Here is a 249253-nt window from a genome sequence, read left to right as displayed (position 1 = left end):
TTTTGGTCCCCCAATAGAAGGTTGGGAAGTACTGCTACAGAGGACTACTTTACCCATTAGTTTTGACTAAAACGCTTAACATGTTAGCTATAGAGGGACTTCCTTGGGGCTACTCTGTTGAGATAAATGAATCCCCCCCCTCCCCCTCTCTGACCATAGGGAGGTAAGGCCACCTGCACCATCACATTACAGACCTGCCGAGCCGTTTGAAAGCATCCTGTTTCCTATGAGTGCAATGCCCTTGGTTTCCGCTGACTCAATTTGACTTTGTCATGATTTACTTAGATATTCATCAGAGTCATTGTGAGGCACTACAATGAAAGTTATGCAGACATCATGATGTTTGTTTAGTATGATATTTACGTCTAATTAAAGCCTGATGATCTGAAATAATATCTTACAGTACGTATTGTTACCATTGTCATCAAGAACCCCAATCATTTAATGTGCTGATGCACCTGGTGGACACATCAGTGAAGTAAGAAGAAAGTCAAGATCAATATTCACAAATCACTCTATTATCTATTAGGCTAAAGCATAGCACATAGACCTAATAGTTATATTGTTTCCCAAGTAAGTGATTAAAGTTGTTACATTTGTGACATTTTGGACTCTCCCAGGCCTTCTTTTAAAGGGACAATCTGCAGTTACTACATCCATTTTAGACTTGTGATATGTACCCATTGATTCTTGCAGAATATAACTTATAAATGCCTCATGAGCTTAGTTCAACTGTCGCACCCCACCAGAACCCAAAATATAAGATTGTTTTACGCCAATGTTTATAAACAGTTCATGTAATCATACACTATATAGGCTCAAAACATGGTTTAAACTATCATTTTGATAGCTTTGTCTGTGAATTTGAGAGTGGTTGCATTTATCCAGCCCTGTCTCTCAGCTTTTTACCTAAACAGAGGCAGGGACTCACTTTGTTATTGTTTCAACTGCTGATTGCCCCTTTAATACACGACAACGATGTCTTTAGAAACTGCACATTTTGGTGTCATCTAAAACCTTGCAGTGTGTTCTGAAAAATTAGTATAGTATTTATATTAAGAATAATATTGATATACATAAAAAATATAAATGTAAATATCTTAAAAAGTAGCCTTTTTGACTTTTTATCTAAAGATATGACCCATTTTATACATAGCTTATCACTGCCCAATGGGGTTTACAACTAAAATCAAGAGAGTGGGGTAAGCACCAATTTTTCCCCATTCAAGCAGTTCAATTTGGCCTAATTTCAAGCAATAACAACACACATTATGTTAACCAGACTATATCTCCCATCCAAATGTTGTGAATTAATATGTATTCATGACATAGTCACCAGTCAACTCCATTACACCCAAGTCAAAAAAATACTTAACCAGTGAATGCTAGCGATTGCTAACTACGCTACCAGTCTGTCTTAATGAGTGTTTGCATGCTAATAGCACACCTGTAAACTAAAATGTCTATTTTTAAGAGATATGCAGTAGGCTGATTACGATATTAACCAAATTCCCAGCAAATTAGAAAACAGTCATGGTATTTAGTTTAAGACAATTCATGTGAATTAACATGGCAACCTTGGGGATAATTTGAATGGGCGCCAACGGTAGACTTGTACATCCGTACCCCGGTACGACAGACATGACAGCAGTGTTCCATCACGCCGTGATAAGGTATAGTCCTATGTTCAACTTTTTTGTGTCCTCCCCGTATTGTCCTCCATGTTTGATGTGAGGTGACTGGGTTCCTCACGAAAGGCAAGTGGTCATGCCTCTGTATGTATCCCTCTAATAGCACAAGGCCAAATTTCCTGCGAAATCGTACACGGCCAATGGGAATTTCAGCTGTGGCCACAAAGGTCAGACCAATGACGTATATAAACCCTGTATGCATCCTACCTATACACGCCAAACTTGATGCAAAACCCAGCAACATTCAAAGCTACATTGATTTGTCTGCGTTTCTTCCAAGACCTTCCAAGTCGAAACCACGCCCCAAAGCAGCGTGAAAGCGTTGATTGGATAGTCAAAGAGCCTCATCCAGGCGCAAAGACAGGCTACAATGTGATGTCTGAAGTTATTGACATTTTTTAAAATATGTTTTAGCTTTAAATTTGGCCCATTATTACTGGATTAAGTACAAGTACAATTCACAAGTGGTAACTGTTGATTACTGGTTTACATAACTTGATTTTAGAAATACTGGCTTGCAAAGCTTGCTTGAAAAACTTGATTTTAGCAAGCATTGATGCTAACGATACAGCGATAGATGCTTCAAACCCGGTGCTTTGAGGTAAAACAATGTTTCCAAATCTCTATAATAGTTAGCTAGTTAAGCTTGATAATATGCTTTCAAAATGCTTTGGGGCATGGTTTTGACTTGGAATCGCTTGGAAGAAACTAATTGAATTCTACAGTATTTCAATCAGTGCTTTCAAGGACAAAATTACATGTATTTAAGTATTTCTTTGTTGTAGTGGTGACATTAACATTAGTACTCTCCCCAAACAATCTTTAATGAAAACATTTTTTTCTATTTTATTAAACTTTATATTTCTATGTTCAGTTCACATAGTATAATTTCAAAGTTTGCATTAAGGTGTCTGTAATAGAATATACTTGGCAAAAACAAATGTAGACATTAATAAATGCATTGGCTTCCAAAATATGTTTTACAATAGGGGAGAAGTACAGAAATGGCTGTCAGGTGGCTTCAAAACTCCTGTCAGTAATTTAGGGTATATGCACATCCTTGGGCCAGACTGTGGTTGGACGTTACCATCTCGTCTTCATAACATTTTATTCTCTGATCCTCGCCACTTTATTAAAACCATTTAGAGCTACTTGAATGACCTGACCTATTATACCTTTAAAACAATATGTTTAAAAATGAACTAAATCAAAGGCTACTTTTGAGATATTTAGATCATATTTGTAATCAAGAATCAACAAATTAATGTAAATAAAATGCATTCTTAACCTAAACACTACTCGTGTTTCAGAATACACTGTAAGGGTTCAGATGACACAACACTGTTTTTGTAGCATCTACAGAATCATCGTTGCAGTGTCTAAAAGAAGGAAAACATTTCCCACATTTCACAACTTTTTATAAAAATAAAAATAATTGGATACAGATTTCAAAGGTCCTTCCCCCAAAGGACCTTTTTAGGGATTTCATTTCAGGAAGATCAAAAACATGATAAATACCTTTGGGCCATTCCTTCATGGAATTGCCCCACTATGGAAACATTAACTAGATTGCCCTTATTTGCACAGTGTTTGCTCCATGCTCTCTCTGTTACCTATAGAATGGGTAGTCTCAGTGAGTCCATTTCTCAAGCAGCTCTTCCTGGTTCAAAGAAGTGAATAAAAGGCCATCTGCATCTCTTTGCCACTTTCTCACCAGTTCATAGGTAACTACAGACTTGTAGAGTTGGTCTAATACATGTACCATTTGTCCATGAGTTTGACCTTGACTCCAGGGTTGGCGGCCAGTGATGGGGAGAGAATGTTGTTGTTGATACTCTGTATTTTCAAGTATTGTGATTAGAGGTCGACTGATTATGATTTTTCAATGCCGATACCCGATTATTGGAGGACTAAAAAACCCGATACCAATTAATAGGTTGATTTTTTAAAACATTTATTTGTAATAATGACAATTACAACAATACTGAATTAATACTTATTTTAACTTAATATAATACATCAATAAAATCAATTTAGCCTCAAATAAATAATGAAATATGTTCAATTTGGTTTAAATAATGCAAAAACAAAGCGTTGGAGAAGAAAGTAAAAGTGCAATATGTGCCATGTAAGAAAGCTAACATTTAAGTTCCTTGCTCAGAACATGAGAACATATGAAAGCTGGTTCCTTTTAACATGAGTCTTCAATATTCCCAGGTAAGAAGTTTTAGGTTGTAGTTATTATAGGAATTATAGGACTATTACTCTCTATACCATTTGTATTTCATTAACCTTTGACTATTGGATGTTCTTATAGGCGCTTTAGTATTTCCAGTGTAACAGTATAGCTTCTGTCCCTCTCCTTACCCCTACCTGGGCTCGAACCAGGAACACATCAACAACAGCCACCCTCGAAGCAGCGTTACCCATGCAGAGCAAGGGGAACAACCACTCCAAGTCTCAGAGCGAGTGACGTTTGAAACGCTATTTATTGCGCACCACGCTAACTAGCTAGACATTTCACATCTTCAAACCCGGTGATCTTTTTCTCCCTCCCTCCTTCCATCTCTCTGTCTGTCTGTCTGTCTGGCTGGCTGGCTGTCTGGCTCTGTTTGTATCTCTGTCTGTATCTCTGTCTGTATCTGTCTCTCTGTCTGTACCTCTGTCTGTCTGTATCTCTGTCTCTGTCTGTATCTCTGTTTGTATCTCTGTCCATCTGTATCTTTCTCTATGTCTGCATCTCTGTCTGTATCTCTGTCTGTACGTCTGTTTGTATCTCTGTCTGTCTGTCTGTCTGTCTGTCTGTCTCTCTCACTCTCTCTCTCTCTCTCTCTCTCCTTCCCTCCCTCTGTGTGTGCAGGGTGAGTTCTACAACATTGGGAAGCACCAGGAGCCTCCATTCTCCTCCATGCCCTTCTCCCTGCCTCCTCAGGACAAGTTTGGCTTCAAGAAGCCAGACCACAGTAATTCTTATGTTCTTGATAAGAGCTTATGACCGAATTATACACTCTACAAGACATTACTTTATTACTGCAATTATTGGTTGGATTTGTATCAAAGCTTGTGACCTAGTTCTCAATGGCACTCATAAACATGCCATTGTTTACTTTCACTTTCTGTATGTCCTGAACAAATCCTTCTCTGAATGATATGAATGGGAGTCTGAAAATATGAATCTATTAGATTTGCAGACATAACTAAGGGAATAGCTTAGATTGTTCTTCTTTGCACAATGTTTGCTCCATGCTCTCTGCATTATTTATAGAATGGGTAGCCAAGTATCAGTCAGCCCATTTCTCAAGCAGCTCTTCCTGGTTCAGAGAAGTGAATCAAAGGCCATGTGAATCTCTTCTCCTTTCACTCTGCCCTGCCGCCAGCTAGGGAGCGACAACAACAGAAGAGATCCACATTCTTACCAGTGCATGAGGTAGGTAACTACAGAGTCGTGCATACAAAATAGACTGGCCTGTTTCTCTCTGTCAATTTAAAAGTTCTCTCTTTTACAGAAGTGTGTCAGGTTGAGGTGAGAACCCCATTTTATCATTTGTGCTAATATGTACATACTGTAGCTGGAAGTGTTTTGCAGGTATTTGGGGAAAATGTATTGTAGGGTAATTTTATGAAAGCTGTCACTCCTCAATCTCCACTAAGTAAGCAGGCTAGATGGTGGGTTGACATGGACATACAGTGTGGAAATTATACAGTATTTCAAAAATGCTATCTTTGTCCCTGGGTAGTTGAGAAACTGTCTATATGATTATTAGCGGTTTTAAACATTCTCCATTAGCGGTTTTAAACATTCTTCATTTGCTCAAGCGAGGTAAAAAAAAAAACACAGAAAACTGATTCCAATGGGGAAGAAATCAACAAACAGCTAACTTTCTATAGATACAGACAGTATAAATAGTTTTTTTGGGGTATCTGTACTTTAGTATATCTATTTTTGACTACTTTTCATTTTACTTCACTACATTCCAAAAACAAATAATGTACTACATACATTTTCCCTGACACCCAAAGGTACTCTTTACATTTTCAATGCTTAGCAGGACAGGGAAATGGTCCAATTCATACACTTATCAAGACAACATCCCTGGTCATCTCTACTGCCTCTGACCTGGCAGACTTACTAAACACAAATTCTTTGTTTGTAAATTATGTCTAAGTGTTGCAGTGTGCCTACCCCTGGCTATCTGTACATTTTAAAACAAGAAAATGGTGTTGTCTGCCTTGCTTAATACAAGGAATTGGAAAGTATTTATACTTTTACTTTTGATACTTAAGTATATTTAAAACCAAATACTTTTAGATTTTTACTCAAGTAGTATTTTACTGGGTGACTTCACTTTTACTTGAGTCATTTTCTATTAAGGTATCTATACTTTACTCAAGTATGACAATGGGGTACTTTGTCTATCACTGGATAAAGAGTTCCTTGAGAAACACACCAGTCACATGTCTGTGAACCCAAGAAGGTGCCAATGCTCCGTAAAAAGGATTTCAAATATGGGACTTTTTGCCACAAAGTGTTGATGGTATAAGGGAAGCTGCATGCAACAACACAGGAAGTATTTGTCCATTCTAGAAATTCCCCTGCTCAGTTATAAGATTGTGGCAAAATATGGTTTCATTATTGGTCAAAAGAAACCAAGTCAGACGTAGGTCAATATTAGTGTTGAAACTACAGTGCACGTGTCTAGAGCGAAAATCAGTGCAGTGGAAAATAAGGCTTTACACAAGAAACTGTTCAACCTTAATGTTCCTCCCATGAAAATGGAAGCCTAAAAGTCATAAGATATGATTGTTCCCAATTCTATTCATTAGACAATAAACAATACACCTGTATTGTAATGTAGATATATTATTGTTTGTTCATCTTCCCTACAGGTGACTGCAGTCAAAATGTCTCCATGCTGTTTGTTGGCTCTGTTGGCTGTAATCACCTTAACTCTGGCTGCCAGCCCTGGAGTCAAGGTCAAACTCACAGACAAGGGCATTGAATATGGTATGTTTGAGGCAAGGGCAATAACATTACATGGTTTTAGATCAAGATGAGGCTGTGTATTATGATCATGTGGCAAATAAATATACTATACTCCTCACAGCCCATTCTGCCTCAATGCCTTGCTCTGTGCTGTCCACAGGTAAACAGATTGGGATGGCATCTCTGCAACAGAAACTTAAGACCATTAAGGTCCCAGATCTCTCTGGAACAGAGAAAGTGCCTCCCATTGGGAAGGTCAAGTACAGTTTGTCAGGGTAAGGGAGAACAATGTCTTTTCCCCAAAAAAATACATTGCAGTCAAACACATTGTTAATTGTCTGCTTATCTCATGTCATCACTTGTTGATTATCAACTGTGTTTACCAATGCTGTTGTGTTCACAACATGCCCCTATCCTACCAACTATGTACTGTGTTCTAACCTCCAGAATGACGATAGTGAATCTGGGACTTCCCACGTCTGCTTTGGTACTGATGCCAGGTACTGGAGTCAGGCTGGCTATTACTAATGCCTTCATCAACCTGCACGGGAACTGGAGGGTCCGATACTTCAGGTTCATGTGAGTTCATGAGGGAGGGTCTGAACAACCAGTGCATCCCCAGGACCAGGATTGAACAAGACTAAAACACTGCATAATTTTTTCTTGGGTCTGCCTATCCATACCCCAAAGGTCTCAAACAACATTATTTTCTTGTTAACAATCTAGACAAGACCGTGGCTCCTTCGACCTGGCGGTAAATGGACTCACCATCACTGCCAATATTGCAATCAAGAGTGATGAAACTGGCAGGCCAACTGTCAGCACTGTCAACTGTGTGGCCAACGTGGGCAGCGCCAGCATCAAGTTCCATGGCGGGGCCAGGTACATGGAGTATATAGAGGCACTTAACACTATGCTGTACTTAAAACGTTGTGAGAACACATGTTATAGATTTAGGAGTCATCAAACCACAATGTTAAAAAATGATTGCAATGTGGATTTACTTGTTTCCTCAAATGCTTTGGTTCCTGTTTTCCAGCTGGCTTTACAATCTTTTCAAGTCCTACATTGACAAGGCCCTGCGCAGTGCTCTGCAGAAACAGGTGAGGGACAGTGTAATGCCAGACTTCAAACTCAAATTAATCATTTTCGGTTCTCTTGACAATAACAATGCCTCTGTTCAATATTACAGATCTGCCCCCTAGTTGCTGATGTTATTACTGACATGAACCCACACCTCAAAACGTTCAATGGTAAAACAAGATTTAAAGGCCAAATGCAGCCAGTTTTATATCAAATCATTTCTGGGTAACAATTAAGTACATTATTGTAATATATTTATGTTAGAATGAACAAAAATAGCTTTTAAGCAAAACAATTATTTCTCAAGCAAGAATTTTGCTTGGACTGTCTGGGAGTGGTCTGAGGTGGGAGGGGGAAACTGAAAACAAGCTGTTATTTGGCAGAGAGGTTTGGAACTCTCTTTGTTATTGGTCTATTAACCAATTTACAGCATGACAATGTCACAATGGAAAGCTGAAACTCCCGCCCTTGCAAACCTGATGATTAGAAGTTCCTGTGTGGATTGTATTTTCAACCAGAAACTATCAGGAAATAACACTGATACATGTTTTAATACTTTTACAGTGTTATTTCATCAACTGTTGTACAATATGATACAAAAACACAGGAAAAACATAATTATGACTGCACTGGGCCTTTAAGCACTTATCCTCATGAACATATTTGTATAAATCAAATCAAATTTTATTAGTCACATGCGCCGACTACAATAGGTGTAGACCATACAGTGAAATGCTTACTTACGTGCCCCTAACCAATAATGCAGTTTTTTTAAAAGAATAAGAAATAAAAGTAACAAGTAATTCAAGAGCAGCAGAAAATAACAATAGCAAGACTATATACAGGAGAGTACCAGTACAGAGTCAATGTTGAGGTAGAGTCATTTCGGGGGCGGCAGGTAGCCTAGTGGTTAGAGCGTTGGACTAGTAACCGAAGGGTTGCAAGGCTAAATCCCCAAGGTAAAAAAAAACTGCCGTTCTGCCCCTGAACAAGGCAGTTAACTCACTGTTCCTAGGCTGTCATTGAAAATAAGAATTTGTTCTTAACTGACTTGCCTGGTAAAATAAATATATTTTTTTATGTTATTAAAGTGACAAATTATGGTGTTATTCATAGGTTACTAAATGGATCCTAAATATTTATTTTCTTCCATCTTGAAGTTCTAGCCAAAGTGGACCAGTATGCTGAAATTGAATATTCCATGGTGACATCACCCACCATTTCAAAGTCCTCCATTGAATTCAGCTTGAAGGTAAAAACTTCAAACTCCCAATCTACCTTTCAACGCTACAAACACGTGGGCTCAGTAAGGCAAGATGTCAATTCTCCCTCTCTCTCTGTCTTCCTCTCTCTCTCTCTGTATCCCTCTCTCTCTCTGACTCTCCCTCTAACTCACTCTCTCTCTCTCTCTCTCTCTCTCTCTCTCTCCTCCCTCCCTCTGTGTGTGCAGGGTGAGTTCTACAACATTGGGAAGCACCAGGAGCCTCCGTTCTCTCCCATGCCCTTCTCCCTGCCTCCTCAGGACAACAACATGCTCTACATTGGGGTCTCTTCCTTCACCCCCAACTCTGCAGGCTTTGTGTACAACAATGCTGAAGCACTCAGCCTATATGTCACAGATGATATGGTGAGTCTGAATCTGATTCCCATCTACAGGGAGTGAGGTTTAACATAGTTCCATCTGCCTCAGGGGTGAGTTTAAACATAACTGTTTTCCCCTGACAGATCCCTCCTAGCTCTCCCATCCGTCTGAACACTGGAACGTTTGGAGTCTTCATTCCAGAGGTGATACACCAGACCCCACGTTCACTATTCTACCTCCATATCATATGACTTCATTTGTTTAGAAAAAACAATCTATGAAATTAGTTTGGTTTTAGTGTCCATCCCGAGATGGAAATTAGCCTTTTGTTCAAACACATTTACTCTGTGTTTGTATCTAAGAGAAGATAAAGTTAACATTCTTCTCAGGATTAAAGAAAGATGATGTGTGTTGTTTCAGATAGCGAAGCGTTTCCCTGGAATGATGATGAAACTGCTGGTGAAGACGGTGAAGGAGCCCACCATCTCTCTTGAGCCCAACAACGTGACAGTCCAGGCCAGCGGCACAGTGACGGCCTACGCCATCCAGCCCAACACCACGCTCTCTCCCCTCTTTGTCCTCAACATGGTCAGTCAGTCTGTCAGTCACTCAGGAAGTAGAATACTGTAGCTTAGACTGTGAGAATGATAATTAACTCTACAAGCTTTCTCTATCTCTGCAGGAGGGTAGTGTTAGCTCTCAAATGAACGTGACTGGGGTGAAGCTGGCTGGGGCTATCACTCTGAACAAGTGAGTATGATTGGTGCAAAAGGGGGGGGGGGAGCCCTTCAAACACTGACCAAAGTAAATTAATACTGTCTGCTTTTCACAGAATTCAGATGACATTGGGAACTAGTTATGTGGGACAGTTTCAGGTAAGAATGATATTTTCAGAGCTTATGACATGCATATAACTTGCTAACACTGAACCACTGAACCTAAACAATGAAATTATATCAAACAGGTTCAATCCCTTGACAACATCTTCCTGATGGTTCTGAAAGTGGTTGTGATACCTAAGGTCAATGGTGAGTGCTTTATTTCCATGTTTATGAATATTCATTGTTTCTGCACTGATTGGCCACTGGAAAACCATGTGTTTGTATCTTATAGCTCGCCTAGAGAAGGGTTTTCCCCTGCCCACTATTGGAAAGATGAACCTTATCAACACTCAACTGCAAGTCCTGAAGGTACAATCAGATATCGAAGAGCTCATTGCTTCCTACATCTCTTCTCATGTCCAATAGCTCTTATACTGTAGCCAGTGTGTGTCCTATATTTGACAAACTACTGTTGCTCTTCTGTCTCCAGGACTACATGCTGATTGGGACAGATGTTCAGTTCACAGGATAAGTGCCATGTAAATCCCAGTGCAAGTCATCATTAATCGATGATTGATCATGCATCAAATCATAAATCAAATCAAACCAATGAGACATGTAATTAATGTTTGCAAATCAAATCTATTATACTGTACATATATACTCTCAAACAATGCACCACATTCTGAAATGAAATACTGTATCTTCCATTCTTTTCAGTATTCCACTACTATTCAGTGTTGTAATTTATATTGAATACATTTGTATAAATAAACAAATATCAGTAAAGCTTTATTTTATTCGACAACAATCTTTTTCAGTCTTCAGTCTGTTGTCTCTGGTTTGAGGTAACATCTTTGTCCATCAACTGCTGGCTTTATAACGAGCTATGCCCACAAAAAGCCAACAAAGCACTGCTCAGCACTGTGGTGCCACAAAGGATGTCCACTCCACACTCACCTTCAGGATACAGAGGACAGAGGACCAGACACTGTGTCGATGGGTCAGACTGAAGCCAGTTGTCCGTCATGGTGATGGTCAGATAGATGTGTGGCTGTGTCACTCAGAGAAGTGTGGCTGAGGGCGTGGCCTCTCAGGCTCTCGGAGTTGGCTGATGTTATCTGTATTCGAGACAAGCCAGTCAGTCACAGTGCAGGAACAGAGCAGGTCTGATGGTGTCTCATAATCCCTATAAAAGCACTCATAAGCCATTATAAGCACCTGAAATGGACATGAAATGAAACATTTGAATCAAATCAAAGTTTGTCATATGCGCCGAATACAACAGGTGTATTAGACCTTACAGTGAAATGCTTACTTAGAGGCTCTAACCAATAGTGCAAAAAAGGTATTAGGTGAACAATAGGTAGGTAAAGACATAAAAACAACAGTGAAAAACAGTAGTGAGGCTATATACAGTAGAGAGGCTATAAAAGTAGCGAGGCTATATACAGACATCGGTTAGTCTGGCTGATTGAGGTAGTATGTACATGTAGATATGGTTACTTTCATAGAGTATAATTGAGAGTGCGCAAAAGAGAAGTATTTTTTATTATTATTTATTGAATATTCGAAACATACAATATACGTGCAGTGAAGCCGCTCAATAACTACATCATACCAGTCATCCAACAGATTCCCATTCAATGCCAACTGTATATGTTTGTGTGCATGTCTGGCACTATTACATGTATGTGAGTGTATTTGTATGTGTTTATTTGAATGAGAGTGTGTGTATATGCATGTGTACAAACACCTGCACGGCATCAGCCTCAAGCAAAACCAGCATTAGTTGTAAAAACACTGCCACTTAGTGTCATTCAAATGTACTTCTATGTTTTATTTTTACTTTTTTATTTTTTTACTTTTATCTTTGACCATCATTCTATCTCTCACACAGCAACTCCACTCCCACTTGTCTCCAATTCCACATCCCAACCCTCAGCTTCCCTCCGCCCATCCCATCTCTCTCTGCTGGCCACCCACTTGTTTCGTGTTTTAGCTCTTATCCAGCGAACAAATTAGGTCCCCTGTATATCTTTCAACTATGCTGTGATGTTTAACGTACAATTTCAATCTATCTAATCGAATAGAATCTACAGATTGCGTGTTGAAGATAAATACTTTTACTAAGAGTATTAGTATATTAGTAATTGACTGACCCGGTTTCTCCAGATCTCCTAACAGTACTATTTCTAGGGTCAATTTAAGATCGATGCTATGCATTTTCAGCCATTCCTGAACCTGAGACCAGAAACAGGCTACCTGAGGGCAATACCAACATAAATGGTCTATTGATTCTGTATCCTCACAACAGAATCTGCAGAGCTTCGATGATTTTATGCCCCAAATATTCAACATTTTGTTGGTACCGCTACCCCAGTAATCATCCTTTCAATGGCACCCTTTTCTTGAGAGCAAAACAAGTCACAGCTCTTGTCCCCATTCATGTGGCACGGCACGCCTGCTCCCTCTGACCAGCAGAAACCCAAACAATTATCAAAAGACCACGTTGATTTTCTTCTCGTATCAGGTCGGTGAGCTATAATAAGAACTGATTGTGTGTAAATAACTATTCGTCTTTCAAATACGTCCTCAAGGACGTCCAACATTGTGGTTTGTCTTGAACCTCTTCCTTCACAAAAGGTTCCACTGTACTATACATTGTACTATACATTGGCCCACAGTGAACGTGCCATCGTCGTGGAATGAAACTATAGAAACATTTTACCATAAAGATCAATATCTACAGTCTATACATATTTAAGAGAGAGAGAGCAAGAGAGAGAGAGAGGGAAAAAATAAAGAGAAAGAGAGAGAGAGGGGGAGATGGAGGGAAGGAGAGAGAGAAAGAAAAAATAAATATTTTAACAATCAAAGGCGGATGTCACTGGAACAAAGATTTTCCAGCATCTTTCCTCAGTTCAGTGGCTTCACCCCTCACACAGGGAAGGACTGAGATGATGACCTGAACTAACATCAATGACTGCAGGGGAACCCAATAGAATCAACACACAAAGGATTAATCCAGAAGGTTTGTTTAAGATTGTAATGTTTTTGTGTGTGTCAATAACACCATTTGGTTATGATGATGTCATTAATTGATAGCGTAACCCTGTCAAAGTGTGTTTACGAACATATTCAATCAATCCTTATCCCAGTCTGCTGTTCCCACATGCTTCAAGAGGGCCACCATTGTTCCTGTTCCCAAGAAAGCTAAGGTAACTGAGCTAAACGACTACCACCCCGTTGCACTCACTTCCGTCATCATGAAGTACTTTGAGAGACTAGTCAAGGACCATATCACCTCCACCCTACCTGACACCCTAGACCCACTCCAATTTGCTTACCACCCCCTACAGTGGTAGGCTTGATTACCAACAACGACGAGACGGCCTACAGGGAGGAGGTGAGGGCCCTCGGACTGTGATGTCAGGAAAATAACCTCAACAAAACAAAGGAGATGATTGTGGACTTCAGGAAACAGCAGAGGGAGCTGCTATCTGCATCGACGGGACAGTAGTGGAGAGGGTAGTAAGTTTTAAGTTCCTCGGCGTACACATCACAGACAAATTGAATTGGTCCACCCACACAGACAGAGTGGTGAAGAAGGTGCAGCAGCGCCTCTTCAACCTCAGGAAGCTGAAGAAATTCGGCTTGTCACCAAAAGCACTCACAAACGTTTACAGATGCACAATTGAGAACATCCTGGCGGCCTGTATTACCGCCTGGTACGGCAACTGCTCCGGCCAGAACCGTAAGGCTCTCCAGAGGGTAGTGAGGTCTGCACAACGGGTAGTGAGGTCTGCAGGCAAACTACCTGCCCTCCAGGACACCTACACCACCCGATGTCACAGGAAGGCCATAAAGATCATCAAGGACAACTACCACCTGAGCCACTGCCTGTTCACCCCGCTATCATCCAGAAGGCGAGGTCAGTACAGGTGCATCAAAGCTGGGTCCGAGAGACTGAAAAAAAGCTTCTATCTCAAGGCCATCAGACTGTTAAACAGCCATCACTAACATTGAGTGGCTGCTGCCAACATACTGACTCAACTCCAGCCACTTCAATAATGTAAAATTGATGAAAAATTGATCACTAAGCCACTTTAAACAATGTCACTTCATATAATGTTTACATACCCTACATTACTCATCTCATATGTGTATACTGTACCCGAGACTGCATCTTGCCTATGCCGTTCTGTACCATCACTCATTCATATATTTGTATGTACATATTCTTCATTCCTTTACACTTGTGTGTATAAGGTAGTTGTTGTGAAATTGTTAGGTTAGATTACTTGTTGGTTATTTCTGCATTGTCGGAACTAGAAGCACTAGCATTTCGCTACACTCGCATTAACATCTGCTAACCATGTGTATGTGACAAATAACATTTGATTTGATTTGATTACAGTTTATCAGAATTGCAACAACAACAAAAACTATACATGAAGATAATATTTAGATTGTTATCTGTATCAACTATACATGGTTATTTATTCTTCAAATACAATTACTAAACTAACTGCTGTGCTTTATTTTGGATATGTAGTGGTTGAAGAATCAAACAAAGCCAGACTTTGATTTAGCATTTTTTATGTATTTTACATAATAACTAAAGATTTGGTTTTGCTGCACTAAATCGTCTTCCTCTTAGTCAAAGTAATCATGAAAACAATGTCTACCTCTCCTTGGTCTTGGCAATAGTGGAGTTTGGAGTGTGACTGTTTGAGGTTGTGGACAGGTGTCTTTTATACTGATAACAATTTCAAACAGGTGCCATTAATACAGGTAACGAGTGGAGGACAGAGGAGCCTCTTAAAGAAGAAGTTACAGGTCTGTGAGAGCCAGAAATATTGCTTGTTTGTAGGTGACCAAATACTTATTTTCCACCATAATTTGCAAATAAATACAAATCCTACAATGTGATTTTATGGATTTTTTTTTCTCATTTTGTCTGTCATAGTTGAAGTGCACCTATGATGAAAATTACAAGCCTCTCTCATCTTTTTAAGTTGGAGAACTTGCACAATTGGTGGCTGACTAAATACTTTTTTGCCCCACTGTACATAGTTTGTGACTTCTGTAATTGGTTGGTAAAAATGCATAGTCACTGTCCCACACCAGCTCAGATCTGTGTCACTTGGAAAAGATTAACCCATGTACCCTGTGGTTGCCTTGACTAGATTCTATATGGTTCCAAACAGTCTGGTCTTTGTTGGCTCGACTTAGCTTATTCACATATACACCACTTAGTTATGTTTCTTTATGTCTAATGTTTACCTCTATGTTGGACCACTCCTGCACTGTCTTATACTGCTTCTTCTTCCTACTTCCAAAGTAAATACTTTGGGAACTGGAAAATTACTAGGCGACCGGAGACTCTTCAACATGGGTACTGGAAAATTACCAAAGAGCTGGATTTTTATCCCACACAGTGGGGAGGGTGAAGGTTATTGCAGTGTCTTGTGTTAGATAGATGGATTTCAGAATTAAGCTGGAAGAATATATTGGTTTAGGTCAACTGTCTGGGAGGTATGAGTATTTGTAGATGAAAGTTGATAATTGGCATACGTTAATATTTTAAATAGACAAGATATTGAGTTTTTTAAAGAAAGGTGCCGATGGAGCCAGGTAATTAGAGGAGGTGGCTAGTGGCTAAACTAAAGGAAACACTTGTGTAAAAGAGGGATACAAAGTATTTTGAAAGCAGGCGATTCCACACAAGTATGGTTCCTGAGTTAATTAAGAAATTAACATGCCATAAAATGCCCAGTTGCCCATTATTTTGACTACCATGGCTAGAAGAGATCTCAGTGACCTTGAAAGAGGGGTCACGAAGGAGCATGTGTGTGTGTGTGTGTGTGCCTGGGTGGGTGGGTGTGCGTGTTTGCATGCGGGAAATGCTGCTCAGGTTTGAGCACTGACGTAATATCATGTGGGTAGTCACTTGCAGTGTTGGTTTTATTACATAAATACTGGATAGCAGTGGAGCTGCTGAGGGAAGTATGGCTCATAATATTGGCCCAAACGGGGCAAATGGAATGGCATTTAACACATGGAAAGTTGGGTTTGTGTGTTTGTGGGAGTGTATGCTTCAAGCTGGACTAAATTTCACTAACCTCTGACAAAGTTTAACACACACAGAGACACTCACAAACACAATAACGTGGGATTCAGGGTTCAACTCCTTACTTTGGTAGCCTAACATAGTATATTGGGCTACTTTAATTAGATGACAACCATTTAAACTGGCACATGGCCATCTGGATCAGCACCGTGCGCCAGAAAGATGTTTAGGATATGAGGGGACATGACCGTCTGGGACATAGTCCCAAATGTCACCCTATTCCCTACACTCTTAGAAAAAAGGGTTCCAAAAGGGTTCTTCGGCTGTCCGCATAACCAATTTTGGTTCAAGGTAGAACCTTTTTGTGTTCCATGTAGAACCTTCTGTGGCAGAAGTTCTATGGAACCCAAAAAAAGTATCTTCAACGGGTTCTCCTATGGGGACAGCCGAAGAACCCTTTTAGGTTCGAGATAGCACCTTTTCTTCTAAGAGACCTGGGTGCTTTATGGGACATTGTCTTAAACTATGCAGCAACTAGGCATTCTAGTGGTTAGCTACTACAGTTATTTTTATCACTTTGGTGCAATTTTCACAAGTATGTGAATTCGGTACATGTGACAAATAACATTTGATTTGATTTGATTTATACAACTCCTAGTACAAAACTCAAAACAGATCATTGAAAAGGCAGTTGTTTCAAAACTCTAAGCACATTTTCAATTGACTAACACACAAAATCATACAGTCACTTTTTTTCCAAACTTAATCAGTGTTTCATCTAGAAATATGTTTTATATTGCAACACATGTTCATTTATACTGCGTGTACAAAACATTAAGAACAGCTGCTCTTCCCATGACATTGATAGACCAACCAGGTGAATCCAGGTGAAAGCTATGATCCCTTATTGATGTCACTTGTTAAATCCACTTCAATCAGTGTAGATGAAGTGGAGGAGACAAGTTAAAGAAGGATTTTTAAGCCATAGAGTGTGTATGTGTGCCAAGATTGAAGTGCCTTTGAACTTGTGTCAAGAACTGCAAAACTGCTGGGTTTTTCCCGCTCAACAGTTTCATGTGTGTATCAAGAATGGTCCACCACCCAAAGGACATTCCGACATCTTGACACAACTGTGGGAAGCATTGGCGTCAACATGGTTCAGCATCCATGTGGAACACATTCGACACCTTGTAGAGTCCATGCCCTCAGGGAATTGAGATTGGGCAAAAGGGGGTGCAACTCAATTTATATACGCTGTTTTGTACATTCAGTGCATCTTTTGGATCAATAGTTGTGTGATGAAAGATGTCTACAAACAAAAAAATGAATGCACAGTGAAAGGTTTTGAATGTAAGATTGGCTGCGTTACAAATGTTACCAGTTGGGGGTTTTGTACTAAGAGTTTTCAAATTACCCATATACTTTTGAAAATACTACTTAAAAAACTTTATAAACTGTAATATGCTACAGACACTGGGTCTGTTGTTTGCTTTTAGCTAGACTAAGTTTCACAACACACACAATCAATAACTTGGAATTCAGGGTTTGGGTTATCAGTGTCACATGTTTTGAAATTGATTTCTAAGAGTTTGGGTGAGTGTATATATACTGTACAGTTTGAGAGGCACACTAGGTAGCCATTTGATAAGGCGGATCAACAATGGTAAGTAGACAAATCATTTTTCTGCATTACCTAATACCTCATAATTAGTGGTGAAAACCTGAATGAGTCATTTACGTTCAAATCAAATCAAATGTTATTTGTCACATGCGCCGAATACAATCGGTGTAGAACTTACTGTAAAATGCTTACCTACAAGCCCTTAACCAACAATGTAAAAAAAAAAACAGTTAACAATGTTTTTTAACCAACAGTTTAAATAAATACCTAAAACAAATAACAATAAGAAATAAAAGAAACAAATAATTAAAGAGCAGCAGTAAAATAACAATAGCGAGGCTATATACAGGGAGTACCAGTACAGAGTCAATGTGCGGGGACAGTGGTTAGTCAAGGTAATTGAGGTAATATGTACATGTAGGTAGAGTTATTAAAGTGACTATGCATAGATAATTACAGAGAGTAGCAGCAGCGTCATCGATGCACTTATTGCTGAAGCCAGTGACTGATGTGGTGTACTCCTCAACGCCATCGGAGTAATCCCAGAACATATTCCAGTCTGTGCTAGCAAAACCGTCCTGTAGTTTAGCATCTGCTTCATCTGACCATGTGGGTATTGTAATAATAGGACATTCTAGTGACAAAAAGACATCTAAAAACATCTAAAACTGTCTCTGCTGTAATGAATTTATATTATATTTATGTATGTATGTATGTATGTATATTTATAATGTATTTAATGTATTTATCTTCATAGGCTATGTCGGATAAAATGGGGCTGCTGGCAACTCTTCTCATCTTTGGTGTCTCTCTCTCCTTAGCTTCTGCAGGTAGTCTGAACTTCACTTCTGTGGTAGAATTTGTAGATTGTCAATCACTTGTGTTATTTATTAATTTCTGTGTCACTATTGTAAAGTGACTTTGGTGTTTTGAAAAGCACTTCAAATCAAATCTATTATGATAATTATTTAGAGAATTTAGGTGTGAGCTTTACCAAATGTGGTGCTATAAAGCTTCCCAGAACAGGGAACAGTCTAGGACGGCTACTAATACAGTTCCTAAAACACAAATCTGGTCCATTTATATTAATATTCACACAATATTCACACAATGGGGGACATTTTACTCTTCTAGCATTGTGTGTGCACATTTAGATAAGGAAACTGTCGTCCAATGTTCCTGAATTGAAAATGGGTTGTTTTAATTTGCTTTGAGCAATTAATGTCACTACACTTCCTGAATCGACTGAATGACATATGGAATTGACCCCTCAAGCCTGTGTCACTGCCACATGACTCCACACCTAGTTTCAAATACTATTTGAAATAATTTCAAATACTTTAGCTGTGTTGGATTGACCTTGCCTGTCGCAATGGAACCAATAGAAAACTCTTGAAAGTGCAAACCCCGGCCATCTGCCACAAAGATTTCATTTGAACCCAGGTCTGCATGATTCTTCTCTCTGTCTCTCTATAGAGAGGCCCATGAGAAGATCCTTGGTGTTCCCAATGGAAACTGACAACAGCTACGTGGAGCTGGTCCCTCAGAAGGATCTTGACATGGGAGCCTTCACCCTGTGCATGCGGGTGGCCACAGAACTGGCAAAGGGCAACCGTGAGATCATCTTGTTCGCCTATCGTACACTGTACCACGACGAGCTCAACGTGTGGAGAGAAGCTGATGGCAGGTACGGTCTGTTTATGAGTGGGGACGGGGTCTTATTCCGCCTACCTGAGCTCAACACCTTCCAGACCCACCTCTGTCTCACCTGGGACTCGAAGTCAGGTATGGCTGCGTTCCACGTAGATGGGAAGAGGAGCATTAGGAAGGTGTATAAACCAGGACACAAAGTGCAGAATGGAGGTAAGGTCATCCTGGGACAGGATCCAGACACTTTCCTGAAGGACTTTGAGAGCAAGCAGAGTTTCATCGGAGAGATCACAGACGTCAACATGTGGGACTACGTGCTCTCCGATGCCATGATAGAGGCTTTGCATGTTGGGAAACGTATGCCCAGAGGGAATGTTTTTGACTGGGAAACCATAGAGCTCATAGTCAATGGGAACGTCAAGGTGATCACTGAAGAGTTGTAAGGTGTCCCAAGGCACCAACAACATGCTCTCCATCCAGGGGTGCTGCACTGCGGCCTGACTCTGTGCTCCTCTCAACTGTGTGTCAGTGTGATGTATGTTATCTGAGGGAGTTAAGAAATTACAGAAAATTCATATGGAGAATAAAGTTGTATTAGTTTGAGTCCCTGTCTTATCTCAATAAATATAAAATTCCCAACGGGCACATAGCATATGTTTTTTTATTTGTGTGTGTGGGGGTGCTGACATTTGAACACTGACGTAATCACATAGATAAACTACAGGGGGCAATCCATTATAAATTTTGACTGATGACAACGGGCACGTTCGACATTAAAGCAGAATTTAAAGGCAAGTCGAGACTAACTGATTCACAAATCACCTTGCATCATAAATAACTACTCAATATTATTTGCAGATCAGTCAGTCAGACACTATCTACCTATGAATAGGGTGGCAGGTAACCTACCAGTTAGAGCGGCGAGGTTGCCAGTTCGAATCCTTGGTCAATAAGAAAACTCTGGCACGAAGTGAGCTGGCAACCAGAGGGTTGCTGGTATCAGATACTATATGCCATTGCCTGCCCTTGAGCAAGGCACATAACCCCCCACAACAACAGCTCTGCAGGTGCCCAGTGTGGCAGCTCCCTGTACCTCTCCAAAACATGTATGTGTCTATCAGAGGGGTTGGGTTAAAAGCTGAAGTAACATTTTGGTTGGACCTTGTGTGTAATTGACCAATAAAGTGATCCTAATCTTAAATCACATGTTTTATGTTCTTGAACACGGCCAGTGAGGTACAGTACTGGCAAACACACAGATGAGCTCAAGGTCGAGTTCCTCCCCGACTACAGCGCCTCGATAGGTATTTAACATATCAACTAACCACATGATATAGCAATCTGATGCACAGACGATGGCGTGACCTATGTCAAGCAAGTAAAGTCGTGCGAGTCGTAAATGCGAAAATAGCTATAAGCGTTGCACACACAACGTACAATGAGCATTGTGAGAGATGCTGCACACTTCTCTTTTTTAGAACTATTCTTGCAACATTTCCAAAGACCGTTTTCTGTCCCGTATTCTGTCATTGTTGTACTACGGTTGTAAGGGAAGGTTCTTTCCGTAGTGTCCCAATAGCTTTTACATTTGTTTCCTTTACTTGTCTCATTCCATTCAAGGCCCCTTCATTACATCTGAATAAACTGATCACTTTTTTTATGGTAGCGAGGAGACAAGGGAGGGAAGCCATTGCAGACAAGAATTATAACATGGCCAGCGTATGGTAGTGGTTATGATACTGTATTTATTTGTACAACTCCACCAGAATAAAAATGCTTCAAAAGTATAGAAGCACTGCAAATGTTTATACAGAACATAGTACATTCTTCCTCTCTTTGTTTTCAGTCTTTTAAACCCAGAGAAGAAGCTGGGAGCCATAAAGTGAAGTGCCAGTCAGACATTTGAAAGGGCACCTACAAACCGGATCTTACATCCATTCAGACAAAACAGAGTTACAGGGGACAGCAAAACAATGTCAAGAAGCCAATGTTCCATTCCCACTCAGAACGCAGTTTGAAAATCTCATGATTTACAGCAGTCGAGTTAAAACAAGCTATTTGTAAGCATTCAAGGCATACACGTACTTACACTCCCCTACGTACTTATTTGGACAGTGAAGCTAAAACTTTTAATTTGGCTCTATACTCCAGCATTTTGGATTTGAGAGCAAACGTTTCTTTTTATATGAAGCTATAGTAAAGTGTCACCTTATTTTTGAGGGTATTTTCATGCATATCTGTTTTACCGTTTAGAAATGAATCTTTTAGAAATGAATCTCGTAAGGTGTCGTACATATTTGGATACATTCACTTATAGTACAGTCAATTTAGTCAAAAGTTTAGTATTTGGCAACATTACCAATAACAGGGGAGGTATGATATTTATGCCTCTAATTTTTCACTCATTATTCACAATTTGTTCATGATTATGCACACTCATGGTAGCATCCAAATGAATGTGGAAGTGTTCAGAAGTGTTCATTCTTATTTACAATAAAAGTGACTACAAAATGACAAAATACATTATTTAACATTAATTTCTATTAGGCCCAAAATATTCTGAAACCCAACCAAAACAAACTGCAAATGCATCCAACAAGTGTGTAGAGTCACAAGCTTGATGTAGTCATTGCGTGCTAGGAATATTGGACCAATACTAAACCTTTGACAAATTGACTTGATACATCAAGTGCTTTAATTTCTAAACGGTAAACCAGATTAAAAATACCCTCAAATAAAAGGTGACATTATGTACTGTCGCCTCACAAATCATTCTCAATCCAAAATGCTGGAGTATAGAGCCAAATTAAAAGGTTTAGCTTCACTGTCCAAATAAATACATAGGGGAGTGTACATTACCAATTTGTCATCTGTGAAGTGTTGTCACATGGAAATGCATTTTAGGATTTGACTGACATTCCTACTTAAGGTTCTCGTCCAGACTTCTACGTAAGCGAATGTAAGTGAGGACAAAGTATAATCTGGTTCTCTGACCCTAAACATCACTCTTCAAATGACCTGAAATTATGTCACCACAATACTTTTTTTTATTTTGGAGGAGAAAAAAAAGCTGTTTTCCCATCAATGCTTAGAGTTCAAATTAACACATTGCTCAGTTCATACACTACTCTGCCAAACACAATTGTACTGAAGAACGTAACCGCACAGTTTTCACAAAGCAGAGTTTGTTTCCTTCGTCCCAATACATTTATTGCATAAGCACTATTATGCACTCAGGCTCTGTGTGTAGTTAATCCGACCCTCTCTGCCTAGTCAACACCATTTTACCTGCTGTTGTTGTGCTAGCTGATTAGCTGTTGTTGTCTCACCTACTGTTTTAGCTAGCTCTCCCAATCAACACCTGTGATTACTGTATGTCTCTCTCAAATGTCAATATGCCTTGTATACTGTTGTTCAGGTTAGTTATCATTGTTTTAGTTTACAATGGAGCCCCTAGTTCCACTCTTCATACCCCTGATACCTCCTTTGTCCCACCTCCCACACATGCGGTGACCTCACCCATTACAACCAGCATGTCCAGAGATATAACCTCTCTTATCATCACCCAGTGCCTGGGCTTACCTCCGCTGTACCCGCACCCCACCATACCCGTCTGCACATTATGCCCTGAATATATTCTACCATGCCCAGAAATCTGCTGCTTTTATTCTTTATCCCCAACGCTCTAGGCGACCAGTTTTGATAGCCTTTAGCCGCACCCTCATACTACTCCTCCTCTGTTCCGCAGGTGATGTGGAGGTAATCCCAGGCTCTGCATGTCCCCAGGCACCCTCATTTGTTGACTTCTGTGATCGAAAAAGCCTTGGTTTCATGTCAACATCAGAAGCCTCCTCCCTAAGTTTGTTTTACTCACTGCTTTAGCACACTCTGCTAACCCTGATGTCCTTGCCATGTCTGAATCCTGGCTCAGGAAGGCCACCAAAAATTCTGAGATTTCCATACCCAACTATAACATTTTCCGTCAAGATAGAACTGCCAAAGGGGGAGGAGTTGCAGTCTACTGCAGAGATAGCCTGCAAAGTAATGTCATACTTTCCAGGTCCATACCCAAACAGTTCAAACTACTAATTAAAAAAATTACTCTCTCCAGAAATAAGTCTCTCACTGTTGCCGCCTGCTACCGACCCCCCTCAGCTCCAAGCTGTGCCCTGGACACCATTTGTGAATTGATCGCCCCCCATCTAGGTTCAGAGTTTGTTCTGTTAGGTGACCTAAACTGGGATATGCTTAACACCCTGGCAGTCCTACGATCTAAGCTAGATGCCCTCAATCTCACACAAATCATCAAGGAACACATCAGATACAACCCTAAATCTGTAAACAAGGGCACCCTCATAGATGTCATCCTGACCAACTGGCCCTCCAAATACACCTCCGCTGTCTTCAACCAGGATCTCAGCGATCAATGCCTCATTGCCTGTATCCACTACGGATCCGCAGTCAAACGACCACCCTTCATCACTGTCAAACGCTCCCTAAAACACTTCTGTGAGCAGGCCTTTCTAATCGACCTGGCCCGGGTATCCTGGAAGGATATTGACCTCATCCCGTCAGTTGAGGATGACTGGTCATTCTTTAAAAGTAACTTCCTCACCATTTTAGATAAGCATGCTCCGTTCAAAAAATGCAGAACTAAGAACAGATATAGCCCTTGGTTCACTCCAGACCTGACTGCCCTCGACCAGCACAAAAACATCCTGTGGCAGACTGCAATAGCATCGAATAGTCCCCGCGATATGCAACTGTTCAGGGAAGTCAGGAACCAATACACGCAGTCAGTCAGGAAAGCAAAGGCCAGCTTCTTCAGGCAGAAATTTGCATCCTGTAGCTCTAACTCCAAAAAGTTCTGGGACACTGTGAAGTCAATGGAGAACAAGAGCACCTCTAGCTGCCCACTGCACTGAGGCTAGGTGACACGGTCACCACCGATAAATCCATGATTATCGAAAACTTCAACAAGCATTTCTCAACTACTCCGGGCTACTCCAACCTAGGCCAACAGCTCCACCCCCCCCCCCCACCCCCCCGCCCCGCAGCTACTCGCCCAAGCCTCTCCAGGTTCTCCTTTACCCAAATCCGGATAGCAGATGTTCTGAAAGAGCTGCAAAACCTGGACTCGTACAAATCAGCCGGGCTTGACAATCTGGACCCTCTATTTCTGAAACTATCCGCCGCCATTGTCGCAACCCCTATTACCAGCCTGTTCAACCTCTCTTTCATATCGTCTGAGATCCCCAAGGATTGGAAAGCTGCCGCAGTCATCCCCCTCTTCAAAGGGGGAGACACCCTGGACCCAAACTTTTACAGACCTATATCCATCCTGCCCTGCCTATCTAAGGTCTTCGAAAGCCAAGTCAACAAACAGGTCACTGACCATCTCGAATCCCACCGTACCTTCTCCGCAGTGCAATCTGGTTTCCGAGCCGGTCACGGGTGCACCTCAGCCACGCTCAAGGTACTAAACGATATCATAACCGCCATCGATAAAAGACAGTACTGTGCAGCCGTCTTCATCGACCTTGCCAAGGCTTTCGACTCTGTCAATCACCATATTCTTATCGGCAGACTCAGTAGCCTCGGTTTTTCTGATGACTGCCTTGCCTGGTTCACCAACTACTTTGCAGACAGATTTCAGTGTGTCAAATCGGAGGGCATGCTGTCCGGTCCTCTGGCAGTCTCTATGGGGGTGCCACAGGGTTCAATTCTCAGGGCCGACTATTTTCTCTGTATATATCAATGATGTTGCTCCACCTCTACGCAGACGACACCATTCTGTATACTTCCAGCCCGTCCTTGGACACTGTGCTATCTAACCTCCAAACGAGCTTCAATGGCATACAACACTCCTTCCGTGGCCTCCAACTGCTCTTACACGCTAGTAAAATCAAATGCATGCTTTTCAACCGTTCGCTGCCTGCACCCGCACGCCCGACGAGCATCACCACCCTGGATGGTTCCGACCTAGAATATGTGGACATCTATAAGTACCTAGGTGTCTGGCTAGACTGTAAACTCTCCTTCCAGACTCATATCAAACATCTCCAATCTAAAATCAAATCTAGAGTCGGCTTTCTATTCCGCAACAAAGCCTCCTTCACTCACGCCGCCAAACTTACCCTAGTAAAACTGAATATCCTACCGATCCTCGACTTCGGCGATGTCATCTACAAAATAGCTTCCAACACTCAGCAAACTGGATGCAGTTTATCACAGTGTCATCCGTTTTGTTAAAAAAGCACCTTATACCACCCACCACTGCGACCTGTATGCTCTAGTCGGCTGGCCCTCGCTACATATTCGTCGCCAGACCCACTGGCTCCAGGTCATCTACAAGTCCATGCTAGGTAAAGCTCCAGCTTATCTCAGTTCACGATGGCAACACCCACCCGTAGCACCCGCTCCAGCAGGTGTATCTCACTGATCATCCCTAAAGCCAACACCTCATTTGGCCGCCTCTCGTTCCAGTTCTCTGCTGCCTGTGACTGGAACGAATTGCAAAAAAAAAAAAAAAAATCACAAAAAAAAACAAATTGCTGAAGTTGGAGACTTATCTCCCTCACCAATTTCAAACATCTGCTATCTGAGCAGCTAACCGATCGCTGCAGCTGTACATAGTCTATCAGTAAATAGCCCACCCAGTATTACCTGCCTCATCCCCATACTGTTATTTACTTTTCTGCTCTTTTGCACACCAATATCTCTACCTGTACATGACCATCTGATCATTTATCACTCCAGTGTTAATCTGCAAAATTGTAATTATACGCCTACCTCCTCATTCCTTTTGCACACAATGTATATAGACTCTTTTTTTCTACTATGTTATTGACTTGTTAATTGTTTACTCCATGTGTAACTCTGTTGTTGTTTGTGTCGTACTGTTTTGCTTTATCTTGGCCAGGTCGCAGTTGCAAATGAGAACTTGTTCTCAACTAGCCTACCTGGTTAAATAAAGGTGAAATAAATAACAAATTACTTTAAAAATATATATTACAACACTACAAAGGGTGTATTGCAACCAGAAGAAAAAGCAGTACACTTATTAATCCCCATTTCTTTATTTCATTACAAAAACATGTGATTTTATTGAATTGCCCATCAAAATGTTGTTCTAGAGGGGGTTAGGTCTTTATTGTAAGGGGAAAATAGCTCACACCCTCCACATGTAATTCCTTGAGAAGACAAGCATACATTAGACTTATGATGAACACACCATCAATAAACTTCATCAAAAGGACTTGTAAAAAAAAAAAATCAAAAAAAAATCAATGGCTTACTTCTTGAAGCACCTTTTGATACATAGCCATAGTAAGATGGGCACAGAGAACGTGGAACGTAGAAAAAAAAATATCCATCCCAATTACATTATGAAACCACAAATGATATCCAACCAAGCCAGTTGTGGAAAAAAATAAAAATATGAAAAAAAGGCCAAACAAAGTCACAGAAAAATGAAGTGCAAGGATGGTTCTTTCCAGCCCTCAGTAAGAGTATTGTGTCAGAGTCTGTCCGGACCCTCTACCAACATCTTTGATTATAACATTTATTATTTTCAAGTTGAAAAAGAAAAGTGAAACTGCATTTCAAATTGTCCATTGGATTCATGGTATAACCTCTGACAGTCTGATGGTTGACGATGTGTCAAACGAATCCTTGAAAACCAAAAACTAAGCATCTTTAAATCTTCTTCAATCTTGTCATTTACTTGCAAGTCTGAAAGAGAAGAAAATACATACATTAGAATGTTTGTTGTAAGCTTTAAAACAATCATCTAATTTAAAGCCTTTTAACTGAATGACAAGTCCTGGATACATGTTGAACACATCTGATGTGTTAAACTTCCTCATGCATTTCTTTACAGCATAAAGATGAAGTGTACAGGACTTTCTCAGCAACAGAACATGAACTGCATAACAATCTGGATGACATAGGTTCATTCTGAGCTCAGCCAATAATGACACCACATATGTTGCATCTGAGAATAACTATGTACAATGGCAGGCAATATGAAGATGAATAAAATGGTGACAGACAGGATGTTAAAGGTCAAAAATCCATATTGCAATAAAGATAAATAGAGCGCTAGGTTAATAACAATGTGCACCATAGCTTATTTTATTTTATTTTAAACTACTACTAGTTTGATGGTTGTAGCCATCAAGTGTCCCATTAACAAATAACCCATATTAGCAAACTCATTTCAAATCTCTAGTATAGGCTACTTATCGTAATGAAAGATAACAGCAAAATGCCTGCGATGAATGATCGGTATGGTTGATGTCGATTATTTTTGGTTTATAGCCCCAGCTGTAAAAGGTGAGCAGATGATTTTGTGGTGGAATGAGCAAGATGCTGGCCAGAACACTAGATAGAGAGTGAGTCCTGACTGCACCACACAGCCATGCATTATACAGGGCAATGGGGATGCACTGGGATGCAGTCCATAGAGATGCCCTTACTTCAGCCTGGAAGACTGGCCCTTTGTTATTAGAAAACAGGCCTTTACCGCAGGCTCCTATACTTTGCCAACCTACTACTTTGCTCTGCAGCAATCCTGAAAAAGAGAAATGTAGCAAGGAGTACACAGGAGAGTTAAGGAGACAGGCAGTCACTATAAGAGACAGTGGCTAAAGAAAGAAAAGCAAGTCAGGCAAGCAGAAACAGGTCAAAATTAAATCCACTGACACCACATCAAACAGAAGGATCATTAGACTAGCAAATGGTTGAAAGGACTTGGATAGAAAATGGCATGAACAAGGTGCAGTAATTCCACAGTAAAATTGGCCAATTAGACTAACATCTTCAGCCAGTGACACATATTACCTCTGTCTCTATGGTCTTTGGAGAGAAGGTATGAGGGGAATCACCCACACGGTGATACGCTCTACAGTGGAGGCTCCACTATTCTGCTAGCCTGGCACGGCCAGGGGGGGGGGGGGCACAGGTGACACACACCAAGGGGGCAGTGCGCCACCGTAGGCTCTTACACACCCTCTCAAGGGCCCTGAGTGACTAGTAGTCAGCCACATCTCTGACAACCAACAAAGAGGTCCAAAAGCCCCCCCCCAGAGTCCTTGTCATATTAAAAGCCCCCAGAGTCCTTGTCATATTAAAAGCCCCCAGAGTCCTTGTCATATTAAAAGCCCCCAGAGCCCTTGTCATATTAAAAGCCCCCAGAGTCCTTGTCATATTAAAAAGACATCAAACTTTCTCCATGTGGTCGAGGGCTCTCTAGAGAGAAACTGACCGTCTGTGTTGTGATCGCTAACAGGAGCCATACCTAACCTCGGGCTCTACAGAGCGGGCTCTACAGAGCGACCATTTTACTTGCATATGCGCCTAAATAGTTGGCTGCGCAGCCTGGCATTTTTTATTTATGAGCACCAGTGTGCCTAGAGAAATGAAGGATTCTAGCTTAAGTACCTGAAACATGTTTAATTGTGCTCATAAATTTCTTACTGTGCGCCAACATTTTTCTAATTTTCACACGTGCTCCTTGTAAAAAAGGTCAGCGTAGAGCTCTGGCCATACCTCTTCACTGCTTTCTGGGCCAACATGCGGTTTCCAGCCAGGAAGGTAAGACTGCCAATGATAGCCAGGTACTTGAGGGTCTGGAACATGTTGAGGTGAGTCCAGTAGACGTACATCAGACCTAGCATGCCTGAAACAACAAGAACAGAGTAAAGGTGATCAACTAGGGAAAAGATATACACAGCCTTCAAAAAGTTCCCACCCCTTGACTGTTTCCACATTGTTGCGTTACAGCTTGAATAATCTAAATTGTTTTAATTAAGATTGAACATTTCCACTTTCACATTATGGGGGGGGGGATTGTGACATTGAACATTTTCAAAATGAATAAACAATTAAAAGCTGAAATGTCTTGAGTCATTAATTATTATTATTATATAGAGGAAGGAAACTGCTCAGGGATTTCACCATGTGGCCAATGGTGATTTTAAAACAGAGTTTAAATGGTTGTGATATAAGAAAACTGAGGGTGGAACAACACTGCAGTTACTCCACAATACTAACCTAAATGACAAAGTGAAGAGAAGGAAGCCTGTACAGAATAGAACATATTCCAAAACATGCATCCTGTTCGCAACAAGGCACTTAAGTAATACTGCAAAGACAATTGGGCAAAGAAATAAACTTTTTGTCCTGAATACAATGAGTTATGTTTTGGGAAAATCCAACACAAAACATCCCTGAGTACCACTCTTCAAATTTTAAAGCATGGTGGTAACTGCATCATGTTATGGGTATACTTGTCATTGGCAAGGACTAAGGATTTTTTTTTTGGGGGGGGGACTAAACAGGATACAGCTAAGCACAGCCAAAATCCTAGAGGAAAATGTTATTTCCAACAGACACTGGGAGACGTATTCACCTCTCAGCAGGAAAATAACCTAAAACACAAGGCAAAATCTACACTGGAGTTGCTTACCAAGACAACATTGAACTTTCCGAGTGAATAGTTAGTTTTGACTACAGCAAGACATGAAAATGGCTTCCTAGCAATGATCAAAAACCAACTTGACAGAGCTTGAAGAAGTTTTTTTAATAATAAAAAAGTGCAAATATTGTACAATCCAGGTGTGTAAATTGCTTAAGAGACTTACAAAGACTCTTAGCTGTCATCACTGCCAAATGTTTTTCTAACCATGTATTGTCTCTGGGATTGATTACTTATCTAATCAAGATATATTAGTGTTCTATTATTCATTTTAAAAAGTATATAATTTTTCCTTTCACATTGCTGATTCTTTTTTGTAGTTCGTTGACCAAAAATTTCAATTAAATCAATTTGAATCCCACCTTGTAACAACAAAATGTGGAAAAAGTTAAGGTGTAAATACTTTCTGAAGGCTCTATCTGTGGAGTGACAATGCCAGTAGTTTCCATTGTAACCCTAGACTCAGAACGACATCATTGCTCAGTACTCACATGCGTGGCCCACATGGAAGAGCACAGAGCTGGGGGAGAGGCTGAAGTTTGAGATGTTGGCCCCGAGTTTGAACCACTGAATAGAGAGGGAGAGAGAAGAATAAATTATACCACAACAGTACAAAAACCACAACAGTACAAAGGGTCTGAAAATAGATTGTCCAGGTAGCACACAATGCAGTGATCCAAGCCTTACACAGCAAGGACAATGTCATCACTCAAAACTGTAAATGTCATACAGCATTGCTATTGAAATTTCAAATTTAAATCAGTGTTCAGTTAAATCAAAAACCTAGGATCATTCAGGATGTACCAAGGCTTTATTCTAAGCCTGGGTAAATACAAAACATTCAGACTGAATAGAGGCAGATTTGAATCCTTTCTAAAAGGTTCCCATTGAACAATTCCAAACATAGAGAAGTAATGCGAGCCTCACCAGAATAAGCAGCAGAAGGAACGGAGAGAGGACGAGGGCTGTGAAGGTGTTAGACACCACCGTGGGTGGCTTCTTCTCAGGCTCCCGGAACAAGTGCTACAGAGGAGGAGAACATCATTCAAGTCCAGTTATTTATCCATTTAATATACAACGGGTGAGTCTAATCCTGAATGCTGATTGGTTAAAACTATATAGCAGCCAGTGTCTATTCCACAAGTTACCACCAGCTAAATCTATGCTGTTAAAATGCCTATTTAATCTGTTCCATTTGACTACGCAATTGCCCAGCCAAGCAATTTATAAACTTGATCTCCACTATAAAAAGCATCTAAACATTATCTCACATTTCTTTTAGACTAACATTTAGCTTTCAACAACCAAGCTTTGTATAAACCTTGCTGTCTGTCTCTCCGACATTTCCAACATTGTTTCAATATTCAAAATCGATCTCCAGCTGTCCCATAGTAATGTGTCGGGATGAGACAGACAGGAAGGCAGCTTTTCTCAGCCAATCAATCATGAATCAGCATCATTTTTATGGATATATACACAAAGAAATGTCAATTGAAAAAAGATCAAACTAAACAATGTGCAGCTAGTTTGCAGTCATTCCAGTTTCAGTTCGAAGTTATGGTGTTAGCTGTGTCGTTGGCTAGCTCCTCTAAACAAGTGTCCTGATGAGTGAGCACATTTTCTATGCGCGCCTCATAAGCTCATTGTTATGGATGTGTCCAGATACATGTTACTAGAAACAGCTTAAACAAATGCGGCTACTCTGTTATTGTTTTTTTGACGTGACTAAGTTAGCCCTGGTTTGCTAGCTAGCAAGTAATGGATAATTACATTGCCAGCCAGTGTGGAAATAGAACATTTAGAACAACTGGGTTGCGTCCATAGATACAGAACAAAAAGACTGAACGACTGGGTCGCGTCTCTAGCAACCGAACCGATAGAACAAATGACCAGCCAGCTTGGGTAGCAAACCCTAGATTTGTGTTGGGACTAAATATTATGAATAAATTCATCAAAATAATGTTAATGAAAATATGTCAATCAGTATTTGAATATGTTGTATCAAAGTGATAATGCCCTCAAAGCTGGTGTTTGGAGTAACATATATATATATTATTGGCACAGTTTGCCAATATATCAAAACACCAGCTTCTCGGGCATTATCACTTAACTAGTTTATCGATCAGCGACTATGCACCCGAGTTAGATTTATCTTATCTTCATTAGTAATTTCCAGCTATGACTAGTAGCCTCAAGAGTAGCGAAACAAAATGTTACATAACTCATCACAATGTTCAATTATATGCAAGTGTTGGGCTTGTTGTTAACCTGAATATCTGGTTTGGGCATGTAAAGGGTCTTGGACTGGATGGCTGCTGGGGCCTCCTCATCAAGGAACTTCAGGACAACATCAGCCACGTTCCACAGAATGGGGTTCTCCAAGGTGGCATCTCCCACGATGAGGTGGAGGACATAGGTCCCAGACATCGAGTCAAACTCAGACTTCCTCTCTGCTGTGTCCAGCTCAAACTTATAAAGGTTCTTACTGTCCGGCTCAGCAACAAACACAACCTCCTGGCCAGTTTTCTGATTGTGAAACCTCACAAAGGTCTGTAAAGAAAAACAAAATACCCTCAAGAGGTGTAGCACAATGCAATGTTGACAGAATGAGAGCAGGAACATAAAAATGTTAACACAGAAAAAGCTAAATACCTGGTGGGGAGTGAGCTCTACTCCAGTGTTGGCATCCACTAACTGGAAAGTCATGGCAAAGTTCTGATGGCTGTCTGCAGTAAAGGAGCCCTTGGCCTTGAAGGGATAGTCCACCCTGAAAATGACATACTTTAGAGTTATTTTCTGTGGCTATGGGTAAGGACAACCTCTGTGCTATGGTCTCACAAGGGCAGTATTAAAATGCCTTCATATACGTGGTTGGGCTCTCTGACCTGGATGTCTTGGTGCCGATGCTCTGGTCCTTATCCACTACAGACAGGTCCATATTAGTGATGGCTACCTCAGTGGACACCTTCACTTTCAGCTGAAGGCAGGTGGAGAGAGAGAAATGAAGGAATAAAATGGAACTCATGAAGAAATTCAAATGAAGCAGAGTGATTGTCACATGTATGGTGAGTCAGAGAAAGCTAAAGTAAATGCTAGAGGTTATTAGTTTTCATACCTGGTCAAGTAACATAAAAAGTTATGTACGCTAATGGAAAAGGCTACTTTCTAGGAATAACCTTCCTTGGCAAGCACAATGAACTGCTAACCTTCTGCCCCCATTTAAGAAAATACTAAATCTACCAAATACTATATAGAAGATTATGTTTATGTTACATCTATGTGGGTACCAAATGATTCCCAATAAATTTATCTTGAATAAAAGACGAGCTCACCTCAACCTGATTGGCAACCAATCGGCTGTCCCCGGTGACAGCCACAGTAAACTGGTAATATCCACTGGCTGGCTGGCTAGCCATGAAGTTAAGTTCAAAAATGCCACTGTAAAACAATTGGAAATAATTATTAAACACTACAACGCTGACATACAAATAACATGCATGAACAGCAGAGATATTTAATTGACTGGAAAAAAAATCCATTAAAGCTTGGATTCTATAACACTCAATATTAATCTACACAAAATTATTGCCCAGACAAATTCAAAATCAGTCTGTCTACCATACTTACTTTCTGAGGGAGAAAGGTGCCTGGCTGAGTACAACACTCTTAGAGGCAACAGCTTGAGCAGATTCCACCAGCAGATTGGCTGAGGCAAGAGGATTGGACAGGATGTCTGTCACCAGAAGCTGTGGGTAAAGACAAGGAGGCAGATAAAGGGTCAGTGAAAAGAAAAAAATGGGGCGGAGACCATTACCCAGTGGTGGACTAGCAAGGGCACTGAACAAGGTCCACTAGGGTTCATGTCAACAAGGTTAGGGCTCAAGTAAGAAACACTACTCATGCGACATCCTTCAAATGTGTTTCCAATTGATGACATCTCAATCATAAACTGTATTTTTTTTTATATATAAAAAAAGTGTCACTGGATGATAAACACTGGAGTAGTAGAGGAGAGCATACATGCAGGATTGGCTGGCTGTGGGAGACTGTTAGAGGCCCCTGGGGACTGACGATGACTGGCACGTGGAAGCGGTTGCTGGAGAGAGCTGCAGCAGCACAGGCTACACTGAACGCCTCAGACCGGGAATCCCAGGACTTCTTACTGAACACAGAGTTCACCAGCTGGATCACCTGGTCCTGTGGGGATAAAAGCTCACATTTATAGTAATCTGATAAGATAGCTGGGGTTTCAAGTTATTGTCATGTGCACAAGTACACTGAAAATCCTTTCTTGCTTGCGCTTTCCCAACAATGCAGTAATCGATATCAGTAGTACTATTTGTTATGTAAAAGTCAAGTAGAACAAAAAAGACACGAGAAATATAAAATAAACACGAGAAAGTAAGCAAGCTAATCTGGAGTTCCATTCCAGAGATCTAATACAGAACACATGATCGGGAAAAAGTCACACCGCCTCATGCAACCTGCGTCCCTTCTTCCACCCACATAAATGGAGACAGCAGGTTACCTCTTTCAGAGGAGGCTCCGTGTCCGCATGGTCTGACAGTGTGTAGGCTGCTGTCACAAAGAGGGCGGTCGCCTCAAGTCCCTCCTCAAACTGGAGGTACACTCCACCCAAGTCATCCAATCGTGCTGCCAGATCCTTACGAGGGAGAGAAAGGTGCAAATACAACATCTCTGCTTGAGAAACCAGTTCGCATGTGGGAAATTTGCAACTTTGCAAAGTAATTCATCTGACAAAACCTGTAGCACAGCACCACCTAGTGGACTTGTGAAACTCACCTCAATCTCCTCCAGGATTCCTCCAAGCTCAGCCTGTTGGGAGAGACGGGTGGCAGTCTGGAGTGCAGTAGTGATCCTGTACAGCGAGACAAGAAAAAAAAAACAGTCACTTTACTATGACAACACGCTGTCAAGTCTTTAGATCAATGGCCATAGGAATGCGTTCTGTTCAAAAGCGAAGTTTGTTAGAAAGGACAAAGTAACAATGAAGTTCAAAAACCCAAATGATCAAAGAAACGATTCAGCAGCAAGTCTGTTCCATCTGCCAGGCCTGCGGGTATTACTCACGCCAAGACGTTGTCCTCCTTGGCAATACGGGCGACGAGGGCAGCGACGACTTCCTGTGAAGCCAGAGGAAGCCCCAGGGAACTGAGGGCGCTGACAGCTCTGAAGATCTGTGTTACTGTAGAGTCCTCGCTGACTGCTGCCAGAAGGATGTCACGGGTCTCGTTGGATACTGGCATCTAAATAAGTCATTCATAAAGAGGGAGAACACAGAGCTAAGCAGGACTTCACTGGCAGAGCATCCAAAACCACCATCATAAATGTTGTCTTAATTCCATGCAAGCCACCATTTATGTTACTGGAAGAGCAAATTGCATGTTTTTTTGTCATACATAAGTAAGCTCCCTATAAGACTACTTACCTCACAGTCTGCGATGGCCTGACTGGCCTCAGCAGCGAAGAAGAGGGAGTCGACACTCATGGGGTCCAATTGGGCCTTCAGAAACTGACAGGCATCCTGCAAAATAAAAAACAAGGATTTAATAAGGCAACAAGCTGTACAGTAAAACACATAGGTAAACATTGTGGTGATTATAGAAGTGAATAGCCTAAGGTAACTAAACATGCCATAGGCTACACGTTTTGGATACAACAGTCAAGCCTCTTTCCTTCAATAATTAGAAGCTAATTGTCTTACATTTTCATCAGCAACTGAGGCTCCAAGCTTGCTCAAACCAAGGATGGAGTAGTATGCTGATGCCAGGTCTGTGAAGGGTTGGCTCAGGAGGCCTTTAAGTCTCTCCACGTCTGACAGGGAGAGGTGATGGGATGGGGTCAGAGCCTGGGCCCCGAGAGCCACGGTGAGGAGGACCAAGCAGAACACACCTGTGGGGACACATGCATGATGGTTACAGCCAGGTCAGTAGGAGAGGGAAGATTTCAACTATTTGAGTTCCCATTTTAGAAGTGTAGACTTGTTTGTAGTCTCGATCATGCAACCATTGCACAGTAACCGATGCAGAACACTCCCAATTCTTAACTAGAGGAACCAGCTAGAAAGCTAGCTAACCAGCTAACGTGAGCGATCGATTTTACACAACGTTGTGGAAAACTAACTTTGGGAATCATAATACAGACAACGTACACTTGTATACAATCCAATTCATGATGATGATGTACATGCAAGGTACATGTATAGCAATATCTAGTTACCTCCGAGTCTACGACATCCTAGCTACCTGCTAACGTTAGCTTCCACATTGGTCCTGTCACTCCAGCCTGGAGTCCAGGCGTTACATACTTGCACGCACCATTTGTAGACTTCGGCAATATCAAAATCAGCGCTAGACTATATTACTACATATGGGTAGCAACTCGTAATAAGAAGTTTACTTCGATCGTATTTAGAAGAAAAAAAACGCTTTATACTTACGAGGCTGGGCCATGTCCACTCCAATGATGTATAGATAGATCATTGGCTCACTCTTGTCGTCTAATGTATCGTCACCTAAGAGCCGCAATTGCTTCCGGGTTCCAAGTCGTGGAGACTACAATTTCAAAGACATGGGGTGGTAATTGCATTTTCAGACTTCGTATGTGTTATTATTAAACAACCACCTATCACGCAACGTATTATTTCCCAAATATATTACAATAAAATAACATTTTAAAATCATATATCCTCAGATGCTATTTTATGAAATGCCAAATCTGACAGCGAGTGTCGTTACCCCTATTCGCATAATTGGTTACACCTAACTGCTGCAAATGAATGAACGCGTTCTGATATCAGAACCAGAGGGTTGTTGTACATGTCGGAAATATGGGCCAGAATAACAAAACAAAAAATGTAGATCAAATAATCAGGTAAAATCTGTGCAAATATTATACATTTACATTATATTTCAGTGCCTTTCAAACGTTACCGGGCTCATGTGACTGCACCTCAACACAAAAAGGGGCAGGTTCACATAAGCATTGTGTCCGTTTTTCATTGGTCCTCATCAACAAACCACACTCAAAATTCCTAATCTGGCCCATCTTTGATTTATCACAAAATCAATAGCTCACCAACCGATTAAGTCAATAAAAAGACAACATACATTTAATATTTTTCAATCACACATTGCAAATGCACAGGCAATTTTACAAACTGTTCATATAATTTAATATTTTTAGTTTGTTTACATTAGTAAAAAAAATGAGATTCTCATACATTTTGTCATCTGCACAGAACATTATCAGGTTTCAGTAGAAAAATCCTGAACCTCTTAACATTTTGGACATGAGAATAGGACAACCAGAGTGTATGATTCTTCTATGGTGATGCATATTCACGTCACATGCTTCTACTCTTAAAATAGTAGCCTATAATACAACTACAGGAGTTGACAGTAGACTACATATTACAAGAAATAGATCATAGGAAACGAACATTTCTGCAACCTCACCAACCATCTGTTCGCTTGTTTAGATTCATTATTGATTGATCAGGTAATCAAACGCAACCATGACAGACACAGTTACAAACAACTCCAATACTGATAGATGTAAGTGCAAAATGACATGTGAACTTTAGATATCAAAAGGAAAACATTTAGACATTTCTTACATTTGAGTATGACAAACTTGATATAAATGTGGATTAAATTGTTTTTGTACAGTGTTAAGACCTTTACGAGAGAACGATGTGTGTAGATTCAAACTGCATTACATTTGAAACACTTATATACCCATAAAGTTGCCCTACAATACAATTCTTTCCATATTTACAAGTATCCAGGACTGAGAAAACATTACTTCAGTTGAGCACGATCAACACAGCACGAGATCAATTTTTTACAAAATGTTGTTTTAGAAACCTAAAACCATGCTATCATCGATACCAACACAATCAAGGCTGGGTTTACTCAGGCAGCCCAAATATCAGAATTGGGCTACCTGTGTAAATGCTGCCTAAATTTGGGAAGTGACGCATTGAAACATGTTTACCATGTTTAATCCATAAGAGTCTAAACTGGGGTGTATTTATTAACACTTTATTTTAAAAAGGCACTAAACTATCTCCATGTATACAGTGCATTCGGAAAGTATTCAGACCCCTTCCCTTTTCCCACATTTTGTTACGTTATAGTCTTATTCTAAAATAGATTAAATAAAAATCTAAATCTACACACAATACCCCATAACAACAAGAGAAGTGAGAAGAGATTTTAAGAATTTTTTGTATTAAAAATAAAAACAGATACCTTATTTACATAAGTATTCAGACCAGCTCAGAGACAGGATTGTGTTAAGGCACAGATCTGGGGAAGGGTACCAAAAACTTTGCCCATCATTGAAGGTCCCCACCAAGAACCACCAAGACTCTTCCTACAGTAGGCTCCCCGGCCAAACTGAGCAATCAGGGGAGAAGGGCCTTGGTCAGGGAGGTGACCAAGAACCTGATGGTCACTCTGAAAGAGCTCCAGAGTTCCTCTGTAGAGATGGGGGAATCTTCCAGGACTAACATCTCTGCAGCACTCCACCAATCAGGCCTTTATGGCAGAGTGGCCAGACAGAAGCCACTCCTCAGTAAAAGGCACATGACAGCCTGCTTGGAGTTTGCCAAAAGGCACCTAAAGGACTATCAGACCATCAGAAACACAATTCTCTTGTCTGATGAAACCAGATTGAACACTTTGGCCTAAATGGCAAGCATCACATCTGGAGGAAACCTGGTATCATCCCTACAGTGAAGTATGGTGGTAGCAGCATCATGCTGTAGGGGTGTTTTTCAGCAGCAGGGACTGGGAGACGAGTCAGGATCAAGGGAAAGATGAACGGAACAAAGTACAGAGAGATCCTTGATGAAAACCTGCTCCAGAGCACTCAGGACCTCAGACTGGGGCGAAGGTTCACTTTCCAAAAGGACAACGACCCCTGACAATGACCATGTTTCAATGCATCTCTTCCCAACCTTCGCACACAGCCAAGACAAAATGTTGAGCCAACACAGGAGTGGCTTTGGGACAAGCCTCTAAATGTTCTTCAGTGGCGCAGCCAGAGCCCAGACTCGAACCCGATTGAACATCTCTGGAGAGACGTGAAAATAGCTGTGCAGCGACACACCCCATCCAACCTGACAGAGCTTGAGAGGATCTGTAGAGAAGAATGTGAGAAACTCTCCAAACAAAGGCGTGCCAAGCTTGTAGCGCCATACCCAAGAAGACTCGCTGTAATCGCTACCAAAGGTGCTTCAACAAAGTACTGAGTAACGGTTCTGAATACTTATGTAAATGTGGTATGTATTTTTTTGTCATTATGGGGTATTGTGTGTAGATTGAGGGGGCAAACAATTTAGTCCATTTTAGAATAAGGCTGTAACGTAACAAAATGTGGAAAATGTCAAGGGCTCTGAATACATCGACACGGGGGAGTTTTTTTAACTAGGGTTGCAACATTTCGGGAACTTTCAATAAATTCCCTGGTTTTCTAGAAATCTTGGTTTGAGGAAACGAGATTTTGGGAAAACCAGGCAATTAATTGAAAGTTAACAGCATTTTTGCAACCCTATATTTAACACAATGGAAATGTCTGCAGAGGACAACGAGGTTAGTGAGTGCTCAGGACAGGATGAGGGCCCGGTTAGGAGCGTGGGATTTCAGTAAACGGAGGTAACGTCTTGCTTTCTCTGTCATTATGAGCTGGTCCTTAGTACGTCCACATACCACTGCTTCCCATGCCTTGGACATCTGAGAACACAGCAAAGCATATCAATAACTTCAGATGCAAAACAGACAAATAGAGGGAAATGAAAACCACTACAAAAGATGATAAAATACAACAAAAAATATGTATGCATTACAGGCTATTAGAAAACTCCTGATTATGATATAGTATACTAATAAACATGGGAAAAGACAGCTATTTAATAATAATTTCACTTAGATAGCAGCCAATGGTAGCGCTTCATTAGAGTACTCACTGGGGTTGGGGGCACTGGGTTTGAATATGCACCACTCTCACTGGGTCCTAAACAGAAGCCCTGATCCAGAACATTCTCCTCTTTATCTTCAGTCTTCATACAAAAGGACGAGGAGTTGAGAGACATCTCAGCCTGCCACAAGGATAAAAATATACAAATCAATGGAGGAAATCACCATCAACAATAACAGCAGAATTTAATCAATTTCTAATGAATGTACCTTAGAAAAGGTTTTGGGCTCGGACTTCATGAACTGATGCCTCGCAGTGACTATCTCTTTGCAGTCCATGACATCCAGAGCCAGAGATTTACGCACTTTCTTCATTGGAGGTCGATGCTGGAAGCAAAGGAATGGACCACATAGACCATTTTATAAGACTGAGAAGCATCATCTGTGAAAGTAAATTATCGTAAAATTTCATCGTACTCACCACCTGCTTGCGTCTTTGCTCAGGTGGACTCTCATCCGTCACGATCAGCTCAATCCCAGCCTCTTTCAAGAGGACCTCTTTCAAGTCCTCTTCATTTGGAGTCTGAGGCTAAGACATACAGAAATCAACTATTTTCAGCAGGATATTGAAGAAATTATCCATACAAATCGTCTGACAATCCAGGTGCTTTCATTGACAACAGTAGCAAGTGAGGGACTCACCATTGGTCGCAGAGAACCATACTTCTCCATGGCATTTTTGAATGGAGTTGGAGTTCGTGGGGTGGTGTCAAGATTTGACTTGTGGTTGGGTGTGATGAACCTTGATAAAAAGACAAACTAAATATAATTCTCTACTGCTACGAGAGATTAATCGTATCGCATGCCAATAATAACTTAGCACATACAAGACAATTGTGTGCTAATAATGCCTTATTACATACACTGAGTTTGGGTACAGCTTGGATGCGCAAACAGAGTTTTCCTTCTGTGTGAGTGGAGTCTTGTCACGGTGTAGTGGTGTGGTAACCCCAGACTTCTGATTGCACACTGGCGTAGAGGTGAGAGATGGATTCTCCAGCTCAAAGTTGTCCTGTTTGGTCCACATGTTGAGGAACTGGAAACACACACTGCATTTAGAAACCATTTCACTAAAATGACACCTAACGTCCATTTGCAATAGTATCCCCCACAGCAACTCACCCAAGCCTCCCCCATTTCTCCTTCACCCAAATCCAGAAAGCTGATGTTCTGAAAGAGCTGCAACATCTGGACCCCTACAAATCAGCCGGGCTAGACAATCTGGACCCTCTCTTTCTAAAAATCATCTGCCTAAAATGTTGCAACCCCTATTACTAGCCTGTTCAACCTCTCTTTCGTATCGTCTAGAGATTCCCAAAGATTGGAAAGCTGCCGCGGCCATCCCACTCTTCAAAGGGGGGGGGGGGCGCACTCTAGACCCAAACTTCCTCTGGCAGTCTATGGGGGTGCCACAGGGTTCAATTCTCGGGCCGACTCTCTTCTCTGTATACATCAATAATGTCGCTCTTGCTGCTGGTGATTCTCTGATCCACCTCTATGCAGACGACAACATTCTGTATACCTCTGGCATTTCTTTGGACATTGTTAACTAACCTCCAGACGAGCTTCAATGCCATATAACTCTCCTTCCATGGCCTCCAACTGCTCTTAAAAGCAAGTAAAACTAAATGCATGCTCTTCAACCAATCGCTGCCCGCACCTGCCCAGCATCACTACTCTGGACAATTCTGACTTAGGTATTTTTAGTTGTCCACATATTCTAGGTGTCTGGTTAGACTGTAAACTCTCCTTCCAGACTCACATCAAACATCTCCAATCCAAAATTAAATCTCTGATCGGCTTCCTATTTCGTAAACAAAGCATCCTTCACTCATGCTGCCAAACATACCTTTGTAAAACTGACCATCCTACCAATCCTTGACTTCGGCGATGTCATTTACAAAATTGGATGCAGTCTATCAGTGTCATCCGTTTTGTCACCAAAGCCCCATTTACTACCCACCACTGCGACATGTAGGCTCTCATTGGCTGGCGTTAGCTTCATATTCGTCGCCAAACCCACTGGCTCCAGGTCATCTACAAGTCTTTGCTAGGTAAAGCCCCGCCTTATCTCAGCTCACTGGTCACCATAGCAACACCCACCCGTAGCACGCGCTCCCGCTCGTAGCACCGGTCACCCCCAAAGCCAATTCTTCCTTTGGCCGCCTTTCCTTCCAGTTCTCTGCTGCCAATGACTGGAACGAATTGCAAAAATCACTGAAGCCTCATATCTCCCTCACTAGCTTTAAGCCCCAGCTGTCAGAGCAGCTCACAGATCACTGCACCTGTACATAGCCTACCTCATCCCCATAATGCATTTTATTTATTTATCTTGCTCCTTTGCACCCCAGTAGCTCTACTGCCACATTCATCTTCTGCACATCTACCATTCCAGTGTTTAATTGCTATATTGTAATTACTTCGCTACCATGGCCTATTTATTGCCTTATCTCCCTTATCCTACCTCATTTTCACACACTGTATATATACTTTTTCTACTGTATTATTGACTGAATGTTTGTTTATTCCATGTGTAACTCTGTGTTGTTGTTAAATGTGTCGAACTGCTTTGCTTTATCTTGGCCAGGTCGCAGTTGTAAATAAGAACTTGTTCTCAACTAGCCTACCTGGTTAAATTAAGGTGAAATATACATGTATATATATTTTTAAATAAAAATAAAAATATGGCATTTCATTTTAGGGAAATTAAACATGGTAAAATGTGTTTTTGGCCACATGATTCTGTACAAAACAATGGCAACGACGAGTCATTTTACTGTGTTAGGTTATGGTGGTTGAGCCATTACCTGTGAGGGTGAGAAGGGCAGGATCTTGACCGGGGTGCTCTTGGGGGTCCTGGAGTTGTTGGAGTCAGGGGACAGAGCTATGCGACGGCGGCTGCGGCGGTTGAGTATGGAAGGTGGGGTGATTCCTCCAGGGGAGATGGGGATCAGCTCCCCCCGGTTACCCTTACTGAGTTCCTGTAGGGCACTGCCCTCCAGACGGAACTGGGTCCGCTCTGGGCTCTGGCTTTCCTCGGGCAGATCAAAGACAGCCATGTTACACCAGCCATCCAAGTCCTGGTAGAGGAAAAGAAACAGAAACAAAGTAAAGAAGTTTATGAAAATAAATATAATTTGACAAACTAATTCATACCAAAATAGTCAGACATCTTGTCTGCCATATCTGATCATCAAATGAGATCTCTTTGGTGTTCCATTCGAAGCAGAAGATGAACATGGTGAAATTCAGAAAACATAGGTATTATGACCCCATCCAGCCCTCTTACCCCATCCACCATCTCCATCACCTCTTTTAAGGCTGGGCCGTTGGGAGAGAGGAAGCCTGAGCTGTCCACCACCCAGCTACTGGTATTCAGTTCACCTCCTGGGGTGTTTGGCTCACTTTTGGGGGTCTTTGACTGTTGAGGAGAGACAGCCTTGTGGAAGCCTGCTTCTTTCGGTCCGCCTCTTACAGTGGATGTATTGGCATTCTCCTGTAGGGAGCAACATAAGCTTGAAAACCAGAATGGAGATCCAGAAGAATACATTAAATTAATATGTTCACACACACAATGGTGTACTACCCTGAAGACTAGTATAAACTAGTAATATTATAACATGTACATGCTCTGCATGTACTGCACTTTATACAGTGCATTCAGAAAACATTGATGGGGGGGGCAATCTACACACAATACTCCATAATGACAAAGCTAAAACAGGATTTTAGAAATCTTTTCAAATGTATAAAAATGAAAAATAAATATCACATTTACATAAGTAATCAGACCCTTTACTCAGTACTTTGTTGAAGCACCTTTGGCAGCGATTAGAGCCTCAAGTTTTCTTGGGTACGACGCTACAAACCTGGCACACCATTATTTGGAGAGTTTCTCTGGCTGGGCCACTGAAGGACATTCAGAGACTTGTCCCAAAGCCACTTCTGCGTTGTCTTGGCTGTGTGCTTAGGGTCGTTGTCCTGTTGGAAAGTGAACCGTCGCCCCAGTCTGGGGTCCTGAGTGCTCTGGAGCAGGTTTTCATCAAGGATCTCTCAGTACATTGCTGTTCATCTTTCCTTCGATCCTGACAAGTCTCCCAGTCCCTGCAGTCCCATCCTCATAGCATGATGCTGCCACCACACGCTGGGCCAATGTCACGGCCAGATCGAACCCCAGGCTGCTGCAACACTGCGATGCTGTGCCTTAGAACGCTGCTCCACTCGGGAGGCTGGCCATCGGGTTCTTGGTCACCTCCCCGACCAAAGCCCTTCTCCCCGATTGCTCAGTTTGGCCGGGCGGCCAGCTCTAGGAAGAGTCTTGGTGGTTCCAAACTCCTTCCATTTAAGAATGATGGAGGTCACTGTGTCCCTTGGGACCTTCAATGCTGCTGCAGAAATGTTTTGATACCCTTTCCCAGATCTGTGCCTGGCTCGGAGCTCTACGGACATTTCCTTCTTTATTTTTCCTTTATTTTACTAGGCAAGTCAGTTAAGAACAAATTCTTATTTTCAATGACGGCCTAGGAACAGAACGACAGATTTTTTTACCTTGTCAGCTCGGGGATTTGAACTTGCAACCTTTTGGTTACTAGTCCAATGCTCTAACCACTAGGCCACACTGCCGCCCCATCAACTGTGAGACATTATATAGACAGGTGTGTGCCTTTCCAAATCATGTCTAACCAATTGAATTTACCAGAGGTGGACTTTTGTAGAAACATCTCAGGGATGATCAATGGAAACAGGATGCACCTGAACTCAATTTTGAATCTCATAGCAAAGGGTCTGAATACTTATGTAAGAGATTTGTTTTTGATTTTTAATACATTTGCAAAAATGTCTAAACCTGTTACTGCTTTGTCATTATGGGGTATTGTGTGTAGACTTATTAAATAAATAAAAATGATCATCAATTTTAGAATAAGGCTGTAATGTAACAGAAGGTAGAAAAGGGGAAGGGGTCTGAATACTTTCCGAAGGCACTCCATTTATAATATAAAACACAGTTTATCTGCTTTACCCCTATAGTAGTTAGCAGTGTTTGCATTTTACCGGCAGTGTGGGATCTTGGTCTGGTTCCCTCTCCATAGAACCACCATAGTCCATCTGTAGAGACATAACAAATCATGTTTCACAGAAAAACATAACAAGGATTAGTTTGAGCATAGCCCAGATGTTGTCAAACTGATTTCAGAAGGAACCAACCTGCTGATCTCTGCTGTGGTGGGCCATGCTCTCCTCTGGTTCCATCTGCTGACATTTCAGAGAAGGATCCACCCTGCTGTAGAAGCCCATCTCAACCTTACGCTTGATGGTTGAGTTCCAGTGGTTCTTCACAGCATTATCTGTCCTGGAACGTGAAATTTTAACATAATGTTGTAGTAATCAAGATATAGCTAGTGTATGAAGTCGAGCACTAATCCAACTCCAATCCATTCAATTGCATTTATCACAAAATATGTGGAGACCCATAAACTGTTCTGCGTGATCCTGACATTTCAGCTCAGACATGTCAGAGTGACTCTCTTAGCTGGAGTACCACAGTTACCTTCCGGGGAGCAGCTTGGCGATCTCAGCCCAGCGGTTTCCCAGCATGCAGTGGGCCTTGTAGATGATGAGGTCCTCCTCTGCTGTCCAGGAGGATTTCTTCACGTCCGGGTTGAGGTGGTTGTGCCAGCGTTCCCTGCACTGCTTCCCCAGCCGGCCCTTCAGGTGCTTGGCCACGATAGCCCACTGCTTGTTGCCATACCTGTTCACCAGGTCTATCACCTGTGGAGAGGAATGCAGGGTTGGTGGCAGTCTGAAAATGTGTCCTCTGAGTGGCAGTACAAGCCACCCGGAGGCTGTCCTTGGATAGGAGTCAAAGCAGCCAGTGGAAAGTAGAGCTGACTGAACAACTATTAGTAAAACTCAACAACTAAAGTTTCTCTCACAAAGAAGTCTAGTAGAACTGATTGTAGAATAGTCACCATCACAACTAACCTTCTCGTCCTCCTCTTTTGTCCAGGGCCCTTTGACCAGATCTGGATCCAGAACCTTCAACCAGCGGTGCTGGCACTGGTGTTCTGAGCGATTCTGTGCCATACAGGGTTACCATACAGTTAATGATTTCATGCAAAATAAACCGCACACGCCTTCAGAATGTATTTCATATTTGAACCCTTCAGTTGTATTATTTGTATTGTCAACTGGATATAACAGAATATATACTGTACTCCGTCAAACTCGCTCACCGGTAAAATGCTGGCAATGTATTTCCAGTCATTTGGTCCCCGGTTTTGGACCAACGCTTTGAGATTGTCATCCTGAGAATAAAAGTACAGGCATTTTATGAAGAGATAAGTAACTAGCTCATTCCAAATAACCAACCATTTATAGATCAGCATTGGTGGGGGATGTATAAGGGGACATGAACTCACCTCATCTTGTGTCCATTTCACTTTGACCTTTCCACAGTCTCTCTGTTCAGCCACGTCAGAGTCAGTGTCCTGATACATTGCCTCCTCCCCATCCTCTCTAAAAAGACAAGCAACAAGGTGTGGTGGTCGAGATCAAACTCATGCAAAGGGCGCACATGCATTGTACTGAAAAGTAGCTGGCTTGGGTGTTAGTCACAGAATTCTCAAACAAAGCATTTTTATACCTAGCTAGGTACTGACTACAAGCAAAAAATGATGTAAACGTTTGTGTTCTCTGATTACTACGGTATGCATTAGAACATTCGCTAATTTATTGTTTCATGCCATGATTTGACTACCGTAACGTTAGTTAGCAACATCTGACGTCGACCTCAACTGGTGGGGTGACAAAAGGGCGGTCAAATCACGTAAATGCGCAAAAATAATCGATGACATTCAGTAATCTCATATTATAAAATGGTACATAGATCCCTGTCCTCTTAAAAATAACATTAGGATATGGGCATTGTTATTTATCCAACAGTTGTTGTAGCGAACAATAACAATGGTTAGAATCCGATTAGCTAACTACTTACCCGCGCGACCACCAGGACATTTCCCTTTGCTTTACCTCCATCACCCTTAACTAAAATATATTGTATATTTTTTTTTGCCCACGTCGTGCATATATTTACAAACTATATTTTAGGAGCAAGTCTGTTTGTCGTATATAATCCACGTTGGTAAAAACAAAAAATCTAATTGTCGCTGGGCTAGGTACACTGGATTGCTGACAACACACTAGTCCGCGCTGAAGTTCCTATCTCGCGCGCTTCTTTTCTCGCAGGCTCACGGCTTTCCCGGGAGTGACGTGACCAGAGGTGTGCGCGCGCAGAATTGAAACGTTCTATTTGTTCATATAAAGTCATTGATTCGTTCCTATGATTTGTCAAGTGACACAAATATATATTTTTAAATTGGCCCGGATTGTCTGACTAGTGACTTTTCACAATGCTGATTCTCTGTCTACCGAATAAACGATTCATATATATTCATGCATATAAAGACTACAGATAAATGCTCACTTTTAACAAACTATAAACTGGGTTGTTTGAGCCCTGAATGCTGATTGGCTGACAGCCATGGTATATCAGACCATATGACAAAACATTTATTTTTACTGCTCTAATTACATTGGTAACCAGTTTATAATAGCAATAATGCACTGCAGGGTTTGTAATATATGGCCAATATCCCTGGACACAGCCCTTAGCTATGATATATAGACCACATACCACACCCCCTCAGGTATTTTTGCTTAATTATACACCCCCCTCCACCTTGTCGTTGCGGCCCTTCATTACCAAACAGGTGAGACAATCAAGCAGCAGATTAAAAACAAGCTGCATTGTTATTAGGCAACCATTCAATGATTATCTAAAAACATGGATGAGGAGCTTGCCAGTGCTGGTAAGAAAACAGATTTATTTTGCAAAGCAATTTGACTCTGCATAGGGTACATTTATGCTAATTAATATGAAGAATAATCAAAACAGTTGCATGTTAAATCATGTGGTGGTGAGACATTTTAACTGTGTTGAATTATTTGCTTCACAGATGCGTCCATGAGTTTTCAGTGCCCATCTCCCTCAGAGCTCGACAAAGGCTTCTTGGACCAGAGTTTATCTGCGTCTGCTCTGTCACTGACGGGACAGTCCACATCGGTGCTGCCTCCAAATAGAATTGTTGTTGAGTACTATGGTTCCAAACAATCCCTCCTGGCCTCCCTGTGTCAGTCTCCCAACCCTGTGTCCCCCTCTCAAGCCATGAACCTGAACTCTGAGACTACACAAACACCAGGGCTCACTATACCTGTAGAGAGCAAGTCCTCTACTCCTGCTGAGCAGGTCCTCCTCCAGAAACCCAAACTAGCCTGCCCATTGGATCTGTCCTACATTGATCTGACAGCCTCGCAGGTTGCCTGGGAGGTCTCCCTAATCAAACCTGAGACTAACAGTCCAAAACCGATCCTTGAGTCAAGCACGTTGGAGACTACCTGGAGTCCCAAGTTCCAGTCTGCACCACCATCCCTGGCTGAGATCTCCCTGATCTGGTCAGGCTCACCCCCACATGGAAATGACACAGAGGACAACCAAAGGTCCTGGAAGGAGGTCACTATGGGTTCGAGTCTCAGTTCCAGCCTGAGCCAGACCTCAGGTTTAGCATCAGCAGCTGAGGATGAATGGCATAGGCGCACAGCCATCCCTACAGGTTTTGACAAGCCAAAGTGGGGATGTGACAGTGCTGTACTGAAAAGTTGAGGTAAGGTTCTCCGGTTCAGTGACTTATTTGTTTTAGTTGCTGCCGTGTCCTGGCAAGAAAATATTTTTGATGTAAGCGGGATTTCCTTGTTAAACTAAGACTTCAGAGTTCGTTATAATGGTTTGTATATTGACATGTTCTCTTATTTCACCTTTACAGACCTTAAGGAGGATATTCAAGATGCCTGTGAATTTTATTTTACATGAACCTATTATAGTAAATAAAGTTTTGTATTGCTTAAATCGACAGTGCCTCTTGAGTATTTAGGGAATGACGCAAATGCCAACATTTTATGATGCTATAGCACAAACAAGTATATTGTATGAGGTTTCCCACAGAACACTAAACAAATCAACTATCTCTTCAGTTTGACGGAGGATATGGAGTTACACTTTTTTTATATTTAATGGAAAAACTATATAGAACGACCTAGACTGTGGATTTGGCTATTTTAACCACACCCGTTACGGACATGGGTCAAATTGAGTGCACAGCCATGCCATCTCCCAGGTGCAACAATGGCTCGGCCGGGAGGTGGTAAGCCACAGGAGCTCACAGAACGGGAATGCTGAAGAACGTAAAAAACCTGTCCTAGTGCCAACAAGTTTGGAGGAATAATGGTCTGGGGCTGTTTTTCATGGTTCGGGCTAGGCCCTTTTTAGTTCCAGTGAAGGGAAATCTTAACACTACAGCATACAATGACATTCTAGACAATTCTGTGCATCCACCTTCGTGGCAACAGTTTGGGGAAGTAAATTCCCTGTTTCAGCATGACTATCCTGTGCGAGGTCAGAACAAAAACACCTTTTGGGATGAATTGTAACCCAGGCCGACTCGCCTGACCTCACTAATGCTCCTGGCTGAACGGAAGTAAGTCCCGACATCTAGGAAGGCTTTCCACTAGGAGAGTGGAAGGCTGTATTAGCAACAAAGGGGAGACCAACTCCATATTAATGCCCATGATGTTTGACAAGCAGTTGTCCACATTTTTGGTCGTGTAGTCACTGGTTGATAGGTCAGAATTGGGAAAACCTGGTCTGTGTGTCATGTTCCTGTATAGGAGAGATGGGATGAATCATTTATAGTACATTAATGTCAACCAAGGCCAAGATCAACAAATAGTGTGCATTTTTATCAAAGACTCAATTGGTCATATCGCTCACCTGGTTGAGCTTCTTGAACTCTACAACCTGGAAGATGATGTGCTCCAGGATGTGTTTGGCATCCCTTTGGTCTTTATCCAGCTTCTCCTCACCCCCAATATGTATCCACACTTCCTCACGTAGAACTCTAGATTGTCGTCGGTGCCTGCAGGAAGAATACAGAACACTTCCTGTTAATGCTCGATTCAAATATAACCTGTGGTTAACACTTACATTTGTTGGAGAGCTGTGCCAAATGCAATCTGAGAAGGTTTCATCCAGGTCAAGCATGGGGGGAGGCAGGTCCCTGAAGACAGGCGGAAAGAGCAACCCATAGGAGAGCACACACACATTTTAGAGGGATGGAAAATTTATAATTTTCTACAATGATCAAGTGTGTATTGTCACATTTTAATAAATCCCAGTCAATTAGCAAAAAGTGTTGTTGAATACAGTCTAGTACACATGCCATTGTCAATCGAGTGTACAGAATCCACATTCAATCTGTGAGATGGCTGAGCTAGACAGGAGCTGGGTGAAATTGTGTAGAGCTGGAGAGGGGAAACCTACAGCAGGCTCCAGCTGGGGAAGGGGAGTCTCAAACTGAGGTGTGATCAGCTGGAGGGGCTCATGTTTGACATCTGCTTGTAGGAACTGCAGTGGGACAAGTCAAACACACTGGTGTCAACAAACACACTGTAAACATGTAGGCAAAGCAGACAAAACATCATGTAGCCATCAACTATGGCCTACGGTAATGAACTGATGTCTGTCCAGTTTCTAAAGCAGTATGTATTTCCACCTGATGACTTGGGGAAAAGTGTTTGATAGCTTGAGTAGACATGTCAAACAGGGAGGTAAAGTCTCGTGGGTTTTTCTTTCCCTCTTGCAAGCATACTCGTAGTCGCACAGACAGGCAGCCTACGTCTGGTAACATGGTGTAATCTGGGATCTGGGCAAAACAGAATGAGAAGTGTCACTTCTAGAACTAAAGGGTAAAACTGCAGATCATAAAACATTCCTTGGCTTCTCACCTCGGGTTCCTCTGCATCTATCTGGTTCAGATTCATTTGATCACCCATTAGCCACTGGAAAACGACATCCTGCATAACAAAAATAGACAGGCAACATTACAACCTAATGGAGTCAGTAGGGGATCAAATAGTGGTTCACCAACCATTACATCATCACCATTACAGTGGTTGTGATCGCACTCTCACAACTATTCTGGTGTTGCTGTGTAGAAGTTAACGAGCCTGCCATGAGGATGTCGTCAAATACCAAACTGTACTGTTCTGGTCCGGTTAAGTCTCTATCATAATTGCAAGAACCATACTGGAAAGGACAAAATTATCCGAACCAGCACAGTACAGTTTGGGTCAATATGATCATGTGAAAATGGTAAAAGAGCGAGCACAATTGGCTCTGATTAATGAATCATTTACTTTACCTCACGTTAGTCTCATTCCAAATGTCGTAAATTGTTAGTTATCTGCACGAACCCAGTCTTCACTATGAGTCATCCATACATCAACTGTGTTAAATCATTTGTTTATTAACTAACTAAACAATCACAGAAGTGCACACACAAACAAACAAAGTAAATATGGTTACAAGAAATGATAGGAGAATGTGCCCTAGTGGGCTAAACCGGCATGGCCAGCTTTTTAGACAAAAGGGGAAGTGGGGGTCGACTAAGAAGTCACTACAGAGTGATAATTATAATAATTAAAATGCTAATCCTTTGCACATGAACGCTCACTCATTCGGGAACAATTGCAATCAATATATATTTTTACGCTCAGTGTGTTGTCTTGATCGCTGTTGAAAAGTTTGTTCCTTTTGTAGAATTGTCCGTCCGTCCGTCTGAATAAAACCCCAACTTTGAAACCCCAACTTTCCGTCCGTCCGACATTAATTCATGTTGTTGTAGAATGAATGTTTCGGTGGTTGTCGTTCTTCACGTTCAATGATACCGAATTCCTAGCTGCAGACTAGTAATTAGTATCAAATACTTGTTCTTATTCTGTCGGTATCAATAGACTAAGAGTTTAACCACGTGGTATGGTTAAAAGATTCAGCAAGGGTCTGCAACCTATGTCCCCTCGTAATGGAGAAAAATATGGTCTACTGAGAATTTCTCAAAGTTGGGGTTTTATTCAGAATTGCAGAAAAGGGCCTGTCTGGCCCTAGCTGGGCTCATGGGCAGTCCTCTGATTTAGTTAAACTCAAAAGGGAATTGGAGTTTCCTTCATTAAACAGTCTAAAATCCCATGACCAAATTTTACAAAAAGTATCATCCTCGCTCATTAATCTTATACAACAATTAGATGTAAACCTCATATCTGTACTCGCATCCTTCCATACCCTTGTCTGTACATTATACCCTGAATCTATTCTACTACGCCCAGAAATCTGATCCTTTTATTCTCTGTTTCCAATGCACTAGACAACCAGTTCTTATAGCCTTTAGCCGTACCCTTATTCTACTCCTCCTCTGTTCCTCTGGTGATGTAGAGGTTAACCCAGGCGCTGTAGCCCCCAGCACCAAACCTATTCCCCATGCACTCTCATTTGTTGACTTCTGTAACCGTAAAAGCCTTGGTTTCATGCATGTTAACATCAGAAGCCTCCTCCCTATGTTTGTTTTATTCACTGCTTGAGCACACTCCACCAACCCTGATATCCTAGCTGTTTCCGAATCCTGGCTTAGGAAGGCCACCAAAAATTCTGCATTTTCCATCTCCAACTACAACATTTTACAACAAGATAGAACTGCCAAAAATGTGGTGGTGTTGCAATCTACTGCAGAGATAGCCTGCAGAGTATTGCCATACTGTCCAGGTCTGTACCACAAAAATTTGAGCTTCTACTTTTAAAAATGTACCTTTCCAGAAGTAAGTCTCTCACCATCGCCACTTGTTATAGACCCCCCTCAGCCCCCAGCTGTGCCCTGGACACCATATGTGAATTGATTGCCCCCATCTATCTTCAGAGTTCATACTGTTAGGTGACCTAAACTGAGATATGCTTAACACCCTGGCCGTCCTACAATTTAAGCTAGATGCCCTCAATATCACAAATTATCAAGGAACCTACCAGGTACAACCCTAAATCTGTAACCATGGGCACCCTCATAGATATCATCTTGACCAACTTGCCCTCTAAATACACCTCTGCTGTCTTCAACCAGTATCTCAGTGATCACTGCCTCATTGCCTGCGTCCGTAATGGGTCCACGTCAAATGACCACCCCTCATCACTGCCTAAAACACTTCAGTGAGTAGACCTTTCTAATCGACCTGGCCCGGGAATCCTGGAAAGATATTGACCTCTTCCCGTCAGTAGAGGATTCATGGTTGCTCTTTAAAACTGCTTTCCTCACTATCTTAAATAAGCATGCCCATTCAAAAAACGTAGAACTAAGAACAGATATAGCCCTTGGTTCACCCCAGACTTGACTGCCTTTGACCAATACAAAAACATCCTGTGGCCTACTGCATTAGCATCGAATATCCTCCGCGATATGCAACTTTTCAGGGAAGTCAGGGAGTAAAGGAGGGGACTGATCACGCACCCCTGAGGGGCCCTCATGTTGAGGGTCACTGTGGCGGTGGTGTTGTTACCTACCCTTACCACCTGGAGGTGGCACGTCAAGAAGTCCAGGATCCAGTGTTCCTTTTATCCAGGTGTGAAAGGGCGGTGTAGAGTGCAATAGAAATTGCATCATCTGTAGATCTGTTGGGGTGGTATGCAAATTGGAGTGGGGTCTAGGGTTTCTGGGATAATGGTGTTGATGTAAGACATGACCAGCCTTTCAAGGCACTTCATGGTTACAGACGTAAGTGCTATGGGTCAGTAGTCATTTAGACAGGTTACCTTAGTGTTCTTGGCACATGGACTATGGTGGTTTGCTTGAAACATGTTGGTATTACAGATTCAGACTGGGAGAGGTTTAAAATGTCAGTGAAGACACTTGCCAGTTGGTCAGCACATGCAGAGTACACATCCTGGTAATCCGTTTGGCCCTGCGGTCTTGTGAATGTTGACCTGTTTAAAAGGTTTCAATTGATCGATTTTAGATAATAAGCTTCTTGTGTAAATGTGCAGAAAACTCAGGATTTTACAAGAGCAGAAATCAGTGAAACCGATATCGGAGCACAAGTCAGAATTGGGGTTAGCAACAGTAGATGGGCCATGGTGTACATGCATCTTTCCAGATATCATCAGCAGTAATACAATCAGGGCACAGCAAAGGACAGTGAGAACTCTGCAGTGTTGATTTATGACATTTGAATGTGCATCAGATGGCCACAAGATCATATTGTACAGCAATTTCATCAGGTAATGTGAATACAAATTCGGCAAGACGTGGTTGGAATAGGAGGAGGCCAAAAGACTGTGTAACCAATAGAGAGTCAGAGTCCCAAGTGTGGGAACAAACAGTCTGCCCCAGGGTTGGGTAAACAAATAAAAAAAACAAAAGAAATTGTCCATGATAATCTCATAATGTAGGCTATATACGTGCACTTTAGCCAATGTGCCATACTGGAGTGTGCGCACCTGCCAATACCGGAGTGAACACACTATATAATTAATATTTTTTTGTGAGAAAAACAATCAAGTTGAAAATGCGATGGAAACCCATTTCACTTGTATTTCGTTATTCGGTCCATGGGAATTTAAACGCAAAAGGTACTTATGTGCATCACGCATAGCCTTCTATCTGCAACAAGTCAATTTGATGGAAACACATCTCTGATGGGAAAATGCGCATATTGTTTTTATGCTGATTTTAGAATAATTGCATATAAATCTGTGATCAATTGGATGGAACCCTAGCTATTGTCCTTGTTTCCTCAGTGGATCGATGTAAACTTTTTATTCCCAAAAGCATGTCAATTGCCTTGTATTTGGTGCGCTACAGTTAGGCCCTAAAAAAAATAGGCTTAGGATACGCAATAACGTCAAACAAATCATGAAAAATAAATGTATCCTATAGATATGAATTGCACAATTATAGATTTATGGATTTTTAATGCATTGTTTTCTCTCTATTCCACCTCTCACCTACCCGCTGTTCACCCACACAATATTTCATGACCTTAAGCCTGCACGCCCTGTGGATATAACCACAGGGGGGGCGGGTTATAAGTCAACCCGCGTATCACTACAACAGTTGACTAATGAAACAAACACCAAAAGATAGTTTCCTTTAAGGCGTTGGTTTAAAAAATAACTATTCCTCATATAATTGATTGCAGTATGTTCAGTCAGGAAAAGAGTGACACAGCTATATGTAAATTGTGTTCATGATTGGACTGACTATGTCCTAGAGGAGATCCTTTGTCTTACAGCTTACAGCAAACTCTTCAGGCCCCTTCAGGCCCCAGCAAACAATGTACAAATCATTTGACACAATGGTTGTGATACAACATTGTATCACAAAACCAAAAGTTGTATCTCCACAAAGCTTGTGAAATCATTTCTGTTTGTAAAAACGTTCCGTTGTACTACTTGAGTGTGTACGAGCCAAATCAGTAGTTCATTCAACACTGAACAAAAAGTATAAACAAAACATGTAAAAGTGTTGGTCCCATGTTTCATGAGCTGAAATAAAAGATCCCAAAAATTGTCCATACGCACAAAAATATTATTTCCCTCAAATTTTGTGCACAAATTTGTTTGTCGTTAGTGAGCATTTCTCCTTTACAAGATAATCCATCCACCTGACAGGTGTGCCATGTCAAGAAGCTGATTAAACAGCATGATCATTTCACAGGTGCACCTTGTGCTGGGGACAATAAAAGGCCATTCTAAAATTTGCAATTTTGTCACAACACAATGCCACAGATGTCTCAAGTTGAGGGGAGAGTGCAATTGGCATGCGGAGTGCAGGAATGTCCACCAGAGCTGTTGCCAGATAATTGAATGTTCATTTATCTACCCTCAGCCACCTCCAACATTGTTTTAGAGAATTTGGCAGTACGTCCAACCGGCCTCACAACTGCAGACCACGTGTATGGCGTCGTGTGGGCGAGCGGTTTGCTGTTGTCAATGTTGTGAACAAAGTACCCCATGGTGACGATGGGGTTAAGGTATGAGCAGGCATAAGCTACAGACAAACAAAATTGCATTTTATCGATGGTAATTTGAATGCAGAGATACCATGACGAGATCCTGAGGCCCATTGTCGTGCCATTCATCCACCGCCATCACCTCATGTTCCAGCATGACAATGCACGGCCCCATGTCGCAAGGATCTGTACACAATTCCTGGAAGCTGAAAAATTTCCAGTTTTTTTCATGGCCTGCATCCTCACCAGACATGTCCCCCATTGAACATGATTGGGATGCTCTGGATCGACATGTACGCCAGTGTTCCAGATCCTTCCAATATCCAGCAACTTCGCACAGCCATTTAAGAGGAGTGTGACAACTATCCACAGCCCAAACTCAACTAAAAAAAAGGTAGGGGCATTGTTTAGAAAACCAGTCAGTATCTGGTGTGACCATTATTTGCCTCTATGCGCTGCATGAGGGAAATAGTGATCACACCAGATACTGACCGGATTTATAAACCACGCCCCTACCTTCTTTTTTTTAAGGTATCTGTGAGCAACAGATGCATACAGTATCTGTATTCCCAGTCATGTGGAATCCATAAATTAGGGCCTAATGAATTGATTTAAATTGACCGATTTCCTTATATGAACTATAATAATTGCAGTTTTATATTGGCGTTTTATAGTTTTGTTCAGTATAAGATGCCAACAAATAATTTGGCTTTGACACTGATTTCAGGTGTTCTCTCAAAACATTCTCTTTCACACACAAAAAAAACATTTACACTGGGAGCCCCACAAAAATGTTTTACCAAGTTTTTATTTGTTTTGATATTAGTTGTTTGGGGGGGGGGATTACAGGTACAATATTCATATCAATTCCTATGTTCAGTTCATACTTTCCCTTCAATATTCTCCATATTCCTATTGTACCCATGGGCTGCCACTCAAAAGTAAGAAATACATGCAGAGGAATGATCCCATTAGAGGAGTTCGTAGTAATAAAAACAACAGGTGGGGGTTTCCTTACCCCCACCATCTGTCCCCCAAGTCCCCCTTTCCAACCCCCTAAACCACCAAGGTTGCCATTACAACTCCCCGCCACCCACCCGACCCCTTCCCCGTGGGCCTGAAAGCAAAGAAAGTAACAAAGATTAAAAAAGGTATATAGTTTGTTTGTGTGTATTGGGCTTCAGCTCATATTGTTCTTTTCAGAGTCCAGCATTTACACAGGCAACCCAATTCTGATATTTTTTTCCATGAATTGGTCTTTTGACCATTTTTAGATCAGCTCTGAAAAATATCTGGATGTGATTGGTCAAAAGACCAATTTGTAAAAAAAAAAAAAAAAAAAAAGAGGGTTGCTAAGACGTTGATGACGCATGACATATCTTACATGACATATCTTACAACGCCTGGATAGATATTTTATGCATCAGCTAACCACATCATATGTTATAGCAATCTTGTACCCGACGGCACAGTCGACAACGTGGAACGCAACCATTGGTTGATGCATGCAACCTGAGCAGGGGGTACACGACCAAGGTCACTGATTAGGAACTCCCCTCACCTGGTCTTGGTCTTACACAAGTTGAAAGAAAATAACAAAAAACAGCAGACACTCGGCCCTGCATGGAATGAGTTCGACACCCCCGGGATAGAGTTTCTGTGGCAATTAGTCGCTTTATGCGGTAAGGAGATCGAGGAAAAGCATCATTGGCATCCATTCAAAAAAGCTTATCTAACAAAGTGTAAACTCATCAAATCTGTCATGATTCATATGTTCTAACAGGCCAACAATGTGCTTACTAAAACATGCATATATATTTTTATATCCGACTGTTTTTGGGGGGTGGCATATGAGGCCATTTAACTGTAATGCAGTTGATTGGTGATGATGACATGAACATATGTTGGGGCTAACACCAACACAATCATTATACTCAGATTTTTACCTCAACATAGTTATTAAATACACATATAAACAATAGCTGAAATGTAGGCACATTTTGATGGCTGGCAATGAGGGGATTCTGGATCTATCCCCACAAGGGGGGACACGTGCGTCGCATTCTATTGACGTCTTTACCACATGTATAGTGACGAGGGCGGGCTTTGAAAATATGCCTTTGCAACTCAACAACATACAGTCCAACATACAGTCCTCACCACATATTTGGGCAGTGAAGCTACATTTTTTATTTTATTTGGGCTCTGTACTCAGCGTTTTAGATTTGAGATTAAAAAAATTCTATGAGGATATTTTCATACATATCTGTTTTACCATTGAGACATAAAAGCATTTTATGTATCTAGTCCCCCGCACTCAATGACTACATCAAGCTTGTGACTGCAAACTTGTTGGATGCATTTGCGGGTTGTTTTGGGTCATGTCTTGCCCAATAGTAACTGAATGGTGTCGGGTGTCATTTTGGATTCACCTTTTTGGAAGTGAAAATATAAGACTTTGTTTTAAAATCTTACATTAATTTGGATGTTTTCAGGATCATAAACAAATCATGAACGAATCATGAATAATGACAAAGTTAGAGGCACAAAGACGATATTCCTCTAAGGAGCCCCCACTAGCGTAAGGGGAAGACCACCTCCTCAGTGAATATCAGAAAAATGTAAATATTGAAACATTTAAAAAGTTATACTTTTTAGATAAAACTATTCTAAATAATTGTTTAAAACATACTGTTTTGCAATGAAGATCTACAGTTGCCTCAGCAGCACTCCGTAGGGTAGCACAATGGTGTTGCCGGAGGATAGCTAGTTTCCATCCTCCTCTGGGTACATTAACCTAAATACAAAACCTAGGAGGCTCGTGGTTCTCACCCCCTTCCATAGACTTACAAAGAAATTATGACAACTAGCGGAGGACATCCTCCAACCTATCAGAGCTCTTGCAGCAGAAACTGACATGTTGCCCATCCAATCAAAGGATCAGAGAATGAATCTAGTACTGAAAGCACAAGCTACAGCGGTGCATAAAATGTGCAGTAGTTGACTCAAAAGAGAGAAAGACAATAGTTGAACAGTTTTAAACAAATGAATTTCTTCAAAAATGAAGGAGAAGCGAGAGAGAAATCTATCTTTAGTTTTTGTTTCACTTACCTAGCGAATGCAGCTAGCTAGTTTAGCCTACTCAAAGACAGAGAGGGTTAGCTAGCTGGCTATCCCAAACTGGAACTCTTCCAAGTCATGGTAAGCTTTTGGTTTTATGAATTTATTGCCAATGGGGCCCACCAGTGTAAATGCTAAAATTCTTGCTGACTACACTGTACTGCATAATTGTAGTGTGTAATACACAGTGATAATTAATTTTCAGAAATCATGGCAGCATCAGCATGGATTTGGAAGTTTTCAGAAACATCTTCTCAGCTCATTTAGAAATAAAATGATGGCACCATTCAGTTAATATTGGGCAAGACATGTCCCATAATAAACCAAAAACAAATTGCAAATGCAGCGAATGAGTTTGTAAAGTTACAAGCTTGGTGAAGTCATTGAATCCAAGTGATAAGGGGCCAAATACTAACATTTAGACTACACTATAAGTGAATTTGCCCAAATACTTCTTCAAATGGGAGTACTTAATATATAAATGCTGTTATGTCTAAATGGTAAAACAGATAAGCATGAAAACACCCTCAAATAAACTAACATTCTGTAATATTGATAATTTGATCTCAAATCCAAAATGCTGGAGTAGAGCCAAAATTAACATTTTAATTTCACTGTCCAAATAGAGTGCACTCAGAAAGTATTCAGACCCCTTCCTTTTTTCCAGTTTGTTACTTTACACAACCTTATTCTAAAATATATATTATATATAATATATATATATAAATATATAATATATATATATATATATATAAAATATATATATATATATATTCCCCTCAATCTACACACAATATCCCATAATGAGGGCAAAAACAAGTTTTTAGAAATGTTTGCACATTTATTAAAAAACTGAAATACCTTATTTACATAAGTATTCAGACCCTTTGCTATGAGACTCGAAATTGAGTTCAGGGGCATCCTATTTCCATTGATCATGCTTGAGATGGTTCTACAGCTGTGGTAAATTCAATTGACTGGACATGATTTGGAAAGGCACACACCTGTCTATATATGGACCCACAGTTGACAGTGCATGTGAGAGCAAAAACCAAGCCATGAGGTCGAAGGAATTGTCCGTAGAGCTCAGAGACAGGATTGTGTCGAGGAACAGACCTGGGAAAGGTTCCCAAAAAAAGTTATGCAGCAATGAAGGTCCAAGAACACAGTGGCCTCCATCATTGTTAAATGTAAGGAGTTTGGAACCACCAACACTCTTCCTAGAGCTGGCCGCCCAGCCAAACTAAGCAATCAGGGGACAAGGGCCTTGGTCAGGGAGGTGACCAAGAACCTGATGGTCACTGACTGAGCTGCAGTGTTCCTCTGTGGAGATGGGAGAACCTTCCAGAAAGACAACCATCTCTGCAGCACTCCACTAATCAGGCCTTTATGGTAGAGTGACCAGACGGAATCCACTCCTCAGTAAAAAGCACATGACAGCCCGTTTGGAGTTTGCCAAAAGGCACCTAAAGGACTCTCAGACCATGAGAAACAGGATTCTCTAGGCTGATGAAACCAAGATTGCACTCTTTGGCCTGAAAGCCAAGATTCTGGAGGAATCCTGGCACCATCCCTACGGTGAAGCATGGTGGTGGCAGCATCATGCTGTGGGGATGTTTTTCCAGCGGCAGGCACTTGGAGGCTAGTCAGGATCGAGGGAAAGATGAACTGAGGAAAGTACAGAGAGATCCTTGATGAAAGGTCCTGAGTGCTCTGGAGCAGGTTCAGACTGTGGCTTTGTGACAAGTCTCTGTATGTCCTTAAGTGGCCCAGCCAGAGCCTGGACTTGAACCCCATCGAACATCTATGGAAAGACCTGAAAATAGCAGTGCAGCGACGCTCCCCATCCAACCTGACAAAGCCTGAGAAACCCTGCAGAGAATAATGGGAGAAACTCTCCAAATACACGTGTGCCAAGCTTGTAGCATCATACCCAAGAAGACTCTTGGCTGTAATTGCTGCTAAAGGTGCTTCAACAAAGTACTGCGTAAAGGGTCTGAATACTTATGTAAAATGTAATATTTCAGCTTTTTATATTTTGTACATTTGCAAACATTTCTAAAAACCTGTTTTTGCTTTGTCATTATGGGGTATTGTATGTAGATGAATGAGGAGGAAAAAACTGTTTCATTAATTTTAGAATAAGGCTGTAACGTAACAAAATGTGGAAAAAGTCCAGGGCTCTGAATACTTTCTGAACGCACTGTATATATGGTGAGGACCAAACACTATAATAGTAGCTGAGAGGCTTAGGGGTATTGGAGCCACCCACGATGGAGAGGAATGAGTATTGCACGTGGGACACTGTTGCAAGCAAGACAAAGAGGTAGGTATGTTTATGGAGCCACTATTCCTATTGGTCGTTCTACCTTGTTCACTCTTTCAAGTTTCATTGTCACATGCACAGGATACAACAGTATAATGAAATGCTTCACTCTCTCTTTCGATCTCTGCCTACAATCTCTTTCTCATATCTGGTAGGTACTACTGTGGTCACAGCAGTCCCAATCCATCAGTTCCTTTTGATGAAACCACAGCTGGATCTCCCTCTGAGCCCCCTCTACTGAATCACTGGCATGGACCACATTTCTATAAAAAACACAAACCTACATTCATTAGTTATTTGTTAATGGCTTGAAGTCCAGTTTAGTATTTTGCCATTGAAATGATGCTCCAATTTTTAAAACACTCAATGATAAAGTTCAATGTTTAATTTTTTCATATTATTGTCGTCCAATTCAATTATCATTAAAATATTTGTTGAAAAGCGTATTGTGCCAATTATTGTAACGTGAAACATATTTTAATCTTTGTTGAAAAAGGTTCACCTGCTGATGTGAATGCTGAAGTCCCCTCGAACGGTGCCTGCTTGGGCCTCGACTGGGTTGGTGTCTCCTATCATGATCCGGGATGTCCGGATCACATTGTAACCCTCCCACACCTAGACAACAAGAATGAATGAAGTTCGCCATCAGGATTAGGCAAATCCTATTTCAAATCAGTCAATTCAGAAAGTTAATTGAAAGTCAATCAATTTAGCACTAAATCAATATCTGAACACACTGCCATCATCTAATCCATACACAAGTGGTTTTGAATTTAACATAAGTAAAGGCAGTATAATCTGGGAATCTAAAATCTAAAATGAATTGCTTTATTTAATTATTGTTTCACACTCTATCCCCATTTATCCTGGGTGATTACATGCGTCTGGATAGGTGCAGTGAAATGTGTTGTTTTATGGGGTCAGCCATAGTAGTGCAGTGCACCTGGGGCAGATTAGAGTTAAGTGCCTTGCTCAAGTTCACATCTTCAGATTTTTCACTTTGTCGGTTCAGGTATTCAAAACCAGCAACCTTTTGGTTACTGGCTCAACGCTCTAACTGCTAGGCTACACTTGTAAGATACCCAGACACACGAATACAGCCCTGACTGCCTCTGGAGGTGGTGGTCAGGAAGATCTGATCACAATGCTTCTTTTAAATCACCTACACCCGTCTATAAATGTGGGCAGAATCAGAATGTCAGAAGATCAGGACAAAGGACGTATATTAGCACCAGGTATAAACGGGGCTTCTCATTTAACTGGCAATCTTTTCACTAAAACCGATTTGGAGGGTCATTACTCAAACCTAATTGAATAATGGTACTGTAGGTAGCATAGGTGGTGGTGGTTAGAGTCTAGGGCTGGGTGATGAAACAGTTAACTGAACTGGCAAAAGGAGGGCTGCTGGTCTCAGATCATGGCAACCATCTACTACCGTTGTGCCATTGAGCAAGGTACTATTTAGCAAGTACCTTGAGCAAGGTACTATTATTTTATAGAAATAACTGTCCAGGCGTCCATCTATTAGAGGACACCCAGACTGATCGGTGAAGTGAGAAAACAGTGTGGACTGATTCAATTCGTTTCGCTGAAGTTCAGTGCTATAGCATGCTTGAAATGTAAAATATAATTTCCAATTGAGCCGTCATTTCCAGCCTTTAACATTCAATCGCGCTTTACTTCGGAGCTACGGACTGAATTGAGCCCTGAAACGGAGCAATTGAAGTTTGGATTATGAGGCAAGACAGGGGCAGGAACCCTCACCATAACAACTATGGGACCAGAGGTCATGTAGTGCAGGAGACTGGGGTAAAATGGCTTCCTCCTTAACTCATGGTAATGCTGAGAGAGCTGCTCCTCTGGTGCCTGAAAGAAAGACAACATTGGGTTAACCTTTATTTTAAAGTCTGGTATTTACATAGACATTTATGAATAAACCACATCCACGGCAAGTTACAAATATTGTATCAGAGGACAAGTTGAGGCTACTATCATATTGCTTATTATCATACTACTTATACCTATCCAATCCTTTGAGATGCCTAGGAGGGAGGAGCTTTGGGATTCATTTGGAATTGGCCATTCTCACCTGTAGCATCTTCAGGCCCACCAGTTTGAAGCCTTTCTGTTCAAAGCGTTGTGTGATCTGCCCCACAAGGCGACGCTGGACCCCATCTGGTTTCACTGCAACTAGAGTACGTTCTCTCACACCAGGGATCCCTACACACAGAGAAGAATTACTCTCACACACGTGCTCTATTAAACCTTTAGCAATGCGCATGCCCCGCCCACCTGTACATTTCTCCATTTCAGCCAGAAATGTCCTGTGTGGTGGTGCAAAATCCACTTGTTACTTAAATCTCACTGGATTGATTGCTTTCATTTTACTCTTGCGACTCTTTCCAACTCTTGCTTGTGCCCTTTCTTTTTCTGCGTTATTGTTAGGACCGCAGAAACGTTTGCGGTGACCTATCAAACACTCCGATAATGGCTGAAATGGGCTCCATGGACTATAATGGTTGTCCTCTGCATCTGTAGTACATGTTTTCTAGAGCCCACTATAATGACTCCCAAGATTGAAGTATCTGCACATTCAATGGAGACCAAATTGACCGTGTCCCTTCTCATACAGTGCATTCGGAAAGTATTCAGACCCCTTGACTTTTCCCACATTTTGTTAGGTTACAGCCTCATTCTAAAATTGATAAAACTGTACCCCCCCTAATCTACATACAACACAAATCAGAAATATAACATTTACATAACTTTTCAGACCCTTTACTCAGTACTTTGTTGAAGCACTTTTGGCAGCCTCAAGTCTTCTTGGGTATGACGCTACAAGCTTGGCACACCTGTATTTGGGGAGTTTCTCCCATTCTTCTCTGCAGATCCTCTCACGCTCAGTCAGGTTGGATGGGGAGCGTCGCTGCTCGGCCATTTTCAGGTCTCTCCAGAGATGTTCGTTCGGGTTCAAGTCCGGGCTCTGGCCGGGCCACTTTAGGACAGTCAGAGACACTCCTGCATTCTCTTAGCTTTGTGCTTAGGGTCATTGTCCTGTTGGAAGGTGAATCTTCGCCCCCAGCCTGCCCCTGAGCAGGTTTTCATCAAAGACCTCTACTTTGCTCTGTTCATCTTTCCTTCTATCCTGACTAGTCTCCCAGTTCCTGCCGCTGAAAAACATCCCCACAGCATGGCGCTGCCACCACACCATGCTTCAACCTAGGGATGGTGCCAGGTTTCCTCCAGAATCTTGGCTTTCAGTCCAAAGAGTGGTTTCATCAGACCAGAGAATCTTGTTTCTCATGGTCAGAGTCTTTAGGTGCCTTTTTGAAAACTCCAAGTGGGCTGTCATGTGCCTTTTACTGAGAAGTGGCTTCTGTCTGGCCACTCTACGATAATGGCCTGATTGGTGGAGTGCTGCAGAGATGGTTGTCCTTCTGGAAGTTTCTCCCATTTCTAAAGAGGAACTCTAGAGCTCTGTCAGAGTAACCATCAGGGTCTTGGTCACCTCCCTAACCAAGGCCCTTCTCCCCTGATTGCTCAGTTTGGCCGGGCGGCCAGCTCTAGTAAGAGTCTTGGTGGTTCCAAACTTCTTCCATTTAAGAATGATGGAGGCCACTGTTCTTGGGGACCTTCAATGCTGCAGAAATGTTTTGGTACCCTTCCCCAGATCTGTTCCTCGACACTGAGCTCTACAGATGATTCCTTCAACCTCATAGCTTGAATTTTGCTATGAGATGCACGGTCAACTGTGGGACCTTATATAGACATGTCCAATCAATTTGAATTTACCACAGGTGGACTCCAATCAAGTTGTAGAAACATCAAGGATGATCAATGGAAACAGGATGCACCTGAGCTCAATTTCAAATATCATAGCAAAGGGTCTGAATACTTATGTAAATTAGGTTTCAGTTTAATAAAATTGCTAAAAAAATAATTTAAAAAACATTTTCGCTTTGTCCTTATAAGGGATTGTGTGTAGATTGATGAGGGAAGAAATTGTTTAATCAATTTTGGAAGGCGGCTATAACGTAACAAAATGTGGAAAGATTCATGGACTCTGAATACTTAACGAATGCACTGTAGATACCTGGGCATTTGGATCGTTGATAAGTTGTCTTTTAAAACAAACATAGGTGAGTTAACTAAGAAATAGATTGTGCCCCTCGCTTAATATTAGAAAGCAGATCATTCAGTCAACATTCCTACCGGTCCTAGACTATGACACCATTATTTACATGAATGCCGTTCCCACTTCATTAAAGCCCGTTGGAAGCTATTTAACATTGCGCCCTCCGTGATCCATTTTGCACTCATCATTGCATTCGCTCTCAGAAAGCAGCTGGCCCTTATTGGTGTTTTATAGGTTGGAACATTGCATTCTGTTCATTTACCAAGCTCTTACGCAAAAACTACCACCAACAGTTGGACAGATTGGTGCCTTCAGGCATTTCAGATTGTTGGTGGAGGAACTGTTCACAGACAAATGTGCTTGTTTTTTATATAATTGTGTCTTTGCTTATGCTGCGCCTTAATTTAAGTATTTGCAAAAGAAACCTTGGTCTCAATGGGACTCCCTGCTAAAATAAATAAAAAACGCCAACTTGTGGTTGGGTATTGATCGCACTGTCTTGGGACTTACGTCACAAAACAGAGAAGAAGCACTTTGATTTGGTCAGGGGTTCATTTTTTGTTGAAATGTTTACAAATCAGACGCTCCGAAATGAAAACAGCTTCCGAAAATATATAACTGCATTATAAGAAAAGGACACATTTTAGGGACGGTTATAAACAGGGCTTTAAAATCAGTGTCACCATTGACCCAAAAGGGAATTTCCACATTGTGGCATTACAGTATTTTGTAGTTCCTCTTGCAGGTGGGTTAAGGTTCTCTGTGTTCTGGGTTGCCTTTGAGTGGTGGTGGTGGTGGCAGCGCTGGTGGTGAGGGCTATGTAGCTGGGGCAGCTCTTTGAGGCTGAAGAGTGCCCGTCCCCACATTGTGCACACGTGTGCATATTTTGTTGTTGTTTAGGCAGGCTTTGTGGTGGTGGTTTTCTCCACACCTCAGACATTTGACTGGGTTATTGTACTGGGTATAAATATTGTTGAATTCTTGGCATTCGAAACCATGTTTAACTATGGTGGGTGGATTTGCCTTTTCAACTCTGTAGTGAAAGTAATGGACGAAGAAGCCTCCCTGTAGTAGTCGTATGGAGTCTTCTGGTTTGGAGAGGTGAATTCTAATAAATGTGGCGGGGAGGTGAGTTTGTCTGGTGATGATTCTGTTTCTCCAGCTCGGCACAGACTTCTTTAACTGGAATGGCAGTGTGGAGCCCTGAGATGATGACCTGTTTGGAGGGTCTGTCCTGGGGTAACCAGTCCTCCTTTGTTGTGTTAAGAGGCATGACAGCTGTGCCCCCGCGAAGGCATCCTCGGGCCAAGGAGTGAGACGGCTGTTCAGGGGCGGAATGTCTCTGGTGAACACCAGCATCCCTCCTCTCTTTATGTGGGCCAATTTGGTTTATAATATGGTTGGTTTACACTACATCATTTCCCGTTGTTAGTTGCAGAGACGGAGTTTGCTTTTATTCCAGGTTGTCCATGGCCTTTATCAGGATGTTTTGTCTTTGTTCAGAGGCTGTTTGGAGCATGGGATGTGACATACACGTATATATTTTTTTATATAATAGTAAAACATGGATGTTTAAGAGACAATGCAATAAAATGTACCTGGCTTCTTGAATTATAAAATGAGTCACAACTTTTTATATTTAAAATAGAGGAGAGATTGTTTGAGGACCGAGCCACCTCCACTGTAGCTAAAATGCTACTGGTGGGTCAGGGATTACGATAAGTATGAGATATAGCAGATAGGCCTACCTGATTAATAGAGCGATTATTGACATTATAAAACGTAGTAAACAATCTGCTTGGTGACAGTGAAGGTGATCAGGAATCGAATGTGACATTGAAGAGAAAAGTGACAGGAAACAACAACAAAAAAAGTGCTTGAATATTTGTGTGGATCTCTCGGTGCAGCGGCCAAATTAGTCCTTCAATTTCTAATTTGAAACCTGTTGTCCATGAAATGCGCTACTCACAAAGTGACTATTGTTTGGTTGCCGTTGAAGTTTCCATAGGCCTCGTGAAAAAACGTGACCCCCCCCCTATGGAAATCAAATGCACGTCCAACTAATTAGTTCTGCCGCTGGCCCTGTGCTGCTGTCCTGTCTCCATGAACTCAGTGAACTCTGAGAACACAGAGCAGGTAGGTTTCACTGCGGTGTTGTGACCCAGATACGGACGCCTCTCATATCTTTCTGAGGTAGGCTAATATAAATGAGGAATTATATCCCTATTACTATAGACAGCAGGATAGCCTTAACTCGGACTGCCATGGAATTCTGTTGTCGTGAATAAAATAAACATTTATAGACCTACTTAGCATTAACCCAAGGTGGGTATACCCAGCCCTTGAGTTTTCAACTGAACGTTTGGACCATAGCTGGGTCAAGTTTCAAGTTTAATTGTCACGTGCACTACTACAGTGAAATGCCTTTCGTGCTTGCTCTATCCCAACAATGCAGTAGTACTATAAAACGTTTATTTTAAAAAGTAGAGTAGAAAAAAAACACAAGAAATAAGAAGAGCACGAGAAAGTTAAGTACGCTATATACAGGATTAGTTCCAGGGTCAGTGTCAATACCATATTTACAATGTGCATGGATAATGGAGTGGTAGGGTTAGATATGCATCGGTACGGTGACTAGGCATGAGGATATACACATGACCAAAAGTATGTGGACACCTGCTTGTCGAAAATCTCATTCCAAAATCACGGGGATAAATATAGAGTTGGTCCCCCCCTTTGCTGCTATAACAACCTTCTGGGAAGGCTTTCCACTCAGAGCATTGCTTCCATTCAGCCACAAGAGCAGTAGTGAGGTCGGGCACTGATGTTGGCCGATTAGGTCTGGCTCGCAGTCGGAGTTCCAATTCATCCCAAAGGTGTTTGATGGAGTTGAGGTCAGGGCTCTGTGCAGGCCAGTCAAGTTCTTCCACACCAATCTCCATAAACTATTTCTGTATGAACCTCGCTTTGTGCACGGGGGCATTGTGATGCTGAAACAGCAAAGGGACTTCCCCAAACTGTGAATACGTTTCCACTGCTCCAGAGTCCAATGGCGGTGAGCTTTACACCACTCCAGCCGACACTTGGCATTGTGCATGGTGATCTTAGCCTTGTGTGCAGCTGCTCGGCCATGGAAACCCATTTCATGAAGCTCCCGATGAACAGTTCTTGTGCTGACGTTGATTTGGCACACATTTTTTCTCAAGGCAAGCTGAAGTCGGTAATTGGTCAACAGTAGGGATTCTTCAATAAAGTATTTGTTGTCATTCAACGACAGACTCGTTTTCATGCAGAAGGAAATCTTGAGAAATACTGCACCACACGTCTTAGTTAATATAAAATTGATTGACTAAGAAAAAAACAGCAAAATTAATGTTAGATTTCTTGAGTTGAGTTATCGTGGATGAATTATGACTATTTTGAGGAAGTGTATACTGGCAACGGCTTCTCAAAATGGACAAACAGTTCTATTGCTGCTTTTTTCTCATTTTTCAAGAGAATGTTTTTTAAGGGAGCATGCGAGCACACTCGTTCGGTTCTCAGCTAAGTGCCAGCCAAACTGAAGCATGCTAACGCCTTAAGGAAGGGTAGAGAAAGGGATTGTAGACAGAGGTGGGGAGGTAGAGAGAGAAAGAGTAAGTGTAGGTTGAGAGACGGTATAGAGCATGGGTCAGAAACAGGCGTCCGCCAGTGAATATTTTTAGGCCTCCCAAGATCTGTTCCCAACTATTCCCACAAATTTAAAAAAAAAGATGTGATTGTGTCTTGTGTAATCAAGGTATGAAATTATTGTATTTGAAAATCAATTTTTGGGGTTTAGCTGTGGTCAATTTGCAGTGGAAATTATTTATTCTTATTTTTCAGCCCCCCGGCCATTCACTCCGACAAAAATCGGCTTGCGGCTCAATCTAGTTGCCTATCCCCGGTATAGAAAGGGTGCTGTGCAGCATTGAATTGTGTGATGCGCTAGTGATTTATTGATGGTGCCACAGTGCTGAAGGGCGAGAGGAAAACACATAATTTTCCCACAGAGACGGTCACCTCTCCATCTCTCTCACACACACACAATTGTTGTTCTAAAAGGTCAACACTCACGTTTGTTGTTATGGCCTGTCTTTAAGAATTATGTTTATCAGAGACTACAAAAGAGCGGCTCTCCCCCATCTTACCTTTCTCTAATCCAGAAGAAGCCTGTTTGATCTGCCAAAGTCCTGCTGCTAAAGCTGCTATGCCTCTCACTCTCACAGAAAGAGAGAAATACACCCCCCTCTCACAGAAAGAGAGAAATACACCCCCCTCTAACAGAAAGAGAGAAATACACCCCCCTCTTACAGAAAGAGAGAAATACACCCCCCTCTCACAGAAAGAGAGAAATACACCCCCCTCTCACAGAAAGAGAGAAATACACCCCCCTCTCACAGAAAGAGAGAAATACACTCCCCTCTCACAGAAAGAGAGAAATACACCCCCCTCTCACAGAAAGAGAGAAATACACCCCCCTCTCACAGAAAGAGAGAAATACACCTCCCTCTCACAGAAAGAGAGAAATACACCTCCCTCTCACAGAAAGAGAGAAATACACCCCCCTCTCACAGAAAGAGAGAAATACACCCCCCTCTCACAGAAAGAGAGAAATACACCCCCCTCTCACAGAAAGAGAGAAATACACCCCCCTCTCACAGAAAGAGAGAAATACACCCCCCTCTCACAGAAAGAGAGAAATACACCCCCTCTCTTTCTACCTGCAACTCGCCCTTGGTCACAAAGAAACGATTTGGTTCTCTACCATCTCCATAAAAAAGGCAAAAACAAGAAGGATCTTTAAAGAGAGTTCGACCTGTCTATTAGGGGTAATGATGGTGTTGTGCTCTGTGTTGAGACTGCTGATGTCAGAGCCCAGTGGGATCTATAAGCCCTCTCATAATGCAGAGAATGAGAATGCAGTCATCTGCAGGGCTGGACACAACACAATGAGGAAGTTACTGCAGGGGGTCTGACTCTCAGCGCAGGACACATTAACCCTTCACCATCCAAGAACTACTTAATTTCCACAGAATCTTTTTACAAAAACACATTTACTTGAAGAACAATGCAGATGCAGTTTGGTAACAGAATGACAGCACAAATAAACTGGCATTCTGTTACCAAACTTTGTCTCAACTGTAAATGTGTTTTTGTAAAAATGTTCTGTAGAAATTGTTCAAAGTGGCCTAGTCCTTGTGCATAGAGATGTATGTTGTTGTTGTTTTAAAACTTTGTAGTCATTGTTTTTTGTTAGACAATTTAAAGTGAAAACTTTGAGTCTTGATCCGGCAATGTGGTCCGGAGGCTCCGTACGGAATGTGTGACGCAATTGCGGAGCCTTCGTAGGCTTGCATAGGCCATATCGAGCTCCGTATGGCAATGCCGTGCGCCTCCACAATGACATGATTGGTTGACTGTAGGTGGCGCGGTGTATCCTATATAAACACAAACTCACTTCCTTGACAATAAACATCTATCAGAACAGGTTCACAAATAAGATACATCTTTATGATACCTCATGTATGGGTTTCAAAGACACTAAAATGAGTTTGAACTCCTGGAAAGAGATCAGGGAGGTAATGGGGATAGATGTGGCAAAGAGGTCAATAGAATGCAGACCATTGGAAACAGACGAACAATGGAGTGGTGCAGATTCAACAAATCTGATCTAACAAAGTGGATATTTGTCAAATCCATCATGGTTGATGTATTGTATCAGGTCCAAAAATATTTGGGATGGAGATGCAGGTGGAAAAACGGTGCAGCACCGGGAAACGGACTCCAACATCTCAGAAGAGGTAAGGTCTTTCCGTTTATCCAGTTGCTTGCAGTTAGCTGGATGGCTCTAGAGATTAACCCTGAGTCACTACGTGTGGTGTGGTGCACAACAATTTATTGGATGTGTATTACCGCTCCCCGAAGTGCAAGAAGTCTGAAGGCTCTGACTTCTCCGTAGGCTGCATCATTTTAAATACTGTACGGCCACTGCAAATGTCGGACCATCATTTTACGGTTGAATTGCCCCATTCCACATTTCCAGCTGGATCGCATTGTGCACAGCAGTCTCAGGGGTTAACGGAAAGAAATTAATCCCATGACTGAAACTTAAGTCGATCTCAGATCGATTGTCTGCAGCCAACCTCTCCTTTCATGTCAGAAAGTCATGACCATCATGCTTTTAGGGAAAGAAGATAATTTTGTGCATGTATTAAACGGCTAGTTTGACCAATTCCAGTCCCCTTGCTTAGAGGATCCAATGTCCTTCCCAAAATATTATTTATGTAGAAAGACTGAGAAGCTTAGTTCTGGTGAATTCTACTACAAAATGACAAAATGTATGAAAATAAATTATGCTGACACCATCTAAAATATAATTTCCATTTCCAGAAATGGGCAGAAAAACATATTGGTAAAAATGATGTTTCAATTACTTTAACATATTGGACCATGCATCTAGCCTATGCATGGTCTATTTATTAGATGTGCTATTAGCAATAAGCATTATCACCTGTAGCCTAGCTGATGCAGCATAGTGGCAATAAAATGTACATAGGATGAAGCTTGGGGTTTGTCCATCTGCATTTTCCCCATTGGACACAACATCCTGATTGTAATTATTTTATCATAAATATATAAATAATTATTCACTCAAAAAAAGTATTTGTAGGTTTATATTACAAAGTTGCAGGTTTATGATGGCATTGCTCCTAAAGCATACTTGAAACTCTGGTTGTAAAACTGCATTTGTAAAATGATGCCGCACGGGGGTAGAGGTCGGAATAGTTTTTCGGTTCAATGGCTGCTGGTGTGGCCATGAGGTGAGGGTAAGATGGGTGGAAAGGGAAAAAAGGAGGAAAGTGGAACTTAAGCATGTATGGAATGGGGGAATGAATGCACAAGCCTTCTGGAAGATCTGATCAAGGAGATGATGGCAGACAGGAAGAAAAATTGAAACGTGGAACATGTTTTGAGTGAATATGCAGAGGTGGATCACACAGAACTTTTGGAAGAGCTAAGGACATTGAACATGACGAGAGTGAGGATGAATTAACTACGGTGGCAGGTGTGGTGAAGATCGCAGAGTTTGAGCCTCATCCCGATGATGACAAAGATGATTCTGGCCCAGTGGGAGTGAGGTTTTTTGACAGAATGGATCTTTACCTTCTGGCAAAACCATATGCGGTGTTGGGTGGAAAAGAGGTTGGAGAATGTTGGGTTGGTGAAAGTGACTCGAAGTGGAATATTGTTGATTGTTTGTGGAAGTGGAATGGTGTAGATATTTTGTGGAAGTGGAATCTTGTAGATTTTTGTCATTTCTGCCTTCCAGAGGGAGCGTGCGCTCCACACCACGAAGCTGGGGACAAGAAATGGGACTTACTTTCCTCTCCGGAGCAGGGCGCTGTTAAAAGGAGTGTTAACTTCTTTGGGGTAGGGGGCAAATGGGCAGTAGAGGAAGATGGGCCCCGTGGTGGCAGTGTTGTTATAGTATGGGCAGGCATAAGCTACAGACAATGAACACAATTGCATTTTATCGATGGCAATTTGAATGCACAGAAATACTGTGACGAGATCCTGAGACCCATTGTCGTGCCATTCATCCACTGCCATCACCTCATGCTTCAGCATGATAATGCACGGCCCATGTCACAAGGATCTGTACACAATTCCTTCCTGGAAGCTGAAAATGTCCCAGTTCTATTGAGCATGTTTGGGAGCCTCTGGATCAACGTGTACGACAGCATGTTCTAGTTCCCGCCAATATCCAGCAACTTTACACTGCCATTGAAGAGGAGTGGGACAACATTCCACAATCAACAGTCTGATCAACTACATGCGAATGAGATGTGTCACGCTGCGTGAGGCAAATGGTGGTCACACCAGATACCGACTGGTTTTCTGATCCAAGCCCCTACCTTTATTTTAAAAGGTATCTGTGACCAACAGATGCATATCTGTATTCCATTTTACATTTATATTTTAGGAATTTAGCAGATGCTCTTATCCAGAGTGACTTACAGTAAGTAGTGAGTGCCTACATTTTTGTACAGTCATGTGAAATCGCCCAAATCTATGGATTTCACATGACTGGGAATACAGATCTGCATCTGTTAGTGACAGATACCTTTAAAGAAAAAGGTCTTTCAATTTCAATTTACTGACTTCCTTATATCAACTGTAACTCAGTAAAATCTTGGGAAATGTTGGATCTTTGTTGCATTTATATTTTTGTTCATTTCAAAACTTACGATCCCCTCTTTTTTTAAACAAAGGCCAACACTGCTTTCAAAGTGTGCATCAAGAATTGTTGTGCATTGACTGCTTGCCAGAATACATCTTTACCGCCTATGGCTCTCCCAATTTTGATTGCACCTCGAGAGGAATATTATTCTCGCATAGATAGAAGCCGACAAAGTAAATAGGTAAACGATTCAACTATGGGGTTGTCTGATGTCGTTTTAATAACAACATTATATGTCAAAAATAGATGCACTGGAAAGTTACTTCCTGAGTGATGAAGTATAGGATTTGAGTTGCCTACACACGGCCGTTTGAGTTGAGCGAGTTGAAGACTATTTAATTCCAGCTTCGTCTGGAATGCCATTGAAGAATCCGCTACAATCATGCATGTCAGTTTAGTGCACACAGCGTAACAAATAAAATCAAATTTGAGAAAAAAATGTATTTGGGAATATATTTAGTTGAACAGACCGTGTGGTAGGCTTTCATCTCCAAACACCCCCAGATCTACATCTCAAAAACGACCTCTCCAGAATCCATATGACGGAAATCCGTCGCAGTGACAGAGAACTTTAATCCTTACAGATAAGTGTATCTTTTTTATTTTAACAATTACTCATCGCTACCATTACATTTCAATTCGAAATGTTTCCAAAATGGTATCGTGTGCGAGGTGTATTTGCGTTTGGACAGAACATTTGGGCAGCATTGCGCCATTTCTCTCACAAGACTAAATGGGACGTCCAATAACTCAATTTAGCCAGCCAGTTTAATGCAATGTAATTTGAGACATGAATACTGCAAAAAGCCTATATCAAAGATGAGCTATATTGACAAGATAGTCAAGTGACCGCTCTAACAATGGAAATGCATTTGCTAAAAAATAAAAGGGAGGCAATGACCTCCATACAAAACTTCCTCACTTCGTTGTCTTATTTTCGTGGGCGGAGTACGCCCTCTCACATTTCCTCTTCCTCTCTGCCCACATGTCGTTTTTTAATTGCAACTAACTCCAAACGTTGCGCCAGTGGAATGTGTGTCCAGTTACAACTTTTGCAGACAAAAATCACTTCATTGTACGAGTTCAACAAAATCATGAATAGCCTACTTGTACACTACTATAGTATGTTAGACTAGAGTAGGTTACTAACCTGATGTGGTACTGTATGCAGCGCATCGTTGTCCAAACAGGAGGCAAAATGAGAATTCAGGGATATAACTTTTTCTCGATGGTAGAACTCCCCGACAGTACGGACTCTGCAGGATAAGGTTTTTCAGCCAATACCTTTGAAATTGAACCATTATTTAAACAAGCCAAAGTTATTGCCGACCTGTGAGATTTTTTAACATATATCTATCTACCTTTAAGATCGTAACGTTAGTAGGACAGTCAGCCTTCCTCAACAACGACCACTAGTCCCACCCCCGACAAAGCGGCCGCGTGGAGATGGTCCCTCAACCCGTCTCCACTAGATAACACAGCCACAAAGTCGTGGGGTCTTCATTTGAGGTTAACCGTGTGTTTAAGGTTAGTGTATAATTCGATTTTAATAAAATAAATTGTAGAAATGTGTGCGGTTTAAGACTTTGCGGCTGTGCTAACTACTGACGACCCCCTCAACCTCGGTCGTCACTAGCTCCTATAGAGTGGTGAGGAGGAGCATCAGTGGGAGCTCCGCGGACCCTTCGGGTCCGGATGTAATTTAGCCATTCATTGTGCTTATTGGTGCTCTGTAGAGCAATTTTTTTTCGCGCTTTCTCGTGTCAAATAACTCGTGACATTCCTGGGTTATTCAATAGTAGTGCGTGCCAAGCAAGAGTCCCCACTGTAAATCGTCGACATACTTCTTATTAGTGTGGCTTGACTTCCATCCACTTTCATGGGATTTGTGACGTCACTCCCAACCTTTTATTATATTCACTGTAAACAATTTAACTTTTGACACAAATCAGCTACTGTGGCCACTTTCCCAACTTCAAATCCTTCAAAACTTTTAGCAACAATAACTATACTAAACAAAAATATAAACGCAACATAAAACAATTTTAAATATTTTACTGAGTTACAGTTCATGAAGAAAATCAGTCAATTGAAATAAATTCATTAGGCCCTAATCTATTCAAATCAAATCAAAAAAAAATTAATTTTTTTTTATTTTTTATATTTATATAGCCCTTCATACATCAGCTGATATCTCAAAGTGCTCTATTGATTTCACATGACTGGGAATACAGATATGCATCTGTTTGTCACAGATGCCTTTAAAAAGAATTGGCGTCAGGTATTTTTGTGCATTCAAATTGCCAACAATAAAAGGCCAGTGCTTTTGAGGCATCACTACAGACCAGGGTTCGATTCCAGGCTGTCACAGCTGGCCGTGACCGGGAAAACCATGAGGCGCGCGCACAATTGGCCCAGCGCCAGCCGGGATTTCCTTGTCCCATCGCCCTCTAGGGACTCCTTGTGGCATGCCGGGCGCATGCAAGCTGACCTCGGTCACCAGCTGGACAGTGTTTCCTCTGACACATTGGTGCGGCTTGCTCCCGGGTTAAGCGAGCAGTTTGTCAAGATGTAGTGTGGCTTAGAAGGGTCGTGTTTTGGAGGACACGTGGCTCTCGACCTTCGTCTCTCCTGAGTCCGTAGGCGAGTTGCAGCGATGGGACAAGACTGTAACTACCAATTTGGGAGAAAAAGGGGTAAAAGTTTTTTTTTTTATGTCGTTTTGGCCCATCGATAAAATGCAATTGTGTTCGGTGTCAGTAGTTTATGCCTGCATAAACCATAACCCTACCACCACCATGTGGCACTCTGTTCACAACACTGATATCAGCAAACCGCTTGCCAACACAACGCCATACACATGGTCTACAGTTGTGAGGACGGTTGGACATACTGCCAAATTCTCTAAAACGACGTCGGCTTATGGTAAACTCTGCAAAAAAAGAAATGTCCTCTTACTTTCAATTGCATTTATTTCCAGGAAACATTACATGTGTAAATATTTGTGTGAACATAAGATTCCACAACTGGGACATAAATTGAACAAGTTCCACAGATATGTGAATAACAGAAAATGAAGAATGTGTCCCCGAATAAAGGGTTGGTCAAAATCAAAAGTAACAGTCAGTATCTGGTATGGCCACCAGCTGCATTAAGTACTGCAGTGCATCTCCTCCTCATGGACTGCACCAGGTTTGTCAGTTCTTGCTTTTAGTGTCTTAACGACCGTTCCACAGGTGCGAATTAATCCAAATTATTTATGGTTCATTGAACAAGCATGGGAAACAGTGTTTAAACCCTTTACAATGAAGATCTGGGAAGTTATTTGGATTTTTACAAAAAATCTTTGAAAGACAGGTTCCTGAAAAAGGGACGTTTCTTTTTTTTTGCTCGTTTTGTCACAAACTGAAAGCAAAGCAGTTTGACACATACAACAACACAGAGTTACACATGGAGTAAAACAAGCATACAGTCAATAATACAGTAGAAACAAGTCTATATACGATGTGAGCAAATGAGGTGAGATAAGGGAGGTAAAGGCAAATGCCATGGTGGCAAAGTAAATACAATATAGCAAGTAAAACACTGGAATGGTAGATTTGCAGTGGAAGAATGTACAAAGTAGAAATAAAAATAATGGGGTGCAAAGGAGCTAAATAAATAAAATAAATACAGTAGGGGAAAAGGTAGTTGATTGGGCTAAATTATAGGCGGGCTATGTACAGGTGCAGTAATCTGTGAGCTGCTCTGACAGTTGGTGCTTAAAGCTTGTGAGGGAGATAAGTGTTTCCAGTTTCAGAGATTTTTGTAGTTCGTTCCAGTCATTGGCAGCAGAGAACTGGAAGGAGAGGCGGCCAAAGAAAGAATTGGTTTTGGGGGTGACCAGTGATATACCTGCTGGAGCGCATGCTACAGGTGGGTGATGCTATGGTGATCAGCAAGCTGAGATAAGGGGGGACTTTACCTAACAGGGTCTTGTAGATGACATGGAGCCAGTGGGTTTGGCGACGAGTATGAAGTGAGGGCCAGCCAACGAGAGCGTACAGGTCGCAATGGTGGGTAGTATATGGGGCTTTGGTGACAAAACGGATGACACTGTGATAGACTGCATCCAATTTGTTGAGAAGGGTAATGGAGGCTATTTTGTAAATGACATCGCCAAAGTCGAGGATTGGTAGGATGGTCAGTTTTACAAAGGTATGTTTGGCAGCATGAGTGAAGGATGCTTTGTTTGCGAAATAGGAAGCCAATTCTAGATTTAACTTTGGATTGGAGATGTTTGATGTGGGTCTGGAAGGAGAGTTTCAAAGCAATGCAGAAGATGGCGAGGAAGAGATAACAAATAAGAATCAATAATTTCCTTTTGAAACAAACATCAACCAGTAACTATAACATGAAGCATAAGCAATCTCATACAGATAAGTAAATTGAGAACAATTCCTCTACAATGCCTTCCACAGCAATCTACAATCTTTCATCCTGGTTCTCATGCAAAGTTAAAAACAATATTAAAAAGCACTACATTCCCAACTTCAATAAAACCAAATGCTCATAGTGGGGCAAATTGAAACACTGCATTCGATTTGTAAATTATTTTAAAACCATCTTCCACACTTCCTACTAAAACAAGTGCAATTACATTTTTGGAGGTCAACCTGGATCGGGAGCGGGAGAAGGATTTAGAGCATGAGGGGGAGCGGGAGAAGGATTTAGAGCATGAGGGGGAGCGGGGGAAGGATTTAGATCATGAGGGGGAGTGGGAGAAGGATTTAGATCATGAGGGGGAGCGGGAGAAGGATTTAGATCATGAGGGGGAGCGGGAGAAGGATTTAGAGCATGAGGTGGAGCGGGAGAAGGATTTAGAGCATGAGGGGGAGCGGGAGAAGGATTTAGAGCATGAGGGGGAGCGGGAGAAGGATTTAGAGCATGAGGGGGAGCGGGAGAAGGATTTAGAGCATGAGGGGAGCGGGAGAAGGATTTAGAGCATGAGGGGGAGCGGGAGAAGGATTTAGAGCATGAGGGGAGCGGCAGAAGGATTTAGAGCATGAGGGGGAGCGGGAGAAGGATTTAGAGCATGAGGGGGAGCGGGAGAAGGATTTAGAGCATGAGGGGGAGCAAGAGACTGAGTGCATGGCGGGGTACTTCGATTTGTGATGGTCTTCTTGTGGGGAGGGAGACTTGGAGGCGGACTGGGCACGCTCTGTTTCCATTCTCTGTGGGAGTCGGGAAGCGACTCTAGGACTTCTTGTGGGGAGGGAGACTTGGAGGCGGACTGGGCACGCTCTGTTTCCATTCTCTGTGGGAGTCGGGGAGCGACTCTAGGACTTCTTGTGGGGAGGGAGACTTGGAGGCGGACTGGGCACGCTCTGTTTCCATTCTCTGTGGGAGTCGGGGAGCGACTCTAGGACTTCTTGCTGACAGACTTCTCTTTGGAGTGGCTTCTGGATTCCTGCTCAGACTAGACTTTAGACTAGCTCTTGGAGCGAGACATACGGGCGTTGGAGTGAGATTTGAGGCTCACTGAGCAGCTACGAGACTTGTGGGAGTGAGAACATGACTTCCTGGTGCGAGAACGTGAGCGGGACTTGGAACAGGATTTGAGTGACTTGGAGAGGTGGGAATTCCCGGATCTAGAACGTGATTTCTGGTTGGACCTGGATCGAGTGCGGTGTGTACTACGAGTGTGACCTGTGGAGAAGAAACACAAAAATTAAAACTAGTTGTGTTACAATGACATTTCCTCTCTGGGATAAACTAAGTATTCATCTATGTAACTCCTCCAGTAATGTGAAATGGAGTTCTCTTACCGTAAGCAAGACCTGGAATGGCTGCCAAAACTTCTGCTCCTGCTGCGAAAGTGACGTCTGCTATGAGACCTGGGCGATCAAACAGATTGTAAGCCTGGATAACTAATCAGCTTTGGTACTAGAAAAACAGCAAATTAGGCTTGTCCTCCACCAGGCAGATCTTCCTCACGTTGATTTTGGAGCCATCCAGCATGTCCAGGGCCCTCATGTCCGAGCAGGAGCAAAACTCAATCACCCCCTCGTTGGGCCACTCCTTATGAGTGTCGGCATATGTCACCTCAACCAGCTTGGCGCATGAAGTCCTGTCAATCAAAAATATATTGTATAAATTAATAACAGGCACATTTTTTTTGTGCTTGAAACAAATAACTTGTTCTGACCCGTTTTCAGAGAAAGATGGAGACTTGACACAGAGTGCTCACCTTTAGGTCCTGCCAGCTGCAGCGACTGGAGAGGCTGTCCACAATAAGGCGGTACTCTGTGCGTACAGGTGGCCAATACGTATCCCAGCCAGTGGGGCTTCGGCTGCTGTAAACACTACCGTCTTTAAAAGAACACGGACAAGACCGTCAGTCAGTATGGCACAGTGGGGGTGAAAACTCATGGGGTCTACTAGAACTGGTCCTTGGACTTTTATTCCTATGTGGACCGATTTCTTTTATTTCACCTTTATTTAACCAGGTAGGTCAGTTGAGAACAAGTTCTTATTTACAACTGCGACCTGGCCAAGATAAAGCAAACCAGTGCGACAAACAACAACACAGAGTTACACATGGACTAAAGAAGCATACAGTCAATAACACAATAGAGAAAAAAAGGAAGTCTATATACAGTGTGTGCAAATGGCGTGACGAGGTAAGGCAATACATAGGCCATAGTAGCGAAGTAATTACAATTTAGCAAATTACTTCTGGAGTGATAGATGAACAGATGATGGTGTGCAAGTAGAAATACTGGTGTGCTGAAAAGTAAATAACAATATGGGGATGAGGTAGATAGATATGGGCTATTTACAGATGGGCTATATACAGCTGCAGTGATCAGTTAGCTGCTCAGATAGCTGATGTTTAAAGTTAGTGAGAAATATAAGTCTCCAGCTTCAGCGATTTTTGCAATTAGTTTCAGTCATTGGCAGCAGAGAACTGGAAGGAAAGGTGGCCAAAGTAGGTGTTGGCTTTGGGGATGACCAGTGAGATATACCTGCTGGAGCGTGTGCTACGGGTGGGTGTTATTATGGTGACCAGTGAGCTGAGATAAGGCGGAGCTTTACATAGCATAGACCAAAAGATGACCTAGAGCCAGTGGGTCTGGCGACGAATATGTAGCGAGGGCCAGCCGACGAGAGTGTACAGGTCGCAGTGGTGGGTGGTATATGGGGCTTTGGTGACAAAACAGATGGCACTGTGATAGCAAACTGGATGCAGCATGAGTAGAGTGTTGGAGGCTCAGTTGTAAATGACATCGCTGAAGTCGAGGATCAGTAGGATAGTCAGTTTTACGAGGGTATGTTTGGCAGCGTGAGTGAAGGAGGCTTTGTTGCGAAATAGGAAGCCAAATCTAGATTTAATTTTGGATTGGAGATGCTTAATGTGAGTCTGGAAGTAGAGTCTACAGTCTAGCATGACACCTAGGTATTTGTAGTTGTCCACATATTCTAAGTCAGAACCGTCCAGAGTAGTGATGCTAGTCGGGCGGGCGGGTGTGGGCAGCGAACAGTTGAAAAGCATGCATTTAGTTTTACTAGCATTTAAGAGCAGTTGGAGGCCACGGAAGGAGTGTTGTATGGCATTGAAGTTTGTTTGGAGGTTAGTTAACACAGTGTCCAAGGAAGGGCCAGAAGTATACAGAATGGTGTCGTCTGCGTAGAGGTGGATCAGGGAATCACCCGCAGCAAGAGGGATATCGTTGATATATACAGAGAAAAAGAGTCGGCCCGAGAATTGAACCCTGTGGTACCCCCATAGAGACTGCCAGCGGTCCAGGCAACAGGCCACTAGCTCCCTAACACGATTGTACTAATGAGTGATGTGATCTAACATTGCCTTGGTAGAGGTAGTAACACATTTAGCCAATGTCCATCTGAGCATCAAAGCAGTCACAGGGAATGGACAGCATTCCTGCTCAATGCATACAAGCTCAAGAAGAGAAATGCCTATTTCCTTAATTCAACCTCAATTTAACATTTATTTTACTGTATAAAATACAAAAAAAAGTAAACATCACATCAACCAAACAACAATACTAAAAAAGGGGGGTATCTACGACTACCAACTGATACCATAAAAGCTGACAGAAGTTTACCACTGTACAGATATCCTATGACTTACAATGGATGCAAACGGCTCTCTTGTTTAAGTCAGCTAACATACGCCAACATGTTTTTTTGGCTATAACCTTTTGCGATATTTATTTTTTTAAACAGAAAAACCAATGGGATTCCTCACCATCACCTTTGTCTATTGGCAAAAGGCTGCCGTCATCATGGCTTCCGGTAAGGTCAACCAAGAGGTCATACGTCAAAGGTCACACACACATTAAGGTGAAAGCCAAGGCAAAACGGGACAGGCAGTCATCTTAACCAGTCATCTTAGCCTCAAGGGATACAAACTCATGCCCGCAGTGGCCTCTTTCAATTTGAGACACGAAGGACTTTGTTAATGTTGAAGTCAAATGATATACTGAACATATTGCATGGTCATATCCTTTAGTATACAGCATAGCTGGGCTGTTTACACACACAAATAAAAAAAGACTATTGAGTGTGTTCAACAACAGCATCAAATTGTGTTTTTCACAGGATAAAAGATCAGCAATGGCTTGAGAGGAAATTTCAGCAAACAAGACACTGCATACATACAAAACACTTTCTAATATTTAATGAAGCTGCAAGTAAGCATTTTGTTGGATGGATGGATAACATGCGTACCCGTACATACGACTAATACAACTTGAAACAATGTTGTGCTTGATTCAAATTTAATTTATACGGCTACAGAGGTATTATTTCAGTGGGCCTCCAAATTGCAAACCAGAGAATAATCTAGTATCATTGGAAGAGCTATCGAAGTGTTGTGTTCATGACTTTACTGCCCCCTGCTGGAACTCCCCGTCATCATACCTGAGAAAAAAGTATAGTGTGATGCATTTATACAAATGTATAGAGTACACTTACTACGTCCAGCTCCGCCCTTACAACCCCCACGGCCCCTGCGTGGACCACGAGCGTGCTCTATGATGACTCGTTCTCCGTGTCATCGAACTCCACAAAGCCGTACCTGCGACACGATATCGTGCATGAGCGAGAAGACGGAGCAGTGCTGACGACGGGTCAGTAAGGTCTACTGTGTTGGCTAAATGTCAACAACAGCTGACAATCTAGCTACTAGTCAGCAGTCGCCATTTCGCCCATGTTAGCTAGATAACACATTAACTTACTCATTCTTCAGATCAACCTCCAGTAACCACTAAAAAACATATGGATGTCTTCCTCACGAACATGACAACTCAATCTGCCGACGTACTTACGCGGCAATATTTGTAATAATATCCCCGAGTTTTTCAAACTAATCGTAAAGTGTGCTTTAAATTCTTCTTCTTCTATGGTATTAGGGGGTCTGGAAATAAGTGTTAGAGGTGCATCACCCCGGACGGCCTTCAACTTGAGTTATGTATGCCATGTTCAAAACGACTGGAAACTGAAATCGGAAACTTCCGACATCAGTGTGTTCAAGGCAACTGGGAACTTGGAAAAAACTAGCTCTGAGTGGGGGAAAAAAACTCTGAATTCCAAGGAAACTCTGGCATCTTTCTCGATCTCAGACTTTCCGGCCTTTGAGTTCCCAGTTGCTTTGAAAGCAACATTACTCAATGAGAGGAGGCAGCACAGAGCTAGCCTGGAACATCACTTCCTGGAGTAGCTCAAACTGCGCATGTTATTTCTCCATGAGACGCCATCTTAACTCACTTAATTTGGCTTCAATGTGCTATTAAATTTTCACAATAGGAATGAATGGTGTCACGTGATTGATGTCTTTGTCTATTCATAAATACCATCATTAAATATATCAGGATCCTCAAATTGCTGAGGAAAAAAAACAATCATTTGTGCAGTCTCAATTACCATTGCGCCTTCAACGCCACTCGCTTCTTCCATCTTCTCACCAGCTCCAAACAACCTCTGTCTCCTTCACACTAACAAGGCAATCCAGGGACTCAGGCTCATGCTCACCACCACAGTTGCAGCATATAACCTCAACTGGCATACGATATTCTCATGCACAAAAGCTCTTACAGGTTATCTCACAACGCCTGACTCATCAAAAAACAATACTATGGACGAAGTGGGTTTCCTTACTCCATCCACTATACAGGTCAGTCAACGTTCACCAATCACTTCACCTCCTTCTTCAGGTATATCATCTGCATCCACTTCATGGCAACCCAAGAGATAACCCCTTTAAGAGGCGCCCTGCTATAAAAATCCATACACAAAACATTCCATAAAAAAAAATATTTGAGGCGCAAAGCGCACTTCTTCTGTTACCGCGAACACACAAAAAAGATATACTTATCTATAGTATAAATAATACAGTTGACCTTCTCTCCAACTCTGCTTTTGAATGAGCACACCTCTGGAGCACACAGGAAACCATTTGGGACTCTTCATTCATGGAGGAAACTAAAAGAGGCCTTTTGGAAGGAGCTGGTTGAACTCTGGGGAGTTGCAGAAGCACCACGACAGAGAGGAAGCTGGTCTGGAGACTACATAAACAGGGACATAAGGCAGCAGCACAGAGTGAACAGCACACATGAGATATGATATGAGTGTTCCCAGGGGACTTTCCGGAACAGAAAACACTGAGAATTAACTCATAAAGGAGACGAGGGAGACTCATTAATTAAAGGATGACATTTATTTAATTCTTCATTTTCTTTACAGATATCTATATACACATCTGATTCTTCAGATAAACCAAACTAAGAGATTATTGGAAAGCATTGATTGCCCACATCCTCTGACACTTAACACCAAGCCGAAGGGGGCGAACCATAAAATAAATAACACACACGCAGATGTAAGCACACAAAGACACACACACACACACACACAATCTTATGGTTTCCATCGTTGACATGTAGTCTGGTCTCAGATCTGTTTGTGTGGCTTCTATAAGCCCTGTGAGGGCAAAAATAAAACAGGCTTGATGAAGGGACTCAGCATCAGGAAGGCATGTGCTTTTGGACGATGAGAGAGACTGACTGGAATACATAGATATGAACTATCATATAACATTTATACCTTTATCTTCAGCCCAGACGCACACCCCAATTCAACTAACAATATTTATAATCAATAATAATAATTTGTCCTCCAATGTTTACATATATACATATGCATCACACTCAGATAAACATTAATTGTATGATCAATTTCCCTTAAAAAATGAATGAAAAAATCACTAATTTCATGCTCCTTCTCTAGGATACTATACAGACTGGCAGACCAATTTGTGGCCAGAATTAGTGTGCAAAAAAAGTATTTTCCTACAATACGTCATCTTTTCAGTCAGGCATATCCCACGGCCCCTGTCCCTCTTAACTTTGGTGTGATCACCAGAATGGGGTTTCTCAGCTCAATGAACTATAGGAACAGGAGTTTTTCCTAACTACACGAACTGACAAGGAACAACTACTGGCAGATTACATTTTGACCCTCAATCAGTGTTTGAGCATCAGTTCCTCATTCACTCGGTCCTGTAACGGTCGGCTCAGTAGCAGGGCTTCAGGGGCCCGTCACAGCAGCACAGAGTGGCTGGCTCTAACAGGCCTCTAACAGTAGCTACAGCTGCATACCTTCTCCACAGACACTGGGAACAGCAGCAAAGCAGTCTCCCATCAGGAGAAATGTACATTTCCAGGTTAGGGTTCAGGAGATAAAGGTCAGAGGTTATTGATAAGGAAAGGGTGAAGAGTATATGAAGAGTCAAAACATCAACTGTTTGTAAATGCTTTAAACTCCAGCAGACGATTCATGCAATGAAGGAATCTACTGATTGTTTACATACGGTATGCTTCTGTAGGATGGGTGAATGAATAACAGGTACAGAAGACATATGTCTCTGTTTATGTGAATGTAGTCAGGGTACTCAATGGCTATCTGAAGAGACTAGTGTCTATGGGAATAGCATCTATTTATGATATACACATCTATCTGCACAACACCTCCCACACTAGCATGGTTACCCAGGTAGATGGAGATGCAGGATTAAGTGAAAGTTAGCCGCCTGAGATAGAGGGGTTATTTCAGCGCTGGATAAATAAATTAGGATAGAGAGCTCAGGTCTTCTTCTGTTGCCTCCTTAGCTCAGCAGAGCAGTTCTATGAGAAACACTGGTGTACATCCCTGGGACTGATATGAGAGGAGTCTGAAGATGAAGACGAACATAGCTTTACCCCAGCATCTCAACCCTACTTCCCAACCCAAGCATACCCACCCGTCTCCTACCCTTCTAACCCACCCTCGACCCTGGACAGAAGGCATGCAGGGACAACCTGAGAGTTGATATCGTAAACATCAAGTAATGGAACATTCCAAATGATCCATCCACCATGGAGCGTTGTTTTGAATGGTAATGTCTGTTCTAGTCCATCTGAATCTTTATGCAGGGGCGCTGGGGCAGATAGAGCAGGGTGAGACTCATACCTTAGTAAATACATAAGTAAGTAAATAAGTAACACTTGCAGTAGCAGCAGCAGCAGTATAATCTTAAAAACATAATCGGACCAAACTGAGATTCAATGTAACATTAGGAGGCCCATCAGGTCACATTGTCAGACCAAATGAGATATCTGAGCCCAGAGGGTCTGTCAGTTCATCGTGTCTTTCACCTCCCAGGGAAACACTGATTATGTTCCAGAATCCTGCCCACTCACCCTTTAATCAGTCCCCTTTTCCCTTTCCATGCTTTCTCAAGCCCTCCTCTCTTCTCAAGGGGGGTGGGGAGGAGGGATGGAGGGGGGCTGACCGTGTAATGAGGGGAGAATAGTAGTCTGTGAGCTTCAGTGGTCTCCTGTCTCTCCCTGGGTCAACAGAAGGGTGAGGGTTGAAGGGTCAGGGTGAGAGATTAGGGATGAGGGATCAGGGTTGATGCTCGCATAGTGCCTTCTGCAATCTCTGTCGGTAAGCTGTGAATCTCTGCTCCACCAATCGCACACGCTCAGTCTCCTCCTTCTCCAGAATCACCAGGAAATTCTGCAGCTCAGGAACTGAAAACGCATGCCACTGAGAGGAAGAGAGAGAGAGAGAGAGATGTATTAGTGATATTAAAGAGAATGGTTTTAGGACACACAGTATGTGTGCATATGTGTATGTGTGTGTGTGTGTTTGTCTTACCTCCACCTCTCCGGTCTCATTCTCCTTGAGGACAAAGCTGAGCAGCTCAGGGTCTGGCCCTGCCACCAGTCTCAGACAGAGAGGACACTCCACCAGAGGAAGTTTCTGGAACAGATCTACTTAGACACACAGCAAAGGAAAGACACATCAGGTTCCACGTCCAGGCTATTAGCATATTATCAGATATCTTCAGACCTACACTCAGTAGGACCAGAAAGTATATGTGTATATAACTCACCCTGTCCATCGCGGTGTGTCTGTCTGTAAAGGGCAAACTTGCGTGGGTTATCCAGCACCATAAACTTCTTCAGCAGGCCCTGTATGACCTCCCTTACTGTGGTAGTACTACTGATGTGGAGTTGCTTCACACAGTCACTGGGAAGGTAGAACGACGTCCGCTTGTCACTCAACCCCGCTCCCTCTCCCTCCTGGCCCTCTGACACCGTCATTAGTCGACCGCGTCTGTCTGGCTTGCCTGACAGTTCCTCTAATCCCGCACCCTCCACAGCAAGCACTGTGACTGGCCGACTCAGCCTGAGGTGGACCTTAATGAAGCCAGTGTACAAACCATCAGCAGCCTGAGTGCAAGAGAGAGTAAGATGCCTGTGTGTCAATTTTGGTAAAATCAGATTGAATACTTCACACTAGTACCCATGTGTATACGTAACATGTTGTAGCACTCACCAGTTTCATGCCATTCTCTGAGACGTTAGAGTTGTAGTCCTCTATCCTGGCACACACCTCTTTCTCTGACAGAGCCTTGGGTCCTCCCTCCTGTTCCTCTTTGACTTCATTCTGCTGAAACACAGAGAGAGAGACAGACAACAGACTGTGTGAGAAACAGGAACTGCAGTACAGGAGGAAGTTGAGAAAGAGAGCAGTCATTTTGACTTAGACCCGAGGACACCTTGACTTCCTCTCGGATGGTTTCATGACGTTTCCCCTCATTCGGCTGCTATCACTCTAAACAGCAGAGGGTGCTAACTTTCAGAAACACACTGACACAGGAGTACACACACACACACACACACACACACACACACACACACACACACACACACACACACACACACACACACACACACACACACACACACACACACACACACACACACACACAGGCTTCTGGACATTGCCTATTGGGCTATAACATTTATAGAATGTTGCGTGACTTCATTTTTGTCTCCCTCTCCCCTCCTCCCTCCCATTCTCTTCCTTGCGCTACTCCTCTTTCCTCACATCCTCCTGCCCTCCTCCCCCAAGCCATCCTCATCCTCCCTCCCTCCCCACAACCTGTCCTCCATCCCTCCTCCTCCTCTCCCTCCACTTATCCTCTCCATTCTTCTCCACCCATCCATTCATCCTCCCTCCCCCTTCCCTCCACCTGTCCTCCCTCCCCTCCATTTGTTCTCCCTTCCCCCATCCTCCTCCTCCCTTCCATCCACCCACCCATCCTCTCCTCTTTTCCTTCCTCCACCCATCCTCTCCTCTTCTCCTTCCTCCACCCATCCAATCTCCAATCTCTCCCACTGCTAGAGCCACAGAAAAGCACAAACCTCCACCTCCCCCATGCAGTGTGACTGTAGGACTCATCTTGAGACTCGCTCATCATGAGGTTGGGGGAGAGAAGGGAGAATGGGGGAGAGAAGGAGAGATGAGGAGGGAAGAGTGGAGGCATGGTTGCTGAGCAACACAGAGTTTGACTGGGTTATTTCTAGATGCATCCTCTGATGCTGTTTGGCTTCTTCTCCTCCTTTTCACTCTATTCTTCTGGGACTTCGGTTGTGTGTGTGTGAGTGAGTGAGTGAGTGAGTGAGTGAGGGAGTGAGTGACTGAGTGAGTGAGTGACTGAGTGAGAGAGAGAGAAAAGGGGGGAAGACCGAGAGAAAAAGAGATGGATCGAGAATAATACATTTATGTATGGGAGTCCTCAGGGCGTGAGGGGAGTGTGTCTGCTTCATTCAGTACAGTCGTCTTGTCCATTGTGTGTGTGCAGCATATCTTTGCTTGCATAAGCAGAGACAGGGTCAGTCTGACCAGGATGTTGTCTCTCATTTCTTCACTCTGCTCCTCTCCTCCTCCATGAATATGAATAAGGACATCTTCTTGGGTGGAGAGTTATGTTTGTTGTGTGTTCAGTGTGTGTGCGGCACCTTTCCATGGCAGGGTTTAATGTGTGTGTGTTCATCTTGACATAAGAGTTAGAGTTAATGAAGGGAGAATGTAGTGGGAGTTTGGGCAAACTGGTCTAAATGTCAGAAACTGATTATTTCTAAAAGGACCACGAGACTAAACACCACTTTAACACAAAGACAGTTTACAGTTGAGTCATTTAGCAGACGCTGTTATCCAGAGTGACTTACAGGAGCCTTGCTCAATGACACGTCAACAGATCTTTAACCTATTCAGGTCGGGGACTCAAACCAGCAACCCTTCAATTACTAGTCCAATGTTCTTAAACCGCTAGACCACCTGGTGCCCCCAAATACCTTGAAACAGCATGAAAATCCCTGTGACACAGAAGCTAGAGGATTGGCACAGAATTCTTACTGTATTATGTGCAACACAATGTCTGCAGATAGTGTGCATATTCCTATAGCTTGCTATTTGGCATAGAGAAGCACGTTGAAGACGCACACCTCCCTCACACATAGGCCTATATCTGTCTGAATACAGATGTGCTTGGAGGAATGTGCGTGGTGGATTCAAGGGTCACCGTTGAAAAATCCTCCTTCACTACTTCTTAGTTCTGGAAAACAATCAAATCTCTCAGGAATTCCTGTGTTTGTGTCTTAATGTTTGCTAGCTGCTAAATATAGTCCCCTCCCTTCCCTTTGTGTATTCCTATAGAAGAGAGAGTGACAATGGAGAAGTAGAATAATACTGACACTTCACCCTTGCCGGTCCAAGGCCCACCACACCCACACAGAGCTCAGGGACAGAGAAAGTGAACCAGGAGAGAAGACTCACAACCAGACCCACAGGGCTCCCAGGAACATCCACAGTCAGGGAAAGTGCACGTGACATGGCTCACACATGAGATGTTGCTGTTGTTCTCACGTTGACAGGATCAGACAGGGAAGGTCATGTGATCACTCAGGGGGATGTCACAGCGGGCGGAGGAGCAGACGCTCTCAGCCTTTGACACACACGCAAGTGGACGTTTCTCAACAAAGTTGAGAAAGAGAGCAGTCATTTTGACTTAGACCCGAGGACACCTTGACTTCCTCTCGGATGGTTTCATGACGTTTCCCCTCATTCGGCTGCTATCACTCTAAACAGCAGAGGGTGCTAACTTTCAGAAACTCTACACACACACACACACACACACACACACACACACACACACACACACACACACACACACACACACACACATGGCCTGTCCTGTTTTGAAACAGCAGAGGGTGCTAACTTTCAGAAACACACTGACACAGGAGTACACACACACAGACACAGACACAGACACAGACACACACACACACACACACACACACACACACACACACACACACACACACACACACACACACACACACACACACACACACACACACACGGGCTTCTGGACATTGCCTATTGGGCTATAACATTTATAGAATGTTGCGTGACTCTTCATTTTTGTCTCCCTCCATTTTAGAACCCCTCCATGTGAAAACACAGTGTCATCCGAGGCTGCAGTGTCACCCCAGAAACACTACGAACAGATTCAGGCCTTTTACTGTAGCCTCTGCACCACACACATTCAACCTTTACTCAACTTTCCCCACAACCGTAATAATGTAAGTGAAGTGATACAGAAAGTTCCAGCACTTCAGTGTCATCGAAGGGCACCAGAGAAGAGAACATTCTGAAATAGACAGACCTTTAAGTGTCTGTGAGCACATGCGTCCTGATACTTGACTACCTAACTCTACCCGAGCTGTACTCTCTTCTCAGACTGTGTCTCAGAAACGTCAGTTCCACATCTTTACCGTAGCAACACCAAATTCCTCTTGCGGTATGATGGCGGTTCACCAAACCATTGATCCCTGAGCAGACTGCTGCAGTAGAGGAAGCACACAGGAGAGGAGACACACTTAGCTCCCCATCTCTTTGATAGCCAAATTAACTACTGTAGATGAGCTGTCACAGCTGAGATAACAATGAGCAGTGAAGATTACATTAGAGAGGGAGGGAGGGATGATTAGAGAGGGATGGAGAAAGATTGGGAGATGAGAGTGGTGTGAAGAGACAGGCACAACTCTGTGTGGAAGCTATAACCCATGCCTCATTTCCTCTTTTCCAGAAGGCAGATACCATAGAACGTGGTTTTTGTGTGTGTGTGTTTGTGTTTCGTGGTGCATGCTTCTGGTTTCATACTTTCATCCAGTGTTATATCTGCACCCTCATCCCACTCTCTTCTCCTGTGATCAGAAAGCGCCAGGCACAAATATACACACACACAGTCTCTCTCTCTGTGTCTCTCCTTGCTTTACACCCAAACAGACGCCCCACAAGTCCTCGACTGGCAGCTTAATTAAATAGTACCCGCAAAACACCAGTCTCAACGTCAACAGTGAAGAGGCGACTCCGGGATGCTGGCCTTCTAGCCAGAGTTGTAAAGAAAAAGACATATCTAAGACTGGCCAATAAAAATCCAGGAGTCGCCTCTTCACTGTTGATGTTGAGACTGGTGTTTTTCTGGCCATTTTGAGCCTGTAATCAAACCTACAAATGCTGATGCTCCAGATACTCAACTAGTCTAAAGAAGGCCAGTTTTATTGGTTCTTTAATCAGAACAACAGTTTTCAGCTGTGCTAATATAATTGCTAAAGGGTTTTCTAATGATCAATTAGCCTTTTAAAATGATAAACTTGGATTATCTAACACAACGTGTCATTGGAACACAGGAGTGATGGTTGCTGATAATGGGCCTCCGTAAGCCTATGTAGATAATCCATAATAAATCAGCTGTTTCCAGCTACAATAGTCATTTACAACATTAACAATGTCTACACTGTATTTCTGATCAATTTGATGTTATTTATTGGACAAAAAAATGGATTTTCTTTAAAAAAACAAGGACATTTGAACGGTAGTGTATATGTTTTTAAAAATAATATAATGTCTGAGGAATAATAGTAGGACTGGGAGTAGGAGGAAAACAGCCCTAGATCCTGACGTAGGTTTCCACATTATGGTCAGGGTTTGGATAGCTGATTCCAGGTATGTGGCTGGCGCCATTGTAGACAACAGAAAGAGTAAAGTGACACACACAGGGGAGGACTGCCCATCTGGCATTTCGGGCAAATGTCAGATGGGAAGGTCAATTTTTAGCCCAGTGGGCCTGTCTAACTTAGGCTTTTAGCGCAAAATTATCCTTAGCTGGCTAATAACGGGGGCCTGGTGTGTTAAAAATGCCAGGGATGATTTTCAGTCCCAGTCCGCCCCTGCAACACAAACATTAGTGGATTATGTCAGAGAGTACAGGAAGACTGTTTTTCATTTTCAAACGCTAGTGGGTGACAGGGTGGTTTTCCTGTACAGGGCGACTGCTTCTACAGAAGTACTAGAGCACGGCAATCATTCTTGCAGTATATAGGGAATTGATACCTTTCAGTCATGGTTTAAGACTGGGTCCTTTGTTTTTGCGTCACAAGAGTCTCCACCCTGGCAACCCAAACTACACAAACAGACAAACACGGGCCGGGTCTGAATTATTTTGTGACTGTGATCTTTCCAAACCAGAGAGCAGAGGCACCGCATGTATTAAGATAACACTGACAAAGGCCTCTGTGTAAGTGTCTGTGTAAGTGTCTGTGTAAATGTCTGTGTAAGTGTCTGTGTAAGTGTCTGTGTAACTGTATGATTGATTCTAAAACAACAGAATCTCTATGCCTTCTGTTCTAATCAGCAACACTTCCCTCCATACGCTGCAATATGTGTGTGTGTAGGTGTATGTGTGGGTGTGTGTGCATGTACGAGTGTGTACAGTATGAGAGAGAAGGAAATGCAGTCCATTAAAAGCCTTGAGAACAGTCTCCCAGTGGGTGTGTGAGAGTAGAGTGTGGAGGCGTTTTCTGCACTAACATGTTGAACCCAGTGCCATTTATTTAAATCCATGGCTCTGGTAGTACCTATTATTCTGTAAATCTGCAGCTACACAGTTACAGTCCTATGTTATACAACTGATTACTATTCATATGAACAAACAAACAAGCCTCAAACATTCCCCTCTCTGGCGGAAGACGGCACCACCGCTGTGTAAAAATGAAAGTGTGTATATGTGTGTCCCGTGGAGTTCGAACTCAAAGCAGAATCAGTAAGATCCGCTGTTGCTACGGTTACCTTGTCCAGCTGAACTATTCTAAGGGAAAAGAAAGGGAAAGAGAGAGGGAGAGAGAGAGCGAGAGAGAGGGAGAGAGAGAGCGAGAGAGAGGGAGAGAGAGAGCGAGAGAGAGGGAGAGAGAGAGCGAGAGAGAGGGAGAGAGAGAGAGAGAGAGAGAGGGAGAGAGAGAGAGAGAGAGGGAGAGAGAGAGCGAGAGAGGGGAGAGAGAGAGCGAGAGAGAGGGAGAGAGAGAGCGAGAGAGAGGGAGAGAGAGAGCGAGCCCTTAAGAAAATCTCACAATCAAGGACAGGTGTGTGACTATGGAACTAACTATCCTGTTACTAAGGAAACAACGACAACAGCTGATGGAACCATTAACATATAGCTCCTATACAGCCCTTTCAGATCTAAGTCATGAAAAACTGTCCTAGAAGGTCTCGCTCCTACAAGGCTGCATGGATAGCTGATTGATTATATGGCAGAGGGATCTCTGTCACACATGTAACCGGTGTGAAATGGCTAAATAGTTAGTGGGGTGCGCGCTCATAGCGTTTCAAATCGGTGACGTCACTCGCTCTGAGACCGTGAAGTAGTTGTTGCTCTTGTTCTGCAAGGGCCGTGGCTTTTGTGGAGCGATAGGTAACGATGCTTCGTGGGGGATAGTTGTTGATGTGTGCAGAAGGTCCCTGGTTCAAGCCCAGGTAGGGGCGAGGAGATGGATGGCAGCAATACTGTTACACACATGCAAGAATGCATGTACACACACACAGTAAAACAGGCGTGAGGTGTGTCTTCAAGGGTCCACCCGAATATCGAGACACGATCCGGGACCCGAGTGGGTCTGGATGCAGAATTCTAAATAATGTCTGGGTTGGATCTGATATGATTGTCTCGGGTATGTTCAACTGACTTATCTGGAAGGGACCGTACAGATCCGAACATGACTGCTGCAGTAGACAGTTTATCATTTATACTACTGCTCTTGCTTTTCACGAGAGTGGAGCTTGTTGTTGTTGTTGGCCAATCATCAAAGCGGCAATTGGACTACAGCCATATTGCCTTGTTCCTTGTGTGGCAAAAGATAGGACATATCTAATCAATGAAAGATGCAATTAAAAAAGACGGAATTAAAGTTAAAGGAGAAGGATAGACTACAACAACCAAGAGCCAACAGGTAGGCTGCTACATATTCTGAATGGAGTTTTTGTGGTTTGTAACTGTAGGATTGAAAGCACATGCACTGCAACTTCAGTTAGCCTAGCTAGCTAACATTTGATGTAGTCAAGACAGGTACTACGTAATCATATTTGATGATAAATAACCTTGCTAGTTGTCCTCATGTCCGTTCAGAACGGGTGTCTATATTTCCCAAAAATATTTATGCAAAGCCCCAGGCTCATTTTGGAACTTTTTGGACCTGTGAAGAACTCTAGTGCCTACTTCCTCTTAGCTCAACGCTTCTCCTTTTTCAGCTGAATATTGTTGACATCAAAACTGACACAACCCCTCCCTCCATCTCTTTGTCTGTGTCGTACCTTAACCAGCTTTGGGGGCTGGCGGAAGAAGGTGGTTTTTGCGGTGAAGAAGGTGAAGTCTTCTCCCTCCTCGTCCAGACTGCAGTAGCCGCTGCTCATGCTGTTGCTGCCAGTCATTTAGGAGTTAAATACGAGCCCTCGGCTGCCTATAGACACCCAGCAGAGCCGCAGGAGGAATTCTGATTGTTCCCAAGGAGGGGATTCTCTGTTTGTAGAGGCATTCAGTAACACACACTGTTCACAATGCTCAGTCCTAGAGCTCTTCACTTCCACTCTGAATCCACAGCCAGTCCCTTGGTAGATCAGTATACGGACACACACCACTAAAGCTCACAGTCCAAGTATTGCTCAGTTCTCTCAATACAAGCATCCACTGCCGGTCGTTCACAGTCCTGTGTCTGTAGCTATCCAGATAGGCTTGGACTACAGGATCAGGGGTGAAGAGAGAGGGGAGGGGAGGAGAGGGGAGGTCGGCTTAGATTTGGGTCCGTACAGCGTTCCACCAGAGAGGCTTCAGGAAATCGGAGAGCGCGAGTAGAGCTGTGTCACTTCCTCCTGTCATGTGTGCTCTGACACCGGTATCACACACACATGCCGGTGTCACAGAGTCAGAGTATCAAAGCTTAGCCTCCAATTACAGCACTGCTCACCTGAGAATGCCTCACAGACACACATGCATACACATGCAGACACACACACACACTTCTTCCTCAACCCCCTCCTACCCTACCGCCGTGTGTACTGAACAGCTGATAAGAGCCGTGAAAGGGTGCACACACACACAAATTACTCTAGCAGGCTACTGCTGCTTAGCCATACAGGCACACGCTCACACATCAATTACTCTGACAGGCTCTCTCACACACACAAACACACTCCGGTAGCTGTAGTTCAGGTCAGTGGCTCCAGGGCAGGCTGCAGTGTCCCTGTGCTGCAGTGTCCCTGTGCTGCAGTGTCCCTGATTCTTGGGAAGAAACCTTGGCTGCTGCAGGCATCTGACGTTTGCAAGTTCATCTGCAGCCACACACAGATAAGCTTGTGAATGAGAAGACCTTACTCTTCTCCTCTCTTGTTTCACAGAGACAGGCAGAAAAGCTGTAGATCTCTCTCTCTCTCTGCCGAGCTACACAAACACCCTCTCCTCTCATCCCCTCCTCTATTCTTTCTCATTCTGCAAGCAACGGCACCCTGCTCAGCCCAGCCACTTCCTCTAATAGAGAGAGAGAGAGACACCATTGTAAATTCCATCTATATTTATGTTTATTTATTTTCCCTTTTGTACTTTAACTATTTGCACATAATTACAACCCTGCATATAGACATAATGACATTTCCTTATTCTTCTGGAACTTTTGTAAGTGTGTAATGTTCACTGATATTTTTGTATTGTTTATTTCACTTTTGTTTCAAATCTATTTCACTTGCTTTGGCAATGTAAACATATGTTTCCTATGCCAATAAAGCCCCATAAATTGAAATTGAATTGAAATCCATAGAGACAGCGACAGAGACAGGGAGAGAGAGAGAGAGAGAGAGAGAGAGAGAGAGAGAGAGAGAGAGAGAGAGACAGGGAGAGAGAGTGAAAGGGAGAGAGACTGGGAGAGAGACAGGGAGAGAGAGAGAGAGAGTGAGAGACACAGAGAGAGAGAGAGAGGGTGAGAGAGCCAGGGAGAGAGAGAGTGAGAGATACAGGGAGAGAGTGAGAGAGACGGAGAGCGAGAGTGAGAGAGACAGGGAGAGAGAGAGTGAGAGAGATGGGGAGAGAGAGAGTGAGAGAGACAGGAAGAGAGTGAGAGAGACAGGGAGAGAGTGAGAGAGACAGGGAGAGAGAGAGTGAGACAGGGAGAGAGAGAGTGAGAGAGAGAGCGAGAGTGAGAGAGAGTGTGAGAGAGACAGCGAGAGAGAGTGTGAGAGAGACAGGGAGAGAGAATGAGAGAGAGAGGGAGAAAGACAGGGAGAGAGAATGAGAGACAGGGAGAGAGAGACAGGGAGAGAGAGAGTGAGAGAGACAGGGAGAGAGAGAGTGAGAGAGACGGGGAGAGAGAGAGTGAGAGAGAGGGAGAAAGACAGGGAGAGAGAATGAGAGAGAGAGGGAGAAAGACAGGGAGAGAGAATGAGAGACAGGGAGAGAGAGACAGGGAGAGAGAGTGAGAGAGACAGGGAGAGAGAGGGAGACGGAGAGAGTGAGAGAGACAGGGAGAGAGAGTGAGAGAGTGAGAGAGACCGGAAGAGAGTGAGAGAGACAGGGAGAGAGTGAGAGAGACAGGGAGAGAGAGAGTGAGACAGGGAGAGAGAGAGTGAGAGAGAGAGCGAGAGTGAGAGAGAGTGTGAGAGAGACAGCGAGAGAGAGTGTGAGAGAGACAGGGAGAGAGAATGAGAGAGAGAGGGAGAAAGACAGGGAGAGAGAATGAGAGACAGGGAGAGAGAGACAGGGAGAGAGAGAGTGAGAGAGACAGGGAGAGAGAGAGTGAGAGAGACGGGGAGAGAGAGAGTGAGAGAGACGGGGAGAGAGAGAGTGAGAGAGACAGGGAGAGAGAGAGTGAGAGAGACATAGAGAGAGTGAGAGAGACAGAGAGAGAGCGAGAGAGACAGGGAGAGAGCGAGAGTGAGAGAGAGAGTGAGAGAGAGAGAGAGCGAGAGAGAGAGAGTGAGAGCGAGAGAGAGTGAGAGAGACAGGGAGAGAGAGAGAGAGAGAGAGACAGGGAGAGGGAGAGAGAGATGGGGAGAGAGAGTGAGAGAGACAGGGAGAGAGTGAGAGAGACAGGGAGAGAGTGAGAGAGACAGGGAGAGAGAGAGTGAGAGAGACAGGGAGAGAGTGAGTGAGAGAGACAGGGAGAGAGTGAGTGAGAGTGACAGGGAGAGAATGAGAGTGACAGGGCGAGAGTGAGAGTGACAGGGCGAGAGTGAGAGAGTGAGTGAGAGAGACAGGGAGAGAGAGAGACAGGGAGAGAGAGAGAGAGAGACAGGGAGAGAGTGAGAGAGAGAGACAGGGAGAGAGTGAGAGAGACAGGGAGAGAGTGAGAGAGACAGGGAGAGAGTGAGAGAAACAGGGAGAGAGTGAGAGTGACAGGAAGAGAGAGAGAGAGACAGGGAGGGAGTGAGAGAGAGAGACAGGGAGAGAGTGAGAGAGACAGGGAGAGAGTGAGAGAGACAGGAAGAGAGAGAGAGAGAGACAGGAAGAGAGAGAGAGAGACAGGGAGGGAGTGAGAGAGAGAGATGTGGTCTCATAGCTCATAACACTTGACATGCATGAGCAGGAAGCCACAGTAATATGCCTGCTGTGCTCTGCCTTAGTGCTGCAGCTGTATGAGATAAACCTCCACATGTATAATAACCCTTCTGTTTACTACTGCATTACAAAGGCATTATACACTCTTATAAGCATGCTAAAAAACACACAGATAGCTGCATGCATTGCATGCACGCACACACACACAGTAATGATGAAGAAATGAATCTCAGAAATTAATTTTTGGTCTAATTCCATAAAGAGGAATTGTAAGCATTTATTATTTCATTTAGGGTTAGGGTTAGAATTAGGGTTAGGGGTTAATGGTTAAGGTTAGGGTTAGGTAAAATAGGGTTTTGAATGGAAATTAATTTTAGGTCCCCATGAGTATAGAAGAACTAAACATCTGTGTGTGCGCGCGTGCGTGTCAGAGAGTGATATCTATCTACAGCCTTTAAAAAAATGTTATCATTAAGAAATTAGATTGACAGACGGTTGCTCAGGTGGACTTTCAGTCTTTCAGAGAGAAGGAAGCTGTTCTGTCAGAGGAGAAAGATCCTCCATTAAAGAGATGGAGCCTGTCCATCTCCCCTGTCAGAGGTTGATTTGATTCTGATAGATTGTTGAGAGCTGTCTGTCTCTCTCCAGTGGTAACCACAGACAGACAGAGAACTGCCTGTCTGCCTGTCAGGTCAGTATCAGCTGATGTCAGATTCAACACCATTACTTTGGAGGGAGACCGAGCAGACAGTGGGTGGTAGGGGGAAATAAGAGGAGCTCATTGACAGACCAGGCCCTCACCATTCTATTTCAGCCCCCCTGCCAGGCCAGAGTCCACAAAGCCCAGTGAATTAGGCTCCAGTCTCACTCAATGAGACGCATTGACTCTGTGGAGGTATTGACGAAAAGGGGATTGATCTCTGCTTGTGGAAGCACCAAAGAAAGAGAGAAAGAAAGACAAAGAGGGAGAGAAAAAGAGAGAGGCAGAGGAGAAGAGAGAGACAGAGAAGAGAGAGAGAGAGAGAGAGAGAAGAGAGAGAGAGAGGAGAAGAGAGAGAGAGAGAGAGAGAGAGAAGAGAGAGAGAGACAGATGAGAAGAGAGAGAGAGACAGATGAGAATAGAGAGACAGAGGAGGAGAGAGAGAGTAGAAGAGGAAGAAGCTGTCATCTCTAATCATCTCTATGGTACAATAATAGTGTACTCCTCCAGCTCAAATGCCCAATCCAGCCACTGGCCTGGATGGTCAAAACACTGGGCAGCCTGCACACACCAGAGTTTAACATGGCTCCAGGCTACAGAGATAATCAACTGTCCCTCCACTGCAGGCCTAAACTGTGTGGTATTTGGCATGGCTCCAGATTCCAGCTCCTTACTGGAGGCGTGCTGGGTTATCTCACTCGCTAAAAACAATGAGGGAGATGTGTTGTGTGTTTGTGTTGTGTGCGTGTGTTTGTGTTGTGTGCGTGTGTTTGTGTTGTGTGCGTGTGTTTGTGTTGTGTATTGTGTGTTTGTGTTGTGTGCGTGTGTTTGTGTTGTGTGTGTCTGTTTGTGTTGTGTGTGTGTGTGTGTTTGTGTTGTGTGTTTGTGTTGTGTGTGTGTGTGTGCTATCCAGCCCACTCTATGCAGTGTCAGAGTGTGTTTTGAGAACATAGTGAATCACAACAGAAACACAGACACTGATTTACACATGAAGACTTTATTTCAAAAACACTACATCCACCAATATTTCACGTGTGTAAAATATTACTGTTCTCAGATTTTTTATTCACAGATTTTAAAGATGTGTAAAATATAGTTATTTGCAAAACACTATATATACACACATTGTTAAGCTGGAATTGAATGTTTGTGTCCTGTAAATTTGACTGTGATATGTGGTTGTCTCACCTCGCTATCTTAAGATAAATGCACTGATTGTAAGTCGCTCTGGATAAGAGCATCTGCTAAATGACTAACATGTCAAATGTAAATTAAACTCTTCACATGCTCACACAAACACACTCAACTCAGAGAAGGCTAGATATTCATTTGAGAGGGAGACACAGTTCAACTTCATACAGAATATGTGCATGAGTGTGACTGTTCGTGTGTGTACGTGCGTTTGCGTGTGTGCGTGCGAACACCTGCAAATATTTATGACCTCGAAACCTAATCAACAACATTTGAGTGTGCTAACACGAAAGCAGGAAGTGAGAAAGCCAATTTCTGGATTCTGTGTTCGGGTGCGTATGTGTAGTAGACTATGCTACAGGTAGAGGAAGTCCGTGAACGCAGAGAGGCAGCTAATATATCTGTGCTCACAGAAACCAACTACTTTACCAAGAGTATGGCCCTCATCATTTGACCAACAAGGCTTCCTGTACTCACAACCCTGTAGGGCCACTATAACACACACATAGTTAGCTAAAGCAACTTGCTTGCTTGCTAAAGCACAGTGTTTGTCCTCAAAAGAGAGGTTATATAAACACAAAGAGCATACACACCCTGAGAGACTGACAGAGGGCACAGCAACATGCACACACACAGCAGATAAATTCTGTAACAAGTCAGACAGTAGGCCGGGGACTGTTTGAAGTAGCTCTGGGGGGGGTGAGGAAGAGTTTAGCTCTCTGCAGGGCTGTCTCCCCCACCTTCCCCATGCCCTGCTCTTCTCCCAGACTCACAGAGACAACGCACCCAGATAGGCCGGGGTAAGGCTACGGCTAGGCTAATGACTGAGCATATGCCCCCCTAGGCAGAGGGACGGGTCTGAGGAGATGAGGACTGACTGGAGTCGACAGCAGAGGTGGAGAGAACAGGAAAGGATGGGCACTATGAGTTACAGATGTGAGGGGCATGAAATATGTGCTCAGAGAACATTGAATCCAAATGTGTGAGGGAGAGAGAGAGAGAGACAGGAGAGAGAGAGAGAGAGAGACAGGAGAGAGAGAGAGAGAGACAGGAGAGAGAGAAAGGAGAGAGAGAGACAGGAGAGAGAGAGACAGGAGAGAGAGAGACAGGAGAGAGAGAGACAGGAGAGAGAGAGAGAGAGACAGGAGAGAGAGAGAGAGAGAGAGAGACAGGAGAGAGAGAGACAGGAGAGAGAGAGACAGGAGAGGGGTTCTGAAAGTGTGAAAAGGAAAACATTGCTTCAGGAGGATCATCTATTAGTTAAATAACAACCTCGGACTCAACTAAATGAATCCACTGAAAATCACATCCCAAATACCAACACACACACCATCACTGAGAGAGGAACAGCCAGAACGACAGCCAGATATACAGTAGGGATGATAATGGCTAAAGGAACAGAGGGCCATCTCCTGACCTTGCAGAGCATTGCTTTACGCTCACAAGAATAGTGGATCAATAGTGGAAAATCGATAGTGATTGAGTGGATGTTATGTCTATGTCTCCTGAGTGTGTGTGTGTGTGTCCTACTCTGCTGCATTGACTTTCTGTGTGCCTGCACATCAAGTGCTTCACAGCCAACATGACCAGCAGCATCCTGTCAAACAGCTTGTGACCGACAACAACCCTCACTCCACAGTACACCTGATGACAAGTATACACCTGATTCACTTAGCTCTAGATCTGTCTCACCTTGTACTGAGGAGGTGTGGAGCAGTGTCTTCTGGGAGATGGAGTTTCCTGTGGGTTGCTGTCTCTCTGGTTGCAGTCCAGCTGGACCCGCCCCTCACACTCCAGGTGACAGGTGTAGCTGCAGTCTGACAGACACACAAACAGACCAATCAATGACTGGATCCACACACAGGGCACCAATTAGAGAACAGCAATGATAAAGCATTTTCCTTGGAACTCAGTGTTTGGCCGTTAGAGGTTTGATGTGTCTGTTAGATATGGGCTTTTTCAGGTAATGGGTAATGTGAGTCTATTGAGGTCTCACATACTAATCATGTAGCCAGCAGGCAGAAACTTCTGTCTTTCTGTCAGAGCAGTAGAGTGAGTCAGGGTCAAGAAGATCCTCAACAACACACACGTTTTCCAATAACACACAATATCAATCTAACAATGACAAAGACTCACACCAATCCAAACTAAGATGAAATAATTCAGGTACATCCCAACAGTTTCAATATGCATTTTCACAATATTCCCGGCTTATAGAATCTAACCTGTGGTTGTGGACTTCACATGTCATTGAGAGATCTGCCTGAGAGCTCTGTGTTCATGTGGCTCCACCTAGAGGCTGCTCTCTGTACATAACTGTACTGGTTGATTTACAGGTTTCTCCTCACTGAAGTGAATGCTCTATCTGTTGTATTAATTCACAGATGTCACTAGAGGGTGGTAAAGAGCTAACATCGCACAGGTAGCGAGGTCAGAGTACAGCAACACAGCCTACACAGAGAAAAGACTACCACTCCAGAGCAACACAGTCTACACATAGAAAAGACTACCACTCCAGAGCAACACAGCCTACACATAGAAAAGACTACCACTCCAGAGCAACACAGCCCACACATAGAAAAGACTACCACTCCAGAGCAACACAGTCTACACATAGAAAAGACTACCACTCCAGAGCAACACAGCCCACACATAGAAAAGACTACCACTCCAGAGCAACACAGCCTACACATAGAAAAGACTACCACTCCAGAGCAACACAGTCTACACATAGAAAAGACTACCACTCCAGAGCAACACAGCCTACACATAGAAAAGACTACCACTAGACACAGCCCACACATAGAAAAGACTACCACTCCAGAGCAACACACAGAAAAGACTACCACTCCAGACACATAGAAAAGACTACCACTCCAGAGCAACACAGCCCACACATAGAAAAGAACCACTCCAGAGCAACAGACTACCATAGAAAAGACTCCAGAGCAACACAGTCTACACATAGAAAAGACTACCACTCCAGAGCAACACAGTCTACACATGGAAAAGACTACCACTCCAGAGCAACACAGCCCACACATAGAAAAGACTACCACTCCAGAGCAACACAGCCTACACATAGAAAACACATGGAAAAGACTACCACTCCAGAGCAACACAGCCCACACATAGAAAAGACTACCACTCCAGAGCAACACAGCCTACTACACATCCAGAAAAGACTAAAAGACCCACTCCAGAGCAACACAGTCTACACATAGAAAAGACTACCACTCCAGAGCAACACAGTCTACACATAGAAAAGACTACCACTCCAGAGCAACACAGTCTGAAAAGACTACCACTCCAGAAAATAGACTACCACTCCAGAGCAACACAGTCTACACATGGAAAAGACTACCACTCCAGAGCAACACAGTCTACACATGGAAAAGACTACCACTCCAGAGCAACACAGTCTACACATAGAAAAGAATACCACTCCAGAGTGTTTTCAGATCTGAGGTCATAAAGGAAGGAGAAGAGGCAATGTAACACTATCGGGACACTGTTCTCCCACCAGCTCATGCAATCAGAGGCTACACACAATGCGACTGCTACAGGGCAGCACGGTAACTAAGGTAACGAATCCTCTCTGTAATAGCCTGCCCGATGAGTGAGTGTGAGGGACGGATGCCTTGCTGATAGGAGGGAGGTGTCTGAGAAAGAGAGGGACACTCCGTGTTGATGGAAATGAGGAGAGAGGAGAGAGAGGAGAGAGAGAGGCCAATCCAAACACAGAGAAGGGAAATGCGTATTGGGAGGAGAGACTCCCATCCTGTCCTCCTTTTCACATCTCACCCCTCATGTTTAGTAACACCCTATATCAGCCTGTTCCGTTCCATTCCAATCAGGCAGACAAGACCTCAGTCCACCATTCACCAGGGTAGGTCCGAGCTAGGTGCTGCACTGATTGGTTCGTCTTCCTATAATAAGGATCAGTTCAAGCCTGTTTGTTAAAGTAACAGGCGTAGAAAGATGTCACTATTTCTATTTTTATATAAAAATGTATCTTTATCTTTAACTCTGCATGGTTGGGAAGGGCCCGTAACTAAGCATTTGACCATTAGTCTACACCTGTTGTTTATGAAGCATATGACTGACACATTTGTTTTGATTAGATTTTCTGATTCACTGCTGTCAACAGGGGAGTACAGACAGACACCAGGCCTGAGGTTCAACCTTGGGGTTCACCTTATTCCCAGACTCATAACGTTCACACACACTGTACACACATAAACACACACTCACACACGCAAACTGTTGCATCCTGAAGTGACCCGCTGGGTGTGCAGAGAAAGCCACAGTAAGAAGAGAATAAAGACATACGCCTAACTTCAGCTAAGCAGCCTGAACACAGCCTGAACCCGGCTGAACCCAGATGCACACAGCCTGAACCCGGGCGTCGAAGGACGCCGAAGACGTGGATGTCGATTATGGCAGCCCCCCGCACCTCTCATTTCAGTTGAATGCATTCAGTTGGACGACTGATGAGGTATCTCCCTTTCCCTTCCTTACACAGAGTTGAACAGTAAACATAGTGTATGTCTGTCACGACTTCCGCCGAGGTCGATCTCTCTCCTTGTTTGGGCGGCGTTCGGCAGTCGACGTCACCGGTCTTCTAGCCATCGCCGATCCACCTTTCATTTTCCATTTGTTTTGTCTTGTTTTCACGCACACCTGGTTTGCATTTCCTCATTACTCATCTTGCATATAACCCTCTGTTTCCCCCCATGTCTGTGTGTGGAATTGTTATATTTCAATGTATGTGTACTCCAGGCTGGTTTGCACCGGTTATTTTAAACCCGTGTGTGTTTAGTTTTCTGAGTGCCGTGTTTTGTTCGCCTCAATAAAGGACTCCGGTTGTTACTCATTTCTGCTCTCCTGAGCCTGACTTCTCTGCAGACAGTTACACACTCCTCTACAATGTCCCCCCCTCCATCGCCCAGCATCTGTCTGTCAGTCCGTCAGTCCATCTGTCTGTCTGCCTTCCTGCACAGAATGCAGAATCACAGAGAGAACACCACCCGAAGCAGCAACGTGGACTGTGAAGAGAGAGAGACACTCCACACACATTCTAAACACACTCTACACACACACCCACAAATTATTCTTAGTATTTTAAATGTGTTTGTTTTTCTTTGTTTTCTTCTTCTTGTTATTTTTTGAAGTAGCAGTGTTGTTATTTGGTTTTGGTGTTCTTAGTTTAAATGTGCGTTGCTGTTGTTGTCCATTAGTGTTCTGCATTTGGTCATGTTCTGTGTCATGTTCTGTGTTTTGTTCTGTGTTTTGTGTGGATCCCAGGAAGAACAGCTGCTGTCTCTTCAGCAGCCAATGGGGTCCGAAAAAACTCAGAAAACATACTGTACCCTCCTTTGGTCATCACAAACACGCCCATGCCTTCCTCCCCCCCATCCCCTCCGTATCGCCTGGTCCAAAACTGGTCACACACACACAGGGCGTCTCGGGTGACAGACGCAGAGATGAGCTGAGTTTGTCTGGCTCCTTGAGCATTGTCTCACTTGACTGGACATAGGGACAAACGAATGGCAGAGGAGAGAGAGGAAGGGAGGGAGAGAGACGTGGGGGAGATGAGGACGAGGGAGAGAGACGTGGGGGAGATGAGGACGAGGGAGAGAGACGTGGGGGAGATGAGGACGAGGGAGAGAGACGTGGGGGAGATGAGGACGAGGGAGAGAGACGTGGGGGAGATGAGGACGAGGGAGAGTGACGTGGGGGAGATGAGGACGAGGGAGAGAGACGTGGGGGAGATGAGGACGAGGGAGAGAGACAGCTGTGGGTGCAGAGAGCTGATGATGTCGTCAATATCCTCTAACTGCAGTGAGGATGGAGCCTGAGTGGTAACACAGGACCATGTTTCTCACAGGATTTACCTGAAAAAGCCCATATCTAACAGACACTGGACACAGAGCTGGAATTTCCAAACCCTCTCTTTAGTAGGGACAGGGACAGTTGGAAATCCCCTCACGAAAAAGAAATAAGGGAAACTGGAATGACAGAGGATGAAAAGAAAGAGACAGGGACAGGGAGAGAGAGAGAGAAAGAGACAAGGACAGGGAGAGAGAGAGATAAAGAGACAGGGACAGGGAGAGAGAGAGAGAGAGAGAGAAAGAGACAGGGACAGGGAGAGAGAGAGAGAAAGAGGGAAATAGAAAGAGACAGGGACAGGGAGAGAGAGAGAAAAAAAGACAGGGATAGGGAGAGAGAGAGAGAAAGAGGGAAATAGAAAGAGAGAGAGAGAGAGAGAGTGTCAGCACCCCTTTTCCTTTTCTATGGCCAAAGAGGCACGGACACAGTGCAGTAGAAAGCCAGAGCGAATTTACGAATGCACCCAAATTAACAATGTCCATTGAGAATGCATAACGACTATACCACTTAGCTAAGCTAAGAATGACATGAATAATCAAGTCAATAAACGTTGGGTAGTTAGTTAGTTGCATGTAGTTAATATACTGGCAAGTTCGATGTATTAGTAGCCAACTAACATTAGGTAGCCAGTATTACTGTTGTAATGATATGCTATGTGGTTCATAAGGACAGCATAGCTAACACATCTTCTGTTAACATTACTGTTGTAATGATATGCTATGTGGTTCATAAGGACAGCATAGCTAACACATCTTCTGTTAACATTACTGTTGTAATGATATGCTATGTGGTTTATAAGGACAGCATAGCTAACACATCTTCTGTTAACATTACTGTTGTAATGATATGCTATGTGGTTCATAAGGACAGCATAGCTAACACATCTTCTGTTAACATTACTGTTGTAATGATATGCTATGTGGTTCATAAGGACAGCATAGCTAACACATCTTCTGTTAACATTACTGTTGTAATGATATGCTATGTGCTTCATAAGGACAGCATAGCTAACACATCTTCTGTTAACATTACTGTTGTAATGATATGCTATGTGGTTCATAAGGACAGCATAGCTAACACATCTTCTGTTAACATTACTGTTGTAATGATATGCTATGTGGTTCATAAGGACAGCATAGCTAACACATCTTCTGTTAACATTACTGTTGTAATGATATGCTATGTGGTTCATAAGGACAGCATAGCTAACACACCTTTTCTGCCAACATAACGTGTAACGTAACTTATTGAAAAGTCTTAATTTTATTACATTGCTCATAATTAGTTAAAGCAATACATTTGTATCCGCTCTCGTCGGACTTCAGCTGTATATTTCCCGCCATTTTCTTCAAATATTTCCGGTTCCGGTTGGAGCGAGCGGCCGCATCTACACTTCGGTCCGCAGGTAGTATAACTTTTTATAACTTTTCATTACATTTCGTTATAGTACAACGGTTTGATTTGTCTAATCTTAGCAACTTCTTCTTAGCCAGCTACATAGCCGTCTTTGTATCAGGACAATTGCATAATTATCGTATTTCGTCGTCTAACGTATCTGCCCAGCAGCTAGCTAAGCAGCTAGCTAACATCCACTGTCCACTAGCACTGTAGAAACTATTACACTCAACTGAACGACTCAATTAGCGTAGTGTCAGCTAGCTACATAGTTGTCTTCGTATCCAAGATAATTGTGCAGTTTAGAGTGTGTAGACTTAGAGTGATTATCTTAATTTACCGAGGTTAGCTAGCCAGCTATTTGTCGTCCTTAACGTAGGAAATGCTGCTAGCTAGCTAGCCAACAGCTAGCCAACCTCTACCGAATTGAACTCCAACTACCCGGTCAACATTCCGGGTTCCACAGGTAGTATCACATTTTCATTTCACTTCATTACAGTACAACGGTTTGATTTGTTTGATCGTAGCTAGCCAGCTACATAGCCGTCTTTGTATCTAAGACAATTGTGTAGTCTAGAGGATTTTCTAGGTTAGCTGGCCAGCTATTGTCGTTCTTCTAACGTAGCTAGCCAGCTAGCCCCGAATAGCAGCACTGTAGTAACTATTACAGTACAACGGTTTGTTTTGTTTGATCGTAGCTAGCTAGCTACATAGCCGTCTTTGTATCTAAGACAATTGTGTAGCCTAGAGCGATTTTCTTTAGCTGGCCAGCTATTGTCGTTCTTCTAACGTAGCTAGCCAGCTAGCCCCCGAATAGCAGCACTGTAGTAACTATTACAGTACAACGGTTTGTTTTGTTTGATCGTAGCTAGCTAGCTACATAGCCGTCTTTGTATCTAAGACAATTGTGTAGCCTAGAGCGATTTTCTAGGTTAGCCAGCCAGCTATTGTCGTTCTTTTAAAGTAACAAATCAACCTTGCTAGCTAGCCAGCTAGCCCCCGAATAGCAGCACTGTAGAAACTATTACACTCGACGGAACGACTTGATTAGTGTAGTGTCAACATCGCAGCCACTACCAGCTAGCCTACTCCAGCAGTACTGTTTCATTTCAATCATTTTAGTCAATAAGATTCTTGCTACGTAAGCTTAACTTTCTGAACATTCGAGACGTGTAGTCCACTTGTCATTCCAATCTCCTTTGCATTAGCGTAGCCTCTTCTGTACCCTGTTAACTATGTGTCTATCTATCCCTGTTCTCTCCTCTCTGCACAGACCATACAAACGCTCCACACCGCGTGGCCGCGGCCACCCTAATCTGGTGGTCCCAGCGCGCACGACCCACGTGGAGTTCCTGGTCTCCGGTATCTGGAACTGCCGATCTGCGGCCAACAAGGCAGAGTTCATCTCAGCCTATGCCTCCCTCCAGTCCCTCGACTTCCTGGCACTGACGGAAACATGGATCACCACAGATAACACTGCTACTCCTACTGCTCTCTTTCGTCCGCCCACGTGTTCTCGCACACCCGAGAGCTTCTGGTCAGCGGGGTGGTGGCACCGGGATCCTCATCTCTCCCAAGTGGTCATTCTCTCTCTCTCCCCTTACCCATCTATCTATCGCCTCCTTTGAATTCCATGCTGTCACAGTTACCAGCCCTTTCAAGCTTAACATTCTTATCATTTATCGCCCTCCAGGTTCCCTCGGAGAGTTCATCAATGAGCTTGATGCCTTGATAAGCTCCTTTCCTGAGGACGGCTCACCTCTCACAGTCCTGGGCGACTTTAACCTCCCCACGTCTACCTTTGACTCATTCCTCTCTGCCTCCTTCTTTCCACTCCTCTCCTCTTTTGACCTCACCCTCTCACCTTCCCCCTACTCACAAGGCAGGCAATACGCTCGACCTCATCTTTACTAGATGCTGTTCTTCCACTAACCTCACTGCAACTCCCCTCCAAGTCTCCGACCACTACCTTGTATCCTTTTCCCTCTCGCTCTCATCCAACACTTCCCACACTGCCCCTACTCGGATGGTATCATCCCAACCTTCGATCCTTTCATCTCTTCCCTCTGCTCATACCTTCTCCAACCTTTCTCCTGACTCTGCCTCCTCAACCCTCCTCTCTTCCCTTTCTGCATCCTTTGACTCTCTATGTCCCCTATCCTCCAGGCCGGCTCGGTCCTCCCCTCCCGCTCCGTGGCTCGATGACTCATTGCGAGCTCACAGAACAGAGCTCCGGGCAGCCGAGCGGAAATGGAGGAAAACTCGCCTCCCTGCGGACCTGGCATCCTTTCACTCCCTCCTCTCTACATTTTCCTCCTCTGTCTCTGCTGCTAAAGCCACTTTCTACCACTCTAAATTCCAAGCATCTGCCTCTAACCCTAGGAAGCTCTTTGCCACCTTCTCCTCCCTCCTGAATCCTCCTCCTCCCCCCTCCTCCCTCTCTGCAGATGACTTCGTCAACCATTTTGAAAGAAGGTCGACGACATCCGATCCTCGTTTGCTAAGTCAAACGACACCGCTGGTTCTGCTCACACTGCCCTACCCTGTGCTCTGACCTCTTTCTCCCCTCTCTCTCCAGATGAAATCTCGCTTCTTGTGACGGCCGGCCGCCCAACAACCTGCCCGCTCGACCCTATCCCTCCTCTCTCCTCCAGACCATTTCCGGGGACCCTTACCCCTTACCTCACCTCGCTCATCAACTCATCCCTGACCGCTGGCTTCCCTTCCGTCTTCAAGAGAGCGAGAGTTGCACCCCTTCTGAAGAAACCTACACTCGATCCCTCCGATGTCAACAACTACAGACCAGTATCCCTTCTTTCTTTTCTCTCCAAAACTCTTGAACGTGCCGTCCTTGGCCAGCTCTCCCGCCTTCTCTCTCAGAATGACCTTCTTGATCCAAATCAGTCAGGTTTCAAGACTAGCCATTCAACTGAGACTGCTCTTCTCTGCATCACGGAGGCGCTCCGCACTGCTAAAGCTAACTCTCTCTCCTCTGCTCTCATCCTTCTAGACCTATCGGCTGCCTTCGATACTGTGAACCATCAGATCCTGCTCTCCACCCTCTCCGAGTTGGGCATCTCCGGCGCGGCCCACGCTTGGATTGCGTCCTACCTGACAGGTCGCTCCTACCAGGTGGCGTGGCGAGAATCTGTCTCCTCGCCACGCGCTCTCACCACTGGTGTCCCCCAGGGCTCTGTTCTAGGCCCTCTCCTATTCTCGCTATACACCAAGTCACTTGGCTCTGTCATAACCTCACATGGTCTCTCCTATCATTGCTATGCAGACGACACACAATTAATCTTCTCCTTTCCCCCTTCTGATGACCAGGTGGCGAATCGCATCTCTGCATGTCTGGCAGACATATCAGTGTGGATGACGGATCACCACCTCAAGCTGAACCTCGGCAAGACGGAGCTGCTCTTCCTCCCGGGGAAGGACTGCCCGTTCCATGATCTCGCCATCACGGTTGACAACTCCATTGTGTCCTCCTCCCAGAGCGCTAAGAACCTTGGCGTGATCCTGGACAACACCCTGTCGTTCTCAACCAACATCATGGCGGTGGCCCGTTCCTGTAGGTTCATGCTCTACAACATCCGCAGAGTACGACCCTGCCTCACACAGGAAGCGGCGCAGGTCCTAATCCAGGCACTTGTCATCTCCCGTCTGGATTACTGCAACTCGCTGCTGGCTGGGCTCCCTGCCTGCGCTTAAACCCCTACAACTCATCCAGAACGCCGCAGCCCGTCTGGTGTTCAACCTTCCCAAGTTCTCTCACGTCACCCCGCTCCTCCGCTCTCTCCACTGGCTTCCAGTTGAAGCTCGCATCCGCTACAAGACCATGGTGCTTGCCTACGGAGCTGTGAGGGGAACGGCACCGCAGTACCTCCAGGCTCTGATCAGGCCCTACACCCAAGCAAGGGCACTGCGTTCATCCACCTCTGGCCTGCTCGCCTCCCTACCATTGAGGAAGTACAGTTCCCGCTCAGCCCAGTCAAAACTGTTCGCTGCTCTGGCCCCCCAATGGTGGAACAAACTCCCTCACGACGCCAGGACAGCGGAGTCAATCACCACCTTCCGGAGACACCTGAAACCCCACCTCTTCAAGGAATACCTAGGATAGGATAAGTAATCCTTCTCACCACCCCCCCTTAATGATTTAGATGCACTATTGTAAAGTGGCTGTTCCACTGGATGTCAGAAGGTGAATTCACCAATTTGTAAGTCGCTCTGGATAAGAGCGTCTGCTAAATGACTTAAATGTAATGTAATGTAAATATTAAAAACATTGTGAAGCCACGGCTATTTTCTCGAGAATTGCATTATGGGGCCTAAAAGCACTGAAATAGTGTCCACTACTTTTGGCGAATTTAGTACGACATCAGTAAACTTTTGGCATACTAACTACATCCATACTATGACCAATAAGTAAACTATATACTCAATTTATGTCACAAATAGTATGGTTAGTGCGGTTAGTATAGGTATTCGAATACAGCTCATGTTTCTTGTGTTCATATTGCCACAGATCACTCTATGTCTGTCTGTCTGTCTGTCTGTCTGTCTGTCTGTCTGTCTGTCTGTCTGTCTGTCTGTCTGTCTGTCTGTCTGTCTGTCTGTCTGTCTGTCTGTCTTCCTAAAGAGCATTGCACATGCAGTGAGCATTCCTGATAGCTCACACACTCCACACAGTCAGTCCCCCCTGAGGCTCTGAGCTTTTAAAACTCCCCCAGTCAACAGAGGGAATCTCCTCCTTGTTAAACAAGCAGTCACTTCCCTTACAGCCTAACCACTGTAACATTACCGTACTGAACCTCACTTCTCCTACAGTCACACGATTGGAACACTGGACTTCTCACAGCACAACTCATATAACCTCTCTCTCCTTTCTCTTGGGTTCTGAATAATCCCTTCCCCTACAAAGACACAACACTATGGTGCAGTGTGTTACTTCCTTGAGCCGTGCTGTGGTCAGAGCTGTAGAATCCCCTGCAGTACCGGGAACTCAGGGGGGATTTTAGAAACGAGGGGAAACACTGATGGCTCTGTCAAATATACTCTCCTCCTCTCCTCTCCTTTCCTCCTCTCCTCTCCTCTCCTTTCCTCCTCTCCTCTTCTCTCCTCTCCTCTCCTCTGACAATCACCAGGACATTTTATGCTGACACCCCTTTCTTTCTCCCCTCCCTCCTTTCTATCAGAATCAGCTGCGTCGGCAGCCTTTTCTGCTGCTTTCTAGAGCAGCTGGTGCCGGAGGCTGTAACCTTCATAACCTTGAGACCGGCCATGTCCCTCTGCGAAGCACTGCTGCAGTCACACATGCGAACAAACAAACAGTTTCAGCCTCTAACCCAGCTCACACTGTACGTACACCTCTTCCACCACACCTCTCCTGCATCACAGACTCTTCCCCGTTCCTCCCTCACATACATCCTGTGGCCATCGGCCGCTCACCCAGCCTAGATACAGCCTGAATAAACAGCTTGTGCTCTGACCCCGCCTATACCAGCCAAAGCCAACAAACTCTAACCCATAAGCAGAACCAAAACTGGCTGCTATCCCCATGTGTGTCCATTCCCTATCCCATCCTATCCCTCCCCCCTCCTTCCATCCTTCCTTCCTTTTACATTTCTTATAGGCTACAGCTCACACAAGACAGACAAGGCTGAACCAAAACACAGAACTGTAACTGTCTCTCAGGCAACAGAAGAGACAAGGCTGAACCAAAACACAGAACTGTACCTGCCTCTCAAGCAACAGAAGAGCCAAGGCTGAACCAAAACACAGAACTGTACCTGTCTCTCAGGCAACAGAAGTGACAATGCTGAACCAAAACTGAGAACTTTCCCTGTCTCCTAGGCAACAGAAGACACAAGGCTGAACCAAAACATAGAACTGTCCCTGTCTCTCAGGCAACAGAAGAGCCAAGGCTGAACCAAAACACAGAACTGTACCTGTCTCCTAGGCAACAGAAGACACAAGGCTGAACCAAAACATAGAACTGTCCCTGTCGCTCAGGCAACAGAAGAGACATGGCCAAACAAAAATACAGAACTGTCCATGTTTCCCAGGAAACAGAATGGACTAGGCCAAAACAAAACAGAGAACTTACCCTGTCTCCTAGGCAACAGAAGAGGATAAGGCAAAATCAAAACACAGAACTGTCCCTGTCTCCCAGGAAACAGAGGAGAGAAGGCCTGGACATTATCTAACAGAACACACACACATATCACATAGTCACACACATCTGTGTGTATATCTACAGCTGACACCACACACAGCAGAGTGACACCCTGAACACTAAGCTAGTCAATCACACAGAGTGGGGAGATTCTGAGTGAACTAGAGCTAGCCAATGAAAGAGAGATGCTGTGAGAGGTCTGAAAGAATGGATGAGAGGTGATTTTGCTAGGGCGCATTTCTGAAGGTGATAATCACACGCCTCTCTACAACCTATTTCAGACGGAATTCATGGTATGACACGGCGCGCGCACACAGTCGCTCTGTCAGGCCTGTGCCACCCACACACACCAAATATAACCAGCGTGTCCGGGTAGAGGAAGTAGCAGTCCAAGGAGAGAAACACGCGAAAACACTCAAAGATAGGAGGTCATAAGGTTTTCCTGAAATAATAAAACTCCTTGTCCTCGACAGGAGGACACTAGAGACAACAGAAACAGAAAATGAACATATTTCTATTGGTAAGGAAGAGTGGTGGACAGCGGGGGAGGTATTGGGAACTTTGGGGCTGGAAGAGGATGGAATTCCATCTGCCATCTTGGTCAGTTAGTTCATCACAGAAGCCGTAGTATACAAAATCATGACAATTACGGCTAGAGGAGAAGTCAGCCAGTAGGAAAGAGTCATTTTAGATTTTAGGCTAATTAAATGTTTTGATACAATGATCTAACATGATGAAGAAAAGGAACCGGTTTAATCTAAATAAGCTCTTTATGCTCTAGGCCTAAAGTGAGGTTATATCAATCAAATGTATTTATAAAGCTCGTTTTACATCAGCTGATGTCACAAAGTGTTGTACAGAAACCTAGCCTAAAACCCCAAACAGCAAGCAATGCAGATGTAGAAACACGGTGGCTCGGAACAACTCCCTAGAAAGGCAGGAACCTAGAGAGGAACCAGGCTATGAGGGGTGGCCAGTCCTCTTCTGGCTGTGCCGGGTGGAGATTATAACAGAACATGGCCATATATTAAATATTCAACTGCTCCACTAGCCCTGATAGATATGACTCTCTAGAAGAGGGATGGACCACTGACCCAGCCTACACCAGCCAAAGCCAACAAACCCTAACCCATAAACTGAAACAAAACTGTGCCAAGAGTGTGCAGAGCTGTCATCAAGGCAAAGGGTGGCTACTTTAAAGAATCTCAAATAGAAAATATATTTTGATTTGTTTAACACTTTTCTGGTTACTACATGATTCCATATGTGTTAGTTCATAGTTTTGATGTCTTCACTACTATTTGTAGAAAAGAGTCAAAATAAAGAAAAACCCTTCATTGAGTAGGTGTGTCCAAACTTTTGACTGGTACTGTATACAGTGCCTTGCGAAAGTATTCGGCCCCCTTGAACTTTGCGACCTTTTGCCACATTTCAGGCTTCAAACATAAAGATATAAAACTGTATTTTTTGTGAAGAATCAACAACAAGTGGGACACAATCATGAAGTGGAACGACATTTATTGGATATTTCAAACTTTTTTAACAAATCAAAAACTGAAAAATTGGGCGTGCAAAATTATTCAGCCCCCTTATGTTAATACTTTTTAGCGCCACCTTTTGCTGTGATTACAGCTGTAAGTCGCTTGGGGTATGTCTCTATCAGTTTTGCACATCGAGAGACCTTCCTCCTTGCAAAACAGATCGAGCTCAGTGAGGTTGGATGGAGAGCATTTGTGAACAGCAGTTTTCAGTTCTTTCCACAGATTCTCGATTGGATTCAGGTCTGGACTTTGACTTGGCCATTCTAACACCTGGATATGTTTATTTTTTAACCATTCCATTTTAGAATTTGCTTTATGTTTTGGATCATTGTCTTGTTGGAAGACAAATCTCCGTCCCGGTCTCAGGTCTTTTGCAGACTCCATCAGGTTTTCTTCCAGAATGGTCCTGTATTTGGCTCCATCCATCTTCCCATCAATTTTAACCATCTTCCCTGTCCCTGCTGAAGAAAAGCAGGCCCAAACCATGATGCTGCCACCACCATGTTTGACAGTGGGTATGGTGTGTTCAGGGTGATGAGCTGTGTTGCTTTTACGCCAAACATAACGTTTTGCATTATTGCCAAAAAGTTCAATTTTGGTTTCATCTGACCAGAGCACCTTCTTCCACATGTTTGGTGTGTCTCCCAGGTGGCTTGTGGCAAACTTTAAACAACACTTTTTATGGATATCTTTAAGAAATGGCTTGCTTCTTGCCACTCTTCCATAAAGGCCAGATTTGTGCAATATACGACTGATTGTTGTCCTATGGACAGAGTCTCCCACCTCAGCTGTAGATCTCTGCAGTTCATCCAGAGTGATCATGGGCCACTTGGCTGCATCTCTGATCAGTCTTCTCCTTGTATGAGCTGAAAGTTTAGAGGGACGGCCAGGTCTCGGTAGATTTGCAGTGGTCTGATACTCCTTCCATTTCAATATTATCGCTTGCACAGTGCTCCTTGGGATGTTTAAAGCTTGGGAAATCTTTTTGTATCCAAATCCGGCTTTAAACTTCTTCACAACAGTATCTCGGACCTACCTGGTGTGTTCCTTGTTCTTCATGATGCTCTCGGCGCTTTTAACGGACCTCTGAGACTATCACAGTGCAGGTACATTTATACAGAGACTTGATTACACACAGGTGGATTGTATTTATCATCATTATTCATTTAGGTCAACATTGGATCATTCAGAGATCCTCACTGAACTTCTGGAGAGAGTTTGCTGCACTGAAAGTAAAGGGGCTGAATAATTTTGCACGCCCAATTTTTCAGTATTTGTTAAAAAAGTTTGAAATATCCAATAAATGTCGTTCCACTTCATGATTGTGTCCCACTTGTTGTTGATTCTTCACAAAAAAAATAGTTTTATATCTTTATGTTTGAAGCCTGAAATGTGGCAAAAGGTCGCAAAGTTCAAGGGGACCGAATACTTTCGCAAGGCACTGTACATATTTATATTTACTGTGTTTTATTGTAGTTAAGAGTGTTAAGTAGTTTAACAGCACAAACAGATTAACTGCACAGTTGACTGCATGTGTGGGTGTGGATGTGTGTACACAGACCCGCGAGCCACTGCAGCCCCTCCACGATGTGTTCAGATATTTTACACCCCCATCAAAGTTGCCCATCCCTGCTCTAGAGGGATTAGCTGGTCCACTGCTGATTGGTGGAGGGAGGGCTGTGACATCATACAGGTGTAGTGACATGTTCTGGTTCCTTTGATAAGCTGATTGATGTTTGGTGAGGACCTTATCAGCCCTTCACAGACAGCTCTCGAATAAGACACACACACAATGCACACACCATTGACTTAAATGGTATACACACTCACAGATGCATGTACGCACACAGGCAAACACTTCAGTCCAATTTCTTATTTCACTATGTTAATCTATAAATCTGTCTCTGGAGCCTTGTCTTTTTTCTACCAAGGTGCAGACAGCATGTTCTCCTTGTATTACGCTCTATACCCACTCAGTATTTATCCCTGGACACAACTGCGTCAGTCCACTCCGCGAACAGAAACGCTAGGATCGATGCTAAACTCCATTCCAGGCCCCTAAACAGTCAGCTCTAATATCATATTCCCAGTACAGACCACAGGCAGACATCTAGAATCTGGTTTTATAGGATCGTCCCCTCAGATTACAAATAAGGTTTATAAGAGCACATTTATCATCGGATGATTTTGATGTTCAGAGTCATCTATGGGGAGAAATATGGGGGATATGGGGAAAAGACAGAGAGATAGAGAGATTCTGAGTTACAGTATACAGTAGTTAAAAGGGTCCTTGTAGAGATGTCCTTTTCTTGACATAATGTAACAATACTCCTACCCAGCACCTCTATCTTTATCTTCCTCTCATTCCTCCCTTTCTTTTTATCTTCTGCTATTTGTTCTCTATCTACCATATCTTGCTATCTTACTCTCTGACACTCCTCTCAACCCTCCACCTTCTCTTTCTTTCTTCCTCTCTCTCTCCTTTCCTCCCATCTCCCTCCTCCTCTAGACCTGAGAAATGGATGCGTTCATTGCGAGAGCCATTGAAGGAGCTCCATCTCTCCATCCCTCTCTCTCCCCCTCTCCATACCTGAGGAAGAGGTGATGAGTGATCCGTGGGAACTGGTTCTGCGGAGCATCCGTAGTCCGTCACTCCAGGAACGAGACTTAGGCAGGCGCCGTAACAGCCTTCCCAAACGCCTGGACACCTGACCAAAACACGCACTGCCCATATCGCCATCCTCACCCCCAAGTCACCCTCTCCCTCACCCCCCAAGTCACCCTTTCCCTCACCCCCCACCTCAGCCGTCTGATGCAGAGACAAGGATTGAGAAACTCTTAACTGGTTTACACCCTCACCTCTCTCCCCCTCCTCTACCCCCCACCCCACCATCAACGGTGCTACCGGTGTCCGACTGGGAGCGTGGCACCACCTCGCTGGCACCGTCCTGTACCCCAGGCCGCCAGCTCCCTCCGGCGAATGCCCTCTGCCCCTCTCCTGCCTGCGGCTGAGGGACTCCCTGTCGGTCCGAGGGCTGCCTGCTCGCCAGCCTCCCCAGTGCCCGCCATCCCAGCGCCACCACTCACCCAGCTGTGCCACGCCCCGAACCAGCACCCCGTCCACCTCTCGCTTTGCCACCCCGTACACACACAGACCTCACACACACCTCGCTCTTACCTCACGCACGCACTCAGACACACCGCCTCCTCTTCTTCCCTTACCCTTCCGATAGTCAGCACACACACACACCTCTAGCCCTGACAGTCCTCACACCTCAGCTTGCCTCTCTCCCCTCCCTCCTTCTCTCCCTCATCCTCTGTGAAGTTTCCTCACACATACCACTACCCTCAACCTATCCTCACCCCACTGCTGGCATCGCTCTCTCTCATTCACTTGTTTTGTAGATGATGGACTCCGTGTTCTCTTGTTCTTTCTCTCTATCTCTCAGCTCTCTGTGCCTCTGCTGCATCACCCACACACTCTGCAGCACCAGACAGCTTAAAGAGACAGAGCCCCAACACTCAAACTCATCATTGCTGGCTCTCTCTCTCTATCACTGGCTTCCCCTCTCTAGTCCTCCTTGTCTATCAAAATATTTGTCCATCTCCAGGGTCACTGGACATCTTCGTTGTCACATGCCAATAACACAGTAAACATGCTAGAGCAGAGCACTGCAGTGTTGGATACTGTCTCCCAAATGTTGTCTCAACTTCCACTGCCTCCTTTCCTTCTGTCTCTCCCTCGCTCTCCTCCAATTGCGCCATCTCTCCCTCTCCCTCGCTCGCTCTCCTCCAATTGCGCCATCTCTCCCTCTCCCTCACTCGCTCTCCTCCAATTGCTCCATCTCTCTCTCTCTCTCTTCCTTGCCCTCTTCCAATCGCGCCCTCTCTCCCTCGCTCTCCTCCAATCGCGCCCTCTCTCCTCCAATTGCGCCATTCTCTCTCTCTCTCTCCTGTGTGTATATCACAGCCTGGCAAGTGAAATGATTCACCACAAAACATCACAGAAACGGTGGTAAATCTTTTTACTGTGTGACATGCATCGCACCAGCTCTCTGTATGTGTGTGTGTGTGTCTGTATGTGTGAGTGTGTGTCTGTATGTGTGAGTGTGCGTCTGTATGTGTGTGTCTGTATGTGTGTATGTGCATATCTTGGTATATATGATACACACTCCATCGGCTATTAATATGCCCTGGAGAAGACATCGAGAGGGTTGCTGGGACTTTTCCTGCCCTACTTCTGAGCCTGATGAGTTTGGAGGCACAGGATGTACCAGCCTTCATCAAATCACACACACACACACACACACACACACACACACACACACACACACACACACACACACACACACACACACACACACATACATTACCTACTCATCTGCAACAGCATGAGTAATATACACACCAGTTATATCAATAGCACCATCATGTACACAGCAGCCACTTAATACACACACACACACACACACACACCTATATATACATACATTACCTACTCATCTGCAACAGCATGAGTAATATAGATTATATGATTATGACACCAGTTATATCATCAATAGCACCATCTCTCCATGTACTGCTGAACATCCCAGCAGCCATAACAGTTCAACTATTCTGTTTTAAACTATTTCCTTATTCTTTGTGTGTGTGTGTAAACAACCCTGTCCATGTGTGCCCACTCCTCCTTTCTCTAACACCCATTAAGATGAGGCAGTTGCACACACACTGCCGTCTCCACAAGCCACCTTAGAGCAGTCCCAGGGCCTGCCAAGTGCACCCTAAATATAACCTGAGTAAAACTCCCCACAGATCTGTCACACATAACCCTAGCTCCAGGAGAACTCCATCACACCCTGGCTCTACCCTAACCCTAGCTCCATGTGCACACCCTGGCTCACACAAACACACTCCATGTGCACACACTGGCTCTACCTAACCCTAGCTCCATGTGCACACACACCCTATATAGGAGTCTCTTATCCATGTGACACCCTGACAACCCACTCCATGTGCACACCCTGGTAACCCTCATCCCATGGCAGCCATAACAGTTCAACTAATATTTGAAATCTTAAACCATATTTATTTAAACCTAACCCTAGCTCCATGTGCACACCCTGGCTCTACCCTAACCCTAGCTCCATGTGCACACCCTGGCTCTACCCTAACCCTAGCTCCATGTGCACACCCTGGCTCTACCCTAACCCTAGCTCCATGTGCACACCCTGGCTCTACCCTAACCCTAGCTCCATGTGCACACCCTGGCTCTACCCTAACCCTAGCTCCATGTGCACACCCTGGCTCTACCCTAACCCTAGCTCCATGTGCACACCCTGGCTCTACCCTAACCCTAGCTCCATGTGCACACCCTGGCTCTACCCTAACCCTAGCTCCATGTGCACACCCTGGCTCTACCCTAACCCTAGCTCCATGTGCACACCCTGGCTCTACCCTAACCCTAGCTCCATGTGCACACCCTGGCTCTACCCTAACCCTAGCTCCATGTGCACACCCTGCTCCATGTGCACACCCTCTCTACCCTAACCCTAGCTCCATGTGCACACCCTGGCTCTACCCCCTAACCCTAGCTCCATGTGCACACCCTGGCTCTACCCTAACCCTAGCTCCATGTGCACACCCTGGCTCTACCCTAACCCTAGCTCCATGTGCACACCCTGGCTCTACCCTAACCCTAGCTCCATGTGCACACCCTGGCTCTACCCTAACCCTAGCCATAACCCTAACCATGCCATAAAGTCCTCATGAAGGGGTGAATAGAAAGCGCGGTGGCAGCATCAAGAAAATTAAGTTGTAAAGTTTCTAATGTCTCTCTATGACTGACATCCCTGCACAAACGTTGAACATGTCTGCCTGCCTGGCCCAATGTTGAACTCTGTGCTCAGACGAGACTAGCATGGTCAGAAGGGGGCATGTTAGACATTTGTAGATATGCTAGGCTGGTGGTTTATTAAACATGTGTAGCAGTGGTATGTGTGTACAGGAAGATAAGAGCCATTAACACCCTCTGCTTCCTCTGCCGGAGTCAAAAGGAGCTCTGAGAGTAACACACAGTCAGACTGCTATGGCTGCTGCTGAAGACAAGGCCAGCACTGTGTAGGGGATGGGGGAGGGCATAGGGTTTAGGATACAGGGAGGGTACAGGGTATATGTGGGCTAAGGGAGGGGACAGGTTATACTTTAGGGAGGGCATAGGGTTTAGGATACAGGGAGGGGGTACTAGGGTTATATTTAGGGAGGGCATAGGGTTTAGGATACAGGGAGGGGGTATATGTGGGCACAGGGTAAGGGGGTATATGTGGGCTAAGGGAGGGGACAGGTTATACTTTAGGGAGGGCATAGGGTTTAGGATACAGGGAGGGCACAGGGTATATGTGGGCTAAGGGAGGGGACAGGTTATACTTTAGGGAGGGCATAGGGTTTAGGATACAGGGAGGGCATAGGGTATATGTGGGCTAAGTGAGGGGACAGGTTATACTTTAGGGAGGGCATAGGGTTTAGGATACAGGGAGGGCATAGGGTATATGTGGGCTAAGTGAGGGGACAGGTTATACTTTAGGGAGGGCATAGGGAGAGTATCTCCATAAACTACCAGTATACTAGCTACCAATGAAGAGAGCTTCGTTAGACCTAAGGCAACAGTGACATCACAACCAGACAAAATAAACAGGCTCACTGCAAGAGGAGGAGGGTTGATCTCCTATTTTCTCTGCTATGGATGCCTAGTGGTTTTTATTGATTTATTTCACCTTTATGTAACCAGGTAGGCTAGTTGAGAACACCTTTATGTAACCAGGTAGGCTAGTTGAGAACAAGTTCTCATTTACAACTGCGACCTGGCCAAGATAAAGCATAGCAGTGTGAACAGACAACAACACAGAGTTACACATGGAGTAAACAATAAACAAGTCAATAACACAGTAGAAAAAGAGAGTCTATATACATTGTGTGCAAAAGGCATGAGGAGGTAGTCGGATAATTACAATTTTGCAGATTAACACTGGAGTGATAAATGATCAGATGGTCATGTGCAGGTAGAGATACTGGTGTGTAAAAGAGCAGAAAAGTAAATAAATAAAAACAGTATGGGGATGAGGTAGGTATATTGGTTGGGCTATTTACCGATGGACTATATACAGCTGCAGCTGCTCAGATAGCAGATGTTTAAAGTTGGTGAGGGAGATAAAAGTCAGAGGCAGGTAGCCTAGTGGTTAGAGGCAGGTAGCCTAGTGGTTAGAGCATTGGGCCAGTAACCAAAAGGTTGCTGGATTGAATCCCAGAGCTGAAAAGGTAAAAATCTGTCGTTCTGCCCCTGAACAAGGCAGTTAACCCACTGTTCCCCGGGCGCCAAAGACGTGGATGTCGATTAAGGCAGCCCCACGCACCTCTCTGATTCAGAGGTTGTGTTAAATGCAGAAGACACATTTCAGTTGAATGGATTCGGTTGGACAACTGACTAGGTCTCCCCCTTTATCCTTTCCTTTCAGTTTCTGCTAAAATTTCCCCAGTCTGTCTGCCTGCCTAGTGTGTAATCAGTGGCAGTGTCACTCCCCATGTTTTCCTGTGGAAGCAGTGACCAAAGTGATTCAACGCCTGGAGAGAGAGACAGAGACTTTTGTTTATTATCTATTTCACTTGCTTTGGCTATGTAAAAATCTGTTTCCCATGCCAATAAAGCCTGTTGAATTGGAGAGAGAGAGAACAGGAGAGCGAGAGAGAACAGGAGAGAAAGAGAGAGAGAACAGGAGAGAAGAGAGAGAGAGGAGAGAGAGAGAGAACAGGAGAGAGAGAGAGAGAACAGGAGAGAGAGAGAGAACAGGAGAGAGAGAGAGAGAGAGGAGAGAGAACAGGAGAGAGAGGAGAGAGAGAGAGAGAGAGAGAGAGAGAACAGGAGAGAGAGAGAGAGAAGAGAGAGAGAGAGAGAACAGGAGAGAGAGAACAGGAGAGAGAGAGAGGGAGAAAGGGAGAGAGAACAGGAGAGAGAGAGAGAGAACAGGAGAGAGAGAGAGGGAGAGAGAACAGGAGAGAAGAGAGAGAGAACAGGAGAGAGAACAGGAGAGAGAGAAGAGGAACAGGAGAGAGAGAGATGGAGGAGAGAACAGGAGAGAGAGAGAGAGAGAACAGGAGAGAGAGAGAGGGAGAGAGAACAGGAGAAAGAGAGAGAACAGGAGAGAGAGAGAGAGAGGAGAGAGAGAGAGGAGAGAGGAGAGAACAGGAGAGAGGGAGAGAGAACAGGAGAGAGAGAGGAGAGAGGGAGAGAGAGGGAGAGAACAGGAGAGAGAGGAGAGAGAACAGGAGAGAGAGGAGAGAGAGAGAACAGGAGAGAGAGAGAGAGAGGAGAGGAGAAAGAGAGAGAACAGGAGAGAGAGAGAGAGAGGAGAACAGGAGAGAGAGAGAGAGAGAGAACAGGAGAGAGCAGAGAGAGAGAGAGACAGGAGAGAGAGAGAGAACAGGAGAGAGGAGAGGAGAGAACAGGAGAGAGAGAGAGAGAGACAGGAGAGAGAGAGAACAAGAACAGGAGAGAGGGAGAGAGAGGAGAGAGAGAGAGAACAGGAGAGAGAGAGAGAGAACAGGAGAGAGAGAGGAGAGAGAGAGGAGAGAGACAGGAGAGAGAGAGAGAGAGAACAGGGAGAGAGCGAGAGAGAGAACAGGAGAGAGAGACGAGGAGAGAACAGGAGAGAGCGAGAGAGAGAGAACAGAGAGAGAACAGGAGAGAGAGAGGGAGAGAGAGAACAGGAGAGAGAGAGGGAGAACAGGAGAGAGGAGAGAGAGGAGAGAGCAGGAGAGAGAGAACAGGAGAGAGAGAGAACAGGAGAGAGAGAGAGAAGAGAACAGGAGAGAGAGAGAGGAGAGAGAGAGAGAGAACAGGAGAGAGAGAGAAGAGAACAGAGAGAGGGAGAGAGAACAGGAGAGAGAGAGAGAGAGAGAACAGGAGAGAGAAAGAGAACAGGAGAGAGAGAGAGAGAGAGAGGGAGAGAGAGAACAGGAGAGAGAGAGAACAGGAGAGAGAGAACAGGAGAGAGCGAGAGAGAGAGAACAGGAGAGAGCGAGAGAGAGAGAACAGGAGAGAGCGAGAGAGAGAGAACAGGAGAGAGCGGAGAGAGAGAACAGGAGAGAGCGAGAGAGAGAACAGGAGAGAGAGAGAGAGAGGAGAGAGGGAGAGAGAACAGGAGAGAGCGAGAGAGAGAACAGGAGAGAGAGAGAGAGAGAACAGGAGAGAGAGAGAGAACAGGAGAGAGAGAGAGAGAGAGAACAGGAGAGAGAGAACAGGAGAGAGAGAGAGAGAGAGAACAGGAGAGAGAGAGAACAGGAGAGAGAGAGAGAGAGAGAACAGGAGAGAGGGAGAGAGAACAGGAGAGAGAGAGAGAACAGGAGAGAGAGAGAGAGAGGGAGAGAGAACAGGAGAGAGTGAGAGAGAACAGGAGAGAGCGAGAGAGAGAACAGGAGAGAGCGAGAGAGAGAACAGGAGAGAGCGAGAGAGAGAACAGGAGAGAGAGAGAGAGAGAGAGAACAGGAGAGAGGGAGAGAGAACAGGAGAGAGAGACAGGAGAGAGAGATAGAAGAGGAGAGAGAGAACAGGAGAGAGGGAAGAGAGAACAGGAGAGAGAGAGAGAGAGAGAGAACAGGAGAGAGAGAGAGAACAGGAGAGAGAGAGAGAACAGGAGAGAGAGAGAACAGGAGAGAGCGAGAGAGAGAACAGGAGAGAGCGAGAGAGGGAAGAGAGAGGAGAGAGAGAGAACAGGAGAGAGAGAACAGGAGAAAGAGAGAGAGAACAGGAGAGAGCGAGAGAGAGAGAGAGAGAGAACAGGAGAGAGAGAGAGAGAGAACAGGAGAGAGAGAGAGAACAGGAGAGAGCGAGAGAACGAATGAGAGAACAGGAGAGAGCGAGAGAGAGAACAGGAGAGAGAGATAGAGAGAGAGAACAGGAGAGAGGGAGAGAGAACAGGAGAGAGAGAGAGGGAGAGAGAACAGGAGAAAGAGAGAGAACAGGAGCGAGAGAGAGAGAGGGAGAGAGAGAACAGGAGAGAGAATGAGAGAACAGGAGAGAGTGAGAGAGAACAGGAGAGAGAGAGAGAAAGAGAACAGGAGAGAGAGAGAGAACAGGAGAGAGAACAGGAGAGAGAGAACAGGAGAGAGAGAGAGAGAACAGGAGAGAGAGAGAGTGTGTGTAGGTATGTATCTATGTGTGAGTTTCTACAACAGCAACTTTAGAGACCTTTAATTAAAAGATAACACTATCATTTTGTGAGGTTGCAGTTTTAGACCAAGGAGGGTTAAAGTAAGAAACTGTACAGTATTGGGCTTCCCTCAGACACAAAATGGCTGTAATGCAACACTCACGGTCAGGTTCATTAGGAAGTGGTGGTGGTGGATGGAGTGAGTGGAAGCTCTATGTGGAACACACACGCGCGCGCACACACACACGTTAAATACATATAGAGGGATTAGTGCTTCTAGTCCAAACTGCTCTATGAGATAACCTGCATTTTATTAAGATTATATGTACTATATGGATCTAGAATGGATCCTATATATGTACACTACCGTTCAAAAGTTTGTGGTCACTTAGAAATGCACATTTTCTAATGATCAATTAGCCTTTTAAAATGATAAACTTGGATTAGCTAACACAACGTGCCATTGGAACACAGGATTGATGGTTGCTAATAATGGGCCTCTGTACGCCTATGTAGCATTTCCATTAAAAATCAGCCATTTCCAGCTACAATAGTTAATTACAACATGAACAATGTCAACACTGTTTTTCTGATCAAATCTATGTTATTTTAATGGACAAAAACAAGGACATTTCTAAGTGACCCCAAATTTTTGGACGATAGTGTTATACAGTGCCTTGCGAAAGTATTCGGCCCCCTTGAACTTTGCGACCTTTTGCCACATTTCAGGCTTCAAACATAAAGATATAAAACTGTATTTTTTTGTGAAGAATCAACAACAAGTGGGACACAATCATGAAGTGGAACGACATTTATTGGATATTTCAAACTTTTTTAACAAATCAAAAACTGAAAATTGGGCGAGTTTTTTCCCTCTGGTTGCACATGTGCATAGTGGTAAAAATGAGGTAAAACGGATTTAAGTTTGCCTGCAGTAAAGTCCCTTGCTACTAGGAGTGTCGCTTCTGGATGAGCATTTTCTTGTTTGCTTATGGCCTTATAGAGTTGGTTGAGAGCGGTCTTAGTGCCAGCATCGGTTTGTGGTGGTAAATAGATGGCTATGAATAATATAGATGAGAACTTTCCTGGTAAATAGTGTGGTCTACAGCTTATCATAAGGTACTCTACCTCAGGCGAGCAATACCTTGAGACTTCTTTAATATTTGACATTGTGCACCAGGTGTCATTGACAAATAGACACACACCCCCGCCCCTGTAGCTTCTCTATCCTGCCGGTGCATGGAAAATCCCACCAGCTCTATATTATCCGTGTTGTCGTTCAGCCACGACTTGGCAAAACATAAGATATTAAAATTTTTCATGTCCCGTTGGTAGTATAATCTTGATCGTAGGTCATCTATTTTATTTTCCAATGATTGCACGTTGGCCAATAGAAGAGATGGGAGTGAGAGTTTACTCAATCGCCTACGAATTCTCGTAAGGCAGCCTGACCTCCGACCCCTTTTTTCCCGTCTTTTCTTCACGCAAATGACGGGGATCTGGGCCTGTTCCTGAGAAGCAGTATATCCTTCACATCGGACTCGTTAAAGAAAAAATATTATTCCAGTTTGAGGTGAGTAATCGCTGTTCTGATGTCCAGAAGTAATTTTCGGTCATAAGAGACGGTAGCAGCAACATTATGTACTAAATAAGTTTAAAAAATAAGTTACAAACAACTCGAAAAACCTAACAAAATAGCACAGTTGGTTGGGAGCACGTAAAACATCAGCCATCCCCTCTGGCTCCATTATAAGGTGCAGGGTGGAGTAGCGGGTGGTAGCCAGATAGTAAGCGTGAGTAAGTTCAGGGCAGGGTACTAAGCGGAGGCTGGCTAGTGGTGACCATAACAGTCTGATGGCCTGGAAATAGAAGCTGTTTTTCACTCTCTCGGTCCCAGCTTTGATGCACCTGTACTGTCTTCGCCTTCTAGATGGTAGCGGGGTGAACAGGCCATGGCTCGGGTGGCTGAGGTCATCTCATCTACTATCCCTCTCTTTCTATTAGTCTCTCATCCCTTTCTCTCTCCATACTCTTCTATCTTGACTGTCTTCTGTCCTTCCCTTTTTGTCCTTGACTATCTTTACCTATCATCTCTCTGCCCTCTCCCTTTGGCCTCTCTCTCTGCCCTCTCCCTTTGGCTTCTCTCTCTGCCCTCTCCCTTTGGCTTCCCTCTCTGCCCTCTCCCTTTGGCCTCTCTCTCTGCCCTCTCCCTTTGGCCTCTCTCTCTGCCCTCTCCCTTTGGCCTCTCTCTCTGCCCTCTCCCTTTGGCCTCTCTCTCTGCCCTCTCCCTTTGGCCTCTCTCTCTGCCCTCTCCCTTTGGCCTCTCTCTCCACCCTCTCACTCTACCCTCTCCCTGCGCCCTCTCGCTCTACCCTCTCCCTGCGCCCTCTCGCTCTACCCTCTCCCTGCGCCCTCTCCCTGCGCCCTCTCGCTCTACCCTCTCCCTGCGCCCTCTCGCTCTACCCTCTCCCTGCGCCCTCTCCCCCCTCTCCCTGCGCCCTCCCTCTACCCTCTCCCTGTGCCCTCTCCCCTGCGCCCTCTCCCTCCCCTGCGCCCTCTCCCTCCCTCTCCCTGTGCCCTCTCACCCCTCTCCCTGTGCCCTCTCCTCTACCCTCTCCCTGTGCCCTCTCCCTCTACCCTCTCCCTGCGCCCTCTCCCTGCGCCCTCTCGCTCTACCCTCTCCCTGCGCCCTCTCCCTCTACCCTCTCCCTGCGCCCTCTCCCTCTACCCTCTCCCTGCGCCCTCTCCCTCTACCCTCTCCCTGTGCCCTCTCCCTCTCCCTGCGCCCTCTCCCTGCGCCCTCTCCCTCTACCCTCTCCCTGTGCCCTCTCACTCTACCCTCTCCCTGTGCCCTCTCACTCTACCCTCTCCCTGTGCCCTCTCCCTCTACCCTCTCCCTGTGCCCTCTCCCTGTGCCCTCTCCCTGTGCTCTCACTCTACCCTCTCCCTGTGCCCTCTCCCTGTGCCCTCTCACTCTACCCTCTCCCTGTGCACTCTCCCTCTGCCCTCTCCCTGTGCTCTCTCACTCTACCTTCTCCCTGTACCCTCTCCCTCTACCCTCTCAATGTGCCCTCTCCCTGTGCCAGCTCCCTCTCCATGTGCCAGCTCCCTCTCCCTGTGCCCTCTCCCTGTGCCCTCTCCATGTGCTCTCTCCCTGTGCCCTGTCCCTGTGCCCTTTACTCTCTCCCTGTGCCCTCTCCCCGTGCCCTCTCCCTCTACCCTCTCCCTGTGCCCTCTCCCTCTACCCTCTCCCTGTGCCCTCTCCATGTGCTCTCTCTCCCCCTTAGTTTCCTTTCTCCTCATCGCCAACTCTTCTTCTCGTTTATACCGCTCTTTCCACTCTCTCTTACACTACTATTCTCTTCCATTTTCTTGCTCTCTCTTCTTCCCCTCCCCACTTTAGTTCTCTCTTAGCACCATGACATGGAGCCTACATAGGACAGAAAGAGTGGAGGAGTCCATGAAAGCCTGCTTCACTGTTGTTGCATTGTTAACACTGGAAGTAGAGCAGAAAGATGCTATGTGTATTGAAGAAAGTAGAGTGATGTTGTGTGTGAGAGAGCACAGTGGTGAAAGAGAACCGTGGTGACAGAGAACTGTGGTGATAGAGAACCAGTAGGATTGAATGTGGGCTAGATGACACCTGAGCCATGTTTAAACACATACAGACACAAACATGCCACTCCCTTACCCTCCAGAGCAGTCACACATGGGAAGATAACTGGGACCAAAATACCCCATACAGATATGACAATGGCAGATGACCTACAGTAGTACTGACACATGCACAAGCTTAATATTCCATGAACACAAGCATAACTCTAGACTTCCTAAACTAACTTTGTCCTTCTCTCTCTCTCTTTCTCTCTCACTCCCTCATTCCTGTCTCTCTGCATAGGCTAATGCCTGAAGCTGTGCTTGCAAATCACGCTGTGACACTGAGAGGGTGGGGAGGCTGGAGGAGGATAGGGGGACAGGGAGACGAGTCTGGGAGGACAAGATAATGAGGTTTCCATAGGAGGTTGCTGGCTGCAGCTCTGAATGCTTGGCAAAGTCACGCTCTCTCACTCTCTCTGAAGAGTATATTGCTAGTCTAGTCCTGGCCTGATAGTGTGCTTCATATTTAAGCCAGACGCAACAACAGCCAGCAGTATCCACCTTGGTATGAGGTCAATATCCAAGCCTCATCTTCAAACTATGATGTCACAGCACATCCCTCAAAGCAATTCTGCACTATCATCCCATATCACACCAAGTGAAAGAAAAGCAATCAAGCACAAACCATCTGTATTATATTGTAGTAAAGCAACAGTTACGCCTTCCTCCTGAAGAACTGGAAATGAATATTTCCTCTACTGTCATGGTTTAGCCTACTACTTACTTTTACACTTGAGCGCCTGCTGGGCGTTGATTGGCTGGTTACAAACGTCGCACCAGTCCTGAGTAACTGTTCTGGTCCAGAACAGGTGGCCCTCCCCTGTCTCCGCACGCACGCGCGGGTCCTCCTGCTCCTGGGAGGCAAATATTGACCAGGCCTCCTTCCGGTGTGGTTCTGTGCGCGCGAATTTAACGACCCCTGTCCTTCCCTGTGTCAACCGCTCCATCGGTGGCCCCCCGGTGTCCCCTTTGGTACCCGGCCCGGTGGTCTCACCAGGGAGGCTGTGGGATGCGCGCATCCTGACTGGCCGGTCCCGATGTGAGTGTGCGCCAGTGTGTCCGTTTGTGGGCGCGCTTGATCTGTCACACTTGGCATCTGCTATCTGTTCGTTGGCGGATGTGCTTGACCGAACATTTGTGACGGTCTTCAGTGAACTCCCACCGTCATCGGCATAGTCATTGCCGCTTGCCCTCCGTCCGCTTTGACCAGTGTCCTCCCTCGCCGCCGTCGTGTCTCTCTCCGTGTGCCCACAATCAGGCCTGCTGCTGTCGCGTTCTCTGTCGAAGCTACGTGGCACCAGCTCCGGCTGAGCCCCACTTCTCACCCCGGGATTCCCCCCTCCTACCTCGGCTGCTGCTCTTTGGTGTGCCGGGGTCAGGGACGGGTTTAGCGGGGTTGCTGTGACTGCTGATAAGACCGACACCGAACCGCACTCCCGCTTCACCGATATCTTCCTGGTCACCATATTCTCCAGGGAATATTTCCTCGGTAACGTTATTTTCTTCTTCCCGGTGGCCGTTATTTCCTTAAAGAAAAACTCCTGGTCTGGGCTAGGACGATGCTGTCTTGGTCCTACCACACTCGCTGAAGCCATTGCCCTGCTCCTAATACAATGCCCTAATAACGTGTGTGTATCGGTGCGTGTGCGGTGAATGTAAACTAAATTGAAGCGCGAGCCAGGCATGAATTGTGACACATCTGCAACGACGATTCTGAAAGCGTTTAAATGCCACAGGGGGACGAGCACTCTTAAAGCGGCAGTGTGCTTAATCCAGGGATTTTTCAGTGATTTTACATTACAGTGTAGACTAACCAGGGATTAAACGACTACTAGGTTACTTATACTAATACTACAGTACTATTATTATTTGTACTACTATTACAGTAGCCTACTACTACACTATTTATGGGGCGGCATCGTAGCCTAGTGGTTAGAGCATTGGACTAGTAACCGAAAGGTTGCAAGTTCAAAACCCCGAGCTGACAAGGTACAAAATCTGTCATTCTGCCCCTGAACAGGCAGTTAACCCACTGTTCCTAGGCCGTCATTGAAAATAAGAATTTGTTCTTAACTGACTTGCCCAGTAAAATAAAGGTAAAAAAAATAGCCATGACAAGCTTTGAAAGGCTGGTCATGGCTCACATCAACATCATCATGCTGGAAACCCTAGACCCACTCTGCCCCAGCAGATCCACAGATGACACAATCTCAACTGCGCTCCACACTGCCCTTTCCCACCTGGACAAAAGGAACACCTATGTGAGAATGCTTTGACTACAGCTCAGTGTTCAACACACATCAATAAACTAAACACATCAATAAACTAAGGACCCTGGGATTAAACATCTCCCTCTGCAACTGGATCTTGGACTTCCTGACGGGCCACCCCCTGGTGGTAAGGGTAGGCAACACATCTGCCACATTGATCTTCAACACTGGGGCCCCTCAGGGGTGCGTGCTTAGTCCCCCCGTACTCTCTTTTCACCCACGACTGCGTGGCCAACTACGACTCCAACAACATCATTAAGTTTGCTGATCATTGACAACAATGAGAGCCTATAGGGAGGTCAGAGACCTGGTAGTGTGGTGCCAGGACAACAACCTCTTCCTCGATGTGAGCAAGACAAAGGAGATGATCGTGGACTACAGGGGCTGTAGTGGAGCGGGTCGAGAGTTTCAAGTTCCTTGGTGTCCACATCACCAATAAACTATCAAGGTCCAAACACACCAAGACAGTTGTGAAGAGGGCACGACAACACCTTTTCCCCTTCAGGAGACTGAAAAAGATTTGGCATGGGTCACCAGATCCAGCACCAAGTCTAGGACCAAAAGGTTGCTTAACAGCTTCTACCCCAAAGACTGTTGAACAATTAATCACATGGCCACCGGACTATTACATTGACCCCCCCCCCCCTTTGTTTTTTTACTCTGCTGCTACTCGCTGTTTATTATCTATGCATAGTCACTTTACAAAACACCTTGACTAACACCTGTACCCCCTGCAAATTTGGTAGGTTACTCCCTGGATATAGCCTTGTCATATTCCTGTGTTGCTTTTTACTTTAGTTTATATAGTAAATATTTTCTTAACTCTATTTCTTGAACTGTATTGTTGGTTAAGGGCTTGTAAGTAAGCAGTTAACAGTAAGGATTACACTAAATACAATTCGATATGGGCCTACTGTAGGCTATTACTACTGCACTATATTACTACTGTACTATATTACTACTGTACTATATTACTACTGTACTATATTACTACTGTACTATATTACTACTGCTACAGATGGTGATAGTATAGACATATGTTGTTTTTCACCATTCTTTCCAATCATTATTATGGAATCATTTTTTGGTGACTGAGCCCAAAGACAAAAATCCATGAACTTCTGAACTTGTTCTGTTGCTATTAGCATACAGTACATAGAACCTATAAAGATGGGGATAGACATCAGTGAACCCATCCACGTACATAGCTTATGAAGAAGTACAAATGCTAACCATTTAGCCTGCTGTGTTACGATTAGGAAAATTATAAACATTTCCATGTCACAATACATCATCTGTTTTATAAGAAACCACATGACGCAGTGAGCTTGTTCCCCACGAGACAGAAATTCCCCCAATGGTTTGCAGAACACCCCTGTCACAAACACCCAACCACGCACACATAAGGCTCAAACACAAGTACCTTTCACTTTCACATTATTAAAGTGTATTTAGTTTACATTGTGATGAGTTTAGTTGTTTCTTGTTTACTCAGGAAAACCTCCTGTTTGTCAGTCTACTCTTCATCAGTCATTCTCAAACCAGTTGGCACTGAGTCAAATTGAGAGGTTGTAGATATTCAGTAATTCCACAGTGAAGTCCGGAGGCTGAAAAGATTTGTCATGGGCCTTCAAATCCTCAAAACGTTATCGAGAGCATCTTGACTGGCTGCATCACCGCTTGGTAGGGTATATGTACATATAGCCAATACATCACTGGGGCCGAGCTCCCTGCCACCCAGCTCCTCTATACCAGGCCGTGTCAGAGGAAGGCCCCAAAAATGGTCAAAGACTCCAGCCTCTCTCTACCGCATGGCAAGCGGCAACTTCTACCCCCAAGCCATAAGACTTCTAAACAAGACTGCTAAATAGCTAATCAATTGGCAGGTTACTGTCTGTATGTGTGTGTGTGTGTGCTCAGCCAGTGTTTTCTCTGCATGTCATTTCCTCATGTTTCATGTCTGAAGGCAGCTGATGTCACCCACTGTATGTTCTCCCTTGTGACTTTGTAGCCGGGAAATCATTTCAAAATAAACAAATGTTTAAATCGCATTATGATTTCACACGTCCAGTGGTCATTTATGGGTTTAATCATGGTACACACATACTAATGAGACCATATTGGCTTGGTCCTGAGCTTCCGTTTGACCAATTTCAGCAGGAGCACTGGGTAGATGAGGGAATCTATCTACTGCTCTCTCTTCTGTCTGTCTGTCTGTCTGTCCTGTCTGTCTGTCTGTCTTTCTGAGTGTGTGTGTGGTTGTCTGGTCACAGTCCGATGGGTCTGGGTAGATCAGGCTCCAGCATAGCTGCAGAGGTTACAGCTCCCAGACTGCAGAAGAGAAAGATTCAGGTCTTAATAAAGTGTCTCCCATAAGGGCACCCTATTCCCTTTATAGTTCACAAGGTTGGGCCCTGGTCAAAAGTAGTGCACTATATAGGGAATAGGTTGCCATTTGAGACATATTTTGGGACATAATCAATGCTACAGTTTGTCCTTCAGAAGAAACACTTGAGGGGCCAACTGTGTGAGATTTGGCACAGATAGGAGGTTAGCGTTATAGTTAGAATTAAGGGTTAGAGTTTAAGGTTAGGTGATTAGAGGTTAGGAGGTTAGGGCTAGAAGGTCAGAGGTTAAGGTTAGGTTAGGAGGTTGGAGATTAGGAAAGTAAGGTTAGAGGTTAGGGTTAGGAGACTAGAGGTTAGGAGGTTAAGGGCTAAGGTTAGGGGTTAGAGGTTAACGTTAGGAGGTTAGAGGTTAGGATTAGGGGCTAAGGTTAGGAGGTTAGGGGCTAAGATTAGGAGGTTAGGGACTAAGGTTAGGAGGTTAGGGGCTAAGGTTAGGGTTATGGGATAAGGTTAGGAGGTTAATGCCACTGACCTCTCAATGATGTTGTTGTTGGATTTCAACTCTCTCACCACTATCTCCATCTCCTCCTTTAGCTGTTGCATCCTGGACACACACCGATTAAACACAGGGGTTTACACACACACACACACACACACACACACACACACACACACACACACACACACACACACACACACACACACACACACACACACACACACACACACACACACACACACACACACACACACACACACACACACACACACCTGAGGACCATGTGGTCCTTGTCCCTGGGTGTGGCCTCCTGACCCCCTGGGCCTGTCTGTCCTGGCTGGACTCTGAGCAGAACTCTGTCCAGGAACTGAGGAGAGCACAGCAGGACAATGGTCAGTGTTATCTTTAAAGCTGCTTATTGGTGTAGGGTTGATGCTAGAGATTAGAGGTCAAAGGTTAACAATTTTTTCCCTCTCAATCAATATCTTGTTTTAATAAAATAAAAAAATATTGTTTAACAATTATTATAGTCAGTTATTAATTATTATATAGTTATTATATTTCTCTATATCAATATATTGTTTTAATATTTGTATTTATTTATTATTAAACAATTGTTATAGTTCAGGGAAAACCTTGTTCTGGCGCTCCTCACACATCTCCAGGTCCCCCATCAGCCCTCGGGAGAAATTGCCAAAGTCTGACAGCCTGCACTGCATCTCACGGAGAACACTAACAACACACAAATAAAGAACACTGACAACACACAAATAAAGAACACTGACAACACACAAATAAAGAACACTGACAACACACAAATAAAGAACACTGACAACACAAAATAAAGAACACTGACAACACACAAACAAAGAACACTGACAACACACAATGAAGAACATTAACAACACACACATGAAGAACACTGACAACACACAAATAAAGAACACTGACAACACACAAATAAAGAACACTGACAACACACAAATAAAGAACAACAACACAAAATAAAGAACACTGACAACACACAAATAAAGAACACTGAAACACACAAATAAAGAACACTGACAACACAAAATAAAGAACAGACAACACACAAACAAAGAACACTGACACACAAATAAAACACACAAATGAACACTGACAACACACAAATAAAGAACACTGACAACAACACACAAACACACAAATAAAGAACACTAACAACACACAAATAAAGAACAGTGACAACACACAAATAAAACACACAAATAAAGAACACTGACAACACACAAATAAAGAACACTGACAACACACAAATAAAGAACAACACACAAATAAAGAACACTGACAACAACACACAAATAAAGAACACTGAACACTGACAACACACAAATAAAGAACACTAACACACACACATAAAGAACACTGACAACACACAAATAAAGAACACTAACAACACACAAATAAAGAACACTGACAACACACAAATAAAGAACACTGACAACACACAAATAAAGAACACTGACAACACACAAATAAAGAACACTGACAACACACAAATAAAGAACACTGACAACACACAAATAAAGAACAGTGACAACACACACATAAAGAACACTAACAACACACAAATAAAGAACAACAACACAAAATAAAGAACACTGACAACACACAAATAAAGAACACTGACAACACAAAATGAAAGAACACTAACAACACACAAATAAAGAACACTGACAACACACACATGAAGAACACTGACAACACACAAATAAAGAACACTGACAACACACAAATAAAGAACACTGACAACACACAAATAAAGAACACTGACAACACACAAATAAAGAACACTGACAACACACAAATAAAGAACACTAACACACAAATGAAGAACACTGACACACACACAAACAAAATAAAGAACACTGACAACACACAAATAAAGAACACTGACAACACACAAATAAAGAACACTGACAACACACAAATAAAGAACACTGACAACACACAAATAAAGAACACTGACAACACAAAATAAAGAACACTGACAACACACAAATAAACAACACACAAATAAAGAACACTGACAACACACAAATAAAGAACACTGACAACACACAATTAAAGAACAGACACACACAAATAAAGAACACTGACAACACACAAATAAAGAACACTGACAACACACAAACAAAGAACACTGACAACACACAAATAAAGAACACTGACAACACACAAATAAAGAACACTGACAACACACAAATAAAGAACACTGACAACACACAAATAAAGAACACTGACAACACACAAATAAAGAACAGTGACAACACACAAATAAAGAACACTGACAACACACAAATAAAGAACACTGACAACACACAAATAAAGAACACTGACAACACACAAATAAAGAACAAAACAAAGAACACTAACAACACACAAATAAAGAACACTGACAACACACAAATAAAGAACACTGACAACACACAAATAAAGAACACTGACAACACACAAATAAAGAACACTAACAACACACAAATAAAGAACACTGACAACACAAAATAAAGAACACTGACAACACACAAATAAAGAACACTGACAACACACAAATAAAGAACACTGACAACACACAAATAAAGAACACTGACAACACACAAATAAAGAACACTGACAACACACAAATAAAGAACACTGACAACACACAAATAAAGAACACTGACAACACACACATAAAGAACACTGACAACACACAAATAACGAACACTGACAACACAACAGCGTGAGGAGCGAGATATCACTAAAAGGTGTGTGTATGTGTTTGTGTCTAACCTGCTCCAGGTCGATGCGGAGTCCAGCAGGTCTCGATATTTCTGTAGGCATTCCTCTCTAAACAGAACCTTCACGCGCTTTATATGGGACGACAGGTGGATCCTGGCAGAGACAGAGAGGGATATGATACACACACACACACCACATTTATCTCAGAAACAATGCTGACATACTCACTTCTCAAACTTGTGTATCTGCTCATCATTGTAGGCAAGCTCTAGAACAATCACAAGGGAGACATTTATTAAACACTCAAAACACAGGAGACACACGTTACACACACACACACACACACACACTTCCAGTCAGTCGGTCCTTGCGGTACTGTTGGTGGATGGCCATGATCTTCTCCAGGAGGAACTCCATCTTCTGGATGCTGTAGAGGTGAGGGGTCAGAGTTCACACTCAATGCCATTTTAACCCCAACTCTGCACACTGCAACCCCTTGGCCCCGAGCCCTTGTAGAGATGTGAATAAAGATGGAACAGGCATAAACATCATGAAGAAAGTCTCACCTGTTGTCCTCAGCCAGATTCTCAGAGTGTTTGGCCAGTTCTACATGCATGTGTTCTAGACGGGTCTGGAATTCCCGGATCGCTCCGGCGTACACTGGCAGGTTGTCCCTGATCTACATGGAGTGAACAAGGACAAACAACACCAGCCCAAACCTCAAGAGAGACAGCCACAGCCAGTGTCAAGGATCCTCCCTCCCACCCAACACCCTTCCCCAGTCAGTTTCAACAGCATGTCTCTCACCAGTCGCAGCTTCTTGCTGTCGTCAGTAGAGTCTGGGGCTTGCAGGGGGAACTGTCTTCTGCAAGATGAGAGGATGAGAGGAGGACAGGAGGGAGGGTGAGAGGTGAGGATGAGGAGGACAGGGGGGATGGTGAGAGGTGAGGATGAGGAGGACAGTGGGAGGGAGGGTGAGAGGAGGACGAGGGAGGAAGGGTGAGAGGTGAGGAGGGAGGACAGTGGGAGGGAGGGTGAGAGGAGGACGAGGGACGAAGGGTGAGAGGAGGACGAGGGAGGGAGGGAGGGTGAGAGGAGGACATATGGGAGGGAGGGTGTGAGGAGAGGATGAGAGGAGGACATGAGGATGAGGATGACAGGAGGGAGGGAGGGTGAGAGGTGAAGATGACAGGAGGGAGGGAGGGTGAGAGGTGAAGATGAGGATGACAGGAGGAAGAGAGGGTGAGAGGAGGACATGAGGGAGGGTGGGTGAGAGGAGGACATGAGGGAGGAAGGGTGAGAGGAGGACATGAGGGAGGGAGGGTGTGAGGAGAGGATGAGACCAGGACATGAGGGAGGGAGGGTAGGAGGAGGACATGGTGGAGGAAGGGTGAGAGGAGGACGAGGGAGGGAGGGTGAGAGGAGGACATGAGGGAGGGAGGGTGAGAGGAGGACATGAGGGAGGGAGGGTGAGAGGAGGACATGAGGGAGGGAGGGTGAGAGGAGGACATGAGGGAGGGAGGGTGAGAGGAGGACATGAGGGAGGAAGGGTGAGAGGAGGACATGAGGGAGGGAGGGTGAGAGGAGGACATGAGGGAGGAAGGGTGAGAGGAGGACAAGGGAGGGAGGGTGAGAGGAGGACATGAGGGAGGGAGGGTGAGAGGAGGACATGAGGGAGGGAGGGTGAGAGGAGGACATGAGGGAGGAAGGGTGAGAGGAGGACATGAGGGAGGAAGGGTGCGAGGAGGACATGAGGGAGGCAGGGTGAGAGGAGGACATGAGGGAGGAAGGGTGAGAGGAGGACATGAGGGAGGAAGGGTGAGAGGAGGACATGAGGGAGGGAGAAGGACATGAGGGAGGGAGGGTGAGAGGATGAGAGGAGGACAGGAGGGAGGGAGGGTGAGAGGTGGACAGGAGGGAGGGAGGGTGAGAGGTGGACAGGAGGGAGGGAGGGTGAGAGGTGAACAGGAGGGAGGGTGAGAGGAGGACAGGAGGGAGGGAGGGTGAGAGGAGGACAGGAGGGAGGGAGGGTGAGAGGTGGACATGAAGGAGGATGAGAGGTGGACAGGAGGGAGGGTGAGAGGAGGACAGGAGGGAGGGTGAGAGGAGGACAGGACGGAGGGTGAGAGGAGGACAGGAGGGAGGGAGGGTGAGAGGTAGACAGGAGGGAGGGTGGGTGAGAGGAGGACATGAGGGAGGAAGGGTGAGAAGAGGACATGAGGGAGGAAGGGTGAGAGGAGGACATGAGGGAGGGTGAGAGGTGGACAGGAGGGAGAGTGAGAGGTGGACAGGAGGGAGGGAGGGTGAGAGGAGGACATGAGGGAGGGAGGGTGAGAGGTGAGGAAGACAGGAGGGAGGGTGAGAGGTGAATTAAAGTAAAGATACAACTGGTTTAGGTATTCACTGCTCACAATGTGACAATGACTGAGATTGTAAGAGTTTTGTATGTGAGCGTGTGTATGTGGTCTTGTCGGTCACTCACAGGGTGTGTAGTCTGTGCTCAGAACTGAGGCAGGAGTGCAGTCTCATGTTGACCATGCTGATAGTCAGCAGCGAGTCACCACACTCCCTACCCACCTTCTCCCTGGGTAGACAGAGAAGGGAGAGCATGGGTCATGGCAGATCGAAGGGATGTTGCTGGTTTGTTCTCACGGTGTGTGTGTGGGTCTCACATGTAGCTGTAGTATCCATGTAGGAACAGTTCTCTGTGTGTGTGTAAGGAACGCACTATCCTCAGGTACTGATAGACCACTCCTACTATCAACTAGACAGAGGAGAATGGGAGAGAGGGAAGAAAAGAGGGTGGTGAGTAAAGAGACTGATTCACTACATAGAAAAACACAACCATCGACAGACCATTCAGCTGAGAGTTTTAAGTGTCTCTTCCAGTGGGTTACACAGTGCTGGATCCCATGTCATGACTAACTTACCTTGGAGAAAGAATAGTCTGCCATAATGTCAAACCGGGATGGGATGTTGGGCATCTCAGCTACAGAGGACAAAACACACATAATTTATAGTTTATTAAATCAATAACAATACCCATTGACACCGAGTGTACATAACATTAAGGACAGCTTCAGAACAGCCTCAATTCGTTGGGGAATAGTCTACAAGGTGCCAATAGCGTTCCACAGGGATGCTACCAAACCCCATGTAATTGTAATAACAGGAACTCAAGTTCTTTTGTTCATCCGAACTAGAATACCTCACAATCAAATGCCGACCGTATTATCTCCCAAGATAATTATCTTTGGTTATTGTCATAGCCATGTATATCCCCCTCAAGCCAATACCACGACGGCCCTCAAGGAACTTCACTGGACTTTATGAAAACTGGAAACCACATATCCTGAGGCCACATTTATTGTAGCTGGGAATTTCAACAAAACAAATTTGAGGAAAAGGCTTCCTAAATCCTATCAGCATAGCGACTGTAGCGCTCGCGCCAGAAAAACACTTGACCATTACTACTGCAACTTCCGGGATGCATACAAGGCCCTCCCCCGCCCTCCTTTCGGCAAATTTGACCATGACTCCAACTCAAACAGGAAGTACCCGTGCTTAGGACTATTCAAGGAATCCATGCTTCAAGATTGTTTTGATCACGCGGACTGGGATATGTTCCGGGTAGCTTCGGAGAATAATATTGACGTGTACAACGAGACGGTGACTGAGTTTATCAGGAAGTGTATAGGAGACGTTGTACCCACTGTGTCTATTAAAACCTAACCTAACCAGAAACCGTGGCTAGACAGCAGCATTCGTGCTAAACTGAAAGTGTGAACCACCGCATTTAACCATGGCAAGGTGACTGGGAATATGGCAGAATACAAACAGAGCGGTCATTCCCTCCGTAAGGCAATCTAACAGGCAAAACGTCAGTATAGAGAGAAAGTGGAGTCGCAATTCAATGGCTCAGACACATGTGACAGGGTCTACAGACAATCATGGACTACAAAAGGAAAACCAGCAACGTCGCGGACACCGACATCTTGCTCCCAGACAAGCTTAACATGTTCTTTGTCCGCTTTGAGGATAACACAGTGCCACCGACGTGACCCGCGACCAAGGACTGAGGGCTCTCCTTCTCCGTGGCCGATGTGAGTAAGACATTTAAACGTGTTAACCCTCGCAAGGTGTGTTTACGGACATATTCCATCTCTCCCTATCCCAGTCTGCTGTCCCCACATGCTTAAAGATGGCCACCATTGTTCCTGTTCTCAAGAAAGTTAAGGTAACTGAACTAAATGACTATCACCCCGTAGCCACCACTTCTGTCATCATGAAGTGCTTTAAGAGACTAGTCAAGGATCATATCACCTCCACCCTACCTCATACCCTAGACCCACTTCAGTTTGCTTACCGCCCCAATAGGTCCACAGACGATGCAACCACCATCACACTGCCCTATCCCATCTGGACAAGAGGAATACCTATGTACGAATGCTGTTCATTGACTAAAACTCAGCATTCAACACCATAGCTCATCATTAGCTTGAGACCCTGGGTCTGAACCCTGCCCTGTGCAATTGAGTCCTGGACTTCCTGACGGGCCGTCCCCCAGGTCGTGAAGGTAGGAAACAACACCTCCACTTCGCTGATCCTCAACACTGGGGCCCCACAAGGGTGCGTGCTCAGCCCCCTCCTGTAGATAAAAAGATAATCAAGGACAACAACTACCCGAGCCACTGCCTGTTCACCCCGCTATCATCCAGAAGGCGAGGTCAGTACAGGTTCTTAAATGGAGCTCTTAAATGGAGCTTCTCCAACATAATTCAGGTAGAATCAGGAATTCCCCAGGGCAGCTGTCTAGGGCCCTTACTTTTTTCAAAGCTGGAACCGAGAGACTGAAAAACAGCTTCTATCTCAAGGCCATCAGACTGTTAAACAGCCATCACTAACTCAGAGGCTGCTGTCTACATACAGACTTGAAATCATTGGCCACTTTAATAAATGGATCACTTGTCACTTTAATAATGCCACTTTAATCATGTTTACATATCTTGCATTACTCATCTTATATGTATATACTGTATTCTATACTATTCTACTGTTTCTCAGTCTATGCCACTCTGACATTGCTCGTCCATATATTTATAGATTCCATTCCTTTACTTAGATTTGTGTGTATTAGGTATTTGTGGTGTATTGTTAGATATTACTTGTTAGATCTTGCTGCACTGTCGGAACTAGAAGCACAAGCATTTCACTACACCCGCAATAACATCTGCTAAACACGTGTATGTGACAAATAAAATTTGATTTGATTACAAAGGTACTTAAATATTTTGTCTTGACCATTCACTCTCTGAATGGCACACACACACAATCCATATCTCAATTGTCTCAAGGCTTAAAAATCCTTCTTTAACCTGTCTGCTCCCCTTCATCTACACTGATTGAAGTGGATTTAACAAGTGACATCAATAAGGGATCATAGATTTCACCTGGATTCACCTGGTCAGTTTATGTCATGGAAAGAGCAGGTATTCTTAATGTTTATGTGTGTGTGTCTTACGTTCTCTGAAGGGGAGGCCAGCATGTGTCTCTGGAGTGCGACTAAGCAGAAGTAGCGGCTGGGAGGGCGAGGTGGAGGGGAAGTTGACCACCTTCATAGAGCCCTTCAGGGAAAGGTCATGTCCCAGGAACAGGAAGTGCTGTTGCTCCAGCCCCACCCCTGTCTGAGACGCCACTTCCTCACAGAAGATGGCCGCCCTGGTGAGCGAGACGGGAGAGGTGGTGGGAATGGGGCAGGGTGGGTGTAGGTCAAAACAGGTGTGTGTGTGAGTATAGACTCGCAAGTTTGTGTGTGTATGTGTTTGACTCACGTGTTGTAGTGGTGAATGTATAAGCGGTGAGCTGTGGCCTGTTGCAGGGAGAACAGATAGACCGAGACTCTCTGTAGTATCTCTGTGGTGGCAGAAAAGAACTGGGCGAATGTCCAACACTTCTCCTGGTCTGCCTCCAGTATCCCAGCTAACACTGGGACTAGCTGACACCTCAGGCCCCTATACAAAAGAGAGTGAAAGAGAGAGAGCTAAACTGCAACTTCAGATACACTCATTAAATGCGCTATGACAAGTCTCTCTTGGCTGAGAGTTGAGGAAAGACTGACACCTTGTTTTAATAAGAAACAATGTGTTGGAAATTCCAAATTGTTTGCATAGTCAACTTACACACAGTACTGACACACACACTTACCCCACCAGACATGCCACCAGGAGCCTTTTCACAGTCCGCAGATCCAGAACAAATTCAAGGTAACACTATAAAACTGTGATACAGAGCCATGAGTACATGGAACTCCCTTCCATTTTATATAGCGCAAGTGAACAGCAAACCTGGTTTCAAAAAACAAATAAAGCAACACCTCACGGCACCATGCCTCTTCCCCATGTGACCTACTTGTTGTGTGGAGGTACTGACATGTATGTGTAACTGATAGATGCACATGCTATTTTACAGTAAACAAACTGACAACAGACTTTCAGCACGCTTAAAGGGAAGGACACTTATCAAGCACAGCACTTACACAAATGATTGAGGATTGGTTGAGAGAAATTGATGGGGGCTGTTTTGTTAGACTTTAGTGCGACTTTGGACATTATCAATTATAGTCTACTGCTGGAAAAACATATGTCTTATGGCTTTACACTCCCTGCTATATTGTGGATAGAGTTTACTGTCTAACAGAACACAAAGGGTGTTCTTAAATGGAGCTTCTCCAACATAATTCAAGTAGAATCAGGAATTCCCCAGGGCAGCTGTCCTTACTTTTTTCAATCTTTACTAATGACATGCCACTGGCTTTGAGAAAAGTCTGTGTGTCTATGTACAGTTGAAGTCGGAAGTTTACATACATCTTAGCCAAATACATTGCAACTCAAGTTTTTCACAATTCCTGACATTTAATCTTAGTAGAAAATCCCTGTCTTAGGTCAGTTAGGATCACCACTTTATTTTAGGAATGTGAAATGTCAGAATAATAGTAGAGAGAATGATTTATTTCAGCTTTTATTTATTTATTGTTAACATTAGAAGCCTACTCCCTAAGTTTATTTTACTCACTGCTTTAGCACACTCTGCCAACCCGGATGTCTTAGTCGTGTCTGAATCCTGGCTTAGGAAAACCACCAAAAACCCTGAAATCTCCATTGCTAACTATAACTTTTTCTGCCAAGATAGAACTGCCAAAGGGGGCGGTGTTGCAATCAACTGCAAAGATAGATAGTAATACAGAACTCTGCAAGCTAAGTCTGTACCCAAACAATTTGAGCTTCTACTTCTAAAAATTCACCTTTCCAGAAACAAGTCTTTCACTGTTGCCGCTTGCTATAGACCTCCCTCTGCCCCCAGCTGTGCCCTCGATACCATATGTGAATTGATTACACCCCATCTATCTTCTGAGCTCGTGCTACTAGGTGACCTAAACTGGGACATGCTTAACACCTCGGCCATCCTACAAACTAAGCTTGATGCCCTCAATCTAACACAAATTATCAATGAACCTACCAGGTACAACCCCAAATCAGTAAACACGAGCACCCTCATAGTCATAGTCATCCTAACTAATTCGCCCTCCAAATACACCTCTGCTGTTTTCGATCAAGATCTCAGCGATCCCTGCCTCATTGCCTGCATCCGTAATGGGTCTGCGACCAAACGACCACCCCCCATCACTGTCAAACGCTCCCTGAAACACTTCTGCGAGCAGGCCTTTCTATTCAACCTGGCCGGGGTATCCTGGAATGACATTGACCTCATCCCGTCAGAAGATGATGCCTGGCTATTCTTTAAAAGTGCCTTCCTCACCATCTTAAATAAGCATGCCCCTCTCAAAAAATGTTGAACTAGGAATAGATATAGTCCTTGGTTCACTCCAGACCTGTCTGCCCTTGACCAGCACAAAAACATCCTGTGGCGTTCTGCATTAGCATCGAATAGCCCCCGTGATATGCAACTTTTCAGGGAAGTTAGGAACAAATATACACAGGCAGTTAGAAAAGCTAAGGCTAGCTTTTTCAAACAGAAATTTGCATCCTATAGTACTAACTCAAAAAGGTTCTGGGACACTGTAAAGTCCATGGAGAATAAGAGCACCTCCTCCCAGCTGCCCACTGCTCTGAGGCTGTCACCACCGATAAATCCACTATAATTGAGAATTTCAATAAGCATTTCTCTACAGCTGGTCATGCTTTCCACATGGCTACCCCTACCCCGGTCAACTGCCCGGCACTCTCCACAGCAACCCGCCAAAGCCCCCACCATTTCTCCTTTACCCAAATCCAGATAGCTGACCCCTACAAATCAGCCGGGCTAGACAATCTGGACCCTCTCTTTCTAAAATTATCTGCAGAAATTGTTGCAACCGCTATTACTAGCCTGTTCAACCTCTCTTTCGTATCGTCTGAGATTCCCAAAGATTGGAAAGCTGCCACGGTCATCCCACTCTTCAAAGGGGGTGACACTCTAGACCCAAACTGCTACAGGCCTATATCTATCCTACCCTGTCTTTCTAAGGTCTTCGAAAGCCAAGTTAACAAACAGATTACTGACCATTTCGAATCCAACCATACCTTCTCCACTATGCAATCTGGTTTCAGAGCTGGTCATGGGTGCACCTCAGTCACGCTCAAGGTTCTAAACGACATCATAACCGCCATCGATAAGAGACATTACTGTGCAGCCGTATTCATCAACCTGGCCAAGGCTTTCGACTCTGTCAATCACAACATTCTTATTGGCAGACTCGACAGCCTTGGTTTCTCAAATGATTGCCTCGCCTGGTTTACCAACTACTTCTCTGATAGAGTTCAGTGTGTCAAATCGGAGGGCCCGTTGTCCGGACCTCTGACAGTCTCTATGGGTGTGCCACAGGGTTCAATTCTCAGATCGACTCTCTTTTCTGTATACATCAATGATGTTGCTCTTGCTGCTGGTGATTCTCTGATCCACCTCTACGCAGACGACACCATTCTGTATACTTCTGGCCCCTCCTTGGACACTGTGTTAACTAACCTCCAGACGAGCTTCAATGCCATACAACTCTCCTTCCGTGGCCTCCAACTGCTCTTAAACGCAAGTAAAACTAAATGCATGCTATTCAATCGATCACTGCCCACACCTGCTCGCCCGTCCAGCATCACTACTCTGGACGGCTCTGACTTAGAATACGTGGACAACTACAAATACCTGGGTGTCTGGTTAGACTGTAAACTCTCCTTCCAGACTCACATTAAGCATCTCCAATCCAAAATTAAATCTAGAATCAGTTTCCTATATCGCAACAAAGCATCCTTCACTCATGCTGCCAAACATACCCTCGTAAAACTGACCGTCCTACCGATCCTCGACTTCGGTGATGTCATCTATAAAATAGCCTCCAACACTCTACTCAACAAACTGGATGCAGTCTATCACAGTGCCATCCGTTTTGTCACCAAAGCCCCATACACTACCCACCACTGCGACCTGTACGCTCTCGTTGGTTGGCACTCGCTTCATACTCGTCGCCAAACCCACTGGCTACAGGTTATCTACAAGTCTCTGCTAGGTAAAGCCCCGCCTTATCTCAGCTCACTGGTCACCATAGCAGCACCCACTCGTAGCACGCGCTCCAGCGGGTATATCTCACTGGTCACCCCCAAAGCCAATTCCTCCTTTGGTCATCTTTCCTTCCAGTTCTCTGCTGCCCATGACTGGAACAAATTGCAAAAATATCTGAAGCTGGAGACTCACATCTCCCTCACTAGCTTTAAGCACCAGCTGTCAGAGCAGCTTACAGATCACTGCACATGTACATAGCCCATCTGTAAACAGCCCATATATCTATCTACCTCATCCCCATACTGGTATTTATTTATTTTTCTCCGTTGCACCCCAGTATCTCTACCTGCACATTCATCTTCTGCCGATCTACCATTCCAGTGTTTAATTGCTATATTGTAATTACTTCGCCACCAGGGCCTATTTATTTCCTTAATTTACCTCATTTGCACTCACTGTATATAGAGTTGTTGTTTTATTTTGTTCTACTGTATTATTGACTGTATTATTGACTGTATGTTTTGTTTATTCCATGTGTTGTTGTATGTGTCGAATTGCTACGCTTTATCTTGGCCAGGTTGCAGTTGCAAATGAGAATTTAGCCTACCTGGCTAAATAAAGGTGAAAAAAAATTCAGCATATTCCCGGTGGGTCAGAAGTTTACATACACTCAATTAGTATTTGGTAGTATTGCCTTTAAATTGTTTAATTTGGGTCAAATGTTTCGGGGAGCCTTCCACAAGGCTACCCAAAATTTTGGCCCATTCCTCCTGACAGAGCTGGTGTAACTGCGTCAGGTTTGTAGGCGTCCTTGCTCGCACATGCTTTTTCAGTTCTGCCCACAAATTTTCTATAGGATTGAGGTCAAGACTTGGGATGGCCCCTCCAATACCTTGACTTTGCTGTCCTTAAGCCATTTGGCCACAACTTGGAAGTATGCTTGGGGTTATTGTCCATTTGGAAGACCCATTTGCGACCAAGCTTTAACTTCTTGACTGATGTCTTGAGATGTTGCTTCAATATATCCACATAATTTTCCTACCTCATGACGCCATCTATTTTGTGAAGAGCACCAGTCCCTCCTGCAGCAAAGCACCCCCACAACATGATGCTGCCACCCCCGTGCTTCACAGTTGGGATGGTGTTCTTCGGATTGCAAGCCTCCCCCTTTTCCTCCAAACATGACAATGGTCATTATGGCCAAAAAGTTATATTTGTGTTTCATCAGACCAGAGGATATTTCTCAAAAAAGTACGATCTTTGTCCCCATGTGCAAAACATAGTCTGGCTTTTTTATGGCGGTTTTGGAGAAGTGGCTTCTTCCTTGCTGAGCGGCCTTTCAGGTTATGTCGATATAGGACTCGTTTTACTGTGGATAAAGATACTTTTGTACCTGTTTCCTCCATCATCTTCACAAGGTCCTTTGCTGCTGTTCTGGGATTGATTTGAACTTTTCGCACCAAAGTACGTTAATCTCTAGGAGACACAACGCGTCTCCTTCCTGAGCAGTATGACGGCTGCGTGGTCCCATGGTGTTTATACTTGCGTACTATTATTTGTACAGATGAACGCGGTACCTTCAGGCGTTTGGAAATTGCTCCCAAGGATGAACCAGACTTGTGAAGGTCTACAATGTTTTTTCTGAGGTCTTGGCTGATTTCTTTTGATTTTCCCATGATGTCAAGCAAAGAGGCACTGAGTTTGAAGGTAGGCCTTGAAATACATCCACAGGTAAACCTCCAATTGACTCAAATGATGTCAGAAGCTTCCAAAGCCATGACATAATTTTCTGGAATTTTCCAAGCTGTTTAATAGCACAGTCAACTTAGTGTATGTAAACTTCTGACGACTGGAATTGTGATACAGTGAATTATAAGTGAAATAATCTGTCTGGAAACAATTGTTGGAAAAATTACTTGTGTCATGCACAAAGTAGATGTCCTAACTGACTTGCCAAAACTATAGTGTGTTAACAAGAAAATTGTGGAGTGGTTGAAAAACGAGTTTTAATGACTCCAACCTAAGTGTATGTAAACTTCCAACTTCAAATGTATGCAAATGACTCAACACTATACATGTCAGCTACTGCAGCGACTGAAATGACTGCAACACTTAACAAAGAGCTACAATTAGTTTCAGAATGGGTGGCAAGGAATAAGTTAGTCCTAAATATTTAAAAAACTAAAAGCATTGTATTTGGGACAAATCATTCACTAAACCCTAAACCTCTACTAAATCTTGTAATGAATCATGTGGAAATGGAGCAAGTTTACACCCCCTGCTATACACCCCCTGCTTTACACACGTACATATGGATTTTGTGTTGTAGATATGTGGTAGTAGAGTAGGGGTCTGAGGGCACACAATGTGTTGTGAAAATATGTTGTGAATGTATTGTAATGTTTTAAAAATGGTATAAACTGCCTTCATTTTGCCTTGGCAGCAGCTAATGGGGATCCATAATACATACAAATAAAGGGGTCAGTTGTCTAACTGAATCCATTCAACTGAAATGTGTCTTCCAAATTTAACACAACCTCTGAATCAGAGAGGTGCGTGGGGCTGCCTTAATCAACATCCATGTCTTCAGCATCCGGGGAACAGTGGGTTAACTGCCTTGTTCAGGAGCAGAACGACAGATTTTTATCTTGTCAGCTTGGGGATTTGATCCAGCAACCTTTCAGTTACTGGCCCAACGCTCTAACCACTAGACTACCTGCCACCCCTCAAATACACACACACACATGTTAATGTTTTTAAATCGTAAAGTCTTTTGTCTGTAATATGTCGGACCCCAGTAAGACTTGCTGTCTCCATTGGCGTTGGCTAATGGGGATCCTAACACAAAGGTACTGACTTTGAGAGCAGGCAGCTGTTTGGTAGCTCGTAGCTCCACTCTATAAGTCCGTCGTTGACCTTCTGAACTCCAGCAATGGCCCCTACTGGCTTCTCTTTGGTGATCTTAAACCTGCACGTCACAGACAGGGGAAGAGGGGGAGCAGAGAGAGGAGAAGACGCTAGCTCTTTATTTTACACTCCTATTTCAGCTGTTGCTGTGTTTGTTTAGACTAATCCAAAGAGATAAAAGAGCAATTATTAGACAATTTTAACATAGTAATTACATGCACACTTACTGTTGTATGTATGAAACACACCACACAGACTTACATGGTGGGTTTGTTCCTGCGGGGTCCTCCGTAGGGTGTGAAGGGTAAAGAACCGGCGGCAGCGTGGTAAAACGTCACTCCAATACTCCACAGGTCAACACTCACACCATAGGCCTTGTGCTGGGGCCTACGCAGTACTGCACGCTCATACATGTCTGGGTGCTACACACACACACACACACACACACACACACACACACACACACACACACACACACACACACACACACACACACACACACACACACACACACACACACACACACACACACACACACACACACACACACAGAGAGAGAGAGAGAGAAGCTCAATAACACACACCATAGCCTGCCCTAACTTATGTTATCTGCTGAGGCACATGAAACACTGCAGGCTCATACATCCCAAAAAACATTCAATCTCCCCTCCCTCTCCATACCCTCCTTGTCTTCTCTCCTCCACTACCTCTCCTCTCTACTCCTCTCCTATCCGTCTCTCTCACCAGGTATTCCTCTGTTCCGTAGATGGAGACAAACTTCTCTTCATTGTCTAGTTCTCTGGCCGCTCCGAAGTCTGTTAGCTTATAGACGGACTTCCCGTCCTCTCCCACCTGACGCATGATGTTCCCAGGCTTAATGTCCCGGTGCACCACCCCCTTCTCACGCAGATGGTTCATCCCTTGCACTAGAAGAAATAGGAGGAATGGTTCATTCCATTAATTGGGGGGGACGATGACTAACTTCTCCCCTCATCCCCAGGCCCCTAACCTCTCTACCCCTCCTCACACACCCACACACTGTAGTACTATGAGGAACTCTGTCTCAGGCAGACCGAAGGTGTTCTCTGGCTCTTCCAGCAGACTGAGCAGACTGCCTCCTGAACAATACTCCATCACCAACACCTTTTGTTTATTGCTCAGCTAAAGAGAAAGAGAGACAGAGAGAGTTAATACATAAATACAAGGGAGAGTTGAAACGGCAGACTATATACAGACTAATATAAGTCTTCTCCTCACTCATTATCTCCTCCCCCTTCCCGTCCCAACTCTCCCCTCTCCTGTCCTTAACTCGTCTCGTCCTCACCTCCTCCACAGAGAAGAGCTTGACGATGTTGTTGTGGTTGAGTCTCCTGAGCATTTCAAACTCTCTCATCTGAACCTCGTACGGACGGCTGTAGCTCAAATGGTTAAACACCTTCACCGCAACCTGCTCCCCTGTCCTCTACACACGGACACACACACACACACACACACACACACACACACACACACACACACACACACACACACACACACACACACACACACACACACACACACACACACACACACACACACACACACACACACACACACACGGACACACACACAGTTATAAAAAGTTATAGTTATCATCTTTTTTTTGTCATATGACATTGTTATGTAGTTGTCATAAGTTTACAGTGTTACCATTGGGCTCCATGATAGACATGCTAGGTTATCACAGTGAAGATATGTTCCGTGTAAGAAGTAGCCTACACCTCAAAGTTTAGATGCGGATGACATCTCATTCACTCTGAAGTTTTTGATAGAGTTAGATTTTTCTTTGATGTACTGAATTGGTGTGTGTGGGCGTATGCTGATGTGCGTAACCATGTAGTCTGTGGGGAGGTGCTGACGCGTATAATGGTATATAGCGTTGTTGGGTTCAGCTTGGGGTCATGATAGGGGCTGTACCAAATGTTTGATGTATTATAATAATTGATTATGCTTATGTTGTATTAATAGAAGGGGAGGGGTTATAAGACCCCTCCCCCTTACATTTATAGGGTTCTAGACTACAGGTTAATAATATATACATACACATTATACAGTTTAATATTTTTCCACAGTACTTTTCTAGTCTCAGCTTCTTATAAAAACAGTCTGAGAGATGTGTCAAAGGTAAAAGAGATGCAGAGACACAGAACTCTGCAGGGGAGTGAAAGAGATAAGAGACTCTTGTTTGTATAGCTGTGTAGGCATGGGCTTGAGTGAGTAGAAGGTAATGACAGTGGCAGTGACATCACTATGGATTGACTGCAAGCATAATAAAACAACTGGGACCCTTTCATATTTTGCAGAACTTACTCAGAAACATGCGTGCTATGTTCCTGTTGTCAACTTCTGTATGCAATTGCATTAATAAATGAATGATTGATTTACTTAACCTTTTGTGACTAGGGGGCAGTATTTTCATTTTTGGAGAAAAAAAACGTTCCCGTAGTAAACGGGATAATTGTCAGCTTAGGATAGAAAACACTCTAAAGTTTCCAAAACTGTAAAACATATTGTCTGTGAGTATAACAGAACTGATGTTGCAGGCGAAAGCCTGAGAAAAATCCAATCCGGAAGTGCCTCATGTTTTGAAAGCGCTGCGTTCCAATGAGTCCCTATTGAGCAGTGAATGGGCTACCAACCAGATTACTCTTTCTCCGTATTCCTGAAGGTGTCTACAGCATTGTGATGTAGTTTTACGCATTTATGTTGAAGAATACAAGTAGTTGGCTACATTGCGCAAGTGGTCACCTGATGCTCCCAGTGAGATTCTCGCGTAAAATACAGAGGTAGCCATTACTCCAATCGGTCCTACAGAAAAACTAATTGTCCCGATGGATATATTATCGAATATATATTTGAAAAACACCTTGAGGATTGATTATAAACAACGTTTGCCATGTTTCTGTCGATATTATGGAGCTAATTTGGAATATTTTTAGCCGTTTTCGTGACTGCAATTTCCGGACGATTTCTCAGCCAAACGTGAAGAACAAACGGAGCTATTTCGCCTACAAAAATAATATTTTGGGAAAAAAGGAACATGAAAACATCCGAAGCTCATCAAAGGTAAACGATTTAATTTGATTGCTTTTCTGATTTCCGTGACCAAGTTACCTGCTGCTAGCTGGACAAAATGCTATGCTATCGATAAACTTACACAAATGCTTGTCTAGCTTTGGCTGTAAAGCATATTTTGAAAATCTGAGATGACAGGGTGATTAACAAAAGGCTAAGCTGTGTCTCAATATATTTCACTTGTGATTTTCATGAATAGGAATATTTTTTAGTAATATTTATGTCCGTTGCGTTATGCTAATTAGTGTCAGATGATGACAACGGTCCCGTTCACGGGATGGGGTGTCACTAGAGGTTAAAGATATTGTCTGAATGCTAATTTCACCAATGAGCCAATGATTGACAAGGAACAAGGGATGAACCCCAACTGTGTATATCAGGTTCAGTGATTCTCAACGTTGACCCTGGGAACCAACTGTCTGTGCCGATGTGGCTCTGAGCATCACTTTGGCATTTAGCCAGTGGCGATTTTAGCATGTAAGTCTTGGTGGGGGAAAAAAAGGTTTTATATGCATGCCAGCAAAAACACTACACAACACTAAACAATAGATTACTTGCACTATGAAGGCACAAACGGTGCCCACAAATTGTGATGTCCTACATAAAGTTGGCCTGACAGCTGAGCTTTCCTTTCAGCAACATGGAGTGAATCTTTACCATTGCTACACCTGGCTATCAGCAGAGCCTTGTCTGGCAGAGAAACAGTTCATTCAGGCTCATTTACTGCCTTTAAAAAACATAGCTGATATGACTGCCTTGCTTAAACAAATGTGGTTTTTACTGACAATTGAGATGTACAAACTATGGCATAAGGGGACGACGAGTGGATAAGAGGCAATCCATAATTTAGATTAAGTCATGAATGAGTGAGTTAGGACAGACTTAGCCAATATAACTATTTGTTCGTCGCCAGACCCACTGGCTCCAGGTCATCTATAAGTCTATGCTAGGTAAAGCTCTGCCTTATCTCAGTTCACTCTCACTGATCATCCCCAAAGCCAACACCTCATTTGACCACCTTACCTTCCAGTTCTCTGCTGCCAGTGACTGGAACAAATTGTAAAGATAGCTGAAGTTGGAGACTTTTATTTCCCTCACCAACTTTAAACATCAACTATCTGAGCAGCTCACCGATCGCTGCAGCTGTACATAGTCTATCTGTAAATAGCCCACCCTATCTACCTACCTCATCCCCATACTGTTTTTATTTTATTCACTTTTCTGCTCTTTTGCACACCAGTATCTCTACCTGCATATAATCATCTGCTCATTTATCACTCCATTGTTAATCTGCTAAATTGGAACTACTTGCTCCTATGGCCTATTTATTGCCTACCTCCTCATGCCTTTTGCACACACTGTATATAGACTTTCTTTTTTTCTACTGGGTCATTGACTTGTTTATTGTGTTATTGGCTTGTTTATTGCTTACTCCATGTGTAACTCTGTGTTGTTGTCTGTGTCGCACTGCTCTGCTTTATCTTGGCCAGGTCACAGTTGTAAATGAGAACTTGTTCTCAACTAGCCTACCTGGTTAAATAAAGGTTAAATAAAAAAATAAAAAAACACTTGTGTATAAGGTAGTTGTTGTGGAATTGTTAGATTACTTGTTAGATATTACTGCCTGGTCGGAACTAGAAGCACAGGCATTTCACTACACTCGCATTAACATCTGCTAACCATGTGTATGTGACCAATAAAATTTGATTTGATTTGACACTGTGATGCAGTGCCTTAGACTACTGAGCCACTCGGGAGGCCCTGGATGGGCACTTTTAATGTAAGTCTATGGCAGCACCCAAGGGGCTTGAATTTTCAAGCTCTATCCATATAATTTCCAGTGACCTAGTGTTCCCATGAGTGACAGAATACTGAGCCAATCATGGCACAACTAGAGAACATTACCAAACCCTACGCGTTGTATTTACCGCTGGCTGCCCCACCACCACAGGAAGCACTGAGCTATGGTGAAACACCTGCATTTTGGAGTTGCCTCACTCAAGAAAGCAAAAAATTGATTGTATGTGGCTTTATTAACCCAATTATGATTATTTAAATTTTTTTGCTAAACAGCTCAGCCCCAACTGCCCTGAATGAAGCGTTGCCACTGCACCTAGCTCACAACAATCTTTTTTTGTAAGGGTGAGTTTAGAGTCCTACCTTGTTGCGGGCCTTGTAGACACTGGCTGTGGCACCCTGACCAAGAACATCTCCCAAAGACCACAGGTAGTTGGCTGTGCTCGCAGTCATCCTCTCTGTCATCTACAGCCAGGAGAAGTCTGATTGGTTGCAGTAGGGAATATACAGAAGTCCATGAGTCAAGAACTGAAACATACCTTCTATTCAGAATAAAAACTATTCACAGGATGTTGGTGTGGAATGGAGAGTCAAGGGGTGGGGTTCATATAAAGTCAGAGGTAATGTGGACTTCTCTCTGGTCAGAAAGGTAAATAACAAGGGGGAAGAAGTTCAAGTTATAGCTCAAATATAGATTCAGAACTTTTGTAGCACAGATACAAATATATGGCAAATAGAAATCAAACTGGATGGACATCAGAAATAGAGGAAGGCCAGCACTAAAAACAAACAAAATATAACTATTGTAAAATAGATTGTGTCTGTAAAATGTATACAGTATGTATCCTCTCCTGTACTCCCTGTTCACCCACGACTGCGTGGCCACGCACGCCTCCAACTCAATCATCAAGTTTGCGGACGACACAACAGTGGTAGGCTTGATTACCAACAACGACGAGACGGCCTACAGGGAGGAGGTGAGGGCCCTCGGAGTGTGGTGTCAGGAAAATAACCTCACACTCAAAGTCAACAAAACTAAGGAGATGATTGTGGACTTCAGGAAACAGCAGAGGGAACACCCCCCTATCCACATCGATGGAACAGTAGTGGAGAGGGTAGTAAGTTTTAAGTTCCTCGGCATACACATCACAGACAAACTGAATTGGTCCACTCACACAGACAGCATCGTGAAGAAGGCGCAGCAGCGCCTCTTCAACCTCAGGAGGCTGAAAAAATTTGGCTTGTCACCAAAAGCACTCACAAACTTCTACAGATGCACAATCGAGAGCATCCTGGCGGACTGTATCACCGCCTGGTACGGCAACTGCTCCACCCACAACCGTAAGGCTCTCCAGAGGGTAGTGAGGTCTGCACAACGCATCACCAGGGGCAAACTACCTGCCCTCCAGGACACCTACACCACCCGATGTTACAGGAAGGCCATAAAGATCATCAAGGACAACAACCACCCGAGCCACTGCCTGTTCACCCCACTATCATCCAGAAGGCGAGGTCAGTACAGGTGCATCAAAGCTGGGACCGAGAGACTGAAAAACAGCTTCTATCTCAAGGCCATCAGACTGTTAAACAGCAACCACTAACATTGAGTGGCTGCTGCCAACACACTGACTCAACTCCAGCCACTTTAATAATGGGAATTGATGGGAAATGATGTAAAATATATCACTAGCCACAATGCTACCTAATATAATGTTTACATACCCTACATTATTCATCTCATATGTATACGTATATACTGTACTCTATATCATCTACTGCATCCTTGTGTAATACATGTATCACTAGCCACTTTAACTATGCCACTTTGTTTACATATTCATATGGGGTGGCAGGGTAGCCTAGTGGTTCGAGAGTTGTACTAGTAACCGGAAGGTGGCAAGTTCAAACCCCCGAGCTGACAAGGTACAAACAAATCTGTCGTTCTTCCCCTGAACAGGTAGTTAACCCACTGTTCCTAGGCCATCATTGTAAATAAGAATTTGTTCTTAACTGACTTGCCTGGTAAAATAAATAAATGTGTATATACTGTACTTGATACCATCTACTGTATCTTGCCTATGCTGCTCTGTACCATCACTCATTCATAAGAATATGTTCTTTATCCCCTTACACTGTGACAGTAGTTTTGTACTTGTTGGTTATTACTGCATTGTCGGAACTAGAAGCACAAGCATTTCGCTACACTCGCATTAACATCTGCTAACAATGTGTATGTGACAAATAAAATTTGATTTGATGATTTGATTTATAAGCTGGAAGCAGAAGCCTAAGTGTTATTGTTTATGAGTTGACTCCAATTGGGTAAGGGGTGGTAGGGTTTGGGGAACAATAAAGGAAGGTATATTTAAAAAGTGTGTATGTGTATACAGTTGAAGTCGGAAGTTTACATACACTTATGTTGGAGTCATTAAAACTCATTGTTCAACAACTCCACAAATTTATTGTTAATTAGAAAACTATAGTTTTGGCAAGTCGGTTAGGACATCTACTTTGTGCATGACACGAGTCATTTTTCCAACAATTGTTTACAGACAGATTATTTCACTTATAATTCACTGTATCACAATTCCAGTGGGTCAGAAGTTTACATACACTAAGTTGACTGTGCCTTTAAACAGCTTGGAAAATTCCAGAAAATTATGTCATGGCTTTGGAAGCTTCTGATAGGCTAATTGACATCATTTGAGTCAATTGCAGGTTTACCTGTGGATGTATTTCAAGGCCTACCTTCAAGGCGGTGGCAGGGTAGCCTAGTGGTTAGAGCATTGGACTAGTAACCGCGAGGTTGTAAGTTCAAACCCTCAAGCTGACAAGGTACAATTATTTTGTTCAGTCCCTGAACAGGTAGTTAACCCACTGTTCCTAGGCCGTCATTGAAAATAAGAATTTGTTCTTGACTGCCTTGCCTAGTTAAATAAAGCTAAAATAAAAAAAAGTCAGTGCCTCTTTCCTTGACATCGTGGGAAAATCAAAAGAAATCAGCCAAGATCTCAGAAAAAAAATTGTAGACCTCCACAAGTCGGGTTCATCCTTGGGAGCAATTTCCAAATGCCTGAAAGTACCACGTTCATCTGTACAAACAATAGTACGCAAGTATAAACACCATGGGACCACGCAGCCGTCATACCGCTCAGGAAGAGCGGAAATGAATGTATGAATGTACCTTGGTGCAAAAAGTGCAAATCAATCCCAGAACAACAGCAAAGGACCTTGTGAAGAGGCTGGAGGAAACAGGTACAAATGTATCTATATCCATATCGACATAACCTGAAAGGCCGCTCAGCAAGGAAGAAGCCACTGCTCCAAAATCGTCATAAAAAAGCCAGACTACGGTTTGCAACTGCTAATGGGGACAAAGATCGTACTTTTTTGAGAAATGTCCTCTGGTCTGATGACACAAAAATAGAACTGTTTGGCCATAATGACCATCGTCATGTTTGGAGGAAAAAGGGGGAGGCTTGCAAGCCGAAGAATACCATCCCAACTGTGAAGCACGGGGGTGGCAGCATCATGTTGTGGGGGTTTTGCTGCAGGAGGGACTGATGCACTTCACAAAATAGATGGCATCATGAGGGAGGAAAATTATGTTGATATACTGAATAGAAAATAGAAAATTTGTGGGCAGAACTGAAAAAGCGTGTGCGGGCAAGGAGGCCTACAAACCTGACTCAGTTTCACCAGCTCTGTCAGGAGGAATGGGCCAAAATTCAACCAACTTATTGTGGGAAGCTTGTGGAAGGCTACCTGAAATGTTTGACCCAAGTTCAACAATTTAAAGGCAATGCTACCAAATACTAATTGAGTGTATGTAAACTTCTCACCCACTGGGAATGTGATTTAAAAAAAATTAAGCTGAAATAAATAATTCTCTCTACTATGATTCTGACATTTCACATTCTTAAAATAAAGTGCTGATCCTAACTGACCTAAAACAGGGAATTATTACTCGGATTAAATGTCAGGAATGGTGAAAAACTGAGTTTAAATGTATTTGGCTAAGGGGTATGTAAACTTCCAACTTCAACTGTATATGTATGTATGTACACTACCGTTCAAAAGTTTGGATGGTAGTGTACTAATGGTTGACTAATGGTCAATTAGCCTTTGAAAATGATAAACTTGGATTAGCTAACACAATGTGCCATTTTAACACAGGACTGATGGTTGCTTATAAAACACCTCTGTATGCCTATGTAGATGTGTGTGTGTGTGTGTGTGTGTGTGTGTGTGTGTGTGTGTGTGGTAGCATTGCCTTTAAATTGTTGAACTTGGGTCAAACATGTCGGGTAGCCTTCCACAAGCGTCCCACAATAAGTTGGGTGAATTTTGGCCCATTCCTCATACCGATATATGGATATATATATATATATATATATATATATATATATATATATATATATATATATATATATATATATATATATATATATATATATATATATATATATGTTTATGTATGTATATAGATAGATATATTTAACCCCAAAATATATGGGGGATTGGAAATACAGACAATTACATTGAAGGTAACAATAATCTATTTGCAATACTAAAGGTGATCCACCCACTAAAAAAGAGAGAGAAAAAAGAAGTTCAAGTTCCCAAAATGTGAAGTGAATAGAGAACAGCTACCTGTCGATACATTCCACTGTCCCTAAGCATACGGTCTATGGTAGGGCCTATCGATGTTGATACACATCTGTTGAAAACGAAGATAAACACTGTAATGTCCTGGACAGCTGAGACCAGTTAGGTGTTGTGAGGTACACTCCCTGGGCGTTGTGACAGGGTTTAGTCATAAAAAAACCCAGATTTACTACACATTACTAAAGACAATGTGTATGTTTAAAAACGGATAGGGGAACAAACTTGCCAAAACTGAAGTTCAAGGTTCTATGTCTTGAATAAAAGGTAGCCTACCTGTCTCGTTTTTCGTCACAGGGACAAATTTGAACTCTTTGCATCCACAATCTGCTACATTTCGCTGATGTTTCCCGAAAAAACAGTTGGCAACCTCACCTATTCTCCGTCACTGAACCGGGTAATCTTCGAAGATTTCAGCGGAAATGCAACTACAGTCTGTGCATTCTATGCAAGTTTCGATTCAATGCAGTAACTTCCGAGTTGTGCACCAGTTTACTTTACAGTTAAGCTCTGGCGATATCTAGAGGCTTATATTGTGTACTACACCCATAGCGCTCAATGTAATTTCATTTATTGGATACTTCCAGTTTTATCATCTTGGTTGGAGAAGCACAGATAATATTCACATCGTTGATGAATTCCAGGCCTGGACTATTAAAAATAACTGTAAGGGGTGTTCCTCAAGGTTTCCTTTTCAATTATAGGCAAATAGAACAAACCTTGTCTCTCCTAGTAGGATGTCTCAAACCACATCCTGATTGTTGTTGTAGAAGAATCGAGGAGACAAGAAAGAACCCTGTGTGTGTGTGTGTGTGTGTGAGTGAGTGAGTCAGAGAACCAGATGCGTGCAATCCATCATCATCATCATCATCATCATCATCATCATCACCATTATCACTGTCATCATAATCTCCACAACAACGCAGACAACTTTATAGCAAGCAATGTTTATTTAAAAAAAGTCTACTACAAGAACTACACATAGAATTATATAAGGACTATTTGATTAAACTACTATTGCTATTACTGTACAATATTGTACCAGAAAAAGAGTGTACCTCTGTAATGTACAACATTGTATATACAAAGTACATCTCAACACAGGTTTCTCCATAATACAGAGGCAACTATACATATATTTGACAATACAGTCGTTTTTTAGATCTTGTGTTTTAAAATAGATAAGAAATGCATATTTAACAATAGTTAATCATAATAAAATCATCCTCACTCAATCAGTCCTGGAGCACACCATGTCATTTTAAGTGCATGATGATTGATTTGAGCTCAACTGATAATATGGTGTGGAGACTGAGGCTCCTAGCTCCTATACAACAAAGCCAGGATAACACAGACACCAACCACAAAGCATCACCCATGAGTGTATGTTCATATGTCATGTGTGTTAATGCCTATTCACCCCACCCCACACACACACACAATCCCTCCAGTTGCCAAGATGAGGTGGGGAGCAACACAAAGTAAAATACATCTTAACACACACACACAGATAAAACATTACACTTAGAATGAAATCCCCTGTTACAGATCATTTGGGAATGTAATAATACAAGTATATACCTGCATGGCGGGGAGGAAGGAATAAGGAAGGAACCACACAGAGGGATATTAGTGTGTCTGTGGGAAGAGAGGCAGAATGCTAGGAAGAGAAATGTACAGAGAGAGCAGGGTGATAGGGAGAGGTGTCCGCTGCTTTTCTAGCCTCAGGGATCTCGAAGCACTGACATTAAATATCCTGGTCTCAGACAGTGTTAAAGCTGTCAATAACTAAAGCATCCTGCCGCCTCCCACTAACCTTGACCAATCAAAACATTCTGTCTCCTCCCCTTGACGAATCACAGTTCAGACTTCAGAAAATGCTACCACAGTGACAGACAGGACAGGACCGGTTGGAGATTGACCACATGATGCAACAGACAGTTAGGGAGTCACAGCAGAAGTTCTCTTAAAGACGAGCACAACAGAACAGACCTCAGGGCTGTTCCTGTATATCATTTCATTGGATTATATCAATCCAATCAGTTATTGGATGCTGGTCTGCCATGATACACATCAATGCTATTGGAAGAGGAGCGACAGAGGAGACAGTGTGACACTTTTCCTGTTGTCCTCTGACTTTAGCGGCTGGGACTGAGAACTAGTCAGTCACACAAACATTAAGCCTAGTGATCAGTGATACTGGTATCAGAGTGGCTCTGGCGACACAGGTTCTGCTGTCTTTGTGTCCCATCCTGTTGGTCCCCATGTCTCCAAAGAGCAGGCATTAGTTGGTTCCCTTAATGATGAGTGGTTAACGCTGACTTCTGAGAGCTGTGAAGGGTCACTGACGCACACACACACACACACACCACACACACACACGTAGACGGCTACACAGTTTAGTATTACATATTCTGAGGATAAACTAACAAGTGGAAGAAAATAAGCATAAAGTAATGTTTATGAATGCGCTTGACGAGGTTTGTTTGTGCTTGTATCTAAACAAACTCTTCCACCTCACTGAGATTCCTCATCTGCACATGTCCAGTTATCACCATGGTTAATAAACTATACATGTAAAAATACCCTTTTTGCTGATTTTGTCTGGAGTAATAATGTGTGAAGCTGGTGTAAGAGGCGCGTTTGGTAGTCTTGAAAATAGATGCAGTCAGTCAGCACTGCGACTGCTGTGGCCCCAGCATGCGAGGAGAACCTGAAAGGCATTTAGCTGCCACAGAACACACACACACACACGTCACACACGTCACACACATGTGTATGTGTGTGTCTATTCCACTTCTGTAACAGAGCGTATATTAATGCTGGGAATCTAAGGGAGAGAGAAGCAGCAGGCCTGGCATGCTGCTAAGCTGATGAGTCTGTCAGACTCTTATTGCTAAAGAAAGGTTGATTATTGAGAACAGCCATGTCGTGCACATAAACACCAGCAGGAGGTGCTGTTGGAAAGCTAGACAAGCGTTGCATTATGTGGGTAAATACAGAATGTAGAAAAGGACTTTTAACTATTGTCCTGCAGGGCCCCATCAATACACACCTGGGACATTGGTGATTGGGCTCTCTGGCCAATCAATTACATTACAACTTCCACTTAGAAAAGTAAAGCAGCATTCCTTTGGCCCCTGAGGGGTGCTAATTGAATAACCCTGATGAATAGTATAGTAGAGTCTAGTGGAATACAGTAGAAAAGAGCGTGGTGTATAGCAGCTATACAGGTGAGCGTTGTTGTTAGAACGAGTCACCACAACACTCAGCTTGCCTACACACAGGAGGATCAGAGACATAGCCTGGTCCTCTTCTCTTCACGTAGAAAGAGGCATTCCACTGCTCTCTTCATCCATCCATCTGTCTGTCCATCTCTGTCTCTTTCTGTCCAGGATGGCTCACACGCACTTCACACAGGCACACTCACACACACACACTCACCTCACACAGGCACACTCACACACACACACTCACCTCACACAGGCACGCTCACACACACCTCACACAGGCACGCTCACACACACCTCACACAGGCACGCTGACACACACACGCCTCACACAGGCACACTCACACTCACACACCTCACACAGGCACGCTCACACACACCTCACACAGGCACGCTCACAAACACACGACTCACACGGGCACGCTCACACACACACAGGCACACTCACACAGTCACGCTCACACACACACCTCACACAGGCACACACACACGCTCTCACACACACACCTCACACCAGTATATACAGCACAGGTTCCATGTCTCTTTATTGTCATGCTGTATGTTCGTTTTGATCCCTTGTTTGAGTCATGGAGGCTTTATACAGTCTAACTCCCATAATGCTTAGTTTGGGAGGGTAAGCTGATCCTTGGTGAGAGCTATCCCACTTGTCATTGGGTGAGGGGAGATGGGGCAGTGGTTTGTGTATGGAAGGGGAGCATGTGTGATGTCACTACTCAGGCGGGGCAGGACTTGTCGTTGGGCTGGGGTGGGGGTGGGGGAGGAGGGGGGACAGTGGAGGTTGGGGACCCCATAGCCGGACTGCTGCTTCCTCCTCCCTTGGGGAAGACCACCGGCTTGGGCCGCGTGGCTGGAGGACGAGGCTCTCGGAAGGAGGGAGTGGAGAAAGAGAGGGCTGAGGAGGCGAGAGAGGAGGGCAGGGGGCTCCTGGGATAGGAAGGGCGGAAGGAGGAGGGGACGTCGCTAGCGGACGAGGCGCTGCGTTGGAGAGGGTGTGAGTGTGGAGATCCTGCGCCGTCGCTGTCCCTCAGCAGACGGGAGTGGAGGGGACTGGAGGGCTCTGATGCGCCCCCTCCTCCCCCACCACACACACCCTTCAGCTGCTCCAGAGTGTCCAGCACCACATCGGGGGTGTGTGTGTGCTGGATGCTGCTTTGCCTCTCCAGCTCTCTCAGAGCAGAGCTCATAGCCGCTTCGATATCCTGAAACAGATAAGGAGATATCAGACAGAGATACAAATCAGAACACACACACATTTGGTAGGGCTGAGATGTGAGGGGTCAAATGTGAGAGGTGAGGTGTCAGGGGTCAGAGGTAGGCGAACCTGTGAGGTGGGCTCCAGCTGAGTGATGACCTCAGGGTCCAGAGGTCTGTGGTTGCTGAAGCTCTTAGAGCGTCCGGCTGTGGTCGCTTTGCGGAACTGAGGGCTTTCCACCTGCACAACAAATAACACTCCTTACAATCAGCAAAACAATAATGATAGATAATATTACTCAGCAGTCATAAAAAGTTACCTTGGTCTTGAGAGAGGAGTGGCGTGTAATGGAGGAGTTGAGGACACTATGGGCGCTGACTGGTCGTTTGTCCCCGCCCTCTTTCACTAGAGCCCCTCCCACAGGCAGACTGGCCGTCCTCACACCCCCACCAGTCGCCCCCGTTGGGGGTACGTCACCCCCCTGTCCTCCCTCAGACACCCGGAAGGTTCTACGGATACTCCCCAACTCCGGCTTCTTCCTCATCCTGACAGAGAGCGGAAGAGAGAGAGAAGGGGGGATTGGATTGGTTAGAGAGAGCGAGAAGGGGGTGGATTGGATTGGTTAGAGAGAGCGAAAAGGGGGGGGATTGGATTGGTTAGAGACAGAGAGAAGGGGGGGATTGGATTGGTTAGAGAGAGAGAAGGGGGGATTGGTTAGTGAGAAGATGAAGAATCAAAGAACATTTTATTTGTCAAATTTTTCATAAACAACAAGTGTAGACTAACAGTGAAATAATACAAAGATAATAACTCGAGGGTACCAGTACCGTCGACGAGGTAATTGAGGAAGATATGTACATATGGGTAGGCATGAAGTGACGAGACAACAGGACAGATAATAAACAGTAGCAGCAGCGTACGTGATGAGTCTAAAGAGTTGGTGCAAAGGGGGGACAATACCTATGTTGTTAACTATTTAACTCACTATGTAGCATCTTATGACTTGGGGGTCGAAGCTGTTCAGGGTCCTGTTGGTTCCAGACTTGGTGCATCGGTTCCACTTGCAATGTGGTAGCTGAGAGAATAGTCTATGGTAGCTGAGAGAATAGTCTATGACCTGGGTGGCCCAAGTCTTTACAATTTTTAGGGCCTTCCTCTGACACCACCTGGTATAGAGGTCCTGGATGGCAGGAAGCTTGGCCCCAGTGATATACTGGGCCATACGCACTACCCTCTGTAGTGCCTTGCAGTCAGATGCCAAGCAGACAAATCTTTTCATCCTCCTGAGGGGGAAGAATCGTTGTCGTGCCTTCTTCATGACTGTGTTGGTGTGTGTGGACCATGTTAATTCCTTAGTGATGTGGACACCGAGGAACTCTCGACCCGCTCCACTACAGCCCCGTTGATCTGGATGGGTGTGTGCTCCGCCCTCCGTTTCCCGTTATCCACAATCAGATAATTGTTCTTACTGACATTGAGGGAAAGGTTGTGTTCCTGGCACCACACGGCCAGGTCACTGACCTCCTCCCTGTAGGCTGTCTGATCACCAGGGATCAGGCCTACCACTGTCGTGTCGTCAGCAAACTTCATTATGGTATTGGAATCGTGAGCGGCCACAAAGTCTTGGGTGGACAGGTAGAACAGCAGGGGACTAAGCACACACCCCCGAGGGGTCAGTGTGGCGGATGTGCTGTTGCCTACCCTCACCACCTGGGGGTGGTCCGTCAGGAAGTCCAGGATCCAGTTGCAGAGGGAGGTGTTTAGTCCCAGGGTCCTGAGCGTAGTGATGAGCTTGGAGGGTACTACATTGTTGAACGCTGAGCTATAGTCAATGAACAGCATTCTCTCATATGTGTTCCGCTTATTCAAGTGGTAGAGGGCAGTGTGGAGTGTAATAGAGTCATCTCTGTCAAAACTCAATGCCCCTTTACAAAAAAATATTTTCAGAATACTCAGAAACTTTCAAAATGAAGGTGGAAAAGTATTAATAAGAACTCATGATCTACAGCCTTTAAGTAGAACACAGAAATATTACATACCTGGGATGCTTAATAAGTGACAACGAACAACAAATATATAAAGATAACTTTATTCCATTACTCAACGATATAAAAGCAGATTTCATTCATTGAAATGATAATTCTGATAAATGTTCCAGGTAGAATAAACCTCATGTAGTCTAAATTGATTTTATGATCGTATGCTATACATTAGTTTTTTGTATGTTCTTTGTATGTCATTTTAATATTTGAGAATTAACCAATGATATTAGGCCATACTTTGCCATGGTTACAGACACCTGTGTGTCTTTTCACACTATATAAACGAGTCAACCTGCTGTGTTTGTGATTATACCCTGATGAAGACAGCTTGCCTGTCGAAACGTTAGACATTACATTTTTGCATCTGAGCTCTTAGATTGTGCGGCTCTCCTTTATTTTCAAGAATCAACCTCTTCAGAATGGTATGTCTGCCAAAGTTTTATATCTATTTTTGGTTATACCAATTACCCCACCAAAGACATTCTTTAAAGAAGTATACTGGGTCATTACAAACTTTATATGGATAAATAAAACTCATAAAATAAATAGGACAGTTTTACATCTTCCTAAGTCTGGAGTGGTTTTAACCTTCCAGACATGGAATTGTATCAACTCGTTACCCAAGGCTCAGCATATGTGGGAACTCCTTCAAGACTGTTGGAAAAGCCTTCCAGGTGAAGCTGGTTGAGAAAGTGTGCAAAGCTGTCATCAAGGCAAAGGGTGGCTACTTTGAAGAGTCTCAAATATAAAATATATTTGGATTTGTTTAACATTTTTTTGGTTACTACATGATTCCATATGTGTTATTTCGTAGTTTGGAAATCTTCACTATTATTCTACAATGTAGAAAATAGTAAAAACCCTGGAATGAGTAGGTTTGTCCAAACTTTTGACTGGTACTGTCGTTAAATGCACTAAAGAGGAACAATGGGTACATATTGCTTTGCTTTATCTTGGCCAGGTCGCAATTGTAAATGAAAACTTGTTCTCAACTTGCCTTCCTGGTTAAATAAAGGTGAAGATGTTCATGCTCATCCCTAGAATCTTTTTATGCCGATTTTCAAAGGATAAAGCTAAAAACATTAGCAACTTCATAGTTTAGAACACTAGAACTAAGGCACTGCATCGCGTCACTACAGACCCGTGTATGATCTCGGGCTGTGTTGCAGCCGGCCGGGAACCAGGAGACCCATGCGGCGGTGCACAATTGGCTCAGCGTCGCCCGGGTTAGGGGAGGGTTTGGCCGGTTGGGATATCCTTGTCCCATCGCGCACTAGCGACTCCTGTTGCGGGCTGGGCACAGTGCACGCTGACACGGTCGCCAGTTGTACGGTGTTTCCTTCGACACATTGGTGTGGCTGGCTTCCGGTTAAAGCGAGCAGTGTGTCAAGAAGCAGTGCGGCTTGGTTGGGTTGTGTTTCGGAGGACGCATGGCTCTCGACATTCACCTCTCCCGAGTCCGTACAAGACTGTAACTACTAATTGGATAACACGAAATTGGGGAGGAAAAGGGGTAAATAAATAAATATAAATATATTGAAGAAAATGAAACGTATTTTACAAGAACCAATATCACTCCCTAGAAACACAACCTCATGGAATAATCCTTGAGTCACGCCCTGACCTGAGAGAGCATTTTTATGTCTTTATTTTGGTTTGGTCAGGGTGTGATTTGGGTTGGCATTCTATGTTTTGTTTTTTATGTTTCTTTATTTCTATGTTTTGGCAGGTATGGTTCTCAATCAGGGACAGCTGTCTATCGTTGTCTCTGATTGGGAATCATACTTTTCCCCCCTTTCTGTGTGGGTAGTTAACTTTGTTAGTGGCACTATAGCCCTGTTAAGCTTCACGGTCGTTCCTTTGTTTTGTTGGCGACATTTTATGTCAATAAAAGAAAATGTACGCTCACGACGCTGCACCTTGGTCCGCTTCTTAGGATAGCTTTTCAGAATTAATCGATAAATTGGCCCACATGGAGAACTAAAGGCACACAAACCGTAAATGACTTGGTAACAGGAAATATATTTATTTCCATGACAGAATTAAAAAGTAATTTTGGACTGACCAATGTAGATAGTTTCAAATACTATCTACATTGCAACTTATAACGAAATTTCGAGGTAAATCTTGAGGTAAATCTTGTTTTTTATTTGTATTTTTTCAACCCTTTTTCTCCCCAATTTCGTGGTATCCAATTGTTTTAGTAGCTACTATCTTGTCTCATCGCTACAACTCCCGTACGAGCTCAGGAGAGACGAAGGTTGAAAGTCATGCGTCCTCCGATACACAACCCAACCAAGCTGCACTGCTTCTTAACACAGCGCGCATCCAACCTGGAACAGAATTAACAAATGACACAGCATGACAGCAGTCATGTCAAGTGTACAACTAATAATGATTCAATAATCGATGCCTTTTGGGAATGCTAGAAAGTTCCGAAGTTGTGGGCGGAGCTAGAAAGTTCCGAAGTTGTGGGCGGAGCTAGAAAGTTGTCAGAAGTATTACAATATAAACGTAATTTATTTCCATCGGTCTGCATATTTCAAGACAACATATTCAAGACAACATATAGTAGTGAGTAGTGAGTGAGATCCCCAATGAGTGAGATACCCAATGGGCTGGACGGATCTCTTCTCATCACTCATTTAGATAAAATTCAATCCTCCATCATTGATACAATGGACAAATCAAATTATTTATTCTTGAAATATTGAAATAACATGGGCGACTGAGAACAACAAATTGGTACAATTTAAGACCAAGTGGCAAACAATAATGCAGGCACTAGGGATGGAGGTGTGACCAGGTACGAGGGATAGGGTGTGAGCAGGCACTAGGGATGGAGGTGTGACCAGGCACTAGGGATGGAGGTGTGACCAGGCACTAGGGATGGAGGTGTGACCAGGCACTAGGGATGGAGGTGTGACCAGGCACGAGGGATAGGGTGTGAGCAGGCGGGTCTGGGCAGAGGAGATGTAGTTGTTGTTTGTATGTGTCTGTAAGTTGTCATTTGGATGTATACATTTGTTTTTGTTTTTGGAATGTAAAAAAAAATCTGTTGATGCAGTATACGAATTATAGTGGGTGTTTGGGATGATGGTGTTGATGTGAGCCATGACCAGCCTTTCAAAGCATTTCATGGCTACAGACATGAGTGCTACGGGGCGATAGTCATTCAGACTGAGATCTAATTGGGTCAGTGAAGGTGTAAATGAGAAGATGATGCGTTGTGATTGGTTCTTGTGTGTGTCTCTTACTTGTTGAGGTTGGCCAGGTAGACGTCAGCCACATGAGCTCCAGTGGGAGAGGCAGCGATGCCCCTAGTGGACACTCTCTCCTCCTGCAACTCCGCCTCAGTCTTAGGACTACCTCTGCCCCCGTCCTGCCTGTAACAAACACACACATAATCACACTACAGCGCCGTCCATACTGGAACACACACACACACACGCACACGCACACGCACACACACACACACACACACACACACACACACACACACACACACACACACTACAGCCCCGTCCATCCTGGAACACACACACATAATTACACTACAGCCAAGCCAACTAGAACACCATTCTCTCATCTTGTCTATGGTGGTCTGCACGGCACTGGTCTGACGAGCTTTGTACTTATCTAAACACTGGTCTTCTGGTTTCTTACATGTCCTGAACCACTATGTACTGGTGAGGCACGAGTCCGTCCACTCCGTTGTGTTGGCCCTCCCACCAGTCATCACTGACTCGCTGGAAAAGGAGGAGAGACGCGCCCTTATTGAACGACAGCTCCCGGTTGGTCCGTCCAGAGTAGTCGAAGCGAGCAATGGCCACTATTGGGTCAGATTCTGAAACGACCAACAAGCCTGAGAGTCAGAGAGGGAGAGAGAGAGAAAGGGGGGAGAAAGAGATAGAGAGAAGGAGAGAAACAGAGCAAGAGGGAAGAGAGGAGGGGAGCAACAGGGGAGAGAGAAGGGAGAAGGGAAGGGGGGGTAGGGGTAGAGAATGGGAGGCGGGTTAGTGCCAAGCAGGTTAGTGACACAGAAGTTGGTTACAGACAAAGGGGTTGTGGCGCAGGCAGTCATATTGTAGTGATCATACAGCTGTTATAAAGTGTGGGTTGTAAGAGGTCAGACGGTGGCTGTATAGAGCCTGTCTGCTAGCAGGGGCGGGTGCTGTGAGAAGCAGAATGTTGATGTGGGAAGCAGAATGTTGATGTGAGAAGCAGAATGTTGATATCAGAAGCAGAATGTTAATGTGAGAAGCAGAATGTTGATGTGAGAAGTAGAATGTTGAAATCAGAAGCAGAATGTTGCTGTGAGAAGCAGAATGTTGCTGTGAGAGGCAGAATTTTGATGTGAAAAGCAGAATGTTGCTGTGAGGAGCAGAATGTTGATATCAGAAGCAGAATTTTGCTGTGAGAAGCAGAATGTTGATATCAGAAGCAGAATGTTGATGTGAGAAGCAGAATGTTGATGTGAGAAGCAGAATGTTGATGTGAAAAGCAGAATGTTGATGTGAGAAGCAGAATGTTGATGTGAGAAGCAGAATGTTGATGTGAGAAGCAGAATGTTGATGTGAGAAGCAGAATGTTGATGTGAGAAGCAGAAGGTTGATGTGAGAAGCAGAAGGTTGATGTGAGAAGCAGAATGTTGATATCAGAAGCAGAATGTTAATGTGAGAAGCAGAATGTTGATGTGAGAAGTAGAATGTTGCTGTGAGAGGCAGAATTTTGATATCAGAAGCAGAATTTTGCTGTGAGAAGCAGAATGTTGCTGTGAGGAGCAGAATGTTGATATCAGAAGCATAATTTTGCTGTGAGAAGCAGAATTTTGCTGTGAGAAGCAGAATGTTGATATCAGAAGCAGAATGTTGATGTGAGAAGCAGAATGTTGATGTGAGAAGCAGAATGTTGCTGTGAGAAGCCGAATGTTGACGTGAGAAGCCGAATGTTGATATCAGAAGCCGAATTTTGCTGTGAGAAGCAGCATGTTGCTGTGAGAAGCAGAATGTTGATATCAGAAGCAGAATTTAGATGTGAGAAGCAGAATGTTGATGTGAGAAGCAGAATGTTGATGTGAAAAGCAGAAGGTTGATGTGAAAAGCAGAATGTTGATGTGAGAAGCAAAATGTTGATATCAGAAGCAGTATGTTGATGTGACAAGCAGAATGTTGATGTGACAAGCAGAATGTTGATGTGACAAGCAGAATGTTGTGAGAAGCAGAAGGTTGATGTGAGAAGCCGAATGTTGATGTGACAAGCAGAATGTTGATGTGAGAAGCAGAATGTTGATGTGAGAAGCAGAATGTTGTGAGAAGCAGAAGGTTGATGTGAGAAGCCGAATGTTGATATCAGAAGCAGAATTTTGCTGTGAGAAGCAGCATGTTGCTGTGAGAAGCAGAATGTTTATGTGAGAAGCAGAATGTTCATGTGAGAAGCAGAATGTTGAAATCAGAAGTAGAATGTTGATGTGAGAAGCAGAATGTTGCTGTGAGAAGCAGAATGTTGATGTGAGAAGCAGAATGTTGATATCAGAAGCAGAATGTTGCTGTGAGAAGCAGAATGTTGATGTGAGAAGCATAATCTTGATGTGAGAAGCAGAATGTTCATGTGAGAAGCAGAATGTTGAAATCAGAAGTAGAATGTTGATGTGAGAAGCAGAATGTTGTTATGAGAAGCAGAATGTTGCTGTGAGAAGCAGAATGTTGATGTGAGAAGCAGAATGTTGAAATCAGAAGTAGAATGTTGCTGTGAGAAGCAGAATGATGATGTGAGAAGCAGAATGTTGATGTGAGAAGCAGAATGTTGATGTGAGAAGCAGAATGTTGATCAGACTGCGTGTCAGTGGGCAGAGATCAGTGGGATTCAGCTAATTACAGTTCAAAGAAAAATAATGGGAACATAACTTTAACTGGGTGTGCCTGTGTGTACATATTGCTGTGTACTCACCATCATCGCTGTTGTGGATGACAGAGATGGTGTCAGGAGCAGGTTCTTCCACTAGGGGGGGCTCACTGAGAGAGAGAGAGAGAGAGAGAGAGAGAGAGAGAGAGTTTTAAATACTCTTTATTGGGTCTGGGGGCCCACCACACAATAAATACTCATACAAAACCACAGTTACACATCAATTAAAAACACAACTTCAATTCCTCTTCCACAGTAACTACACACAACAGCCCCTGAATACCCCGTATACTCAAAAACAGATCGATATTGTTGACAAGTTTATAATAGGCAAACTCAACCCTTCGTCTTGCTGCCAACATTCCCTCCAGCATTCCCACCACATCCACAGACCCCAGTCCCCGAATACTGTTCTTTCGGGTCTTCCATATCGCTAATTTTGCTGCCCCTAACACAAAATTAAGCAACACAACTACACCCTTTTGACTGAACCTGTACTTTGGCCCCAATATAAACAGTTGGGAAGAGAAAACCTCTCCCAACGTTGAGAACCAATCAGTGATCAGTTCAATCATCCCAACCAACCTGGGACACAGTAAAAACAGATAAACCAGAGATTCAGACTCAGATTCAGACACCCCTCTCCAACAGTAGGATCCAGGTGTACCAGATGCATGTTGGTGGCTATAGCTCCATGTATTATCCTCCATTGGAGGTCAGCTGTCCTCTTATCATTAGGCAGTTTATATAATGATCGCCAACAGCCTTTTGGAGAGGCACCTGGACCAAGCACATCCGCCCACCTCGGCGATTTTACCCCTTTCAGGGAAGAGGCATGGGACACCTTTACACATATTCTGTACATGGCCTTCTTTCCCACCTCCTTGAACTCCCCCAGCTCCGGGGTATCGAAGGAAAGCAGCATCCCCACGTCCTCTTCAAATGCCCCCATCGCAGCACTAACAATCAGTGCAGGGAACATAATCCAGACCCTCCTTCCACCGATCAGAATTGGAAGTGTCAGTCACATACTGCAGATGAAGCTCTGGCAAGGATTCACAGACCTCAGCGACAACCTTCCTCAGTAGGCGAGATGATCGGATCCCCGCTCTTTCTCCCAGCTCCTCCAACGATCTGCTCCTGCTCCGCATCAGATGGCCCAGCTTGGTACACCCCACTCCTAACAGGCATGAACGTAGGCTAGCTGAACCCAGAACACGGGACTGGATGGCAGTGTTATGAAAATGAGGCTCTTCAAAAAGCCACATCCCTGGTGGCGTGCCGACCTTATGGGACTTGACAAAGACTCTCCAAGCCTGCATAACAGACACATAAAATGAGTCAGGCCAGTCAAATCACCCCCCTCCAGTTTTAAGAGGAAAAGATGCCTGTCTAAGCCCAAACAACCCGCTCTCCTCATCAATATGTAGGCTGTTTCAACCCAGCTAGAACAGTCTCTGTACAACAATCTCTGGGCTGCTTGGAGCCGGAAAGTCGTGATCCTAGAGGAAATGTCCCCCAGGCCTTGCCGACCTCGTGCAGTGGCAGGTACAGGGCTGCAGCTTTGATCCAGTGTTGTCCAGACCAGAAGAAATTGACAAGGGTCCTCTGAAGCTCTTGTATCAGACCCTTTGGTGGCTGTAAAATCATTAGTCTGTGCCACAGGGTAGAAGCAGCAAGATTATTAGCTACCAGGACCCGTCCCCTATAAGACAGCTGGGGCAGCACGCATTTCCACCTTGACAGTCTAGCACACACTTTCTCCGCTACACCCTCCCAGTTCTTTTTCTGAAAGACATCGGAGCCTAGAAAAACCCCCAAAGTCTTCATCCCATCTCTGCCCCACTGAAGCCCCCCTGGTAACCTTGGAGTGGACCCCATCTGAAGCTGACCTGCCCACAGCGTTTCACTCTTTCCCCAATTGACTCTAGCTGAAGAGGCCCACTCATACATCTTTAAAGTGTTTGAGAGAACCTTAACATCCTCACCCCCTGTAATAAAAACTATCACGTCATCTGCATACGCAGACAGTGCTATCATGGGACCCTTCATTACACCTGGCACAGAGAAACCAGTAAGCTTCGCTCTTAAAAAACAAAGCATTGGTTCAATCGCCAGACTATATAACTGCCCTGAAATTGGGCATCCCTGCCTGATGCCCCTTTGGACAGGGATGGGGCAACTTAAACCACCACCCACCTTCACCATACACGAGGCTCCAGGATACAGTAAATTCACCCAAGACAGACAAACATCCCCAAACCCAAAGGCTTTCATTGTTTTAAACAAGTACTGGTGGTCCACACGATCAAAAGCCTTCTCCTGATCCAACGAAAGTAAACCCACATTTACCTCAGACAGTTTACAAATGTCTAAAACATCTCTTATCATAAACAAGTTGTCAACAATAGAGCAATCAGGTACACAGTAGGACTGGTCCTTGTGGATCAACACTCCCAGATACTCTTTCAACCTATTTGAGAGACATTTAGAAACAATTTTGTATTCTGCGCAAAGCAAAGCAACAGGTCTCCAATTTTTTATGAGAGCCAAATCCCCCTTTTTCGGCAACAGTGAAAGCATCGCACGTTGACAGGATACAGGAAGAGAACCCTCATGAAAAGATTCACACAGCACTTCATAAAAATCCTCCCCAATAGACCCCCAAAGTGATTAGAAAACTCAGATTGTAAACCATCGATGCCAGGGGCTCGGCCTATTGAGAGCTGCATAACTGCTGTGGACAGCTCATGCAGTGTAATGTCAGCGTCCAATGCGACTCTCTGCTCAGGTCCCAATTGAGGAAGACCATGTAACAACTGTTCAGTACACAGAGAGTCACAATCCTCCGCCTTATAAAGAGACGAGTAGAAATCCACGGCATGTTGACGCATTTCAATATCATTCGTGGTCACCTTCCCATCAGGGAGACGAAGGCAGACCATCTGTTTTCTTTGAAACGTCGACTGTCCCAGGTTAAAAAAAAGCACTAGGAGCATCCATATCCTTAAGGGAAGCGAAACGAGACCTAATCAAGGCACCCTTCACTCTTTCATGCAGAAACGACCTCAGTTCATGTCTCTTGTCCTGTAAATTAATGACTAGTCCAGGGTCGTTCTGAGTGAGCAGCTTCAATTCAATATACTTGATGTCCTGTTCAAGGGCCTTGATAGTCTCTTTAACTTTATTTTGAGACAGAGCAGTATACTGTTGACAAAATACTCGTATTTGGGCCTTCCCAACCTCCCACCATTGTCTCAAGGACTCAAAATTCCCCTTTATAACCCTCCATTTTTACCAAAACAACAAAAACCTGTCACAAAACATGACATCATGTAACAATTTAACATTAAAATACCAGTAAGGGGATGACCTTCGTGGACAGGACAAGTGAATATCAACAGTAACAATATGATGATCAGAGAAACCCACAGGAGTAATGTCACACTTTCCAACCCTACTACAGTATTGCTCAGATACATACAACCTGTCTAACCTTGCTGCACTGACACGACCTTCATTCATTTTTAGCCATGTGTACTGCCTAACTTTTGCATTTCTTACTCTCCAAACATCAGAAAGCTCAAACTCAGTTAATAGGCCAGACAGGCAAGTGGCTGACCGCAGGTGAGGTTCTTCAGCGGTGCGATCAACAGTAAAATCCACTGTACAATTCCAGTCACCCCCTAAAACCATACACCCCTCTTGGTCACACTGTCTTAAGGTTTCCTTTATTTGATCAAAAACCGCAATACGCTCTGTACCCTCATTAGGAGCATAAACATAAAAAATTAAAATAAATCCCATAACACCACCTTGACCAATAAAACCCGACCCTTGACAATCTCTGTTGTAGATACCACAGTCACCCCTAAGCCTGAGGAAAATAAGATTGCCACCCCAGCACTGAAATTAGTACCGTGACTGAGTACATGCTGTCCCTCCCACCACATACCCCAGTCAACCTCATTTTCCTCATCACTGTGTCTCCTGTAGGAAAACTACATGAAGCCTTTTCTGTTTTATTACATCTAATACCCAAGCCCTCTTATTCCTGTCCCTTCCCCCATTAATATTAAGAGAACCTACCCTTAGTACTTCCATATAGAAAAGAGAAAAGAAAAGCAATAGAAACCACAGAGAAACCAACGAGAAAAAAGACACCCTATGAAGCATCATGATCATCATCATTATTTTTTTTCTTCTCTTAACCTGACTACGTTTCCCACCACCTTTTGCTGCTGCAACAGCAGTAATACATTTCCTCAAGCGAAACCGCTTCTTCTCACTCAATTGGTCTAACCCCACCATCTTCTGTAACATCACAGCTGACCTCACAAACCTATCAACATCAAAATAATCTGCCAATTTGACAGATTTCCCAAAAGTCTGATCCAGAAACTCATTTATCTCCTCTAGATCATAAACTGAGTCCTCACCAGCAGCTGTCAATATCTAAAGAGATCTCCATATCATTCTCCTGATCCTCAGCTGAGACCACATCCCTTTCAACACTCCCCACTTGCACCTCATCACTCGTACCACGCATCTCCTCCACTACCTGGGAGACTAGCCCCACCTGAACATCACTACTCATAGTGGGCATCTCCTCCACTAACTGGGAGCCAAGCTCCACATGAACCCCAGCACTCGTAGTGGGCATCTCCTCCTCTACCTGGGAGCCTAGCTCCACATGAACCCCAGCACTCATAGTGGGCATCTCCTCCACTACCTGGGAGCCTAGCTCCACATGAACCCCAGCACTCATAGTGGGCATCTCCTCCACTACCTGGGAGCCTAGCTCCACATGAACCCCAGCACTCGTAGTGGGCATCTCCTCCACTACCTGGGAGCCTAGCTCCACATGAACCCCCTGCACTCGTAGTGGGCATCTCCTCCACTACCTGGGAGCCTAGCTCCACATGAACCCCAGCACTCGTAGTGGGCATCTCCTCCTCTACCTGGGAGCTTAGCTCCACATGAACCCCAGCACTCGTGGTGGGCATCTCCTCCACTACCTGGGAGCCTAGCTCTACATAAACCCCAGCACTCGTAGTGGTCATCTCCTCCACTACCTGGGAGCCTAGCTCTACATGAAAACCCGCCTGTACCTAATTACTCGTAGTGGTCATCTCCTCCACTACCTGGGAGCCTAGCTCCACATGAAAACTCTCCTGTACCTCATTACTCGTAGTGGGCATCTCCTCCACTACCTGGGAGCCTAGCTCTACATGAACCCCAGCACTCATAGTGGGCATCTCCTCCACAACCTGAGGGCCTAGTTCTACATGAACCCCAGCACTCATAGTGGGCATCTCCTCCATTCCTTGGGAGCCTAGCTCCACATGAACCACCTCCTTTACCCCAGCACTCATACTGGGCATCTCCTCCACACCAGTCTGAGGAACTAGTTCTTCATGAACCCCACCTTCTACAACAATACTTTTCCACTAACATGGGAGCCTAGCTCCATAACATCCTTCTACATGAACCACCCCTTTACCCCAGCACTCATACTTGTTCCTCTCACCAGTCTGAGGCTGGCTCTTCAGATACATCCTTACCTTCTACATCAATACCCAGGCTGTAACATAACCATTTCCCTACATCAGTGGGCCCAGGCCCTCAACATGGATAACTTGTTCCTCAGCAACAGGTGCGTGGCTGCTCTGGCGTTACGATGACCACCTCTCCCTACATCAGTGGGCCCAGGCGTTACGATGACCACCTGCGCCCCTCCCTCTGCCTTCTCCCTTTTCGGGCAAGCATGTCGCTTATGACCAACATCCCCAAACTCAAAACACCGTTGACTACCCATACTAGCATAAGCCATATACATTCTATTGTCATACTTGATTTTAAACGATAACTCTAAAGTCTGCTCCGGTGAGTCCAAAAACATAAACACCTGTCGCCGAAATGACATTACCTGTTTCAACGCCGGGTGTTTGCAACCCAACGGGACAACCTTAATTGAACTGGCGAACTTCCCAAAGCGCAATAACTCGCGCTCCAATAGCTCATTTGGAATAAACGGTGGTACATTTGAAATCGTCACCCTTGTTGACGGAGAAAAAAGCGGCGTAACTTGAATTTGAAGTTTCTGTATACCGTATGCTCAACCATGGTCATAGTGTCTTTGAGTTGCTGCTCAACCAAGATCAACCAGACCTGTCTGGTCTGTCTGCCGCTCTGCCATTACTACAGTTACACTCTTCTTTAATGGACTGTCCACACACAGTGTCTGGTCTGGTTCAACCTGTCACACCCTGATCTGTTTCACCTGTATTGTTATAAACATCTGACATTCTAACTGTCTGCCTCCTGTCTTGTTATAAACATCTGACATTCTAACTGTCTGCCTCCTGTCTTGTTATAAACATCTGACATTCTAACTGTCTGCCTCCTGTCTTGTTATAAACATCTGACATTCTAACTGTCTGCCTCCTGTCTTGTTATAAACATCTGACATTCTAACTGTCTGCCTCCTGTCTTGTTATAAACATCTGACATTCTAACTGTCTGCCTCCTGTCTTGTTATAAACATCTGACATTCTAACTGTCTGCCTCCTGTCTTGTTATAAACATCTGACATTCTAACTGTCTGCCTCCTGTCTTGTTATAAACATCTGACATTCTAACTGTCTGCCTCCTGTCTTGTTATAAACATCTGACGTTCTAACTGTCTGCCTCCTGTCTTGTTATAAACATCTGACGTTCTAACTGTCTGCCTCCTGTCTTGTTATAAACATCTGACATTCTAACTGTCTGCCTCCTGTCTTGTTATAAACATCTGACGTTCTAACTGTCTGCCTCCTGTCTTGTTATAAACATCTGACATTCTAACTGTCTGCCTCCTGTCTTGTTATAAACATCTGACATTCTAACTGTCTGCCTCCTGTCTTGTTATAAACATCTGAGAGTTCTAACTGTCTGCCTCCTGTCTTGTTATAAACATCTGACCTACAACTGAAAAACACACACACACACATTTCAGTTCTAACTGTCTGCCTCCTATTTATCTAGTTTCAAGCAGACACTTCAGGTCTGGCTGTCTTGTTATAAACATCTGACGTTCTAACTGTCTGCCTCCTGTCTTGTTATAAACATCTGACGTGCCTAACTGTCTGCCTCCTGTCTTGTTATAAACATCTGGACGTTCTAACTGTCTGCCTCCTGTCTTGTTATAAACATCTGACGTTCTAACTGTCTGCCTCCTGTCTTGTTATAAACATCTGACGTTCTAACTGTCTGCCTCCTGTCTTGTTATAAACATCTGACATTGTAACTGTCTGCCTCCTGTGTCTGCATCTGGGTCTTATTCTGTCGTGTTAGTCTGCGTGTGTGTGTTTGTTGGTGTGTGTGTGTTTGTGTGTGTGCTTGTTGGTGTGTGTGTTTGCTGGTGTGTGTGTGTGTGTTTGTGTGTGCTTGCTGGTGTGTATGTGCGCGTGTGTGCTTGTTGGTGTATGTGTGTGTTTGTGGGTTGCTTGTTGGTGTGTGTGTGTGTGTTTGTGTGTGTGATTGCTGGTGTGTGTGTGCGCGTGTGTGCTTGTTGGTGTGTGTGTGTGTGTGTGTGTGTGTGTGTGTGTGTGTGTGTGTGTTTGTTGGTGTGTGTGTACGTGTGTGTTTGTTGGTGTGTGTGTGTGCAAGTCTTGGGCCTTAGACCAGTGCTCTGTGGGTAAGCTGATCCTCCTGGCTCCTTTGACCTGGACCAGAACAGATCCATAAATCCCCCCCCCCCCAGGGTCTCTGGTGTTTACCCCACTGATAATATATATCTATAGGGACACCTCTCTGCCTCACACACACAGTGGCCCCTCCTGCCTCACCACTCACCAGTACTCGTCGGTGGCCCCTGGGCAGGTGTAGACGGGCCCCTGCAGGTCCCCTGGTCCAGGGAAAACCCCATCATGGAGGATGATGATGGTCTTGATGAGCTCGTTAACGTGGGCCTGGCAGGACACCTGGTCACAGCTCTCTGGGACTGACATCAGAGTGGGACCAAAACAGATGGCCAGGTTATAGGGATCCATCATGTTGTCCTCACTGTACTGGGACAGGCTGGGGAGAGAGGACAGCAGGTTATAGGGATCCATCATGTTGTCCTCACTATTCTGGGACAGGCTAGGGAGAGAGGACAGCAGGTTATAGGGATCCATCATGTTGTCCTCACTATTCTGGGACAGGCTGGGGAGAGAGGACAGCAGGTTATAGGGATCCATCATGTTGTCCTCACTATTCTGGGACAGGCTGGGGAGAGAGGACAGCAGGTTATAGGGATCCATCATGTTGTCCTCACTATTCTGGGACAGGCTAGGGAGAGAGGACAGTAGGTTATAGGGATCCATCATGTTGTCCTCACTATTCTGGGACAGGCTGGGGAGAGAGGACAGCAGGTTATAGGGATCCATCATGTTGTCCTCACTATTCTGGGACAGGCTAGGGAGAGAGGACAGCAGGTTATAGGGATCCATCATGTTGTCCTCACTATTCTGGGACAGGCTGGGGAGAGAGGACAGCAGGTTATAGGGATCCATCATGTTGTCCTCACTATTCTGGGACAGGCTGGGGAGAGAGGACAGCAGGTTATAGGGATCCATCATGTTGTCCTCACTATTCTGGGACAGGCTGGGGAGAGAGGACAGCAGGTTATAGGGATCCATCATGTTGTCCTCACTATTCTGGGACAGGCTGGGGAGAGAGGACAGCAGGTTATAGGGATCCATCATGTTGTCCTCACTATTCTGGGACAGGCTGGGGAGAGAGGACAGCAGGTTATAGGGATCCATCATGTTGTCCTCACTATTCTGGGACAGGCTAGGGAGAGAGGACAGTAGGTTATAGGGATCCATCATGTTGTCCTCACTATTCTGGGACAGGCTAGGGAGAGAGGACAGCAGGTTATACTTCTCTCTCTCTTTTCCCCTCTCCCTCACTCTCTCTCCCTCTCTCTCTCCCTCTCTCTCTCTCTCCCTCTCTCTCTCCCTCTCTCTCTCTCTCCCTCTCTCTCTCTCCCTCTCTCTAAACCTTCGCCCTCACAGAGTGGGGGGTTTAGTCGTCAAACCTAAGACTCAATTAGATATGGCCTATTTTAAGTGTTTGTGTGTGGTAGTAGGAGCATTAGAAGTGAAGTCTGTAGCTTGGTCTGTGTGTGTGTGTGCGTGTGTTGTAGTAGTAGCATTAGTAAAGGGTGATTCTGCCACGTCTGGTGTCCTTTATGACCCAGGGGAGAGTTGTAAGGACAGACAGCCACAGAGCAGCCATTCATACCAGCCTGGGAAAAACACACACCACAGACTCACACACAGCGAGCACTGGTTTGTGTAACCAGTGACTAAGTCAGTGGCTGGAACTGCAGTCAGAGGTGGGATCACCACTAGTGTTACTCAATGGTTCAGATGGAGCTGTAGTAATGTTCAAGTAGCGTTGTACTAGTGTTAGTACAGTGTTACTCACTGGTTGAGGAAGGCGAACAGGTATCTCATGATGATGAGAGTGTTGCTGGGCAGAGTCAGCAGAACCTTCCTGATGTGGACAGCCCTCTCCTGCAAGTTCTCCATTGCTGAAACAGTACACACACACAAAGGGTTAACACACACACACACGCACACACGCACACACACACACACACACACACACACACACACACACACACACACACACACACACACACACACACACACACACACACACACACACACACACACACACACACACACACACACAATACACACACACAGAATATGAAGGAGGGAGAACGAGAGAGAGAGAAAGAGAGAGAGAGAGAGAGACAGAGACAGAGAGAGAGAACAGGGAGAATATGAGGGAGGGAGAAAGAGAGAGAGAATGAGAGAGCGAGAGAGAGATACAGAGATACAGAGAGAGAGAGAGAACAGGGAGAATATGAGGGAGGGAGGGAGAAAGAGAGAGAGAATGAGAGAGCGAGAGAGAGATACAGAGATACAGAGTGAGAGAGAGAGAGAGAGAGCAAGAGAGACATACAGAGATACAGAGTGAGAGAGAGCAAGAGCGAGATACAGAGATACAGAGAGAGAGAGAGAGAGAGCGAGAGAGAGATACAGAGATACAGAGAGAGAGAGAGAGAGAACAGGGAGAATATGAGGGAGGGAGAAAGAGAGAGAGAATGAGAGAGCGAGAGAGAGATACAGAGATACAGAGTGAGAGAGAGAGATACAGAGAGAGAGAGAGAGAGAGACTGTTAGTTAGTTATAGCAGAACAGGAGACAGAAGGAAAGGGCCACAGCTGGACAAGAACTGTGACAGACTTCCCCTGAAATACACATACACACGCTAACACACACGCACCCACACAAACACAAAATCACACACACGCACTATCACACACACACACACACACACACACACACACACACACACACACACACACACACACACACACACACACACACACACACACACACACACACACACACACTCTGGACAGTGTATAGTAAGATAATGTAAAAGGCTTGGCTCTGGCGGAGACTCACAGACACAGGATATGATGTCATGGAAGACTTCCTTGGGGAAGAGGGCGTGGTCCAGTCCTCTGAAGTAGAGCTTTAGAACACCAGCGATGGAGTCCATGTCATGATCATTCTGATCTCCTGCCAATGGGTCCTCACCTACAGACAGGGTGGGAGAATAAAGACAGAGAGAAGGTGAAAGAAAGATCGGGTGGGAGAATAAAGACAGAGAGAAGGTGAAAGAAGAAAGATCGGGTGGGAGAATAAAGACAGAGAGAAGGTGAAAGAGAGAAAGATCGGGTGGGAGAATAAAGTCAGAGAGAAGGTAAAAGAGAGAAAGATCGAAAAGAAGGGAATGATATAAAGGGGCGGGGGTAAAGGAATATTGTGTGAGATAAGCAGGTCCTTCTGTTTATGCTATGGCTGGTGCTGGGCTTTCTGGGTAGTGTAGTCTTACCTCTCTCAAAGGCGTTCCTGATGTCATTGACCTCCACCTGAGAGCCAGACACTCTGAAGATGCCCTCATGGTGCAGACCTGCAGACAGCGGGGAAGAGAGAGAGAGAGAGAGAGAGAGAGAAAGGGGGGGGGATAGAGGAGAGAGAGAGAGAGAGAGAGAGAGAGAGAGAGAGAGAGAGAGAGAGACAGAGAGAGAGAGAAAGAAAGGGGGGATAGAGGGTAGAGAGAGAGAGAGCGAGAGAGAGAGAGGGGGCCGATAGAGAGGGGTGGACGATAGAGAGAGGGGAAAAGAGAGAGGGGGTGGGGAGAGAGAAGGGGGAGAGAGAGATTGATAGATAGATAGATAGATAGAGAGAGAGTGAGAGAGAGAGAGAGAGAGAGAGAGAGAGAGAGAGAGAGAGAGAGAGGAGAGAGAGAGGGGTGTTACTGATCTTCTAGACAACAGACAGACACAGGCCCTTCATTCTTCTGTAGTGTTTAATCATTTATATTGCAAATTCACAATACTTAACATTATTCTATTTAAAAAAATATTTTGCCTCTGCAAAGCCAACAACAAAAAATCCAACCACACAGCCAATCCTTGGCCCAGGAAACAGCCAATCTGAGTTCAGAGCAGGGCGTCCTCACCATGGCGACTGATGAAGTGGATACAGCTCTCCACCATCAGAGGGATGACATGGCCAGCCTGCTGAGAGAGGAGGAGAGAAGAGGAGGATTAGAGGAGCATAGAATACACGGCCCAGGTAACCAGTAGGGGGAGGGGAGGAATCCCTGACCATTTCCCTCTGTAGGACAGCAGGGAGGAGGAGGGGAGCGAGGGGTGGAGAGAATTCCCTGACCATTTCCCTCTGTAGGACAGCGGGGAGGAGGAGGGGAGAGAGGGATGGAGAGAATTCCCTGACCATTTCCCTCTGTAGGACAGCGGGGAGGAGGAGGGGAGAGAGGGATGGAGAGAATTCCCTGACCATTTCCCTCTGTAGGACAGCGGGGAGGAGGAGGGGAGAGAGGGATGGAGAGAATTCCCTGACCATTTCCCTCTGTAGGACAGCAGGGAGGAGGAGGGGAGAGGGGATGGAGAGAATTCCCTGACCATTTCCCTCTGTAGGACAGCAGGGAGGAGGAGGGGAGGAGGAGGGGAGAGAGGGATGGAGAGAATTCCCTGACCATTTCCCTCTGTAGGACAGCGGGGAGGAGGAGGGGAGAGAGGGATGGAGAGCAGTAGGTACAGTAGCTAGTGTTGAGACAGAGTTCAGACAGGGAGAACATTATTTACACACGGACACAAGAGTCACATATCCAATTCGGCACACATCACATACAAAAGGAGTCAGACCTGCTTGAACCACACACACATCAAGGAAGAAGAGACGTCGGAGGGGGAAGCGTGGGAATACAGAAGCAAGCTGTTGCTAGGAGACAACTTCTTCCCTCTTCCCTTTGTTTAGGTTTTCCACAGATTACTATCTGACGAGGGCAGGGAATCTGGGAAACCTTCTCTGTGTGTGTGTGTGTTGTTTTTGTTGTTGTGCATGTGTGTGTGTGTCTGTGTGTGTGACATGTCTGTGTGTATCAGTGCGGTTGTACGCTGTTCAGAAGCTGCCTGCTGTTAGATCTTTGGACGGGGGTGTGACAACAGAGGATCATAACAGAAGGCTCCCACTGGGGGCGCTAGCTACACTCACCACATGGTATAATAGACCAGAAGTCTTATTTGCACAACTGTTTCAGATAGTGTAGTCTGTAGACCTAGCATAAGAAAGACATGGAGCTTCTCCAGGTAAAAGGTAAAACCACACACACACACAGAGAGAAACGTACACATAGAAAACCACACTCTGAATGGAGAGAGAAATTACCTGATTCCGTAGTGCAGAGTTCCTCCTGTCACTGGAGAGGAGGAAGAGAGGGAAAGAGAGAGAGAAGGGGAGGGAGAGAGAGACAGCAGAGAGAAACAAAGAAAGAGATATCGAAAGAAAGAAAGAACAAAACATTGCACTGTCATTACACCTCCAGAGAGAGATACTATTTATACACAACTCTGGAAATAATCTATGTGAACTCACACACACACACACACACACACACACACACACACACACACACACACACACACACACACACACACACACACACACACACACACACACACACACACACACACACACACACACACACACACACACACACACACACACACACACACAATGCAATATTAGAATGAGTATGTACCCATAAACACACCCTTGCAGCAGTCAAATCGAGCCAACTATTGAATCTCCCAATGGTATGTGTGTGTGTTTCTTTACCACACCTACCTGGCAAGGCAACAGTCAGTCTTCTGACCTAAAGCAGGGAAGACACAGGAAGAGGGGGTGGGGAGAGAGAGAGAGCAGAGAGAATAGGAGAAAGAGAGAGAGAGAGCAGAGAGAATAGGAGGGAGGGAGAAAGAGAGAGAGAAAAGCGCAGAGAGAATAGGAGAAAGAGAGAGAGAGAGAGAGCAGAGAGAATAGGAGGGAGGGAGAAAGAGAGAGAGAGAAAGCGCAGAGAGAATAGGAGAAAGAGAGAGAGAGAGCAGAGAGAATAGGAGGGAGGGAGAAAGAGAGAGAGAGAAAGCGCAGAGAGAATAGGAGAAAGAGAGAGAGAGAGAGCAGAGAGAATAGGAGGGAGGGAGAAAGAGAGAGAGAGAAAGCACAGAGAGAATAGGAGAAAGAGAGAGAGAGAGACTGTTAGTTAGTTATAGCAGAACAGGCGACAGAAGGAAAGGGCCACAGCTGGACAAGAACTGTGACAGACTTCCCCTGAAATACACACACACACATTAACACACACGCACTATCACACACACACATGCTAACACACACACACGCTAACACAAACGCTTACGTGCTTACATGCACACACTTCTGAGTGATTGTCCTGCGTAGCTCTAGCTACACACATCCCAGAGGATCTCCCTCCCCAACCTACAGTTACATCCACAGATGGGCCTGCAGTGCAACACACGCATCCTATCCCCCACTGCCCCATCCTGCTCCCCAGTGTGGCCCTTCCTGTGTCTCTGGGGCCTGCTCCGGCCTACACCTCCCAGTGACATCCTCAGTTACAAACATCCAGTGGACTGTGTATGTGACTGTGTGTGAGTTAGAGTGTGTGACTCACTCTCTCCCAGGGTCTTCTGGATCAAGTCATGTTTGGCCTCCAGTTTGGTGATCAAGTTCCGGCCCTCCAGAAACTCCTTCAGTTTCTACAACATACATAGAGAGAGAAAGAGAGAGAGAGAGAGAGAGCGAGAGAGTGCGAAAGAGCGAGCGAGACAGAGAGCGACAGAGAGAGCGAGCAAGACAGAGAGAGACAGAGAAAGAGAGAGAGAAAGAGAGAGAGAGAGACAGAGAGAGAGCGAGAGAGTGCGAAAGAGCGAGCGAGACAGAGAGCGACAGAGAGAGCGAGCAAGACAGAGAGAGATAGAGAAAGAGAGAGAGAAAGAGAGAGAGAGAGAAAGAGAGAAGTTAGCTACTGTGCACAATGATTGAGTGTGTATCATCATGACATCACTGACACCGCCTTATGGAGCAGATGTGTGTGTCACCACAACAAGACCTCACTGACTCCTCCTCTTCCAGAATAACACAACACATCTCTGCTCTGTGATTGGTCCTCACAGTGAAGTAGAACTGCTCCGTTTCCTGTTGATTGGCCCGTCTCTTGGCCAGGCTGGGTTTGCTGAGGAATGATTGGCTCATGGTGGACTTGACCGACTCCATGGAGTTGCTGTGGTGGAAACACTCGCTGACCTCATAGTCCTCCACGGTGACCATGTCCTGGATGGTCGACAGAGTGGCCTCCATAGTCTTCTTCACCTAGAGAGAGAGAGAGAGAGAGAGAGAGAGAGAGAGAGAGAGAGAGAGAGAGAGAGAGAGAGGGTAGAAAAAGAGAGAGGGGGGAGAGAAAGAAGGAGGGAAAGAGAAAGGGAGGGTGGAGAGGGGGAGAGAGGGGGGAGAGGAGGAGAGAGGGGGTTGAGGGGGAGAGAGAGAGAGAGAGAGAGAGAGAAGGAATGATGGTGTCACACTCTCAACAGCAGTGGGTGGAATATGTGTGAGTGGGCAGACATAGATGACAACTGTCAGAGTTAACAGAAGAGGCTATGGTAAGATGAGGTGAGAGATGGGGGGTGAGGGGGTTAAATGTTGGAGTGATGAGGTAAGAGATGGGGGTGAGGGGGTTAAATGTTGGGAGTGATGAGGTGAGAGATGGGGGTGAGGGGGTTAAATGCTGGAGTGATGAGGTGAGAGATGGGGGGTGAGGGGGTTAAATGTTGGAGTGATGAGGTGAAAGATGGGGGGTGAGGGGGTTAAATGTTGGAGTGATGAGGTAAGAGATGGGGGTGAGGGGGTTAATTGTTGGAGTGATGAGGTGAGAGATGGGGGGTGAGGGGGTTAAATGTTGGAGTGATGAGGTGAACGATGGGGTGAGGGGGTTAAATGTTGGAGTGATGAGGTGAGAGATGGGGGATGAGGGGGTTAGATGTTGGAGTGATGAGGTGAAAGATGGGGGATGAGGGGGTTAGATGTTGGAGTGATGAGGTGAAAGATGGGGGATGAGGGGGTTAGATGTTGGAGTGATGAGGTGAAAGATGGGGGATGAGTGGGTTAGATGTTGGAGTGATGAGGTGAAAGATGGGGGATGAGGGGGTTAGATGTTGGAGTGATGAGGTGAAAGATGGGGGATGAGGGGGTTAGATGTTGGAGTGATAAGGTGAGAGATGTGGGGTGAGGGGGTTAAATGTTGGAGTGGTGAGGTGAGAGATGGGGGGTGAGGGGGTTAAATTATGGATTTAGGAGGTGAGAGGAGTGCAGGTCTCACCTCCTCATTCTCAATCTTGAGGGTGGAGAGACGGGACTGCAGCTGCTGACACCTCTGGAGTAACTCCCCTTCTAACGGCTGCTGGGCACAAACTAACCCCATCTAGAGAGAGAGAGAGAGATGGATGGAGAGAGGTCAAACACCATTGTAAATACAACCCATATTTAACCATTTGCACATGGTTACAACACTGCATATATACATAATATGACATTTGAAATGTCTTTATTCTTTTGGAACTGTCACGTATACTCCCTCTCTGTCCTCTAGGTCATCAGGCTGCTGATTATCCCACACACCTGTCACCTGGACTCCATCACCTCCTTGATGATATTCCTTATATCTTTCACTCCCCTTGGTTCTTTCCTGAGATGTTATTGACTCTGTTTCATGTCAGTGCATTGTCTGTGTTTCGTGGTTATTGTTTTGTTTGTTTATTAAAACACTCACTCCCTGTACTTGCTTCCTGACTCTCAGCACACTCGTTAAAGGAACTTCTGTGATTGTAATGTTTACTGGTCATTTTCTTCTGTTTATTATCTACTTCACTTACTTTGGAAATGTTAACATATGTTTCCCATGCCAATAAAGCCTTTTGAATTGAAATTGAAATTTCAACATACCAATTAAGATCTGGCTAACAATACTTGAATCAGTTATAGAACCCATTGCCCTTTATGGTTGTGAGGTCTGGGGTCCGCTTACCAACCAAGAATTTACAAAATGGGACAAACACCAAATTCAGACTCTGCATGCCGAATTCTGCAAAAATATCCTCTGTGTACAACGTAGAACACCAAATAATGCATGCAGAGCAGAATTAGGCCGAGACCAGCTAATTATCAAAATCCAAAAAAGAGACGTTAAATTCTACAACCACCTAAAAGGAAGCGATTCCCAAACCTTCCATAACAAAGCCATCACCTACAGAGAGATGAACCTGGAGAAGAGTCTCCTAAGCAAGCTGGTCCTGGGGCTTTGTTCAAACACAAACACATCCCACAGAGCCCCAGGTGGAAACTGAGCTGCACTTCCTAACCTCCTGCCCAATGTATGACCATATTAGAGACACATATTTCCCTCAGATTACACAGATCCATAAAGAATTTGAAAACAAATCCAATTTTGATAAACTCCCATATCTACTGGGTGAAATTCCACAGTGTGCCATCACAGCAGCAATATTTGTGACCTGTTGCCACGAGAAAAGGGCAACCAGTGAAGAACAAACACCATTGTAAATACAACCCATATTCATGCTTATTTATGTTATCTTGTGTCCTTTAACCATTTGTACATTGTTAAAACACTGTATATATATAATATGACATTTGTAATGTCTTTATTGCTTTGAAACCTCTGTATGTGTAATGTTATTTTGTATATTATCTACCTCACTTGCTTTGGCAATGTTAACACATTTCCCATGCCAATAAAGCCCCTTGAATTGAATTGAGAGAGAGATAAACAGAGAGAGAGAGAGAGCGTGAGAGAGGGAGATAGATAGATAGATAGATAGATAGATAGATAGACGGACAGAGAGAGAGATAGAGAGAGAGAGAGAGAGAGAGAGAGAGAGAGATAGAGATGGACAGAGAGAGAGAGAGCGCGAGAGAGGGAGATAGATAGATAGATAGACAGAGAGAGAGAGAGAGAGGGATAGAGATGGACAGAGAGAGAGCGCGTGAGAGAGGGAGACAGACAGACAGACAGACAGACAGACAGATAGATAGATAGAGGGATAGATAGAGGGATAGATAGAGGGATAGATAGAGGGATCGATAGATAGATGTCACGCCCTGACCTTAGATAGCCTTTTTATGTCTCTATTTTGTTTGGTCTGGGTGTGATTTGGTGGGCATTCCATGTTTTTGTTTTCCATGATTTTGTATTTCTATGTTTTGGCCGGGTATGGTTCTCAATCAGGGATAGCTGTCTATCATTGCCTCTGATTGGGAACCATACTTAGGTAGCCCTTTGCCTCTTTTTCAGTGTGGGAAGTTAACTTTGTTTGTGGCACTTAGCCCTTAAGCGTCACGGTTGTTTTTGTATTGTTTATTGTTTTTGTCGGCATCATCCTAATAAAAAGGAATATGTGCGCTCGCCACGCTGCGCTTTGGTCTACTTCATTCGACGGCCGTGACAAGATAGATGGATAGATAGATAGAGGGATAGATAGGGAGAGGGGAGGGAGAGAGAGCAAGATAGATAGATAGAGGGAGAGAGATATAGAGATGGACAGAGAGAGAGAGAGAGAGGGAGAGAGATGGACAGAGAGAGAGGGAGAGAGATGGACAGAGAGAGAGAGAGAGAGAGAGAGAGATAGATGGACAGAGAGAGAGGGAGAGAGATGGAGAGAGAGAGGGATAGATGAAGAGATGGACAGAGAGAGAGGGAGAGAGATGGAGAGAGAGAGGGATAGATTAAGCGATGGACAGAGAGAGAGGGAGAGAGATGGAGAGAGAGAGAGAGAGATGGACAGAGAGAGAGAGTTAGGGATAGAGAGAGGGAGAGAGTAAGAGATAGATCGACACACAATTGGTTTGAGCTCACAGACACACTTACTACCACCCCCTCCCCCCCCCCCTACCGTGTCTCCCATGTGTGACTGGAAGTCGAAGCGCATGGGGGGACAGAAGACGTTGTTGTAGGTTTCCATCAGTCTCTGCTTGTCCCCGTTGGGCTCCAGGCTCTCTGCTGCCCCCTCCAGGCCCTCCAGACCGCTGTGTTTAGACGCCTCCACGTTCATCTCGGCTGACAGGTAGGTCCGCAACGCACGGTGGAGACTGGCATGGTAGCCCAGGTCACAGCACTGACAGAGGAAGGGAGGGGAGAGAGAGAGAGAGAGAGAGAGAGAGAGAGAGAGAGTTGATTAATTCAAAGAGATGCTTACAAAGGCATGGTTCAAATCAACGCAATACGTCTTAGGCAATGAGATATTCCCATGGACGTCCATTCAAACGTACTACAGTAATTGCTACAGTACATACTAGAGGTCGACCGATTAATCGGAATGGCAGATGAATTAGGGCCGATTTCAAGTTTTCATAACAATTGGAAATCTGTATTTTTGGACACCGAGATAGATTTTCACATTGTCAGCTCGGGGGATCCAATCTTACATCAGTAATCATGGTCACCAGCATCAATGTAACAGTATACTGTAACTTTAGTCAGTCCCCTCGCCCCTACCCGGGCTCGAACCAGGGACCCTCTGCACACAGACAACAGTCACCCACGAAGCATCGTTACCCATCGCTCCACAAAACCCACGGCCCTTGCAGAGCAAGGGGAACCACTACTTCAAGGTCTCAGAGCAAGTGAAGTCACAGATCAAAACGCTATTAGCGCGCACCACCGCTAACTAGCTAGCCATTTCACATCGGTTACACTCACCCCCCTTTTCCGCAGCAACCAGTGATCCGGGTCACGGCACCAATGTAACAGTATACCGTAATTTCTGGACTATTATGCGCACCTGAATATAAACCGCACCCAGTGAATTATTAAAAAATATGTATTTTGTACATAAATAAGCCGCACATGTCTATAAGCCACAGGTGCCTACCGGACATTGAAACAAATTAACTTTACACAGCCTTTAAACGAAACACGGCTTGTAACAAAAATAAACAGGCTTTAACGAAACACGGCTTGTAACAAAAATAAATAGGCTTTAACGAAACACGGCTTGTAACAAAAATATAAAAAATAGCAGCCGACCAAGAAAGTCATTGGTCACTATCTTCCTCCTCCTGTGCACTGAAACCACTGAAGTCATCTCCTTCGGTGTCGGAGTTGAATAGCCTCAGAATTGCTTCTGTTCTTGTTGGATCGTTTTCATTGTCGCTCTCGTCACTTTCATCTGGAGGAAAGTTCCCCGCTGAGCTCATGCTGCCCCTTCAACACGCAGCAGTCCAGCCTTTCGAAACCCGTTGATGATAGTGGATTTTTTGACAATGCTCCACGTTGTCAGGACCCACTGGCAGACTTGACCATAAGTTGCTCTTTGCATGCGTCCCGTTTTAGTGAAGGATTTCTCCCCACTTGTCATCCAAGCCTCCCACTGAACACGGAGCGCCACCTTAAATGCACGAATTACACTGGTGTCGAGTGGCTGCAAATACTGTGGGCCATCTGCATTTCTTCCCTCTGAAAGCTTTTGTTGTCTTTTTTGCACGGACTCAGTGAATCTTGTGAAAGCGGGAAAAATCCATAAATTAGCCGCGTCATTGTATAAACCGCGAGGTTCAAAGCGTGGGAATAAAGTAGCGGCTTATAGTCCAGAAATTTCGGTACCTTTAGACCGTCCCCTCGCCCATACCCGGGTGCGAACCAGGGACCCTCTGCACACATTAACAACTGACACCCACGAAGCATCGTTACCCATCGCTCCACAAAAGCTGCGGCCCTTGCAGAGCAAGGGGAACCACTACTTCAAGGTCTCAAAGCGAGTGACGTCACCGATTGAAACGCTATTTGCGCGCACCACCGCTAACTAGCTAGCCATTTCACATCAGTTACACTACCATTAAACTTATCTTATAAAAAACAATCAATCATAATCACTAGTTAACTACACATGGTTGATGATATTGCTAGATATTATCTAGCGTGTCCTGCGTTGCATATAATCTGACTGAGCATACAAGCATACAAGTATCTAAGTATCTGACGGAGCGGTGGTAGGCAGAAGCAGGCGCGTAAACATTCATTCAAACAGCACTTTCTTTGCGTTTTGCCAGCAGCTCTTCGTTGTGCTTCAAGCATTACGCTGTTTATGACTTCAAACCTATCAACTCCCGAGATGAGGCTGGTGTAACCGAAGTGAAATGGCTAGCTAGTTAGTGCACGCTAATAGCATTTCAAACGTCACTCGCTCTGAGCCTTGGAGTGGTTGTTCCCCTTGCTCTGCATGGGTAACGCTGCTTCGAGGGTGGCTGTTGTCGTTGTGTTCCTGGTTCGAGTGGAGTGGGACGGAAACCATACTGTTACACTGGCAATACTAAAGTGCCTATAAGAACATCCAATAGTCAAAGGTTAATGAAATACAACTGGTATAGAGAGAAATAGTCCTATAATTCCTATAATAACTACAACCTAAAACTTCTTACCTGAGAATATTGAAGACTCATGTTATAAGGAACCACCAGCTTTCATATGTTCTCATGTTCTGAGCTAGGAACTTAAACGTTAGCTTTCTTACATAGCACATATTGCACTTTTAGTTTCTTTTCCAACACTTTGTTTTTGCATTATTTAAACCAAATTGAACATGTTTCATTATTTACTTGAGGCTAAATTGATTTTATTGATGTATTATATTAAGTTAAAATAAGTGTTCATTCAGTATTGTTGTAATTGTCATTATTACAAATAAATAAATAAAAATTGTCCGATTAATCGGTATCGGCTTTTTTGGTTCTCCAATAATCGGTATCGGCATTGAAAAATCATAATCGGTCAACCTCTAGTACATACTACAGTACATACTACAGTACATGATACAGTACATACTACAGTACATACTACAGTACATGCTACAGTGCATGCTACACCATCATTCATGAGAGTGAAGGTATGCTACATGCTATCCCTTCAGACAGAATTTAGTGAAGGTATGCTACATGCTAACCCTTCAGACAGAATGAGAGAAGGTATGCTACATGCTAACCCTTCAGACAGAATTTGTGAAGATATGCTTCATGCTAACCCTTCAGACAGAATGAGAGGTATGCTACACGCTAACCCTTCAGACAGAATGTGTGAAGGTATGCTACATGCTAACCCTTCAGACAGAATGAGAGAAGGTATGCTACATGCTAACCCTTCAGACAGAATGAGAGAAGGTATGCTACATGCTAACCCTTCAGACAGAATGAGTGAAGGAGCATTAGAAGTACTTCATCAATCATCATCATTCCTGTTCATATAGCCAAAGGCTAACCCACAGTCTCTCAGTCTATAGTAAAGGGCAGACTACAGTAATGAGACCAGAGGGGAGAGGAGGAGGAAACAGAAGACGAGGGAGAGTCCTGTCAGTGGTCCTTGTTAAGGGTCAGGAGAGAGAGGGAGGAAGAGAAGGATGAGGTAGGAGGGTGTAGAGAGGGAGAGTCCTGTCAGTGGTCCTTGTTAAGGGTCAGGAGAGAGAGGGAGGAAGAGAACGATGAGGGAGGAGGGTATAGAGAGGGAGAGTCCTGTCAGTGGTCCTTGTTAAGGGTCAGGAGAGAGAGGGAGGAAGAGAACGATGAGGGAGGAGGGTATAGAGAGGGAAAGTCCTGTCAGTGGTCCCTGTTAAGGGTCAGGAGAGAGAGGGAGAAAGAGGATGAGGCAGGAGGGTGTTGAGAGGGAGAGTCCTGTCAGTGTGAAAGAAGGGATGAGGGGGAGTAGGGATGATGGGGATGAGGGGAGAGCCCTGCTCTGCTTGCAGTAGGTCTTGTTAAGTTGAGTTAAGGCTGACTGACGGGTCTACGTGCTGCAGGGAGAGGTGGTGGGCTGAGATGGATGCTGGACTACATAATCAGTTGTTCTCTGGCTCCCAGAAAGACTGCTGGAGTATGTATCTATTATTACCATACCAACAGGTTGTGTGTATATGTGTACTCACGTCGATGATATCAGACAAGTCGTGGATGTAGTATTTGAAGACACAGCTGTTCGTAGCCTCCAGAGCCAGCAGGTATTCATTCCTTGCCTTGATTGCTTTCAGCTTGTTCTCTGTGTACTTAGCCTGCCTCTGAGAGGGACACAGAGAGAGAGGGGGGGGGGTGAAAGAGAGCAAGATAGAGAGGGGGAGAACGAGAGAGACAGAGAGAGAGAACAAGAGAGGTAAAAAGAGAGGATATAGAGAGGAGATAGAGAGAGGGAGTGAGAGGAGAGAGGGAGAAAGATAGGAGATAGGAGAGGGAGTGAGAGGAGAGGGAGAAAGAGAGAGAGGAAGAGAGAGAGGGGGAGTGAGAGTGAGAGGAGAGAGAGGGAGAAAAAGACGAGATAGAGGGAGAAAGAGAGAGAGGAAGAGAGAGGGAGTGAGAGTGAGAAAGAGAGATAACAGGATTGAGAGAGAGAACAAAATCTATACTGGTAGATAATAGTAAGGCCAGTGGTAGGGTCTTGTCTCTCTGACAGAGCCCCCACTGTAGTAGAACATGGCTAGAGGTTTAAGCCAGTTACAAACTCATACATCATTCATGAACAACACACATGCAGGTACAGTTGAAGTCAGAAGTTAACATACTCTTATGTTAGAGTCATGAAAACTCGTTTTTCAAACACTCCACAAATTCCTTGTTAACAAACTATAGTTTTGGTAAGTCGGTTAGGACATCTACTTTGTGCATGACACAAGTAATTTTTCCAACAATTGTTTATAGAAAGATTATTTCACTGTATCCCAATTCCAGTGGGTCAGAAGTTTACATACACTAAGTTGACTGTGTCTTTAAACAGCTTGGAAAATTCCAGAACAAGATGTCATGGCTTTAGAAGCTTCTGATAGGCTAATTGACATACTTTGAGTCAATTGGAGGTGTACCTGTGGATGTATTTCAAGGTCCACCTTCAAACTCAGTGCCACTTTGCTTGATAGCATGGGAAAATCAAAAGAAATCAGCCAAGACCTCAGAAAAGAATTTGTAAACCTCCACAGGTCGGGTTCATCCTTGAGAGCAATTTTCAAACGCCTGAAGGTACCACGTTCATCTGTACAAACAATAGTACGCAAGTATAAACACCATGGGACCACGCAGCCGTCATACTGCTCAGGAAGGAAGAGATGAGATGAACGTACTTTGGTGCGAAAAGTGCAAATCAATCCTAGAACAACAGCAAAGGACTTTGTGGAGATGCTGGAGGAAACAGGTATAAAAGTATCTATATCCACAGTAAAAAGAGTCCTATATCGACATAACCTGAAAGGCTGCTCAGCAAGGAAGAAGCCACTGCTCCAAAACCACCATAGAAAAGCCAGACTACGGATTGCAACTGCAAAAGGGGACAAAGATTGTACTTTTTGGAGAAATGTCCGCTGGTCTGATGAAACTGTTTGGCCATAATGACCATCGTCATGTTTGGAGGAAAAAGGGGGATGCTTGCAAGCTGAAGAACACCATCCCAACCGTGGAGCACGGGGTGGCAGCATCATGTTGTGTGGGTGCTTTGCTGCAGGAGGGACTGGTGCACTTCATGAAATAGATGGCACCATGAGGTAGGAAAATTATGAGGATATATTGAAGCAACATCTCAAGACATCAGTCAGGAAGTTAAAGCTTGGTCGCAAATGGGTCTTCCAAATGGACAACGACGCCAAGCATACTTCCAAAGTTGTGGAAAAATGGCTTAAGGACAACAAAGTCAAGGTATTGGAGTGGCCATCACAAAGCCCTGACCTCAATCCTATAGAATTTTTTTTGCAGAACTGAAAAAGCATGTGCGAGCAAGGAGGCCTACAAACCTGACTCAGTTACACCAGCTCTGTCAGGAGGAATGGGACAAAATTCACCCAACTTATTGTGGGAAGCTTGTGGAAGGCTACCTGAAACGTTTGACCCTATTTGAAGACAATGCTACCAAATACTAATTGAGTGTATGTAAACTTCTGACCCACTGGGAATGTGATGAAAGAAATAAAAGCTGAAATAAATCAATCTCTCTACAATTATTCTAACATTTCACATTCTTAAAATAAAGTGGTGATCCTAACTGACTTAAAACAGGGAATTTTTCTCGGATTAAATGTCAGGAATTGTGAATAACTGAGTTTATATGTAGTTGGCTAAGGTGTATGTAAACATCTGACTTCAACTGTATATGCACACACACTATAATGGACTGTGCTGTGTGACCTGCATCATCAGCCAACCTGTCAGTAGAGGTCTCAGGGTCTCATTCCTCAAGACAGGGCTGCTCTCATATTCTTGTCCCTGTACACACACACACACACACACACACACACACACACACACACACACACACACACACACACACACACACACACACACACACACACACACACACACACACACACACACACACACACACACACACACACACACACACACACACGCTCTACCTTCTCCTTCATCTTCTCTATCTTCTTGACTGAGGAGCGTCGGACATTTTTCTCCTCCGTCTTGATGCTGGCCAGTGTGTCAGGTGACCTGGGAGTCTGTCTGTCGTCCTGGCGACCAGAGCGCCCCATCTGCTTCTCCTCCTGTTTCTCTGCATCCTTCAGTTTGTTCTCAGAGTTGATACTGTCTGTGTTGTACATGTGGTATGTCTTCATCACCTACACAGGGGGACAGGAGGAGCAGTGAGAGAGAGAGAGAGAGAGCAAGAGAGAGAGGGTTGTGTGTCATACACTGTCCAGCTGTGCTTCTCAAGGGTGTGTGTCATACAATGTCACACCGCTGGACAGTGGATTGTTAGGAATGAGAGGCCTGGTGCGCTGGCATACCACTGGCTGACAGGGAATTCCACACACACATGCATGCGCATCAGAGTTTCTGTTAGCCGGTAATAGCCGTCTTTTGGCCGATCATTTTAAAAAGACGATTAATAAAATTGCCGCTGGCCTGGAGAAGAAGAAAAAATCACATATCGAAATAATGCTTATTCGTCTATTCATTGATGGAAATACCAATCGATGGAAATATCGATGTCCGGCGCCACATTTTCCTAAGGGAAACCCTGAAGTGCATACATAAACACACACACTTTTCTTCACTTTGTCTCTGTGTCTCTCTCACACACACAACTCTGCCAGGGAATGCCACACACGTGTGTCAGCACTAACACTGACCACTTAAAGGGGAAACATGGGCAGACGACCCCATGCGTTTCCCTCTTTAACTATCAGACTGCTGCTTCACAAGGGTGTGTGTGTGTGTGTGTGTGTGTGTGTGTGTGTGTGTGTGGCCAGAGCTAAGCAAGGCTCAGATTCAGATTCACTAATCTCTTGAAAAAGGATCACTTAAAGGGGCAATCTGCAGTTGCTCCATTAATTTTTGGACTTGTAAATTAATGATATGTACCCATTGATTCTTGAAGAATATAGCTTAGAAATTAATGACATGTACCCATTGATTCTTGAAGAATGTAACTTATAAATTAATGATATGTACCCATTGATTCTTGAAGAATATAACTTATAAATTAATGACATGTACCCATTGATTCTTGAAGAATATAACTTATAAATGAATGACATGTACCCATTGATTCTTGAAGAATATAACTTATAAATTAATGACATGTACCCATTGATTCTTGAAGAATGTAACTTATAAATTAATGATATGTACCCATTGATTCATGAAGAATGTAACTTATAAATTAATGACATGTACCCATTGATTCTTGAAGAATATAACTTATAAATTAATGACATGTACCCATTGATTCTTGAAGAATGTAACTTATAAAAGCCTCATGAGCTTAGTCGCACCCCACCAGAACCCAAAATATAAGATTGTTTTACTACAATGTTGGTCAATAAAGTAAATGTAAACAAACACCATATGGTCTTGAAACATGGTTAAAGCTATAGGTTGATATCATTGATAGTCAGTTGTTGCATCCATAGCTCTATCCATTAATCTGAGAGTTGTTACATTTCTCCGGTCCTTCAGCTTTTAACTGAACCAGAGGCGGGAGCCGCTTGGTTTTTCTTATTGTTTCAATTGCCACTTTAAAGCTGAGGTGTTCAGGAGTTGAGGTGATGTATAGATATGATTAATTGCACAGCACCGAACACATTCTGTCTGTCAGACTCTGTGGAGTACTGATGCAGGCATTGAGCCCAGTCCTCTCTCCATACTGTGTGTGGTTCGGTCTATTTCTGTCTAGTGGAGTGTCTCACTGTGTAATTACACTATTAGTCTGCTGCTACTGGTCTTGACATAGTTATGTGGTTCCTCTGCTGCCCCTAAACAGAGAACAACCTCCCTCCCAGCAGGGAATCTCCCTGGGAATATGTCCTCCTCCACAAACACAGTTAAAACACATGGTGACGGAGCACGTGATGCCGCGGAGCTGAGCAGACGTTGACAAACCGAGCTCTTCAAAGTTATTCTATTTTTACCTAAATAACAACGTTGAAACAATATTCTAACATCGGCTGATAAATTGTCAAGTACTTACCTTCCCAAAGAGCCATGGACCTCCGACCGAGAGGCAAGAAGGATGACCAAAACGTTGTTGATTCCCAAGTTAACGATAACGCTACAGCTAGCAAGATTAGCATTAGCCCTCATAACTCAAGACGACAGTTCCAGACTGTTGCTCTCAGCAGCCTCTTGCGAGCCTGCCGACATGCTGGCTACTCTCCTCCGGGAAATTCAGGATGGTAACAGAGGTCTTTCTCTGAAAATCGATAAGAAATCGGCTGAACTCCATTCCTCCATTGACGACCTGAAATCCTCCATGAATGATCTCCTTTTGAGAACGACTGAGGCAGAGTTGCGCATTAGCACAGTTGAAGATACCATCGCTAGACATGACCAGGTCTTGACACAACTGCAAAAGGACAATGCCTACCTTAAAAACAAAGTAGATCAGATGGAAAACCAGAGTAGACGTAGTAATATCCGTGTGGTGGGATTGAAAGAGGACAGCGAGGGCCGTGACCCGGTCCGTTTCTTCACTCAATGGATCCCGGAGGTCCTAGGCATAATCAACTTCACCAAACCGCTGGAAATCGAACGCGCTCACAGAACATCAGCTCCGAAACCCCGGCCCGATGAGCCCCCACGAGCCGTCCTGATCAGGTTCCTCCGTTTCCAAGACAGAGAGAAGATACTGCAACTCGCAAGAGCCAAAGGGGACATCACCATCGATGGAAAGAGGGTCAGCCTTTTCCCAGATATGAGCGCGGATCTCGCCAGACGCCGCAAGCAGTTCAGACCTGCCGCCAAAGCACTGAAGGAGAAGAACATCACCGGCTACCTCATCCACCTTGCGCGGATGAAAGTTCAGTACAAAGGCCGAAGCCATCTCTTCAACACACCGGGAGAAGTGCACACTTTTCTCAAAGAACTGAGCAACGTCTGAGCCAGGACGGTCTCTCTGGGGGATAAAACGCAGTTTGTTTGTTTTCTCTTATCCGGATTGAACTGCTGGTATCTACCGGTCACTTTAATTGATTTGTACATTTTCAACTAACCGTATCTTCCCGGGGTGAGTTCTATTACATTTACAGGAGAGTATATTTTGGTTTAGTCCATATCTACTGGGCGACGCAATAAGTGGGTTTAGGCCCACTGCTTTCCCCCTCATTTATGTTAATCTTTCGTAAAGAGACTCAAGCATCCCTTACCGTGGGCAGTAAATATTCAGCCATAAATATCTATTCACAACGTTTGTTTTCAATTTAGAGAGCTCGCAGGTTTTAGTTTACGCCAAGGTTTAGCTAGTAAGAGCAAGATGGAAAGCGAGCAGCAACGTATCTCTACAAGTGTATTCATGTTTGATTGTTGGGATTGTTGTTCTAGTCTGACAATCGGGGTGGGTGGGATTTTTATTATTTTTTTCTTCCTTTTTTCTATGTTTATTGTTTCCTTCCTAAAGAGACACACAGGTCACTTTTGTGCTCAAACCAAAGTTGAAACATTTCCTAATTATCTGCATATGATAGATTTCTATTCAGTTACACATTTGAAACCCAACCTATGCTTAACCCACTAAAATATGTCACATTCAACGTAAAAGGTCTTAACAGCCCGATTAAAAGGAAAAGAGTCTATACATACCTTAAGAAATTAAAGGCTGACATTGTGTTTTTACAAGAAACACATCTTACAGCCAGTGAACACAAGAAATTGAAGAGGGAATGGGTAGGACAAGTTTTTGCATCCTCTTTTAACTCCAAAGCAAGAGGAACTGCAATTTTGATAAGTAGACACACCCCTTCTGCGTCAACAACACCATCTCTGATCACTCTGGCAGGTTTGTTTTGGTGCAGGGGCATATGTTTTCAGAGTCTTGGACCCTATTGAATAGTTATGCTCCTAACTTCGATGACCATATGTTTATTCAGAATGTCTTCCTTCAGGTCGCTCAAGCACCACCAGGATGGCTACTGGTTGGAGGAGATTTTAATTTTTGCTTAGATACAGTTCTTGATAGGTCTTCTGATAAACCCTCACTTCTTACCAAAGCCGGCAAGCTCACCAGGGTGGAGGAGATTTTAATTTTTGCTTAGATACAGTTCTTGATAGGTCTTCTGATAAACCCTCACTTCTTACCAAAGCCGGCAAGCTCACCATGTCATTCATGAAAGATCTCAATTTACTAGACATCTGGAGACAGTTGCACCCACAGGATAGGGACTACTCTTTTTATTCACACCCACACACGCATAGATAACTTTTTACTTTCGACACAACTGTTTCATAGAGTGTGAGATATCGAGTATCTCCCCAGATTGCTTAGTGACCATTCTCCTCTGGTATTATCAATCTCCATTCCTACCAAGGTAAATGGAGCATATAGATGGAGACTAAATCCTACACTTCTAAAGCAACCTGAATTTTGTGCATTCATCAAAGAGCAGATCAATATTTTTACTTTGACAAACAAACCCTCTGCTCCTGAGAGCTTCATTCTTTGGGACACATTGAAGGCCTATCTGAGGGGACAGGTTATTTCCTATACTAAAGGGCTGAAGAAAAAACATGGTGCGGAACTGATTGCCCTTGAATCTGAAATCTCCGAGCTAGAGAAAACCTACCAAAGAGGCCCGACTAAAGATCTATACAGGCTTTTGGTAAATAAAAAACTTAAATATAATATTCTGAACACATATCAAGCTGAGAGGGCCATCACTAAATCAAAACAGCGCTATTATGAGCTTGGAGAGAAAGCTCACAAAGTATTGGCATGGCAACTGAAAGCAGAGGAAAGTAAGAGGACAATTAATGCCATAGAAACTCTTACTAAAGAGATATCCTTCGACCCTACTGAAATTAATAATACTTTTAAGAAATACTATGAAGACCTCTACACTTCCCAATCAAGCGATGATCTATCAGAGATCGACTCCTTTCTCTCCTCTCTCAACCTCTCATGCCTGTCAGGGGAAGACAGCGAGCGCCTGAGTGAACACTTCTCAGTTCCTGAATTGTTGGAGGCCATTAAATCCCTACCTTCTAATAAATCTCCTCGGGAGGATGGCTTCCCTCCAGAGTTCTATAAAGAATTTAGGGAGCTGTTGGTCCCCTACCTTATGGAGGTACTTAAAAAAGCCAGAGAAGACAACTGCTTTCCAGAGTCCTCCTCTCAAGCAGTGATTACTGTAATCCACAAGAAAGGGAAAAACCCGCTGAAGTGCACCTCCTATAGACCAATCTCTCTCCTTAACACAGATTGTAAACTGGTCACCAAGATGCTATCTAAGAGACTGGAGTCATGTCTTCCCCTGTTGGTCAACCCGGATCAGACTGGCTTCATAATTAATAGATTGTCCTCCAACAATCTCAGAAGGTTCTTTGATATAATTCACCTTGCTAAGAAAAACAAAATACCTAGTGTCGCAGTCTCCCTCGACGCTGAAAATGCCTTTGATAGGGTTGAATGGCCATACCTCTTTCGCGTCTTGGAAAAGTTCGGTTTAGGTACCGTGTTTGTAAATTTGATAAAGTCACTCTACAAATCTCCTAAAGCTAGGATTGCTACCAATGGGATTACTTCCTCCTCTTTCCCTCTTTATAGGGGGAACAGACAAGGTTGCCCAATTAGCCCCCACCTCTTTGCCCTCGCCATCGAACCGTTGGCTGAGGCTATTAGAACGTGCCCTGACATACATGGCTTTGAGGTGGGCCCCCATACCCATAAATTATCACTCTTTGCGGACGACCTTGTCTTATTTCTAACAAACTCAGAACACTCCCTCTCTCACTTGCAGATCCTACTACAGTGTTATAGTTCTTTCTCTGGATATAAGGTCAATCTTGACAAAAGCTAAATCTTACCGTTGTCTGTCTTTGACCATCATACCATCAAGCACAAGTTTCCTTTCAGATGGTCGCCTATGGGCTTCACATATTTGGGCATAATGGTGGATGGTAATCTGAACAACCTCTATAAACTCAATCTGACCAGTTTGTTGCAAAAGGTGGAGGTTGACCTTTGTAAATGGATGGACTTACCTCTCACTCTACCAATGGTCCTATGGTCAATTAAAATGAATGTCCTGCCCAGGTTTCTATATCTGTTTCAATCTCTCCCTATCCCTGGTCCCGCAACATTTTTTTCCTCTCTCGACAAGCTGACAAGACGGTTTATCTGGCACGGCAAAACCCCTAGGGTTGGCCTGGATAAACTGACCCTTGATTACAGTCAAGGGGGCTTAAACCTCCCCAATTTTAGAATGTACTACTGGGCTGCACAGTCTAGGTTTCTGGCTCAGAGGTTTGACAAGGGTCCCTCTCCCTCATGGTTGAACATTGAAAAGCTTGAGGTAAATGATGACACTGGGGCAGATTTGTTTTACAAATGGGACAGAAAATCTATAAAAACCATCACAGACAACCCTTTAATCATACATTCTGTCCTGGCATGGTGCAAACTGCATGAGCTGTTCGGACGAGGGGATTCCTTTCCCCTAAAACCCCTTTATGGAACAATAGATTGATCCCTATGTTTTTCCAGAATGGTAACTTTAGACCATGGTATGATAAGGGGATCACTCTTCTGGAACATTGTTACGAGGAGGGAGTTCTTATGTCTTTTGATCAGCTGAAACAGAAATACCACTTGCCTAACAGGGACTTCTTTAGCTACCTACAACTACGAAACTTTATTAGGGTGACTCTCAAGGGACAATGGAACCTACCTAAGATGTCACCTATTGAACAACTCTGCCACGCAGACCAACCAATGTTCAAGACCATTTCCCGTGTTTACAATGCTCTTATGTCAGGACTAACACTGCCTGGGCTAGATAAACCCCGACTTAGATGGGAGAAAGATCTGAGTATTGATCTTGATGAGGATCTATGGAGTGACCTATGCAGGGATGGGGTTACATCCACATTGAACTCCAGATACAGACTGATCCAGTTTAATTTCTTCCATCAGCTCTATATCACCCCATCTAGACTGCACAAGTTCAACCCAGAGATCTCCTCCCTATGTTTTAGATGTGGCTCAGATGAAGGAACAGTCCTCCATTCCACTTGGCAGTGTTCAAAACTACACGGTTTCTGGCAGGGGGTATGCGATACCATATCCTCAATTCACGGGGTTGCATTCCCTTTAGACCCGGAGGTCTGTCTACTGGGTAACTTTACTAACACCAATCTTAGGCAAAGCCATACTATAAAGCTAACAGAAATATTGCTAGCGATTGCCAAGAAATGTATTGCCTTGAAATGGAAATTGGATTCCTCCCTGCCAGTCGCAATGTGGCTTTCGGAAGTTAATAGTTGTATCTCTTTGGAGAAAATCACTTACTGCTTGAGGAATAAGTTAAAGACATTTTACAGAATTTGGCAACCTTTTATTGACTATATGGAGAATCTCCCCCCACATCTCATTGATTGAATCTATATATAATCCTCACATAATGTTTCACACGTAATGTATAATATGTAGCCTACAGCAGGTGATCCAATGTCTCGTTATTTTGTTATTTTTAATTTTTATTATTTTTCTTATTGTATGTTTGTTTATATAATTATAATTATAATTTATTTTTGTTACGTTTGTCTGTTACTGTCGCTTTGTCCTATCGTTGTCTAATATCTTTTCACTTTTGTTTTGAATGTTCTTAATTGAAAAATGCAAAAATAAAATAATAAAAACAAATAAAAAAAACACATGGTGACTATCAAACGGCTATGTTGACTGGCCTACACATACAACAGCAGTCTCATTGTGGTGAAGAGTGAGTGTGTGTGTGACGAGTCAGTCTTACCGCGTAGAGCTCGTTCAGAACCTTCATCAGATCCTCCTGAAGCTGGACACCAACCTCCTTACTCTGCAGAGACAGACATAGAAAAAAATGTCCATCCTCTGTAATAACAGACATAACCTCATCGTTAACAAGGTAAATCCACCTGAACTCCAACCAGCACCTCACTGTCATCCATTTTTCAATCCATCCATCAAATCAAATTGTATTTGTCACATGCGCCAAATACAACAGCGATAGACCTTATCGTGAAGTTCTTACATACAAGCCCGTAACCAACAACGCAGTTCAACTTTATAGAGTTAAGAAAATGTTTACTAAATAAATTTTAGTCAAAAATAAAATAAAAAGTAACACAATAAAATAACAATAACGGGGCTATATATAGGGGGTACCGGTACTGAGTCAATGTGTGTGTCACACCCTGACCATAGGTTATTTGTATGTTTCTATGCTTTGGTTGGTCAGGGTGTGATCTGAGTGGGCATTCTATGTTGGATGTCTTGTTTGTCTATTTCTATGTCTGGCCTGATATGGTTCTCAATCAGAGGCAGGTGTTAGTCATTGTCTCTGATTGGGAACCATATTTAGGTAGCCTGGGTTTCACTGTGTGTTTATGGGTGATTGTTCCTGTCTCTGTGTTTGTTGCACCAGTCAGGGCTGTTTCGGTTTTCGACGTTTGTTGTTTTGTATTGTTCGTGTTTCGTCATAATTAAAGATGTATCGAACGAACCACGTTGCATTTTGGTCCGATCCTTATTCCACCTCTTCGTCAGAGAAGGAGGTAGAAGAAAGCCTTTACAGTGTGGGGGTACCGGTTAGGTTAACTTGTACGTGTAAGTGTAACGTCTGCTTCCAGCTCGCACTCTCAAACACGTAGATCCCCTGAACGCTGCTCACTTTCCAGCTCACTTTCCAGCTCACACTCTCAAACACGTAGATCCCCTGAACGCTGCTCACTTTCCAGCTCACTTTCCAGCTCACACTCTCAAACACGTAGATCCCCTGAACGCTGCTCACCTTCCAGCTCACTTTCCAGCTCACACTCTCAAACACGTAGATCCCCTGAATGCTGCTCACTTTCCAGCTCACTTTCCAGCTCACACTCTCAAACACGTAGATCCCCTGAACGCTGCTCACTTTCCAGTTCACACTCTCAAACACGTAGATCCCCTGAACGCTGCTCACTTTCCAGCTCACTTTCCAGCTCACACTCTCAAACACGTAGATCCCCTGAACGCTGCTCACCTTCCAGCTCACTTTCCAGCTCACACTCTCAAACACGTAGATCCCCTGAACGCTGCTCACTTTCCAGCTCACTTTCCAGCTCACACTCTCAAACACGTAGATCCCCTGAACGCTGCTCACCTTCCAGCTCACTTTCCAGCTCACACTCTCAAACACGTAGATCCCCTGAACGCTGCTCACCTTCCAGCTCACTTTCCAGCTCACACTCTCAAACACGTAGATCCCCTGAACGCAGCTCACTTTCCAGATCCCAATCACCTGAATTCTGATCACCTGTTCACACACCTGCATGTCAAACTGTTCACTCACCTGTATGTCAAATCAATTGCATTATCACACACTATTTAGTTCAGTTCTTTGCACCCCATCATATGTACCAAGATGTTGAAATAAACCTAAGCCTAACGTGAAAAGAGCTATGGACAGAGGAATATATAATAGAAGTTTCCTGTCAGTCTGTGTACAGCTGTTTCACACCTCATCTCAGGTCCATTTGGACCGCTAGGAACATTCTCGCTCATTAGTGCACAAAATATTCTCTCTCTCTGAATGGAACACAGATGTGCAGCCTCCTCTGACAACATCACACACACTGAGCAGCACATCACATCATTCTGCACTACTTACCACAGCCCCACTGTGTGTGTGCATGTGACTGTGTGTGTGTGTTTGTGCTCGTGTGTGTGTGCGGCTCGTGTGTGTGCAAGTATGAGTGTGTGTATGAGTGCTTTACACTTGTAGCCTCTGGCTCATGGCACTGACTGGAAATGTTTTAATTTAACTAATTATCTAGTTAATTAGCCATTGTAGTTTTGCTGATGAACACACCATTCTGTGTGTGTGTGGAGTTCAAACAGAAGCTATCATCAGATTGATAACGGTCCAGATTGACTCACTCCTGTCCTCTCAGTCAGACCCAGAGATGCTGAACCGACACCCCTGACCGTGACAGAGATGCTGAACAGACACCCCTGACCATGACAGAGATGCTGAACCGACACCCCTGACCGTGACAGAGATGCTGAACAGACACCCCTGACCATGACAGAGATGCTGAACAGACAGCCCTGACCATGACAGAGATGCTGAACAGACAGCCCTGACCATGACAGAGATGCTGAACCAACACCCCGGACCGTGACAGAGATGCTGAACCAACACCCCTGACCGTGACAGAGATGCTGAACCAACACCCCTGACTGTGACAGAGATGCTGAACAGACACCCCGGACCGTGACAGAGATGCTGAACCAACACCCCGGACCGTGACAGAGATGCTGAACCAACACCCCTGACTGTGACAGAGATGCTGAACAGACACCCCGGACCGTGACAGAGATGCTGAACCAACACCCCGGACCGTGACAGAGATGCTGAACCAACACCCCGGACCGTGACAGAGATGCTGAACCAACACCCCTGACGTGACAGAGATGCTGAACCGACACCCCGGACCGTGACAGAGATGCTGAACAGACACCCCGGACCGTGACAGAGATGCTGAACAGACACCCCTGACCATGACAGAGATGCTGAACAGACAGCCCTGACCATGACAGAGATGCTGAACAGACAGCCCTGACCATGACAGAGATGCTGAACCAACACCCCGGACCGTGACAGAGATGCTGAACCAACACCCCTGACCATGACAGAGATGCTGAACAGACAACCCTGACCATGACAGAGATGCTGAACAGACACCCCTGACCATGACAGAGATGCTGAACCAACACCCCGGACCGTGACAGAGATGCTGAACCAACACCCCTGACCGTGACAGAGATGCTGAACCAACACCCCTGACTGTGACAGAGATGCTGAACAGACACCCCGGACCGTGACAGAGATGCTGAACCAACACCCCTGACTGTGACAGAGATGCTGAACAGACACCCCGGACCGTGACAGAGATGCTGAACAGACACCCCGGACCATGACAGAGATGCTGAACCGACCCCCCTGACGTGACAGAGATGCTGAACCGACACCCCGGACCGTGACAGAGATGCTGAACCGACACCCCGGACCGTGACAGAGATGCTGAGCTGAACCCACTGACTGTGACAGAGATGCTGAACAGACACCCCGGACCGTGACAGAGATCATACAACCATAGAGAACAGTTACAATTAACAGTAGAGGGTCAGAATAAACTGGAATCTCTTGAGTAAGGTTGCAAAATTCTGGTATCTTTCCCAAATTACCAAGATTTTCCGGAGAACCCGGTTGGAAGATCCCTGGAATCAGCAGGTGAATAATTCTCCAGCCAGGATTTCTGGAAAACCTGGGATTTGGGGAAAGTTCCTGAAATATTGAATCCCTACTTGAGTCATCGCTTTCTCTCGGGAGTTACCGAGCGTGTTCCAAATGGCACCCTATTCCCTATGTAGTGTGCTACTTTTGATAGGCCCTGGTCTGAGGTAGTGCACTACATAGGGGCATGGTGCTATTTGGGACCGAACTAGCTGTCTCTCTTACAGAAGAAATGTTGGAGATGAGTAATCCCATATGTTTATCTGTACTGAGACATTCAGAAACACTTCCTCACACACATCGGCAGAGAGGTGAAAGGTGGGAAGAGTTTGGAGGGATGTTTGGTTAAGAGTGGCCTTGAGACCTCAACTGTCATATCAACATCCCAAATACAGGGCTAATGGGGAGGGGGAGGCAGAGAGGCAGGGAGGGCGAGAGAGAGATTCTCAATTGGGAAAAATACCGTCCTCTCCTAGACTCCTCTGTCCTTTCTCCTCTGTGACCCCGAAGCCAATAAGTGGTGGAGTGGTTGAGAGTGTAAATCAATAGTAGGAGAATGGAAGAGTGTTCTTCCCTCCACCTTAGTATCCTCCCTGAGTCCTTCACGGAAGAGTTTCTGCCACACCCCTCTTTGAATCAGCTGTTGTTTTGTCGGAGAAGAAAAGCATTCACGCGTTTAAAACGTTATGATACTTGTCATTTAAATGTGTGCCACAACTAACAAAATACATTTTGACCAATTTAAACATAGATTTGTGGATTCGTCATATGCCTGGAGAGTCTCATTTCATTACAAGCGCATTTGTCTCCACATTTCCTCTCCCCGATTACCTTTGACCTTTTTCAAAATAAAAATATTAATTTGTTGGGTGCTTATACTTGTCCTACGTCACAAATGTACATGTGTGTATTAATATGTACTGTAGGTGTGAATTGGAAATGTTTTTGCATATCCCTACTCCCCCTGAGACATCCTTGGAGAGTGGTGTCACAGCCAGGGTCTGCCATTATCAACAGCGACCCTGGAGCAATTGGGGTTCAGTGCCTTGGTCACGGGCATATCGGCAGAGTTTTCACCTTGCCGGCTCGGGGAATTCAAACTAGCGACTGTTTAGTTACTGACCCAACACCCTAACGGCTAAGCTACCTGTCGCGCAAAAGGACGAGAGGACAGGGGAGTTAACTAAACCAATTGAGAATCTCCCAGGGAGGGAGATAACGGTGGGTAAATTGTCAGAGGTGTTTGTTTTTGGGACAGAGAGAGACAGAGATAGAGAGTGTGCTGACATAGCAGTGGGTCGAACCCATGAGGCAGCGGCCTAGACCGTTACGCCACGCTAGACCACAGGTGTGTTATCTTATGTGTGGCTGTGGTGTGTGTTGTGGTATGCATTTGTGTTTGACATGCATGTGCACGTGTGCTCCGTGTGTGATACCTTTTTGAAGAGTCGTCCGGAGTCCTCGCTAACCTGGGCGAAGCGCGGTATGATGTTATTGAGGTAGAGGTCAGACAGGGTAGCGTGGTCTCGGCTCTCCCTCTTCACCTGACTCAACAACAGGTTCCAACAGTTAACTGGTGACAGTACACTCTGCTCCTTCCTACACAGGGAGGGAGACAGAGAGAGAGAGAGAGAGAGGGAGAGAGAGAGAGAGAGAGAGAGAGAGAGAGAGAGAGAGAGAGAGAGAGAGAGAGAGACAGACAGACAGACAGACAGACAGACAGACAGACAGACAGAAGAATTTAGTGCACCACAAACACTTTATTACATCAGTACTCAGTGTTCAGCACCTGTTAAGCAGGGCATAATGCATCAAAAGTCACTACTCTCAACAAAACAACTAAAGTTAGAAGTAAGGAACAAACAGTAAAATTTTGAAACAAGAGCGAGCCAGAGAGATGAAGAGGGAGAGAGAGACACTTTAATGAAATATGACTGACAGCTCGTGTACACTCGATAGCGGTAAATGCCAAGAGTGACTCGCTTGTGGCCGTGCTGGAAGCATATAGCAACATGTTTGATTGTGCGTCAAGAATTCAGCACAGCAAGTTTGTATGAAGGTCTGGTTATTAAATGGGTAAACAGTTTAATCCATTATCCATTTCATGAATTAATTCACAGGTATATAGTAATATGCTCTAAAACGCTCTGTAAATATTTCCTTAACTCTATTTTCCTAAAACTGCATTGTTGGTTAAGGGCTTGTAAGTAAGAATTTCACGGTAAAGTTGTCTGCCTGCCTGCCTGCCTGCCTGCCTGCCTGTCTGTCTGTCTGTCTGTCTGTCTGTCTGTCTGTCTGTCTGTCTGTCTGCCTGCCTGCCTGCCTGTCTGCCTGTCTGTCTGCCTGCCTGCCTGCCTGTCTGTCTGTCTGTCTGTCTGTCTGTCTGTCTGTCTGTCTGCCTGCCTGCCTGCCTGTCTGCCTGCCTGTCTGTCTGTCTGTCTGTCTGTCTGTCTGCCTGTCTTCCTACCTGGTTACACAACCTTGTGTGTTTCCTCTATTGATGTACCATGTGACATCCTTCATCCTCTACCCTGACGGAACCATCATCACCTCTGACCCTAACACATCACATGTTCACCCACACACACCCATGTGTTGTACTTGGCTGGACTGCCTGGATGTTTCCTCTAGTTAAAATCTTCCTCCAGTGTGTCATACATTCCTGCAGCATTAGAGACATGGAGGGGGCAGGAGAGAAGGGGACTGAAGCAAGCTGAGGTCCAGTTCTCCTCCACATTCAGCTCCTTTAGTGTTGTTGCCTCTGTGCCACAGATACACAGAAACACACAGGGCAGCTGTCTCCACGGAGTCACCACACACACAAAAACTGAAAATATGTCAGATTCCAGCATGGCACCAGAGCTGAGCTGCAGCAGATGCAGTGGAGCTGTTAGAGACCCAGATGTAGAGAGAGGGGGGAGTGAAAGAGAGAGAGGGGGAGTGTAAAAGAGATAGGGGAGGTGAAAGAGAGAGGGGGAGTGAATGAGAGAGGGGGGGTGAAAGAGAGAGGTGGGGTGAATGAGAGAGAGGGGGGAGTGAATGAGAGAGAGGGAGGGATTGAAGGAGAGAGAGCGGGGAGTGAATGAGAGAGAGGGGGAGTGAATGAGAGAGAGGTGGGGAGTGAAAGAGAGAGAGAGGGGGTGAATGAGAGAGAGGGGGAGTGAAAGAGAGTGGGGGTGAATGAGAGAGAGGGGGAAGTGAATGAGAGAGAGGCGGAGTGAATTAGAGAGAGAGGGGGAGTGAATGAGAGAGAGGGGAGAGTGAAAGAGAGTGGGGGTGAATGAGAGAGAGGGGGAAGTGAATGAAAGAGAGGGGGAGTGAATGAGAGAGGGGGGGAGTGAATGAGAGAGAGGGGTGAATGAGAGAGAGGGGGAGTGAATGAGAGAGAGGGGGGAGTGAATGAGAGAGAGGGGGAGTGAATGAGAGAGAGGTGGGGAGTGAATGAGAGAGAGGGGGAGTGAATGAGAGAGAGGTGGGGAGTGAATGAGAGAGAGGGGGAGTGAATGAGAGAGAGGTGGGGAGTGAATGAGAGAGAGGTGGGGAGTGAATGTGAGAGAGGGGGAATGAATGAGAGAGGTGGGGAGTGAATGAGAGAGAGGTGGGGAGTGAATGAGAGAGAGGGGGAATGAATGAGAGAGAGGGGGGAGTGAATGAGAGAGAGAGGGAGTGAATGAGAGAGAGGTGGGAGTGAATGAGAGAGAAGGGGGTGAATGAGAGAGAGGGGGAGTGAATGAGAGAGAGTGAGGGTGAATGAGAGAGGGGGAGAGAGAGAGAGAGAGAGAGAGAGAGAGAGAGAGAGAGAAAGATGTTTTATGTTTATTTCTTTTCCCTTTTGTACTTTAACTATTTGCACATCGTTACAACACTGTATATAGGAGCTGATTGTGGACTACAGGAAAAGGCGGTCCGAACAGGTCCCCATTAACATCGACGGGGCTGTAGTGAAGCGGGTCGAGAGTTTCAACTTCCTTGGTGTCCACATCACCAACAAACTATCATGGTTCAAACATACCAAGACAGTCGTGAAGAGGGCACGACAACACCTTTTCCCCTCAAGAGACTGAAAAGATTTGGCATGGGTCCCCAGATACTCAAAAGGTTCTACAGCTGCACCATCGAGAGCATCCTGACCGGTTGCATCAAACTGTAAGACACTACAGAGGGTAGTGCGTACGTACGGCCCAGTACATCAGTGGGGCCAAGCTTCCTGACATCCAGGACCTCTATACTAGGAGGTGTCAGATAATGGCCCCAAAAAAGTGTCGAAGTCTCCAGTCACCCAAGTCATAAACTGTTCTCTCTGCTACCGCACGGCAAGCAGTACTGGAGCGCCAAGTCTAGGTCCAAAAGGCTCCTTAGCAGCTTCTACGCTGGTCCTGGGGCTGAGTTCATAAACCTGTTCTACTAACACACTGAAGCCTCAAGATCAGAACATCCAATCAATCAGAATAAAACTATTTACAACACAGTCAAAACAAAACTACATTGCTTATTGGGAATGTCACGACTTCTACCGAAGTCGATGCCTCTCCTTGTTCGGGCAGTGCTCGGCGGTCGACGTCGCCGGTCTCCTGCCACTGCCGATCCATTTTTCATTTTCCATTTGTTTTGTCTTGTTTTCCCACACACCTGGTTCTCATTTCCCTCATTATGTGTCGTGTAGTTAATCCTCTGTTTCCCCCATGTCTTTGTGTGGTATTGTTTATTCTGTTTCATGTTATTTCCACGTGAGTCTGTTGAGCTGGGTTATGTTAACCCGTACTGTTATTTCGTGTTCACTTTGCCGTGTGCTTTTGGTTCGCCTAAATAAAAGGCTCCATTGGCTACCCAATATCTGCTCTCCTGCACCTGACTCCCTTACAGCCATTTACGCATACCTGACAGGGAAACACAAACACAAAGCAAAATGCAGTGCTACCTGGCCCTAAATCAGTACACTGTGGCTAACTGTTTGACCATGGTTACTGATCAAAACCTAAGAAAAACCTTGACAAAGTACAGGCTCAGTGAGCACAGCCTTGCCATTGAGAAGGGTAGACACAGGAAAACCTGGCTCCCTGTAGAGGAAAGGCTGTGCAACCACTGCACCACAGCAGAACCTGAGACAGTGCTGTATTTCCTGACAAAATGTAAAAAATGTAAAACAATTAGTGTCATTTCCCCAAATTTTAATCCCTTCTTCAAGGTTTCAAACACCTCTCTGGTGAGAGTAGGCTACCCGTCCTGTTGGGGGAGGACGCAGAGAGCTGTGGGTTGGCAGCGCACTACATTGCTGCCTGCTATAAGTTGAGGGACAGTGTCTGACCAATCAACCTGCACATGTCCTCTACTGTACACTTATTGTTACTTTTGAATGTATGGTTATTTTGACCCTTGATTATTGTTGTTACTGTTGCCCCGTTGACAATTTAGATTCTTATTATTTTCATATTGTAAATATTCCAAGTAAGCGTTGGCAATATGTACATTGTTACGTCATGCCAACAAAGCAAATAGAATTGAATTGAAAGGGGGAGAGAGAGAGAAAGAGGGAGAGAGAGAGAAAGAGAGGGGGGAGAGAGAGAGAGAGAGAGAGAAAGAGGGGTAGAGAGCGAGAGAGAGTGAGAGAAAGAGGGAGAGAGAGAGAAAGAGAGAGGGAGAGAGAGAGAAAGAGGGGTAGAGAGTGAGAGAGAGAGAAAGAGGGAGAGAGAGAAAGAGAGAGAGAGGAAGAGAGAGAGAGAGAGAGAGAAAGAGAGGGAGAGAGAGTGAGAGAGAGATATGAAAAGGGAGGGACAGAGAGGTTGGTAAGGTGGTACAGTATGTGATGCTGAAGATACAGTAGTATTCTCTTCTCTCCTCCCTCCACCCTCCCCTCCACCCACCTCCTCTACACTCCTGCCTACCTCCTCCGCCCACCTCCTCTACCCTCCACCCACCTCCTACTCCACCCTCCCCTCCACCCCCCAGGAGGAGGAAATCCCCCCAAGCATGGATCAGAGAGGGAAGGGGGGCTGTCTGCAGGAGGCATCATCTCTCATGGGATGTGGTTGGAAGTCCACACACACATGCAGACAGGATATTATTCACACACACATCGTGGCAATCATAAGTGTGTGTGTGTTTCCACAGGAAAAGTCACCCTGCATGTCCAGCAGATGATCTATTTCCCTGTTACTCCCAGTATTACTGATAGCAAGGTTACTGATAGTATTACTTATAGTACTGGTACTGTTAGTATAACCCCCAGTACTGTTTCTGCTAGTATTACTCCTAGCACTGTTACCACTAGTATTATTGATGGTACTGTTAGTGTCAGTATTACTGATGGTACTGTTAGTGTCAGTATTACTGATGGTACTGTTAGTGTCAGTATTACTCCTAGCACTGTTACCACTAGTATTATTGATGGTACTGTTAGTGCTAGTATTACTGATGGTACTGTTAGTGTCAGTATTACTGATGGTACTGTTAGTGTCAGTATTACTGATGGTACTGTTAGTGTCAGTATTACTGATGGTACTGTTAGTGTCAGTATTACTGATGGTACTGTTAGTGTCAGTATTACTGATGGTACTGTTAGTGTCAGTATTACTGATGGTACTGTTAGTGTCAGTATTACTGATGGTACTGTTAGTGTCAGTATTACTGATGGTACTGTTAGTGTCAGTATTACTGATGGTACTGTTAGTGTCAGTATTACTGATGGTACTGTTAGTGTCAGTATTACTCCTAGCACTGTTACCACTAGTATTATTGATGGTACTGTTAGTGCTAGTATTACTGATGGTACTGTTAGTGTCAGTATTACTGATGGTACTGTTAGTGTCAGTATTACTGATGGTACTGTTACTACTAGTATTACTGATGGTACTGTTAGTGCTAGTATTACTGATGGTACTGTTAGTGTCAGTATTACTGATGGTACTGTTAGTGTCAGTATTACTGATGGTACTGTTAGTGTCAGTATTACTGATGGTACTGTTAGTGTCAGTATTACTGATGGTACTGTTAGTGTCAGTATTACTGATGGTACTGTTAGTGCTAGTATTACTGATGGTACTGTTAGTGTCAGTATTACTGATGGTACTGTTACTACTAGTATTACTGATGGTACTGTTAGTGCTAGTATTACTGATGGTACTGTTAGTGTCAGGATAACTGATGGTACTGTTAGTGTCAGTATTACTGATGGTACTGTTAGTGTCAGTATTACTGATGGTACTGTTAGTGTCAGTATTACTGATGGTACTGTTAGTGTCAGTATTACTGATGGTACTGTTAGTGCTAGTATTACTGATGGTACTGTTAGTGTCAGTATTACTGATGGTACTGTTAGTGTCAGTATTACTGATGGTACTGTTAGTGCTAGTATTACTGATGGTACTGTTACTACTAGTATTACTGATGGTACTGTTAGTGTCAGTATTACTGATGGTACTGTTAGTGTCAGTATTACTGATGGTACTGTTACTACTAGTATTACTGATGGTACTGTTAGTGCTAGTATTACTGATGGTACTGTTAGTGTCAGTATTACTGATGGTACTGTTAGTGCTAGTATTACTGATGGTACTGTTACTACTAGTATTACTGATGGTACTGTTAGTGCTAGTATTACTGATGGTACTGTTACTACTAGTATTACTGATGGTACTGTTCCTACTAGTATTACTGATGGTACTGTTAGTGTCAGTATTACTGATGGTACTGTTAGTGCTAGTATTACTGATGGTACTGTTACTACTAGTATTACTGATGGTACTGTTACTACTAGTATTACTGATGGTACTGTTAGTGCTAGTATTACTGATGGTACTGTTAGTGCTAGTATTACTGATGGTACTGTTAGTGTCAGTATTACTGATGGTACTGTTAGTGCTAGTATTACTGATGGTACTGTTACTACTAGTATTACTGATGGTACTGTTAGTGTCAGTATTACTGATGGTACTGTTAGTGCTAGTATTACTGATGGTACTGTTACTACTAGTATTACTGATGGTACTGTTAGTGTCAGTATTACTGATGGTACTGTTAGTGTCAGTATTACTGATGGTACTGTTAGTGTCAGTATTACTGATGGTACTGTTAGTGCTAGTATTACTGATGGTACTGTTAGTGTTAGTATTACTGATGGTACTGTTAGTGCTAGTATTACTGATGGTACTGTTAGTGTCAGTATTACTGATGGTACTGTTAGTGCTAGTATTACTGATGGTACTGTTAGTGTCAGTATTACTGATGGTACTGTTAGTGTCAGTATTACTGATGGTACTGTTAGTGTTAGTATTACTGATGGTACTGTTAGTGTCAGTATTACTGATGGTACTGTTAGTGTTAGTATTACTGATGGTACTGTTAGTGCTAGTATTACTGATGGTACTGTTAGTGTCAGTATTACTGATGGTACTGTTAGTGTCAGTATTACTGATGGTACTGTTAGTGTCAGTATTACTGATGGTACTGTTAGTGTCAGTATTACTGATGGTACTGTTAATGCTAGTATTACTGATGGTACTGTTAGTGCTAGTATTACTGATGGTACTGTTACTGCTAGTAGCACTAACAGTACCATCAGCAACTTATTTAACAGAAAAATACATTGCAGAAACTAGATATAGGAAACGTTACAATTTTTTATTTAAGTGAACAAACGTCAGCCTTTAACCATATAAACTAATTTACATTAGTAACTAATTTAATATTACAAACTATTACAAACTAATTTAATATTCTGCCCATATGAACAAATTATTTATAGACCATAACTGAACCAATTTCTGTAGGTTATATATACAATATACCACCAGCCAGCCGTCGTTCCCCAGCCAATCGCACGCACACTGGCGTGGACGAAAGAGTTGCCCACAAAGGAGTTAGCTTCTGCCGAAGCCTTCGCTGTAAAATAGAACGTGTTGCAGGAGTACTATGGTCACACATTACAGCAGGGGATTATGGGTTAAGACAGGAAGAGGATCTGACAGAGGCGAGATGCTTTGGTGACGGACGGCACGAGACCCTCTCCTCCCCTCTCCTCCCCTCTCCTCCCCTCTCCTCCCTCTCCTCTCCTCCCCTCTCCTCCCCTCTCCTCCCCTCTCCTCTCCTCCCCTCTCCTCTCCTCCCCTCTCCAACCCTCTCCTCCCCTCTCCTCCCCTCTCCAACTCTCTCCTCCCCTCCCCTCTCCTCTCCAACCCTCTCCAACCCTCTCCTCCCCTCTCCTCCCCTCTCCAACCCTCTCCTCCCCTCTCCAACTCTCTCCTCCCCTCCCCTCACCTCTCCAACCCTCTCCTCCCCTCTCCTCCCCCCTCTCCAACCCTCTCCTCCCCTCTCCAACTCTCTCCTCCCCTCCCCTCTCCTCTCCAACCCTCTCCTCCCCTCCCCTCTCCTCTCCAACCCTCTCCTCCCCTCCCCTCTCCTCTCCAACCCTCTCCTCCCCTCTCCAACCCTCTCCTCTCCTCCCCTCTCCAACCCTCTCCTCCCCTCTCCAACCCTCTCCTCCCCTCTCTTCTCCTCCCCCCTCTCCTCCCCTCTCCAACCCTGTCCTCCCCTCTCCAACCCTCTCCTCCCCTCTCCAACCCTCTCCCTCCCCCCTCTCCTCCCCTCCCCTCTCCTCTCCTCTCCACCCCTCTCTAGCCCTCTCCTCTCCTCCCCTCTCCACCCCTCTCCAACCCTCTCCTCTCCTCTCCAACCCTCTCCACCCCTCTCTAGCCCTCTCCTCCCCTCTCCTCTCCTCCCCTCTCCTCTCCTCTCCAACCCTCTCCCTCCCCTCTCCTCTCCTCTCCTCTCCTCCCCTCTCCACCCCTCTCCTCTCCAACCCTCTCCTCCCCTCTCCACCCCTCTCCTCTCCAACCCTCTCCTCCCCCTCTCCACCCCTCTCCTCTCCAACCCTCTCCTCCCCTCCCCTCCCCTCTCCTCTCCCTCTCCTCTCCTCCCCTCCCCTCTCCTCTCCTCCCCTCTCCTCTCCTCCCCTCCACTCTCCTCCCCTCTCCAACCCTCTCCCTCTCCACCCCTCTCATCTCCTCCCCTCTTTTCTTTACCCCTCTCCTCCCCACTCCTCTACACTCATCTCCTCTCCACCCCACCCCTCTCCTCTCCACCCCTCTCTCCCCCTCTACTCTCCTCTCCTCCCCTCTTTTCTCTACCCCTCTTCTCCCCTCTTCTCTCCTCTCCACCCCTCCTCACCACCCATCTCCTCTCCACCCCTCTCCTCTCCGACCCTCTCCTCCCTCCCCTCTCCACCCCTCTCCTCTACTCTCCTCTCCTCCCCTCTCCTCTCCACCCCTCTCCTCCCCTCTACTCTCCTCCCCTCTTGTCTCTACCCCTCTCCTCACCTCTCCAGCCATCTCCTCTCCACCCTTCTCCTCTCCACCCCTCTCCTCTCCACCCCTCTCCTCTCCGACCCTCTCCTTCTCTACCCCTCTTCTCCCCTCTTCTCTCCTCTCCACCCCTCTCCTCACCACCCATCTCCTCTCCACCCCTCTCCTCTCCGACCCTCTCCTCCCCTCTACTCTCCTCTCCTCTCCTCCCCTCTCCTCTCCAACCCTCTCCTCCCCTCTCCTCCCTCCCCCCTCTCCACCCCTCTCTAGCCCTCTCCCCTCTCCTCTCCACCCCTCTCCTCTCCTCCCCTCTCCACCCCTCTCCTCTCCAACCCTCTCCTCCCCTCTCCACCCCTCTCCTCTCCAACCCTCTCCTCCCCTCTCCACCCCTCTCCTCTCCACCCCACCCCTCTCCTCTCCACCCCTCTCTCCCCCTCTACTCTCCTCTCCTCCCCTCTTTTCTCTACCCCTCTTCTCCCCTCTTCTCTCCTCTCCACCCCTCTCCTCACCACCCATCTCCTCTCCACCCCTCTCCTCTCCGACCCTCTCCTCCCCTCCCCTCTCCACCCCTCTCCTCTACTCTCCTCTCCTCCCCTCTCCTCTCCACCCCTCTCCTCCCCTCTACTCTCCTCTCCTCCCCTCTTGTCTCTACCCCTCTCCTCACCTCTCCAGCCATCTCCTCTCCACCCTTCTCCTCTCCACCCCTCTCCTCTCCACCCCTCTCCTCTCCGACCCTCTCCTTCTCTACCCCTCTTCTCCCCTCTTCTCTCCTCTCCACCCCTCTCCTCACCACCCATCTCCTCTCCACCCCTCTCCTCTCCGACCCTCTCCTCCCCTCTACTCTCCTCTCCTCTCCTCCCCTCTCCTCTCCAACCCTCTCCTCCCCTCTCCTCTCCTCCCCTCTCCACCCCTCTCTAGCCCTCTCCTCTCCACCCCTCTCCTCTCCTCCCCTCTCCACCCCTCTCCTCTCCAACCCTCTCCTCCCCTCTCCCACCCCTCTCCTCTCCAACCCTCTCCTCCCCTCTCCACCCCTCTCCTCTCCAACCCTCTCCTCCCCTCTCCAACCCTCTCCTCCCCTCTCCTCTCCTCCCCTCTCCAACCCTCTCCTCTCCTCTCCACCCCTCTCATCTCCTCCCCTCTTTTCTTTACCCCTCTCCTCTCCTCCCCACTCCTCTCCACCCATCTCCTCTACACTCATCTCCTCTCCACCCCACCCCTCTCCTCTCCACCCCTCTCTCCCCCTCTACTCTCCTCTCCTCCCCTCTTTTCCCCTCTTCTCTCCTCTCCACCCCTCTCCTCACCACCCATCTCCTCTCCACCCCTCTCCTCTCCGACCCTCTCCTCCCCTCTACTCTCCTCTCCTCCCCTCTCCTCTCCACCCCTCTCCTCCCCTCTACTCTCCTCTCCTCCCCTCTTGTCTCTACCCCTCTCCTCACCTCTCCAGCCATCTCCTCTCCACCCTTCTCCTCTCCACCCCTCTCCACCCATCTCCTCTCCTCCCCTCTCCTCTCACTCCACAGGAGGAATTACAGAACCAGGCGTAACGCTGGGAAAGATAATCACTCTGCTGTGTGTGTTTGTGTGTGTCCTTGTTTATGGGCAAGGTTACACACTGCAAGACTCCACAGAGTATTCAGAGCACAAAAACACCACCTGGCACTGTTGGCAAAGGAACATAAGTACCCACACGGACACAAACAGAACACACGGACACACACAGAAACATGAACACACACGGACACACAGAAACATGGACACACACGGACACACACAGAAACATGGACACACACGGACACACAGTGTGTCAACAGTGAACCAGCTTATTGGGATTGTAATTTCAAGTCAAAGTTGTTCCTTGTAAATATTAGTGCCGACGTTAGTGTTGGGAGACAGACAGACAGACAGACAGACAGACCTCCACCTGTAGGTGTGCACATAGCCTGTCTTCTCTTGAGAGCCATGTCTGCCTACGGCAGCCTTTCTCAATAGCAAGGCTATGCTCACTGAGTCTGTACATAGTCAAAGCTTTCCTTAATTTTGGGTCAGTCACAGTGGTCAGGTATTCTGCCACTGTGTACTCTCTGTTTAGGGCCAAATAGCATTCTGGTTAGCTCTGTTCTTTTGTTAATTCTTTCCAATGTGTCAAGTAATTATCTTTTAGATTTCTCATGATTTGGTTGGGTCTAATTGTATTGCTGTCCTGAGGCTCTGTGGGGTGTGTTTTTGAACAGAGCCCCAGGACCAGCTTGCTTAGGGGACTCTTCTCCAGGTTCATTTCTCTGTAGGTGATGGCTTTGTTATGGAAGGTTTGGGAATAGCTTCCTTTTAGGTGGTTGTAGAATTTAACAGCTCTTTTCTGGATTTTGATAATTAGTGGGTATCGGCCTAATTCTGCTCTGCATGCACTATTTGGTGTTCTACGGTGTACGCGGAGGATTTTTTTACAGAATTCTGCATGCAGATTCTCAATTTGGTGTTTGTCCCATTTTGTGAAGCCTTGGTTGGTGAGCGGACCCCAGACCTCACAACCATAAAGGGCAATGGGCTCTATGACTGATTCAAGTATTTTTAGCCAGATCCTAATTGTTATGTTGAATTTTATGTTCCTTTTGATGGCATAGAATGCCCTTCTTGCCTTGTCTCTCAGATCGTTCACAGCTTTGTGGAAGTTACCTGTGGCGCTGATGTTTAGGCCGAGCTATGTAATCGTTTTTAGTGGGCTCTAGGGTAACAGTGTCTAGATGGAATTTGTATTTGTGGTCCTGGCAACTGGACCTTTTTTGGAACACCATTATTTTGGTCTTACTGAGATTTACTGTCAGGGCTCAGGTCTGACAGAATCTGTGCAGAAGATCTAGGTGCTGCTGTCGGCCGTCCTTGGTTGGTGACAGAAGCACCAGATCATCAGCAAACAAGCAGACATTTGACTTCAGAATGTAGTGGGGTGAGGTCGGTCTCTCTCTCGCTGTGTGTCTGTAGTCAAACCCTCTCCAGACGCTATCAGTTAGCTCATGTCTCCCGAAGCTGCTTATGCAACGTTGGATTTACAGCACAGACAAGAGTGGTAGAGTGTGTGTGTGCATGCGTGTATGTCGTTCGTGCATGTCATTCGTGTGTGTGTGTGTGTGTGCCTGTCTTACTTGAGCTGGTGGTCCTTGGTGCTACGTGTCTTCGTAAGGAACCTCTCAGACAGTTTCTCCAGGTTACGACTGTAGTCCATCTCGACCTCCGCCTTCTTCCTGAAGAAGTCCTGCAGGTCCTGCAGCAGCTGCACTCTCAGCTCACACTGCTGGTCCAGACACTTCAACTGCTCCACCAGCTGGGCACGGATCTCTACAGAGAGGAGGGGGGGGGGGTTAGACATCTTCAGACATACTGGGAGAGGGAGAGGGCTAGTTTGTGGCTATGGGTGCACTGGACATCATCATCATCTACAACATCATCATAAATAAACACTTTATTAGCCAATCAGTTGGAGTATACCATGTGATTGGCTCACAAAAAAAACTTTATATTACCAGCACACTTCAAAGATAACATTCTGAGAATGAATAACCTCCCTCCCTCGCTTCCACTCCCTCCCTCCCTCGCTCCACCTCTCTCCCTCCCTCGCTCCACCTCCCTCCCTCCGTCCCTCCCTCCCTCGCTCCACCTCCCTCCCTCTCTCCCTCCCTCACAACCACCTCTCTCCTTCTCTCCCTCGCTCCACCTCCCTCGCTCCACCTCTCTCCCTCCCTCCCTCGCTCCACCTCTCTCCCTCCCTCCCTCGCTCCACCTCTCTCCCTCCCTCCCTCGCTCCACCTCCCTCCCTCCCTTCCTCCCTACACTCAAGTCTGGCCTCAAATGAATGGCTTCCTCTCAGTGTAGACACACTCAGTGGACATATTGAATTATGATGTTTTAAACTACCAACCTTTTATCCCACAGTACTGTTATGGATAGGTGTGTGTTGGTGTATGTGAATGTATGTGTGTGTGTGGAGAGAGAGAGAGAGAGCGTGAGGCCATGCCAAGCAGAGCAGAAGATCCTGAGTGAATGTGAAGGCAGCGTTTCAAGTCTTGACAACACACACAAACACGCATGATAATAAACTGGATTAGTGATGACAGATGACAGACTAATGCCACACTCTCATAGATGATTCGCAGACAAGAAGCCTTTAAGATTTAATGAACCCCCTCAAAAATAACGCGGGCACACATACACACACACACACACACACACACACACACACACACACATTCCACTTAACTCCTAATCCCAATAACTGCTCCGCCTATGACCTTTCATTGTGATTATTTATTGTACTTCTTTCTCCCTTATTCACCATCTGTTTCCCTTCTTCTTTGTGTGAATCTCCAATGATTTATTTATCTTTTCTAAAAAATGGGATTGTTGTCCCTGTGGGTTTCTACCTCTGCTGCTCATGTTCTTCTTGTTCACCTTTTAAACCTTCCTCATACTGTTCTGTATTTACTTGCAAATAAATAAATAAAAAATAGTAATTATCAACATTCACACAAGCACACACACACACCGTTGCCTGTGTTTTACCTTTACACCTCCTGCTGTAGATGAAACGGACGGCGTTAGCCTCCATGTTGCTGGGTCTGAGTGTGGTCACTGTCTGACACTAACCCTGGGTGACTCTGCTCTGTGCTTTACAGCTGAGGGGACAGTTTCACAAAGCCACAAAGAGAAGTGGGATTTCTAACTGTCAGCCTGCAAACTCTCTCTCTCTCTCTCTCTCTCTCTCTCTCTCTCTCTCTCTCTCTCTCTCTCTCTCTCTCTCTCTCTCTCTCTCTCTCTCTCTCTCTCTCTCTCTCTCTCTCTCTCTCTCTCTCTCTCTCTCTCTCTCTCTCTCTCTCTCTCTCTCTCTCATACACACAAACAGAGAAACTCTCTCTCACACTCACGACACTGCACGCTACCATCTTGATGTCCGTTCTCTGCTGATCAGAGGGTAGACTGCCTTAGGTAAGAATGGCATCATCTAGTAACAGTACACAGCAGACACACAGATCAAATCAAATGTTATTGGTCACACATACATGGTTAGCAGCTGTTAAGTGCTTCTACACCTGCATTGCTTGCTGTTTGGGGTTTTAGGCTGGGTTTCTGTACAGCACTTTGAGATATCAGCTGATGTACGAAGGGCTATATAAATAAATTTGATTTGATTTGATTTATTGGTCACATACTTATGGTTAGCAGATGTTATTGGTCACATACCCATGGTTAGCAGATGTTATTGGTCACATACCCATGGTTAGCAGATGTTATTGATCACATACACATGGTTAGCAGATGTTATTGATCACATACACATGGTTAGCAGATGTTAATGCGAGTGTAGCGAAATGCTTGTGCTTCTAGTTCCGACCATGCAGTAATAACCAACGAGTAATCTAACCTAACAATTTCACAACAATTACCTTAAACACACAAGTGTAAAGGAATGAAGAATATGTACATACAAATACATGAATGAGTGATGGCCGAACGGCATAGGCAAGATGCAGTAGATGGTATAGAGGACAGTATATCCATATGAGATGAGTAATGTATAGGTATGTAAACATATAAAAGTGGCATTGTTTAAAGTGGCTAGTGATACATTACATCAAGATGGCAAGATTCAGTAGATGGTATAGAGTACAGTATATACATATGAGTGACTCACATAGAGGAGGGATAGAGAGAGGGGGAGGGGGAGAAGGGGATAGAGAGAGAGGGGGAGAGGGGGAGAAGGGGATAGAGAGAGAGAGGGGAGAAGGGGGATAGAGAGAGGGGGAAAAGGAGGGATAGAGAGAGGGGGATATAGAGAGAGAAAGGGCAAAGAAGGGGGATAGAGAGAAGGGGGAGAAGGGGATAAAGAGAGAGGGGGGAGAAGGGGGATAGAGAGAGGGGGAGAAAGGGGGATAGAGAGAGGGAGGAGAAGGGGGATCGAGAGAGGGGGGTAGAGAGAGAGGGAGGAGAAGGGGGGATAGAGAGGGGGAAGGGGGATAGAGAGGGGGAAGGGGGGATAGAGAGGGGGAGAAGGGGGATAGAGAGAGGGGGGGCAGAAGGGGAAGAGAGAGAGGGGGAGAAGGGGGATGGAGAGAGGGGGAAAGGGGGATAGAGAGAGAGGGGAGAAGGGGGATAGAGAGAGAGGGGGAGAAGGGGGATAGAGAGAGGGGGAGAAGGGGGATAGAGAGAGAGAGAAAGATAGAGGGGACAGAGAGAGGGAGGAAGAAGGGGGGATAGAGAGAGATGAGAGGAGAGAGAGAGGGAGAAGGAGGGATAGAGAGAGATGGGAGGAGAGAAAGGGGGAGAAGGGGGGATAGAGAGAGATGAGAGGAGAGAGAGTGTGGGAGAGAGAGGGGAAGAAGGGGGATAGAGAGAGATGAGAGGAGAGAGGGGGGGGAGAAGGGGGATAGAGAGAGGTGAGAGGAGAGAGATGGGCAGAGAAAGGGGTATAGAGAGAAAGATTAGAGGACAGAGAGGGGGAGAAAGGGGGATAGAGAGAGATGAGAGGATAGAGGAGAGAGGGGGGAGAATGGGGGATAGAGAGAAAGATTAGAGGAGAGAGAGAGAGGGGGAGAAGGCGGGATAGAGAGATGGATAGAGTGAGAGTGGGGGAGAGAGAGATGGAGAGAGTGAGAGAGGGGGGAGAGAGAGATGGAGAGAGAGAGCTAAAATAACTGCTCCAGACACAACAGACCCCAGAATGTTGCTAAGATCGTCAGTGGATATTTAGGTGTAGTATAGTTTAAACACAGACAAACAAATACATGTGAAACAGCTTGTTCCCTGTCCACGACGTACTACATACTGCACTGGATGTCAACACGCACACACACCGACACGCTGGCAAGCACGCACACAAAAAAACACACACACCGACACACTAGCAAGCACACACACAAAAAAACACACACACAGTCACACCGACACGCTGGCAAGCACGCACATAAACACACACACACACACACACCGACACGCTGGCAAGCACGCACATAAACACACACACTGACACGCTGGCAAGCACACACACCCACACACAGTGTTTCTGGTAGAAGATGAGACAGGCTGCAGACAAAGTATGAACCTCCACCACCCACATTGTCTGCTGATAGCTGTGATGTGAGTCACTGAGGCTGTGTGGAGAATGGATGTCCAGATCCTGCACCAGAGTGGGCACAACACGGAATTCACTCACACACACACACACACTCTCGCACTCTCGCACTCTCGCACTCTCGCACTCTCGCACTCTCGCACTCACATACACACTCACATACACACTCACACACACACTCACACACACACTCACACACACACTCACACACACACACACACTCACACACACACACACACACACACACACACACACACACACACACATGGTTATGTATTGGGGTGGGGGTCTCCCGGGAGGTGGTTATGTATTGGGGTGGGGGTCTCCCGGGAGGTGGTTATGTATTGGGGTGGGGGTCTCCCGGGAGGTGGTTATGTATTGGGGTGGGGGTCTCCGGGAGGTGGTTATGTATTGGGGTGGAGGTCTCCCGGGAGGTGGTTATGTATTGGGGTGGGGGTCTCCCGGGAGGTGGTTATGTATTGGGGTGGGGGTCTCCCGGGAGGTGGTTATGTATTGGGGTGGGGGTCTCCCGGGAGGTGGTTATGTATTGGGGTGGGGGTCTCCCGGGGATGGTTATGTATTGGGGTGGGGGTCTCCCGGGAGGTGGTTATGTATTGGGGTGGGGTTCTCCCGGGAGGTGGTTATGTATTGGGTTGGGGGTCTCCCGGGAGGTGGTTATGTATTGGGTTGGGGGTCTCCCGGGAGGTGGTTATGTATTGGGGTGGGGGTCTCCCGGGAGGTGGTTATGTATTGGGGTGGGGGTCTCCTGGGGGGTGGTTATGTATTGGGGTGGGGGTCTCCCGGGGGGTGGTTATGTATTGGGGTGGGGGTAGGGAGGGAAGTGGCTATGTATTGTACCACTGTGAGATCATACTATTGTCCTCACAACTCTCATGGAAAAGAATGGATAAGAGAGTGGAGGTTTTTTCCAACATAGGCCAGTGGGATCGGCTCACGACAGGGGGGCGGGTCGTACCAAAGCAACTCCAGGAAGAGGGGTAGGGTTCTTGCAGGAGAGAGGAAAGAACAACAGCTGTTTCTCCAGCTGACCACAGCTGCTGCTGTAGCAACGCCTCTATTTGACCTCTATTCTAAAAAATGATGAAATATTTCACTATTTCAACACTGTTTCCAGTCAGAAAGTGTTTTTCTCCTTCTATCATATGGACTTTACCACATGGGCAGCCCTTGGACTACCGGGTTCACTGTGCTGTTGATTGTGTGTGTGTGTGTGTGTGTGTGTGTGTGTGTGTGTGTGTGTGTGTGTGTGTGTGTGTGTGTGTGTGTGTGTGTGTGTGTGTGTGTGTGTGTGTGTGTGTGTGTGTGTGTGTGTGTGTGTGTGTGTGTGTGTGTGTGTGTGTGTGTGTGCGACAGGGTGGTCGTTTGGAGCCTCAGGTCTCAGGTTAGGTTCTCTAACAAGATTCTTCAGCAGGGTGGAATCTATTAGCTCCAGACATGAAAGAGGGAGGAGAGAGCGAGAGGAGAGACAGAGAGAGAGAGGGAGGAGAAAGAAGGAGGGCAGAGAGAGAGCGAGAGAGAGCGAGAGAGAGAGAGGGGGCTGAGAGAGAGGGAGAAGAGAGAGAGGGGGAGAGGAGAGAGAGGGAGGAGAGAGAGAGGAGAGAGAGAGGGGAGAGAGAGGGGAGAGAGGGGAGAGAGTCGTGTTTCAGTGGTGTTTCAGTAGTGTTTCAGCAGTGTTGCAGTAGTGTTTCAGTAGTGTTTCAGTAGTGTTGCAGTGGTGTTTCAGTAGTGTTTCAGTAGTGTTTCAGTGGTGTTTCTGTAGTGTTGCAGTGGTGTCTCAGTGGTGTCTCAGTGGTGTCTCAGTGGTGTCTCAGTGGTGTCTCAGTGGTGTCTCAGTGGTGTTTCAGTAGTGTTTCAGTAGTGTTGCAGTGGTGTTTCAGTAGTGTTGCAGTGGTGTTTCAGTAGTGTTTCAGTAGTGTTGTAGTGGTGTTTCAGTAGTGTTTCAGTAGTGTTTCAGTGGTGTTTCAGTGGTGTTGCAGTGGTGTTTCAGTGGTGTTTCAGTAGTGTTTCAGTGGTGTTTCAGTGGTGTTTCAGTGGTGTTTCAGTTGTGTTTCAGTGGTGTTTCAGTAGTGTTTCAGTGGTGTCTCAGTGGTGTTTCAGTGGTGTATCAGTAGTGTTTCAGTGGTGTTTCAGTAGTGTTGCAGCAGTGGTGTTTCAGTAGTGTTCCAGCAGTGGTGTTTCAGTGGTGTTGCAGTAGTGTTTCAATGGTGTTTCAGTAGTGTTTCAGTGTTGGAGGGGAAACTATTGGAGGAATAGAAAGCCTCCAGCTGTTGACTTTTCCTCTTACTGGGCTCATATGAGTTGAGGAAAAGTGACCCATTCTGATGAGGCAAGTGAACGAGTTTACAGAGATGGAAAACCAATTTATCGCCAAACCACAGTGTGTGTGTGTGTGTGTGTGTGTGTGTGTGTGTGTGTGTGTGTGTGTACAGAGTTCACAGATGTCACACCCCACATACAGCCTTCATCAGTCTGCCTTTCACTGCTTTCAGACCTCTCAATCACTCTAGAGGAGCAGCTGTGTTTTACAAAGACTGGTGCAGAGAGAGAGAGGGATGAAAGGGCCATGTACCCACTAGACCAAGAGAGAGGGATGAAAGGGCCATGTACCCACTAAACCAAGAGAGAGGGATGAAAGGGCCATGTACCCACTAAACCAAGAGAGAGGGATGAAAGGGCCATGTACCCACTAAACCAAGAGAGAGGGATGAAAGGGCCATGTACCCACTAAACCAAGAGAGGGATGAAAGGGCCATGTACCCACTAAACCAAGAGAGAGGGATGAAAGGGCCATGTACCCACTAAACCAAGAGAGAGGGATGAAAGGGACATGTACCCACTAAACCAAGAGAGGGATGAAAGGGCCATGTACCCACTAAACCAAGAGAGGGATGAAAGGGCCATGTACCCACTAAACCAAGAGAGAGGGATGAAAGGGCCATGTACCCACTAAACCAAGAGAGAGGGATGAAAGGGCCATGTACCCACTAAACCAAGAGAGAGGGATGAAAGGGCCATGTACCCACTAAACCAAGAAAGAGGGATGAAAGGGCCATGTACCCACTAAACCAAGAGAGAGGGATGAAAGGGCCATGTACCCACTAAACCAAGAGAGCGGGATGAAAGGGCCATGTACCCACTAAACCAAGAGAGAGGGATGAAAGGGCCATGTACCCACTAAACCAAGAGAGAGGGATGAAAGGGCCATGTACCCACTAAACCAAGAGAGGGATGAAAGGGCCATGTACCCACTAGACCAAGAGAGAGGGATGAAAGGGCCATGTACCCACTAAACCAAGAGAGAGGGATGAAAGGGACATGTACCCACTAAACCAAGAGAGAGGATGAAAGGGCCATGTACCCACTAAACCAAGAGAGGGATGAAAGGGCCATGTACCCACTAAACCAAGAGAGAGGGATGAAAGGGCCATGTACCCACTAAACCAAGAGAGAGGGATGAAAGGGCCATGTACCCACTAAACCAAGAGAGGGATGAAAGGGCCATGTACCCACTAAACCAAGAAAGAGGGATGAAAGGGCCATGTACCCACTAAACCAAGAGAGGGGATGAAAGGGCCATGTACCCACTAAACCAAGAGAGAGGAATGAAAGGGCCATGTACCCACTAAACCAAGAGAGAGGGATGAAAGGGTCATGTACCCACTAAACCAAGAGAGAGGGATGAAAGGGCCATGTACCCACTAAACCAAGAGAGGGATGAAAGGGCCATGTACCCACTAAACCAAGAGAGAGGGATGAAAGGGCCATGTACCCACTAAACCAAGAGAGGGATGAAAGGGCCATGTACCCACTAAACCAAGAGAGGGATGAAAGGGCCATGTACCCACTAAACCAAGAGAGAGGGATGAAAGGGACATGTACCCACTAAACCAAGAGAGGGATGAAAGGGCCATGTACCCACTAAACCAAGAGAGAGGATGAAAGGGCCATGTACCCACTAAACCAAGAGAGAGGGATGAAAGGGCCATGTACCCAATAAACCAAGAGAGGGATGAAAGGGCCATGTACCCACTAAACCAAGAGAGAGGATGAAAGGGACATGTACCCACTAAACCAAGAGAGGGATGAAAGGGCCATGTACCCACTAAACCAAGAGAGAGGGATGAAAGGGCCATGTACCCACTAAACCAAGAGAGAGGGATGAAAGGGCCATGTACCCACTAAACCAAGAGAGAGGGATGAAAGGGCCATGTACCCACTAAACCAAGAGAGAGGGATGAAAGGGCCATGTACCCACTAAACCAAGAAAGAGGGATGAAAGGGCCATGTACCCACTAAACCAAGAGAGAGGGATGAAAGGGCCATGTACCCACTAAACCAAGAGAGAGGGATGAAAGGGCCATGTACCCACTAAACCAAGAGAGAGGGATGAAAGGGTCATGTACCCACTAAACCAAGAGAGGGATGAAAGGGCCATGTACCCACTAAACCAAGAGAGGGATGAAAGGGCCATGTACCCACTAAACCAAGAGAGAGAATGAAAGGGCCATGTACCCACTAAACCAAGAGAGAGGGATGAAAGGGTCATGTACCCACTAAACCAAGAAAGAGGGATGAAAGGGCCATGTACCCACTAAAACAAGAGAGAAGGATGAAAGGGCCATGTACCCACTATACCAAGAGAGAGGGATGAAAGGGCCATGTACCCACTAAACCAAGAGAGAGGGATGAAAGGGCCATGTACCCACTAAACCAAGAGAGAGGGATGAAAGGGCCATGTACCCACTAAACCAAGAGAGAGGGATGAAAGGGCCATGTACCCACTAAACCAAGAGAGAGGGGGAAGATGAGTGTTAATCTCTGCAGGAACAGTGAACAGGGGCCATTAGAGGAGCTGCCAACACACACACACCCGGGGAGGAAGAGACCTGTCACAGCCTCTCCCTCTGATCCTTCCGTCATCACCACTGTTACCTTGGTAACACCCAATGGTGTGTGAGAAAGGAGCCAGATTAGTGTGTGTGCGGTGTGTGTGTGTGTGTGTATATATGCAATGTGTGTCAATGTGCAATGTGTGTGTGTATGTGCAGTGTGTGTGCGGTGTGCGTGTGTGTGTATGTGCAGTGTGTGTGCGGTGTGCGTGTGTGTGTATGTGCAGTGTGTGTGTGTATGTGCAGTGTGTGTGCGGTGTGTGTGTGTGTGTATGTGCAGTGTGTGTGCGGTGTGTGTGTGTGTGTATGTGCAGTGTGTGTGCGGTGTGCGTGTGTGTGTATGTGCAGTGTGTGTGCGGTGTGCAGTGTGTGTGCGGTGTGCGTGTCAGTACCAGACTGAGACGTTAGGAAATCATCCTGTGTTCAGTCACCAGCGCGGCGTGGTGCCTCTTTTGGGACAGTCACAGTAAGTAAGACTGACGTTATCAAGGTGGGAGGAGATGAAAATAGACTACTGTAGAGGAATATTAAATATCATGTATACTTCTCTCCTTTAGTTACCAGTTAAAGACAGCAGGGAGGTCAGGACAGAGCAGAGTGACTCAGAGCTGACTGGACCACAGAACCAGACGCAGAGCAGCAGAGGATACAGAACTGCATCCCTCCACCCATCAGTCTCTCTCACACTCTCTCACACTCTCTCACTCACTATCTCACACTCTCACTCTCTCTGTCGATCTCTCACTCTCTCTCTCACACTCTCTCAAACTCTCTCACTCACTATCTCACACTCTCACTCTCTCTGTCGATCTCTCTCTCACTCTCTCTCACACTCTCTCACTCACTCTTTCACTCTCTCTGTCGATCTCTCTCTGTCGATCTCTCTCTCACTCTCTTTGTCGATCTCTCTCTCACTCTCTCTGTCGATCTCTCTCTCACTCTCTTTGTCGATCTCTCTCTCACTCTCTCTGTTGATCTCTCTCTCACTCTCTCTGTCGATCTCTCTCTGTCAATCTCTCTCACTCTCTCTGTCGATCACTCTCACTCTCTCTGTCGATCTCTCTCTCACTCTCTCTGTCGATCTCTCTCTCACTCTCTTTGTCAATCTCTCTCTCACTCTCTCTGTCGATCTCTCTCTCACTCTCTCTGTCGATCTCTCTCTGTCAATCTCTCTCACTCTCTCTGTCGATCTCTCTCTCACTCTCTCTGTCAATCTTTCTCTCACTCTCTTTGTCGATCTCTCTCACTCTCTTTGTCGATCTCTCTCTCACTCTCTCTATCGATCTCTCTCTCACTCTCTCTGTCGATTTCTCTCTCACTCTCTCTGTCGATCCCTCTCTCACTCTCTCTGTCGATCTCTCTCTCACTCTCTCTGTTGATCTCTCTCTCACTCTCTCTGTCGATCTCTCTCTCACTCTCTTTGTTGATCTCTCTCTCACTCTCACTCTCTCCGTTGATCTCTTTCTCACTCTCACTCTCTCTGTCGATCTCTCTCACTCTCTCTGTTGATCTCTCTCTCACTCTCTCTGTCGATCTCTCTCTCTCACTCTCTTTGTCGATCTCTCTCACTCTCTCTGTCGATCTCTCTCTCACTCTCTCTGTCGATCCCTCCCTCACTCTCTCTGTCGATCCCTCCCTCACTCTCTCTGTCGATCTCTCTCTCACTCTCTTTGTCGATCTCTCACTCTCTCTGTCGATCTCTCTCACTCTCTCTGTCGATCTCGCTCTCACTCTCTCTGTCAATCCCTCTCTCACTCTCTCTGTCGATCTCTCTCTCACTCTCTCTGTTGATCTATCTCTCACTCTCTCTGTCGATCTCTCTCTCACTCTCTTTGTCGATCTCTCTTTCACTCTCTCTGTCGATCTCTCTCTCACTCTCACTCTCTCCGTTGATCTCTTTCTCACACTCTCACTCTCTCTGTCGATCCCTCTCTCACTCTCTCTGTCGATCTCTTTCTCACTCTCTTTGTTGATCTCTCTCACTCTCTCTGTCGATCTCTCTCACTCTCTCTGTCGAGATCTCTCTCACTCTCTCTGTCGATCTCTCTCTCACTCTCTCTGTCGATCTCTCTCTCACTCTCTCTGTCGATCTTTCTCCCTCACGATAGGTTTGTTCCAATGGCGTTTGGTGGATGCCAAATTTAGTCCTAAATTGTTGCATCTGACATAAATGTGTGTGTGTGTGTGTGGGGGGTGGGGTTTGGGAAGGGTTGGATAAGCTACCCAGCAGGGGTGAATTCCGCTGCACCCTGTCGTTCAGGAAGTCAGTTAACTATTTCCTTTCCGCACAACTCAGACTGAGCTGACAGCTATACACTAGTCAGCCCGTATCCACCCACAGCTATACACTAGTCATCCCGTATCCACCCACAGCTATACACTAGTCATCCCGTATCCACCCACATCTATACACTAGTCAGCCCGTATCCACCCTCAGCTATACACTAGTCAGCCCGTATCCACCCACAGCTATACACTAGTCAGCCCTTATCCACCCTCAGCTATACACTAGTCAGCCCGTATCCACCCACAGCTATACACTAGTCAGCCCTTATCCACCCACAGCTATACACTGGTCAGCCCATATCCACCCACAGCTATACACGAGTCAGCCCGTATCCACCCACAGCTATACACTAGTCAGCCCTTATCCACCCACAGCTATACACGAGTCAGCCCGTATCCACCCACAGCTATACACTAGTCAGCCCATATCCACCCACAGCTATACACTAGTCAGCCCGTATCCACCCTCAGCTATACACTAGTCAGCCCGTATCCATCCACAGCTATACACTAGTCAGCCCGTATCCACCCACAGCTATACACTAGTCAGCCCTTATCCATCCACAGCTATACACTAGTCAGCCCTTATCCACCCTCAGCTATACACTAGTCAGCCCTTATCCACCCTCAGCTATACACTAGTCAGCCCTTATCCACCCTCAGCTATACACTAGTCAGCCCATATCCACCCACAGCTATACACTAGTCAGCCCTTATCCACCCTCAGCTATACACTAGTCAGCCCGTATCCACCCACAGCTATACACTAGTCAGCCCGTATCCACCCACAGCTATACACTAGTCAGCCCGTATCCACCCTCAGCTATACACTAGTCAGCCCATATCCACCCACAGCTATACACTAGTCAGCCCGTATCCACCCACAGCTATACACTAGTCAGCCCGTATCCACCCACAGCTATACACTAGTCAGCCCGTATCCACCCACAGCTATACACTAGTCAGCCCGTATCCACCCTCAGCTATACACTAGTCAGCCCGTATCCATCCACAGCTATACAGCTATACACAGCTATTCAGCTATACACAGCTATACACTAGTCAGCCCTTATCCACTGGATGACTAGATGAGAGAGGGTTGAGGAGAGGGGGTAGAGGAGAGGGGGTAGAGGAGAGGGGGTAGAGGAGAGAGGGTAGAGGAGAGGGGGTAGAGGAGAGGGGTAGAGGAGAGAGGGTAGAGGAGAGGGGGTAGAGGACAGAGGGTAGAGGACAGAGAAGAGAGGGTAGAGGAGAGGGGGTAGAGGACAGAGAAGAGAGGGTAGAGGAGAGGGGGTAGAAGACAGAGAAGAGAGGGTAGAGGAGAGGGGGTAGAGGACAGAGAAGAGAGGGTAGAGGAGAGGGGGTAGAGGACAGAGTGTAGAGGACAGAGAGGAGAGGGTAGAGGAAGGGAGGTAGATGAGAGGGGGTAGAGGAGAGAGGGTAGAGGACAGAGGGTAGAGGACAGAGAAGAGAGGGTAGAGGAGAGGGGGTAGAGGAGAGACAAGAGAGGGTAGAGGAGAGGGGGTAGAGGAGAGGGGGTAGAGGAGAAGGGGTAGAGGAGAACGGTAGAGGAGAACGGGTAGAGGACAGAGGGTAGAGGACAGAGGGTAGTGGACAGAGGGTAGAGGACAGAGGGTAGAGGACAGAGGGTAGTGGACAGAGGGTAGAGGACAGAGGGATTATTGACCAATTATTGACCATGTTGTAAACCACGGTCTCTCTTTGAGAGGCCGGTTTCAGGGTGCAAGCAAATCTGCAGCGTTCAACAGTTGCATCAATAGTACGAATTATCAGTAAAAAAACAGGTGAGATGTGCATCCTTCAATGGTAATTAAACTGCATATTACAGTACAATAACAGTATGTTCATATTTTTACATGTACTGACAAATATATTGATTGTTTTGTGTTTTTCAGTAGGATCCAAAGGTTGCCTCCCACAGGAGGGAGAGGCAGTATAGTATCAGATGACAGGAAATTGTCATTGTTGACATGGTAACTGGCAACAATGCAATAAAACTGCAGGAAATTTGGGACAGAGTGCTGGCAGACAATATCACTTTAGGGAATGTGAATACGGTCAGCACAACGACAATTGCCAGAGTCTTAGAGAAACATAAAATAAGGATGAAGCAGTTGTAAACTGCACCCTTTGAGAGAAAGGGTGTGTGACAGGGGGTGTAACAGGGGGTGTGTGACAGGGGGTGTGACAGGGGGTGTATGGGTGTGTGACAAGGGGGTGTAGGGGTGTGTGACAAGGGGGTGTAGGGGTGTGTGACAGGGGGTATATGGGTGTGTGACAGGGGGTGTATGGGTTTGTGACAGGGGGTGTGACAGGGGGTGTACGGGTGTGTGACAGGGGGTGTGACAGGGGGTGTATGGGTGTGTGACAGGGGGTGTGTGACAGGGGGTGTGTGACAGGGGGTGTGACGGGGGGTGTGTGACAGGGGGTGTGACAGGGGGTGTGTAACAGGGGGTGTAGGGGTGTGTGACAGGTGGTTTGACAGGGGGTGTATGGCTGTGTGACAGGGGGTATAGGGGTGTGACAGTGGGTGTATGGGTGTGTAACAGGGTGTGTAACAGTGTAACCGTGTGTAACAGAGTGTAACAGGGTGTGTAACAGTGTAACAGTGTGTAACAGAGTGTAACAGGGTGTGTAACAGTGTGTAACATGGTGTGTAACAGTGTGTAACAGGGTGTGTAACAGTGTGTAACAGGGTGTGTAACAGTGTGTAACAGGGTGTGTAACAGTGTAACAGTGTGTAACAGAGTGTAACAGGGTGTTTAACAGAGTGTAACAGGGTGAAACAGGGTGCAACAGGGTGTAACAGGGCGAACCAGGGTGTAACAGGGTGTAACAGGATGTAGCAGGATGTAACAGGGTGTAACAGGGTGTAACAGGGTGTAACAGGGCGAACCAGGGTGTAACAGGGTGTACCAGGGTGTAACAGGGTGTAACAGGATGTAACAGGGTGTAACAGGGCGAAACAGGGTGTAACAGGGCGAACCAGGGTGTAACAGGGTGTAACAGGATGTAACAGGGTGTAACAGGGTGAAACAGGGTGTAACAGGCCGAACCAGGGTGTAACAGGGCGAACCAGGGTGTAACAGGGCGAACCAGGGTGTAACAGGGTGAAACAGGGTGTAACAGGGTATTATATAGCCGGCTCACCTGACAGTGACAGAGGCAAAAACAGCTGAATCAGCCTTTCGACTGCAATCTCTTAATCACAACGTTCCTTTCCTCCTCCCTTCTTCCCCCCTCCTCCTCCCCCTCGCCCTCTCACTGCTCTAGAGGTATAATTCATGCTGACACCTGTTTGTGTGTAGTGAGTGTAAATGAGTGTGAATGAGCGTGCACGCGTGTGTGTGATGCAGTGTGTGTGTGTGTAATGCAGACTGTGTGTGTGATTTAGTGTGTGTGATTTAGTGTGTATGATTTAGTGTGTGTGCTGGGAAGTGGCCTTGCTGTGTAATTGCAGAGGTGCAGCCAAGAGAGAGGTGGCTAGAGGGGTTGTCGGTAACGACACGACGGCCAATGAAATACGAGTTCCGTTTAACCAAGGAGACAGGCTGCTACGGCAGCAGTCCCCATAGAAACCACAACCATGGATGGTGTCAGTGTGTGTGTGGTGAGGGAGAACAAGGAAGAGCAAGAAAATATGAAGCGGCCAGCCTGAGCCTGCCAGATTCTTACTGTCTCTCAGCATGGTCACGTGTAGTACTAACTACTAGTATCTATCTAACCACCATGTTCCCAGCATGTCTTTCTGTTCTGGTCTCACCTCAGCATGTCTTTCTGTTCTGGTCTCACCTCACTTATTCTCAGGTCTCTCTGTTCAAATGTTTGTCTCTCTGACTGTCCTCCTATCAGTCTCTCTGACTGTCCTCCTATCAGTCTCTCTGACTGTCCTCCTATCAGTCTCTCTGACTGTCCTCCTATCAGTCTCTCTGACTGTCCTGTCTTTCTTTCTGTCTGTCTCTGTCTGTCCCCCTATCTGTCTCTCTGTATGTCTCTATGTCTGTCCCCTGTCTGTTTCTCTGTCTGTCTGTCTGTCTGTCTGTCTGTCTGTCTGTCTGTCTCTGACTGTCCTCCTATCAGTCTCTCTGACTGTCCTCCTATCAGTCTCTCTGACTGTCCTCCTATCAGTCTCTCTGTCTGTCCTGTCTTTCTTTCTGTCTGTCTCTGTCTGTCCCCCTATCTGTCTCTCTGTATGTCTCTATGTCTGTCCCCTGTCTGTTTCTCTGTCTGTCTGTCTGTCTGTCTGTCTGTCTGTCTGTCTGTCTGTCTGTCTGTCTGTCTCTGTCTGTCTGTCTGTCTGTCTCTGACTGTCCTCCTATCAGTCTCTCTGACTGTCCTCCTATCAGTCTCTCTGTCTGTCTTTCTTTCTGTCTGTCTCTGTCTGTCCCCCTGTCTGTCTCTCTGTATGTCTCTATGTCTGTCCCCCTGTCTGTCTCTCTGTCTGTCTGTATGTCTGTCCCCTGTCTGTCTGTCTGTCTGTCTGTCTGTCTGTCTGTCTGTCTGTCTGTCTGTCTGTCTCTGTCCTGTCCTCCTGTCCTCAGTCTCTCTGACTGTCCTATGTCTCTCTGTCTGTCCTTTCTTTCTGTCTGTCTCTGTCTGTCCCCCTGTCTGTCTGTCTGTCTGTCCTGTCTGTCTGTCTGTCTGTCTGTCTGTCTCTGTCTGTCCTCCTATCAGTCTCTCTGTATGTCTCTCTGTCTGTCCCCTGTCTGTGTCTCTGTCTGTCTCTCTGTCTGTCTGTCCTCCTGTCTGTCTGTCCCCTGTCTGTGTCTCTGTCTGTCTGTCCTCCTGTCTGTCTGTCCCCTGTCTGTCTCTCTGTCTGTCTGTCTGTCTGTCTGTCTGTCTGTCTCTGTCTGTCTCTGTCGGTCCTCCTGTCTGTCTGTCCTCCTATATGTCTCACCACGGGACCCCTGCCCTCCCTCCCTCACATCCCCACTGTTTTCATCCTCTGGTAAAGAGGGCTGATCAGCGCCTGGGAACTGTCTGACACAAAGGCCCACTGGTCTGGATCACTGAAGAGAGGCTTTGTACTACAGCTCAAACACCACAACATTAGCTAGCTATCACACACACACATTGTCATTCTTCTGGTGTTGCACAAACACACACACACACACACGCACACACACACACACACACACACACACACACACACACACACACACACACACACACACACACACACACACACACACACACACACACACACACACACACACACACACACACACACACATCTTCACAGTTGGCTGAACTGGCCATACACACATTACCCACATCATACAAGTGTTGTCACTTGACTTTGATACCAACACCAGGTATAGAATCCCGATATTCGATACCATGACGATACTCAATGACAAAACAATACCAAAATGATACCACAACAAATAAAGAAGGCCAATTGGCCAGTCACGGAATGGCACTGGATCCAGACAGATAAACTCAGCTACTGCTCTGTTCACTGGATCCAGACAGATAAACTCAGCTACTGCTCTGTTCACTGGATCCAGACAGACAAACTCAGCTACTGCTCTGTTCACTGGATCCAGACAGATAAACTCAGCTACTGCTCTGTTCACTGGATCCAGACAGATAAACTCAGCTACTGCTCTGTTCACTGGATCCAGACAGACAAACTCAGCTACTGCTCTGTTCACTGGATCCAGACAGATAAACTCAGCTACTGCTCTGTTCACTGGATCCAGACAGATAAACTCAGCTACTGCTCTGTTCACTGGATCCAGACAGATAAACTCAGCTACTACTCTGTTCAATCGTTGGCCATCTTTTGAGTTCAATATCATGACATTTTAATATTTTTATGTCCATTTTTCTTGTGACAGCCATATATGAATGAATCAATTACAATAATGTATTTGAATAATAAATCAGCCTCGGCCTTTTCACAACACAGGTGAATGTATATTACTCAATAGTAGTGTGTACATGCATTTAGTTATTGAGCTAGTTTTAGCTGATGTCTTAGGGCTACAGATTAAAAACAATCCCTTCCATTTAGGAGTTATTTTATTAGCAACTACAAGGAGAACACATTATTTTATAATGCAATCTCATATTTTCTAAAAGTGTGCGCTGTCTCTTTAAGAAAGTAATGACCTCATTTGCAAGGCAGAAGATGGCTATGGACTCTTTTTTATTTTTTATTTCACCTTTATTTAACCAGGTAGGCTAGTTGGGTAGTATATGGGGCTTTGGTGACAAAACGGATGACACTGTGATAGACTGCATCCAGTTTGTTGAGTAGAGTGTTGGAGGCTATATTATAGATGACATCACCGAAGTTGAGGATCAGTAGGATGGTCAGTTTTACAAGGGTATGTTTGGCAGCATGAGTGAAGGATGCTTTGTTGCGATATAGGAAGCATATTCTATATTTAATTTTGGATTGGAGATGCTTAATGTGAGTCTGGAAGGAGAGTCTAACCAGACACCTAGGTATTTGTAGTTGTCCACGTATTCTAAGTCAGAGCAGTCCAGAGTAGTGATGCTGGACGGGCGAGCAGGTGCAGGCAGCGATCAGTTGAATAGCATGCATTTAGTTTTACTTGCGTTTAAGAGCAGTTGAAGGCCACGGAAGGAGAGTTGTATGTCATTGAAGCTCGTCTGGAGGTTAGTTAACACAGTGTCCAAAGAGGGGCCAGAAGTATACAGAATGGTGTCCTCTGCGTAGAGGTGTACCAGATAATCGCCAGCAGCAAGAGCAACATCATTGATGTATACAGAGAAGAGAGTCGGCCTGAGGATTGATCACTGTGGCACCCCCATAGAGTCTGCCAGAGGTCCGGACAACGGGCCCTCCGATTTGACACACTGAACTCTATCAGAGAAGTAATTGGTAAACCAGGCGATGCAGTCATTTCAGAAACCAAGGCTGCTGACTCTGCCAATAAGAATGTGGTGATTGACAGAGTTGAAGGTCTTGGCCAGGTCGATGAATACGGCTGCACAGTAATGTTTCTTATCGATGCCGGTTATGATGTAGTTTAGGACCTTGAGCGTGGCTGAGGTGCACCAATGACCAGCTCTGAAACCAGATTGCAAAGCGGAGAAGGTACAGTGGGATTTGAAATGGTTGGTAATCTGTTTGTTAACTTGGCTTTCGAAGACCTTAGAAAGACAGGGTAGGATAGATATAGGTCTGTAGCAGTTTGGGTCTAGTGACGCCCCTTTGAAGAGGAGTATGACCACGGCAGCTTTCCAATCTTTGGGAATCTCAGACGATACGAAAAAGAGATTGAACAGGCTAGTAATAGGGGTTGCAACAATTTCGGCAGATAATTTTAGAAAGAGAGGGTCCAGATTGTCTGCCCGGCTGATTTGTAGGGGTCCAGATTTTGCAGCTTTTTCGGAACATCAGCTATCTGAATTTGGGTAAAGGAGAAATGGTGGGGGCTTTGGCAGGTTGCTGTGGAGGGTGCCAGGCAGTTGACCGGGGTAGGTGTAGCCAGGTGGAAAGCATGGCCAGCCGTAGAGAAATGCTTATTGAAACTCTCAATTATAGTGGATTTATCAGTGGTGACAGTGTTTCCTAGCCCGAGAGCAGTGGGCAGCTAGGAGGAGGTGCTCTTATTCTCCATGGACTTTACAGTGTCCCAGAACTTTTTTGAATTAGTACTACGGGATGCAAATTTCTGTTTGAAAAAGCTTGCCTTAGCTTTCCTAACTGCCTGTGTATATTTGTTCCTAACTTCCCTGAAAAGTTGCATATCACGGTGGCTACTCGATGCTAATGCCGAACGCCACAGGATGTTTTTGTATTGGTCAAGGGCAGACAGGTATGTAGTGAACCAAGGACTAAATCTATTCCTAGTTCTACATTTTTTGAATGGGGCATGCTTATTTAAGATGGTGAGGAAGGCACTTTTAAAGAATAGCCAGGCATCATCTACTGACGGGATGAGGTCAATGTCATTCCAGGACATTGGCCAGGTCAATTAGAAAGGCCTGCTCGCAGAAGTGTTTTAGGGAGCGTTTGACAGTGATGAGGGGCGGACCCATTACGGATGCAGGCAATGAGGCAGCGATCGCTGAGATCTTGGTTGAAAACAGCAGAGGTGTATTTGGAGGGCGAGTTAGTTAGGATGACATCTATGGGGGTGCCGTGTTTACGGATTTGGAGTTGTACCTGGTAGGTTCATTGATAATTTGGGTGAGATTGAGGGCATCGAGCTTGGATTGTAGGATGGCCGGGGTGTTAAGCATGTCCCAGTTTAGGTCACCTAGTAGCACGAGCTCAGAAGAAAGATGGGGGCCAATCAATTCACATATGGTATCGAGTGCACAGCTGTGGGCAGAGGGAGGTCTATAGCAAGAAGCAACAGTGAGAGACTTGTTTCTGGAAAGGTGAATTTTTAGAAGTAGAAGCTCGAATTGTTTGGGTACAGACTTGGATAGTAATACAGAACTCTGCAGGCTATCTTTGCAGTAGATTGCAACACCGCCCCTTTGGCAGTTCTATCTTGGCAGAAAACGTTATAGTTAGCGATGGAGATTTCAGGGTTTTTGGTGGTTTTCCTAAGCCAGGATTCAGACACGACTAAGACATCCGGGTTGGCAGAGTGTGCTAAAGCAGTGAGTAAAACAAACTTAGGGAGAAGGCTTCTAATGTTAAAATGCATGAAACCAAGGCTTTTACGGTTACAGAAGTCAACAAATGAGAGCACCTGGGGAGTGGGAGTGGAGCTAGGCACTGCAGGACCTGGATTAACCTCTACATCACCAGAGGAACAGAGGAGAAGTAGGATAAGGGTGCGGCTAAATGCTATACGAACTGGCCACCTAGCACATTTGGAACAAAGAGTAAAAGGAGCAGGTTTCTGGGCACGATAGCATAGATTCAAGGCATAGTGTACAGATGAAGGTAAGGTAGGATGTGAGTACATTGGAGGTAAACCTAGGCATTGAGTAATGATGAGAGAGATATAGTCTCTAGAGATGTTTAAACCAGGTGATGTCATCGCATATGTAGGAAGTGGAACAGCATGGTTGGTTAAGGCATATTGAGCAGGGCTAGAGGTTCTACAGTGAAATAAGACAGTAATCACTAACCAGGACAGCAATGGATGAGGCATATTGATATTAGAGAGAGGCATGCGTAGCCAAGTGAACATATGGGTCCAGTGAGTGGTTGGGCTGACTGGGAACACAGCGATTCAGACAGTTAGCAGGCCGATGATAATATGCTAACAGTTAGTAGGCCGGGGCTAAACAAGCTAGCAGTTAGCAGACCGGGGTTGGCAAGCTAGCAGTTAGCAGACCGGGTTAGCAAGCAAGCAGTTCGCAGGGGCTAGCAGTTAGCAGACACAGCGATTCAGACAGTTAGCAGGCCGATGATAATATGCTAACAGTTAGTAGGCCGGGGCTAAACAAGCTAGCAGTTAGCAGACCGGGGCTGGCAAACTAGCAGTTACTAGACCGAGGCTAGCAAGCTAGCCTTTGGGGGACATCGCAATGGGGGTAAGTCTGTTTTTGCCTCTTCGTGCGGTGATGTCGATAGACCAGTCGTGGAATTAGTAGGGTTCCAAGTAGCTCTAGGTAGCTAGCAGGCCTAGCAGGTTAGCAGAATGGGCCTTTGACTTTGTGGTTATGGAATCTAGTGGAAGCCAGATGGGAGGCGAGGGAGACGAAGTGAATTAATACCGTTTTTAGTGACAATCAGCATATTTTGCATTATCGTTAGCATTTTATCACAAACAAAGTACTAGAGTAGTGAATTGATGTTTGCTTCACAGGTGTGGACTCGAGTCACATGACTTTGACTCGAGTCTGACGTGAGTCACAAATTTGTTGACTTGAGACTTCCGACTTGATAAAAAATAAAATAACTTGAGACTTGACTTGGAGCCTCAAGACTCGAGACTTCACTTGGACCTGAGACTGATGACTTGAAATGATCTAGCAAGGTTTTGTAAAGATTTGTCCCACATTTTGTGGCACAGAGTGTACGTTGACGAAGCTACACCCAGCCAGATTGATGGTTGGCCGTATAGGATCAGGTGCAGCGCAAATGTCAAATTGTAGGGAGAGGATTGTCATAATACATAAATATGCTGCTCCAAAGAAAATTGGTGATGAAGAATATTAACTGCAAGCTCATCAGCAATGGAGCAACCATTACTAGCATAGTCCTACTGCTCTTTCAGTGTGAAACAATTGCTTGAAATGTATAATTTACTTATGATGTCACGAATATTACCGAAGGTGGCTCCCCTTCTTGTTCGGGTGGCGCTCGGCGGTCGTCGTCGCCGGTCTACTAGCTGCCACCGATCCTTTGTTCCGTGTTCGTTTGGTTTTGTCTAATTGTTTTCACCTGTTCATTGTTTGGTTGTTAGAGTGGGGTTATTTACAGTGCCTTGCGAAAGTATTCGGCCCCCTTGAACTTTGCGACCTTTTGCCACATTTCAGGCTTCAAACAAAAAGATATAAAACTGTATTTTTTTGTGAAGAATCAACAACAAGTGGGACACAATCATGAAGTGGAACGACATTTATTGGATATTTCAAACTTTTTTAACAAATCAAAAACTGAAAAATTGGGCGTGCAAAATTATTCAGCCCCCTTAAGTTAATACTTTGTAGCGCCACCTTTTGCTGCGATTACAGCTGTAAGTCGCTTGGGGTATGTCTCTATCAGTTTTGCACATCGAGAGACTGAGATTTTTTCCCATTCCTCCTTGCAAAACAGCTCGAGCTCAGTGAGGTTGGATGGAGAGCATTTGTGAACAGCAGTTTTCAGTTCTTTCCAGATTCTCGATTGGATTCAGGTCTGGACTTTGACTTGGCCATTCTAACACCTGGATATGTTTATTTTTGAACCATTCCATTGTAGATTTTGCTTTATGTTTTGGATCATTGTCTTTTTGGAAGACAAATCTCCGTCCCAGTCTCAGGTCTTTTGCAGACTCCATCAGGTTTTCTTCCAGAATGGTCCTGTATTTGGCTCCATCCATCTTCCCATCAATTTTAACCATCTTCCCTGTCCCTGCTGAAGAAAAGCAGGCCCAAACCATGATGCTGCCACCACCATGTTTGACAGTGGGGATGGTGTGGTCAGGGTGATGAGCTGTGTTGCTTTTACGCCAAACATAACGTTTTGCATTGTTGCCAAAAAGTTCAATTTTGGTTTCATCTGACCAGAGCACCTTCTTCCACATGTTTGGTGTGTCTCCCAGGTGGCTTGTGGCAAACTTTAAACGACACTTTTTATGGATATCTTTAAGAAATGGCTTTCTTTTTGCCACACTTCCATAAAGGCCAGATTTGTGCAATATACGACTGATTGTTGTCCTATGGACAGAGTCTCCCACCTCAGCTGTAGATCTCTGCAGTTCATCCAGAGTGATCATGGGCCTCTTGGCTGCATCTCTGATCAGTCTTCTCCTTGTATGAGCTGAAAGTTTAGAGGGACGGCCAGGTCTTGGTAGATTTGCAGTGGTCTGATACTCCTTCCATTTCAATATTATCGCTTGCACAGTGCTCCTTGGGATGTTTAAAGCTTGGGAAATCTTTTTGTATCCAAACTTCTTCACAACAGTATCTCGGACCTGCCTGGTGTGTTCCTTGTTCTTCATGATGCTCTCTGCGCTTTTAACGGACCTCTGAGACTATCACAGTGCAGGTGCATTTATACGGAGACTTGATCACACACAGGTGGATTGTATTTATCATCATTAGTCATTTAGGTCAACATTGGATCATTCAGAGATCCTCACTGAACTTCTGGAGAGAGTTTGCTGCACTGAAAGTAAAGGGGCTGAATAATTTTGCACGCCCAATTTTTCAGTTTTTGATTTGTTAAAAAAGTTTGAAATATCCAATAAATGTTGTTCCACTTCATGATTGTGTCCCACTTGTTGTTGATTCTTCACAAAAAAATACAGTTTTATATCTTTATGTTTGAAGCCTGAAATGTGGCAAAAGGTCACAAAGTTCAAGGGGGCCGAATACTTTCGCAAGGCACTGTAAGGTCGTTGAGCCCGCGTCTGTTTGTGCGGGCTTGTTCTCCTGTATTTGTGAGAGGTGTTAGTGTTTGTTGGGTTTTCTCGCTGTCCTGGTATTTTACCTAAGGGTGCTATATTGTTTTTATAGTTACGCCTGTTTGGGTATAACTATTTTGTTCCTTTGATTTTGGACATTAAAGCGTGTTTTTCCCCGCATCCTTTGCTCTCTGCGCCTGACTCCACACCCATTCACTCATTGAGCGTTACATATGAAGCTTGCATTTAGAATTGGTAGTTAAAATGAATGATTACTGTGGCGGAGACACACAGTAGGCATGGCTCTTCACTTACACTCTCCAAACTCCCGCCAGTGGACAAGACTGTTATTCTCTTTTTGAAATGTTTGCTGGTGCTTTCACATGTTTAAATGCATAGGCCCTACGTGGTACATCTATATTCCATCTAGAATTCCAATACTAGAATTCATAGCGCAAACATCATAACTTCTGTGCAGCATGAATAGTGAGCTAACAACGCAGCCCAGACAGGTTATTTTCTCTTGCCATTAGAAAGAGAGCTACGCTGATAGACAGACTTGATTCTTTCAATCACGTTAAACACATTTGACAGAAGTAACAAATTCTAGCACCGAACCGTTTTTTTCCGGTATACTGTGCAACGCTACATCAAACACAGGGGAATAGGATACACATCATAACCATTACAGGGATCATTTTCACAGGCTGCTAATCTGACTCCCCACCCAAGGACAAGCTAACACCTCTAACCTAGACGATGCTAACCCCTGGCAACTAGTCCACAGGGTGAGCTAACACACTAACAACTGACTCAGAATCAACAGGGTGAGCTAACAACACGCTAGCAAGTGACTGATAGTCAACAGGGTGAACTAACAGGCTAGCCCCCTGGTAGCCTGTTATCTCACCCTGTTGACTAACATTCAGGACCTAGCCTGTTATCTCACCCTGTTGACTAACAGTCGGGACCGAGCCTGTTAGCCTGTTATCTCACCCTGTTGACTAACAGTCAGGACCTAGCCGATTGGCCTGTTATCTCACCTTGTTGACTGAAAGTCAAGACCTAGCCTGGTAGCCTGTTATCTCACCCTGTTGACTGAAAGTCAAGACCTAGCCTGGTAGCCTGTTATCTCACCCTGTTGACTGAAAGTCAAGACCTAGCCTGGTAGCCTGTTATCTCACCCTGTTGACTAACAGTCAGGACCTAGCCGATTGGCCTGTTATCTCACCCTGTTGACTGAAAGTCAAGACCTAGCCTGGTAGCCTGTTATCTCACCCTGTTGACTAACAGGCAAGGTCCTGACTGAACTGGGACACAGTTCCAGTGTGTCCCATGTCCTCAGAGCCCCTTAAGCTGAGCTCAGGTCAGATGATGCATGCCATCTATAATCCAGATTGACCATCCCATGTTACCATGAAGATGTCTCTCTCTCTCTCTTAGGAGAGGAGGTCAGTGGCTGACAGTAGCTTATCTGTGTGTGTGTGTGTGTGTGTGTGTGACTGTGTGTGTGGACCTGTGTGTGTGTTATGTGTGTGTGTGACTGTGTGTGTGTGTGTGTGTTTGCGTGCGTGCGTCACCCTGTTGGGGGACCCCAGGTAGCCCCCTGTCAGGATCAGAGTTAGATAAACCCTGTCAACGGAGCAGAGCAGTGTGGGCCTGTTATCTCACCCTTCCCTCAGGACCGTTCCCCTTGGCCCCCATCATACATTAACATCAACCCCTCACTTGGCCCTTCACTGGCGGGGAAATAAGAGTGGGAGCGGGAGACACTGAGAGAAACTGAGACAGAGAGGGTGAAATGGTAGAGGGGAGAGAGATACAGACAGCCCTTCCTCAGGAAAGAGAGTCCTGATATGTGTCAGGAGCCTGGAGAAAGAGAAGAGGGGAGTGGAGGGGAACCAACACAAACAACTACTGGAGCTGAAGCTCTCACCCAATAGACTGGAGAAACAGAGAGAGAGACATGCAGAGAAAAGAGAAACAGCGATCTCAGAGAAACAGAGAGAGAGAGAGACATTCAGAGAAACAGAGAGAGACCCTGAGAGAGGACATTCAGAGAAACAGAGAGACATTCAGAGAAACAGAGAGAGAGACATTCAGAGAAACAGAGAGAAAGACATTCAGAGAAACAGAGAGAGGGACATTCAGAGAAACAGAGAGACATTCAGAGACATTCAGAAACAGAGAGAGAGACATTCAGAGAAACAGAGAGACATTCAGAGAAACAGAGAGAGACATTCAGAGAAACAGAGAGAGAGAGAGACATTCAGAGAAACAGAGAGAGACATTCAGAGAAACAGAGAGAGACATTCAGAGAAACAGAGAGAGACATTCAGAGAAACAGAGAGAAACAGACATTCAGAGAAACAGAGAGAGACATTCAGAGAAACAGAGAGACATTCAGAGAAACAGAGAGAGACATTCAGAGAAACAGAGAGACATTCAGAGAAACAGCAGAGACATTCAGAGAAACAGAGAGAGAGAGACATTCAGAGAAACAGAGTGTGACATTCAGAGAAACAGAGAGAGAGACATTCAGAGAAACAGAGAGAGAAACATTCAGAGAAACAGAGAGAGAGAGAGACATTCAGAGAAACAGAGAGAAAGAGACATTCAGAGGGAACAGAGAGAGAGACATTCAGAGAAACAGAGAGAGACATTCAGAGAAACATTCAGAGAAACAGAGAGAGACATTCAGAGAAACAGAGAGAGAAGACATTCAGAGAAACAGAGAGAAACAGACATTCAGAGAAACAGAGAGAGAGACATTCAGAGAAACAGAGAGACATTCAGAGAAACAGACATTCAGAGAAACAGAGAAACAGAGAGAGACATTCAGAGAAACAGAGAGAGACACGAGACATTCAGAGAAACAGAGAGAGACATTCAGAGAAACAGAGAAACATTCAGAGAAACAGAGAGAGAGAGACATTCAGAGAAGACAGAGAGAGAGAGAGACATTCAGAGAAACAGAGAGAAAGACATTCAGAGAAACAGAGAGAGAGACATTCAGAGAAACAGAGAGACATTCAGAGAAACAGAGAGAGAGAGACATTCAGAGAAACAATAGTCTGGAGAAAAACAGAGAGAGAGACATTCAGAGAAAAAGAGAAAGACATTCAGAGAAACAGAGAGAGAGACATTCAGAGAAACAGAGAGAGAGACATTCAGAGAAGAGACATTCAGAGAAACAGAGAGAGACATTCAGAGAAACAGAGAGAGAGAGAGAAACAGAGACATTCAGAGAAACAGAGAGAGAGACATTCAGAGAAACAGAGAGACATTCAGAGAAACAGAGAGAGAGACATTCAGAGAAACAGAGAGAGAGAGACATTCAGACATTCAGAGAAACAGAGAGAGAGAGACATTCAGAGAAACAGAGAGAGAGACATTCAGAGAAAAAGAGAGAGACATTCAGAGAAACATTCAGAGAAACAGAGAGAGAGAGACATTCAGAGAAACAGAGAGAGACATTCAGAGAAACAGAGAGACATTCAGAGAAACATTCAGAGAGAGACATTCAGAGAGACATTCAGAGAAACAGAGAGAGAGACATTCAGAGAAACAGAGAGAGACATTCAGAGAAACAGAGAGACATTCAGAGAAACAGAGAGAGACATTCAGAGAAACAGAGAGACATTCAGAGAAACAGAGAGAGACACATTCAGAGAAACATTCAGAGAAACAGAGAGAGAGACATTCAGAGAAACAGAGAGAAGACATTCAGAGAAACAGAGAGAGAGACATTCAGAGAAACAGAGAGAGAGACATTCAGAGAAACAGAGAGAGAAACAGAGAGAGACATTCAGAGAAACAGAGAGAGAGACATTCAGAGAAACAGAGAGAGAGAGAGACATTCAGAGAAACAGAGAGAGAGACATTCAGAGAGAAACAGAGAGAGAGAGAGACATTCAGAGAAACAGAGAGAGAGACATTCAGAGAGACAGAGAAACAGAGAGACATTCAGAGAAACAGAGAGAAGAGAGACAGAAAAGAGACATTCAGAGAAACAGAGAGAGAGACATTCAGAGAAAAAGAGGGAGAGACATTCAGAGAAACAGAGAGAGAGACATTCAGAGAAACAGAGAGAGAGAACATTCAGAGAAACAGAGAGAGACACATTCAGAGAAACAGAGAGAGAGACATTCAGAGAAAAAAAGAGAGAGACATTCAGAGAAACAGAGAGAGAGACATTCAGAGAAAAACAGAAACATTCAGAGAAACAGACAGAGAGAGACTATTTAGAGAAACAGAGAGAGAGACATTCAGAGAAACAGAGAGACATTCAGAGAAAAAAAGAGAGAGACATTCAGAGAAACAGACATTCAGAGAAACAGAGAGAGACATTCAGAGAAACAGAGAGACATTCAGAGAAACAGAGAAACAGAGAAACAGAGAAGACATTCAGAGAGAGACATTCATTCAGAGAAACAGAGAGAGAGAGAGACATTCAGAGAAACAGAGAGAGACATTCAGAGAAACAGAGAGACATTCAGAGAAACAGAGAGAGAGAGACATTCAGAGAAACAGAGAGAGAGACATTCAGAGAAACAGAGAGAGAGACATTCAGAGAAACAGAAAAACAGAGAGAGAGACATTCAGAGAAACAGAGAGACATTCAGAGAAACAGAGAGAAAGACATTCAGAGAAACATTCAGAGAGAAAGAGAGAGACATTCAGAGAAACAGAGAGAAAGACATTCAGAGAAACAGAGAAACAGAGAGACATTCAGAGAAACAGAGAGAGAGAAACAGAGAGAGAGACATTCAGAGAAAGAGAGAGAAAGACATTCAGAGAAACAGAGAGAGAGACATTCAGAGAAAAAGAGAGAGAGAGACATTCAGAGAAACAGAGAGACATTAAGATAAACAGAGAGAGAGAGAGACATTCAGAGAAACAGAGAGAGAGACATTCAGAGAGACAGAGAGAGAGACATTCAGAGACAGAAAAAGAGAGAGACATTCAGAGAAACAGAGAGAGAGACATTCAGAGAAAAAGAGGGAGAGACATTCAGAGAAACAGAGAGAGAGAGGGACATTCAGAGAAACAGAGAGAGAAACATTCAGAGAAACAGAGAGAGACACATTCAGAGAAACAGAGAGAGAGACATTCAGAAAAACAGGGAGAGAGACATTCAGAGAAACAGAGAGACATTCAGAGAAACAGAGAGAGAGACGTTCAGAGAAACAGAGAGAGAGAGACATTCAGAGAAACAGAGAGAGACTATTTAGAGAAACAGAGAGAGAGACATTCAGAGAAACAGAGAGAGACATTCAGAGACAGAAAAAGAGAGAGACATTCAGAGAAA

General features: G+C 44.8%; 8 protein-coding genes and 2 pseudogenes across 20 annotated transcripts; 2 read left to right on the top strand and 8 right to left on the bottom strand.

Moving 5' to 3' along the window:
* The first annotated feature begins 5011 nt into the window (after positions 1 to 5011).
* On the top strand, positions 5012 to 10956 carry LOC135540244 (bactericidal permeability-increasing protein-like). Of its 3 annotated transcripts, none has more exons than XM_064966777.1 (16): positions 5012 to 5118; positions 6579 to 6696; positions 6836 to 6950; positions 7123 to 7254; positions 7402 to 7557; positions 7715 to 7778; positions 7868 to 7928; positions 8919 to 9010; positions 9209 to 9385; positions 9484 to 9543; positions 9761 to 9928; positions 10023 to 10090; positions 10173 to 10215; positions 10305 to 10368; positions 10454 to 10530; positions 10652 to 10956. In XM_064966777.1, exons 2-16 carry the CDS (start codon positions 6594 to 6596, stop codon positions 10691 to 10693), a joined length of 1422 nt encoding a protein of 473 aa, XP_064822849.1. In that variant the 5' UTR covers positions 5012 to 5118; positions 6579 to 6593; the 3' UTR covers positions 10694 to 10956. The 3 variants fall into 3 exon arrangements, with proteins under 3 accessions (XP_064822849.1, XP_064822850.1, XP_064822851.1); XM_064966778.1 differs by having other exon boundaries at positions 5040 to 5122; XM_064966779.1 differs by lacking the exon at positions 5012 to 5118 and adding an exon at positions 5141 to 5214.
* A 6921-nt stretch (positions 10957 to 17877) lies between these two features.
* Positions 17878 to 20139, top strand: LOC135527887 (C-reactive protein-like). Its single transcript, XM_064956522.1, has 3 exons — positions 17878 to 17900; positions 18616 to 18688; positions 19335 to 20139. The coding sequence occupies exons 1-3, from the start codon at positions 17898 to 17900 to the stop codon at positions 19949 to 19951; spliced, it is 693 nt and encodes a 230-aa protein (XP_064812594.1). The 5' UTR covers positions 17878 to 17897; the 3' UTR covers positions 19952 to 20139.
* A 6429-nt stretch (positions 20140 to 26568) lies between these two features.
* On the bottom strand, positions 26569 to 36554 carry LOC135540243 (dolichyl-diphosphooligosaccharide--protein glycosyltransferase subunit 2-like). Of its 2 annotated transcripts, XM_064966775.1 has the most exons (17): positions 36449 to 36554; positions 35714 to 35901; positions 35438 to 35533; positions 35080 to 35255; positions 34792 to 34867; positions 34517 to 34651; positions 34009 to 34185; positions 33616 to 33734; positions 33321 to 33426; positions 32874 to 32965; positions 32641 to 32755; positions 32257 to 32538; positions 30916 to 31011; positions 30480 to 30555; positions 29061 to 29190; positions 27989 to 28083; positions 26569 to 27242 (listed from the first exon to the last, which is right to left on the bottom strand). In XM_064966775.1, exons 1-16 carry the CDS (start codon positions 36489 to 36491, stop codon positions 28032 to 28034), a joined length of 1959 nt encoding a protein of 652 aa, XP_064822847.1. In that variant the 5' UTR covers positions 36492 to 36554; the 3' UTR covers positions 26569 to 27242; positions 27989 to 28031. The 2 variants fall into 2 exon arrangements, with proteins under 2 accessions (XP_064822847.1, XP_064822848.1); XM_064966776.1 differs by lacking the exon at positions 27989 to 28083.
* Positions 36555 to 37093: 539 nt separating this feature from the next.
* Positions 37094 to 47238, bottom strand: LOC135540242 (myb-related protein B-like). Its single transcript, XM_064966774.1, has 15 exons — positions 46987 to 47238; positions 46412 to 46508; positions 46226 to 46297; positions 45975 to 46067; positions 45541 to 45761; positions 45198 to 45342; positions 45045 to 45098; positions 43282 to 43488; positions 42800 to 43072; positions 40856 to 41028; positions 40635 to 40734; positions 40414 to 40521; positions 40203 to 40319; positions 39983 to 40114; positions 37094 to 39749 (listed from the first exon to the last, which is right to left on the bottom strand). The coding sequence occupies exons 1-15, from the start codon at positions 47025 to 47027 to the stop codon at positions 39621 to 39623; spliced, it is 1962 nt and encodes a 653-aa protein (XP_064822846.1). The 5' UTR covers positions 47028 to 47238; the 3' UTR covers positions 37094 to 39620.
* A 2616-nt stretch (positions 47239 to 49854) lies between these two features.
* Positions 49855 to 51117, bottom strand: LOC135529840 (intraflagellar transport protein 52 homolog; annotated as a pseudogene).
* Positions 51118 to 59832: 8715 nt separating this feature from the next.
* Positions 59833 to 75374, bottom strand: LOC135540239 (nucleoside diphosphate kinase B-like). Its single transcript, XM_064966764.1, has 5 exons — positions 74926 to 75374; positions 63467 to 63597; positions 63142 to 63243; positions 61880 to 61992; positions 59833 to 61640 (listed from the first exon to the last, which is right to left on the bottom strand). Exons 1-5 carry the CDS (start codon positions 75074 to 75076, stop codon positions 61520 to 61522), a joined length of 618 nt encoding a protein of 205 aa, XP_064822836.1. The 5' UTR covers positions 75077 to 75374; the 3' UTR covers positions 59833 to 61519.
* A 517-nt stretch (positions 75375 to 75891) lies between these two features.
* LOC135525545 (serine/arginine-rich splicing factor 6-like) lies at positions 75892 to 84016 on the bottom strand (annotated as a pseudogene).
* Positions 84017 to 84476: 460 nt separating this feature from the next.
* Positions 84477 to 131066, bottom strand: LOC135540241 (ras association domain-containing protein 5-like). Of its 5 annotated transcripts, none has more exons than XM_064966768.1 (6): positions 129524 to 131066; positions 101633 to 101757; positions 87660 to 87773; positions 87214 to 87553; positions 86976 to 87091; positions 84477 to 86864 (listed from the first exon to the last, which is right to left on the bottom strand). In XM_064966768.1, exons 1-6 carry the CDS (start codon positions 130482 to 130484, stop codon positions 86721 to 86723), a joined length of 1800 nt encoding a protein of 599 aa, XP_064822840.1. In that variant the 5' UTR covers positions 130485 to 131066; the 3' UTR covers positions 84477 to 86720. The 5 variants fall into 5 exon arrangements, with proteins under 5 accessions (XP_064822840.1, XP_064822841.1, XP_064822842.1 ...); XM_064966769.1 differs by having other exon boundaries at positions 87660 to 87770; XM_064966770.1 differs by lacking the exon at positions 129524 to 131066 and adding an exon at positions 117534 to 117698.
* A 1101-nt stretch (positions 131067 to 132167) lies between these two features.
* On the bottom strand, positions 132168 to 159163 carry ikbke (inhibitor of nuclear factor kappa B kinase subunit epsilon). Of its 3 annotated transcripts, none has more exons than XM_064966765.1 (21): positions 158985 to 159163; positions 154407 to 154525; positions 150457 to 150594; positions 150164 to 150293; positions 149877 to 150058; positions 149394 to 149554; positions 149083 to 149193; positions 142508 to 142687; positions 142198 to 142394; positions 139607 to 139665; positions 139349 to 139440; positions 139159 to 139260; positions 137484 to 137541; positions 137243 to 137355; positions 137027 to 137103; positions 136905 to 136944; positions 136728 to 136829; positions 134552 to 134648; positions 134189 to 134283; positions 133950 to 134021; positions 132168 to 133400 (listed from the first exon to the last, which is right to left on the bottom strand). In XM_064966765.1, the coding sequence occupies exons 2-21, from the start codon at positions 154506 to 154508 to the stop codon at positions 133337 to 133339; spliced, it is 2172 nt and encodes a 723-aa protein (XP_064822837.1). In that variant the 5' UTR covers positions 154509 to 154525; positions 158985 to 159163; the 3' UTR covers positions 132168 to 133336. The 3 variants fall into 3 exon arrangements, with proteins under 3 accessions (XP_064822837.1, XP_064822838.1, XP_064822839.1); XM_064966766.1 differs by having other exon boundaries at positions 159084 to 159160; XM_064966767.1 differs by lacking the exons at positions 150164 to 150293; positions 154407 to 154525; positions 158985 to 159163 and having other exon boundaries at positions 150457 to 150542.
* Positions 159164 to 159639: 476 nt separating this feature from the next.
* Positions 159640 to 222233, bottom strand: LOC135540238 (SLIT-ROBO Rho GTPase-activating protein 2-like). 4 transcript variants are annotated; one of them, XM_064966759.1, is made up of 23 exons: positions 222164 to 222233; positions 220750 to 220942; positions 208751 to 208913; positions 203814 to 203876; positions 195972 to 196187; positions 193512 to 193640; positions 189495 to 189716; positions 186905 to 187006; positions 185704 to 185901; positions 185204 to 185288; positions 184360 to 184387; positions 183901 to 183931; positions 182672 to 182732; positions 182042 to 182119; positions 181609 to 181743; positions 180554 to 180659; positions 178934 to 179158; positions 171143 to 171207; positions 168860 to 169058; positions 168451 to 168579; positions 163471 to 163696; positions 163281 to 163391; positions 159640 to 163158 (listed from the first exon to the last, which is right to left on the bottom strand). In XM_064966759.1, exons 1-23 carry the CDS (start codon positions 222207 to 222209, stop codon positions 162673 to 162675), a joined length of 3297 nt encoding a protein of 1098 aa, XP_064822831.1. In that variant the 5' UTR covers positions 222210 to 222233; the 3' UTR covers positions 159640 to 162672. The 4 variants fall into 4 exon arrangements, with proteins under 4 accessions (XP_064822831.1, XP_064822833.1, XP_064822832.1 ...); XM_064966761.1 differs by having other exon boundaries at positions 168860 to 169040; XM_064966760.1 differs by having other exon boundaries at positions 182672 to 182729.
* Between the last annotated feature and the right edge of the window lie 27020 nt (positions 222234 to 249253).

The sequence above is a fragment of the Oncorhynchus masou genome, chromosome 5, assembly GCF_036934945.1.
Source record: "Oncorhynchus masou masou isolate Uvic2021 chromosome 5, UVic_Omas_1.1, whole genome shotgun sequence".
Classification (NCBI taxonomy): Eukaryota; Metazoa; Chordata; class Actinopteri; order Salmoniformes; family Salmonidae; genus Oncorhynchus; species Oncorhynchus masou.
Note: the sequence above shows the minus strand (reverse complement) of the source record. Positions and strands in the feature narration are given on the sequence as shown.

Coding starts and splice junctions, on each gene's coding strand:
- LOC135540244 (XM_064966777.1), top strand. CDS start 6,594: ATGTCTCCATGCTGTTTGTTGGCTCTGTTGGCTGTAATCACCTTAACT. Junction 7,558..7,714: donor AAGTTCCATGGCGGGGCCAG/GTACATGGAGTA, acceptor CCTGTTTTCCAG/CTGGCTTTACAATCTTTTCA. Junction 9,011..9,208: donor CCATTGAATTCAGCTTGAAG/GTAAAAACTTCA, acceptor CTGTGTGTGCAG/GGTGAGTTCTACAACATTGG.
- LOC135527887 (XM_064956522.1), top strand. Junction 18,689..19,334: donor TCTCTCCTTAGCTTCTGCAG/GTAGTCTGAACT, acceptor GTCTCTCTATAG/AGAGGCCCATGAGAAGATCC.
- LOC135540243 (XM_064966775.1), bottom strand. CDS start 36,491: ATGATCTATCTATACATCATTGGAGTGGACATGGCCCAGCCTC. Junction 34,652..34,791: donor GAATCCTGGAGGAGATTGAG/GTGAGTTTCACA, acceptor CTCCCTCGTAAG/GATCTGGCAGCACGATTGGA. Junction 30,556..30,915: donor TCCTTCTGCTGCTTATTCTG/GTGAGGCTCGCA, acceptor CTCTCTATTCAG/TGGTTCAAACTCGGGGCCAA.
- LOC135540242 (XM_064966774.1), bottom strand. CDS start 47,027: ATGGAGGTAAAGCAAAGGGAAATGTCCTGGTGGTCGCGCGG. Junction 46,068..46,225: donor ACATTGCCAGCATTTTACCG/GTGAGCGAGTTT, acceptor TGTATGGCACAG/AATCGCTCAGAACACCAGTG. Junction 43,489..45,044: donor ACCAAGATCCCACACTGCCG/GTAAAATGCAAA, acceptor TGCTCCCTACAG/GAGAATGCCAATACATCCAC.
- LOC135540239 (XM_064966764.1), bottom strand. CDS start 75,076: ATGGTTCAATTTCAAAGGTATTGGCTGAAAAACCTTATCCTGCAGAGT. Junction 63,598..74,925: donor TGCATACAGTACCACATCAG/GTTAGTAACCTA, acceptor CTCTGTGTGTAG/GGATCCCTGGTGTGAGAGAA. Junction 61,641..61,879: donor TTCAGCATTCACATCAGCAG/GTGAACCTTTTT, acceptor TGTTTTTTATAG/AAATGTGGTCCATGCCAGTG.
- LOC135540241 (XM_064966768.1), bottom strand. CDS start 130,484: ATGCCTGGCTCGCGCTTCAATTTAGTTTACATTCACCGCACACGCACC. Junction 87,092..87,213: donor GACACACCGCGATGGACAGG/GTGAGTTATATA, acceptor GTGTCTAAGTAG/ATCTGTTCCAGAAACTTCCT. Junction 86,865..86,975: donor ATGAGACCGGAGAGGTGGAG/GTAAGACAAACA, acceptor TCTTCCTCTCAG/TGGCATGCGTTTTCAGTTCC.
- ikbke (XM_064966765.1), bottom strand. CDS start 154,508: ATGACAGAGAGGATGACTGCGAGCACAGCCAACTACCTGTGGTCTTTG. Junction 149,194..149,393: donor CGCAGGAACAAACCCACCAT/GTAAGTCTGTGT, acceptor TGTGACGTGCAG/GTTTAAGATCACCAAAGAGA. Junction 136,945..137,026: donor CAAGGACCGACTGACTGGAA/GTGTGTGTGTGT, acceptor TGATTGTTCTAG/AGCTTGCCTACAATGATGAG.
- LOC135540238 (XM_064966759.1), bottom strand. CDS start 222,209: ATGGAGGCTAACGCCGTCCGTTTCATCTACAGCAGGAGGTGTAAAG. Junction 189,717..193,511: donor ACTTGTCTGATATCATCGAC/GTGAGTACACAT, acceptor TTCCTCTGTCAG/TGCTGTGACCTGGGCTACCA. Junction 179,159..180,553: donor CTGTTCGCCTTCCTCAACCA/GTGAGTAACACT, acceptor CTCTCTCCCCAG/CCTGTCCCAGTACAGTGAGG.